General features: G+C 37.0%; 50 protein-coding genes, 8 long non-coding RNA genes, 3 other non-coding genes and 8 pseudogenes across 77 annotated transcripts; 31 read left to right on the top strand and 38 right to left on the bottom strand.

Annotated features, from left to right (window-relative positions):
- Positions 1 to 3,311: 3,311 nt before the first annotated feature.
- Positions 3,312 to 5,659, bottom strand: LOC108821369 (transcription factor HRS1). Its single transcript, XM_018594409.2, has 5 exons — positions 5,326 to 5,659; positions 4,835 to 5,109; positions 4,557 to 4,752; positions 4,362 to 4,438; positions 3,312 to 4,239 (listed from the first exon to the last, which is right to left on the bottom strand). The coding sequence occupies exons 1-5, from the start codon at positions 5,465 to 5,467 to the stop codon at positions 3,940 to 3,942; spliced, it is 990 nt and encodes a 329-aa protein (XP_018449911.2). The 5' UTR covers positions 5,468 to 5,659; the 3' UTR covers positions 3,312 to 3,939.
- A 1,471-nt stretch (positions 5,660 to 7,130) lies between these two features.
- Positions 7,131 to 8,291, bottom strand: LOC108822889 (allene oxide cyclase 4, chloroplastic). Its single transcript, XM_018596086.2, has 2 exons — positions 7,933 to 8,291; positions 7,131 to 7,843 (listed from the first exon to the last, which is right to left on the bottom strand). The coding sequence occupies exons 1-2, from the start codon at positions 8,162 to 8,164 to the stop codon at positions 7,314 to 7,316; spliced, it is 762 nt and encodes a 253-aa protein (XP_018451588.1). The 5' UTR covers positions 8,165 to 8,291; the 3' UTR covers positions 7,131 to 7,313.
- A 133-nt stretch (positions 8,292 to 8,424) lies between these two features.
- On the top strand, positions 8,425 to 10,960 carry LOC130498719 (uncharacterized). The gene is made up of 2 exons (XR_008937645.1): positions 8,425 to 8,986; positions 10,234 to 10,960. It is a non-coding gene; the product is annotated as an uncharacterized LOC130498719 (long non-coding RNA).
- A 4,091-nt stretch (positions 10,961 to 15,051) lies between these two features.
- Positions 15,052 to 17,283, bottom strand: LOC108819356 (methionine aminopeptidase 1B, chloroplastic). The gene is made up of 10 exons (XM_018592371.2): positions 17,087 to 17,283; positions 16,866 to 16,950; positions 16,560 to 16,797; positions 16,311 to 16,472; positions 16,182 to 16,223; positions 15,992 to 16,063; positions 15,805 to 15,884; positions 15,611 to 15,708; positions 15,431 to 15,478; positions 15,052 to 15,329 (listed from the first exon to the last, which is right to left on the bottom strand). Exons 1-10 carry the CDS (start codon positions 17,223 to 17,225, stop codon positions 15,184 to 15,186), a joined length of 1,110 nt encoding a protein of 369 aa, XP_018447873.2. The 5' UTR covers positions 17,226 to 17,283; the 3' UTR covers positions 15,052 to 15,183.
- A 2,691-nt stretch (positions 17,284 to 19,974) lies between these two features.
- Positions 19,975 to 20,447, top strand: LOC108820918 (small polypeptide DEVIL 4-like). Its single transcript, XM_018593949.2, has one exon. The coding sequence runs from the start codon at positions 20,063 to 20,065 to the stop codon at positions 20,198 to 20,200; it is 138 nt and encodes a 45-aa protein (XP_018449451.1). The 5' UTR covers positions 19,975 to 20,062; the 3' UTR covers positions 20,201 to 20,447.
- A 2,343-nt stretch (positions 20,448 to 22,790) lies between these two features.
- Positions 22,791 to 22,864, top strand: TRNAI-AAU (transfer RNA isoleucine (anticodon AAU)). The gene has a single exon. It is a non-coding gene; the product is annotated as a tRNA-Ile (tRNA).
- Positions 22,865 to 23,310: 446 nt separating this feature from the next.
- LOC108819420 (uncharacterized) lies at positions 23,311 to 25,210 on the bottom strand. Its single transcript, XM_018592456.2, has 8 exons — positions 24,844 to 25,210; positions 24,705 to 24,760; positions 24,558 to 24,617; positions 24,401 to 24,478; positions 24,186 to 24,315; positions 24,056 to 24,108; positions 23,801 to 23,980; positions 23,311 to 23,728 (listed from the first exon to the last, which is right to left on the bottom strand). The coding sequence occupies exons 1-8, from the start codon at positions 25,154 to 25,156 to the stop codon at positions 23,582 to 23,584; spliced, it is 1,017 nt and encodes a 338-aa protein (XP_018447958.1). The 5' UTR covers positions 25,157 to 25,210; the 3' UTR covers positions 23,311 to 23,581.
- Positions 25,211 to 26,821: 1,611 nt separating this feature from the next.
- On the top strand, positions 26,822 to 28,114 carry LOC108821758 (putative F-box/kelch-repeat protein At1g13200). Its single transcript, XM_018594749.2, has one exon. It carries the CDS (start codon positions 26,822 to 26,824, stop codon positions 28,112 to 28,114), a length of 1,293 nt encoding a protein of 430 aa, XP_018450251.2.
- Positions 28,115 to 32,308: 4,194 nt separating this feature from the next.
- Positions 32,309 to 33,616, top strand: LOC108821759 (putative F-box/kelch-repeat protein At1g13200). The gene has a single exon (XM_018594751.1). The coding sequence runs from the start codon at positions 32,309 to 32,311 to the stop codon at positions 33,614 to 33,616; it is 1,308 nt and encodes a 435-aa protein (XP_018450253.1).
- Positions 33,617 to 36,595: 2,979 nt separating this feature from the next.
- Positions 36,596 to 37,623, bottom strand: LOC130498606 (uncharacterized). Its single transcript, XR_008937499.1, has 3 exons — positions 37,483 to 37,623; positions 37,236 to 37,405; positions 36,596 to 37,166 (listed from the first exon to the last, which is right to left on the bottom strand). It is a non-coding gene; the product is annotated as an uncharacterized LOC130498606 (long non-coding RNA).
- Positions 37,624 to 60,399: 22,776 nt separating this feature from the next.
- On the top strand, positions 60,400 to 61,560 carry LOC130499209 (uncharacterized). The gene is made up of 2 exons (XR_008938086.1): positions 60,400 to 60,730; positions 61,050 to 61,560. It is a non-coding gene; the product is annotated as an uncharacterized LOC130499209 (long non-coding RNA).
- A 571-nt stretch (positions 61,561 to 62,131) lies between these two features.
- Positions 62,132 to 64,983, bottom strand: LOC130499208 (actin-related protein 3). The gene is made up of 9 exons (XM_056993234.1): positions 64,745 to 64,983; positions 64,185 to 64,644; positions 63,892 to 64,038; positions 63,580 to 63,672; positions 63,320 to 63,439; positions 63,000 to 63,110; positions 62,781 to 62,906; positions 62,578 to 62,676; positions 62,132 to 62,418 (listed from the first exon to the last, which is right to left on the bottom strand). Exons 1-9 carry the CDS (start codon positions 64,789 to 64,791, stop codon positions 62,338 to 62,340), a joined length of 1,284 nt encoding a protein of 427 aa, XP_056849214.1. The 5' UTR covers positions 64,792 to 64,983; the 3' UTR covers positions 62,132 to 62,337.
- A 1,747-nt stretch (positions 64,984 to 66,730) lies between these two features.
- LOC130498417 (uncharacterized) lies at positions 66,731 to 67,974 on the top strand. The gene is made up of 2 exons (XR_008937314.1): positions 66,731 to 67,328; positions 67,411 to 67,974. It is a non-coding gene; the product is annotated as an uncharacterized LOC130498417 (long non-coding RNA).
- A 1,540-nt stretch (positions 67,975 to 69,514) lies between these two features.
- Positions 69,515 to 71,255, top strand: LOC108838766 (cytochrome P450 86B1-like). The gene has a single exon (XM_018611647.2). It carries the CDS (start codon positions 69,675 to 69,677, stop codon positions 71,253 to 71,255), a length of 1,581 nt encoding a protein of 526 aa, XP_018467149.2. The 5' UTR covers positions 69,515 to 69,674.
- Positions 71,256 to 72,672: 1,417 nt separating this feature from the next.
- On the bottom strand, positions 72,673 to 74,720 carry LOC108856982 (uncharacterized). Of its 4 annotated transcripts, none has more exons than XR_001950273.2 (4): positions 74,384 to 74,720; positions 74,166 to 74,277; positions 73,215 to 73,782; positions 72,673 to 72,980 (listed from the first exon to the last, which is right to left on the bottom strand). It is a non-coding gene; the product is annotated as an uncharacterized LOC108856982 (long non-coding RNA). The 4 variants fall into 4 exon arrangements; XR_001950272.2 differs by lacking the exon at positions 72,673 to 72,980 and having other exon boundaries at positions 73,012 to 73,443; positions 73,509 to 73,782; positions 74,384 to 74,710; XR_001950274.2 differs by lacking the exon at positions 72,673 to 72,980 and having other exon boundaries at positions 73,012 to 73,362; positions 73,509 to 73,782; positions 74,384 to 74,704.
- A 307-nt stretch (positions 74,721 to 75,027) lies between these two features.
- Positions 75,028 to 76,871, bottom strand: LOC130498631 (cytochrome P450 71B28-like; annotated as a pseudogene).
- A 951-nt stretch (positions 76,872 to 77,822) lies between these two features.
- LOC108819360 (cytochrome P450 71B2-like) lies at positions 77,823 to 79,988 on the bottom strand. Of its 2 annotated transcripts, XM_018592376.2 has the most exons (3): positions 79,566 to 79,642; positions 79,027 to 79,492; positions 77,823 to 78,690 (listed from the first exon to the last, which is right to left on the bottom strand). In XM_018592376.2, exons 1-3 carry the CDS (start codon positions 79,640 to 79,642, stop codon positions 78,079 to 78,081), a joined length of 1,155 nt encoding a protein of 384 aa, XP_018447878.1. In that variant the 3' UTR covers positions 77,823 to 78,078. The 2 variants fall into 2 exon arrangements, with proteins under 2 accessions (XP_018447878.1, XP_018447876.1); XM_018592374.2 differs by having other exon boundaries at positions 79,027 to 79,988.
- Positions 79,989 to 82,782: 2,794 nt separating this feature from the next.
- On the bottom strand, positions 82,783 to 84,709 carry LOC108821514 (cytochrome P450 71B2-like; annotated as a pseudogene).
- Positions 84,710 to 87,410: 2,701 nt separating this feature from the next.
- On the bottom strand, positions 87,411 to 89,257 carry LOC108819537 (cytochrome P450 71B2). The gene is made up of 2 exons (XM_018592593.2): positions 88,270 to 89,257; positions 87,411 to 88,183 (listed from the first exon to the last, which is right to left on the bottom strand). Exons 1-2 carry the CDS (start codon positions 89,170 to 89,172, stop codon positions 87,572 to 87,574), a joined length of 1,515 nt encoding a protein of 504 aa, XP_018448095.1. The 5' UTR covers positions 89,173 to 89,257; the 3' UTR covers positions 87,411 to 87,571.
- A 1,013-nt stretch (positions 89,258 to 90,270) lies between these two features.
- Positions 90,271 to 92,543, bottom strand: LOC108819325 (proteasome subunit beta type-5-B). The gene is made up of 8 exons (XM_056991960.1): positions 92,417 to 92,543; positions 92,056 to 92,190; positions 91,815 to 91,944; positions 91,480 to 91,586; positions 91,043 to 91,177; positions 90,848 to 90,951; positions 90,676 to 90,776; positions 90,271 to 90,587 (listed from the first exon to the last, which is right to left on the bottom strand). The coding sequence occupies exons 2-8, from the start codon at positions 92,173 to 92,175 to the stop codon at positions 90,460 to 90,462; spliced, it is 825 nt and encodes a 274-aa protein (XP_056847940.1). The 5' UTR covers positions 92,176 to 92,190; positions 92,417 to 92,543; the 3' UTR covers positions 90,271 to 90,459.
- Positions 92,544 to 92,858: 315 nt separating this feature from the next.
- LOC108818941 (uncharacterized) lies at positions 92,859 to 94,375 on the bottom strand. The gene has a single exon (XM_018591902.2). It carries the CDS (start codon positions 94,073 to 94,075, stop codon positions 93,122 to 93,124), a length of 954 nt encoding a protein of 317 aa, XP_018447404.1. The 5' UTR covers positions 94,076 to 94,375; the 3' UTR covers positions 92,859 to 93,121.
- On the bottom strand, positions 93,976 to 96,792 carry LOC108818940 (pentatricopeptide repeat-containing protein At1g13040, mitochondrial-like). Of its 6 annotated transcripts, XM_056991959.1 has the most exons (5): positions 95,089 to 96,792; positions 94,938 to 94,998; positions 94,619 to 94,873; positions 94,424 to 94,515; positions 93,976 to 94,021 (listed from the first exon to the last, which is right to left on the bottom strand). In XM_056991959.1, exon 1 carries the CDS (start codon positions 96,659 to 96,661, stop codon positions 95,099 to 95,101), a length of 1,563 nt encoding a protein of 520 aa, XP_056847939.1. In that variant the 5' UTR covers positions 96,662 to 96,792; the 3' UTR covers positions 93,976 to 94,021; positions 94,424 to 94,515; positions 94,619 to 94,873; positions 94,938 to 94,998; positions 95,089 to 95,098. The 6 variants fall into 6 exon arrangements, with proteins under 6 accessions (XP_056847939.1, XP_018447402.1, XP_056847937.1 ...); XM_018591900.2 differs by having other exon boundaries at positions 94,938 to 96,792; XM_056991957.1 differs by having other exon boundaries at positions 94,619 to 94,998.
- Positions 96,793 to 97,196: 404 nt separating this feature from the next.
- Positions 97,197 to 100,506, bottom strand: LOC108821491 (protein DETOXIFICATION 31-like). The gene is made up of 8 exons (XM_018594517.2): positions 100,058 to 100,506; positions 98,972 to 99,513; positions 98,804 to 98,890; positions 98,274 to 98,330; positions 97,941 to 98,179; positions 97,700 to 97,818; positions 97,520 to 97,606; positions 97,197 to 97,424 (listed from the first exon to the last, which is right to left on the bottom strand). The coding sequence occupies exons 1-8, from the start codon at positions 100,415 to 100,417 to the stop codon at positions 97,356 to 97,358; spliced, it is 1,560 nt and encodes a 519-aa protein (XP_018450019.1). The 5' UTR covers positions 100,418 to 100,506; the 3' UTR covers positions 97,197 to 97,355.
- Positions 100,507 to 101,637: 1,131 nt separating this feature from the next.
- LOC108821004 (high affinity nitrate transporter 2.5) lies at positions 101,638 to 103,982 on the bottom strand. The gene is made up of 3 exons (XM_018594051.2): positions 103,146 to 103,982; positions 102,262 to 102,737; positions 101,638 to 102,181 (listed from the first exon to the last, which is right to left on the bottom strand). Exons 1-3 carry the CDS (start codon positions 103,836 to 103,838, stop codon positions 101,839 to 101,841), a joined length of 1,512 nt encoding a protein of 503 aa, XP_018449553.1. The 5' UTR covers positions 103,839 to 103,982; the 3' UTR covers positions 101,638 to 101,838.
- Positions 103,983 to 108,489: 4,507 nt separating this feature from the next.
- Positions 108,490 to 110,389, top strand: LOC108822437 (eukaryotic peptide chain release factor subunit 1-2). 2 transcript variants are annotated; one of them, XM_018595508.2, is made up of 2 exons: positions 108,490 to 108,615; positions 108,840 to 110,389. In XM_018595508.2, the coding sequence occupies exon 2, from the start codon at positions 108,870 to 108,872 to the stop codon at positions 110,175 to 110,177; it is 1,308 nt and encodes a 435-aa protein (XP_018451010.1). In that variant the 5' UTR covers positions 108,490 to 108,615; positions 108,840 to 108,869; the 3' UTR covers positions 110,178 to 110,389. The 2 variants fall into 2 exon arrangements, with proteins under 2 accessions (XP_018451010.1, XP_056848748.1); XM_056992768.1 differs by having other exon boundaries at positions 108,615 to 108,752.
- Positions 110,390 to 110,518: 129 nt separating this feature from the next.
- On the bottom strand, positions 110,519 to 112,869 carry LOC108822436 (transcription factor SCREAM2-like). Its single transcript, XM_018595505.2, has 4 exons — positions 111,533 to 112,869; positions 111,235 to 111,453; positions 110,980 to 111,150; positions 110,519 to 110,878 (listed from the first exon to the last, which is right to left on the bottom strand). The coding sequence occupies exons 1-4, from the start codon at positions 112,406 to 112,408 to the stop codon at positions 110,795 to 110,797; spliced, it is 1,350 nt and encodes a 449-aa protein (XP_018451007.2). The 5' UTR covers positions 112,409 to 112,869; the 3' UTR covers positions 110,519 to 110,794.
- Positions 112,870 to 113,736: 867 nt separating this feature from the next.
- Positions 113,737 to 115,494, top strand: LOC108822478 (uncharacterized). Its single transcript, XM_018595569.2, has 2 exons — positions 113,737 to 114,391; positions 114,563 to 115,494. The coding sequence occupies exons 1-2, from the start codon at positions 113,813 to 113,815 to the stop codon at positions 115,208 to 115,210; spliced, it is 1,227 nt and encodes a 408-aa protein (XP_018451071.2). The 5' UTR covers positions 113,737 to 113,812; the 3' UTR covers positions 115,211 to 115,494.
- Positions 115,495 to 115,642: 148 nt separating this feature from the next.
- On the top strand, positions 115,643 to 116,227 carry LOC108822476 (uncharacterized). The gene has a single exon (XM_018595567.2). The coding sequence runs from the start codon at positions 115,660 to 115,662 to the stop codon at positions 116,083 to 116,085; it is 426 nt and encodes a 141-aa protein (XP_018451069.2). The 5' UTR covers positions 115,643 to 115,659; the 3' UTR covers positions 116,086 to 116,227.
- A 253-nt stretch (positions 116,228 to 116,480) lies between these two features.
- Positions 116,481 to 118,986, bottom strand: LOC108822475 (V-type proton ATPase subunit C-like). Its single transcript, XM_018595565.2, has 11 exons — positions 118,800 to 118,986; positions 118,664 to 118,732; positions 118,464 to 118,591; positions 118,290 to 118,389; positions 118,028 to 118,095; positions 117,764 to 117,905; positions 117,541 to 117,657; positions 117,251 to 117,376; positions 117,084 to 117,167; positions 116,916 to 116,995; positions 116,481 to 116,841 (listed from the first exon to the last, which is right to left on the bottom strand). The coding sequence occupies exons 1-11, from the start codon at positions 118,911 to 118,913 to the stop codon at positions 116,739 to 116,741; spliced, it is 1,131 nt and encodes a 376-aa protein (XP_018451067.2). The 5' UTR covers positions 118,914 to 118,986; the 3' UTR covers positions 116,481 to 116,738.
- Positions 118,987 to 119,173: 187 nt separating this feature from the next.
- On the top strand, positions 119,174 to 120,023 carry LOC108822473 (uncharacterized). Its single transcript, XM_018595563.2, has one exon. It carries the CDS (start codon positions 119,289 to 119,291, stop codon positions 119,865 to 119,867), a length of 579 nt encoding a protein of 192 aa, XP_018451065.2. The 5' UTR covers positions 119,174 to 119,288; the 3' UTR covers positions 119,868 to 120,023.
- An 8,556-nt stretch (positions 120,024 to 128,579) lies between these two features.
- LOC130498691 (protein AUXIN SIGNALING F-BOX 3-like) lies at positions 128,580 to 131,046 on the top strand. The gene is made up of 3 exons (XM_056992247.1): positions 128,580 to 129,506; positions 129,569 to 130,070; positions 130,139 to 131,046. Exons 1-3 carry the CDS (start codon positions 129,016 to 129,018, stop codon positions 130,925 to 130,927), a joined length of 1,782 nt encoding a protein of 593 aa, XP_056848227.1. The 5' UTR covers positions 128,580 to 129,015; the 3' UTR covers positions 130,928 to 131,046.
- An 88-nt stretch (positions 131,047 to 131,134) lies between these two features.
- Positions 131,135 to 132,724, bottom strand: LOC108822411 (cysteine-rich and transmembrane domain-containing protein WIH2). The gene is made up of 3 exons (XM_018595480.2): positions 132,565 to 132,724; positions 132,190 to 132,460; positions 131,135 to 131,418 (listed from the first exon to the last, which is right to left on the bottom strand). Exons 1-3 carry the CDS (start codon positions 132,605 to 132,607, stop codon positions 131,373 to 131,375), a joined length of 360 nt encoding a protein of 119 aa, XP_018450982.1. The 5' UTR covers positions 132,608 to 132,724; the 3' UTR covers positions 131,135 to 131,372.
- Positions 132,725 to 136,612: 3,888 nt separating this feature from the next.
- Positions 136,613 to 136,964, bottom strand: LOC108822412 (uncharacterized; annotated as a pseudogene).
- A 335-nt stretch (positions 136,965 to 137,299) lies between these two features.
- On the top strand, positions 137,300 to 138,344 carry LOC108822415 (uncharacterized). Its single transcript, XR_001944870.2, has 3 exons — positions 137,300 to 137,621; positions 137,709 to 137,777; positions 137,859 to 138,344. It is a non-coding gene; the product is annotated as an uncharacterized LOC108822415 (long non-coding RNA).
- A 2,045-nt stretch (positions 138,345 to 140,389) lies between these two features.
- LOC108822413 (uncharacterized) lies at positions 140,390 to 141,203 on the top strand. Its single transcript, XR_001944868.2, has 3 exons — positions 140,390 to 140,543; positions 140,859 to 140,995; positions 141,082 to 141,203. It is a non-coding gene; the product is annotated as an uncharacterized LOC108822413 (long non-coding RNA).
- Positions 141,204 to 145,001: 3,798 nt separating this feature from the next.
- On the bottom strand, positions 145,002 to 146,564 carry LOC108822414 (uncharacterized). Its single transcript, XR_001944869.2, has 2 exons — positions 145,588 to 146,564; positions 145,002 to 145,276 (listed from the first exon to the last, which is right to left on the bottom strand). It is a non-coding gene; the product is annotated as an uncharacterized LOC108822414 (long non-coding RNA).
- Positions 146,565 to 146,755: 191 nt separating this feature from the next.
- LOC108821273 (uncharacterized) lies at positions 146,756 to 147,368 on the bottom strand. The gene has a single exon (XM_018594321.2). It carries the CDS (start codon positions 147,215 to 147,217, stop codon positions 146,996 to 146,998), a length of 222 nt encoding a protein of 73 aa, XP_018449823.1. The 5' UTR covers positions 147,218 to 147,368; the 3' UTR covers positions 146,756 to 146,995.
- A 2,211-nt stretch (positions 147,369 to 149,579) lies between these two features.
- Positions 149,580 to 155,162, top strand: LOC108818710 (bifunctional UDP-glucose 4-epimerase and UDP-xylose 4-epimerase 1). Of its 3 annotated transcripts, none has more exons than XM_018591632.2 (9): positions 149,580 to 150,005; positions 150,407 to 150,456; positions 150,569 to 150,704; positions 150,788 to 150,889; positions 150,964 to 151,191; positions 151,283 to 151,364; positions 151,464 to 151,546; positions 151,643 to 151,734; positions 151,828 to 152,046. In XM_018591632.2, the coding sequence occupies exons 1-9, from the start codon at positions 149,808 to 149,810 to the stop codon at positions 151,910 to 151,912; spliced, it is 1,056 nt and encodes a 351-aa protein (XP_018447134.1). In that variant the 5' UTR covers positions 149,580 to 149,807; the 3' UTR covers positions 151,913 to 152,046. The 3 variants fall into 3 exon arrangements, with proteins under 3 accessions (XP_018447134.1, XP_018447135.1, XP_056848483.1); XM_018591633.2 differs by lacking the exons at positions 151,283 to 151,364; positions 151,464 to 151,546; positions 151,643 to 151,734; positions 151,828 to 152,046 and adding exons at positions 154,419 to 154,500; positions 154,596 to 154,678; positions 154,762 to 154,853; positions 154,944 to 155,162 and having other exon boundaries at positions 149,628 to 150,005; XM_056992503.1 differs by lacking the exons at positions 151,643 to 151,734; positions 151,828 to 152,046 and adding exons at positions 154,762 to 154,853; positions 154,944 to 155,162 and having other exon boundaries at positions 149,630 to 150,005.
- Positions 151,998 to 154,002, bottom strand: LOC108818709 (pentatricopeptide repeat-containing protein At1g12300, mitochondrial-like; annotated as a pseudogene).
- An 8-nt stretch (positions 155,163 to 155,170) lies between the features above and the next one.
- Positions 155,171 to 157,076, bottom strand: LOC108818708 (pentatricopeptide repeat-containing protein At3g22470, mitochondrial-like; annotated as a pseudogene).
- A 62-nt stretch (positions 157,077 to 157,138) lies between these two features.
- LOC108823082 (DEAD-box ATP-dependent RNA helicase 47, mitochondrial) lies at positions 157,139 to 159,493 on the bottom strand. The gene is made up of 2 exons (XM_018596311.2): positions 159,389 to 159,493; positions 157,139 to 158,936 (listed from the first exon to the last, which is right to left on the bottom strand). The coding sequence occupies exon 2, from the start codon at positions 158,880 to 158,882 to the stop codon at positions 157,257 to 157,259; it is 1,626 nt and encodes a 541-aa protein (XP_018451813.2). The 5' UTR covers positions 158,883 to 158,936; positions 159,389 to 159,493; the 3' UTR covers positions 157,139 to 157,256.
- A 160-nt stretch (positions 159,494 to 159,653) lies between these two features.
- LOC108821819 (pentatricopeptide repeat-containing protein At1g12620-like) lies at positions 159,654 to 162,465 on the bottom strand (annotated as a pseudogene).
- Positions 162,466 to 162,591: 126 nt separating this feature from the next.
- On the bottom strand, positions 162,592 to 165,314 carry LOC108822468 (pentatricopeptide repeat-containing protein At3g22470, mitochondrial). The gene is given in 3 exon segments (XM_056992502.1): positions 162,592 to 162,942; positions 162,944 to 164,635; positions 164,951 to 165,314. Coding segments are annotated over 2 exon segments (1,701 nt in total). The 5' UTR covers positions 164,414 to 164,635; positions 164,951 to 165,314; the 3' UTR covers positions 162,592 to 162,711.
- Positions 165,315 to 165,463: 149 nt separating this feature from the next.
- On the bottom strand, positions 165,464 to 167,642 carry LOC108822470 (E3 ubiquitin-protein ligase At1g12760). 3 transcript variants are annotated; one of them, XR_001944876.2, is made up of 6 exons: positions 166,944 to 167,642; positions 166,442 to 166,564; positions 166,230 to 166,362; positions 165,988 to 166,155; positions 165,654 to 165,894; positions 165,464 to 165,544 (listed from the first exon to the last, which is right to left on the bottom strand). XR_001944876.2 is itself a non-coding variant. In XM_018595559.2 (5 exons), exons 1-5 carry the CDS (start codon positions 167,552 to 167,554, stop codon positions 165,721 to 165,723), a joined length of 1,209 nt encoding a protein of 402 aa, XP_018451061.1. In that variant the 5' UTR covers positions 167,555 to 167,642; the 3' UTR covers positions 165,464 to 165,720. The 3 variants fall into 3 exon arrangements, 2 of the variants coding, with proteins under 2 accessions (XP_018451061.1, XP_018451062.1); XM_018595559.2 differs by having other exon boundaries at positions 165,464 to 165,894; XM_018595560.2 differs by having other exon boundaries at positions 165,464 to 165,894; positions 166,442 to 166,561; positions 166,944 to 167,641.
- Positions 167,643 to 167,949: 307 nt separating this feature from the next.
- Positions 167,950 to 170,144, top strand: LOC108819128 (serine/threonine-protein kinase PEPKR2). Its single transcript, XM_018592119.2, has 3 exons — positions 167,950 to 169,081; positions 169,177 to 169,473; positions 169,562 to 170,144. Exons 1-3 carry the CDS (start codon positions 168,334 to 168,336, stop codon positions 169,915 to 169,917), a joined length of 1,401 nt encoding a protein of 466 aa, XP_018447621.1. The 5' UTR covers positions 167,950 to 168,333; the 3' UTR covers positions 169,918 to 170,144.
- A 2,505-nt stretch (positions 170,145 to 172,649) lies between these two features.
- On the top strand, positions 172,650 to 174,142 carry LOC130498496 (uncharacterized). Of its 2 annotated transcripts, none has more exons than XM_056991909.1 (3): positions 172,650 to 173,106; positions 173,203 to 173,338; positions 173,871 to 174,142. In XM_056991909.1, the coding sequence occupies exons 1-3, from the start codon at positions 172,929 to 172,931 to the stop codon at positions 173,938 to 173,940; spliced, it is 384 nt and encodes a 127-aa protein (XP_056847889.1). In that variant the 5' UTR covers positions 172,650 to 172,928; the 3' UTR covers positions 173,941 to 174,142. The 2 variants fall into 2 exon arrangements, with proteins under 2 accessions (XP_056847889.1, XP_056847890.1); XM_056991910.1 differs by having other exon boundaries at positions 173,866 to 174,142.
- Positions 174,143 to 174,339: 197 nt separating this feature from the next.
- Positions 174,340 to 175,379, bottom strand: LOC108820933 (ethylene-responsive transcription factor ERF027). Its single transcript, XM_018593963.2, has one exon. It carries the CDS (start codon positions 175,203 to 175,205, stop codon positions 174,630 to 174,632), a length of 576 nt encoding a protein of 191 aa, XP_018449465.1. The 5' UTR covers positions 175,206 to 175,379; the 3' UTR covers positions 174,340 to 174,629.
- Positions 175,380 to 176,886: 1,507 nt separating this feature from the next.
- On the top strand, positions 176,887 to 179,341 carry LOC108822815 (pentatricopeptide repeat-containing protein At1g12300, mitochondrial-like; annotated as a pseudogene).
- A 167-nt stretch (positions 179,342 to 179,508) lies between these two features.
- On the top strand, positions 179,509 to 182,063 carry LOC108822814 (pentatricopeptide repeat-containing protein At1g12620-like). Its single transcript, XM_018595989.2, has 2 exons — positions 179,509 to 179,790; positions 179,910 to 182,063. The coding sequence occupies exon 2, from the start codon at positions 179,931 to 179,933 to the stop codon at positions 181,791 to 181,793; it is 1,863 nt and encodes a 620-aa protein (XP_018451491.1). The 5' UTR covers positions 179,509 to 179,790; positions 179,910 to 179,930; the 3' UTR covers positions 181,794 to 182,063.
- Positions 182,064 to 184,993: 2,930 nt separating this feature from the next.
- Positions 184,994 to 185,947, top strand: LOC108819389 (dehydration-responsive element-binding protein 1F). Its single transcript, XM_018592411.2, has one exon. The coding sequence runs from the start codon at positions 185,125 to 185,127 to the stop codon at positions 185,731 to 185,733; it is 609 nt and encodes a 202-aa protein (XP_018447913.1). The 5' UTR covers positions 184,994 to 185,124; the 3' UTR covers positions 185,734 to 185,947.
- Positions 185,948 to 188,173: 2,226 nt separating this feature from the next.
- On the top strand, positions 188,174 to 191,032 carry LOC108820880 (UDP-galactose/UDP-glucose transporter 4). The gene is made up of 7 exons (XM_018593900.2): positions 188,174 to 188,593; positions 189,024 to 189,052; positions 189,138 to 189,339; positions 189,635 to 189,877; positions 189,965 to 190,066; positions 190,318 to 190,425; positions 190,610 to 191,032. Exons 1-7 carry the CDS (start codon positions 188,465 to 188,467, stop codon positions 190,847 to 190,849), a joined length of 1,053 nt encoding a protein of 350 aa, XP_018449402.1. The 5' UTR covers positions 188,174 to 188,464; the 3' UTR covers positions 190,850 to 191,032.
- A 117-nt stretch (positions 191,033 to 191,149) lies between these two features.
- Positions 191,150 to 191,221, top strand: TRNAG-UCC (transfer RNA glycine (anticodon UCC)). The gene has a single exon. It is a non-coding gene; the product is annotated as a tRNA-Gly (tRNA).
- A 58-nt stretch (positions 191,222 to 191,279) lies between these two features.
- On the bottom strand, positions 191,280 to 194,036 carry LOC108822768 (calcium-dependent protein kinase 24-like). The gene is made up of 5 exons (XM_018595929.2): positions 193,858 to 194,036; positions 192,903 to 193,624; positions 192,522 to 192,818; positions 192,036 to 192,440; positions 191,280 to 191,747 (listed from the first exon to the last, which is right to left on the bottom strand). Exons 2-5 carry the CDS (start codon positions 193,507 to 193,509, stop codon positions 191,455 to 191,457), a joined length of 1,602 nt encoding a protein of 533 aa, XP_018451431.2. The 5' UTR covers positions 193,510 to 193,624; positions 193,858 to 194,036; the 3' UTR covers positions 191,280 to 191,454.
- Positions 194,037 to 196,900: 2,864 nt separating this feature from the next.
- Positions 196,901 to 200,225, top strand: LOC108821896 (protein HOTHEAD). The gene is made up of 5 exons (XM_018594886.2): positions 196,901 to 197,060; positions 197,170 to 197,509; positions 198,544 to 198,845; positions 198,942 to 199,884; positions 200,017 to 200,225. The coding sequence occupies exons 1-5, from the start codon at positions 196,982 to 196,984 to the stop codon at positions 200,060 to 200,062; spliced, it is 1,710 nt and encodes a 569-aa protein (XP_018450388.1). The 5' UTR covers positions 196,901 to 196,981; the 3' UTR covers positions 200,063 to 200,225.
- Positions 200,226 to 200,331: 106 nt separating this feature from the next.
- LOC108821745 (expansin-A7) lies at positions 200,332 to 201,682 on the bottom strand. The gene is made up of 3 exons (XM_018594736.2): positions 201,460 to 201,682; positions 200,957 to 201,272; positions 200,332 to 200,750 (listed from the first exon to the last, which is right to left on the bottom strand). Exons 1-3 carry the CDS (start codon positions 201,620 to 201,622, stop codon positions 200,438 to 200,440), a joined length of 792 nt encoding a protein of 263 aa, XP_018450238.1. The 5' UTR covers positions 201,623 to 201,682; the 3' UTR covers positions 200,332 to 200,437.
- Positions 201,683 to 202,597: 915 nt separating this feature from the next.
- On the top strand, positions 202,598 to 204,303 carry LOC108818831 (copper chaperone for superoxide dismutase, chloroplastic/cytosolic). The gene is made up of 6 exons (XM_018591772.2): positions 202,598 to 202,962; positions 203,058 to 203,087; positions 203,209 to 203,281; positions 203,392 to 203,526; positions 203,638 to 203,861; positions 203,947 to 204,303. Exons 1-6 carry the CDS (start codon positions 202,735 to 202,737, stop codon positions 204,205 to 204,207), a joined length of 951 nt encoding a protein of 316 aa, XP_018447274.1. The 5' UTR covers positions 202,598 to 202,734; the 3' UTR covers positions 204,208 to 204,303.
- A 103-nt stretch (positions 204,304 to 204,406) lies between these two features.
- TRNAV-AAC (transfer RNA valine (anticodon AAC)) lies at positions 204,407 to 204,480 on the top strand. The gene has a single exon. It is a non-coding gene; the product is annotated as a tRNA-Val (tRNA).
- Positions 204,481 to 211,029: 6,549 nt separating this feature from the next.
- On the top strand, positions 211,030 to 213,054 carry LOC130499158 (probable sugar phosphate/phosphate translocator At1g12500). The gene is made up of 2 exons (XM_056993106.1): positions 211,030 to 211,888; positions 212,266 to 213,054. Exons 1-2 carry the CDS (start codon positions 211,217 to 211,219, stop codon positions 212,677 to 212,679), a joined length of 1,086 nt encoding a protein of 361 aa, XP_056849086.1. The 5' UTR covers positions 211,030 to 211,216; the 3' UTR covers positions 212,680 to 213,054.
- A 2,094-nt stretch (positions 213,055 to 215,148) lies between these two features.
- LOC108822619 (vacuolar sorting protein 18) lies at positions 215,149 to 221,561 on the bottom strand. Its single transcript, XM_018595742.2, has 24 exons — positions 221,405 to 221,561; positions 221,052 to 221,243; positions 220,753 to 220,968; positions 220,523 to 220,662; positions 220,209 to 220,304; positions 219,884 to 219,951; positions 219,700 to 219,801; positions 219,437 to 219,581; positions 219,173 to 219,316; positions 218,935 to 219,054; positions 218,735 to 218,791; positions 218,603 to 218,662; positions 218,335 to 218,442; positions 217,995 to 218,137; positions 217,690 to 217,768; positions 217,525 to 217,587; positions 217,304 to 217,434; positions 217,120 to 217,225; positions 216,758 to 216,946; positions 216,352 to 216,579; positions 216,122 to 216,277; positions 215,845 to 216,006; positions 215,497 to 215,613; positions 215,149 to 215,425 (listed from the first exon to the last, which is right to left on the bottom strand). The coding sequence occupies exons 2-24, from the start codon at positions 221,212 to 221,214 to the stop codon at positions 215,249 to 215,251; spliced, it is 2,970 nt and encodes a 989-aa protein (XP_018451244.1). The 5' UTR covers positions 221,215 to 221,243; positions 221,405 to 221,561; the 3' UTR covers positions 215,149 to 215,248.
- Positions 221,562 to 221,790: 229 nt separating this feature from the next.
- LOC108822621 (uncharacterized) lies at positions 221,791 to 223,607 on the bottom strand. The gene is made up of 4 exons (XM_018595744.2): positions 223,197 to 223,607; positions 222,641 to 222,877; positions 222,338 to 222,555; positions 221,791 to 222,131 (listed from the first exon to the last, which is right to left on the bottom strand). The coding sequence occupies exons 1-4, from the start codon at positions 223,434 to 223,436 to the stop codon at positions 221,954 to 221,956; spliced, it is 873 nt and encodes a 290-aa protein (XP_018451246.1). The 5' UTR covers positions 223,437 to 223,607; the 3' UTR covers positions 221,791 to 221,953.
- Positions 223,608 to 228,504: 4,897 nt separating this feature from the next.
- Positions 228,505 to 231,111, top strand: LOC130498339 (ACT domain-containing protein ACR8-like). The gene is made up of 7 exons (XM_056991619.1): positions 228,505 to 228,800; positions 229,071 to 229,116; positions 229,239 to 229,353; positions 229,438 to 229,505; positions 229,595 to 230,167; positions 230,239 to 230,343; positions 230,434 to 231,111. The coding sequence occupies exons 1-7, from the start codon at positions 228,739 to 228,741 to the stop codon at positions 230,788 to 230,790; spliced, it is 1,326 nt and encodes a 441-aa protein (XP_056847599.1). The 5' UTR covers positions 228,505 to 228,738; the 3' UTR covers positions 230,791 to 231,111.
- Positions 231,112 to 232,958: 1,847 nt separating this feature from the next.
- Positions 232,959 to 233,995, bottom strand: LOC108820845 (general transcription and DNA repair factor IIH subunit TFB5-like). The gene is made up of 3 exons (XM_018593867.2): positions 233,858 to 233,995; positions 233,522 to 233,594; positions 232,959 to 233,438 (listed from the first exon to the last, which is right to left on the bottom strand). The coding sequence occupies exons 2-3, from the start codon at positions 233,554 to 233,556 to the stop codon at positions 233,261 to 233,263; spliced, it is 213 nt and encodes a 70-aa protein (XP_018449369.1). The 5' UTR covers positions 233,557 to 233,594; positions 233,858 to 233,995; the 3' UTR covers positions 232,959 to 233,260.
- A 12-nt stretch (positions 233,996 to 234,007) lies between these two features.
- Positions 234,008 to 235,410, bottom strand: LOC130499244 (protein cornichon homolog 4). Its single transcript, XM_056993307.1, has 4 exons — positions 235,113 to 235,410; positions 234,652 to 234,833; positions 234,433 to 234,555; positions 234,008 to 234,317 (listed from the first exon to the last, which is right to left on the bottom strand). The coding sequence occupies exons 1-4, from the start codon at positions 235,182 to 235,184 to the stop codon at positions 234,281 to 234,283; spliced, it is 414 nt and encodes a 137-aa protein (XP_056849287.1). The 5' UTR covers positions 235,185 to 235,410; the 3' UTR covers positions 234,008 to 234,280.
- Positions 235,411 to 238,253: 2,843 nt separating this feature from the next.
- LOC108822705 (uncharacterized) lies at positions 238,254 to 241,089 on the top strand. The gene has a single exon (XM_018595850.2). It carries the CDS (start codon positions 238,513 to 238,515, stop codon positions 240,844 to 240,846), a length of 2,334 nt encoding a protein of 777 aa, XP_018451352.1. The 5' UTR covers positions 238,254 to 238,512; the 3' UTR covers positions 240,847 to 241,089.
- Positions 241,090 to 246,239: 5,150 nt separating this feature from the next.
- Positions 246,240 to 248,903, top strand: LOC108819506 (deoxyribodipyrimidine photo-lyase). 2 transcript variants are annotated; one of them, XM_018592559.2, is made up of 9 exons: positions 246,240 to 246,673; positions 247,029 to 247,378; positions 247,443 to 247,683; positions 247,792 to 247,949; positions 248,040 to 248,076; positions 248,152 to 248,210; positions 248,284 to 248,365; positions 248,454 to 248,515; positions 248,624 to 248,903. In XM_018592559.2, the coding sequence occupies exons 1-9, from the start codon at positions 246,359 to 246,361 to the stop codon at positions 248,664 to 248,666; spliced, it is 1,347 nt and encodes a 448-aa protein (XP_018448061.1). In that variant the 5' UTR covers positions 246,240 to 246,358; the 3' UTR covers positions 248,667 to 248,903. The 2 variants fall into 2 exon arrangements, with proteins under 2 accessions (XP_018448061.1, XP_018448060.1); XM_018592558.2 differs by having other exon boundaries at positions 246,241 to 246,673; positions 248,444 to 248,515.
- A 3,142-nt stretch (positions 248,904 to 252,045) lies between these two features.
- On the bottom strand, positions 252,046 to 254,022 carry LOC130498436 (IRK-interacting protein-like; annotated as a pseudogene).
- Positions 254,023 to 257,244: 3,222 nt separating this feature from the next.
- LOC108821569 (uncharacterized) lies at positions 257,245 to 258,381 on the bottom strand. The gene is made up of 2 exons (XM_018594572.2): positions 258,202 to 258,381; positions 257,245 to 258,081 (listed from the first exon to the last, which is right to left on the bottom strand). The coding sequence occupies exons 1-2, from the start codon at positions 258,259 to 258,261 to the stop codon at positions 257,485 to 257,487; spliced, it is 657 nt and encodes a 218-aa protein (XP_018450074.1). The 5' UTR covers positions 258,262 to 258,381; the 3' UTR covers positions 257,245 to 257,484.
- A 1,603-nt stretch (positions 258,382 to 259,984) lies between these two features.
- Positions 259,985 to 260,714, top strand: LOC108819583 (probable calcium-binding protein CML13). The gene has a single exon (XM_018592642.2). The coding sequence runs from the start codon at positions 260,092 to 260,094 to the stop codon at positions 260,536 to 260,538; it is 447 nt and encodes a 148-aa protein (XP_018448144.1). The 5' UTR covers positions 259,985 to 260,091; the 3' UTR covers positions 260,539 to 260,714.
- A 2,595-nt stretch (positions 260,715 to 263,309) lies between these two features.
- Positions 263,310 to 265,600, bottom strand: LOC108819674 (uncharacterized). Its single transcript, XM_018592726.1, has 2 exons — positions 265,579 to 265,600; positions 263,310 to 265,138 (listed from the first exon to the last, which is right to left on the bottom strand). Exons 1-2 carry the CDS (start codon positions 265,598 to 265,600, stop codon positions 263,310 to 263,312), a joined length of 1,851 nt encoding a protein of 616 aa, XP_018448228.1.
- Positions 265,601 to 270,249: the final 4,649 nt, after the last annotated feature.

The following is a 270,249-nucleotide window of genomic DNA, read 5'->3' as shown; positions in this document are numbered from 1 at the left end:
AAGAACCTGAGATACTCAAGATACTTCCTTTTACAGCTTCTTTCACATCAATATCGAGCTCATGATGTGTTTTCCCTGCTGTATCAGACCTGCAACACGCTCAACAGTGTGCAAACTCCACCAAAACCTTTGGTACTTGCATCATAAATCTTCTCGGACCTGAACCAAAACAACTCTTCTCGGCTCACTCTCTTCCTCTAATGTTCTTCACACTTAGGCTCCACACTTGTTCAAACTCACAAGTGTTCTTTACTGAGAAGATTTCAGCTTCCTATTGATGCAAACAGACAACTTATAACTTCTAAAGTTATTGTCTCAGAAACCAGTTCACAACACGTTTCTGCTTCAGCCTTCTCTAGGACTTTAACCAGTTGCAATGCTGTGAAAACCCCTGTCTTCAAGCTCACTTTAGACGCCATGATATACCTTGAAGTGATTCACTTTGAGAAAACTTCAGCAAGAACTTGTTTCTCAAAATTCTCATACGAGAAAATAACCAAGATCACTTCTGTATACTTCATCTCAGACACTCACAGAACCTGTAACTTTCTATGTTTCAGCAACCTTGATTTCCTTTAACTTCAGAGCTTGATCCCATTCTGATTTATGCAAAAAAAAACAGACTGATACATCTTCAATCTTCACCTTATGCTAGAGATCAAAACACCTTTGATATCTTCTCCAGCAAACCAACATAAACCTTTATGTACTGCTTCTTCAAACTCTGATGATACAAGATTTCCACTGAAAAATAGCTCCACCCAGAAACTGTTTCTCTCTCTGATTCTGCCTTGATGTCACTGCACTTCACATTCTCATGTACACACTCCACTTGGCTCTCTTCACTTTCTTATTACTACACAAAACCAGCATGAATCCCATAAGCTGTTGTAAGCTTATTGGCAGAACTTCTAAACTCGCAACACACTGAGAAGACTTGAGAAATTTGTCTGAACCAGTAACACTGCTCCACCTGAAGCCAAAAAACATCTGAAGATGTGCACTACAACACTTGTAGAGGCAAGACTCCACCTGAAAACAGTAACCCCTCAAACCTCACTGAATTTCTCTTCACACACAGATTCACTTCTCAGACTTGAAACCTTCCTGCACTTTCTTCTTTGATTCATTTAACTGCTTTGTGTAGCTAACTGTAAACATGGCTTCTTGCTTCTGAAATGTAATTCAGACCTCATCAAAATTATCTTCATTTTGCAGCCATTCAACCTCAGTCACAAATACCCGAGAAACCACCAAATGTCATTGCTTCTTTAAAGCAATTTCTGTACCACCAAACTGAATGTGATTCGACCATCATGTGTATACTATAACCTGTTATAGCTCACACACCCTGACATCTGCATCCTTTCTGAATTTTAACCAAAAAACAGAACCCATGCGATCTGCTCTTGTCTCACATGCTCCACCTTGTCTCTGAAACTTCAACATGTCTTGGACTTGAGTTTCTGAAACGTGAGCATCAAACCTGAGACATCTATCGCAGACTTGAGCTTGTAACATCCTTGTCCAATAGGAAACAGAACCAGCAAAATAAACTCTTTGCTGTCTCTTCCTTTTGGAACACAAAACCAGACACTTGCTCCATGTTTTAGTTTCTTTATCACTGATATTTAATCAGCTTTGCTCCAGAGTTCATCACCTTTAGAATTTTGCAGAAACACCTTTGAGTTCAGACAGTAAGAGCTCTTCACCGAGCTTGCTCCTGTTACTCACAACATCTCACCAAAGCTTAGATTAAGTTGCTTCTTCCCGGAGATAAAACTTGTTTCTGCATCACTAATTTGATGACTCTTCTTGCCTTTTTTTTTTAATAACCAGAAGCTTCTCATCTTATTCACCCAATGAGCCTGACTTCTATCCTGAGACTGAAACCCACGCAGAACCACATCTGTAACACCACTTTACTGCCACTGAAGAGTAGCCACAAATGTAACAGCCTTGATTCACTTAGAAGAAACCCAGCCTCGTTGCTCCAAGCTCAGTTCTGATCCTTTTATAATCCCTGATCATTATTACCTGAGCTCCTCACATCCACAAGAATCTGATCCTTTACCCCTGAGACTGAACCCGCAGACCAGCAACTCAAAAACCTCTGAAAACTGAACCAACCTTGAAGCCTCAAAGTTACTGAACCTGTCTTGTTCCATATCTGATTAAACCTCACTGTCATACTTCTCTGCAACTTCCTTTCACTTGAATTCTGGAACCATTAATCAACATCCAAATAGCCATTGAAACACATACGAACATCAACTTCTAAGGCGTCCCCCAGACCTGAGATCCATAAATGCCACCAACTGCCATTCTTTCCATCTTCTGAAACAACACTGCATATTTCTTCCACAAACGAGCTGACCAAAACACAATCTGACACCAGACCAGAGCCTTGACCATCCTTTGCAAAGATAACATACATTACTCGTCATTCAGCAAGCTTCAGTTCCCCTTAACCTTTGCAGAATGTGATTAACCATCCATCACAATCTTCTTTTGTGACTGTAGCGAAACAAGACCACTTGTCTTCAAGATTTGAGCCTGAAATCTGATGAACTTGATTTAACTCAAGCTCCTTAAGCCTAACTTGACTTAACCTGAATCAATATTCAACACGAGATTATCACCGGAGAGGAGTATATCAGCAGCTACGAAGAAGACGACGAACACTCAGCCTTCAAATTCTTCGACGAAGACGAAGACACGTAGCTGGAACAGGTGAAAGCAATGATGACTCAAGAGCTATGATCTTTTCCTTGATCTCTCTATCTTGTACTTGCTTTCTCCTTCCTCTGACTACTCTCTCTCTCACACTTTTGTAACTTCGTTCTTGCTTCAGCCTCTACGGATCTTCCCTTTCTTGTGAACGCAACATCGCTTACAAGTTTCTCCATCATAATCTCACACCAGACTATGACTCTAGTCTCAACATAGATCACCTTGCTTCTGCACATGGCTTCACAAACCAGAAACCAGTAGATCCGATTGGATCTTCCTCTGTAAACGTCCTCTTTCCTCCGCTTCCGACGTTGTCTGCGACTACCACAAGCAAACATCAACTTCTCCTCCCGTTGACAACGCTTGACACTCGACATCATCTACCTATTCGTCACACTTGATATATCGATGCGATCTTGAGACTACTGAACCTCTGATTCAATTTCTTCAGAATCGATCGATCAAGCTTCGCTACCGATGAATCCTTGAATCGCCATAACCAGCGCTCTGATACCACTTGTTGAAGATTCTATCGGTTTCCTGCAAGCTTCAATGTAGTTCAAGCGCAAGTCTAACGCAAACAATCAATCACAGCGTGGAATCAAATCGAGCAAGCGAGAATAAACGACACAAGAGTTTTTGTTAACCCGGTGTTCACCGCACTCCTCCGATGTGGAGAAGCCGCTATACTCACCGGAGAGAGAGTTAGGTCTCTCAACCTTTCCAATAGATGAAACAGAGAAGAGTACAATCGCCGGAGGATACACTTGCGTTCTTCCTCTCTCGGATACAATCACCTCGAGATACAAATGGAATAGAGGAAGAAGATACAAGAAGCTGAGCCTGGAAACACAGAGAATCTCCTTCTCTCTCACAAGTTCTCTCACGAGCTCTCCGCTTCTCTCACGAGCTCTCCGCTTCGTTACGGAACCAACGACTCTGCTTCAAGCTCTCACACTAGGTGCCTTGAGCTCTCACACACGGACTCGAGCTCACGCTCTCCTCCTAGATCTCTCGCTCTTCTCCGCCTTGATCTCAAGTTCTCTCTTCTCTGATTCTGTTACAGACGTCTCGTCGTCGTAACTTCCCGTCAATGGAGAAGACGAACTGATGAAGATAATATCTTCAGCTCTTGGTCAAATTACACGTTTGACCTTGCTTTCATTTAATCAAGAAAACCCAAACCACGTGCCTCTCACATGATTATTATCTTGAGTAAACCTTCTCCTTTGCTGAGAGACTTAGAAGATAAGATGACATATTTCTACAGGACGGTCTAAAATTGGAAAGGCTCGGCCACTGTGGCAGTGGTGGTGCGGCCATTCCTCCATATATCCCGGTGGTGGTGGTGGTGGTGCCACTAGTGGTGGCTCCTCCGGTGGTTCTGCCAGTAGAATAGTCAGATTGTGGAACCCATATGCCCTCGACGACTACAAGATGTTGCGTCTGAGAGATTCCGTTGTTTGGGACTGTTTGACTTGGCCTTCTTGTATGCAGTCTATATTTCTATTATTATATATCCCAAAAATTTAATTAACATCAGTTTTTAGCATAATAGATTTTATACGTTCCTAGATTTATACATAAATTATAGAAAGAAAGAATTGTACATGTTCAAAAGTATTTACCTGTAAATGGCTTTTGACTTCATCATTAGTTAATCCATCAACCTTCATTAACTCCTTGATTTGCTTTGGCGTAGCTACTGCAAATTGGAACGAAAAATCAATATCTCAACTAAACTTCCACGAACCCTAATACCAAACTAGTGATCTAAATCATTAGAAAAATTAATTAACTCGTATATAAAAATTAGAACGCACCATGAGGTCCACCTAAGTGTTGAAGAGCGTTTAAGAAGCGTCTATGCAACTGGGAAGACCAGCACCTTCTCTGCTTTCTTCCTCCATCTTTCTCCACCTCTCTCTTCCTTCTTTCGCCACAGTTAGCCATCGGTTCTTTCTTCATACTTTCATCTTTCTTCACTACCGTGTCCACCATCTTCTCTTGCGTTCCTTCCTGAAGACACAATATGCAAATATTTAGAGCGTTGTAGTAAGATTAGTCTGAGTTTATGATATGGATTCTCTAATATAATTACCTCTTTTGGAAGAAGAGGGTCGGGTTGGTTCCATAGCTGAACAGATTTAAGCCAATCAGATTTCATGTTCTTGTCCTCAGGATCATTGTCTGGATTGTGATTTCCGTGCTCATCGTTGAATTCTTCTTCTTCATTGGAGGTGGATGAGTCTTTAGTGGTTAGAAATTGCTCCAAAACAGGCCTACATTCTCCGGTCGTCTGCTCCGAGCACTCTGATTGTCCGTACATATTATCTGTGTCCGTCCCAGGCAACTCAGTCTTGCATGCCTCGATTGCTTAAAAACAAAATAAAAGTACAGATCTATATTTAGTTTTTTCATCGATGCTAGAATTTTCACATATTTATTGTACTTTTTTCATTTTATCAAGAAAAAGAAAAGGTGATCACAAATCTTGCTTTTCTTTGTAATACATATTCCTACATATAAGTTTATATAAATAAATACAATTTACTGTATATCAGTATAAGTACGTACGTAAATTACACATACCTTGCGTTACGAGGTCTAAGCAAAGAGGAAGTTCACGTTGAAACACTTGAATCTTGCGGCGTTCTTCTTCAAGAGCTTCGATGTATTGCCCACATCTCTCCCGTTTCTGCTTGTAATCCATGTTGCTTAGCTTCTTAATCATTGGCGGTGCTTAAGGAAGAAAATAATTATCCTTCTTTTAGTTGTGATTTAATTTTGTTTAGGAGAGTGATCAAAACTTGCAGATCTGAATACATGTATATATATGGCTCTATAAAGCATCCCAAGGATCACTATTTTGAGAGAATAAAAAACATAAAGTCGGGCCGTCGCGTTACAAGACGAATCTTGTAGTATTTAGTAATTTTATATTTTATACACCTTGATGTGTTTAAATACATTTACGTTTGTAAAAGAAACGTAACCAATTTGATATATGTACTTTGATTTTTATGTCTTGTTATGCAAGTAGTAGGTTGGGAGTGGTGAATATTCGGTAGTGAGATTCCGTTTTTTCTGGTTATGTAATCTTATTAATTTTGTAAGAATGCACACAATAAGAGATGGATGCTTATTAAACGACAAAACCCAAAAAGAAAAAAACGAGATGGATACAAAAATATGGGTCGAGAATCTAAGACATATAATATGTGGGGTTTGAGTTATGACCTTCTTAATGGTACATTAACTTTGTGTTAAGAGTAAGAGATTTAATTAATTTCCATCTCTGCGTGCGAGTGTATGTTGTCTTGCTTAAATGCTTTACCAGTATGTGTTTAAAAAAAGTACAAATCTAAAACGATTTATATTTAAAAAACTGAGGAAGTATGTGTTTACCAGTCTAATCAAAAAGTAAAGAATTTTAGCGAAGTGGTAGATATATAAGCGATAATTATGAATAATTGTGATCTTTCTGAAACGATATGAGCCAGAGTGTGATCAGAACAAAACTGAAGCTGAAGATTAGTTTTCACTTTGATTAATCCTTATGTGTGACATTCCTATAGCCAAAAAATCCTTACAAAATGGTGAATGGTAACAAATGCGAGCAAAACTTTGGCGGATTAATATTATATCGATGCAACAAATCAAATCAAAATTAGTTTATCATAATTTTGTACTAGATACAATTGCTCGAAAAGTTTCCATGTTATAGTAATTCCTTTTTTTTATTAATAATCACACTACAGACGTAATTCATCACACGGAATTTTTGCCATAAGGATATTTTTCCTCATTGCTGTCATAACTTTTGAAATTAAATTTCTGGTGAGTAGTAAAGTACTATAAATATTTAGACAAGCCGGGAAAGAAAAGTTGCATGCATGATCTAGCTATAGTTGATAGCTGATACTACTATGTATTTTTCCTTTTTATAAATTGTGATACTAATACTATGAAGGAAATTAAAAAACTTGTAATGACTAATAAATGACCCACTCTAAATTCAAAAGCCAAATGTCTCTTCATGAAGAAAGCCAATACATAAGAAAAGATAACCTGATCAAGCAAAAAAAATTTCCTCTTTATCCATTATGGTTGATATTTTCCATAGAACCTGGAATGTCACAGAATCGTAAATTTGTTGAATTCGTTCCATCCGTATCCATATTAAATATGTAACTAGTGTATACATATATATGTCAATATCTTTGAGTTTAGACCGGTAATACTAATTAGTTGTATTCTTATTATATCCAAGTTAAACATAACGTGTTGGACTGTATTATTAAAGATCCTAATGCCTCATTCCAACTTTCCAAGATATATCAAAGATCCTAATGCCTCATTCCAACTTTCCAAGATATATCAAAGATAACGTGGTATATGCCAATGTCTTGAAATTATTTAGCAGAAAAAGAGTTCACAGGCCATAACCAGCTACTGCTTGACACACGATAGATTTACGAAAAGCGGCTCATATTTAAAAGCCCATTATTAGGCCCATTAACAGACCCATTAAGATCCAAGAGAAAACAAACAGAGAAAGCTCAACGACGCAAATGATTTTACTCGGTAAAGTTTAGGATAGTGGCGCCGTGCTGAGCCGCCTGAGCTTCCGCCGCCGGCTTCACATCCTTCGACGGCTCAACATGTTTCCCGGTGAGCTCCACAGGCAAATCAGAGACAACACCTTTCAAGTAAAAAGTGTAGAAAAGCTTGGTCGGATACACAAGCTGACGAAGCCAGACCTGTCCGTAGGCACCTTCGAAGACTCCGGAGCCACCGGTGATGGCGAGGAACGTGTCCTCGTACGTCAGGTAAGGTCCCTGAACGGAAATGTGACCGTACTCTCCGAAGTAGAAGCTGTAAGAAGCTTCGAAGCGGTCGCCTTTCTTCTCGGGAACGTGCTGGATCAAAACGCAGAGTCCCGCGGTGATACCGACGCGTTTCTTGAGGTCTCCGGTGTAGAGTTTGTTCGTGAAAGGGACGAGGTCGCCGATGCAAAGCTGCTGTGGGTTCTTGCCGAGTTTTAGAACCGCGGGGCTGTTTCGGTCTCCTTCGTTGAACTCGTACACGTTGAGTTCTTGGATCTTAGCTGTGGTTGTGAACATAATAAAGCCAAGTCAAAATCAAGATCCTGTTATTTTTATTTATTTATCATAGTCTGTTCTTTTGTTTACTTACTGGGTCTGGAGTTCTCGCTGCTGCTGCTGCTGCACATGGTTCTGAAGAAACTTGGAGTGGATGAGTAGGTGGTGGATCCTGATCGTGTGGAGAAAGCTGGACCGTTGGATGAGATCCTTAGGTTATGGAAGGAACTGGACAAACCCAAAAGAGGATTTTGGTGTTTGCGAGAGATGTTCCTTAGAGTTGCAATAGAGATCGATGCAGCAGCAGCAGAGGAAGCCATGATCATAGACTTGCCTGTCTGATACAAAGAGGAAAGCTGGTTTTGTGTTTAAGTTGAAGGGGTGAAGAGATAGAGATTAGCTTCTTTTTTAATAAATGCTTTTTCATCTATAGAACTGTGCACTAGATCGTGATATTAAATGATGATGATGAGGCATGTGCGTAGTAGATCTGGGAAAGTGGCTGTCAGCTTCAACTAAAATAAATAAACACTAAAATACAAATAAAACGTCAAAACAGGAAGAAACTCGATTTACTTGTTCCCTACTCCAAGTTACTTGTTCCCTACTCCAAGTTATTAGACTTTGTCTCCAAGTTATGTAATCCTATATAAGGAACTCATTACTCATGGAATAATAACAATTCATTCCTCTCTAAGTCATACGACTCTCTCTCTCTCTTTCTAGTTCGATCTATTCTAAGACAAGAACACTAGGATTAGAACACGTTATCAGCACGAGACTCTAAACCCTAGCTAAAATCCAGCGACCACAAAAACCCTAATTTCAGCCGCAACTTCAAACCGCCATATCTCCCTAACCGTAAGGATCCAGACGGCGAGTAATATATCAAATTGAAGCTCTTGACGAGACGAATCCAGCGCCGCAGACCACGCATCAATCCGACTCCAGACGCGCCGTCACCGCCCAGTGCAAGCCGCGCCGTCAAAGATCATCCAAAACCCTAATAGCCGCCAACTCCTTATCTCTCTTAATTTCGATATCTATTCTTCTTAGATCTCATACTAATCCAACTTTGAAACTTTCATTGTTGATTATTCAAGGTTTCTAAAAGAGGAACCAAGGAGAAAAGATCGGCAAAGATTAAGGTAAGATCTCAAGAACCCTAATCTTTACTTGTGGTTCAAGCAATTCGGATTTCAAACTTCTCTTCATCTTAAATCCGATTTAAAAGGTTTTGCGATTTGATTTGGTTGATTTTAGTTCTTGTTTTATTTTAAAATCAAAACCCTAAACCCTTAATAGTTTTACATGACTTTAGTTTTGTATGGACAACAAGTGATACCCCTTTAAGGATGACACGCTATATGTCCAAACAAAATTTAAGGTCAATGTTTAACCTAATCCTAAAATCAGATTTGAATTTTATACCCTAATCCTTAAAGTTTAAGTCCGATTTTAAGAAACTCTAAACCCTAAAATATAAAGCATGTGATTACATGACTTTCGTTTTGTATGGACAACAAGTGATACCCCTTTAAGGATGACACGCTATATGTCCAAACAAAACATAAGGTTAATATTTTCCACATCTTTTGGTCGATGATGCACACCATAGTGTGGCTAGACCATGATTTTCTTTTAGGTCAATGATGCATACCAATAGGTATGACTAGACCATATGAAGTAAAGGTCGATGATACGTACTCTTAAGTACGATTAGACCATAAAACAAAATCAATGGTCGATGATGTTCACCCTCAGGTGCAACTAGATTTTTCACCTGTGATTCACGGTGATCATCCACAATGATCCGCGTTGATCTATGATCCATGATGATCCTCGATGATCTGCGATGATCTACGATGATCAGTGATCCAAGGTGATCCACGGTGATCCTCGATGATCCACAATCACCGGTGATGGATGATGCGCACCACAGTGCAGCTAAATCACGATCCGTTTTATTTGGTCGAGAAAGTGTACCGAATGGTACTACTAGACCATTAAACCGCATGGGTCGATGTAGCATACCATATGGTATGGCTAGACCATGCACTCGTCCATCCCACTATTTTCAAGGGATTTACAAATCAAACAAGTTGATTAAGAGATTGATGAGTTATGAGAAAATAAATTTCTAAAAGAATGCAAACTGGCCGTGTGGCCCTCTTATTTGTTTGCTGGCCGTGTGATCCTGATTGAATAATAGCCGTAAGGCATTGATCACGCAAAGATGGCCGTGTGATCATGAGTGGCCGAAAGGCATTGATTACACACACAAGCCGTATGGCTTATTGTTTACATACTGGCCGAGTGCCTTTTATTTCTTGGATAGCCAATGGCATCAGAAATTGTATGTACTAACACTTAAATCATTTTGATATGATTTCAGATGTTGAGATTCCAACCCATGGACTATGATACCCTAGATATCTCTGGAGAGAACTATCTAAGATAGGCAATAAATATCTCGGTTATACTAACGATAGAAGGTCTTAGTGAATGTATCATCAAAGATGATCATGGAACCGAGAATGAGAAATATAAGGCATTAACAGTAATGCGCCATCATCTCAATGTGGAACTGAGAAATCAGTACCAAGATATACAAAGCCTTCGATGCCTTTGGAAAGAGTTAAAGTCCAGATACACTAAGGTGATATGACCAAAGGCAAGGCATGAGTGGATGAGCCTCAGTTTCCGGGACTTTGGGTCCGTGGAAAAATACAATTATGCTCTATCTAAAGTAGCTCATACACTGATGTTTTATGGTGAAAAGTTGACAGAGGAGAAATTACTTGAAAAAGTTTTCTCCACAGCAGATCCAAAAGATCTATTCCTACAACTAACCTATCGAGATAAAGGTTTCACCACATACAACGATCTGTTCTTATACTTATCTCAAAATGAACAGATGAATTAGATGAAAGATGATATGAGCGGCTATGAGGCAGATAGTGATGATGAAGAATCCATGGGAGCCACGTCCAAAGTAACAGATGGAGTGGCCGGCTAGACCATTGTCTAAAGCCTTTAAACATTCTGACTTCATACTTATGATTTGGTGTTTTGTCATTCAAAATTTCATAGCATTAATAAAAGTTTTTCTTTTATCTTCATTGATTAATTTGCTTGAAATATATTTTTGATTGACAAATGAGAATGAAAACTCGAGAAGAGTATGTCTAGACCACCACGCCTAAGGCATGGCCTTAAGAGGCACGAAATTTATCACCTAAGACCCATTGAGAGAGACCCAAAATCCCCACTGGCCGTGGACAAGGATACCACAGTAACCGTGGTTGTAGATCCAATCATGGCCGAGGAGGGAGTAAAGGTCGAAATGGCATTACAAGCCACATCAAAATGGTTTCAATAATAAACCAATGGGCAAAGCAAAGAAAAAGAAAATGTTCCTTTAGCTTATGAAAATCGCCAAAGGCATACATATAAAAGAGGTCGAGACTACATTCTCCCTACTGATCTAATACTATGCTAAGGATCAGTGTGATAAGGCATAAAAGCCTAGGTAACCAGTAAGGTTCACCAACGAATTTATACACTTTATGGCATGACCGGATTAGCCATCCTGGTCCGAACTTGATTAATAAGGCACAAAGAGTTATCCCATAAGATCTCACGTTGTGAAACATGTACACAAGGGAAACTCAGTAGGCTTCATTGTTCCAAGTAACACGAAAGTATAATCTGATCATGAGGGTAGTGAGGACAAAACCCGTGATCATGACCAGACCACAAATTCGTGTATCATGGTTTAAAACCATGTTGGCCGTCCAAGCATTACGTTTAAGTGAGGACAAACAAACGTATTTTTTAGCATGTTCATGAGGGGGAGAATAAACACTCCGTGTGGTCCATGACCATACTATAAAACCCAAACATGATAAGCATGGCCGAAGGCCATAAGGCATTATAGCTTGGCCGTATAAGGCATAACCTATTAGGTTGAGACTTCAAAAGTCTATAAGCTTGGGTACACCACAAGAATACATGTATGAAAGATAAGATACATCAGGCCATATAAAGTGAGCATAGATATTCCCGTCTAAAGATGATAAAGGGTCATAATCCAGATATAGACCATCCTAAGACTTTATGGATAAACCACCACATACCTATGTGCCATCTAGGATGGAATACCTCATCTAAGGATGAGATGAAAATCGGGAATATATGTTGGATAAGAGAACATGACCTTTCTCCCACGAATTCAATGAGACCATGAGCCAAACAAATGTGATCATATTGTGGCCAAGGTACACGGATTACATACAAGATGAATCCGACTATCCAACATCATGGAGAAAGCTATAAGCTGGTAAATAGAAAGTAAAAATGGAATGGTTTTAACCATCCAAGTCTTGGCAAAGATCCTCGGACCAGATATATATGTACTGGACGTCCATAAACAAAGAAAGAATGATAGCCAGACAGACCCGAAAGAATGACTAAGTCATACCAGCTTAGCACCACTATATAAATGTACTAGTAGAGACATAATCAAGTTGCTGTAAAAGTCTATAGAAGATAGACCAGAATGTTCCATATATAATGAACCACGGATAGAAAAGTTAAGGTGCTCATAATGATAGATCCGGGTTCATGAAAGAGAAACCATACTAGACAATGAGATAAGACCGGCCGGTCCTAAGGTACAGGTATCATACAATGTAGCCTTGCAAACTACAAAGTATTCAATGATCCTGATAATAATAAAATCTCAATCGATTGTATCATGTCTAGAACGCGATAGAACGCGATGGAACATTATATAAGGTGTCGACACATACACACACTCATAAGTGATAAAGAGAAAGCACTTGAGCATAAGAGATATGCGAGGATCACTAACCCACGTAAGAGTACTCATCATAGAGAAATGAATGGGACGTGGAGTTATAGTAAAGAATGAATATGATGGGCGTATTGGCCAAATACATAAGATAGACGCCATCTAACCAGTGACCAGATGAGTCTTGTGAGGAAAAGAAAATCGTGAGCTGTAGAACATGAAAGTACAGACAAGTGGTCGTACATGTTGCTACATAAAGCATTCAAAAGGAATGGCGGGATCACACAAGGATACTCACAGGGACTAAGGAACAAGGAAATAAATTCCTAGGTGGTGAATGCTACTACCCAATATCGAAATTAATAAAGATTTGGACATCTAAGGAAGATGTAGTAGACATTGGATATATCACTGGATATAAAGGCAACATAAAATACCTTGAGAAATGAGAAAGAAGTTCTCATAGAACAACATCGTTCCTGCGTTGTTCATAGACTGAGATGCAGCTGCATGCGTGTATGTACACACGATATGATAAGACTAAGTGATGCTTAGTAGAAAGTTCTATAAGAACGTTTCAGATCAGTCCATATAGTAGTCAATATATTTCTTGTGTTTATACTTAAAGAAAGGATGATTAAGATGATTGATTCTTGGAAAGGCTATGAAAAGACTACGATGATCTATACTAGAGATCATTAGCCGTATATGAATGTTGGGATCTATGATCCAACGTACCAAGAATAGATTGATCAAATGGTATGAGAATCCATCAGATTCACGACCAAAGGGAACCATACCGACTAGGATCATGTCCGACCTAGTTCGACCTTAATCATCATTGGTCCCGACCAATCCATCATGTCCAGCTTGTTCCGACCAGTTCCTCTAGGTCTTAAATCCGACCTAAACCATCCAAGTGAGAGGAACGTCCTATTGACCAAAAAGTGGCATAGTTTTGATTAAACTTCAAACTATAACACAGTAGCCACTTCATGAACAGATCGTGGACATATACTAAAAGTTCATAAAAGTTTTGGTCAAAGGATATGAATAAGATATATAGTGGCAAGAACATAATCCAGATGGATTATGGATGATGTCATGATCCGGACAGATCATGGACATACAAAGACATTCATGGTCGAATTTATCTAAGAGAGATAAACCATATGATCCGAATGGACCATGAATATCATGAAAGCATTTTGTTGATGCAGGTTACCAGTCCGATCCACACAGTGCTAAGTCCCAAACCGGCTATGTTTTCACATATGGAGGCACGACCATTTCATGGAGATCAGTCAAGCAGACTATATCAGCCACATCATCCAATCACTCGGATATATTGGCGATCCATGAAGCAAGCAGATAGTGTGTTTGGTTGAGACTCATGACACACCATATTCGGACAGCATGTGGGATCACAGATGGTAAAGACGAACCGACCGTTCTTTACGAAGACAATGCGGCCTGCATAGCTCAGCTCAAAGATGGTTACATCAAGGGTGACAAGACTAAGCATGTTCTCCCCAAGTTCTTCTTCACCCACGATCTTCAGAAAGAAGGAGAGGTCAAGGTCCTCTAAGTCAGATCCAGCGAGAACTCAGCCGACCTCTTCACTTAGGCATTACCAACATGCACGCTCAGGAAGCTTATGCAGCAGATTGGTATGCGATCACTGAGAAGCCTTCAGTGATATTCACTTCAGGGGAAGTAATGCGGCTGTACTCTTTTTCCTATCCATGGCTTCCCGTTTTTACCACATTGGGTTTTTGGGTTTACCATTGAAAGGTTTTAACGAGGCAGTATTCCAAACGCATTACAAACTCTAGACGGTTATGGCATTACAATCTCGGTTTTTAACGAGATAGCATCTTACACGCATAATGGACATCAAGGGGAAGTGTTATGAATATTGTGTGATGTCTATTATGGAATGTTCTAGATTAACTTGTTCCCTACTCCAAGTTACTTGTTCCCTACTCCAAGTTATTAGACTTTGTCTCCAAGTTATGTAATCCTATATAAGGAACTCATTACTCATGGAATAATAACAATTCATTCCTCTCTAAGTCATACGACTCTCTCTCTCTCTCTCTCTTTCTAGTTCGATCTATTCTAAGACAAGAACACTAGGATTAGAACAACTTGTTTATACTTCATATCAATTGAGAATTAGTGTAGTTTGATAAAGAAAAGACCTGACCAAACATGTGGAACATTTAAAATATCAGTCAAACCCATCTTCAGATCTGATACGTATACTATTATGCAGTGCAATGAAATTCTGCAATCTATATAATACTAATCTATAAATAAACATGTGGAAAATGCGATTTAAACCATAGAAAAATCAGATACAACAAATAAAACTAAACTAAAAAGAAACAGAAAAATGGAAATTGATGATCATAAACCATATGGATGTATAATTCTATATGATTTCATGGTCCATGAACAGCCTGAAAAATTCAGAGCATTTGACAAAGACGGAAACGGAAAGAAAGACAAAAGTGAATAATAGTTTCAGCATTTGGTAAGAATCTCAGAACCAGTTCTAGTAATCAGAATTGTATGCTCACACTGTGCGGCTACCCCACCATCAGCCGTTAGAGTGGTCCAGTTGTCTGGCCATGTTACACATTCCGTGGTTCCAATCGTTAGAATCGGTTCTGCAGCGCCCAAATTGAATCCATCAACTTGTTATTATAGTGTCATCATAATATGCAAAAAGAAAACCAGGACATGGAAGAGGGAAAAAAAATTGGCTAACCGATTGTGAATGTTTGTCCCTCAACCATTTGGCCAGGCTCATCATTTCCTGCAAAATGGGATAGAAAATGAGCCACCAAAGACGAAATGCTTGGCACTTACAGATCCAAGTATTGTTTTTGATTGTTACATTACAGAGAACAAAGCTGAAGCGTTTCACTAAGAAAGATATATAACTTACGGTAGTGATAAATCAAGGGTTCAGAGTGAAATACTGGTCCAACACCATGCCCAACAAAGCGCTCCACCACGTTGTAGCCATACTTTTCGGCATGCTCACTGTTTGAAATGTTAAACAGGCAGCTTTAATATGTCTCAAGTAATACCTTTCTCCACAGTTATATTCCTTCAAACAAGAATGGTTTTGGTTACTACCTTATTCTCTTGCCGATTTTCTTGAAGCTTGCTCCATCTTTACAAACGGCTATCCCTCTCTCTAAGCATTCCTCCGTAATCTTCAAGAACAATAAACCAACAATAATTAGCACACTAAACAGAATCCATTTAGTATGAACAATGTAGAGACAACACAATGAAGAGAGAGAGAGAAAAATGAAACTACCTGTACAAGTCGTTTAAAACCTTCATTTACTTCTCCACAGAAAAAAGTTCTTGATGTATCTCCATGGTAACCCTGTTGCAGTTTCAAATCCCCAAATTTTAATATATGATTCAATGTCTCAAGTTTTAGTGAATCAAAGATAGTGTAAGTAAAACTGTCTACAGATTAGTGGAAAAAAAAAAAGACTTACATCCAAGTAAACCGTGACATCGATGTTTATTATATCTCCATTCTATAATAAGAAACAACAGTTAGTGCTAAAAGACATGAACTCATTCAGGAAAAAAAACTCTTGGACTTAAAAAAGCACAATCCAAACCTGTAGCTGACGAGAATCCGGTATCCCGTGGCACATACACTCGTTAACCGATGTGCACACACTTTTAGGGAATCCACCATACCCAAGAGGCGAAGGATAAGCACCAGCTTCGACGATCATATCGTGCACCGCTTTGTCTATCTCATTAGTCGTCACAGATGGCTACACAACCACAACAACAACAACTCAGGACATACATATATATACACACATACACAAGCAAGAGATATCCACAAGGAGAACCCTTACTTTAACCAAAGTTCCTGCAAAGGTTAGAACCCGAGCAGCGAGCTCGCAAGCAGCTCTCATCTTCGTAATGCCTTCGGGACCAGGAAACTGGAACTCGGGAGATATATCGGGTAACACGCCAGACTCAACGTAAGGAGGCCTTGGTATGTGGTCAGGGACAAGAAGACGAGGTGATACTCTTCCACGTCGTAAAGGTGGATTTCTCCTAACTTTTGAAGTTTTCTCCAGCTCTCTCATCCTATAAAAAAACGAGATTAATTTCACTTTAATCTTGAATGATTATCAACCAAATGAGAGTTTGATAACCTTCTGATTCTAATGGCTTCTTCTAATCCAGAGACTTTCTTAGCAGAAACGTGAAGTTTTCTCGGAGGATACGAGTTCTTCTGACCTAGAGATTGATAGAGACAGTGATAAGAGCTTCATACAAGCAAATCTATTCAATTATCAACATTCAAATTAGTTTAATATCTTCTCGGAGCTTAGGGCGGCGAAGAAGAAGCTATAACGAAAGTTAAATGACGAACCGGAGAGCAGTGATGGAGAAGAGGAAGTGAACGGAGCGAAGCTCCTGGAAGACGATACATGCTCGCCGTTGAAAGAAGAACGGAGTTGCAACGAGGACGACGATGGCGAGAAACTGGATAGAAAAACCGTAGACGCCATCTTCGCTACCTCACTGCTAAACGGACTCTGAGAAATATCAAAACTGTAACGAATCGATAGAATTTTACAAGAAAAAAAAAATGTTTTTGATATTTATTTCGAGACAGATGACTATTGGACTAAGCCCATGGGCCTATTAACTACTCAACATTGGCTACTTAGACTTTATTTGTTGAAGCCCACACTTCATTCTCGTGTCAAAAGCCGACAATTTCTTTGTTTAGTTGTGTGGGTTTAGCTGAAGTCAAGGAGAGTTTCTCAGGCCACCATTGGGTCATTGCTACTTTGGATCTCCCCTGATAGCAGAGGCTATCGCGATGCGATTGCTCTTTGCTTGGAGCTAACTTTAGAGTTCACAAAATTCAAAATTTTCTCTATCAATTCAATGCTCATCACAGTTATTTTCGGTAATTTCCAATCTAAAGAAATCATTGGAATTGTCTTCGACATCCGTTCGATATCCTTTAGATTTGCATCAGTTGTTTCTCTCAACTCCTCCGATCAAAAAACTCAATTGCTGATGATACCTTAGCCAAAAAAAAATATCTTTTTATTTTCTTTTCTATGTAATGGATTCTTGAATTTGAGCCATGTTTGGGCTCATTTTCTCTTTTATTATTAATGAAATTTCTGCCACAAAAAAAAGTTCTGTGGGTTTAGCAAATTTTTATATGTTTAACATCCTAGTATATGCTGAGTTTTCTGGGAGCTAAATCTATATAACTCTTTCAAATTCAGAGTGGAGATCAGAACTATCAATACCATTATATAGTTTATATCCAAAGTTCTTCGCCCTGAGCTTTTCTCGAATCGAGGGAGATCAATTATTTTACAAGAAAGTAACGCTTGCTGGCTTGTTGCTATAGACGACGGCTTTGTACAAACTCATACCGAGTAGACTCAAAGCGAAATTATTAGACCCGGCCGTGAATTAGCGACGTACTTTTATATTACTGAAATATCAAGTTTTTCCATGCATATTATAATATAAATTGACTTCTTTCATCTTGATTATTATACTCGAAAGTACCGTCCCTGATATCATTTTGTTATAATTATCATGATTCGTGCGCCAACCGAAGACCAATTAGTTAGTAATTATTATAGTAATCATTCATTACCGAACGCATTCTTTGATTAGTGCATAATGATACATTGATCACTAAAATAATCTCAACATGCATGTATGCCACGTCATGTACACTCTATAAGAGTCAAATACATATGTAAAGGGGAAATATTTTGATGTAATAATTCATTAAAGTACGTTGATAGGTTTCTTTGAACAAGTTAACAAAAACTGAAATGCATAACTATTTACTTCTGGAACCTAACGAATTCTTATTTAGATTACATTAGTCAAATATGCACGTGCATATTTTATTCCTATAGAAGATAAATCTGGACATATATATTCTTGATACTAGTTAATTAGATATAAATCATAATTCTCTAAATGTTTTCGCAGTTTAATACAGACGATTATAATCTCGAACGAAAGTAGCTGTTTTCTAAGATAGGAAAAAAAAACTAAAATAACATGTAGTCTAAAGTGAAAGAAAAGAGCATGTTTTCTTACAAATGTTCTTACATCACAGCACACCTCAGAATGGCAATTTGTGTGTGGAAGGTCTAGTAGATTGGTACACTGACGTGGATCCAATACGTTTATAAGAACAAATAATTATTTTTAAAAATGGCAAACCCAACTATTCATATCGTCCACAAAATTTGACTGTCGACCTGTGGTTATAGCCAATGAATACATTATCTTCCACTCGCTGATATTTGGATGTTCATGTATATCCTTTCTTTTAAAATGGGTTTTCATTTTTCGTGTATTATCCTTTGAGATGGATATGATCTATCGACGGCAACACTTTTCAGTGATTTTGTGGAGTCTACTTTTTAGAAACTATATCATGATTAAACCACGTAAAAACAATCAGATGCAAGACTTTATTTAGTTTGTTGTTTTTATTAATATTGTTGATAAAACAATAAAATTTCCAATTCAATAAAATAAAATATGAGAATAAACTAATGATATTCTCATATTTTATTTTATTGAATTGGGATTTTTGTTTACTTATGAAATAAGAACGCTAGTAGTTGCAAAACTAAACTTTGTCTCCTATGTTCTTTGTTTTGAATTAAGAATTGGTTACTAACATAAAAGGAATAGTTCGGCCATTCCAATCGCATATGCACAAATTGGTCTTGAACATTAATATATCTACTCTGTCATGCACTATTGAAATTAACTTTTGAAACAAATTAGCGACAATTTTCTGAATATATAGATGATATCAGAAGTTCGTTGTGGGCGCTTATAAATTAGACCTTGTTTGATCGCTTAAAACTATGGTTGTTATTCAAATTACCATCATAACATCTAGAAGCAATACTTTACCGCCATACTAATCTAGAAGAAGTCGACTGAAACAGACAAACTATTTTCGCCGTATGAAAAATCCGCAAAATAATTGCTCTAAAACAAATTTAACCGCCACGTGGCCTGCATGTGTCCCTTGATACATACAGAAAACGGGGACAAATAGGGCATATATGTTTTGGGGTTTTTGTGAAATTATGACCTAGGCCTATTATGACCATATAAACCATTCAAATTCAATAATAATAAATTGCAATAGCACAAAACACACAAGTTGGTAGTGAAAGAGAAGTGTGTGGGGTCGCATTTTATCTCTCTCTTCTTCTATAAAAGGACTAATTTTCTTTTGTACCATCATCATTTCTATTAATTCTCTTACACATATATCAAACCCTGTAAAAGAAAAAAAAAATTGTTTTCGTTTTTATTCGATATCGTGAAGATGGGATCAAGTCAAAGCATGGGAGGTTCAAAGAGAAGGGCGTCGAGTAGGGGACTTGGAGCTGTTCTTAAAGAACAAAGAGCTAAGCTTTACATCATTCGAAGATGTGTCGTCATGCTTCTTTGTTGGAACGATTGATTTCTCTGCGATATACTCTCGTATCATTTTGATCAAGATCGTTCTGTATAAAAGGGATTTGTTGGCTGGATATAGGACTCACCATGATGTTTGGAGCTTAAGCGGGTCGGTTCGGATCCTAGTCTGGTGCCAGATTGTGGAGTAGTTAAATGATTTTAAGGTTAGGTGTCTCTACTGGTTAGCAGAGTCGTGTTCTTTTGGAGCAATATTGTAAATATTGACGGCATAATACAGAGAGTTGATAAAATTTTGTAATAGCTTTTGGCTTTGTTCAATGACATTCGAAATATAAAAAAAATATACTGTTAATGTAAAAATGGTCGTTCCCATGTATCTCTGCTCTATCTCTTCTTGGGTTAATTAAGGTTTTGAAATCCCAAATTCATTGGTCACACTTTTCTCTTTTAATATTTATTCGAACCACAAAATAATATTTATATGCTTTCGATCATGCAGTTTGATCATGTGTGTTGAAATATAACAACTAAGGATTATGATACCAAGCAAATGTTTTCTTGTAAACAAGTTGTCTAGAACCAAATCCCTGATTTTAGTCAAACCAACAAGGCAACATCTCTCTTCTTATGATGGAGTATTATTCAAAGGCGGCAATGATGATAATGTTTTATAGTTAATAAAAAACCACTATTAAGGTTATTTATTATATTGCTGCCCCAGCCCACGCATGGGGATGGGTTAAACTAATCTCATTAATTCCGACACATCAGAAACACTTCTACGGTTTAGCTCAAACTTATTAGTACTACTATCTGTTAAATTAATGATAATTACTCAAAACGCATCTGTAATGAGGGGGATAGGACTCTATCATAGAGTTATACTGTATTTCAATTTGCGCAATATATATAAACCAAGGGACACAATATCGTCATTTGTTTGTTTGGCACCCCCCTCTTATTTATCTGACGCTCTACCAATTTATCAATAGGCCTAAAATAATTATGATGGAGGAGGACATGTCACGTCTAACTGTATTCTATTAGAACTTTATTTTCATGAATTGTATTATGTACTCAGGGGTTTAATGATTACGTAAACAAAAGGACAATGATTTAATATAATTTATAATTGGTAAAAAAATTCATATTCGCAATATGGAGTAATCCACGTTTCACTACTGGTGAAAATAAAATACCCGCAGACTAATCAGTTGAAAACTACAAAAGTTGAGCCACACAAAAGTTATTTTATGATATTGATTTTTTTTTATGTCAAAAGTAACATGAGCTATAAGAACTGAACTGAATAAGCTCATCGTAACATAACATCTTAGAAGAAAACTGACTGAGTGATAGATAATATTCGATCTTTTTACTAAACTTGTTCATTAGTCATGCACAAATGTGCTAAAGGCTCCAATAATTAAAGTAGAAAGAAGTACGTTGACGGGTCAAATAAAGACATGGGTAAGGCAGGCCACGTGCGGCGGTCCTACCATCGTCGCCGTCGTGGCCATCACCACCGGTCTCTTCTCTCTTGCAGAGCCGGTCCTAGACTTTTCAAGGCCACAAGCCCAAAATAAAGAAATGGCTGAATTTTTTTTTAAAACAAAATATGGATAGAATGGGGGGCTTGAACCCAGCCCATCACTCATAGTTACGTCATACAACTAACCACTAGACCGTCGAATTTTTTTGAAATAATGTGGCCGGTTTTTAGTTAATAATTTGGTGGCCGCAAGCCGTTGCTTCATTCGCTTCTACCAAGGGCCGCCTCTGCTCTCTTGTCTCTTTCACTTCTTCTCGGGATAGAAATTCTGTGGTATGCCCTAATAAATAAAGTTGAAATAATTGAGCCATTCACTTTACAACCTTATGGTTTCGTTTTTCTCTAATCGTGGACAACGATGGTTACTCAAATGTAATGTAATTAAGCACATTTTTCAATTAAAAGGGGAACGATATATCTGGTTCTCTTATACATTAGTAATCATCTTGTTTCTGATTTGAGATTATATATTAATGCTTTAGTACGTATAGTACCATCCCCGAACCCAATTGCTGGGTCTAAACAATTGAATGTACCAAAAAAACGAACAAGAGTTGACCAAAGATGTCTCAAATTACAAATCAACTAGAACTTTGATTGGTAATGAGTTTGTCTTTGTCTTTGGACTCTTCGTAACGTTTGAGAAGCTTCTGTGACTTTTTTGTTATTAATTGACTTGTTTACATATCTCTTTGAAAGAAAACTATTAAGACACTATTCGTCCGGCCTACCCACTTATTTGTTTCGTGTAGTTTAGTTGTTTTTGTCCACAATTCTAGAAACATTTTGAGCTTCTTCTATGTGTTCTTTCCAGTTGTGTTCTCCTTTCTTATAACACTGCATATGCTTATCTTATCTCAAAGTATGTATATATGTTTATATAATACATGATCGTCTTGTCTGTGAGACAAGGAGAGGAGCTCGAATTTTTTTTGTACAAGTCCAAGTGTACATGTTGGTATATTTTTCGTTCTTTAATCCGTATGTAATTTCAAACAGGATTTGTGCCTTATACATCACATAAACTACATGATTTGCCTTCTCTTCAATTTGAAAAATTATCCAAGAGGTTGAACCAAACGGCCCATTAGCTCAGTTGGTTAGAGCGTCGTGCTAATAACGCGAAGGTCGCAGGTTCGAAACCTGCATGGGCCAACTTTTTTTTTTGAACCATCTACCAAAAAAAGATTTTAAATGAAAGACTGATAGACTGATAGTATATAGCTTGATAAGCTCACAAACACAATCGATGATGACTTTTATGGTTTCATTTTTAGTTAATTACCAACCAACACTTTGTTATCTTCCTTCTTCTCAGTTCTCACAAGTGCATGGCGTCACTCCAAGAGTGACGTAGATGCTTCTAGAGATTCTGGCATTACAATCTCAAATGGTTGACAAAGTTCCAAGCCTTTTAAAATCTTCTTCTCATACAACTTTCTAGAGAATCTAAGCTCACCTCTTAGTTTGTTTCCATTGATATATAGTTGTTGTTCTTCAATACAAATCCCAACAACAATGAACAAAGACATACAAAGAATCGCAGAGTATATGACTTCTCATTCTTTTCTGTCCATAGGAGAGTTTTCATAATCGGTTAGTTCAGGAAAATATTAAAGAGATTGACAATACATTGTTCTTATAGAGAACAAGAACAGAGGATAGCAGGAAGGAACAAAGTGTGTGATGTGTTCTGTCTTTTAAAATTTGGGTTGGTTACAAAGATGTCAGAACAGATCATAAAAGCATCTCTCACTATTAACTTGTGAGCTTCTAATCAAATATTAGCATTTTCTTTCTGAAATTCTCTTTGATGGTTTGATTTCTTTCTTGATGTCACATGTTGAAAACGCCTTCCAGAACATCTATGAATTAAAGATTCTCGCATAGTTTCCACTGCTTCACTGTCTCACTCAAACGTACTGGAACCTTGTTAGACCAGTCACTAAGATCAGTTACACCTCCCGTTAAGGCAACAAAGTTGAGACCTTCTGAATCTGGCGTCCTCTTCCAGTAAACCTGCATCATCGATGATCCCATTCAAAGGGAGGAAGTAACAAAATGATGGAAGATGAAATGTGTTTTGCTTACTTGTCCAGGGAATGCTTCTGACAAGACCTTGATGGTAGGATTCAACATCCACACCGAATCACCTAACACCAACTTAGGTTTTTCGTTTGTTACAACTTTCTCTTCTTCGATTCCGGCACAGTTCACCATAATGCGACCGTTAGGCATCAGCCTGCTAGCTAGATCATGCCACATTTGAACCTACACAATCTCAAATTTAAAAAAAAAAAACACGTGTCTAGATCATAATACTAACAACCATATAAAAGAAAGTACCTGTTGCAGCTGGTCTAAGACCTTTCCATCAGCAAACAAATCAACGATGATCCCTAATAAAACATAATAATAGTCCAAGAATTTAGATAAGAAACAGAACATTGCAACAAACGTTAACTTGAAATCTCACCAGCATATTTTCCAGAAACATCTTCAGAAGGAGAAAGAGCATCATCTATCAGAACACGAAGACTACCGCCTTTTGATGTTGGCTTCTCTAACTCAGACAGTCCCATATAGTCTCTTGCTTTCTCAATCAACTATTCTCCATTAAACAAACCAAAGTGAACTCATGATTCCAATAAATAAAAATCATATTTTGTTTCAAGAGATAAATTTTCATACAATGTCATCAATTTCCCAACCCTCAAGCTGAGCAGATGGCCACAACTCAAGAATCAACCTTGCAGCTGTTCCACCACCCTAAAAACATATAAACAAAAGTCATTGAAAAATTCATTTCAAAGACAGTTTGGTATGAGATTCATTGAGTAGCTCTCACCAATCCATAGATTGCAATGGGACCATCAGGGACAATAGGTGGCAAACTTGCAAACTCATCCTGCAACAAAATGTTGATAAAGATACAAAACAAACACATTAAACCTAACAAAAGAGAAACAAGAGATTAAGGGAGAATGTAACATACCCAATAAGCATCAGTCCAATTCTCACCTCCCTTGTTGATAACACTGTGTGCATTCTCTACACATCGAAAATAACAATGTTACAACAAAAAAAAAACAGAGGATTTGATGATATAAGCTTTTTAACAAAAAAATCTTTACTAGTTGAATCGAGGAGAAGATATCTGGCATCAGCAGTATCCACTATAACAATCTCATTGTACTTGCTTCTTACGGCTGCAACAACCCAGTAGTCTTCCTCTTCTTCGTCTTCTTCGACTCTGCTAGATTCTTGTTGAGTTTGCTTCTGGTCACGATCACTTTGTTTGATGCAAAACGGAACTGAGAATCTGGGTTTCTTCAGAGATGGGTTTATGAGCAAGGGTTTTGAAAATTGGGATGTTTTACACGAAAGGGAGTATCTTTCGTGGCCAGCAAGTGAATGTAGACATGAAGTGGAACTCAAAGCTGCCATTTTTCTTCTTGCAATGCTGATGATCTCTTTGGAGTCTAAACTCTTATCCTTTCTCCGACAGTTCTACCTTCAGCTTTATGTTATTTACAACTTTAACCCAAAACTTTATGTCACTTACAATTTCAGACCAAAAGAAAAATGTGACTTTTTGACTTTGTGTGAGAAATTAGGCTCTGACATCGTAAAAGAGAACTTTACTGCCATACAGTAAATTAATGATGTAGGGACTTGACCGCTAGTGAGAAAGTGAAAATTTGATATTCTTCTCAATAGTAACTGTTTTTTTTATTAACATCATCTTAAACGTCTTTATGTTAGTGTAAGCTACTCTAGCGGATTAAACCCTTGTTCCATATGCATTATTGTCTTGACTGCTGTTAAATTACGTGTATTCTGTTTCTAATAAACATAAATAAATCTATGTGAATCTTTGTTATTTTTCTTTCTCTTAGTTAAAACATGTTGATGTAGCATAACTCATAATTGTAATATCACTTTTAATGTTTTTTCTTAACAAAATCCTAAAAACAGTTAAATTTAACATATTGATCTGTAACTTTTATAGTTCGTGCTTTGTTAAGTGATCACTACAAGAATAACGCTTTTGCTCCGACAACTAAATAAATAGATTTTACTTGATAAACTGAGGAAAATAACACGTAGACAAAAGGAAACTTAGAAAGAATAAAGGGAAGGGGGGGGGGGGCAGTAAGAGCTTGAACTCATGCTGAATGGTGGCGAAGAAAGACTTATTAGCAAACTAAGCTGCAGAATTTCGAATGCACTTAAGTTTAGTTTTATATTTTAGTTGTGGCAACTGCCCTCTTCCTACATAACATAGATTCACCGCTGTATTCATTCGTAGTTGATCGGTGATGGGTATTTTCCATATTTATGCGACAATCAAACTTTAGTCGTAGTTTGGATCTCCGAAATTACAATTTGTCAGTGGTCGATAATTTCCGATAACAAATATTCTCGGAAGCATTCATTGGTCGAAACGTTCTGATGTAATTCCGAAAAACAAAGTTCAATAAACTTCCGACAATTTTATATTTCTTTAGGAAAAACATTGTCCCATCACATGCTAAATTTTGTACAATCACCCCTATAGCAGATATGTAGACTTGAGTCAATTCCTAAAAAAGTTTGTTTGCTAAACACACTGACACAGGATTTAGATACTTGATTGATTTCCTTGGTGCAAAACTCTAATGTTTTATTCCTTAATCTCTTGTTAGTTTGGACTGATCGAAAGTGTATCTTATATTTGGACCTAAGTTACATATCACCGGCCCATGTCTGCAAAAGAAACAAGCCTACTTGCCGAAACAGAATCGTATCACACACATATTTTGCAATGAATTCTAGTATCCGTCTTTATGAGAGTTTTTTTTTTCATTTAAGGCATTTTTACTGCGAATAAAAAGACAATTTAACATAACGTCGAAAATGTAAAGCTTTAAGAGTAATAAAAAAAGACAATTAAATTTTGAGAGATTATGAGCTATATATGCATATGATGAATATTGACTTTTAGTCGATGGCGTGACTCGAGAGGATCTAGGGCATTAAGTTTAGAGATTTTATGAGCTATATATATATATATATATGATGAATTAGGATCAAAATATCAAAAGAATTAGCAGAGTGGCATTATCAAAGATGGAGGCAGCAGATAATCCGGTGGTGGTTGCATCATCATCATCATCGCAAAGAAATAGAAAGAGAAGAATAAGAAGAAGAAGAAGAAGAAGAAAGGAGAAGCGAGTGATTGCTCCATCATCACTACCAAACGAACTGATTGAGGAAATCTTCTTGCGACTTCCCGTAAAAGTTCTAGTCCGACTCAGGTCTCTCTCAAAACAATGGAAAGTGGCACTGGAGTCCCTCTCTTTCGCAGAGAGACACTTGAAGATCGCCAAGCAATCCCGCATGGACCTCATGGTCATCGACTCACGTCTAAGGCCTAAGCCTCCTCGCCCATATATAAACGTTGGTTTTAGAGTGTTCTGCTTGGAATCAGGTTCTGTTCTATCCTTTACTCTTATCAATTTCTCTCAAGGATTCGGTAACTGGATCTACGTCTCTGGAAACTGCGATGGCCTTTTCTGCATCCATTCCCCAAGAACTCAATCCATATATGTAGTTAATCCGGCTACACGGTGGCTCCGGCAACTTCCTCCGGCTAGGTTTCAGATTTTGATGCACAAGTTTAACCCGACTCTACAAGAGTGGATAGCCATGGATTCAGTGTTTCATCTAGCATTCGTGAAGGCTTCTGCTGCTGATTACAAATTAGTGTGGTTGTATAATTCTCATAGGTACAATGCTGATGCTTTGTGTCCAAACGAGGGAGTTACCAAGTGTGAGGTTTTTGATTTTAGGGCAAACACTTGGAGATACTTGTCTTGCACTCCAAGTTATCGTATATTTCCTACTCAGAAGCCAGCCTATGCAAATGGGTCGGTGTATTGGCTCACGGAACTACATGAAGCCAGAATCAAAGTGGTGGATTTTGATATCCGCACAGAAACATTCAGGTTGCTGCCGAAGATCATTCCGGGTATTGATGGTTTAGGTCCTCGCCATATTGAATTGTGCACTCTAGATAATCATTTGTGTATGTCGAAAAGGGAGCACGTTACCAAAATCCAAAATATTTGGAGGTTGAAACCATCAGAAGACACTTGGGAGAAGATTTTTTCAATAGATCTTCTTTCTTGCCCATCTCCTCAGACTGAGATCCTCGATCAGTTTGAATGGAGCCACAAGGATTTGGTCGAGCCATCCACACCCGTGGCGGTATGCAAGAACAAGAAAATCTTGCTTTCACATAGCCGTTCCCGCGGTCTGGTAAAATATGATCCCCTAACAAAGTCTCTAGATTTCTTTTACTGGGATCCTATGGCTTGGAGAAAAGTTACTTACTTTCAAAGTATGATCTCTCATATCTAATTAAAAGCTTTTACTTTTGTTTACAATAACATTTGATGCGTGTTGGCAGCACCGAGCATGAAAGAGACAGAGCATGTCTTCTGTTTGGGTTTCTTTTATTTTGTTTTCCGAGAGAATCCATCCTTTGATAATTAAGTGGGAACACCTCTGCAAGTAATCATCATTGTATGCTTCTTTTTTTTTGCGAGAAAATATAAAGGCCTTTGTTACAAAATGTTCGTTTTGGTATGTGAATATACCTTTTATTTTTTTTCTGAATATTTAATTATGATCATATGATAATGTGAAAATATGCTTCTTTTTCTGCTAAGAATTCGTAAATATTCTGAAGTACACAATTTCTAGGAAATATACATTGTACTAGACATAATTACCTTTTGTTTTTTATTTTAATTGTATATGGAAGTGGAGTTTCATATCATTTGAGAATAAGGATTCCTTTAATTATCACCAGATTTAAGGAGCAAGGAAGCGAGTTATTTTTAGTTAGCCCCAAAATCATAATCTTTACATACCACAATACATTTCTTTTAAAATTCTTTGACTGACCATGTCTTCTGCTTGGTTTTCTTTTATTTTTCCCCTAGAAAATCAATATTATTATCCATTTTTTTGAGAAAAATATTATTATCCATAAGAAATCATTTTTAATTTATTATAAGTCTGGAAACTATAGCTCTGGTCAACATTTGCATAATTTTACAATTTTATATTTATTTATTTTATGATAATTATCTTGTAATCCTCAATATGTTTTACTCATGATAAAAATAATAAATGTTTACATGTTGAGTTTATTGTGTATGCTTAAGTAAATTTCTTAAAATAAACTTAAAATATCTTATTAAAATGTAAGGTTAACCTAATATATTTCGTACTTAGCATTTTTCATATTTAAATGGTATGTACATTTTTCTTCACGGTCAACGCTAGTGAAATTTTGCAACTTCAAAAGTTTGATCTTTATTTATTTATTTATTTTAGGATTATTATCTTGAAATCATCAATTTGTAAATAATTGAGAAAAAAATACTAAATTGGTTCACTATTGTCAATCTTCAATGTCTTTCAATATGATTTTGGTTCACGTTAAAATGTTTGAATATATATTTTATATGAATAATTCCTAGGCAGTATAGAAGTTTTAGATATTAAATATCTAAATGTTTATATGTTCTAACAAATTTTAATATGATAGAATTGTCCTTAATGAGAAGATGATTTATGTTTAAAGTCAGTAGCATAATCTATAAAATAACATGTAATTTCAAAGTTAATAGTTATAAACCTTCATGTTTTAATATTTGGTATGTGAGAGTATTGGAAGTCAAATTCCTTATTTGTTGCTTATTTTTACTTATTTTTTGCTTATTTTTATTTTATTTTAAGATTATGTGCGAGGATTAGACATTTGTGGAGTTTAAAACAACTTTTACCACTAATATTTGTTAAACCACAAATATAACCACTTATCCTTTATTTTTATTTTTATTTTCTATGATATTGAGGATATTAGCTTCACACTGGACCTCACTCTCTGGTACGTTCATTATTTCCGACGATCACTAAGGTAAAATGTTCCAAAGAATTCCCAAAACATCTATATCCATCATGTAAATGTTAATAATATTATATGTACGAAGTAATTAACTTCTACAACACGTATTATGCATTTTCTTCGGGCTCTATCGTTATTATTTCATTTTTATTTAATTTTTTTGCTCATATTTTTCTATTTTTTTACATATTTTTTGCCAAGTGTTTATTTTTTCTATCTCTAAATAGTAATTACAAATCATGCAATCAATGAAACAAAATCCATCTTACAATTATTTCAATCATAATATTATGTCATTCACTTTATTATTTTATTTAAATAAAAAATTAATCAAAGTTTTCACATATTCCGTTAAATTATAATTTATCTAATATTATCCCATAAAGTCCCTAGATTTATTTTACCGGGATTCTATGGCTAGGAGAAAAGTTACTTATTTTCAAAGTATGATATCTCATATCTAATTAGAAGCTAATAATATATCTCTTTGATGTCCCTCTTGTCTGAAACCCTTCCTAGGACAGATTAGTAACGGAAGATCATTGCGTCGTTCCATTTTTAAGAAGTTGACATTATGGCTGTGGAAGAAAGCTGAGAAGAAAACTTTGAGAACGATGATTTTAATGAGAAGATGGTCCTAGTATATATATGCAAGAGATACTTGCTCACAAAGCTTTGAACTGTAAGACCGATTTGTTATCATGGCATGCACAACTTTATCTAATAGGAGTAGCTTAATGAATTAAACTGTCTTTTGTGTATATAATTATAAAGCATTAATGAGCGGATCTACGAATTACCTTAACATCAATTGTCATTGCTCATTAGATAAGAAAAAATAGTTCACTTATTATATTCTTTCAGTCAATTTATTACATTTTCTATCAATAGATCAGACCTCAAGTCAGAAGCTGAATGGTCAATTTATTCTCAACACAAAGTATCAAGAAACTCAAGTATCAAAGGACAGAGATGATAAAATGATAAAGCTATGTCTATATATATTTAGTTCGATAATTCATAAATCTGTTTGAAACTCTAAACTTACCAAGATGATTCTTCAGATATATATAAAACACATCAGTCGACAAGATAAGACATATAAATAGATCGAATAGTAAACAAAAAGGAATTCAGAGTTATTCTCAAAATGAATATTTTTTCTTCCCAAATATTACAAGGTGGAAAATCTCTTAGTCTGTAAAAACTGATCTGTTATCACAGGCAATGATCCCAATGATATGCATCCACAGGTCCAAAATAGTGCCATCGACAAATTAAATAGGTTGCAATCACTTTGATGGAATTTGATGCGTGTGATAAGTTTCCGAGAAGAAGAAACAAAGCCGACTTCTACTTTATTCCATAATTTTGTCTGAAAATACTGACTTCTTATACATCAGCCCTAACATACACTTGAATGTGAACCCATGAACCCTAAAGAAAATAGATTGAGTTGCAAGTAACCTATAATAGAGAGTTTCAAACAAACATTCACATGATCTAAAGATGACTGATGCAGCTTCAATTTATTTCAATACATCCCCTTAAACACAGGATTAGTTCGGCATATGCTTGCTCCACATTCCTCATATTCCTCTTTCGTTCTGCAACTCTGACATACCAAAAAGCACATCGTTTGTTCCTAAATGGGAATTTCCCTCTTTCTTCTTTCTTCTTTCTTCTTTCTTCAGTTTTTAGTCTTAATTTTTTTTTTATGTTGAGACACTGCCTTAAAAAGTTCCCGATGGACATGCTGTTAAGAGGTCTACAACGAGAACCTGTATCTTCTTTTCTTTCCACTTTTTATTCGTTTATTCTCAGCTACTTAATGACATATTATGTAGCTGGAGGTGTTCTAACTCTAAGTAATTGATGTACAATCACAATCCCATCACATGAAATGCTGTACAATAACACCATATCAGGTATCTAGACTTGAGTCAATCTCTAAAACGCTTGTTTGCTAAACACCCAGGATCGTGAGGTGATTGATTTCCTTGGTGAAAAACTCCAATTTTTATGCGTTAATCTCTTGGTAGTTTGGACTTCTTCTACAGTGTAACTTCTATTTGGGCCTCAGCTACATATCACCGGGCCACATCGGCAAAAGAAACAAGTCTACTTGTCGAAATAGAATCGTATCTCGCGCATGTATTTGGCAATAAATGCTATCATATGTAAACTTGTTACATTTAAGGCATCTATACTGTTATAAAAAAGGCACTTAAACACAACATCGAAAACTTAAAATCTTTACCTTCGTTTTTGGAGATAATTAGTCAGATTGACGATGAAGGGCATTAAATTTTGAGAGATTATTACTCATATATGCATATAACAAATATTGACTTAAGGCATCTATACTGTTATAAAAAAGGCACTTTAACACAACATCTAAAACGTAAAATCTTTACCTTCGTTTTTTGGAGATAATTAGTCAGATTGACGATCAAGGGCATTAAATTTTGAGAGATTATTACTCATATATGCATACAATGAATATTGACTTTCCATGGCGTGATTCGAGGATATTGTGCATTAAGTTCTGAGAGATTATGAGCTATATATATATATACATGCGATGAATTAGGATTAACTATCAAAAGAATTAGCAGCAGATGTCATTATCAACAATGGAGGCAACAGAGAATCGAGTGGTGATTGCATCATCATCACAAATAAAGAGAAGAAAAATAAGAAGAATAATAAGAAAAAGAAGAAGAAGAAACGAGAAGCCTGTGATTGCTCCACCATCATTACCAACCGACGTGATAGAGGAAATATTCTTGCGACTTCCAGTGAAAGTCCTAATCCGACTCAGGTCGCTCTCAAAACAATGGAGAGGGACACTGGAGTCCCTCTCTTTCGCAGAGAGACACTTGAAGATCGCCAAGCAATCCCACGTGAAAGTCATGGTCATCGGCGAAGAAGATCACCTAAAGGGGACTCGAGGGTATATTCCTCACCCAGATACAAACGTTGGTTTTAGAACATTCTGCCCGGAATCAGGTTCTCTTCTATCCTTTACTCTTATCAATTTCCCTCAAGGATTCGGTGACTGGATGTACATCTCTGGAAACTGCAATGGCCTTTTCTGCATCCATTCCCCAAAATATCAATCCATATATGTAGTTAATCCAGCTACACGGTGGCTCCGAAAACTTTCTCCAGCTAGGTTTCAGATTCTGATGCACAAATTCAACACGACTATAGAAGATTGGATGAAAATAATTAATTCACTCTTTCATCTAGCATTCGTGAAGACTGCTGCTGATTACAAATTAGTGTGGTTGTATAATTCTGATAAGTACAATGTTGATGCTTCATGTCCTAACAAGGGAGTTACCAAGTGTGAGATTTTTGACTTTAAGGCAAACACTTGGAGATACTTGGCTTGCACTCCAAGTTATCGTATATTTCCTACTCAAAAGCCAGCCTATGCAAATGGGTCGGTGTATTGGCTCACGGAACCACATGAGGGCAGAACCGAAGTGGTGGATTTTGATATCCACACGGAAACATTCAGGTTGCTGCCGAAGATCATTCCGGCCATTGCTGGTTCAGATCCTCGCCATATTGACATGTGTGATCTGGATAATCATTTATGTATGTCCAAAAGGGAGCATGTTACCAAGATCCAAGAGATTTGGAGGTTGAAACCATCAGAAGACACTTGGGAGAAGATTTTTTCCATAGATCTCCTTTCTTGTCCTTCTCCTCGGACTGAGATCCGAGATCGGTTTGAATGGAGCCACAAGGATTTGGTTGAGCCATCCTCACCAGTGGCAGTATGCAAGAACAAGAAAATATTGCTCTCACATAGCCGTTCCCGCGGTCTGGTAAAATATGACCTCCTAACAAAGTCTCTAGATTTCTTTTACCGGGATCATTTGGCTCGGAGAAAAGTTACTTATTTTCAAAGTTTGATATCTCATATCTAATTAAAAGGTTATACTTATTTACAAAAACATTTGATGTGTGATGGAAGCAAAAGAGAAATAGAGCAGAATAATGTTTCTGGTATGAATAAAATTCACACATATATATATATATATATATATATATATATATATATTCTACTTGAGCTAAAGATTCATAATTGTTTAAAGATAAACTAGTTGATTTCTTGGTCATGCACAAAACTAAATCTGTAAAATAATTATTTAAATATATCTTTTATTGATTTTAAAATAAAATAACAAAATCATCAATATTTTTTTCTTTTTTTCCTTTTCAGTTTAATTTAATTTTTAGCTTCGTTAAGTAAAATAAGTTAAACACATAATTTGTCTATCTTATAGTATATATTTAAAACTATAGTTCTGAATATATGTTTTTGTTTAAATAATTCTACATCCATTTGATTTATTTATTTTATTTATCTATATAAATCTGGAAAATTGTCAAATATAAATATACCTCAAACTCAGTCAAATGCAAAAGTAAATCCAGAATGTTAGTAAAATTGCAACTATTTCTTTATGACCAAACAAAAAAACTTGTATGCACTTTCAATAACATAACCCGTGAATTATTTTGTTGTTTGTGAAGTCTTATGTGAAAAAAGAAGTATTCTACAAGAAGACTTCCTAAGAAGTTTTCTCATTTAGTAGATCATAAAAATAATATATGAATTTTACTTAAAAACATTCATGGGAAAAAAATGAAATCATGTAACTATGAAAAAGTTTAAAATGACGTAAATTTGGATATACCAATATTAAATTGATTTCAACATAGATAAATGAATATAGGTTGTAAGTCAGAATGTCTTTAGTTTAGATTTTGGTAACATAAGTTGTAGTATTTTTTATATTATAAGTTGATCATATGTTAAACATTTTATAAGTTAATCATATGTTTAACAAATTATTTATTGATATTTAGTTTGTTATTAAATTTTAGGTTTAAGAAAACTTCAATGCATTAGAATCTTGGACGAACAGTAAATTTAGGTTTAAGAGAATTTTTTGGGAAAGACGTCTTCGTACTTCATAGAGTTGCAGATCTTGGAATCTAATACTAGAAGATTCGAAAACACATTATATATCTTTCTCTTAAATGGTTACAACAAAAATATAATGTTTTTAATATTAAAGCTTTCCAACATTTTTCTAATTTCTATAAACTTGAAAAAAAAAGAAAACTTTATATCAGTTTCTGATTTTGTCTCATTTATTTATTACTAATTTATCTTGTGTTGCAAGTTTTTCATTACATTGTTCTCATCTCCCTCTCATTTAAAGTTAAATTTATAAATCTTAGAGATGCATTTTTGTGTTTTATATAATATTTTTTTAAAAAATTATAGATTCAACCTAATATGTCTGTTTTATTTGTTATTTAGATAGTTTTAAAAAAATACTTTTACATTTTTAAAACCATTTGAACGTTTTTGGCTCTACATTTTTCCTAATCATATTGGGATTTCAAAGATTTCTCAGAAGATTTCTTAAGAATCTTACCAAAAATAAAAAAATTGACCATTAAATTTATATATCTTAATTAGAAGGAAGAAATGTCATCTTTTTAATTAATCATTGTCATCATTTTTTCAAAATGAATATAGTGATGACAGTCAGTCAGTCACATAAGTACTGTAAGACTCAAAAATCACTTCGAAATACAGGTTACGTGTTTTATACCCTAATCTACTTTAAACAAAGACAAGATACGATTATATAAAATTTTCATCGAAAATTTATCATGCGCTTTAAAAGCACATATTAAAATATAGTATTTTCTATTAAATTAAACTAGGGCTGGAACTCTGCGCAAGCGCGGGATTGTTGATAATTAGATGTGTGTAATACTTTTAAAATGTTATAGAAAGTACTCTACGATTTGTTTGTTTAGTTGTATGTAATATCAAAAGGAAGGGAGGGATTGAGAGAGCTTGTATGAAATAGGGGACTAGCCCTGGTTCACACTTAAACTTGGTTGGCCGGTTTTAGTAGGGTAGTAGTTAACTTGTACTGCTTATAGGGTTTATAAGAATTTGTATTTTGTTATCTCTCTTCGAACGCATATTGAATCTTTTAAAAAAACCTTCATGTTAGAACATAATATCCATATGTAATCAATAACTTCATTAGAAAGAAGATATGGTATGTTTCGTGCAAGCTTGGATCTGACACTGTAAATTACATTCATTTACATGTATCATGCCAGAAACCCTCCTGATATAGTTACTCTATAATTTCAGACAAATTATTCAACTCTAAACACACATTATCAACTTAAAAATAGATTACTACACCCATATGTCTAGAATCTTAGAGCTCGAGCTTTTTTGCATTACTCAAATCTCTTGACAATACACTTTTTTCTTTTTCTCAATTTGAACTTTAACGACTTGTGTGAGATATGCTACTTACCCATTAACCCCATCCACCAATTATCATGTATTTTTCAACATTTATTTTGAGGAAATTGAGTATGTAAGTTGAAAGAACAGAATATTACAACTATGATTCTTGTGATATTGGTAATTGTATACATCTTAAAATAGCAAAACGAAAAAAAGAGGGCAAAAATGCTTTGAATCTAGACTTCTTCTATTAAAGTCCGGAAGCCTCCATCAAAAGAAAAACAGATGTTTATAAATCCACAAATCTCATACGTAGAGGATAACGAAGGTGGGCTCCAGAAAAAGGCTCACATGGCAACTTGAGAACTAGGCAAACAGAGTACAGTTGTTGTTAGTGTGGCCCAATAACATTTGGCCCTCAGAATTTGAGTAAACCAGAACAAACAAAGCTAAACATGTGAATGTTTTAGGTGGTGGAGTCTTCTGAAGGCAAAAAAGATCCGTATCTTATTATTACCAATTACCAAAAACTACTAAAGAGAGATGTCCAAACACACATGCAGTTCACATTATAAATGAAACGAATCAAACAGGAAAATTCATGTCCCCAAAACGTAACTCCATACAGTATTTTATCATATAAACACCATTTCCTAACAAACAAAGACCAAGATTAGACATACATCAAAAAAGAACACATGAGTCATCCACGAGTAAGAGAGAAAAGAAGAAAGATGTTCTCTCTCTCTCTCTCTCTTACTCACCCTTAATCCCAAAAAAGTTAAAAAACAAATAAGCTTTTACTAAACAAAAGGCAAGGCAAGGCAAGGCACGGCACCTGGCTAAACATGTTCACCAGAGAACCTGCCCTTCTATAGATTTTTGTCCTTCGAGTTTTGGCTACACAGATGATGACAATGGTGAGTCAGATCATGTTGTCGTTGTTGTTGTCGCTGTCATTGCTCCAGATATGTCTCTGCTAAATCTATTGTATTTCATGCGACTCTTCACAAGTTGTCATGCTGCTATAGCTGACATCAGTGATAACTCTCCTGCCAAAACTGCTCCCGCCACTATCGTCGCTAGCCTCCTTGAGTTCATCCCCGACGACTCCGTGCTCTTGCTCCTTTAACTCCCAGCAGGTTTAAACACGCTGATTGAGACGCAATCTGCTGCGTTACCTGAGAGATTCCAAAACCAAAATCAAATCTCACAAATTCACAGAACTATTTATATTTTGATTGATTTACCTCAATGGATGGCATAGTGACAGAGACATGGATATCTTTGCCGTCGTCAACGGCTTCCATCATTGTGATTCATTGGGAGCTCTCCACGTTTTGAGCTGGATCTTGGCCAGTGGCTATGAATACAACAGAGACTATGTTGCTGGCGTGTGCGTTGAACCCACCTAGGGACCCTGCGACAACATAGACCGTGAGTTTCTTGTCTGAACAGAAGTTACCTGAAACAATTAAACAAAGAGAAAGATCATACTAGTAAATCTTAGAGTCTTTCCAAGTCTCGAGAGGACACTAATAAGCTTAAAGGGAATCACCGGAGATTCCGATGACATCTATGTCAGGAATATCACACCCTGACATATGTCTAGAATCTTAGAGCTCGAGCTTTTTTGCACTACTCAAATCTCTTGACAAGGGAGAGATCATTGACCATCTTCTCAATTGCTTCATCACGATGACCTCTTACTTTTCTCTACAAAAAAGACGCTCACGTCATCTCAAAATTCAACAGAGCTAATCCACTGAAGAGAAAAGGTTAGAATATTCTCTATTATACCTTGAGGAAAGGAACCATTGCCACTGCTTCTTCAGCAGTTTCAAGACAGAGTTTGCCCATAACGCAGAGCTGTTCAAAGCAATGGTTATAAAGTCTTGTGTCACAAAAAAACGACTTAGCTGGTGATAGAAAAGATTTAACATCTTACCTCAAACTGAGTGAGTTGATGCCTACTGAGTATTCTGTGGAATTTAAGTTAAGATCTTAGACCATATGGCATACTCTCGCAAAACTAAGGAATTAAAACTCTCTCATTCACCATTTAGTGCTAAGAAAAGCAGAATCAATGAATTCTCATAAAAATGCAAACATGTCAAAACGCAACGGCTTCTTAAACATTATGAAACAACTAATCGAGAAAGAGGTTAAATCGCTTCACATACTTCAACGGCTTCTTAAACACTCTGCAGGGAGAATACCTATATAAGTCCTTTACCAAGAAAGGATTGATTTTTAAAGACTAATATACATTCTTTCAACAACAACAAATCCCATCAACAGACATCTTTGACGTTTGATAAAAAATATTTACTGGTTGCTTAAATTCATTCTACTTTCAACCCTCTCCAATTTATAGGTTAGACATACATGAAACTGAGAGGTCGTCATCGTTATTGGGTTAAATGAGAACGACATTTATGGCGAAATTATGAGGGATACATTGAACAATAGATGAGATTGGGATACGTTGAACGATGGAGGAGATTAAAAATTAATACTACTAATTACTATCTTACAATACAATGCTAAAAAATATCACAGCAATCTCGCAAATTTGAATAATATGATACAGTGTGGTTATCTAGAAAACAATATTAACCTATTTTATAGGACATATTTTACTGCCAGCAATTAAATATGTAACGAACGCATGCTCCTTCATTGTCTAAATTTTGAAGCTTTATGTCACGTAGCAAATAACATATACTTTTTAATTTGCAAAGGTAAGTGATATTATCGTAAATCTTCCTTGACATCTCTATTTATATAAAATAGAGATTCCTTCTCTTTTGGGATGTCCACATCAGATGATAAGTCACTAATTCGGAGCTTAATGTCGCGACAAGTGTTCTCTAAATGATACTGTGCGTTTTGTTGTCGTTTTTTCCAGAATTTTTGGGCTTTTACTTAATCCCTTATCCGGCTCAATAGACAACAAAACCAACGCACAAATTTTAGGGTTAGTGTTCTTCTTCCACAACAAAGCGTCTTCTCCTTTGTTTTAGGGTTAAAATAAACATGTTTTAGAAATTTATTTATGGAATATGTAACATGTAATTATCTGGCTACTATTGTTATATAGATCACTTGACTTTGAAAACAACTAAACTGTACAATAAATATAATAACAAAAATAATTATGAAAAATTTCAAAATATGTATTATCTGAAAATGTTTAAAACTAATTGTAAAAAACAAATCTTAACTAATTATAGTTTGAAACCAAATTATTAACAAGATAAATTACATAAAATTATAATAAAGTTAATTAATCTATATAAAACTGAAAATAATGAAATTTAAAATTTAGATTAAAAGATGATTAATTATGAAACTATAACAATTTAAATCAAATATGATAACACATCAGTTATCCATCGACTCAACCGGTTAGTTTCCGGTTTCATTAATTTTTACAGGTTTTAAATCGAAATCTAAATCGAATTATTAACCTATGCAAATATCACAACATTGGATTTGACATCAGATCCAGATCAAATTTTAAAATACTGATTTAAATGCAAAATATTTAAATACAAAAAAATCTTACAAATTAACAAAATTTTTACTTAAACTATTAATGATTTTTATCCTAAAATATTCTTTGCTTCGCACAGGGCGGATCAAGATCAGTTGTATTTTATTTTTATGTAAGTGGTGGAGTCTGTTCGCTGCCTTCGTTTTTGACCTATATGGTTTTACTGTATCTTTAGAAGCGCGGTAGTCCGGTCATTGGATTCCTTTGTGATCCATATGTTTTTTTTTTGTGTATTAACTTTTAATTTTACAGCTATTAACTTTTAATTCGTAAGTTGTAATCCGGCGGTGGTAACGAAGTCCAAATCATCTATTTTGGTCTTTAATATTTTAATCCAAATCATTTATTTTGGTCTTTAATATTTTAATCCGAGACCATGAGCTAACACATTTTGCTCATATTATGAAAACAATTTTTTTCATTAACGTCTGTCACATCGATTTTTGAAAACGATGACATGTAATTGTTGCTATTGTGCTTGTACAATTTATCAAATATATTGAGTATGGTTACTCTAATTCCGTAAAGTGAATTTTTTTGCACTTCCAACAATTGTATGCTCTTGTTTAGTTTGATCGACCTTTGGCTCTCCCCCTGCACAACATTTTCTTATTACATTTTCCTCTAGCGGTTGTGGTTTACTTCTGTTGACGGTATCCATCATTTTTGATTTAGTTGGTGTAGAGTTCTTTCATTGTATCTGTGACGTTAGGGTCGGGTTTGCTTGAGTTAGTCACATAGAAACCGAACGTAAGTAGCCATGGTTGGGTTCGTAAACTGAAGGTGCAGAACGTGTGTATTAATTTCGTAGACGTTAAACTATTTTTACTCCCCTTCATGTTTGTTATTATAATTCGTATAGTTGGAGGTTTTATTTTTCTTAACATCCGTTGTAATATAAAGAACGTGTTTTATGCCAATGCCTGATTAAAACATAAATTATAAAACAAATAGAACTAATGCAACATTCGCTTTATAGGGAGTAAACTCTCCTCATTGTTCTTCTGTTATGCTTTACCTTGTTTTTTATTCTTTTTGCCAAGGTAAACCATAGTTTGACTTAACCGATTGTAATAAGTTACAAACTCTACCCATTTAAATGGAATTCACATATTTGGCAAAAATAAAACTAATACTGGGTCTTTCTTTTTATACTGAACTGGGACTCTTATATAAATAAAATCATTGGTTTGCTTTTTTTGGGTGCAAATCAAGTAGGGAGGCCAAATTGGTCGACCAACCTTTTCTTTTATCTTCCTTCTTTACCCAGATTCCTTAAATGTTCATGGCTCTCAGTAATTATAATTCCATAATATTCTAGTTCAACTTCGGAACGTATTTAATTATATGTTGATGGAAAATTAAAGTTGTAAGGTGAAGAATTTGTACTAATCAAGAAATGCAAAATCATGTATTCCTTATGGTCACCAAATTATAGCCTTCTTTTCTAATTTCAGTTCATTGTAAAGTGTTTTTAAAAGCTTTAGTGGCTTTGTAACTTAAATAGATGCAGAAATGGGGGAAAAAACCTCGTTTTATGATTATCGAAACCCTTTATGCCCAACCAAGAATTATAAAAACGACTCCATCTAATTAACGGTATGAAACTATAAACATAGAATCGCAATTGTGTTGTGGTTGATGCGTTTGTACCATCAAAGTGGACCTCCAAGTATGCGCGCTGAGTTGCGATGTTTTATATTTGCATTGAAAATCTATGACCTCAAAGATTAAACACTTGTCAAAAATTTTGTGTTGGTGTGGCAAAAGACTGAAGAGAATCTTTATGCTTTTGTATATACAAATTTGACTTGAAAATATATTGTTTGATAGTGTAATTAAACGGCTGATTTCATATATTACGTAATTTGTATTTTAAATGTGTCAAAAGTTCAGTTGACAGAGGAGACAACGTTAGCTAACCCGAGGTCTTTTGGAGCCCATTTTGACTTGTGGCTGTTTGTAAATTATATAAGATGGAGACGTTTTTAAAACATCTATTATATTAAAAAAGAAGTCATGACTTCTAATTCATATATGATTTTGTAAAAAATGAATTACCTACTAGATTTGGTCACACAACATTTTTAATCATTAATGATATACTTAGACATGTTTGTTTCCTTGATAAATTATAAATAGATATTCCTAGATTTTCTCTTAATTACATCCAAATAAAATCTTTTGAAATCTATTTATTTAATGTATAAATATATATTCATATTTATTTAAAATATTAATGTTATAATTCGTTTTTCACTTTACAAATATTTTAAATATTTAATTAATTTCGTAATTAATAATAGACTACATGTATATTTTTTTATTACAATAAAAAATTTAAGTATCTAATAATTTTGTAATTATATTAAACCCATGTACAATTTTGTATAGTTTGTGATATAAATTTATATAATATTTTTCAATTAAATTTTTGATCTCTAACAATTAAGATTTGTTAATATTTGTATCACATGATTGAAAAATATGTCATCAATATGAACAATAGGTCTACAAATGCTATTTTAAAAGTGCATGGCGCCATATTCATATACTATTCATTAATGTGATTGTTTTGTATCTTTTATCTTGTGCAATTTTGAAAATGCAATAGATATTATACCAATTTTTGTCATTAGCATAAATTACATTTATTCAGTCAATTATTTAAATCATACAAATAATTCGATTAACATATATGTATGATCAAAACCTAAAATACAAGTATACTTTTAAGGAAATTAATATCTAAGTTAATATTAATTTGAATGAATTTTATCATAAATATCAAAGAATGTAATATTTTAATTAGTGTTCATGTTTTAATAAGAGAGATATCACTAATAATTTGAAACAAAAATAAATAAATTACTGCATGCAAACTATAAAATTGTTATATTTGAAAATGCTATAAAACTATTAATAATTTGGTAAATATTAAAATTATATATCACTAATGTAAACTAAATAGTTATATGTATAAAAATGAAAATGTGCGGGTCGAGATGTAGTTAGGTTTTAAAAGAAAACTATCGGCGGGGCTACTACCTAAAGGTACAAGTTTAAAAGGATTGTTATGTTAATAAGGTATAGCCCATAGAATTCAGTCCAGGTTACAGTTATTGGGTTCATATTTTCCGGGTCGGGTTATTAAGTCCGGAGAGATTTATCTAACGCTGTGCAGTTTTAAAACGGATAATTAAAAGCAATTATCCAAAATACAGAACAAAAAACAAACAACATAAATGATCGTGTCTAAAGAGATTTTTCAACGTAGAGCCCAATTAATTTTGAGCACTAGCAGTTGAAAGTAAATTAACAGCTCATTTAACCAAATTGCGCAAATCAATATTGTTGAGTAATTACGAAAGGGAGAAAAAAAAAAGAATGCAGTCTGCCATGTGTCAAGCATGTGGGAATTTATTTTCTGATGTGACATAAGGAGGGAGTGAAACCATGTTTTTAGCCGTGTTATAAAATTTAGGGTTAGGGCTAAAATTGTTACGTTTGGCGCATTTTAACATACTTGTTAGAGCTCTTTCATGGGGTACGTTTTTGACGTTATTTTTTAACAATTTATATTTTATAACAAAAAGGGTCAAATAAGTAATATACCATGGTCTTCTTCTGCCCTAGTATAATTATGATTTTTCACGACGAAATGGAATATTCCGGCAAAGAGGAATAGAAGGAACTTAAGATTATTAGTGCTAAAAAGTTCTGATAATTAGAGGCTGGGCTAACCCTAATTGGTCCATTTTAACACACACTTGTTCGAGGCTCTTTCGTTTGACATTATTTTGTCTCATTTATATTAAGCAGGCGCAAAATAGTTATATTGCGTGGTCATCATCTTATTCCCTAATAAAGGTATGTTTTTCACGACGGAAATGGAATATTCCAGTTAGAGGAATGGAGCGAACTTAAAGCTGGAGACCCAGAGAGAGACGAAAACGACGAGTTGCTTTTAATCGTCGACCTACGAAGTCATGATTTGCTTTTAATAGTTCGGCTTTGGTTGATGATTATTTGGATGTTGTAGTTTAGTATACCGGTTTCGGTTTAATTAAAACAAGAGTTGTATTTTCTTAGGTTAACTAGGTAGACAGCTTTAGCTATTGGAGATGGACCAAACGGTGGCGGAATGCTTTAAGCAGACATGGGTGCTTGGAACCTAGCTGTTATGTCTAGCGGAAGAGCTATTTCTCAATTCAGATTGTTGGTGTAACATCATAATCTCATCTATGGTACAAATTTTCCCTAAATCAGTCACAATTTTAGATAATCTCTGTTACATCGCCTCGGATTATATTGTTAATATATATTAGGTTGAACCGATTCTTTTCATTAATAATTTAATATTATTCTCACAGGATTACATAAATCTAACCTAATCTCTTAGCATATAAGATTTTAACACGTTTTTGCTTATATGGACCTTATTTGGCTATATATATAAGATCACATCAATTTCTGAATATTTTTACTAATACTACGAGCTAACTGAAAACAATAGAACAAGAAATAGATATAAATTATAATTCATATGTATGTTCCATATTGTCTCACAACCAACCAACCAACCAGAATCATTATAAGCAGCTATATACAAAGACGATCACACTCGATCGGTAGCCATTATTCGCAGATATTTACAAATACTATCACATTCACACACTATTATCACACTCGTGTAGTCAATATAATTAACCACCAATACAACCCCTTCTTACCCTTTCTTTTTGTTCTTCTTTGCTATGTTGTTGAGCTTATTCGATTCCCGCTGGACTTCGCTCTCCGGCAGGTTCATGATTTCCGCAATCCTTTTGATCTTGCCTTGATCGAACTGAACTTGACGAAGTGCATCATAGTAGAGGTTGATCATATCATCGCTCCATTTAGAACCTCCTGAGGATGACATTTTAATTTTGAAGAGAGAATTTTTGAGATTATGAGAAAATATTGGAGAAGAGGATATTTATAAGCAAACTTTATTGATCACCGAGGTAAATAGGTGCCATAGAATGTACACATGAAAGGCGTAAATGTCCATCGTGTAATAATCATTGCGCAATAAGGTAGTTGGGCGCTTAACTCATATCGTTACGTTCAAGAATTGTTTTCTCTTTTAATTGGGCGAAACAAAAGACTAATTTATAAATGGTATTTGCAGAAAAAATAATTAATTTCTCTTTTAATTCTCAAACATTTTCGTCTGTTTGGATTTCTTCTTCTTTTTCTTTTTTTGGCCAAATGAGTTTTCTTTTGTTTTGTTTTCGTATGAATCCATCTAACTTTTTATATGCTTTGAATTTATACGGCCAACCATATTAACTAATCATACAAAATCAATTAAAAATTATTTGAAGAGATACGAAATCATAATTGTTGTTATTTTAAGTAAGTGTTATAATACCGTCCGTTTATTGAGAGAGTGAGAGGTGGTTGAACTCTAACTTCTGTTTTTGCTTTCATTTTATTTTCCCGAAGTATTTTTTTTTTTTTTTGACATCGAAGTAAAATAGTAACGTAGCTAATTTGCACTATGTTGGCCAGCAGAGACGTCTAGCCATCTAGGTGCAGAGCTTTCAACGAATGGGTGATTCAGGGCGCGTGTTCTTCCGCCTTTAGCAAGACAGTCGGCACGGACATTCACAGATCTTGGGATATATATGATGGAGATTTTCAAATATGATGCAGAGAGTGCTTTAATTTCATCAAGCTCCGCCGCCAAAGATGGCCACTCTTCCTCCTTGTTCAACAGCTTAACCAGTTGCTCACAGTCTAGCTCAAAGCGTACCTCTCTAATTCCTTGTTTTTGTACCTCTCCCATGGCCCAGATCAGGCCCTCCGCTTCCGCATGTAAAGGAGAGGCTGCCCGTTGGATTCCTGTGGCTCCAAACAAGTTCGGGGAGTCTGCATTCAGTAGCACAAAACCCAGTCCTGCTCGGTCTTTATCATTCATCCATGATGCATCGGACTGGCATCTCCATTGAAAGCTGGTCGTCTCGGTCGTTTGCACTGGTCGTCCAGAGGTTTGTTCCTCGTGCATAGTATCTTCTGAGGCTTCCATCCGTTGTGCTAAGTACCAACTTTCTGCTTCTTTTAGTGCTAGTTGTAGCGTCTCCTGAGGTAAGATCTCTTTATTGTTGAAAACCTTCTCGTTTCTCGCCTTCCAGATATACCAAAGTATCCATGGAACAGGGCCTATCACTACACTGTCTAACCCTTGCTTCTTTGCACGTAGGAGCAGGTAGTCCAGATTTCCATATAGTGATGTACACGGGAATCGTCCCGGAGGAGAAGGAATAGGAGACAATGCCCAAACTTGGAGTGCTGGAGGACATTCAAAAAGGGTGTGATTTATTGATTCACTCTCCGTTCCACACCGCATACAGCTACCATCTTGCGAGCAGTGCCGTTCTTTGAGTTGTTGAGCTGTAGCTAAATAACCTGATGTGGCTTGCCATATAAAATGTTTAAGTTTTCTAGGAGCTTTAAGTTTCCATATTTCTGACTTCAGCCCTTTCATACTTGGTTCCAAAAGTAGTAAGCTTTTTGGAGACGTACGGATGTCGTATGCAACAGCATGGCCTGACTTAACTGTATATAAACCAGACTTTGTAAAGTCCCAACTATAGCAGTCATAGCGGCCTGTCTTGCTTACCCGTAGCGAAGTAATGTGTGGTATATCCGCTGGTGCGATCTTCTCCTCTAGTAGATCCAGGTTCCATGACTTTTGTTCAAAATCGATCAGATGGTGCACTCGCATGTCCTCATCTCGGGTGCCTCCTGCTTGATTCGGTGGTCTTGCTGGAGTTAGTGGCAGCCATGGTTCCTCCCAGACCTTTGTATCATATCCGTTTCCTATTCTTTTCCTTAGTCCCCGTTGAAGAACCTGTTTCGATGCCATTATGCTTCGCCAGCCATACGAGGGATTATTTGATCGGATCACATTCATGGGATTCGTGTGTCTATAATACCTTCCCTTCAACACTCTAGCAAGGAGTGACTGCGGGTATTTTAGTAGACGCCATAGCTGTTTTGCGAGGAGGGCAAGGTTAAAATCATTGAAATTCCGAAAGCCCAAACCACCTTCCTCCGTTGGTACACAAATCTTGTCCCAAGCCACCCAATGTAGTCCTTTATTGTTTTCCTTGGTACTCCACCAGAAACGTGAAATTGCGCTCGTGAGATTTTTTGTTATTCCCTGCGGCAGTAGATAGCAAGACATAACATACGATGGTACCGCTTGAGCGACTGCTTTGATCTGGATTTCTTTACCCCCTTTTGAGAGAAGCTTCGTTGACCACGAGTTTGTTCGGTCGTTTAATCTTTCTTGTACGAAGCTAAACACTTGTTTCTTGGATCCACAAATCGATTCTGGTAGTCCGAGATACATATCCATTCCACCTTCTTGACTTATGTTTATTGACCTTTTTAGGTCAGATTTTGAGGACGCTACCACCTTAGAACCGAACATAACTGAAGATTTTGACGTGTTCAGTTGTTGTCCTGAGGCGTTGCTGTAAACGTCGATGATCCGCATCAGTTCACTGCATTCTTCCTGGGTTGCCCTACAGAAGAACAAGCTATCGTCTGCGAATAGAAGATGCGAGATTGGTGGGCTTGATCTCGCAATCTTCAGACCGGAAATATTTTTCTCTCTCTCTGCATGTTTGAGCTGAGAGATAAGCACTTCCGTACAAAGAACAAATAAAAATGGTGACAACGGGTCACCCTGCCGCAATCCACGGGATGGAACAATTTTTCCTTTTGCCTCTCCATTAATTAGGACTTGGTATGAGACTGTCGAAACGCATCTCATGATCATCTGAATCCATCTCCCGTCAAATCCCATCTTATGCATCATAATCTCTAGAAAGCTCCACTCCACTCGATCATACGCTTTACTCATATCTGTCTTTATCGCCACAAATTTACTCTGGCAGCTTGGATTTGTCCGTAGAGCGTGGAACATCTCTTGGGCTATAAGAATATTATCCGAGATAAGTCGACGAGCCACAAAGGCCGATTGTGTCTCCGAGATTAGTTTCGGAAGCACTTTTTTAAGTCTTGCAGAGAGGACCTTGGATATGATTTTATAGCTTACATTACACAAGCTGATCGGCCGGAATTCTGACATGGATGTGGGTCTTCCTGTCTTCGGTATCAAACAGATGTTTGTCTGATTTATCCTTTCATCCAAGTCGCCTGAGGAGAAGAATGCTTTCACCATTCGTATGATATCTGTCCTGGTAAGGTTCCAAAAGCGTTGGTAAAAGAGACTGGTCATTCCGTCCGGTCCAGGAGCTTTTTCCGGGTTTATTGCAAAAACCGATGCCTTAATCTCGGCCTCCGATGGTTCTTTTGTTAGCATCGAATTCATTTCCTCCGTGACCTTCACGGTAGTAAACCGGAAGGCTTCTTCTCTGTCACTCGGGACCGAAGCTGTGAATAGGTTGCTGAAGTACTCAGTGGCTAGCACCTCTATACCCTCTTCTGTCTCTACCCAGTTACCAAGGGAATCCAGCAGCTTCGTTATGCGATTCCGAGCCCTTCGTTGCTTTGTTTTCGCATGGAAAAACTTTGTATTTTTGTCCCCCTCTCGGAGCCAGATGGTTCTACTTTTCTGTTTCCAAAAAAGTTCTTCCTCTCTGTAAGCTTCGCAAAGTTTCCATTTGAGCTCGAGTTCCTCCTCTGTTGAGATGCTATCATCGTTTTGTGCTCTGTCGATTTCCAGTTTAAGTTTCTCAATCAGCTTCTGGTTGTTTGTCGGGTTCCGTTTCTTCCAGCGGGAGATAGCTCTCCTACATCGGGCGATTTTCTCATGTACGCCTGGGGATTCCGAAGTTCCTTCCTGGTTCCAGCCTTGCTTTACAGTATCATAAAAACCTTCTTTTCCGAACCACCGTTTATCAAATTTGAAGCATTTTCGTCCTGTAGCCTCTTTTGATTTGATCTTGACAAGGACTGGTCTATGGTCGGACCCCCATCTCAATAGATACTCCACATCAGTGTGGGAAAAGACTTGGTGCCAATCTTCATTACCAAGTGCTCGATCTAGTCGACATTGAACTCTGCCTGATCTTCTCCTTCCTGACCAAGAGAATTTGTTACCCGTATGAGAGAACTCGATCATTCCGCAGGCTGATATCATGTTCTTAAATGGCAAAAAGGAAGCCTCTGAACGTCTCCTTCCTCCTTTCTTCTCGGTGTTACTTATTATTTCGTTGAAATCTCCAACCATAAGCCATGCTCCTGTTCTCAGTAAACTGATTCTCATTAGCCGTTCCCAGACTTGTTCTCGGTACTCTACTACCGGATCACCATACACGAAGGTAATAAACACTTCATGTCCTTCTAACTTAGCTGCAATATCAATCATTCGAGCGTTTGAGAACTTAATCTCTACCTCAGCATCATCCATATAAAACAAGGCCAGTCCACCGCTAAGACCAACTGGTTCCACGGTGAACAAATTATCATAACCAAATTCAAACTTAAAGTCTTGCAGAAAATTAAAATTGTTTTTTGTTTCAGAAAGAAAAAGAAAGCGAGGATGAAAAAAACGATGCAACTCTCGGAGATGTTGCTTGGTCAGGTACGCTCCAGCCCCCTGACAGTTCCAAGCGATTGCATTCATATCCGAGTACTGGGTGGTTTCTGGGACACCACCGAACCTGAAGTAGCTACTGTTTTCCTGCTTTTGTTAGCAGAAGGATACACCACATGTCGTGGGACTTGCCGACTCATCTCTCCCTGGTCTCGTTGAGGTTTCATCATCTTGCTTTTTGGGGAGAGTCTTCCCCGGGTTGCCAGCTTCTTAGATGCTGCAGCACCTTTCATGTCTGGGCTTCGTGCTCCTCTCCTCCCTCCACCCGTTACTGCTTGAAGTGAAGCTTTCTTCTCCGGTTGTGGTTTCAGAGCCTCGCTGGTTTTACTTGCCTTCATCTCTCCGCGCGTTCCTGTGCCTGCCGTTTTCTTCTCAAGACTCTTTGTTCTGGTGGGGGGTTCCGGAGATAGCTGCGAGATGGCTTCAATCCGTTCATCATCCAAAGTCTCATTTGTATCATAAGCATCAGGACCTTGGTCTTCATCCAGCAAGTCATCCTCGTTAATCATCTCTTCAGTCATAGCCAGATCCGCCAACTTCGCGTACTCCTCGATAGTCTTATCTAGTTCTATGTCATCGAGGGCTCTTTGTTCTTTTTCTGCTTCAGTTAGATCAGTCTCATTCTCAATTTCGTTGTTCTTACTCTTCTCTGGTGTCGAGATCTCCATCTGAATTGGCTGGGTGGTTTCTTTGATATACTCATCCTCTTTGTCCCTAGCTTCTTGACTAGGATGACTTCCCGCTTCTGTTCCCAGTCTTTTTGTTGCAACAGCAGTAAGTTGCCTGTCTCTATGCTCTGTTTTATCAGATTTCTTATCAGAGTTCCTTATTTGCTCCTCTTGCTCGCTTCTCCTTCTTAGAAGACCATGTGTTTCTCCCGTGTTTTGGCTCCTAGTCACTGGTCTCCATTCCATCGGTGGGGATTTAGACGTGCGTCCCCTGTAGTACGCACTGGTACCCTGTCGTCTGGGAGCATCTGATACAGTCCTTTGGGAGTCTGGTGAGGCTCGGGACCTTGAAGTCGTGTGCCTGGGGCGTTCCCCTTGCATATCCGCCTGCCTTTCAGTTCTTTGTACTCTGCGCCTCTCGTCTTGTTCATTGCCCCTTAGTTTAGGTCTCCATTCCGATGAGGAAGTAGAGTCTCTTGTTCTGTCTTTTGAGAGAGCTCCTGGCTTGTAGTGATACGGGTGGTATCTCTCCCGACTTCGGGGAATTTCGGAGTAATTTCCGCTGTTATGATCGAGTCTATTCCAGACATTCTTTGTTAGAGCATCACGCCTGTCTATGAGTTTTTTCCTTAGATCATGAGAACCCCGGTCGTCTCTTCTGTTTTCACTCCGGGAATCTCGAGGAGAAGCTACTCTTCGACTGTATTCTCTTTCTTTGTTGTTGTAGTTCTGTGCTTCCATGAACTTTCCTTGATTTTTTATTTGTGGTTGTGAGAAAGCTTCCTTCGTTGCGCGCTCTTCCCTTTCTTGCTCTGCAATCCTTGCTAAGCGGTTCTTCTCCTTCTGTGCTTCATCAAGCTCCGGACACGTTCCTTCTTCGTGCGAGATTCGCATGCAAGTGAAGCAATGTCTGAAGAGGTCTTCATATTGTATTGTTACTCGCACCACATCTCCATTATCAAAGCCCATCTTGCATTCGAATTTCAAAGGTAAGTCTCCATTAACGAAGACTCGCACCCGACTTCTCTCCACATCCGCCTTGTCGTAAGTTCCCAAGGCCTTGCCAACACTTTCGAAGGTTTCCAGCTTCTTGTAGTGTATCGGTACACCTACGACGTTTACCCAGAACGGGATTGAGTTTGGGAATTCCTCTTTTATTGTTGGTGTCCATCGTTCCAGTGCGAAGCTCCACTTGTTAAAGTGGCATGGACGTTTCTGCAACACCTTTTCCATATCCTCCTCCTTATCAAAGTCAAAGAGGAACTTGTTGTTGCCTATGTTTGTCCCACGAACCCGGCCCTCAACATCCCAAATCCTGCGTTTGGGCATATGTTTTATAAGCGCATCCACACTTCTTCCGTCGGGGTGGAACATCCTCCCTATTAGGGTTCTTTTGAATTTCTCAATGAGATCCGAGTTGTCAAACGCAGGAACCCTAATGATCTCTTCTTCCTCCACTTGGGAACGATATCTTGTTCCCCTCTCGTTCCTTCCTCGTGCTTGTGATCCAGCCAATCGATTCATGGTTTTATTGTTACCGGACGCCGCGTCGAGAGAAACCTTGTAGCTTACGCAAAACACCCTTACACACCACGGGGGTGGAAAAACTTATCTAGAAATTGAAATCGTACTCTGTATGCAGTACAGGACACCGTATACGTGAGAAGAGTGTTTGATAGTCTCCTTCTCCTCTTCCTCCTGCCGTAAGAGCTTCACAGATCTAGAGTCGCCGAAATCGCCGAAGTCGCCGTCATTAGGGTTTTTGTGAACTTTTTCCCGAAGTATTTATCTAACTTTTATACGATTTGTATTTTATATGGCTAACCATAATTTTCCTAAATTATTTAAAGAGATATGAAATCATAATTACCTTTAATTATTTGAAGAGATATGCTGCTGTTATTAGAATAAATTGGCGCGATTCTTGCATGCGGCTTCCATGCAGAATTTGGCCAATAAGCAATTAAGCTTACCCTATCCATCACGTCTGAACTAAGAAATTAAGCACTAATCTTTTTGTGTTGAGAATTTTTCAATTCGTATATATTGTAGTAGAGTTTTCAGTTGAGAATAATGTTTAATTGATTTAAAGATTGATATCTCCGTAAAATGAACTGTGCATAGATTATAAAAGTAAATCAGATCTTTAGTAATGGTATTAAATATCACAAAAAGACTCAAAGATTCAATTCAATTCAATTCTTTTTTACAAAAAAGAAAAGAGATTCAATTCCATATGATCAATGTTTCTTTGAGGATGAAAGTAAGTTAATATAAGAATGTGGTTTTGTGTAAGTAACAATTCATAGAAAATAACAAATACTAGATGTAAAACGATTAGCAGGAGCGTTAGGTGGAAAAAGAAAGACATGGAATCAAAGATTATGAATAAAATAATTGTTCAGAAAATTATAAGAAGCAAGTCTTGAATTCAAATATCAAACGAAGACCGATTCACTGTTGTGGCATGAATAACTTTATATAATAGCTTTTTTTTTTTGAACAACAACTTTATATAATAGCTTAGCGTTCTAAAACTGTCGTTTTAACATAAAATCATTAACGAGCGGATCTAATACATCAACAAATTGGCTTATAGGACATTTTTCTATAGGACATTTTACTGCCAACAATTAAATATGTAAACGAGCGCTTGCTCCTTCTTTGTCTAAATTTTGAAGCTTTATGTCACGTAGCAAATAACATAGCTAATTAATTTGCAAAGGCAAGTGATATTATCGTAAACCTTCCTTGACATAACTCATATTTTAAACCTTTGTTTAGAAATTTATTTTGTGGAATATGTAAACATGTAATTATCTGGCTACTATTGTTATATAGATAACTTTTTTTTTACTTTCAATCTTGATACTATTTCCAAATAAATCCCAAATATAATTACTTGACTTTGAAAATAACTACATTGTACAATAGATATAATAACAAAAATAATTATGAAAAAACTAAAAATATATATTATCTGAAAAATACTTAACACTAATTGTAAATAACAAATTAAAACTGATTATAATATGAATAACAAGATAAATTACACAAAAAATCATAGTAAAGTTAATTAATCTATATAAAAGTAACTTGATCAACGCATATAAATATTTCTTAATCATTTTAAATATATTATTTTTCTATCAAAATTTTGTAAGAAAATCAAAACATCATAAAAGTGAAAATAGTGAAGTTTAAAATTTGGCCTAAAAACTGACTAATTATGAAATTATAACAATTTAAATCAAATCTAATAATACATCAGTCCTTCATCGGTTCGATCGATTAGTTTCGGATTTTAGTAATTTTTACAGATTTTAAATATAGATATTTTAAAAAATCTAAAATGGATTATTAGATTACTGGATTAACCGATGCAAATATCACAACATCGAATTTGACAGCGGATCCAGATTGAATTTTAAAACACTGATTTAAATACAGAATATTTGTACAAATTAACAAAATATTTCTTAAATTATTAAAGATTTTTTATCCTAAAATATTATTTGCTTTACACAGGACGGATCAAGATCAGTTGTATTTTATTTTTATGTAAGCGGTGGATCGTCTGTTCGCTGCCTTCGTTTTTGATCTATATGGTTTTACTGTATCTTTATATGGTCACTGGATTCGTTTGTGATCCATATGTTTTTTTTTTGTGTGTTGACACACGTCAAATTTTACAGCTATTAACTTTTAATTCGTAAATTGTAATCCGGCGGTGGTAACGAAGTCCAAATCATTTATTTTGGTCTTTAATATTTTAATCCAAATCATTTATTTTGGTCTTTAATATTTAATCCGAGACCATGAGCTAACATATTTTGCTCATATTATGAAAACAATTTTTTCATTAACGTGTGTCACATTGATTTTTAAAAACGATGACATGTAATTGTTGCTATTGTGCTTGTATCATTTATCAAATAATATTGAGTATAATCTAATTCCATAAAGTGATTTTTTATGCACTTCCAACAATTGTATGCTCTTGTTTACTTTGGTTTCCATTCTAATGTGTCTAACACTGGTTGATCGATCTTTGGCTCCCCTGCATAACATCACTTTAAAATAGCTTTTCATACTAACCAACGGATATTATGTAGAGATGTTGTAAGCCATCATCAGTTTATTTATTTATGAAAGTACTCTTATACTCTGCAGGCGTAATGAGCCTCCAAGTTTTGCTAGCGCGACGTTATGTCATTAGGTCATTGTATTTGTGTAATGATGCTGAATCGGACTTGATTCCTTGCGGTTAGTGACACTTGTGTTGGAAAATAGCGCAACCCGTGAAATGGTTATAACATGAAATTTGAGGGGAGAAGCTAGACAGAATCTCTTACGGGTGCATAATTGATAGTGAATAAAATAATCCATCTGACCTGCCCGGCTTCTTATCACTAAGGTCCTGTTCGTTTGTACATCTGAAAAATGCATCCAGAGGTCCATCTGGATGCCTTATCCAGATGCTCCATCTGGGTGTTGTTCGTCTTTCCATTTCGTTTATCCATCCAGATGAATTATCTGAATGCAACTATGTTTGTTTGCTTTTTTCAACTTGCATCTACATCAAGATAAACTTGTTACTAAAATAATTAAAATAGACTTGTTTTTTTAAATTTTGGCGGGAAATTACAGTTTTCCTGTTTTGACAAAAAAATGTGTCTTTCGAGTTTTGACGGGAAAATGCATTTTCGGTTTTGCCAGGAAATTGCGTTTTTCGGCGAAAACCTGCGTTTTCTCGGTTTTGGGTGGAAAAGTGTGTATTTTCCGGCTTTGACGAGAAATTGCGTCTTTGTCGGTTTTGGCGGAACATTGCGTTTTCCCGGTTTTGGTCAGAAATTGTGTTTCCGGTTTTCACGAGAAAATACGTTTTTCGGTTTTGGCGGGAAATTATGTTTTTCCGGTTTTGGCGGGAAATTGTTTTTTCCGGTTTTGACGAGAAATTGTGTTTTTCCAGTTTTGACGGAAATTTGCGTTTTGGCGAAAAATTGTGTTTTTCGGTTTTGGTGGGAAAGTGTGTTTTTCCGGTTTTGGCGAGAAATTGCGTTTTCCCAGTTTTGGCGAAAAATTGTGTTTTTTCTGGTTTTGGTCAGAAAATGCGTTTTCCGGTTTTCACGGGAAATTGCGTTTTCCGGTTTTGGCGGGAAATTGTGTTTTCTCGCTTTTGGTGGGAAAGTGTGTTTTCCGGTTTTGGCGAGAAATTGCGTTTTCCCGGTTTGGCGGAATATTGCGTTTTTCCGGTTTTGGTCAGAAATGCATTTTCCGGTTTTGGTCAGAAAATGCATTTTTTCGGTTTTGGCGGGAAATTGTGTTTTCTCGCTTTTGGTGGGAAAGTGTATTTTCTGGTTTTGGCGAGAAATTGCATTTTTCAGGTTTTGGCACGATATTCCGTTTTCCGGGTTTTGGTCAGAAAATGTGTTTTTCAGTTTTCACGAGAAATTGTGTTTTCCGGTTTTGGTGAGAAATTGTGTTTTCTGGTTTTGGCGTGAAAATGTGTTTTCCCGGTTTTCGCGAGAAATTGCATTTTTTCCGGTTTTGGCGGGGTGTTACATTTTTCTGGTTTTGGTCAGAAAATGCGTTTTCCGGTTTTCACGAGAAATTGCGTTTCGGTTTTGGCCAGAAATTATGTTTTTCCAGTTTTTACGGGAAATCGTGTTTTTCCAGTTTTGACGGGAAATTGCGTTTTCGGTTTTGGTGGGAAATTATGTTTTCTGTTATTGGCGGGAAATTGTGTTTTCTCGGTTTTAGTGTGAAAGTGTGTGTTTTCGGTTTTGGCGAGAAATTGCATTTTCCGGTTTTCGCGAGAAATTTTCGTTTTCTGATTTGACGAACCATTTTGGCGGGATATTGCATTTTTCAATTTTGGCGGAAAATTACATTTTCTGGTTTTGGCGAAATTATGTTTTCCCGATTTTGACGAGAAATTGTGTTTTCCGATTTTGACGGAAAATTGCATTTTTCGGTTTTGGCAAGAATTTATTTTGTTTTGACGAAAAATTTATCAAATTTTTGGTGAAGACTCACCTTCACCCAGATGCTCCGTTAAGACTCACCCTCATTTGGACGAGAATTTGAAGTGAGTTTTTCTAAATGGAGTTGGGTGATCCATCTGGATGTAGCATTTTAATGTACAAAACGAACATCAACTTGCATCTTCACCCAGACGGATCAGCCAGGTGAGCAAACGAACAGCACCTAAATACAATTTTTAAAACTATTGATAACTTTAGGTGCATGTGCCACCATAGTTCATGCACTGGCTTCGCCCAGAATTTTATTGGTACGCTTTCAAGTGCGGGGCCATGTTGACCTTTGTAGAATTAGTTGTCCTTGCTATTTGTTGTTGGCTAAGCTTCGGTATTTATAGCTGAGTTGTGAAATGCTGGAGCGCTTCATTGACTTGTGGAGTTAATGTGTTGTATTGTAAAAAACCTTTTTAGATTGCATTAAGAACATTGAATTGATTTTAGCTGTGTATGTTATATACGTTTGAATTGTGATTGATGGCTTTAATTATAATTGTATTCTTATTACATTTTCTTCTAGCGGTTGTGGTTTACTTCTGTTGATGGTATCCATTATTTTGTTAGGGGTATCTAATTTATTTGATGATTTAGTTATTATGTCTACATCCTTAACATTTTGGTCCATATGCCTTGTTGGCATAATCCCGTCTGTGGTGTATTAAAGTATCCATCATTTATGATTTAGTTGGTGTAGAGTTCTTTCATTGTATCCGTGACGTTAGGGTCGGGTTTGTTTGAGTTAGTCACATAGAAACCGAACGTAAGTAGCCATGGTTGGGTTCGTAAACTGAAGGTGCAGAACGCGAGTATTAATTTCGTTGATGTTAAACTATTTTTACCCCCCTTCATGTTAGTTATTATAATTCCTATAGTTGGAGACTTGGAGGTTTTATTTTCCTTAACATCCGTTGTAATATAAAGAACGTGTGTTTATGCCAATGCCTGATTAAAACACAAATTATAAAAACAAATAGAACTAATACTGGGTCTTTTTTTATATGCTGAACTGGGATTCTTATATAAATAAAATCACTGGTTTGCCTTTTTTTGGGTGCAAATCAAGTAGGGAGGCCAAATTGGTCGACCCACCCCCTTTTTATATCTTCCTTCTTTTACCCAGATTCCTTAAATGTTCATGCCTCTCAGTAATTATAATTCCATAATATTTTCTAGTTAAACTTCGGGAACGTATTTATATATATGGTGATGGAAAATTAAAGTTGTAAGGTGACGAAGTTGTACTAATCAAGAAACGCAAAATCATGTATTCCTTATGGTCACCAATTCTAGCCTTCTTTTCTAATTTCAGTTCATTGAAAAGTGTTTTTAAAAGCTTTAGTGGCTTTGTAACTTAAATAGATGCATAAATGGGGAAAACCTCGTTTTGTGATAATCGAAGCCCTTTATGTCCGTTGATCAAAAAAAAAAAAGAAGCCCTTTATGTCCAACCAAGAATTATAAAAATGACTCCACGTAATTAACGGTATGAAACTATAAACACAGAATAGCAAATCGTGTTTTGGTTGATGCGTTTAGCTAATCTTTAACCAACTGCATTTAATATCCCAAATATATTGCCTAAACTTTGTACAATCAAAGTTGACCTCCAAGTGTGCGTGCCGAGTTGCGATGTTGTATATCTGCAAAATCTACGAACCTCAAAGATTAAACACTGAAGAGAATCTTTATGCTTTTTTTTTTGAACACCGAGAATCTTTATGCTTTTGTATATACAGACTTGACTTGAAAATATATTGTTTGACAGTCTGAGCGGCTGATTTCATATACTCCGTAATTTATAACTTAAATGTGTCAAAAGTTCAGATGACAGACGAGACTACGTTAGCTAAGCCGAGGTCTTTTGGAACCCTTTTTGAGTTGTGGCTGTTTTGTAAATTAAATAAGATGGAGACGTTTTTATAGCATTACCAAAACGTTTTGGTGTGTAGTATCAACCGCGTAATATTCCCACCTGAATATTCCAATGGACCATCGGATTTTCTTTTGAATAATAAAAAATGTTATTTTGAGAGCCCTAACCAATATTTATTAGATGAGATTTATAAGTCAAGCAGAAAATTTCACTTCACCAAAATCCCATTGGTCGCCAAAATTATATATTTTTCCATGTGAGATTGATCACGAATTAGAATCTAGTCAATTTTTTTTTTGTCATCGACTTTTACAGATTCAAACGGACTCTGTAAACCAAATTGATAGCTCCGCATCCATGTACACAACAAAGGACGTTTGTCTCTTAGCACCGCGTGCTAGGCTATCGGTTTTCTGATTGTGTGTGCGAGATACATGGATGATCTCCAAGCTGTGGAAGAACTCTTTCAAGATCTTTATGTCTTCTAAGTAAGTAGTAAATGCAGGCCATTCTTCTGGTTCAGACACCATCTTCACCAATTGCAGACAATCTGTTGCAAATGTGACCCGAAACTGACGCAAGTTTTTCATACATTCCATTGCCCATATTAAGGTTTCTATCTCCGAGTGAAGAGGAGAGAGAGAGGCCCGTACATTCCTTTCTCCTATTAGTCCCGTATAACCTTTTAATGTACTATACCATCCTTGGTCCGAAAAGATCTCTTCTTCCTTCCATGATCCATCCACAAAACACCATCTGCCAGAAATTGCCGGGAGATTCACTTGTTGTGGATTACTTGGTGGTACTTGTATTAATTGGGCTTCAGCCCAAAGTCGTGATTCTGTTACCGCAAGTTGAAGAGTATCCCTTAGATCTATATCCATGAATCTAGTTAATTATTTATGACGTTAATGACTTGGTAGTAGTTACTGAAAACTATTTTAAATTTGTCCCATTGATATCAGTTTATAAAGCGAATCAGTTACAGCGTAAATTACTTCGGTTGCTTATAGTTAATTTGATACTGTTAGGCAGAGATGATATCAATTTAACCTGTACAGTTACTATATTTTCCAATATGCCAAATGAACTGAGTGTCATTAAATTGTGAAGGCTGAAGCCTTTATTTATATAGAAAGATTATATGGTGAAAAAAGTTATATGAATGGGCTTAGGTAAAATAAATCTAGTTAATATAAAGAGAAACAAATTAATCATCTTCATAATATTGTTTTGATTTAATATATGATCCTTCCACCAGCAAACCACGCCTATTTACAAACCATCAGATAGAAGCAAATCATCACGCCTATTTACAAACCATCAGATAAAAGCAAACCATCACGCCTATTTACAAACCATCAGATAGAAAGCAAATCGTCACGCCTATTTACAAACCATCAGATAGAAAGCCAATCGTCACGCCTATACAAACCATCAGATCAGATAGAAGCAAATATAATTTTTTTGTTGCTAAATATGTGTGCTAATATTTAGTTATCTAGTAGTATTATGGATTGCTAATTTTTCTTATTTTATTCTATAAAAAACTATTACTAATATTAACTAATTATGTTTACAAATTATTTAAATAGTAAAAAATAGTCTATTTGAAAATCAAAATATTTTTGTGTTATATTAAAGCCGACATAAAATTCACAAAATTTTATAAAAAAATAAATATATTTATGTTTTTGGTATAAAATTGAATAAACAAAAAGCCGACTGTACATAAACCGAATCAGACCCAAATATATATGGTTTTAATATGGTAATTATTTTATATAAACTGAAAATCCAAAAAACTAGAAAAACTGAACCGAGCGAACCAAAATTCAGATTGGACATCCCTCAATGTAATATATAATATAATGATTTAATTATAATTTATAAAAAAATTATAAATATTTATAAATGTTTCAGTTGTTTATATTGTAGTTAGATGCTAAACTAATGAAAATGATGACTAAATATATTTGATGATTTTTACTACATGGACCATTTTCATATTGTTATGTATTTTGTAAATTTAACCACTTAATATGTATGTGTATACTAATACATTAATTTTCTAAGACAAATATTTTGTGGTAAATATTTTTTTCTTTTTACATTTAAGTGTCTCTTAGTTTAGTTTATATTGAAAATATCTACAGCACTTAAAAACATCTATAAACAATTTTAGAAATATGTAATATTAATATTGAGGATATTATAAATTTTTGTTGACTATCAAAATATATTAAATTTATTGGTTAGATAAATTATAGGAACTAATAGATTTTATTTTAATTAAATAAATAAAATACATTAAATGTTTAGAATAAATTTATTAATTGTTTCAGTGGTATAGGGTTGTAAATAAATTGTAAACTTAATGGTTAATTTTTTTTTTTGTACTTTAGTTTCGATAATCAAGATTAGATAGATATTTCCAACTAATTAAATAGACACATCACCATGTAACTTGGGTTTAAAGCGGAGCCCATATATTCTATATTTTTTTCTTTATTTCGTTCCGGCCTCATGTATTTTATTTTAGTGTCCTAACAACCCATTTCATAGCCCAAAATAACAATTTAGAAAATTTGTGTTTTGTTTATCACCAGACCATTTCATAGCCCAAAACAAATAAACATAATGCACTCACCCAACAGGCCAACACGCGTTCACTTCAATCTAACGCTTTACCACACCATCCGTCATTAAAACATTTCTCTGTACTTCCCATTCTTAGAGGAACTAATCTCAATCTCTCATATCATCTTCACAATATAAAAATCTAGTGTGGTTCTCTCACAGAACTCTTACTCAAATATATTCGCTTAAAAACACACACTCGCAATTCCACGGCTAACAAAACGCTGAAATCGATCTCCACGGCTCATACTGCTATTTGCTTCAAGGATGTTATTCCCGCTTTTCAATCCCGTCACACAGCGAGAGGAGGATTGCTTTGGCCTTGACATGTTGCTCATCGATAAACAGGTTTTGGTGCAGATCCTTTCTAACATAAAGTTTAGTAGCTTAATAGTGTTTTTGTTGAACATTCCGTTTCTCAGTTTTCTTAAAGAGTCAATACGTTTTGATTTGGATGTCACAGTTGGAAGCAACTTTGGATACTATATTGTCAGTGTATGTTAAATTTGTTATTTGTTTGGATCAAATTTTAAATTTTACAACCAAAACTTGATCTGTTCTCTTCTCCAACCTTTTGCTGATACATTCAATGCACATCATTTGAAGTAAGCATTTCCTTTGACATGAGTTTTGATTTGACATCTGATAACAAAAAGTATGACAATAGCAGCACGAAAAAAGTCCCTCGAGTAGAGACCATCGTTTGGTAATATTGTACTACAGTGCCAAGAGAGTCCGAAGAAACAAAAAAAAAAAGTAAAAAGGGTGATGATGATATTTATTCTACATATGATGTTTCTCAAAACCAGACTGATGGTTATTCTTAAGGCAAAGAGAAGAGGAGAGCTATGCATCCAAGCCCCACAATGTGGGACGAACATTGGCCATGTTTCCTTATGCCATCTCGGTTACCCCAAACAGCAACTGGTATTGATATCAAAAGTGATGAGATCAAAAAGAAAGAGGTGCGTCCATCGGACAAGCAACATGCCTTAACAACCTCGAGAAACTAGCTTATGTAGGTTAGGTCTACGAGATTCTCGGTCAAGTATGAAAAATTTCAGGTCATCGATAGTTCTTTAATTCCAGTGGTGCTGATGATGATAACAAATATTGTATCATTGTTTGTAATGTGATTTGATCGACTCTTTTCAATCTCTTATACTGCTTCCTAGAAATACAGCATCTTAATAAGCTCATTACAAAGCGATGAAGAAGACGTAAGAGATAAAAGACAGTCAGTAGCCAATCCATTGGAAAGAGTGGATTCTAGGAGCTCCCAGATTATAAAAGCTCCATCACCGAACGAGACTCAAAACCATCAGGAAATTTTCAAACACTAATAGTACTTCCTGAGAGGGAGAAGAAAAATTATATCTAAAGTCAATGATCAAATTCATTTCCTACAATAAAAATTACCGAATGATAAATCTATTTGAACCTCTTAAATTACTGGAAGATTATTCCGACATAGAAAAGCAAAACACATCAGTCAACCGTTCAAAAAAGGACAAATTGATCGAAGAGTAAACAAAAAGGGGTTCAACATTCTTATCAATATGTTGTAAATATTTACTATTCCCAAATATTACAAGGTGAAAATCTCCCTCTGGTCTGAAAAATCGATTGCACCGGCACCGATTATACAGCTATGTGTCCAAAACAGTGGCATCGACAAATTAAACAGGTGCAATCACTTTTATGGGATATGATGCGTGTGGTACGTTTCAGAGAAGAAACAATCCGACATCTGCATACTTTTTATTCTTTTATTTTGTCTGAAAATAATGACTTCTTCTACATCAACCAACCAACCAACCCTAGCTTTTACCTTGACTGTGAACTCATGAACCTAAAAACAAATAGCTTGAGTTGCGAGTAACTAAAATTTTTAGTGTTTTTCAGACAAACATTCACGTGATCTTAAGATGATGCTGGCGCAGCTTCAATTTATTTCAATACATCCCCTTGAACACCGGATTAGTTCGGCATATGCTTGCTCCACATTCCTCATACTCCTCTTTCGTTCTGCAACTCTACCATAACAACATAACAAAACAAAAAAACACATGTTTCAAACAAATCAAGTCATGAGCTTCGTTTCTCTTAAACTAGCTGGTCTATAAACCGGTTTCTAGTCCTTTATAACCGGTGACAATTCAAGAAGAAACGCACAAAATAGCTTATTTACATACCGCGAAAAACTCAGGAGTTGATGAAAGCACGGAGCCTCCAAACCAAACTGCAAACCTCTGGACAGGGTGGCTCACGACGTTAACCTCCACAGGTTGAGACTGTTGTCATAAATATCAACACAAACGAAACAGAACATGGTTAATAATATATAACTAAAGTTACATATCTATTTACTTTTATTTTACAGATATCAAATTTTTACCGTGATTTCACCACCAGTACGTGCGTTATTAGCAAGAACACGAGCATCAACAATCTTCTTGAGATCCCTTTGTAACCTTCTTCCGAAATCTTTGAACATAGTTGAACCTCCGGACAATACTATATTCTGAAATGATTTTCACAAATTCATCAGCACCAAGAAAAAACTATATCAACTGGTGCAGACTGGATACATCTGACCAAACTCTGTGTATCAGACCTTATACAAAGCTCTTCGTGTGTCAATAGGTGCAGACTGGATACATTTGTCTATTACAGCCGGTAAAGAAGTTATATAGTCATTGCTGTATATCTCTGGATTAAAGAAGACCTGTAACACACAAAATCTCAACATATCATCGGTAATAAACAGAAAATTGAAAGAGCATCTTCTATATAAACACCGTTCAGTAATCAGAGCAAAATGCTAAGGACACTGGAACTGCTTTAGTTATAACTTGTAATCCACCAATAAATGAACTCGGTTTCCGATTCTGGCTATCTTATCAAAACCTAGGAAACAGAGAAATGGTAACAAACCTCAGGTCCAAGGAATCGTTCATATCCCACATCGCAAGTGTATGGTGCACCAGTCTTTGGCTTAACCCCTTTCCATTGTTTAATATACTTTCCTGGTTCTTTGTCGTGTTTATTATACTCCTGCAACCATACGAATGATCAGTCATAGTTATCAGTTTTCCTCTGTTCAATTTCAAGCATTTTCAGCATACATGGAAGTAATCTATCATTAGAAAACTAGTATTATTTAACTTAAAACGTCAACCACTAATAAGCATTACCTTTACGATGTCTGAACAAGTGTAGCAGTACATTTCTTTCACTTTACGGGCAACATCGAATGAATCTTCTGGTGGTATATTCTCACCTCTTTCCTACAACAAATAATTAAATAAAAAGTTTCAGGAAAGTAATACATTAACTTAAACTAGTAAGTATCTGAGGAATAGATCTAACACTGTATAAACAGGATGAGGAGCTACCATAGAATGCAAAATTTGGATTTTACCCATGTAACCAAGTAAGTACCTTTAAGTATCACAAAGAATTGAAAATCTACTGCAAAGGAAGACCAAATCTAGACTAGTGCATACCCGCATGAGTTGCTGGATAAAGAGGGTGACATCTTTGCCAGCAATTGGAATTGACTTGATACAGCTACTAATAACATAGCCTTCTGCAACAGGCACAACACGAGTCGCCCCATCTCCAACATCTACCACAACCCCTGTCATCTCACACTAAGAAGAACCGTGAGTCAAATTATGAGGCGAGTCTAACAAGACAAATAAAAGACAATATTTTTATTTTGAAATTTAAAGATTCAGACAGTCAACAAGCAAACATAACAGATCATTATCAACCCAGCAAACAATGCGCCACCTACCTTTGATGTAGTGTACCCAGCAGCAAGTGCAAGCACCGAGTTAACAGCAATGTAAAGCCCAGGAACATTGAAAGTCTCAAACAAAATCTCTCCAGTGTACTCTCGACTCTCAGGAGGAGTAAGAGGGCTTTCAGTGAGAAGAAAGTAGTGATCCTCCGGATCACATCTCAAGTAATTGAACACACACTGCTGCCAATACCTTTCCATAGCATCCCAATCCTCAACCTGACCATGCTCGATCGGATAACGAAGATTATAAGTGCTACTAGACCGAGACTTGGCAAGAGCTTCGTCTCCGATGAAGAAATCCATATCAGCCGCAACTCCAGCGTTGTGCTGTGCCGCCCAAGTTCCCTTTAAAGAACTCTTGGGTTGGCTCAAGAAAGACTCGTTAGCAGCAACCACTGTCGGAAGGATGAAACACGGTTCTACATTACCTGCAAAACCCATTTTCGTGTACCTGCAATATGCATAGATACACAAAATGGATCTGGTTGCGGCATTTTCTCGAACACCTTATGCGCATGATTATTAAAAAAAAAATCGATACTTTTACGTACCCGGTTCCATTGTCGATGACAACAGCGGGTCGAGAAGTCGGATCCATTACGCCGGAGGAGATGGAGGATCCGCGAGCTGAGATCCGAAACAGTGACAAAACAAGGAAGGATAATCGTTAACCCTAGAGTCTCGGATCTGTCTCGTGCAACCAACTATCAAGGATCAGAAAGAGAACCCCTACGGTTGCTTCTTGTTATTATCGCGCCATTCGTCAACAGAAGTTGAGTTTCCGACAAGCTGCCACGTGGTTAGACAATGTCGCCGTTCATACTTTGGCTTTATATTGGTTTGGTTTAACTGAACCAAACCGAAATGATAACCGAGATTGATTTAAGAAACCAAACAAATTTCAATCAAATTGATCCGAGCTAAAACCTTTTTATTTTATTTTTTTGCTAAATAACTAGTAGAACCTTTTTATTGTCGCTGTTAATCTTACTTTTTGATAACTTCATTTTACATGTAGTTTAAAATATTTTCATAATTCTTTTCTTAAACTAAAGCATGAGAAGGAAAACAACATAAAGATTTTGGGCATTTTTGTGCTTGAAACTCTTCTTTACGTGCCGTTAACCTTAGGCCCTCAAGTGATCACGACACTTCAACCACCGGCAAAAGATAGTAGCTGGGACTCTGAGTTTTTGGCTTCTGATGATGCATTAAGAATAATTCTATACTAGATTTTGACCCGCGCTTTCAAAGCGTGGATTTATTTTCTTTTATTTTTTTTTTAAATTGACAAATATTTAGTAAATGTCATATTTTTATATATTTGTTTTTTATAAAAGACTTAATTTTTTTTATTTTTCTTTATCGTATTTCATTTTAAAAGAGTATAGACCAGAGCACAATATCCGGACCCGAAGAACCAACCTGAAACCGACCCGAAAATCAGGGTCTCGAACCCGATCAGACCCGGAGTAAATATTCGAATGATTTCTAAATTGCTATATCCGAAGAACCGGTCCCGAATCCGACCCGAACCGAGAACCAAATGAGTACCCGAAGATATCCGAAATATATCTAAAAATATATGTTATAATTATATTTATAATTATTTTTATTTTTAAATTAATATTATAAGTTAACTATAGTAGTTATTTTCGGTACTTTTGAGTATTTTTGGATAAAATATGATAGTTTGGATAAAAGTTTACCAAAAAAACTGTATAAAATGTATATTTTGGTTTCTTTTGAATAATTTGGATACAAAAATTTGAACCGAATCAGATACTTTGGTTATTTTGAGTACAAATAAACGAACATGTTAGATACTTTGGTTATTTGGTTATTTTGCAGGTTCTTATGCATGAGAACCGAACCCACCCGGATCCGGAAATATCCGACTCGAACCCGACCCGAAATTTTATAATATCCGAATGGGGTTTAATTTCAAAACCCGAATGGGGTTTAATTTCAAAACCCAAACAACTCGATATCCGAAAGAACCGATCCGTACCCGAATGGGTATCCGAACGTCTATGTCTAATGAGTATTTATGTTTAGAAAATTAAACTTTATTTTTAATGAATTAAGTTGGTATAACTATGATATATTAATTTTATTATGTGGTTAATTTTTTAATAAAAAATTATATACTTTTAATAAAGATTTATACTTTTCAATGAAAAATTCAAATTTTTTTTATGAATGCTTAAATTATATTAAAAAGAAAAAACATAATAATTAAGTTATTAATTTTTGTTCACTACACAAAATATTAAGAATTGTTGAAAATAAATTATATGAATTTGGAGAAAAAAATAAGAATTGGATCTGATTTCTTAATCGGCCCAAATGGCCCAAGAGAGATGATGTGGGCAGTGGGCTGGATCCAAAAAAATGATCCAATAAAAATGTGTTATTAATATTACTTGATTGCCCTTAATGAAATAAGCAATGTTAGTTAAAGAAAGGGCATGTTTAAGTAAAAAGTACAATAGGATCCTGCTTTATGGATAGTCTACATAAATTCATGGGAAAATTGTAAATATGGAACATAAAAACAACTACATTGTCCCTATGCCATATATTAAACACCACATTGTCCCAATGCAATAATATTTTGTGTTTATCCAATTAAACCCCCAATATAATTCCAACGCAATATTTTATATTTGTTTTCTTTAAATAAAAAATTAATTTTCGATAAAAAAAATTTAATTAAGAAATAAAACAAAACACACATCCCCTGACACCATTTTATCCCCAAATTGAACACATGAACCCTAATCAAAACTCTCTCCTTTGTTACGTGTAGAGAGAAAATCGGAGAGACTTGAACACTCGACGACGCTGCTTCACTTCGCCGGCTCCAGTGTCCCTTATTCGCCGGCTCCGATATTCCTTTTCCCCTCTTTGGCTCCGCCGGTGTTTCTTCTTAAACAAAGGCGCCTACTCCTCCTCCTGGTCGTCGGTGTTCATCTTCCTTCTCCTTACAAGAGAATCTGGGAGTTTCGATTTAATCTCTCTCTTCTCCCGACAGAAACAAAGTGAATCACTTTACCGGAATCTCGAACCCGCGCCTTACCGTCTCAAACAGAGATACACTTCATCTTTATTCCTTGACCTAATCGATTTTAAGTAAGTTCTTCGGTTCTCTTTCGTTTGTACTTTGGATTGTTATGATTAAGGGAAATATGAACTTTTGATTCTTACAATTTAGGGAGCTGCAAGGGAGAAGATCCCTGATTTCATTACAGAGTGTGGAGCTTCACATTTGGTTACTGACTTCTCTCCTTTACGGGAAATTAGAAGCTGTAGAGGCGAGGTTGTGAAGAGAATGAGTGATTCATTAGCAATACATGAAATTTTAATATTTATTTAGCTAATATAGAATGAAGAACTACAAATAGACGACGATGGCTGATTGAATAACCCATTTTGTGTTTTTCTTTTCATGGGATATACAGAAAAGGTTGTAAAAATGGTTCTGTTTCTTTTCAAGTTCCACCTCCGGGTAAATGTTCCTTATGTAATAGACTGTTCCTAACAGGAACTGAAGCTCTTCTTGGTCTTGCGCCTGCACCAGAATACACTTTCCTAGCTTATCTATGTTTCTCGTGTCGGAAACTACTTCAAGGTTGTTCAAGCTCGAATAGTGGATACTTAGTGAGAGTTGTTATGACTTTGGATTTAGTTACTGTTAATCGTTATATATGTGTTACGTGTTGTACTCGGATTCTCATAAACAATAGTAAATGTGTTTTAGTTGTGAGGTTTCACTCTATTCTCATGATTTTCTCTCACAAGAGCCATTCTAAGCAAACTATACTCATTTTCTTATAAATCACAATGATGAACAGCTATTTAATGATGAAGATATTATATGTATTTAATAACCATTACACCGAACATGTTATTTCACTAAGATTTACAAATATAGTTCACACTACAAGTAGGGTTTAAACCCTAAACCCTTAATCACATAGGGTTCAAACCCTAAAGCCTAAATCAAATAAATGGTGATTGTGAATTTAGTGTTTATAAGTTAAAGTTTAGTGTGTATAGAAATTAGAGTTTAATATACTTGTTGGTTTCATAAATAATTGATAAAAACACAAAAAAATTGGAAAGATTTTAGGAAAATATACATTTCGAACTTGGTAGAGTATACATTCTACTGCCATAGAAAGTAGATAAAACAGTAGGTTGCATAACCCAGCAACGGTAGAATATAATATTTTGGTAGAAAATACCAAGTAAACATACGTAGATATATTAAGAAATATAGTTATTGAAATCAACTGTAATCCAGAAATAAGCGAAATGGCAGCTGAATAAATCTACCATCGTAGAAATGTATTTATTGGCAGCTGAATAATTCTACGACGGTAGAGAAGTATATAATGGTAGATATGATAGTTCTACCATATGTAGATAACTAAATTATTAACCGAATATACAATCTACGGCCCGTAACTAGTAGATTAAGTTTTCTGCCGTCCGTAGATCAAAATATGAAAATTTGATATACTAATATTTAGTCTATAAAAATATTTTTCATAGTATAGTTTTTTGTTTATGTACATTTTGAAAAAAAAAATATATTTTTCTGACTGTTAAAATAATTGATATGAATTTTTAAAGTTATTCAGGGGTATCTGAGTCCAGAACGGACCAAAAAATGATTTATGGCAAAGGGACAATGTAGTTGTTTTTATGTTCCCTTTTGGCAATTTTTTCTAAATTCATTCTACATAGCAATTCTCTACATTTTGCATAAACCAGTATATGGTCTAAAGTAGAAACTACCCATACATTCATCCAATCCTTTTAAGCTATTGAATTTGATATGGTCCGTTTATGCTTTTATTATTCCACCTACAGAGATATTCCCACAGTTCATGAAAGTTTTCTTTTTGCCAACATTCATGAAAGTTATTCTATAGCATGCGAAACGTAATGAAAAACATCTTCTATATAAGATGCATTGAAGGTATAATATAGGTAGGTTAACCACAAATAAATTGATTAAAATGGTATAATAGGATTTAATTGATATATACGTAACGTTGAAGCATACAAATTTATAAAACGATTGGAATATTATTGATGATTTCAATTTTTTTCAGTATAGTGTATATCCAAAAAAGTCATACACCTATGTCAGACAGACTCACAAAAGACATGACAAACAGATCTGCACTTATTTGGGGATCATTCTTTTGAGTTTTCCTTCTTCATTTTCATATAAACACACAATTCACATTTGTCATCCCAAAACCTTTTACATTGCGTCTCCGACAAGAAACCTCATCATCTTCAAATATAGACCAAGTTTGCACAAAGACAACAAATGTAAGTCCTAAACCAAAACATGAAATGCATGACCCATCTTTCCTCCAACATAATTTGACATTCTAAACTCTCTTTTGAAACAATGAGACTACCACAAACAAAAGATTTCATCAGTGAGTGAACCTTACAATGTCTTTAACAGAGCGAGTCTTTAATCACCTTTCTCTCTTCGATGTATCTATTGCGTTGTTAGGGCTGTTTGTTTTCTGTTGCCTGCGTGAGAAGTTAACTAACAAGCACGGGCCAATGCTGTGGCCAGTGTTTGGCATTACTGTAGAGTTTTTCCTTCATATAAATGATGTCTATGGATGGGTCACAAAGTCTTTAAAAAAATCCCGAAACACGTTTCTTTACCGCGGATTCTTCCTTGATGGATCTTATGGAGCCGTGACTTGTTCTCCTGCCAATGTTGAGTACATGCTCAAGACCAACTTTAAGAACTACCCCAAAGGTACCTTCTTCAAAGACCGGTTCAAAGATCTCCTCGAGGATGGTATCTTTAACGCCGATGATGAGTCATGGAAAGAGCAACGAAGGATCATCATAACCGAAATGCATTCAACTCGGTTCATGGAGCATTCCTTTCAGACGACACAACGTTTAGTAAGCAAGAAGCTGTTGAAGGTGATGGAGAGTTTCGCTAGTTCACAAGAAGCTTTTGATCTCCAAGACGTGCTCTTGCGCTTGACGTTTGACATCATCTGCATCGCGGGTCTAGGAGATGACCCGGAGACTCTAGCTCAAGATCTTCCTCAAGTTCCATTTGCTAAAGCTTTTGACGAAGCAACGGAGTCTACGTTGTTTAGGTTCATGATCCCGCCATTTATATGGAAACCAATGAAGTTTTTGAACATAGGGTATGAGAAAAGTCTAAGAAACGCTATTGACGTCGTGCATGGCTTTGTGAACAAGATGATAATGGATCGTATCTGCATGCTTAAGGATGATGAGACGTTAGATAATAGATCTGATGTCCTTACAAGGATTATTCAGATAGCGAGTCATAAAAAAGGTAACGAGATTGGTCCTTCAACCATTAGTTTTTTTAGACAGTTTTGCACAAGTTTCATCTTAGCTGGGCGTGACACAAGTTCTGTTGCGCTTTCATGGTTCTTCTGGGTGATACAAAGACACCCACAAGTTGAAAACAAAATAATCCACGAGATTAGAGAAATCATGAAACAGAGAGGAGATCCTTCAGACAGTAGTCTCTTCACGGTCAGAGAACTAAACAACATGGTATACCTACAAGCAGCGATTTCAGAAACTCTAAGACTTTACCCACCAATCCCAATGGAGATGAAACAAGCCATTGGAGATGATGTGTTTCCAGATGGGACATTTATAAAAAAGGGTTCAAGGGTTTACTTCTCTATCTATGCCATGGGAAGGATGGAATCAATATGGGGGAAAGACTGTGAAATGTTCAGACCAGAGAGGTGGATCCAAGGAGGGAAGTTTGTCAGTGACGACCAGTTCAAATACGTTGTGTTCAATGCTGGACCTAGGTTGTGTATAGGGAAAACATTTGCTTACTTGCAAATGAAGATGATAGCTGCGTCAGTCTTGTTGAAGTACTCAATCAAGGTTGCCCAAGATCATGTGGTTGTCCCGAGAGTTACGACTAACTTGTACATGAAGTACGGTCTTAAGGTGACCATCACGCCAAGGTTGCTGGAAGAGAAGAAACTAGAGTCATGTTCCATGTAGAAAGCATTTTAATTAGAATACAATAACCTATTAGAGTTACTCAGTTTTTTATGATTAACTAGGGTAAACCCGCCCTACGGGCGGGCAAATAAATAAAAGAATTATATAAATATATTTTAAATTTTAAATTTACTTTTAACTAAAAATATCATAAGGATTAATAATCTTTTTTAATAAAATTATCTATGTATTTTAAAATCTATTTTGGAAATTATAAAGTTGTCTAATTATAATATTTATTAAAAATAAAATTATTTAATCACTCTCAATGTTTATTTTAGTTTAACAATACCAATAAGACACATAGATTTTTAAATTACAAAAAACTATGAAACATTAAATATTTTTAAATTTATGTTATTATATACTATTTTTAAATCGCTGTTTCTTTGATTTCTTATTATATGTTTATCAACTGTTACGGTTAAAAATTGTTTGATGCTGATATTTCGTTACAGTTAATTAAATTTCATAATATAGTGTTAAAATTTAATGGAATGTTTTTATTTTTTCGGTGTAAATATTTTGGTATATTTTGTTTTTATCATTTAGTCTACTATTATTGTCGTTGTCATATTTTACATTTTTTTGTTTATCCTAGGGGTTAATCCACGCTTTGCGCATGAAGTTTTATCTTGGTTAAATTTAATGTTTAACAATTGCTTCTATTTCTATAGTTTGTCCAAAAAAACATTTGCTTCTATTTTGATGTGTTTTTCTATGTTTTGTGACAAAACATTTGTTGTTACGCAAAGAACGTCTTCCTCAGCCAACAGTAAATCTGTTTTGATTGATCACTTACATGTTCACCTATTTCAGCAAGTTTTTTTCACCATAGCTAGAGAAAGAGATAGATCTTGATCCAAGTAAATGTTTCTAATTTAGTTGTTATGGAAGTTGCGATAGGGTTATGACGCTTGGGTCTATTCTTACGTAACCACTCAATGACTAATGGTATTTCTGATGAAGTTTAACTTGCAACATTAAGCACTACTGTCTGTTGGGTATCTTTTGAACTCCCACTTACCCGTTCAGGTTGTCTGAATAAACATACACTTGGTTAAAATAATACTTGTGTTTAAGAAGTTGCTATCCAACAGAGTTTTAAAAATTAGAGATACGGTGGTTTGGTGTGTTATTGTTAATGCATTGGAGCGGAAGGATGAGCCTAAGTTTAAGGGTTAGATTTATACGATAATTTTTGAATGGTTTAACTGTTGTGAAGTGGTTTGAGTAAATTCATAAATCTTAATATGAGGTGTAAAGAATGTAGTAAACAGGATTAGAAGGATCCGACTTTTATGAGTCGAAATCAGAGATTCCATTGGAAATTATTAAAAAGAGCAAATGCAGTTGCCTTGTAGTGTACAAAAATTATTAAAATATCCAGAAGCACATATATGATCCGATATCTATATGAGAGTAGAAAAACTGAAATCACATTCACACTTTTAAGAAGAGCAAACGTAGTTTGCCTGGCAGCAGTGTACAAAAGTTTTAAAAAAAAAATAAAAGCACTCATAAGCACTGAAGGATCCGATATATATGTGTAGAAAATCAGAGATCCCATGGACATTTTTAAGAAGAGAAAATGTAGTTGCCTTGCTGTGTACTAAATATTTTTTTTTCTTAAAGCACTCATAAGCATTGAAGGATCCGATATTTATGTGTAGAAAATCAGAGATCCCATTGACATTTTTAAGAAGATCAAACGTAGCTGCCTTGCTGTGTACAAAAAAAAATCGAGAAGGAAAAAGAATCAGAAGCAATAATTAGCATGACCGAAAGAGGTAGAATACTGTTAAAAAGTGGTAGTAGAGCAGCAGCTAAAGTCTACAACAGTGTTTAAAACTCCCTCTTTTGTGCAGTGTTTAAAACTCCTATACTCTTGAAGATTAACCATTACATTCATCTCTGTCTAAAATGGAAAGAGCCATGGTTCCAACATGCAAAACAGACCTTGTTTACCGGCCCATGCCTCTCAAGCCGATGGAGTTGCTTGCTTACTCCAGTCTCCAAAGCTTTAACACTTTTGAATCCTCAGATTCTACTCTCCAAAACAGAAGAAGAACCCATCTCCGGTGAATCTAACCCATCTCCAGCCAGCCTCCAGCGATTAAGATAGATAGGTTAGCCATTCAAGCGAAATAGAACTTTCTCTTAACAGCAATTATCTCACCAATAACATCTGGCTCAGGATTATTATTAATATCTTATCCAGCTATACCTATGAACATATTATAGGAGGAATACCTGGAAGTTGGGTATTGCTGTTGGCTAGACTAAGTATCCCTCTGTGATTACGGAACCTGAAACATTCTTTAGGTATTGGAAAAGCTGGTTCAGTTAACTCAGCAAGAGCGGTAGCGTCACTGAATCGAATCAGCAGAGAGGAGTTCGAGAGCCTGAAGTTTTGATTACACCGAGTTACATCAAAACCGGTGACAGAATACATTGAACCGGCCTGGAGATAAGGCCTGTAAGTTGCTAGCCGGCTCACATTCACGGTTGCTTGCATAAGGGTCACCTGAAACACATTTAGAAAGAAAGCATTCTTTGCAAACGGTTACAAAATTAATCATTCAGAAGATGTTTGTATAACAGGTTGATAATGTTGAATTTGATAACAACATGGACATTAGTTTAAGATCAGGAACAATTACGAACATGATTTCAAGATAATGTGAACATGCGTTTAAGATGACTATAAAAATGAGTCAAATCACAAAATCACAAATGGTTTTCTAAATAACAGTTTCATAGTGTTTAGTATAAGAACAATATGACCATGGGTTTAATAAGACTATGAACATAAGCTTAAGAATATTTCTAACATCGCTTCAGAAAAAAATTGAACATGAGTTTTATAGACATAAAGCAATCTGAACATGAGTTTAAGAACACAATTACCTATGAATCCAGTAAGAACATATCAAGAGACATCAATTCTCCTCCTCTCGGACATTTCTGGCTATCCAGAACCTGAGTAACAGCACTTGGACAGTGGAGGAGCATCGGCCAGCTTTCAGATCATAAAGGAAGATTGATGAGTTAGCCATTTCAGAGGGAATATATAGATTAGTGTTTTCACAGATTGAGAAGATGATGTTCAAGTGAAGAAAGCTAACCTTTTATAGGTGTAGAATAAACCCCTTTTCAGAAGGATAACTCACAATTAAGGTCAGATCGTGGTTTACGTCGGCTATGGAGTTAATAAGGTGATAAATGCGATGAGTAACTCGGAATGTTTCAGTTTATTAGAAGAGAAGGCTATAAGACGTGATTGGAGACAAACAAAGAGTTTCTGCAACTCGATTTCAGTAATCAAATCACTCGAGACGCCATTGATGCTGACAGAGATGCTATGGCTGTCGTATGAACCTGTGGTAAGCTCTTTGCTGGCGACTTCGAGAATGTTACAGCGAGACTCTAACGATAAAGAATATTAGGTATAGAGGTGCAAAGCCCAATACCAATTAGTTCAGGCCCGGAACGGAATATTTAGAATTAACGAAGAGAACACAAAATTTCAGTGAAAGAGACACGTGTCAGCATATAAATCTTTTAGTTTATGATGTGGCATCCTAGGTGGCTTCACCTGGAGAGATTAAACTCTTCTTTATATAAATAGATACTAATCCAACAATAAAATCATCTTTTGAGTTTTTACTAGTCTCTTAATGAGAAACTTATAAACTTGTTTTGGAGTAATTAACTTATTTTCTAAACACATCCCATAACAATATCATTTTGACACATGAGCGCCATCTCTAAGCCATATTACATACTTTTAATTAATACTTAAATACAAGAGTAATAAAAGATTAACCATAATAGAAGATTTACAAATAAATAACTAAGAATAGTAGACCCTATGATTCTTAATGACAACATTCAATACCAAATATTAAGTTGTTACAAAAATAAATAGATTTTAGTGGTGAATAACTTGAAAGAGGTCAAGAGCAACTTCACTTCCGGTGATGATCTTGTCTGCTCCTTCCTTCTCAGGCAACCCCCAATCAAAGAAGTAAAGCAAGTTCAACAATCCCAATTCAACAATGGCAATCCCCAACGCCATCCCTGGACAGATTCTCCTACCAGACCCAAACGGTAAAAGCTCAAAGCTCAATCCCTTGTAATCTACAGAACTGTCAAGAAACCTGTCAGGGTTGAACTCATCTGGATCTGTCCATAGTTCCGGATCACGTGCAATCGCGTAAGCGTTGATCAAGATCTTAGTTCTTGCGGGAATATCGTAGCCTTGGATCTTGATGTGAGTCAATGTCTCCCTCGGGAGCAAAAGCGGAGCTGCTGGGTGTAACCTCAATGTCTCCTTGATCATTAGCTTGAAGTAATGAAGTTTGGTAACATCTTGTTCTGTGATTCTCTCTTTCTTGTTATCTCCAAGTGTTGTCCGAATCTCGTCTTGCACTTTATTCATCACTCTAGGGTTTCTAACCAGTTCAGTCATTGCCCATATCATCGTGGAGGCGGTTGTGTTAACCCCTGCTATAAATATGTCCTGGTATATAACATAGCTAGCTTGTGTCACAAGAAAACGAAGACTTGTTACACAAGAAAGGTCCAAAACGTTACCGATATCATTCCTTTGAGGTTATCTATGGTCGGCCTGAAAGAGTCTCCATCTTTGTCTCGTTTCCTCATCATATCGATCATGACGTCGATAATATCAGAGCTCTCTTCTTCTCTTCTTCCTCCAGGGTTAAGATGATCATCGAGAATATTCTGAAGGAAACTGTCAACTTCAGAAAATATACTCTCTAGTCTCTTGCTATGACCGGAGATCCTATCGATGAATCTACCGAACCTTCCAGGAAAGAAGTCAGAGAACATAGACGTCCTCGTGACGGATTCACACTTCTGCACAAACTCTGCGATGCTGTCTTCATCGATGAACTCACAGTCCTGGAGATTGATCCGGAACCCTATCCTGCAGACTATACTAGCGACTAAGGTGAAAAGGGTTTTGTTCAAATTCACTAGAGAGTGGTTTGAAGCAGATTCAGACAGTTTCTTGACCAGCAAGTTACTCTCTTCCTCTCTGATATACCTAAAAGACTGTAGTTTTTTTAATGCTGAAGAGCTCGACAACAGCGAGCTTTCGCATCGCCTTCCACTCCTCACCGTACGGCATGAATCCGATGCCTTTGCAGTTGTACGAGATCGTTCTGGTCCCGACAGTCTCTGGTCGGCTACAACACTCAAGGTCGTGGACCTTGAGCACTTCCTCTGCTGCGTCTCTCGATGAGATCACGACCACGGGGACGGATCCGAAGCGGAGAAGCACCACTGGTCCGTACTTTTGGGTGAGGTTCCTACGGTTCCTTGGATGTAACTCTCGGCGTTGGTGTAAGTTTCCGATGATGGTAAGCTTTAGTGGGCCTGGGGGAAGATTCCATTTATTAGAGGGTTTGAAACTTTTGAGGAGGATCAAGATTAGGGGAAAGAGGAAGAGGAAACAGAGGAAGCTTGACATATTAGTTGTCCTGTTTTCTTGGTTCTTTCTTCTTCTACAAATACAGTCTTGGATTCCAATAAATAAAATAAACGTGCGAGGCAGTATCTTTGTCTGTCAGAGACTCATCAGATTTGTTAGACATGAATTATTGATTTGAATCGATTCGATTCAGCTCATGTGTCGCTGTCGATGATAATCCGAAACGTCAAAGTGACCATCAAAACAAGATAACCTAATCTTCACTTGTTTTATCATTATTTCTTTTCGAAAGAAGTAATAAACACTCTTACTTGTCGTAGTTAAATTGATACGATAAGATTAGGCTAATGAATAAAATTTAAATAACAAAATGGAGAGGTGATAAGATAACATCATCTTTCTTTTTCAAAAAAAAAAAAACATCATCTTTCTTTTGGACAATAAGGAATGCGGCAAATTTGTGGGTTCAGCCAAATCTTAATATCTTGAAGACCAAACAAGTTTGGCCCATATCGGCCAGATAACTGACTGGTAGTCGACTATGCATATGGAAATAGACTTCCCAACTAAACAATAATTCTCATTCAACAAACAAAATTGTAAACAGTAGTACTTTTTTCTGAAACAGTAGTTCACTTTTTTCTGTGGTACCTATTTTTTCTGGTGATTCCATTTCATTTTCCTCCACTAGTAATTTATTGCACTCATTAATATGTATAGTGAGTGACTTGTGAGGCTCTTTACCACCTGCCATTTTAATTTAATACTATGTTTTGTGAGTTTTCTCATTAAATATGTGGAACAAGAAACCCATCCCCACTAAATTGAGACTATCAATGTTTATTTTGTTTTTTTTTTGTTTTTTTTTTTTTGTATTTGAATTTAGGGATTATACTACAACTCTAAAAATGAAACAATAAGAAGAAGAAAAAGAAATGCTTTTGAAGATAAAATATGGATTAAGAGAAATATTACGGACGTTGTGATGAAATTATTTTAACCTGCTACATAATAAAATTCAGCAATATTTAAAGTTTTGAAAAGAAAAGAAATACTGTATTAGAATGTTTTGGATTTCAAATTGTCAGTTGCCAAACCTTTTAAAATCAGACGAACAAACTTTATTATTTCTTGATACATTATTGATTTTTTCTTTGGAACACCTGGATATATTATTGACCAAACATCAATTTTTATAACGCAACAATCTGTACAAAAAGTTTAAAGAAAAAAAAGTACAATCGGTAAAAAAGTCTTACGGGTCCTTATCATGAACTTTTCGTAGTATTCTTAACATTCTTACCGAAAAAAAGGAGAAAAAAAAACTTTCCATCGTATCACACTTTTTTGGAGTACTCCACATCAATAACGTCTAACAGGAACAAGTTGAAGAGGTACTTTCTTGACAATGGAGATATTCCCAGCTTCTTCCATATCAAGCTCTCCAACTTTCATCCCATCAGGCAATCCCCAATCGAAAAAGTAAAGCAAATTCATCAATGTTAGCTCCACGTTAGCAACCCCCATTGGCATCGCGGGACACATCCTTCGACCAGAACCAAATGGTAACAGATCAAAATGTTGTCCTCTGAAATCTACAGAACTATCGGTAAATCGTTCAGGTTTGAAATCATCAGGGTCGGTCCAGCGCTCGGGGTCACGTCCTATGGTCCATACGTTAATTTGAATTTGCGTTTTCGCGGGAATATCATAGCCTTGGATCTTGACATGGGACATTGTTTCTCTTGGGATTATAAACGGAAGTGCCGGATGTAGTCTAAATGTTTCCTTGATTATGAGCTTCAAGTAATCAACTTTGCCTAGATCATCTTCAGTGATTCTTTCCCTATTGACTCCAAGGGTGGTTCGAATATTTTCCTGAGCTTTCTTCATTACTCTAGGGTTGTTAACGAGTTCTGCCATTGCCCAAATCATTGTTACAGCGCTTGTATCTATCCCCGCGAGAAATACATCCTGAAGATCACATAAAACACACAAATAAAAAACTAGTGTAATATAATTGTTAACAATACCATCTCAAATTAATTATATGTTATGTTTAAAAAATATTAATGATATACTTAATTAAACAATGATGTAAATAAAATTTAGTAACTCCACATATATATATTTCTAACGTTTACAAAAACTATAAGTCCTAAATTTATAAATATATCTAAAATTTAAAACCTTTAGACATCAATTTATATATATATACTTATTAAAAATTTAAATTTTGTAGAAAATATATATCCTATTAAACCGCTCTATTCGCATGTAATAAGGACAAAACAAGATTTAAGGTTTTACCATGAGGATTGCCTTGACATTATTCATATTGAGTTTGAAAGAATCTTCACTTCCTTGTTCATCGATCATATCCAACATCATGGAAACAATATCAGGATCTTTCCTTCCTTCTGGCTTCAAGTGATCACCAATCACATGCTGATAAAAAGCATCAAGCTCCCCAAACACTTTGTTGATCCTCTTGTGTCTTTGAAACAACAAGTCTAAGAATCTCCCAAGCACACCAGGGAAGAAGTCAGAGAAAGTGAAAGCCCCTAGAGCGTCCACTGCTTCGGTAACAAGCTCTTCAATCTTTTCTTGATCGATAAAGAAGGCGCTCTCGTGGAAGTTCTGTCCTAAAGCCACTCTACAAATGATGCTTGCGGTGAGGGAGAAAAAGGTTTTGCTTAAATCTACGGGAGATTGTGTCAAAGCTGCTTCAGACACTTTCTTCACCACAAATCCGACTTCATCCTCTCTTATACACCTAAATGATTGAACCTTCTTAAGGCTGAAAAGCTCAATCACCGCGAGTTTTCGCATTTCACGCCAATACGCACCGTATTGAGAGAAGGTTATGTCTTTGAAACCGTAAGAGAGCTTTCCGGTCCCTACAGTCTTTGGTCGGCTGCAACATTCCAAATCATGAGTTTTGAGGACTGCTTCAGCTGCTTCACTCGATGAGATCAAAACCACAGGAACAGACCCGAGACGGAGAAGCATCACTGGTCCGTACTTGATGGAGAGGTTATGAAAACATCTGTGAGGTAATCCTGCAAGATGGTGTAAGTTTCCAATGATTGGAAGACTTGAAGGGCTAGGAGGAAGTTTGAACTTTGAGTTTTTAGTCTTCTTAAGAAAGATTGATGATACAAGAGTAAGAAGCAAAACCAAGAAGAAGCAGAGCAAGATCTCCATTTTTAGTCTTTCTCTGTTTCTGTACGATTCCGAAGAGCCTTGGCCTTTGTATATAACTAAAAAAATCGGTAGATGTCCTGATCGATACGTTAACTCAGACTCTCTCTCAAAACAAGTGGTTGAAAATTGTTTGGTACCATGTTCCTAGTTTTGTGGAATATATTATCTTCTTTGGAGTCAAAAATGCTGACAAAAGTCTAATAATTTAAGAAGTCGTGTGGTCCAACTCTCCAACAGTCACGTGTTCTGTTACTCTTTGCTATGATGGTTGATTGGAAAACGTGGCAGCTGATTATTGGAATCTTAGCCACAAGTCATGCCTTTTTTTGTTGCTAACAAGGACATGCTGGATTAAAATATTCCATCGTTTAACACAAAGGTTATTTTATACACTGATAATCTATCTAGTCATCTTACCACGTCGACTGACGTGAGTACAAGTTTCTTGAGGGTGGTTGAATTCATTCTTTAACGTTTATGACTTTCTTGGGGTGGTTGAATTCATTCTTTAATGTTTTCATGTCCAATAATTGTAAAATTAGTTTGATTTGGTCCTTTTGGCTAAGATCAAGTCCTGATTTGGTTTGTTTTAGGTTTCCTATTTATGGAATTTACTACTCCATACGTTTTCCTATAGAGAAACATGGGTGAAGATTTCAATTCTACCATGGAAAATATGACACAACAAATATCATATAACAAAATTATTTTAGTAAAACATTTCTTAAAAGGCAACGGGAAGTTAATTGTATACCTGATATTTAAATATTAATTGTGATATTCCAAAAATCTACATCACGTATGATTCACAACCAATCACCTAAATCTTATAGATGTTTAGTTTATTAACATTTTACAGTATGGATATAGTATTTTAAGAGTATATGCATAAAAAATCTTCCAATTTGAAATTAAATATCTCATCAATACTATTAATTCTTCAACATGTCCAATTGATATGGGGTTATGTCCAACTTAACATTTTTTTTAAATCTGGAACTACTTTAATAAATTAACCGTTGCCATTTGATATATTACCAAGAACGACTATGGTATTCTATAACTTCTCATTTCCTTCCTATAATATCGAGACCCATCACTTCCATATTTTTTTCCAGAAAACTACTTTCATATATACAAAGTAAAATAAACAGTTGCATCAATACTATTTAAAGTGTGAAGTAACATATACGAACCATAACGTTTTTTCAAAACAACTGGAACCATATCTTCAATTATATCAATACAACCCCTCTATGAGTAGAATATTATGGCTTCTGTGAGGATTTCATAAATAAGTTCTAAAAAGTTTGCAATCATTTAGTTTACAAAAAAAAAAGTTCGCAATCATTTTAACGTGTTTTATTATATGTATTTACGTTCAGAAAATATAAAGTCAGAAAATTAAATTATATAAATAGATTCTGAATGAAAATTTCAATAGGTTATCATTTTTAATAGCCTTATGATGTAAATTTAATTTATTAATATGTTTCTATTTTTTAAAATAAAGCCTTAAATTTTTTGATCAACATACCATCTGAACAAATTAGAAAAAAATTCTGTCAAAAAACTAAAATGGTAATAAAATTTAATATGTTTACCAAAAAAAATTCTAGGGTTGTTACAATAGTAATATATTGCAAGCATTATGAATACAATTTTTTTTGTCAACCATTAGGAATACAATTTATAACTAATTTTGAAATGTTTATGATATAATATATAGTTATGCAACTTAACATATTTGATATAGTTTGCAATAATTATATTAAATTTAATTAATATTAAACATAAATATAAAAAAAAAATAACAAACAAATAAAACAAAAAATATATACACCCTTTAAAGAGCGGGTATATTTTTATTTATTTTTAATATTAAATTGTTTGATTTATTTTATTGTAAATTATATTTGATATATATTCTAAAAGATTAAATGGACTAATTTAGATACTTAATCATTTTAAGAATATTTTAATATATAGAACTATTTTAATAATAATAATAATTTAAAAAATGTTATACACAAACATATAAATTAAAAAATTAACATATAAAAAAATTACGGAAAATGTTACATATTTACAAACAAAAAATTACAAACCAACATTATACATGCATGTCAAATCTAAAATAGACAAATCTTTTATATTAAAACAGAAATATGACCTATTGATTTATGTGTGGACCAACTATTTCAATAAAATTATTAATTTTTCTAATTAATCATTTAATATATATATTATACAATGAAATACATAAATAACTAAAAACACAAATATAAAAATTAAATATCTAAAAAATATAAAAGAGAAATATGTGGTGACTTCTTATTGTTAAACGTTGTAATATGATTACAAACAAAAATCAATATTAAACATGTTAAAAATGAAAACAATCTATTTAACTTAAAATAATAATAATAAAATTACTGTGAAATAAGTTTAACAACGTTTTAAATAAACAAAATCATAATACGGGTCAGAATTATCTCGAGTTTTTAAAAATTTAATCATATTTAAAATAACAAAAATAAGTCATATAAAATTAATATAATTTTCATAAAAATCTCAAAATATATAGTTTATCAAAAATCATAATTTTCATTATGTTAAATAATTTTTCAACAAAAATATATCCGCCCTTCTGAAGGGCGGGTCAGAATCTAGTTAATCATTAAAATATTCATATTTATTATTACTATCTAATAAAATATACTAAATACATAAAAATATATCTAATGAAATAATTTTTTCTTAAAAATGTATTTTTTTGAAATAGATGGAGTATTTTACAACAGTAATGTGAACATAACTCGTTCGTAAGAAAAAAATAATATTATTATTTATGGATATTGTATTAAATTATGTAACTTGTCAAACTTCATTAGTTTTTTCTGGATAAATTGTTCATCATACAATAATTAACTATTATATTTTGCAATTAATTTTTAAATAATTTTAGGTTTTATGCTGCTATGTAGCTGTTTGACTGCCCATTAGTGGCGTTGAAGGGGCACAAGTTGTAGAGGTAGTTTCTTGACAAAGTTGGGATTGTCAGCTTCCTCAATATCAAACTCTTCAGCGTTCATACCATCAGGAAATACCCAATCGAAAAAGTAAAGCAAGTTCATCAGCCCTAGCTCCACGGTAGCAGTCCCCATTGCCATGGCAGGACATATCCTCCTACCGGAACCAAATGGTAACAACTCAAAATGTTGTCCTCTAAAATCCACATAACTGTCTGCAAACCGTTCAGGGATGAAATCTTCAGGGTCGGTCCAACGCTTGGGGTCACGTCCGATCGTCCATACGTTAACTTTGATCTGCGTTTTAGGAGGAATGTCATAGCCTTGAATCTTGACGTGGGACATTGTTTCCCTAGGGAGCAAAAATGGAACTGGTGGGTGTAGCCTGAATGTTTCCTTGATTATAAACGTCATGTAATCAACTTTTCCTAGGTCGTCTTCAGTGATTCTCCCCCTTTTGAGCCCTAGGGTGGCTCGGATATTTTCTTGAGCCTTCTTCATCACGTTAGGGTTTCTAACAAGTTCGGTCATCGCCCATATCATAGTTGTGGCGCCTGTATCAACCCCCGCTAGAAATATATCCTTAAGATAACATAATAAACATACCAAGTTTGAGTCATTGTTACTTGTTAAACAAGAAAAAAAAGTTTCAATCATTACTACTTGTTAAACAAGAAACACGGATTAACATGAGATTTTACCATGAGGATTGCCTTGACATTATCCATGTTGAATTTGAAATAGTCTTCACTTCCTGGTTTATCGATTATATCCAACATCAATGAAACAATATCTTGATTTTTCCTGCCTCCTGGCTTCAAGTGTTCATCAATCACATACTGATTGTTTCAAAGCCGCTCTCGTGGAAGTTCAGTCCTAATGCTACTCTACAGATGATGCTTGCGGTGAGAGAGAAGAATGTTTTGTTTAGATCCACAGGAGATTGTTTCAAAGCCGATTCGGATACTTTCTTCACCATGAAGTCAGTCTCTTCTTCTCTTATATACCTAAAAGACTGAACCTTCTTAAGACTAAAAAGCTCGATGACCGCGAGCTTTCTCATCTCACGCCAGTACTCACTGTATGGCGCGAAGTTGACGTCTTCGAAGCCGTAAGAGAGTTTTCCGGACACGAGGGTCTTTGGTCGGCTGCAGCATTCCAAGTCGTGGGTTTTGAGCACTTCTTCAGCTGCTTCACTCGATGAGATCACAACCACTCGAAGGAAACCGAGACGGAGAAGCATCACTGGTCCGTATTTGATCGAGAGCTTGTGAAAATATCTACTTGGCGATCCTGCGAAATGATGTAAGTTTCCAATGATTGGGAGACTTGAAGGGCTCGGAGGAAGATTGAGTTTTGAGTTTTTGAATTTTGTAAGAAAGAGTGATGATACAAGAGCAAGAAGCGAAACAAAGACGAAACAGAGCAAGACAGCCATTTTTCTCTTCCTCTGTTTTTTTGCTCTGTTTCTTGAAGACATGAACTTAGTAATCGAAGAGTTGTGTGTGTGTGTGTGTATAAAGGTGAGTGGAAGAACTTAACGACGCTATGCATGTTGTATAAGTTGTAACAGAACTTACTATATTTACTGTAAGTGTTCAAAGTATCCTCTTTAGAATGACGAATGTCATAAGTGCATAATTAAGTCTTGTGGTTCAAACATCACCTTCTGATGTGTTAGAGTTTGTTATGTATGCCTTGAATGAGTAGTTACCGATCTATATTATCATTTAGAAACGAAACAGAGCAACATAGTCGTTGTTCTTTTGCTCTGTTTCTTAAAGAGGATGAACTTTGTTATTGAAGAGTCGTGTCTCTCTAAAAGATGAGTAAAAGATGTTTATCAACAAAACTCACTTGAAGTTTCTTAAGCATTAATGGCAAGCCCCATCATGATCAGATCTTTTAATATAATCCCTACATCTTTCCTCTAACCATTCATGTATAGACATGTGGACTAAGAACTTTTCATGCTTCTCTTAATTAAGATATGTTCTTTGTATTTTCTTCTTTTGCTTTAATTTTTTAATTTTATTTAATCTAAGATATGTAGTTAAGAATCACCTATAAACATGCTCTTACGACGATGTTTGTTAGGTATTTCCTCCGTTTCAAAAAGATCTATATTCTAGAAAAAAAATTGTTTGTAAAAAATATATTTTTTATATTTTCAATGAATTATATAATGAAAAATTGTAAATCTCAGATTTTTATTAGATTTATATTGGATAAAAATTATAGAAAACTAATATTCATAAAAAAATGTATTTACAATATGTTTTCTAATATATACGAAAAATCTAAAATATTTATCATTTTGAAAGATTATAAATTGTAAAGATCAATTCTCTGGGAAACAAAAACCATCAAAAACCTTCTTCCAAGAAAAGAGATAAAGGCGATTAGAGAGATAAAGTAGATCGAAAGTCGTGGGTTCTCCGGCCGACGGCGGTGAGCTTTCTCAGTCACGTCGTCGGTCGGGATTGGTTTCTTGTTGTTTCAGCCTTTTGTTTTTAGTTCTTTTGGTTTCCTTTTGTCTCCGTCGGTGTATCGCCTTCTCGGTGGCCGGTCGGCTCGAGTATCCATCGTCGCTCCTATCTCTTTAAAGGAGGACGGTCGGTTTTAGCTTCCGCGTCGCCAGACTCTTCGGTTGACGGCGGCTCTGGTTTTGTTTTATGTTAACTTTCAGTTTCTTGTTCGGTTTTTCGATCTGTGCTCTAGGCTCGTACGGTAGGGTTCCGACGGGATGGAGGCGCGGAGGGAAAGTGTTTTTGGGTGTGAGTGTTGGTTCTGTAGTCGGTAGAGTAGTGAAGCTCTCCGACGGTGAAAGAAGATGGTTTCACGCGAAGCTTTATCTCGGTGGGGGCGTTCACTAGTGATGAAAGAGATCTCGTATCCACGATTGATCTCTCCGATAAAGGATCCACCTGAGTCAAGATGTTTGCGGTGAAGTAAGGGTGGAGCGGTGAGTCTCCGGAGAGTCATGACGGTGAAGTCAGGGGCTCGGAAGAGAGAGGCATGCGACGGCAGCTTTCTCTGCTTCTAGGGTTTTCAAATTTGGGCCTTTGGGCCGAATTTGTACTTTGGTTTGTTAGCCTGATTGTCTTATGGGCTTTATCTGTTTCTGTATTTGGTTGGGCTCGGCCCATTTCTTTAATAAAATTTAGACGGGAAAAAAAAAAGAAAGATTATAAATTGTAATTGAATTTACTAAACTAGCGCAAAGTCTTCAAAGCATATCCTCTCGGGAATGACGAGTGTCATGAATGCATGTTTGCCTTGTGGTTCAAACATCACTTTCTGTTCTGTTAGACTTTGTTTATGTTTGTTTCGGTGGGGACAAAGTAGTCACCGATCGATTGAAAAACTATAGAAGTTTAGGGTATCCCCAGTTGTAAGGATTAGGAGAGTTTCTAGGTATTTAAGAAAATTGGAAATTAATTAAACTAAGAAAAGAGAAAGAGCAAAATTTCTAATTTTATATTTTCTCCGTTTTTAAAAAATAAATTTTTAAGTGTCTTCACATATATTAAGACAACGCATTAGCATGGAGGACGGATCTTTATCGGGATCACCTCAAAGTGGTTGACAGTTGTGACTTGTAAGTCCTAGTTCACTGGAATATTTTATCTTTTTGGAGTCATAAATGTGACAAAAGTCTAATAACTTAACGAGTTATAACAAGTTATCCAACACTCCAAGAGTCGCGTGTTCTGTAGACTTTGTTTATGACTGGTTTATTGGAGAACGGGCACAGATTTATTAGATCGTTGGTCACGAGTCATGACTTCTTTTGTTGCTTACAGGGACGTGTTCGATTAGAATATTCAGTCGTTGTTTTTTTTTCAACGAATATTCAATCGTTGAAGTTTCTTGAGGGTGGGAAAAAAAAAGTTTCTTGAGGGTGGTTGAATTCCTTCTTTGATAAAATGTTATGTCCAAAAAATAAAAAGTTATCTGTCCAAACTATAAAAAGTTATCTGTCCAAACTTCTTGGATAAGATCAAGTCCGAATTTGTTATGTTTTATGTTTTCTGTTTATGGGAGAATACTACTCCATACTAAGAAACTTGAAAATGATTTCAATTCTACCATAAAAAAATATGACACAACAAATAACACAAAACAAAAAAAAATTCAGTAAACATTTTATAAGAAGTGAAACGAGATATAAGTTAGATACTCCAACATTCCACACTTCACATATGATTTACAAGCAATCACCTAAATCTTATCAATATTTTGTCTATTGACATTTTGACACCATGGATATAGTATTATAACTAAATAAAGATACATTTTCAAAAGAAAAAATGAATAATAAAAGAAATGTCACTATCCCCTACAGACCAAGTCATTATTAAGCATTAATATAGATCGATTAGCAGCTGGAAGTTGCAAAATTTATACTAATATAGGAGTGGACACAAACTAGATTTGTAGAAAATTGTAAAATAATAATAATATTTTTTGGATAAATTGTCAAACTTTATTACTTTAGGACAAATTGTTCATCATACATTAAATAATTATTAGATTTTACAGTAATTTTAAATAACTATAGGGTTTTACACAAGCTATATCTCCATGTTGTAGAGCTTCTGTGACTGCGCCCATTAATGGCATTGAAGGGGCACAAGTTGAAGAGGTACTTTCTTGACAATAGTGAGAATCCCAGCTTCCTCCATTTCAATGTCTCCAACTTTCATCCCATCAGGCAGCTTCCAGTCAAAATAGTAAAGCAAGTTCATCAATCCTAGCTCCACAGTAGCAATCCCCATTGCCATCGCAGGACATACCCTTCGACCAGAACCAAATGGTAATAGGTCAAAGTGTTGTCCTCTGAAATCCACAGAACTATCTTCAAACCGCTCAGGGATGAAACCTTCAGGGTCGGTCCAACGCTTGGGGTCACGTCCGATTGTCCATACGTTAACTTGGATTTGTGTTCTGGGAGGAATGTCGTACCCTTGGACTTTGACGTGAGACATTGTTTCCCTTGGGAGTAAAAGTGGAACTGGTGGATGTAGTCTGAGTGTTTCCTTGATTATAAACGTCAAGTAATCAACCTTTCCTAGGTCTTCTTCAGTGATTCTTTCCCTTTTGATCCCTAAGGTAGCTCGGATCTTTTCTTGAGCCTTCTTTATCACGTTAGGGTTTCTAACGAGCTCGGTCATCACCCAAATCATAGTTATGGCGCCTGTATCTACCCCCGCAAGAAATATATCCTGAACATCATCACATAACAAACATACCAGCTTTGAATCAGTGTTACTTGTTACACAAGAAACATGGTTTAACATGAGATTTTTACCATGAGGACCGCCTTAACATTATCAATACTGAGTTTGAAAGAGTCTCCACTTCCTTGTTTATCGATCATATCCAACATCAAGGAAACAATATCCTGATTGTTCCTTCCCTCTGGCTTCAAGTGCTCATCGATCACGTGTTGGTAAAAAGCATCTAGTTCTTCAAAGACTTTGTTGATCTTCTTGTGTCGTTGAAACAACCAGTCCACGAAGCTTCCAAGTGCACCAGGGAAGAAGTCAGAGAAAGTGAAACCCCCTAGAGCTTCCGCTGCTTTGGTAACAAGCTCTTCGATCCTTTCTTGGTCGATAAGGAAGCCGCTCTCGTGGATGTTCTGTCCTAAGGCCACTCTACAGATGATGCTTGCGGCGAGGGAGAAGAAAATTTTGTTTAGATCCACCTGCGCTTGTTCCAAAGCTGATTCAGACACTTTCTTCACCATTAAGTCAGTCTCTTCTTCTCTTATGTACCTGAAAGATTGAACTTTTCTAGGACTGAAAAGCTCGGTGACCACGAGTTTACGCATCTCCCGCCAATACTCACCGTACGGTCCGAAATTGATGTCTTTGAAACCGTAAGAGAGTTTCCCTGTCCCTACCGTCTTTGGTCGGCTACAACATTCCAAGTCATGAGTTTTGAGAACTGCTTCGGCTGCTTCACTCGATGAGATAACAACCACTGGAAGAAAACCGAGACGGAGAAGCATCACTGGTCCGTGTTTGATGGAGAGGTTGTGAAAACATCGGTGAGGCAGTCCTGCAAGATGGTGCAAGTTTCCAATGATTGGAAGCCTTGAAGGGGTCGGAGGAAGATTGAGTTTTGAGTTTGAGTTTGTCATCCTTTTAAGAAAGATCGATGTTAAGAGAGTAAGAAGCGAAACCAATACGAAGCAGAGCAAGATCTCCATTTTTTCTTCTCTTCCTCTGTTATTTTTGTTTTCTTTTGCTTTGTTTCTGGTAGGGATGAACTCGAGTGTTTTGTGTCTATATACCGAACACTATTACGGTATAGTGCAACTTTTGCAATTTTCTTTCTCCAACCACACACGGTGAAACTTGAAAGCAACTGTATTTTAGTGGGATTCTCTCCCTTATGTGACACACTGTATTTGGTGTTGCACTGTTACAGTAAAATACTTTTTTTCCAAAACTATTTATTTAAATGTTGTCTACCTTTTTCTTTTGATCAAAAATATAGTCTACCTATATTTTATGTATTTTATTATTTTATAATTGGATCTGATATTTTAATAGAAGTAAATATGTCATATTTGTTTTGTTATCTTTTATTTTATTTGATATAAAATATTAATTTATATGAAAACAAAAAGAACCAAATGGAAAATACACAACAAAGTTTAACTTAAACACTGAAAATTTAAATTACAAAATTAATTTAAACACTAAAAAATGCATAACGAAGTTTAATTTAAACGCTAAAAAATACATAACAAAGTTTAATTTAAACACTAAAAAATACATAACAAAGTTTAATTTAAACACTGATATTTTAAAAAGTGAATTAGAAATATTATTTGAAGTAATATTAGTTAATATATTTTAGTCATAACATAATAAATATTTTACTAAACAATTAAAAACTAAGAGAGAATCTTGTTTAATACTATAATAACAAAAAAAAAATCTTTTTAATGTAATATTTGGTGTTGTAGATGTTAAAAAAAAAAGTTGGAGAACTAAAAAAAAATCAGTGCTAAAGTCACATTAAAATAGTGTAATTTTGACATTAAAATAGTGATATGGGTTCGAAATGCCGGAATTTGTAAAGTTGTAACAGAAATTTGGTAATTTCTGGAAAAAATCCATTCAAGAATAGTGAACAGTGACAAAAGCATGTGGTCATAACATCACATGCAGTCACTGTCGGAGTGCTTGCCTGTCTTGCTATTAGGGATGCTACGTTCGAATGATGATTTCAAGCAGAAATCAACGGCCGTCACAGTAGACTATTTGAAATAGTTCGGTTCGATTTGGTGGAATGCACATAAAAGCTTGACTAATCAAATTGTGCAAACCAATCACAGGTTCCCCTAATTTCATATGGTTGAAACAGAGCTGCTTCATCTCAACAAACAAAGAGTATGCATTTGCAGATAAAAAGGAGAATCTTATAGTTAAAAACCAAAGTTTATCAAGCTAGAGAGTGAATGACTTGTGAACTAAAAGGGGGCTCATTACTCGGCGGCTGCTTCCTCCATGACCTGTTCCGCAGTGGCTGGCGGCACGGGGTAGTAGTGATAATGCAGCTCCCCAACATCATCTCCTGACAGTTTCGTCCACCCATTTGGTCCCACGTGGTACACTGATCAACATGAGAATAGACAAATGTTATTATTATATGAGTTGAGGAGCATCTTGAAAGTTCGGTATTCACATTTGGGACTACTAACCGCTAGCAACTCCACCACTGGCTCCATCACGGAATGTGGCATGGTAGATTGATCTCCTTGCTAACTCAGATGCTTCTTCAACTGACATATCGAATTTGTACCTAGATGATAGAAGCAAAGATTAGAATCTGGGAAAATGAGATGAACATGTTGTTGGGGGTATTGATTTTACCCGCTGTCAAGTACACCATAAGCGTATGGTGAACCAGAACCGACTGAAAACCTGTCTCCCTTGAGTCTTCCTCCTTCGTTGTCCACATAGTATAGTCCAGGACCCTATATCCAATGAGGAGTTAGAATGTTTTTTTTATCTGGGTGAGTTGATTTAAAAGGAGAAATTAAAGATATTAAGTTTGACTTCACTGACAGTTTCATCCCATCCAGCAATCATCGTGCCGACTGAAAGTCCCATTCCACGGTATGAGTAGAGCATGTTTGCGAGAAGCTTTGAAGCTCCGGAAACAGAGATTCTCCTCTTGTTTGCCAGTTCATGTAGACGGCACTTGGATAGACAAAAAAAAAATATCACGAGATCAGCCATAGTTTCAACAAAGGTAAATGACGTATATTACTTACAAAAATGTTTGGTTGACAGAACAAGGATGCTAATGCTACTAACTATCTTGCAGAAAATGCATGCATTAGAATCATATGATATAAGGGTCACCATAACACAAACCAAAACCTTTCTACTCAGTTAATACAGACAGTGAAGTCTTTGACAACGCAACAGCACTCCCCATATCAACAGAAAGTAACAGATCTAGGCATCAGTACAGACAGAAAAGAAAGCGAGCTAGATACCTTAATTCCAAGGTTTCTGTGCCAAAATTGACAGTCAGCAGCTCCTCCAGCCATCGTCCCAAGCATATAAGGATTGATCTCAATAATCTTCTTCACAGATTGTGACGCTAAACAGAGAAAAAAAACAATACAAAACATCAGCAGCAATAATACAAACGCTTCCTTTCAAATACTGTCTCTCAATCATTAACAAGCAGAACGGAGACTAAAAATTTGTTTTAACAATCCAGCACAAAACTAAACCAACTTAATCTCCATCCTAAATGTTTCTACCACAGTCAACTACATCGAAAGGAGGAATCTTTTTTCACAGCTATGAGAGAAAGAGAACATACAGATATATCCACCCATGCTAGCACGAGAATCAGCAGCGACCATGACACCTTCCTTGAAGATAAAAGCGAGTGTGGTTGTTCCTTTCGCTGGCTTCACCATCTGTACAGCCTCTTTCTGAAACCCATCGAACTGAAACCCCACACACCCAAATCCAAATCCAAAATCCAAAATCAATCACACACACACACACTGCTTTAGCGGATGAAATCCAAAAAGAGGTTTAATGAATCAAAAACTCACATCAGTAGTGCGGGGAAGATCAAAGGAGGGCACAGTAGAAAACCCATCAAGCGTATCATCGCTCGATCCGAATCCAATCGTAGGCATGGAGGTCTCGAACCCACTTGTATCAAGCTTCATCTTTTTTTTTAAACCCTACAGAGTCATCGAAAACACTCTCAATTGATAAAATTATAAACGCTCAAGCTAATCTAGCATGAATTAAACCAAACCCAGATGTCAAGCAACGAGCTTTTCCTCTCAATAACTCAAATCAGATCTAGCACGAGATACATGTATAGTGTATGTATAACTAAACCTTCGTCGTTGTTAACAATCGAGGTTAACGGTTCTAGAGCTCGATCGAGGATCGGAAACGTACCTTACTGAAGAGAAGTAATCAAATCGAGCCAAAGGGTTCCGAGAGAGAAGAAGAGGAAGAAGTTGTTCTAAGTGAAACGAAGACGAGAAAAAAAGTTGTAGAATCGTTTCTTGAGCTCCGGGCAAACTACAGAGAAGTCATATATGGGCCTATACTAGGCCATTAAACATGGGCTGTTAACTACTAGTTGGGCCTATCTTTTTTTCTTCTTACAATTTGGGCCTGAAACTGTCTCTGGACTAAACAATAATGTCAGTCAAAGTTTAAACTTAACTGTATTGTCTGTTGACAAAATGTTAATCAAAGCAAACGGTATTGCAATGATTTTTCAAGGAAAAGAAGTTTGTAATATTGATCCTTTTCTTCTCGTGTAACGTTTATAAAGGCAAGGACTTTATTCGAACATGTAGGTATCACTTCAACAGAAAAGTAAGACAATTACTAAGGGAAGGTTTATGTTTTTATTTTTCTAAAAAAAGAAAGCTGCATCAGTAGTTAGATTCAAACTAAATACAATTTTGGATCAATACTGTTATTCAAGAATCAAGATACAAGATCAATTGCATTTTTCCTTTGCAAAATTTTTGTTTTATTTCTAAATGTAGCAGAAAACATACAAAACAATACAAAAGTATATATTTGCATATGTACTAATCATCAAATGCATCAAACAAAAATTTAAGTAGTATACTCAGTTGCAAACCGCTAGCGTTTTGTAACGCATCTTCTTGCTCGCATGTACCCTGAAGGAGGGTTCTTCAACGAGATGCTGCAACGGGTGTGCAGCCAATAAGAGTATCTCATTAACGACCCAACGTTCGAGCGAGCGTGAAACGTTCCTCTCAGGTTCAACAACACAGGACCTGTTCCGAGCTGCAGCTGCAACTCCTGGCTCTGAATCGTTTGTATCGGGACCTTGCTGCTCACGAGATGGAAGCTCGTGAACATAGACATTCCCTTTGGAACAATGAATGGCTCGATGCGCTCGGCAGCGATAAGCGTGTTGTAAAAGTAGAGCTCGAACATGATGTAGCTGAAGTCGACATTGCTTTTCTTGCTTGGGTTTGTGAAATTTACCACAACCGCGAGATCTCCGTTTAGGACGTAGCCCATTTCGAGATTCGCGGTGTTTAGGTTTGCTGCTGCGATGTCGAAGTAGGGTGTGTGTGGACGGTTGCTGAGGTAGACGAGGAGGAGGATGAGGCCGGAGAGAATCAGGATGACCAAGAGAATTGCACAGCAGACTGTAGCCGGTAGTTTCATGGGTTTGGTCATCTTTGGACCTGGTTGGTGGTGCGTTGGTCGTGTTGGAGCGGTCCTCCATGGAGTTGGCTCAGGTCCATAGCCACCATGGTGTGGAGGTCGTTGCTGATCTTCAGGGCTCGATAGCAATGGCCTACCAGGGTTTGGAGTATGGCGTGGTGGTAACGGTTCTTCTGGCCTCAGCGGCATGGGTCTTGAGGAAGGCGGTTCATGGATAAGTTCAGGTGGCTCAGTCTGGTGGCGACCTCGAGTCTTTATTTTAGGCCCTGATGGAGCAACTGGATGAGTCTGCGGGTTCTGGTGGTGGTCCGGATAGGTCCATGAGCTAGAGGGATGTTGATCCTGCGAGGAAAACTGAACGAAATGAGGGTTGGTTTCATAGTGGTGATGAGACATTGAAGAATCAATTAAATGAGAAAAAAAGAGTTGTGTGATGATAGCAAGTGAAGGGAAATTTTAAATGTTTCTAAATGATAGAGAGAGAGAATGATAACTTGATGAGAAGTTCAAGTAGGATTCTTGTGCAAAAGGAAACTGACACAAGGAAGCAAGTAATCTTTTCCGCTCTAATAAAAATCAAATCAAGCAAACGAAACTATAAACATCATCTCTTTTTTCTCAACTCAATTGTTTGAAAAAGAAATACATAAATACAAAGGCTCTGTTCGCTTTATTTTTGTCACAATACCAAAAATATTCAGTTGGGTTCTTGGAGAAAGAAAAAGATAAGAGGAAAGAGCTTACTTGGTTCCCAATTATGGTAAAGATTAATCGCCATTTTTGGAATGTTAACGTGCTCTCTTCTTTCTCTTTCTGCGCTTGCAAGGGGCTTAGTTCTGCATCATAAACATGAAAAATAAAAGATTTGACCCACTTTGAAACAAAGTCCTGAGAAACTGAACAATGAAACACAACTACTGAGATAAAGTCTGAGCTAACCTTTTGGATTTCAACCTTTTGAGATGCAGCTTCTCGAGGCAAAATAGATCGATTGCGTCTAAAGCTCTAAACATATCAAGATTCAAAACCTCAAGCTTGATGCGCCGATACATAAAAAAGGCAACTCCTATTCTCAGTCCAATGATCAGTCCTCAATGTAATATTTCTAAGTAATAGATTTCAACTGAGTGGGTGTTTTGTTCCATAGTCTGACCCATAAACGATGATCTTTCAGGAGTATTAGTGCCAAGTCATCTGCAACGAAGATAAGGATGCAAACTCAACCATAGATTCATTTGTGTAGAAAAAGGAATTGAACCTGTTTAAGTTTCTTGTTTCTCTCCAAGGAGCAGCATGCATCAGTAGAGGCTTAAATGGTTCTGTATCAGCATTCCATGCCACCATACTTTGACTAAGATGGCATTTTCTCAAAAGAGAAAAAAAGGTTGACAATTTTAAAGGTGTATAACCTTAATATGCCTAGTACGCATCAGCACTGACTGAGTCTGAACAGCTAGCCTTAATGAGTGTATCAGACACATCTCTATCAAGGGTGAAACCTTTCTCCATCATCTGATCCCAAATCTTGTAGGCAGCTGATAGTTTATTTTCCCGGACGAGTCCTCCAATAATGAACTTGAAAGTTAACTCATCAGGAAAGCATTCCTTACTCTGCATGTCCTTAAACAATTTCAACGCTTCAGTCACTCTACAAGACCTGCAGAGGCCACTTATAAGGGCGTTGTATGAAACAGCATCCGGTGTAATTCCGTGCTCAATCATGTCACTGAAAACACCATAAGCCTTGTCAAGATTTCCGGATTTACACAAATGGTCCAGAACCGTTGTGTAAAATATCCTATCTGGTGACAGACCTAACTCCGTCATCTGATCAAGAAGCTTCTTCGCAACACTAGAGTTGCCTTCCCTAAGAAAAGCCTTGATAAGACTCGTGTACGTGACCACATTCGTCGATATCCCCTTCTGTCTCATTTCCTCAAAGAGCTTGTAAGCCTTGCTAGTCTTTGACGCCCTGCAGAATGTTTCAATCAGAGTACTGTAGGAGACAACATCGCATAAACCTCTAGGCTCCATCTCTTTTACCATGAAGTTATAGCACTTATCTACATGAACAACCCTGCAGTGCCGCTTAAGCAACTGGTTATAACTATAAACATCAGGCTGTATCCCACTTCTAACCATCTCCCCCATCACCCCTTCCGCTTTCTTCAACATGTTGTTATCATAATAAAAATTCAACAGCACATTATACGTAACGAGATCCGGCTCACACCCACTCTTACTCATAAACGATTTCAAAGCCTCCGCCTTTTCTACCCTACCCGCTCTACAAAACCCGCTGATCAACGCATTGTAAACCACCGTACTAAGCTTAACTCTCGCACTCTTGATCTCATCAGCCACCAGCTCATAAGCCAAGTCAACTCTCCGAGCGTGACACAACCCAACAACAAGTGCTGCACAAGCTTTATTATCCGGATTAACCCCACTACGAATCATCTCATTCCAAATCTCAACTGCCTCAGTGACCTTACCAGCTCTAAACAACCCATTAATAAGTATAGTATAAGATACAACATCTGGTTCTCTACCTCTCCGAACCATACAAAAGAATGTCTGAACAGCAAAACCTACTTTTCTCTCTCTACACAACAGATCTAAGTAAATGTTAAACGCCCATATATCTGGTATGTATCCGAGGGCTTCCATGTCCCTCAGAAGAGCGTCAATGAGATCAAAGTTTTTAACTTTACATAAACCCGAGATAAACCTCGAGTAAGTGAAGGGGATTAAGGAGAAGCCCATTGGCGTCATGTCCTTATACAATGCTTCAGCAAGCTCGAATCTGGAGTCCTTGACAAGAACACCGATGAAACGGTTGTAATCACAGGAGAAAACTCGGTAGCTTGAGTGACGCATTTCGTCGAACACCTGAACTGCGTTGTCGATCATACCCGACTTCACGAGGCATGCGATGCGCGAGCGGTATGCAAGGCGTACTGCGCCCAGCGTCTGATGCATATCAGAGCTCGACGCATATGTTCATATCAGATCGACGACGACGACGACGACGACGGCTAGTGGTGGTGCTGAGCTTAAGCGAGAGAGGGAAGAATGGGAAGACGAAAACTCCAAAGGCTTTACTTAAACTGGGCTTAAACGGGGGTTTTAAAAAAGGCCCATTATGTTATCATAAATCTTTGCTGAAACCTTCTCTGCGAGTTAGAGTGTTAGAGTGTCCTTAATCGTTTCTCGCTTCGCTTGCCTTAATTGGGGGTTTTAATCCCATATGTTTATAGAGATGTCACCTTGAACATAAAGTTGGTGGGAAAAGCTCACCTGTGAATATAAATATAATCGGCTAAAACAATGACCCGTGACACTTATCAATGATGAATCTTTCAGGAATTATTCTGAATTGTGTAGATACTTGGTATGGAACTCCAGCCACTGAAGTTTCTCAATTATACTAATGGCTGATCAGCAAGATTTTATCTTGGATCTTGAGGTAAGTATACTCCACACCCTTATTAATAATTCTGTATTAAGATTCCAATTCTCGAAATTCAAAATGTTTATTGATTAAAAAGGCTCTTACATTACAACTTATTAAAATCTTAGAGAAAGAGTGAATATCAAGACTTTTTTTTGGTTCGGACACGAAAATGTAACGTGCAGATCTTCTTAACATATGTCTTAAAATAAAACTATATAGTTAGTTCAAAAGAGTCTCTTTCTCTGTTACTCCTCCCCATTCTCGTATCCTCTCTTCCGCCATTGCAGCCTGAAAACATATATACATCAATCACTCAAAAAACTAGAACAATTAATGGTAAGTGAGAACTTGTGTAACAAGTCTTAGTGTTTTAGGTTCATCACCTCTTTGGCCCAGTTGGTTGTGCATATCATCCAAGTCAAAATTATCGACTGAACAAAAGTTCCAGTCATCATCCCCCACCAAATACCCTAATCATAAAAGTTTCCATAACATCAAAAACTATGGTCTCTCGTCTCATTTATAATAGGGTTTTATAGATAAACGATTTGGAATTTCATTACCATTACGCCATATTCCAACTTAAATCCTAGCAGAAGACCAAATGGGATTCCAAACAAGTAATAGCAAGCTATGTTCACATACGCAACAGCTGCTTGCCATCCAGCTCCCACAGCCACTCCTACGTTATCATACGTAATTGAGTTTTATCCACAATAGTAGTAGTATATATATATAGTAGTCAAGAAAATAGATATTACCAAAATAAAAAGTATGTGATTAGGGGGTGATTAGGGGTTTTACCAGACAAAACAGGCTGAACATTGTTAATGACAATGCAGAAGGCAAGCATTGGTGTGAGTTCTCTAACCATATTTCTAACTACTTCATCTTCCACAAACAGAACTGGGTACTCGTCTCGGAAGAAGAGTAAGACCGCCGCTATAAGCATCCCGATGGCTGTCGATACTATCACCGCCACGACTAGAGAGAATTTGGCCGTTCGTGGGTGGTTAGCCCCAAGCTCATTTGACACTCTCACACTGCCAGAACAGGAAAAGCATATCATTATATAGCTTGGTACGTGTGAGATGTGTAGAATTTGTAAAGATTTTGTTTAAACTCGCGGAGATTTACCTTACTGCCGCGTTTATCCCAACTGAAACCATAACTGCCCATCCCAAAATGTTCATGCTTCATTTTATTTACAAATAATTAGAGAGTAATCTGTAATGAAATACTGAATATTGGGAATATATGTAAATATGTATAACTTAAGTGTGTTTGAGTTATTTACAGATTTTTATTAGGTTTTAGACCTATGATATAAGGCAAAGCCTCCCAACGTTATTGAATAAGAAACTCTATAGGTTTCTTGACATGAAATACTTAAATTTCTTCTTCGTTTTAATAAATCCCTCATGTAAGCAAAATTAGATTAAGAAAATGTGTGAAATAAAATATTTATATAGATTATTGGACTAAATTGGCCACAAAAGACAAAACAAAAAGACTACAACCCACGTCAGGTCTACTCTTTTTAGAGAATCTTTATGATGATTCAAACAAATGAATAAAACAAAACAGATCAGTAAACCTTAATTAATGTCGTGAAGAGATGATATAATGTAAGAGATGCGTTTATGTAAAAGGACAAATAATTTTACCAAATGGAGAGTGCAGCCACGGAGACTTCAGCATTCTTCAAATATCCAGCAAACAACAGGAGTGCCATGAAATACCAAACCTCCAAACTACAAAACGTAAATAAATTATGAGTTGTGTGGGATCAAGTGATATATAACCGGGAAAAAAAGAAACGGTTTGAAACTTACCAAATCATGACAGCAGAAGCCAGAGACAATTTAACAAAACCCCACAAATTGTGAAAAGCTTCCCACGTGAATCCTGACCAAGCCTCTCCACAAGTCCCACCAAAAATATACACGAGCTGCGCCACAACGATGAACCACCACGATGTGTTAAGCACGAAAGCTAAACCGGGAAGTCCCCAGTGGAACTTAGACATGACTAGCCACGTGAGGAGCGTGTGGATCACAAGAGCCACACCAGAGATCCCTGCCATGACCATGATCTTGCTTTGCGACTGCAAAAACTTAGCGGTCGGGTAATTTATGGCGTAGGCGAAGATCTGTGGGATCATGAAGATGGAGAAAAGCCCGGCCATGGCCGAGATTGTAGCGGTTTGGCCTATGAATGTTAGGATCGGAGCCGCGAAAATATAGAGTAGTGAAAGCATGAGAGCCGTTGCGCTTAGAATCACCCACGAGCGTTGCAAGTAAACGCCGAGCAATGATGCTTGTCCTGCTCCAAACGCTTGTCCGCATAGCGTTTCCAACGCGCTTCCCATTCCAAGCTAGTCGCGTTCGCAATTTACCATACAAACATACCCGTAAGAATTTTAAAAATTATGTTAACTACATACTATTAATATAACCAAAATACCAAATAACACCTCAAGTGTTTTTAAGTGCGTTTACTACAAAATTTGATGATTTTATTTAGATTCACATGTTTGTCACTGTAAACCTTATATAGATAACTTTAATAAATACTCTAGAGTGATCTAGATTCAAAAAATAATTTGTCATTTGGTTTACGATATTGTTTATACATAAATAAATAGCCGTAAGAATTTTAAAATTGTTAACATGTTTGTTATCTTAAATTTGATATAACTAGTCTTGTTTGATTCAAAAATTAATATGTAGTTTGGTTTCAAATAGTCAATACCTTTAAACCAAAAGAAAAGTCTATACCTAAGGCATAAATTTTATATCAATGCTAATCAAACCGCAAGTTCATTGAAACAATCACAATATTCGAATATTTCAGCTAATAATTAATAGTCTTTAGTTTCTTTATTGGTTCTCTAATGTGCAAAAGATTTGCATGCATACCATGATACCGAAGGAGAAACCAGCGATGACTGAGTTCTCGATGGAGACAGCGGCGAGAGCGATGGTGCTAATATGTCCGGCGAAAACCTGAGTGATGGCTCCGAGAGAGAACTGGGCCATTGATGTGAAAATAGCCGGGCCGGCTAGCTTCCATAGCTTCTTAGACTCAATTCTAAACTCTCTGACAAAGTCTCCAACGTTGGAGATGGGCGGGATATCAACGGCGGTAGAGCAGAAGGAGACAAGAGAAGATGCTGTGCTGCCAACTCCTAAATAATCCATCAACGCTTTCTGGGTCGTTGGGTCAAGGTCCTCCGTGGAAGACAGAAACGGATCCATGAAACTATTATCTTTCTCCATTCTTGTCCGATCAAGAAAGAGAGAAAGATAGTGTTAAGAGGTAAGGGAGATATTGCGAATCTTGCAATGTTATGGATCAATAATTATATAGACACTGTTAAAAGATTATTTATTGTACGAGTTTTTGGAAGAGTGGTAAAAGACACCAGTTAATATTGACTTAGCGTTCCATAGAATATATATATTATATGACTGAGTCTGTCCAGTTTGTATAGTTGTCATACGGAATCAAAGTGTAACGATTTGATATTTCATCGCACGACTAGCTGGGCTAAACAATTAAATATGAGAAAAAACACTAAGAACATTTGCAATTGTAATTCACAAGTTATAAAAATAAGATAAGATCTTTGTTTCGTGGACTCCATATGCCTTTCTACGACGTGCGAAGCAATCAATGTGATATCCAGGAACTGAGAAACATCTTCAAACATTTTAGCTGAATTGGCTAAGGTACTTAAAAGACGCGATGAAAAGGGCCGTTTAGGTTATAAAAGCCCATATAAACCTGTCGGGGTTTTAACCCAATATAACCAGAGCGAGTGGGAAGGTTGCAAGAACTTTTTGTTTCTGGTCAGTCACTCAAGACTTAGTTCACTTGCAAGACCCGTTACTTCATAGCTCCTTCTCTCTCGCTCCCTACATTTTTGTCTTCTTTCTTCTTAAGTTTTCTTAGTAAACTTTTGTTATTGATGGTGTGTTAGTAACTTGCCAAAGTATTTCTAATTTTTACGTCATCGGTTATGAGAAGCTTCACATAATGAGAACCTTTGTATATTCCTGAAAACCCTGTTGCCAGAACTCACAAAGTAGGAAAAAGATTAAAGGGAGGTTTTTTTTTTTTGCTAAAAGATTAAAGGGAGGTTCTTGTTTTAGAACTTCTTAAATATTTACCTCAATCTGCAGTCTTCGGTCAATTAGAATTCAATTGTTTTTTTTTTTAAATTAAGACGGAGACATGTAAATAATTATTATAATAGTATTTTTTGAGATATTGTCAAAGACCCTTGTACAATAACTTTCTCTCCTTAAAATATCTGAAAGTAAAATAAAAATGGGTTTCTTTTTCTCTACTTGTCACTTATTTAATGATAAATATTTTAATTATAATAAATCTATTATTAAGAGACTTATGGGGTTTCTCTCCATGGTATACTTTAGTGAAAGTTGAAACATAAGTTTGTCAAGAGGCAGAGGCATTGGACAGAAAACACATAAAACAGAAAAAACGATGGTTCTTTCTTTGATGAACAAACGTATACAAAAGTAGTCCATAAAGAGAAAGCAGTAACCAGTAGGTTTTACATTACATGCACAACTTATCACACAAGTATGAAGAAAATCAAGAAAATGTGTTCAAAAGCAAATAAAAGAAAGAAAAAAGGCACACACACAAACAAGCAAACAAAAGGACCCCTGTATCAAGTTTGAGGATGCGTTGTTGCACGGCCTCTTTCGCTAACGCTGGTTTCAGCAAATTTCTGACTTCCAAGATGTAAGTTATTAGCTTTCTCCTTAGAGCTCCACTCAGCGAGGTAATAGTCTTCTTCAGTTACTTTCTTGGAGGAAGGTCCACAAAACATACCTCCCCATTGTGGAAAGTAAATCAAACATATTGGTAACGAACACGCGATGGACATTATCCCCATTAGAGTTATACCAGTCTCTTTCGAGTATTTTGACCCTTTGAAGAATATCAATTGAGTTAAGACCGCACCTACGTTGCCACCCGCACCTGTCATTCCCGATATCACCCCAAGAGATCTACATAACCAAAGAGCAAATACGTACGTTAGATAAGTCTAAGTTACCAAAACTATAATGGCCATGCATAAAATCGTTACCTTCTAGAAATAAAGGGAACAACACCAAAGGTAAGTCCACAAGAAGCTTGGACGAATACAGAGAAGATGAGCATGACAACTATAGACCCTGTCAAGGAATCAATTTGGCCAAGAGATGCGCACAAGACACCACCTAGTGTTTGAATAATCCACCAAGACCACAACCTTCCTCTCATCCCAAACCGTCTCGCCATTAGATCCGAGAGGATTCCTCCTCCGGGTCTAGCGAAAAAATTGGCTAGACCAAAACTGGCTGCTATAATCCCAGCCGTCTTGAGGTCTAAGTGGAATCTATCAAAGAAATATTCAGCGATGATATTGTCTATTGTGAGCTCAACTCCAAAACAATAGCCATATGCTAACGCTGTTATCCATCCTCTATAGTTGGTGATCCCATGTTTGATCACTTTCCCCACTTTATCTTTCTCCTTCTCTCCAGCTTTGTGCATTGCCCAATAATCTCCATCAGGAAGATCCTTTCAAATTTAAAAATATATAAAAAGACAGAACATGAGTGATAAATGTCAAGTCATACTTGAGCCACTTGACTTGCTTGTAATAAGCACAATCAAGATGTCAAACAAATTGTCCGCATCTAACATAACTCCATTAAATGTATCGATTAAAAAAAATTTATACTATACAAACCGAAACCGAACCAAACCACTATTCATATCCACGGTCCAATCGATTTCACTATTTACACACTACAGTCTAACTGAATTAAAAACATTCACAACAAAATATTGAACTAGGATAACATATTCAATTATTAGATTAGTATATTAGCATAGTTTTATTTATAGTTTAAAGTCATTAAATAGCCAAAACCGAAATACTGAATTGTAGATTTTCTGAACCGGATAAATTGAATAAACCGGTACCTGACCGAACAAGAGAACGGCGAAAGCAGAGAAGGTCTGAAAGAGACCAGGGATGAAGAAAGCGATCCTCCAGGCCGTGAACTTGGCGGCTCCCATCTGCTGGATCACCGAGAACACGAGCGGCATGATCAGCTGCGTCGCACCACCTCCGAGGTTTCCCCACCCGGCGGCGATACCATTAGCCGACCCCACGACAGGGCCAGAGAACATAGAGCTCATCCAGAACTGCGTCGAGACGAAAGTCGCGAGCGAGAACCCCGCGAAGAACCGGACCATGATGAACCCTATCGGCGACTTGATCCCTGCCGTGAAGTACACGGCGGGAGCGGTGGAGAGGGTTAACGCGGCGGAGGCGAGACGAGGGCCGAAGAGGTCGCAGGCCGTGCCCATGACGATACGAGCGAAGACGGAGCCGGAGACGGAGGCGATGCCGGCGTTTCCGATGTCGGTTGCGGTGAGGTTGAGGTTCTCGCGGATGATCGGGAGGAGAGGCGGAGCGGCGAAAGTGGAGACGAAGCAGCAGAAGAACTGGAACCACGAGAGGTGGAAGGCTCTCATGTGAGGCTTAGCGACGGAGAAGAGGCGGAACGTTGTTGACTTGTTCTCGGCGTCCACCGGAAGTGCGAACCTCCTCCGAGTGGCGGTGGTGGTGGCTGTGGTTCCAGATTCTCCTCCTCTGCCTTCGATATCCATTTCTTGTGAGCTTTTGAGAAGCTAGTGAGGGTTTAGGGTTTAGGAGTTTGAGTGGAAGATTCTTGATGGATCTATGGTTTGAGGTTATGAGTATATATACACAGAGCAGAGTGTAAAGGGCTCTGACATTTTCATGGACTGCTCTTGTGAAGCGTGATGTAATCATTTTTTATCATTTTTTAATGAATGCTATATATGATTATTTTAACGAGATCGTTTTTTTTTTGAACTGCTAACGCGATCGTAAATATTTTTTATTTTTTGTATGGATTGATTTCTGCTTTTTAGTGGATTTCGGTTTGGCTAGGTAGATGTAGTGACCTAAAAATAATATTCTTTCGGTTTCAGATATTATATGGTTTAGAATTTTCCGTACCAGTTAAGGAAGTAATTAAATAATATTGATTCTATGATAAAATTCAAATTCAAATAAAGAGGATAAAATTTTATTAATTTAGTCGGTTTAGAAGAGTTTCTATTACAACTTTAAAATAACATTTGACATCTAGTAAATTTAAGATTGGTTTAGATTTGGTTGGTGTGCGAGGTATAGAAAGAATCATTTTATGATCAGGTGTTCGGATCGATGGTGAGCAAAAAACAAGATCAGGTGTTCGGATTGATTATCAAACCAGTCATAATCTCAACATATACATATACATACAATATTGCATCAGATGAATACATTCATCGGACTGTTCTAGCTTTTGATTTGTTTTTATGTCATCGAATGTTTAAGTTAGTTGAATAAGAAAAACTCAAAATATTAATGTATGATTTTGCGAACTTTTACTTTTTGTTCTGTTTAAAATATAATAGCTATTAAGGTATCAGTTAGTTGGTGTACTTTTTATTATATCAGATGAATGTTCGAAGTCAATACCTGAGAGTTGAGACTCGGGGAATAGTAGCTTCGTTTGGCCTCTTTAACCATGGCAAAGGTAAAGTCTTCGGGGCAATAACTTTTGCAAAGTCTTAACTACAACAATGTGTTACAAAATTTCCAACTTGTTTCTTTCTTAATTTTTCATTGTCTGTAAATCTCATGTATGCAATGATTTCTATATAGAAACAAAAAACATAATCTTATGAGCTTTTGATAAAAAAAATCTTATGAGTTATTATATATATCCATTTAAAATCGTTAAAAATTCTTAATATGATTCAAAGGATTTACTGAATAGTCTGAAATAATGAGAATATGAGATCAATATTTTACATATCAAGGAAATAAGAGATTAGCTCGAAGATTTGCATAACCAAAATCTTCTCTTCCAATCTATCTCTTTCGCCAAGTTCGATACCTCCATTGATATATTTGAAAATGTCAGAAACTATATTTGATTTTATTGAATAGTGTAAAGACATGAAACCAATACTATATATATTTTATAAAGCAATTTTTTTCGAGTTGATCTCTTCGCCCAAGATTGTTAAACTCGAATTTTATGTCATTTATATTGCGTTAATGACATTTACAAAGAAACAACAAAGTTTATGTCATCAATGAACAATAGTTTTATGTTATATTTATTAGAAAATAATTTTTAGATAGATATGAAATTAGATAAAGTTCCATGCTATCGATGAGAATATTTTTTTGACCTATTCTTGGGTTCACTCCCTATGGTGAACCTCTAGGTTCACCAACCAATAGAATTGTTTCATTTAAAATTCAGTATCTTTTAAAAAAGGAAACAAAATATTATCGAATTATATTATACTTTTAAAATAAAAATTAAATAAAAATTATACTAATCACAAAAAAAACTTTTTAATCTAAAAAAAATATTTTCAAAAAATATTTTTAACGCTCCCAACAAACATTAAATCTTAGACTTTTGGATAAATCTTAAAAATTTAAGATTTATCCAAGAATTTCGGATTTACCCAAGGGTTTAGGGTTTACCCAAGGGTTTAGGGTTTAGGATTAGGATTTAGGGTATAGTTTTTTGTTGATTGTGTTATAAATAGTTTTTTTAAATCAAAGTTTTATAATTTATCCAAAGGTTTACTAAAGGATTTAGGGTTTAACATTTAAAGATTAGTGTTTTTTGTGGTATTAATTTATTTTTTGAAAAAATATTTATTTTTTTGCATTTTTAGTATTATTTTATTTATTTTTACTTTATTTTTTTTATTTTTACTTTATTTTTTATTTTTAAAACGTAATATAATTTGACAATATTTTGTTTCCTTTTTTAAATGATGTCAAATTTGAAATAACTAAATCCTATTGGTTGGTGAACCTAGAGGTTCACCCTAGGGGGTGAACCCAAGAATAACTCTATTTTTTTGACAATATTTACGTAGTTCAGGTAGATTTTTCATATACACATGTAAAAACCCGGTAATCATATATGTAGTTTAATATATAGGAATAATCTTGCTATGAACTACGTATATTTATTTCAATTGTTTATCTATTTAGGTGAATGAAAAATAGGTTGTAATGTTGTTTCTGTTAGAGAAAATAGGTTGTAGTGTTAATCCATTTTGCATTAATTTGCACTTGTTGGAATTCTCCTAAACTGCCATAAGATAAATTTGTATGTGTGTGATGAATGTTCCATAAGATAACTCTTACATTCTAGTGTAGCAATTAATAATAGCTTACAAAATAGCTGATACAATTAAAGTATAAGACATACGATACTACTTTTTTGTCATCTTCCCAAATTCAACACACACAAGCATCTCATCAAAGACAAAGATGGAATGATCCAAAAGTCATAAAATACATAAATCGGATAGCAACCAGAACCATAAACCGGATATTCCTAAAATCAAAGAAATTAAACCGTTAGAAAACAAAAAATTTTAAACCAAACTTTCACCTAGTACCATCTGAATTAATATAGAACGATCAAACCGTCTTTGAAGCTAAAACATGTAAACCACATTCATAAACATCCAAAGAAGCAGAGAAACTAGTATCAAAACTTGGGAGACAGCTTCAAGACATACGATACTACTAGTATTTACATAATAAAACTAATTTACTTAACTTGAAATATACGTCTCTTCCTTTTTTGTACTTTAAATCTTAATTATCATAAGGTTCACTAACCACATTGTCTTTGAACATAACCAATTTTAAAAGCAAGCCGTTTATTTGGACTACTGAAAAGAAAATCAAACTGGAATCGTTTTTTAAGTTGTGAATATTCTGTGGGTCCAAAATTTCTGACTTTTTAATAATATGTGTGGAATCCTGGGAGCGAAGACTTGGCATCTCCTGATCGTCTGGACCTCGTTGGAATACTATGAACTACTTCAGAGATAGATTCTCTTTCTCTGACTTTTCTTTTGACATTGAGATATTTAAATCTGACGTCGGAGAAACCTCAACATAGTACTTATGAGCCCTCGTATTTTTCCTAACAGAATAGACAATCACTTGTGATGATATACTGGATGATATTAAGTTATTTTGTGGCCATTTAAAATACCAAGAGTTATCACTCGTATTTTTTACACTTTTTGGAGTTCCGTACCTAGAATATTACGGTACTTTTCAGTGGCCTGGGGACGTTGAAAAGAGTTTACTTATTTCAAAATGATTTTAATATTGCGTATTGCATGATCAATGATGTTTAGTATCAATTATTTTACTATTATTATTTTAGCCCAGCCGTATATTCCAAAAGTCGTCTAAATTAATTTTCAAATCAACCATCTGAGAGTAGGAAAACAAATTATCCAACAAAAAATGCAATTTAAATTATTAAGAAACATAAATCAAACCTGGCTGCACGATTGAACTAAAGATGTGAACAAAGAAAATGATATACGATTGACAACGAAGTGATATATAGACACGAATCAAACCATGGATTCCGATTGGTCAAATATAATTGGACTATTCTTATTCAACATGTGGTAAGCTTTTACCACTAGTTTTAGATAATTTCTTCACGACATGTTCTTTCGTATAGTTAATCAGGATGGAGCCCGCACAGACCGGTTAAGCTGTGCATACAACGAAATCTAGTGCTGACTTTTTTTGGCTGACATTATTGCACATCGATAGAATTTGACTTACCAACTTTACCTAGAAAGCTCGATAACACATGAATCCATCTTAACCTTTGAATTCACACTAAATAACTTACCAGACCCTTTGAAATAAATATAATTCTGTATTTATGAGTGAAATATCTAGAAGACTAATTATAATAAGGTTTATATAGTTTTATTGATGAAACAAAGAAGGTATAAGCTTGAAACGAGGTATTGTATCTGACTGGTACGGTTCAGATATAGTATTATAGTTTTTAATGATGATTTCAAGGTATTATAGATTTAGCATATGATTTGCTGTATGTAAATGTTAACTAGAGAAGAAACATCAATATTTAGATGATACGCTGCCCACAGGATAGAAAAGCATTGAACTATATGGTTCAAAGAATGCATGAATTTTCAAATGTTTTTTCCTTTCTCAGAATATATTCAGATACTTGAACCAACATTCTCATCAATAATTTGGGGGTTTTAATCAAATAACAATGTCATGGACACAAAAACTTTAGACCATACGCAAAAAAACCAAAAAACGGCAAGTAGTCTCAAGGCTTTCCAACACAGCTGGCTAATGAGGGCCGATCTTTTAGTTACTGGGCCTTTGAGTTAAGAAAAGCCCAATATCTTCTTTGTCGGATTTCAGAAAATTCCCAGCACGTGAGTTCCACGTGGGGGTAGGATCTGAGAAAACCCTAAGCGAGTCACTTGTGGGAGGAGACGCCGCCGGAGTCGCTGATAGAGAGAGAAAAAGGTACGTTCTCTGCGGCGATTTTCGATCCCCCCTCTCTCTCTCTCCGTATCGATTAAAATCTGTTCATCGTAAAGTTTATACATTTTCTTCAGACAAAACATCGTAAAGCTTATATCTCTGCTTCAGACAAAACCTAGGTTTCGTAATGTCGTGTCCGAAAATCTTCACTTCTCTGTGTTTCAAACTGCGGTTTTGATTTCTTTCACTTTTTTGTGTGTTGTCAGGTCGTTTTCGATCGACACTCTCTCTCAAAAATGGCAGATCAGGAGGCAGACACGAACATCGAGATCTGGAAGATCAAGAAACTAATCAAAGGCCTCGAGTCCGCGAGAGGCAACGGCACGAGCATGATCTCCCTCATCATGCCGCCACGCGACCAGGTCTCCCGCGTCACCAAGATGCTCGGCGACGAGTACGGAACCGCCTCCAACATCAAGTCCCGAGTCAACCGCCAGTCCGTCCTCTCCGCCATCACCTCAGCTCAGCAGAGGCTGAAGCTCTACAACAAAGTCCCCACCAACGGGCTCGTCCTCTACACCGGAACCATCGTGAACGACGACGGCAAGGAGAAGAAAGTCACGTTCGATTTCGAGCCTTTCAGGCCCATTAACGCTTCCTTGTACCTTTGTGATAACAAGTTTCATACTGGCGCGTTGAATGAGCTGTTGGAGAGTGATGATAAGTTTGGTTTCATCGTGATGGATGGTAACGGGACGTTGTTTGGGACTCTGAGTGGGAACACGAGAGAGGTTCTTCATAAGTTTACCGTTGATTTGCCGAAGAAGCACGGGAGAGGAGGGCAGTCTGCGCTTCGTTTCGCTAGGCTTAGGATGGAGAAGAGGCATAACTACGTGAGGAAGACGGCCGAGCTCGCCACGCAGTTTTATATCAACCCTGCTACGAGCCAGCCGAATGTCGCGGGTTTGATCCTTGCCGGTTCGGCTGATTTCAAGACCGAGCTTAGCCAGTCTGAGTTGTTTGATCCGCGTCTCCAGGCGAAGATACTCAACGTGGTTGATGTTTCCTACGGAGGCGAGAACGGTTTCAACCAGGCGATCGAGCTCTCTGCTGAGATTTTGTCTAACGTGAAGTTCATACAGGAGAAGAAACTGATCGGGAAGTACTTCGAGGAGATAAGTCAGGACACGGGGAAGTACGTGTTCGGCGTGGAGGACACGCTGAAGGCTCTGGAGATGGGCGCGATCGAGACGCTGATCGTGTGGGAGAATCTTGATATCAACAGGTACGAGCTGAAGAACAGCACGAGCGGGGAGATTGTGGTGAAGCATTTCGGGAAAGATCAGGAGACTGATCAGAGCAACTTCCACGACGCGGAGACTAACGCTGAGCTCGAGGTCCAGGAGAAGATGCCGCTGCTCGAGTGGTTCGCGAACGAGTACAAACGTTTCGGATGCACGCTTGAGTTCGTGACTAACAAGTCGCAGGAAGGGTCGCAGTTCTGCAGAGGGTTTGGTGGGATCGGTGGTATGCTTCGTTACCAGCTTGACATGAGGACGTTTGATGAGTTGTCGGATGGTGACGTGTATGAGGATTCTGATTGATTGAAGTGAGAAAACCTTTTGGTGCTGGTTTCAGATCGATACAGTAAGATGGTCTCTTTCTTAAAATTTTATCTTCTCCGACAGTTTGCTAGACAGTTTGTGTTGTAATTGATTCTATTTTGAAGGTTCTGGACATCTTTTTTCGGTTCTAATTTCTGATTTCAACTATTTTTCACGAGAAAATCAATGGTGAAATGTTTTATATTTGATTAGAGTCATTAGACCAAAGGAGAGCTAGAGTTAAACTACACATCTCATTTCATAAAGTTCTCCTGCATGGCTTTCTATTATGTCAACGTTCAAATATTACAGAAAAGATGTCTGAAGCGAGAAACAACATCTTAAAGCTAAAACCAGCTTTCTTTTGTGTGGATGCACTGTTTTACTCTTTTTCCATGTGTGTTCTACGTGTTCTTGTACAAGAGCAAATCTTTGGAAAACACATTTCTTCAAGAAAAGCTAAATAAAAAGTTGTAAAAAGCAAAACACATGTTTTGTTTCAAAGCTAAAGATAAAACAGTTATCATATGAAAACTAAGTAAGAAGAAAACTACAGAACTAATGAAAAGGCTTAGATGTAGGTCTGTTTTCACACAGATACTTCTTCACTGGACTCATCAAACCAAACCGGTGTAACCGACAGTGTCTAACAGCACTGCTTTGATCTGTTCAGGCACCACATCATGGCCTTCTTGGCATTGCTGATTAGTGAACAAAAACAAAACAAAACAAAACATGTTATTACCACTGTTTGACTAACCATTAATTAACTACTCTCTGTATACTAACTTAGAAAGAGTACCTCAGCGCGGAAAACATCCAAAGCAAACCCGTTGAAGCAGCTAACAACAGCTTGTTGAACATCCAATCCTAAGTTATCCAAAGCTCTCATGGTGGAAAGTAAAAGACCAGGTCGTCGTCCACAAAACATGTGAATGTTCACTGCCTTCCCTTCTCTTAACTTAACCTCAATCTACATTATATTAAAAAAAAAAGTATATAACAAAACAAAGAAGCCTTACTTAAGCAAACTAAAGAATCAGGTTACTGTTCTTACTCTAGCTTGCTGGTCCTTAGGGCTTGGAAAGGAAGAAGAAGAAGGACACAACTCTTCCTTAACACGGTAACTCAGCGTTTGCGTGGTCGGTGTTAACGGATGCAAGCTTGAAGAACTCGGTGGAGCAGTAGTTTCAAGTTCGGTGTGAAGATCATTGATTCTCTGTAAAAGCTCTTTAAGATAATCAATAGCATCACCAAGTATAGATGCTCTATCCATCTGCATCCACAAAAGAAAACAAGAATCTGCATAAAGATCTTAAAAAGGACAAGAAAGAAAGAGAATCTTTAAAACTTACTTTACTGATCTTGGGGACTACTGATCTAAGCATGTAGAGCCTATCGTTAAGCTTCTTCCTTCTTCTTCTCTCAGCCATAAGATTCTTAGCAGGCATTCCTTTATTCTTGCCTTTGTTGTTGTTGTTGTTATGCTCATCGGAGATGATGTCTGTGATTCCAGTGCTCGCGTCATCGAGATTCTCACGCTCGTAGCTTGATCTTCTCATCTCGGAGGAAGACTCCGAGTTGCACGTTTTGCTGCTTGAGCTCTGACGCATTGCAGCTCGTTTCTGGAAGAGCGTCGGCTGCGAGGTAGGTGAAGCTAAGACGTCTAACGGTTTGAGAACCTTGGCTCTGTTCTCGAAAACGCCGTTGGTGATTCCAGCAAACTCCAGAGGAGTGAATCTGTTACCTACTCCGGTGGTGTTTTCCGGCAGGTGAGTTGACCGGGAAGAGAGAAAGTCCGGTGGTGAACTCAGACCAGAGAAACTCATGGAGCTTGGTGTCAGGTTTACATGTGTTTGTCCTAAAAATCCAGAGCTGAAGCCGAGTTCATCAAAAGGGTTGTTGTTGTTACTGGTGGGGACGTTGAGTAGAGAAGTGAAGCAAGCTTTTGTAGCCAAGAAAGACTGTTCTTGTTGTTGTTGTTGTGGGGCAGAGTCGAGTGTGAAGTGTTGCAACGGAGAAGAGGTATCAATAGATTGCTGCTGAAGAAGGAGAAGGAGATTCTCTGAAGGATTCAAGGGAAGTCCACCACTGAATCTGAGGTCGTTATGGTGTAGTGGTTGTGGGTTATTAAACCAGTTTTCTTCTGTGTTTCTGACCCACGTCCCAGATTCATCCTCGTTATCGCCTGCTTGAGATGCTTCACCAAGCCAAGTTCCGTCCCCGTTCATAGCTCTATCACTGATTTTTTTTATTTTTTTTTTGAGTTTTGGAGGTGGAAGAAAAAGATGAAAACCTGAAAAGGGAGACAAGGCGAGAGAAACGGAGAGATATACTTTGAATATTTTTCTCAGAGAGGTTTTTCTTGAAAAGTAGGAGGAGGCGTTAAAGAGGAATCACGAGGATCTTATGAAGATGGCTGATCAAAAAAAAAAAAGAGGAGAGATAAAAGATAGAAAAATTTTGCAGAGCTCATCAAAATCCTAAAAAAGCTAAAGACTTGCCACTGATTCTCGTGACGATCCCCTTTGCTTTACGTCTCTCACCTCCTTCACTTCATCTTTGCCACCTCTCTCTCTTTCTCTCTCATTTGGAAATAGTTCAGTTACATAGTGTGTCATAACGTTAGGAAAGATGATTAGCAGAGGCTAAACCCTGACCGTGAGTGTGTGTTACTTTTAGTTATCTCCTTTTGGATTCTTTAACGCTTATTCTTATTACAGACTAACAAACAAATTGTAATGTAAATGGTCCTATAAAATAATCGAATAAGAATATCCGAGTATTACAAATCCATCTTTGTATTTGCCTTTTGGATATATTTTAAGCTACAACTTAAAATCAATTTTAGACCAGAAAAAAAGGAATCCAATAATTCAAGATTAACTTGGATAAAAGATGTCGGAAGCAATGGTCCCTTTCTTTTAAACAACGAGGCCATGGTCCCTTCTTCATCTTCCTTTGCCTCCACTCATTTTAAAAGTAATAAAAGTATTTTTCTATTAAAAAGAAAACATCCACAAAATGACAAAACAACATTTTTTTCACATTGCTGTAATCCTGATTCCTTTTCTTATGATTATGAGCATACTTCAAATAATCGATTTTTTGGTGTAAGTATCTCAGATCCTACATTACTAATTTACTATAAGAAATCCAAGATTAAGCATTTAAATACCAGCCGATGAATATATTAACAATGAATAAGTACTTTCAAAATTGGACTTAGTGTAAACATGGATAAATATACTTTAGATGTGCTAACTTTGCAATTCTCCCATGAATATTTTAGCAAACAAAATTTTTCTCCCTTAATAAAATACACCAACCAGATCAACTGAATACTTACTAATGTTATTCAATGAGACAAAAAAAAAGTTCATCTTAAGCTAATAGTCTATGGCAAGTGGAAGAGAAAATATGTTACTTGAGGGCCAAGATTTGAAATATTTTAATCCAGGTCGGCCTCATATTTGCTGCTAAGTTTGGGCCATACCAGTGAGATTCTAAACCCTCTGAGTGATCTGGAGGTTTACAACTCATCAAGATCTGAAAAATGTTATTCTCTGGAAGACAGCAGCAGGATTACACTACCGGGATAACCTCGCCGCCGCAACTTCCGATTCAACAAAGAGATGGGTTCAGCACAGTCTTCGCAGCTACTCGACGATGAAGAAGAAGAAGATGACGAAGATGAGCCAGAAATCGAAGAAGAAGAAGAGGAAGGTGTTGATGACGAGGGAGGACTGAACAGAAGAAGAAGAAGAAGAACCGAGCTGGTGGAGAATCTGTTAGTGAAGAAAGTCCTCGAGCAAGAGCCCGAGATGCTCCCATGCCACGCATCCGCTTCCCCGCTCTCTCCTCAGCTCTCTTCCCTCGGCACGCCTCGAATCGGACCTTCGATCAAAGTCTGGGACCCTTACAACGTCCTCGCTCCACAACCTCCCCCTCCTCCTCTCTTCTCCCGTATCTCCTCCTCCTCCGCGGAGCACGCGGCTGTCACGGAGGTTTATTTAATCAGCCACGGAGAGTGCGATCTCGACCTAAGGCCTGATCTGATCGGAGGGAGGTGCCACGTGGCCACTCTCACCCCCAACGGGAAGCGCCAGGCGAGGGCTCTCGCCGTGTTCTTGAACTCCGAAGGTGTTCGGTTCACCTCCGTCTTCTCTTCGCCTCTGGATCGTGCTAGATCCATGGCTGTTTCCGTTTGTCAGGTATAAGGCTGTGTGGATCGATTTGAATTAGAAGTGCTTCATGAGGATGAATCATTCTATAACCGTTTAAGATCGTTGAAGAAGATGACATGTTGAATTGGACTATTTAGAAATGTAGTTTTATTATAATGATTCTTGTGGTTAAGTGATGCGTTGATACTTTATGTATAGGAAATGAATTTTCCTGAGGAGCATGTACAGTCTTCAGACGCCATTGTGGAGATGAGTCTAGGAGACTGGGAAGGGTTCCATAGATCAGAGATCTACACGCCTGAAACTCTGAGTTTGGTAGAGAGATGCCAACCTGATTTCTCACCTCCCTCAGGTGAATCACTCAGACAAGTCGAGTTTCGGATGGTTCAGTTTCTGAATGGACTTACTGAGAAGCTCAGGTCTACACATCACGTCAATGCTCGTGGAGGGTTGTCGCAGAGTAATCCTCACTCGCTGGCTACGTCTATTCATCGCCCAAGTTTGACGAGGAAGAAGTCTGGGAAGAGCAGGTTTCAGGTGATGAACACGACGGGTGGTGATCAGGAGGGTAGTGAAGAGATTATGTTTAGTCATCAGAATGATGAACAACATTTGGGTGATATAAACGCCAAGAGTTCCTCTTCTTCTCAATTCTCGACCTGCATTGGAGTTTTTACACATTCGTTGCCTATAAAGTGTCTTCTTACCGGTATACTCGGATGCAGTTCGGTAATGACGCATAGGATCTGTGTGGAGGATTCATCTGTGACGGTGTTACAGCATTCGTGGAAAACTGGGTGGCAGGTAAAGCGGTTAAATGATACCGCTCATCTTAGACTGTTGTAGCATCATTGTCATCATCTTCGCCGGGTCTTTTTACTCTAAAAAGCTGGTAAAAATTGAGTCTGAAGAAGATCAACAAGGTTATGCTACTGCCACGAGCCTCTTTGTGTTGTTTGTTTTGAGAAAGGAAAAAAATTGCTAAAGGATTAAATCGTTAATTTTTGTTGTCTTTAGCCTCTTTGTTTTGTTTGATTCATTTCATTTGCAAGTTTACTAAAAGAATCTTATGTAATTTTATACTATCAAACCAAAGGTAAAAAAATCTTATATGGTGAATGATTAGCTCATTACTTGTTGCCCTTATGTGGTGGAAGTGAGAAGAGGTAAATGCAATCACACGACTCAAGAGGTAGAAACCAAAAAGACAGCCATGTGAAATAATTAAGACCCATAATGTAGTCCGTGAATACATTCATTTTCTTTGTTTCTTAGTAAGACACGCACATACACACATGGGAACACAAGAATCTGTCTTCTTCTCTGTTACATTATTTATAGTCACTTTGGAAGAAGTATCTTTCTTTAGCAGAGCAGAAGAAGAAGAAACACGCATGGCTCTGTCTTCTAGCTTCTCAGTTTCTGTGTTTCTCTTGATCGTTGTGTCGGTCCAATGGAATCTGGTTAGCAGTGAACCCACAATCTTATCTTCTCCTGCTGTCTTACCGTATAGCAATGCACCGGATATGTCTTCGTTTTTCCCTTCTCCGACCAAAGACCGGACATTTGATACTGCTGCATCTCCTGCTCCAGAAACAGAGGCCCCTGGTCCTAGCCAGTTTAATGGGAAGGTTGCAGGTATCTCCATGCAGCTTCGTCCTGATCTCCCTTTGGTTCTTGTAATTTTTGGCATCTATACCTTTCTATCTGTACGTTATTGATGTTGTAATCTTTGTGTTTCGCTTTTAGAGTGTCATCTTTCCTCCTCTGAGTCTCTTTTTGTTCTTAAATCTCACGAACTTCAACATGTACTGTTACACTTATGTGTATTTATTTCTATAAGAAAATACAGTTAAGCAGTAATATCCGTAAATGTAGTCTAAATTAAAGTTGGAACATACGGTCTACAGAGGTCAGATGTGTTAGCACTGTAGTATCATCCAAACCATGTGACTTCTGCCGATTGATAACTGAACTTTACAAGGAAATAATATAAACAAAATTAAGTCGGTCAGATTTGTTTTTTTCCCCTCTTTTTGTAAAAACGAATAAACTGAATAATAATGTTCTGAGTTCTGGCTGATGAAAAGTAGAATAAATTTATAAAATGTTACAATGAAATAGGAAAATATTATTATTCAAGAAGGTAACAAACTGTATAACATCTTCTCCTCCACAAGTAACAGAAACTCACCGGAATCTAAAGACTCCGGCCAAAATAAAATTACAGTATCTTGAGTGCCACCTTGATATTTCCTTCTTTATTTTCAAAATATATTACGAAAAATAAAAAATGAAATATATAGAACACAAACAAACATAACAGATGGAGAGTGAGATGGAGAAGAAGCATCAAACCAATCTCTCATCAATTTCAAGCAAGGTTGATCGTGAAGGAGACATAAGGATGTGTCTCTGAGTCACCTGCTAAACCAGCCATGGCTGCTCCTCCATCCTCCTCGCTTTTCCAGTATAAACTGCATTTTTTATCACACAATCAGCTTCCAGGTAACCTATGTCTAGAGCGATAAAGCAGAGACTTTAAACTTACCTGTTGGTAGAATCACACAAGCGTTCAAGGATGGAGCGCACTTTCTTTTCACTCTTCACAGCCGGAGACAAGACGCAAGCCTGGAAAATAACTCATCACAAGAGTGGTCAGGGAGTTAACAGGATTGAGGGATTCACTTGAAAAGGATAGCTTGGAGTCTTTACTTACCAAGAACGCAGGAGGTAAACCATATCTCATAATGCTCTCAGCGAATATGCGCACAGCACAGAAATGCATCCAGGAGCTGAAAACCTACACATATAGACCAAACGATCAAGACAGATACGGGTATTGATTTCTAAGATGGTGTTACCAGAGCATAGTTATATGTCTACCTCTCCATAGCTGGTGTAGCACCATTGCAAAAGAGAGGTTCTCAAACTTTCCTGATCCTGAACCAACTTTTCTAGCTCTTGTTTACGAGTCTCTTGTGCTTCAACGCTATGTTCAAAATCACGGATCTGAAAGAAAACGGTGTACAACATACGATGAACAAAAACATCTCTTAACTTGCACAGTGAGAGAAATCAGTTCTAAGGAAATATCACTACAACTAGCAGGTAGTTATTTCTAACTTCTAAGGAAGCTTTAAAGGCCATATCAAGAACTTGAATAGAATACTCACTTGGAACCCTTTCTCACGGGCACTTGTCCTGTAATTGTCTGCAACACGAGTAAAGAGAGTGACGGTGTAAAGAGCATACTCATTATCCTCAAACAATTTCTTCGAGGACCTAGGAACCTGAAAACAGTTTGGATAAAGTGATTAATACCAATTTCACTCTGACAGAAGATATTAAGTGGCTACCATTGGTCTACTCTACAAACTCAACAAAACAACTATTTACCACATATTCGGTTAATGTCTCATAACATGCTAGCCAGTCTTTCTGGGAGTACTTTGGAACAACAGCAAGGAGAGTCACGAGATGCTCTGACGCGACAATATCTTCTGCCTTAACCAAGTTTGAGAGGTCACGAACAGCTAAGCTGTAACAAAAAGGAGGAAGATCAAACTCAGCCACTGTAAATACCAAACATGGTCGAACATGTTTCAAGAAAACTAAGATCGATGAGAACAGTAGATTTAGAGAAAGAAGACAAAAGCTTACCTCCCACTCTGCTTTCGGTTAATGGCATTGAGTTGACCGCGGACATTGTTATACTCAGCGACACGAACCTGAACATACGTGCAATCAGAGTCGTTAACACCAACCACAGTTCATTGAATCACCAGACTATATTTCTAACCAAAACGTAAAACAAGATCTACATACTACTACTCTTCACAAAGAAACTCGCATTATGCAGGCTTGTATCAAAAGGTTTAAGCTTTCATTTTCCCCCATAAAACTAAAGGTTAGGTTGCAATACCTTGAGATCATCCTCAATCTTGGCTACCTGAGACTGAATATTCTCCACAACCTCCTTCAAAGGTGACATTGTTGGGTACTTAGCTTCATCCCACACAAACCTAAAAAAAAGTTCCGAACTCAATCACCACCAAATCAGCAATCAAATTTTTGTGAACGAGAAAAAAAAAGAAACCTGGTGAGATAAGAATCAACAGGAACTCCATCAACAGTAAGAGCATTGCTCTCAACACCAGAAATCCTCTCCAGCTCCTCGATCTGTCTCCTGATCTTCTGAGAAACTCCTTCCACAAAGCTATTCGACTACACATCATCATCATCATCAATTCCAAATACGATCCAATAATAAGGAGAAGGACAAACGCGAAATGTTACCTTGAGCAGATCATCGCCGAGGGCGAGAAGAGAATCTAAGGTTCCAACACGAAGATTAGGGATGTTGAACTGCGAAAAATCGAATAGATGATTAGATCGTAATCACAAAGATCTCTGATCGAGCAAAAAAAATTACCCGATAAAGAGGAGTATCAAAGGAATGCTTGGAGATCTGCTCTTGAAGACGATTCCACGAGGTGGAAGAAGAGTCCTTCACTGGTAGAGACACCACCCAGTACCTTGAAGTCATTGTTTCTCAATCTGACTCTCTCTCTCTGTCTTCTTCTTCTCCGATGGATCTCTCTCTACTTCTTCAATCATATAATGGATAACCGGTTCGGTATTTATTACTAACGAGTAGAAAAACCAAAACCGGTAAGATAGTATAGCATTAAGCCGGTTTAGTATCTCCCCCCGCACGTTCTTCTCCACCTGTCAGGAGAAAGTGGGCTGCTAAAGGTCTGATGGGCCGAGCCTGATAATAATAAATAGGTAGAAAAATTACCGCGAAAATTCTAGGGTTACAGTTTGCTATCTGTTTGCCTCAAAAGCCCTAACTCTCTGAATCGTCGTCATCGAACCCGCCGCAAAGTGTCTCTGCAAGCACGAGGAAGAGGATTCATCTATGGCCGACGTTGAGAATCAGCAGGATTCCTCGTTTCCGGTGAAGCGGAAGTCGGATCTCTGTTCCCAAGACGAGGAAAATGCGGCGAACAAGGCTCAGAAGCTTAATCCTGCATCGAGCTCTGCTGATTGTGAGTCTAAAGAGGGAGAAGAAGTTAATGGAAGCGGCGTCGAGCATCTGAATTCATCGATCTCGCTTGAGAAAGGCGATCTTGTAGCTGAAGAGAAGCAAGAAGGAGAAGAAGAAGAGGAAGACGATCATGAAGAAGAAGAAGAGGAAGAAGAGGTTGATAGGAAAGGGAAAGGTATATCGAGGGAGGATAAAGGAAAAGGGAAACTGATCGAAGTTGAGGAGAGTGACGATAGTGATGATGATGATGAAGACGACGAAGATGGTGATGAATATGATGAAAGCGATTTGTCAGACGATCCTTTGGCGGAGGTGGATTTGGATAATATCCTTCCGTCGAGGACTAGGAGACGATCGATCCAGCCTGGAGTCTATATCTCCAATGAGCGTGGTGGAGTTAACAAGGATGATGATGATGATGATGATAGCAGCGATGATAGTGACGCTTAATTAAAACCTTTAGCTATAACGACGGTTAGTGTTTAAGAAGTCAAGAGTTTTTAGTAAAGAGAGCTTGTCTGTGTTCAAGTGATTATTGGTCTTTAATCTGTTGTATCCAACTCTTGAACCCAAGTGTGCTATATATCTTATTGCAGTTTCAACTCATTGTGCCTCTTGAGTTTTCGATTGATGCTTAAAGTCATCGTCTTTTCTCGATTCTGTGAGAGTGTGACTTTTATGCTTGTGGCTTGACATTAGCTAGAACTAGTATTGAACCGGTAGATGTGTGAGATAAGTAATTGGGATTTACTCTACTAGAGGCCGGCCATGAGTGATCATTAGAAGTCTTGTTTGAGAAGCATGAATCGATAAAGTAATGCTTTGAAGTGAATATTCCTGAAGTCGATAATTATTCATGCTTTTATTACATGTCTGAATAAACCAGTTCGTGTTCTCGTTTAGTTGAGAGCAATGCAACCGAAGTCTCTTACACTCGTACTCGTAGTAGTGGTTTGTGAGATGGGATTGGGTTAAAGCTAAACTAGTTAGAGAGGATATGAGAGTAGTAAAGTACTAGTGGCAATGCTCTTCACTTTTTTATGTCGATGATGAGTAAACAACGAAACTGTTTTTCTTAAGAAGTATGTATTTACTCGAGAGACTGTTACACCTCATAGGATTTTAAACGATGATAAAGTTGTTCTGTGATTGTTAAGATCATCGTTTTTTTTTTAATCTTAATCTATTCAGCTTGTGTGAGAGAGTCTCTGCTTCTCCAAACTTTTAAAAGCTAAAAGCTTCTCAACTAAATCTATGTTTGCTGCAGCGATATCTCTGAGGGGTTACATTTTTTTTTTCTTTTTGAACACACTCTGAGGGGTTACATAGATTCGTATAGTTCAATTATAAGAGTTGCAGATTTTCTTTTTGTCAGGAGAATATCATCATCTCTCTTATGTTTTTAATGCACAAGAAAAGGAGAGAACTGGACCACCTGGGAGTGACAATGAGAACTGAAAAGGGGTTCCTTTCCAAATCTCATCTCGGGAGATTCATACATACTTTGTACATAAATCAGTGATATGGATATGGATGTGTGGTTGGTATGGTGATTGGTGATATGTGTAACGCTGTGTTTTGAATGTGTATGAATTATCGGGACATGCGTCATCATGAGTCTCTGCTTTTTGCGCCTTTGAATCAGGCCTTCCGCTTCATAGGATAAAAGGAAAAAGAATCTCATGAAACCAACCAAAAGCTGAGAAAAGAAGAATGAGATAAAAGTTCTAGATGAACAAAAAAACAAAAACTTTTACCAATGATAGAGACTAAACTGTAGCTTTGTATTTCGGATATTTAAAAAAAAAATAGAAACAAGGGTTTTCTGATATTACAAATTTTGATATCCAGAATATTTTTTCATTTAGCAACAAAAGAAGAAAAATATGCTTTTCTTACAGATTTCTTAATATCCATTTGTTCGTGGTCTTAACAGTTTGATAGTCTACGAGTTCTTTTATCGTATAAGGAATAATTTTAAATTTACTCAAAATATTAGTTTCTTACTTTCTTTAAATATGTCTAATGTACTCAAAAATAAATAAATCTTGTATTTTAATATCATGAGTCTCACATCCGAATTTACCAGATAATTTACCCGCATTAACTAAGAACAGGATCTAAGATAATTAACCCTCATTAACTAGGGTGATATGGAGGTTGGTTGTACAGTAAAATCCAATAATTTCAGGCATTATCTTAGTCGACTAAAACCACTCACTATAGCTGGTGAAATTTTGGGTCGATGGTGAAAATGGAGATGATTACTTAAAAGTGATGAGATAAAGATAAGAGATAGGTGGCCTTCACATGGCAGCCATTGTAGCATATGATGGGTCAAGAGAGGTGAAATCATCACTCTTCTCCTTTTTACACAGTAAAATATAAACACTTATAACAATTTATAATCTAGGCATGGCGATCGAGACTGCGATTGAAACCTCTCCTAGGGTTTCGGATGACGAGCCGCCGGGCTCCCCCTACGCTACCCTCCCCCCTATGGCTCTCCTCCCAGTGCTCCTGCTGGTTCCCCTCGTACGGCTTGGTCGAAGAAGAAAGGTGAAGCTGCTCAACCGGTGATAGATATCGTCGACGGAGTAGCAGCGATGAAGATTCCAGAGGAGATCTTTGAAAATCCAAATCCTCTCTGGAAAAGCTTTGTGGTGGGCTACTTTATTGGAGACGCCCCTCACGTCGGTCCCATTCATGCGACTGTCAATAGGATATGGTCTTCTCCTCGGGCAGGCTCTAAGATCGATGTGCAGTTTATTGAGAAGAAGACAGTCCTATTCCGCATTGAAAACCCTCAAATGAGAGCTAGAGTGATACAGCGCAAGTACTGGCACGTTGCGGACGTCCCTCTGGTTGTGCACGAATGGTCCCCGGAGACGGCCATGAATCCTCCTGATCTGTCAGCTCTACCTATGTGGGTGGATCTTCAGGGAGTTCCCAACCAGATGTTCTCGCATAAGGGTTTGAAGTGTTTGGCTCGGGCTGTGGGGATCTTTGTCAAGCTTCACCCGAATACTGAGAAGTGTATACGTCTCGATGTAGCTCGCCTTCTAGTGGAGGTTGATTTTCAAAAGCCTTTGGTGGAGAAGATTACTTTTGTGGATAAATTAGGAACTACAGTGGAGTTAGGTGTCAGCTACCCTTGGTTACCTCCGAAATGTGATGTGTGTCGCAAGTGGGGACATAAAGGAACAGAGTGCTCGGCTAAGAACATCATCATTCTGGAAAAGGATAAAGGTTCTGACTTGCCTCCTGTGGTTGTTGCTGGGGAGCAGGAGTCAACAAAGAATCCGGTCTCAGATTTACTTCAGGAACTGGAGGAGTTCACTCCGTACGCTCCTTTGGGTAACGTAGTGGAAGTGAACGATATGCTTAGATCAATTGTTCTTGGTGCGGGCACGGTGGAAACTGGGCAATCTGGAGAAGTCCTTGCTCTGGAAAAGGTTGGGATGAAAGTCAGTGAGGGAAGCATGGGTGCGGCAGACAGATGGACAGAAGTCACTGGCCATTCAAATGAGTCTACATTGGAAGCGGTTGGTAGCAATGAAAGGGATGGAATTTTAGTTTCTCCTTCGCGTTTCCAAGCTCTAGCAGATATTACAGAAGAAGAGGAAGCTGAGCCTGGCGACATTTCAGAAACAGAGGAAGCAGAGGAAGGTGAGATAGTTGCTGACACTATGGCTCTTATGGCTCAGGACACCTCCAAACGTAACCGTAAGTCCTCAGGGGTTGCTCAGAAAGGATCCAAGCTGGGCACTCATACTGCAAAGCCGGCAAAGAGGACGTTTGCGCGCTCGAAAGACCTCCAGCTAGAGCAAATTCGTTCATCATCTAAAAAGACTTCCGTTAGGAAGTTATGACGTCTTTCTTTGCATGGAATATGCGCGGCTTCAATATGTCGCGTAAGCATGAAACGGTCCGTAAATGGGTACAAGCTGAGAAACCATCTTTCGGCTGTCTAGTTGAAACGAGGGTTCAACAGGAAAATCATCTCAACTGTATGGCTGCTGCTTTGCCGGGTTGGAGTTCCTTAACGAACTATGAATTTCACCGGCTAGGTCGTATCTGGTTTTGTTGGTCTAGTAGGGTGGTGGTTACCAAATTGCATATGAGCTCCCAGATTATCACTTGTGCTATCCAAGTTCCAGAATCTGGGGAGCAATTCATCTGCTCTGCTGTATACGCCTCCAACTGTACGATTGAGAGACGACAGCTTTGGGAGGAAATTCGCGGAACTAAAGCGGCATATTCTCACCTAGATCTTCCATGGATCCTCATAGGAGACTTCAATGCCACTCTTGCTTCTTCGGAGCATTCTCGTGCACTGGACTATCTCACAGATCAGACGGGTATGAGGGATTTCCAAACGGCTGTGGGGGATTGTGAGCTTACTGATCTTGCTTATGTGGGTGCATTATTTACATGGTGGAACAAAAGAGGGGGTAACCCGATAGGAAAGAAGCTTGACAGAGCCTTAATAAACGCTAGTTGGCTTCGCCATTTTCCTCAGTCTTATGCTCGTTTTGATGCTGGTGGTGTCTCTGACCACGCTAGATGCTTGATTCAAATCACTGATCAGAGGGATACATTGAGGAAGCCATTCAAGTTTTTTAATTATTTGACAGATCACGAGGACTTTCTCCCTACTGTGAAAAATATCTGGGATGCCTCGCCGCCCCTGTTCCATTCTCGTTGTTCTCTTTCCATGTTCCACAGGAAGCTTAAACTCTTGAAGAATGATTTAAGGGCTCTGAACAGAAACCACTACGGGGATTTGCCTAACAGAACCAAGCAGGCTTATGAACATCTTTGTTACTGTCAGAATCAGGTTCTCCTTGACCCCTCTCCTAGCACCTTTGCCGCAGAGTCAGAAGCTTCAAGGAGGTGGAACATTCTTGCCAGAATCGAGGAACAGTTCTATAGACAGAAATCTTGTCTTCGTTGGCTCCAATTCGGGGATCAGAATACTACTGTCTTTCATCGAGCTGCTCAGACACGGGCGTCCAGGAATGCAATCAGGAGCTTGACAACTTCCATGGGCGACGTTCTCACAGACCCTGGTGACATTCGGAGGGAGGCAGTATCCCACTTTCAGCGTTTCTTACAAACTCACCAGGAGGGGGAGGAAGTTTCTGTGGCCTATCTTCAGGACCTGCTAACTTACCGCTACCCCATTTCCAAGGCTTCAGGTCTGCTGGCTCCGGTAAGTGGTGAAGAAATTAAATCTGCCCTTCATGCACTTCCCAATGATAAGGTTTCAGGGCCAGACGGGTACACTAAGGAATTCTATGTTGCAGCTTGGCCTCTTATTGGGAAAGATTTTGTTACAGCGATACAATCTTTCTTCCTGTTCGGTTTCCTACCCTCAGGTATCAATGCCACTATCCTCTCACTTATTCCGAAGACTGAAGCTGCAAACTCTATGAAGGATTACCGCCCTATAGCTTGTTGCAATCTCTTGTACAAAGTGATCTCCAAGATCCTTGCTCGCAGACTCAAAGAAATCCTCCCCGAAGCTATTGAACCAAATCAGAGTGCCTTCATCAAAGGGCGTCTGCTGATCGAGAACGTGCTCCTTGCCTCTGAACTGGTAAATGGTTATCACAAGTCGACCTCCTCGCCTAGATGTGCCATCAAATTCGATATTGCTAAGGCCTTTGATACCGTGAAGTGGTCATTCATTACTGCTGTCCTTAAAGCCATGAATTTGCCGGACCAATTTATTATGTGGATACAAACCTGCATATCTACTGCTTCTTTCTCTGTGGCCGTCAATGGCAGTCTAGAAGGGTTCTTCACAAGTGCTCGTGGCATCAGGCAGGGCTGTTCCCTATCACCCTATCTGTATGTAATTCTTAACAATGTTTTATCACTGATGTTGAATCAAGCAGCAGAGGCAGGGCAATTTGGTTTCCACCCGAATTGTGTAGGAGTTAAGCTCACCCACTTGAGCTTTGCGGATGATATTCTGGTCTTCACTGATGGACAGGCCTCGTCATTAAATGGAATTATGGAGGTAATGAATCGTTTTGCGAACATCTCTGGACTCCACATCAATGCTTTGAAGTCCACTGTTTTTGTCTGTGGAGATGTCTCTGGAAGCATGGCTGCAGCAGCTGCCGCAGTAGGAATAAGCGTAGGGACCTTGCCTATTCGTTATCTAGGTTTTCCCCTGACTACCAAGACCCTCACCAAGCACGACTACGAGCCATTAATTGACAAAGTCAGGAGTAGGATGCTTGTCTGGTCAAACAAGAGCCTTTCTTTCGCGGGGAGATTACAGTTACTTAAATCAGTCATCACAAGTATTGTTAATTTCTGGAGTTCAGCTTTCATTCTTCCTGCCGCTTGTCTGGATGAGATAGAGAGGTTGTGTAGCGCTTTTCTATGGTCAGGGTCCCCTAACCAGGCTCATAAAGCTAAAGTTGCATGGGCAGAATTATGCTATCCAAAGGATGAAGGAGGTTTGGGACTGAGACGACTTCGAGACTCATCAACAGTCTTCTCTCTGCAGCTTATCTGGCGTTTGTTTACACTAGCAGGGTCGCTATGGGTTTCATGGGTCCAGCATTATCTACTCCGTGATAGCTCCTTTTGGGATGCAAAGGAGGATGGTAAAGGCTCTTGGATTTGGAGGAAACTACTAAAGCTCAGGGACTTGGCTTTTCCTTATATGAAAACTGTTGTTAACAGTGGTGCTGATGTCTTTTTCTGGTTCGACAACTGGCTCGATCAGGGGAAGCTTATTGACACCACTGGAGCTGCAGGTACTATCCTCTTCGGAGTTCCCCGCAATGCAAGGATCAGTGACATTGTGACTGAGGGCAGATGGAACATCAGAGGCTGCCGCAATAGAACCTGGCCAACACTTCATCGTCAGATTTTGGACACTCCTGTTCCTAGTCCTGAAGCAGGCTTGGATGTGAGGCTATGGAGGCATTCAGACAGTCAGTACAAGGCTACTTTTTCCGCCTCAGAAACTTGGCAGCAGCTTAGACTCAAGCGGGAGACAGTACCCTGGAGTAAGGTCGTGTGGTTCTCTCAGGGGATACCTCGGTACTGCTTCATTTCTTGGCTGACTGTAATGAACCGTCTCTCTACCGGTGACAGAATGCGAAGTTGGGGTGTGCATCAGCACTGTCCCTTGTGTGGGGAACCAGATGAATCGAGAGATCATCTCTTTTTTGCGTGTCCTTTTAGTTACACAGTTTGGGATAATGTGGCGGGTCGTCTTCTAGGCCAGAGAATGAACCCTGACTGGTCTACGACCCTTAGAGCTCTGCATAGTTCTCGATTTGCTCCTATGGACTGGGTTTTGGTTCGACTGGTCTTTCAGATGACTATCTATCATGTCTGGAAGGAGCGCAATGGAAGAAGGCATCAGAAACCTTGGGCATCGGCAGCTCAAGTTACTCGCTCCATAGACAAGATGATGAGGAACCGAATCTCATCCCTCAGATACGGGCCTAGACACAAGCTGACAGGTCTACTGTGTAGATGGTTCGAAGTAGCACCTTAAACTTTAGATTATTTTGCTTCTATTCGATTATAGGCTTTTCTTAGCATAGCATATTCTTTCTTGTAAATGTTATCCCACAGATCAATAAATATGAAATTTCATCAAAAAAAAAAAAATATAAACACTTTTCATGATAATTGAAGATTAGCCCATACTATATGCTAGTTGGTAACGGAACGGTATAGTTATTAACTAAGTATAAAGGCAAGTCTATTACAAGTAGGATGTATTTTGTGAGTGATGAATAGTGGACCAAGCTAAGATATTGAATGTAATTTGTCTCAACATATCAACACAGAAACAGCCAGTGAGGAAATTCTTTGAGGATTGCGACGGGTAATTAGTTGATATTATGTGATTATAGATGGTCCTAATTACTTACCAATAATTAACAGGGAACCCATAGTTATCATCATTTTAAAACATTAGTTAAGCAAGAGATAAGAGAAATGACTCTTATTGAACCAGCAATCATGATTTGGTTTGTGTTCTCTTCATTTCTACCCCTATCTCTAGATGTAATAATTTGCAAGTGGGTCTATTATTGAGTTTGATTATGAAGCCTATGCCACTTTCGTTTTTTGTTTGTTCCTTTAATATGTTTCCTAGTGGTGGTTGTCTTCACATTTTGTCCATTTCTTACACTCCACAAACTAAGGCAAGTATTTGTGAGTCATATTGAAAATAATGTATATCTACCAAATCGAAACATAACATAGATTATAGTTAGTATCAATCCTTTTTTTTCCAGTTGAATCTAATAAGAATAAACTGCTGCTTAAATCTTTTTCATTGGTTGAACATTAGATTTATGAATTTGTTTCAAAAGAGTTGCGATGTAATCGAGATAGTACCCTACCGATAACCAACCTTCTTTTGAGAAAGATGAAAGTTTGACTAGCTTTTGCATTAGTTTTGTTATAATATATAGTATTATACAAAAATATAGTATATATGTGGAAAGAAAGATGAAAACAAATTTCATGACCTTCTAATTCCGTAAATCCATCAATGTGTCTTCCACGTATAAAATTTAACTTATTTTTATTTGGTTAATTAATAAGGGACTTTAACTGATTGATTATCTAATCTATACGTTTACATACGTTTAACGTGTCTAATATGGTAATAACATATTCTCAGTACGACTGTACGTCTGAACTCTCTTATTTATAGATACTAATTGTTGCACTTTCTAACAACCGTGAAAAGATTTATCCAACAAATCAAAACCATTAAATCTTTTTTAATTTATCACCAATTAAACGAGTACTAATTGATTATCGCGAGTATTATTTTTTCGCTCCTATTGGCCGTGAAACTTTACGTGGCAATAAGGTCATAATATGAAAAAGAAAAGGGCTTTTTATAAATGTCGCTTGTTCTGACACTAATACATCACTTCATCACCCTTTCTCTTTGTCGAAAGGACTCTCTCTCTCTCGTAAACCAGTGGTGTCAAACACATGCAACACCATAACACTCTTCAACGGTTAAGATTCCTTTCGCGGCTATCCGTCAAACCAATCTCCACCGTTGGATCTCTCACCCTCTCTCGTAAAATCTTAAACCTAACCACGGTTAGTTTTTGGTCAGCTTGGTTTAGCTTTTCCTCTGTTTTTAAGTTTTTATTTCCACAGAGAAAGAGAGTTCCTTTGCTTTGCTTGCGTGATCTTCTCTCTTCTCTCTCTCTCTCTTGATCATCTCATCATCATTGGACTCGAAGAAGCAAGTCCAGAGTTTTATCCTTAGATTCGATTCATCATTCTCAACGTTGAGTTCTTCTTATCATTCTCTGTTCCTCGTAGATCTACTTTCTCTGTTTCGCTGTAGATCTGAATCTAAAACCTTCATTGTTGCTATCAATTCGAGTATTCTCGTGTAGCCCATTCATCTCTCTTCATCAAAGCTCAAGACTTTCAATAACCTCTCTGTTTCTCGAGCTTAGCTCCTCTGTTTCTCAAAGTCAAAGTCTCTTCCTTTCCAGTGAATAAACAGAGCTCTCTGTTTCTCGAGCTCACCTACTCTGTTTCTCAAAATTCAAAGTCTCTTCCTTTTCTTTAGCGAATGAACAGAGCTACCAAGCTTCGTCCATCCACCTCCGAGATGAATTACTTCCCGGACGAGGTGATCGAGCACATTTTCGACTTCGTAGCATCTCACAGAGACAGGAACTCGATCTCTCTGGTCAACAAATCATGGCACAAGATCGAGAGATACAGCAGGCGTCAAGTGTTCATCGGAAACTGCTACGCAATCAGCCCCGAGAGGCTGATCAGGAGGTTCCCCTGTCTCAGATCCTTGACTCTCAAAGGGAAACCTCACTTCGCCGACTTCAACTTGGTTCCTCACGAGTGGGGAGGCTTCCTCCACCCTTGGATCGATGCGTTAGCCAAGGGAGGTGTAAAGCTCGAGGAGCTTAGGTTGAAGAGGATGGTTGTCTCTGACGAAAGCCTCGAGCTTCTTTCGCGTTCCTTTGTGGGTTTCAAGTCGTTGGTGCTTGTTAGCTGCGATGGGTTTACTACCGATGGCTTAGCCTCAATCGCTGCTAATTGCAGGTAAAGAAAAGAGTGTAATAAAGTTTCACACTTTAGCTTTTAACGTTTTGGAATCTTATTAGGAATCTTCGTGAGCTGGACTTGCAAGAGAATGAGATAGATGATCACAGAGGTCAATGGCTAAACTGTTTCCCAGACACCTGCACCACGCTCGTCTCCTTGAACTTCGCTTGTCTCAAAGGAGAGATCAATCTCTCTGCGTTGGAGAGACTCGTAGCGAGGTCGCCGAACCTGAAGAGCTTGAAGGTGAACCGTGCGGTGCCGCTAGATGCATTGACGAGGCTGATGAGCTGTTGTGCGTCGCAGTTAGTTGATTTGGGAGTAGGGTGTTACGAGAACAACGAGCCGGAACCAGAGTCTTTTGCGAAGCTCTTGTTTGCTATAGCGAAATGCACCTCGTTGAGGAGCTTGTCAGGCTTCTCGGAGGTCGGTCCACTCTGCCTCACAGCGTTCATTCCCATATCCGCAAACCTCACCTCCTTGAATCTGAGCTATGCAGCTGAGATCCAAGGCAACCATCTCATAAAGTTTGTTCATTTTTGCAAGAGACTTCAACGGTTATGGGTAAGTTTTTTTTTTTTTGTCTCTTTTTTGTCATAACGCAACAAACTCATGGTTCGTTGTTTCTACAGATACTGGATAGTATTGGAGACAAAGGACTTGAGGTTGTTGCTTCTTCGTGTAAAGAGTTACAAGAGCTGAGAGTATTCCCTTCTGATCTACACGATGAAGAAGACAACAACAACACAGCTGTTACCGAGGTTGGACTGGTCGCAATCTCTGCTGGCTGTCCTAAGCTTCATTCGATACTCTACTTCTGCAAACAGATGACAAACGCAGCTCTCATCACCGTGGCGAAAAACTGTCCAAACTTCATCCGGTTCAGGCTATGCATCTTAGAGCCAAACAAACCAGACCACATCACGTCTCAGTCACTAGACGAAGGCTTTGGTGCGATAGTACAAGCCTGCAAGGGTCTAAGAAGACTCTCTGTCTCCGGTCTTTTAACAGACAAAGTCTTCCTCTACATCGGCATGTACGCAGAACAGCTTGAGATGCTGTCGATAGCCTTTGCTGGGGACACGGACAAAGGGATGTTGGATGTGTTGAACGGATGCAAGAAGCTGAGGAAGCTGGAGATTAGGGATAGTCCGTTTGGGAACGCTGCGCTTCTTGCTGATGTCGGTAAGTACGAAACAATGCGATCCCTTTGGATGTCGTCTTGTGAAGTAACGCTCGGTGGATGCAAGAGGCTCGCGAGGAATGCGCCGTGGCTTAACGTGGAGATCATCAATGAGAATGAGAGTGGGAGGATGGAGAGGAATGAAGAAGATGAGAGAGAGAAGGTTGATAGACTTTACCTTTACAGAACCGTGGTTGGGACTAGAAAGGATGCACCACCATGTGTTACGATTCTTTAGTCTCACTCCATCTCTGGATCTCTCATGCTCTTCTTGATGTCGTTTAGTTAGCTCATTCTTCAATGTACTTTGTTTCAGACAAGAAGCAGTGTTTTAAATTTGAACCTGTTCTTTTTTTTTTATTCTTTGGCAATTCTTATTTACGTGGTACTTGCTTGTTTTGATCTGTGTTGATACAAAGTTTTTGTTTTTTATCAAATAGCAAACTGAGTATATATTTTTTCCAAATAATTAAGACAAATTACAAAGAACATACATAGGATTCTTCTGATCCACGTTCCACTTTCAAACAAAGAGGAACAGCATTAACAGACAATGAAACATTTCACAGTACATAAAGACATAGAGAAGTTATGGCATGTCTTGGATTTGATTTAACATATAATGTTGACTGTAAATGAGGAGAGTAACAAGAGGTGATCCGGGGGAGAAGGAAGGGGCATTCTCAGAAGCATTCCTCCAACAAACAGCAACAGCACAGAGCAGCAAGACTGCAATTCGCAACCCAGTGGGTAAAAGCAAAAAAAAAGGATACGGTTAATCGAGCACACAAGAGAATTAATAAAGCAGAAGGAATAATATTTAAGCTAATCATAAGTCTTTTACTAAACAAGGTTTTCACTCAAGTTGAGCATAAGAAAAGTCTTAGATGACATGGACACTAGAATTTCAAAGAATATACATTGTTTACAGATTTATACAGAATAGTTTGGTTAGGCAGAGATCCACTAGAATCATTTGGGTGGAAAGTATCATGTCCAAAATCTAGTTAGAGAATGTCACAAGCTATAAACTCTATCGCATATGCCAAGAACGTTCCATAGAAGATCAAACAGAGCACTAAAGCTAAAGATCACTACGAATATGCTGCACACATATTCCTTTTAAAGGAAAAAGAAGTCAGATTCTTGTTTTTAGCAACAGGAAACTCTGTGTGACTTTCACACTAAGATGTCTAAATTCAACTCATGTTATGACTTATCTATACATCAACTCAAGGAACCTGGTTCTAATCAGGATCATTTGGCCCAAAACACAAGTTCAATGAACGAATGACCTTTAAACCTACACGTAGGCTCCTAAAGTGTCACACATCAACCAACACAACGTAGCTCGCTCCTAAAGGTTATATTCTCAATAATATTATTTATACCGACACAAAAGATTGACCAAAAAAAGACGCAAGAATCGAATCAGTTCACAAACACAATAATGAAATAATTCTGTTAAAATTAAAAAAAGGGGAAGTTAGAGAGACGAACCAGCCACGGAGAAAAGAGGAGCCATCAGAGTTTGAATCCTCGTAATGGTGATGATCGTGCTGGTAATGGTTGCACTGCTGCGGCGGAGGTGGAGGAGGAGGATAGTTACCGGCGAAGTAGCCTTGATAACCGCCTTCGTAAGGACGCGGCGGCGGGTACGGTGGATATCCGTGAGGCTGAGGTGGTGGATAACCTTCCTGATGCGGCGGAGGATATCCCGGAGGCGGAGGCGCCGATGGATAGCCAGGAGGCGGATAATGAGATTGGTACCCTATTCGTCCGATTGTTTTCAGAAAACAGATCGATCAAAGATCAAGAGAATCGAATCATAATCGAATCGAAGTGAATCGTAAGAAGGAGAAAGTGATTACGAACCTGGAGGAGGATACGATTCCGGTGGAACTCTCTCGTAGCTCATTTCTCTTCTTCCGTGATCAGAGATTTTTTTTTGTTTTTTTTTTATTTTATTTTAGAGAATCGAGATTATTGCAAAACAAAACGAAAAAGATATCTTCAGTTTCGCCGACTTTTGTCCAAGTGTCAAGCTGTCTTTTTCAATTATTAATTAGTACAGTCACGTCTCACGTGTCATTTAATCGTGCTGTCACGTTCATATTGGACTTGGGCCTACAACAATTTGTTATATATCGCTTCATACAAAGGGTCACTTGCTATGGTTTTATGTTCTAACTTGTACAACACATTGTTTTGAAAGTGCAATTCAAGCACTCAAGTACCCTGGTTCAGGCTATTACGAAATAGGTATCAACACACAACACAGTTGTGCCATTTCTTTAAAAAAAAAAAGTTGTCAAGCTAACAAACATGCACATGAAATGGCTAAGAACACCAGCATTGGGCCTTCAATTTTTTGGGTTGACGCTGTTTGGTATATAGTCAACTTGGTTTCAGTGTGATTGGGAAGAACAGAAATCAAACACACTTAAAGATTTTAGTAATTTGGTTTGCTGTGGACAACGATAGTATTCTTGTTCGCAGGTTTTCCAGAAGTTTTGCAGGTTTGAGAGCATCATTAGTTATTGGTTTATGTATTTTAATAAATTCAAAAAGTTTAGTCAAAATTTGTATTGTACTTAATGTGTATGGCATGTTGGCTGTTGCATACTACATGCATATACTTTCCAGAAAAAGTCATTTAACATGGTAATTACTTGCGTCTCCCATACCGCTTGGTTAGAGTTCATTGAATTAGTCCAGTTATATCAAAATCGACTCTATGATTTTTTTGTTTCTTTTCTAAACAAATTGAAGAACTTAATGGATCGAACTCATCATACAAAAATATAGGAACATAAAAACATAAAGAAATAAAGTAGAACTTATTGCAAAAGTTGTCTGTTAGACAATATCATTACACAAAACAAAACTTGACCGAAAATTAATAAAAATGATATAATTAATTGGTAACAAAATAATAGCTATTCATCATCATTTTCTGGGACGCAAAAGAAGTAAGTTACCAGAACCGAGATCACGATGATTCCCACAGACACTACAGGGAGGGCTATGCTTAAAATTGTATCCATTTTCTCCGGTTCACCAAACTTTTCTGTCTTTCTAAGTTTTTTTCTCTTCTTTTTTTAGCCTACCAATCAACTATACATTCATCTATATATACTTGTGTTGTTAATAATTAATTTACATTTTGTGGGTAAGTAAGAGAATTTTGGAAAGTTTAGTTTTTCATAATAAGAACTAGTAAAAATTGGAAATGTTTTGTCAGAAAAGAGAGTATATGGAAAGTATGTTCTGTATTGATTCTTAGGTTCAAAACTTTAGTTTTATACAAATATTTCTATCCTAAAATGTTGATATACATATCCAATCATAATTAATGTAGATATGTACATATATTAATATTCTCTCTCTAGTTGGAAAGTGTAGGTTTCAAATTTTTAAGTTGATAAGAAACGCTGCAAACTCCTTCTTATCAAGTGTCTTCGTCAAAATATCAGCAATTTGCATCTTTGTCGAAACATGTTTTGTTGTAACAAAACCTCTCACAATCTTATCTCATATGAAATGATAATTAATTCTAACATATTTCGTCCTTTTATGGAAAATGGGATTAGCTACCATATGAATCGCTGAATTGTTATCACAATGAACCATAATTGGTTTGTCAAACAAACACCAAATATAGTCAGTAGATTCTTTAACCAAATCAACTCTTAAACATTATCCAACATTGTCTTGTATTCTGCCTCTGTTAAATAGTGAGAGACTGTATTGTATTTTAACGATTTCCAAGATACCGGTGATCCACCTAACTGAATAATTTAGGCCACTAAGGATCTTCGCTATAAAGGGACACCTTAGCAATTTTTAAAAAATAAAATTTCGGTATAAATAGATCCTTTCAAAAAACAACTTTATTATAGAAAAACATCTTAGCCATTCTAAAAATAATAATTTTACTATACAATGGAAAAACATGAATTTTCTTCTAATTAATACACAACTCTCAAATTAAACAAGTAACTGTACAAAGTTATTTTTGGGATATTTAATAACATCTGAAAACTAATATATCTTTTGAAAAGACACAACTCTTAGATTTAATATTTTTTTAGAATTGCATGTTGAAAACACACACACACACACATATATATATATATATATTGATAACTTTTAGAATGAAGAAAACACAACCTTTCAATTTAATAGGGATTCACAATCTTTGGAATTAATTAGAATTTCTATTATTAGTAGATACATTAAAGCAAAACTCATCTCTATAATAGAGTTTATGTATTTGTATTATAGAGGACAATGCAAATAAATATTATTTTCATCTCCAAATATAAAATTAAAATAGTATTCATCTAAACAAAGTATAATATTTTTTTTCAAATAATTCGGACAAATTACAAAGAACATACACAGAGAACATGTTCGTCTAATAGATGTTTTAGATTAAAGTTTCAAACAAAGAGGTACAGCATCGACAGCATGACAGAACATATATAACAACAGAGAGTTAAGGCATGTGTTGTAGTCCATTTAACGTGTAAACTGCGACTGTAAGTGACAAAAACAAGAGATCCGGAAGGGCATTCTCAGAAACAGTCCAACACACAGCAACAGCACAAAGCAGCGAGACTGCAATAAAAGAAGAAGATATTTAATGGAAACACAAGAAAATTAATTTAGTAAGCAGAAGAAGAAGGAACAATCGTTGAGCGAATCACAACTCTGTTTAAGACAAAAGGTTTTCAAGAAACCAAAACACTGAGTTCAATTAATGAAACCAAAACACGTAGCTCCTAAAGCTTAAGTTCTCAATCATAGCTTTATACCAACACAATTAATGAGTTAACAAGTCTGACCAAAAAAACCCAAGAAAGTTCACACGAAACAGTGATTCTGGTAATAACAATGGTAAAATTAATGGCGGGAAATGGAGAGACGAACCAGCCATGGAGGAAAGAGGAGCCACCAGAGTTAGAATCCTGGTAATGATCTTGCTGGTAGAGTTTGTAGATTTTAAGCGGCTGTGTGGGAGGAGTTCGTCCCGGATAACGATAATTACCGACAAAGTAGAATTGATACTGGGCTTCATGATCACACGTAGGCGGCGGTGGTGGAGGATTTCCTTCTTGATGCGGCGGAGGCGCCCATGGATAACCCTGAGGCGGAGGATGATACGATTCCGGTGGGATGTCGTGGCTCTCTTTCAAATCAACATCTCCTTCCGTCATCTGATGAGTTTTTGAAATATATATACATCTCCTTCCTTCAAGTCACGTAACGTTTAATCGTGTTGCTCACGATCATATTGGACTTGGGCCGCAGACAATATTTTATGTGGTTGTGTGAAGACTATTGGGCCTGACCACTACGTTACTCTGGAGCACGTGAAAGATGTGAGAAGACAATTGCCATGTTTTTGTTTATGCTCTTTTTTTCTTGTAAACACATTGTTTTGAAAGTGTAACTCAAGTACCGAAGTACCCTGGTTGAAGCTATTACAGAAGGGCTGATATTTTAGAGCTTCTTACATGAAATGTTGGGATCAACACAAAAAAAGCGTTATGGTAAACTTCGTTTTCTAAAATCTTCATACTAACCAAATGTGCACACGAAACGGCTAATTAAGAAGGCCACTCTCTTCCTTTGGTCCATTTGGATGATTGGATCATGCCACTCTTGTTGGTTGTTGTCGGTTGTTGAGATATGTCTAAACAATGTGTGTTCTCTTAGTTGTGATGTATAACTATAATGTGATTCATGATCAAATAGTAGTAGTTCATGATTAAGAGCACATTATTGTTAATTAGAAAAAAGCACTATAGTAGCAAATAAACCAAGAGTTACAATACAAGAGCTACAACTAATAACCGCCCATGCACATGCAACTGCGTCTGCGTTTTTGAATCACTAAACGCGAACGTTTTGGTTATTATGGAGAGAAGCATTGGAACACAAAACTCTCATAACCACCACGGCACCACCGCCATTAACCATGAACTCATTATCCGGCCGAGATTTTCCGACATCCGAGGATTGCTTTTTCTCTTTTCCTGTATTTTACTTGTACAAAAGCCTAGCCTCACATTTTTACCGGCAACAGCGGCAGCTTTTTCTCCGTTCTCCGGCGGTGGACATACTCTTCCGATACAAAGACATCCATTGGACTCACTTGTATTTTCGTTAATACACTTCGTCGAGAATCAAGATGGTAGGAAAGGAAACAAGAAGTGAAATAAATGTTTTGTTTGGCAGTTTCAGGTTTATTGATGGAACTGGAGGGAATGACAAAGTAGTTAGTTAATTTATAGAGGGGGTAAAACAATGGGTGTTAGCATCCTTGTTTTGACATAAAAGGTGGTTTTCCCACTGTATAGATTTATACTTGAGTTAATTGGGTGGAATACCAAGAAGTATTCTATTGATTTTTTAACACAAAACATCAGAACTAAGTTCCACTAGTTACGTATCTGTTAAATGAACTATTGAGTAGACATACAATCATACTATTTCACATGATAAGTGATATTTTATAGTTCACCCAAAGCATGTGATAAACGCCCACACTAAAGTGTACCAGCTTGATTGTGCTCGTGAACGTATCTTCTTGTAGCTAAAAGAAATCACCGTGAGAGAGATCTTTCTTGTAAGAGTTAATGGGTATCTCGTGATTGGCACTTATGTTTTGTACAGCCTGATCCTCTAACCGAAGCCTTGGAATCTGTAGTTTGTGATAATGATACAGCTGGGGAAGTTACAAGCTTCAGAGCTTGACGCTGAGGTATTAAAGATCTGTTGTGACTGTGTGAGCAAACCATTATTATACGGGTTTCGGAAAAACTTTCTTCTACAGTGGCCTGATGTGGAGTCTCTGATCAAGGAGCTAGAAATGGTTGAAAGAATCCAATCAGTTTCAAAAAGGCGTTTCTTATTGAGCCCAGGTCTTTGCCGCATTATAACACAAAAATTCCTTCAAAGTTGTGAACGTTTTATAGTGTATAGTCATTTGAATAGTGTTTATGTGTAAGGTTTACATGGCGCCAATGTTTGAGAACCAATACAAACTGCTTGCTCGAGCTGGAAACAGAGAACAAGAGGTAAAGAATGATCCAAATTTTAGTGTCATGTTTTTTTAACCTTGGATGATTCAGTTTTTGGAACTACTTATTTATTTGCAGAGAATTGTTGAAGCAAAGAAGAGATGAAGTTTGATGAAATCTACAATCATGTCTTTGCACCAACAGAGCAGAATGAGTGATTCCACTGTTTTTGTTTTATTCTTCAAAGTGGTATCACCCAAAAGACTTTAAAAAATAGGTGTACAAGAATAACATATGATTTCTAGTGTAAACTTTCAATTTTTTATGATGCGAAAAGGTAGTACTGAAAGGAAAATATGATACAGTTCTTGTGGAAGCATAGAGAAACGTAAAAGCAAAAAGAGTTATGAATATGCTCAAACAGAGATGGACTGTTGTTTATAAATATAAAGCATATAACAAAATTTTATAGGAGGGAGCTATTACTGGCAGCCAGGTCTGTGTTAAGGAACTCACTTCTCCACTTTTTGGTAGCTCTGCGCATGAGTATCTGTACTACTATCTAACCTAAACATGTGAGATGTTTGAAGCAATCAGTTACAGTAACTACCAAATAGAATTATGAAAGCGTTGATTGGACAACGTTGTTAGCCAAACTTTTAGTGTCATCATTATTACTATGAATCAAATAATTAAAGGTCTTGACAGTAAGATTACTTCAAATAGCGCGTGGGGAAACATCCTCTGTTTCTGCAATTATTCTCGTGGATTTGGTTTTCAGTAGGTTTCACATTTTACCACAATAGAATTAAAATACAAACAGCTAGAAAAGGACTTATCTTTTTTTTATTTCCCATATATAGATAAGAGTTATTTTATTTAAATCCTACCCTGAGGAAAAAGACAAGGATTGAGGATCATCAATACGTAACTGAAAATTGAGGAATCACAGATGATCATCATCATCACTCTTTGCCCCCTTTTATATAGAAACCAACAAAGACTCCTTTGTTGCCCACACACTCCTTCCCTATTTCTTCGCTTTGCGTGCTATTAGTCAAAATTTGTATTGGGCATTGCTATTAATGTGTATCGCATGTTGTCTGTTGTATACTTCTTGCATATATGTTTCAGACAAAAAGTCATTTAACATGGTAATTACTTGTGTCTTCCATGCCGCTCGGTTAGAGCTCACTGAATTTGTCTAATTTATATCAGAACCGACTGTATGATTTTCTTGTTTCTTTTCTAAACAAATTGAAGAACTTAATAGATCGAACTCATCATACAAAAATACAGGAACATAAAACATAAAGAAAGAAAGTAGAGCTTATTGCAAAGTTGGTTATTAAAAATAGCAATATCATTAAACGAAACAAAACTTGACTGAAAACTAACAAAAAGATATAATTAATTGGTAATAAAATAATAGTTATTCATCATCGTTCCCTGCCTGTTTTGGGCCGCAAGAACAGCAAGCCATCATAACATATAACAAGATGATGAACACCAAAATTGGGGCGATGAATATGATTAAAAGTTTATCCATTTTCTTCTTTTTCTTCGTTCACCAAACTCTTATGTCTTTCTAAGTTTTTTTCTTTTTTTTTCTTTTAGTATACCAATCAACTATACATACATCTATATATATACTTGTATTGTTGATATTTAATTTACATTTTTTTGGATAAGTAAGAGAATTTTGGAAAGTTTAGTTTACATATTAAGAACTAATAAAAATTGGAAATGTTTTGTTAGAAAAGAGAGTATATGGAAAGTATTTTTTGTATTGATCCTTAGGTCCAAGACTTTAAATATTTCTATCCTAAAATGTTGATATACATATCCAATCATAATTAATATAGATATGTACATATATTAATACTCTCTCTCGTTGGAAAGTGTAGATTTCAAATTTTTAAGTTGATAAGAAACGCTGTAAATATTAAACTCTTTCTTATCAAGTACTTTTGTCAAAATATCAGCAAATTGCATCTTTGTCGAAATATGTTTTGTTATAACAAAACCTCTCACAATTTTATCTCTTATGAAATGGTAATTAATTCCAACATATTTCGTTCTTTTATGGAAAATGGGATTAGCTACCATATGAATCGCTGAATTGTTATCACAATAAACCAGAATTGGTTTGTCAAACAGACACCAAATATAGTCAGTAGATTTTTCTTTAACCAAATCAACTCTTAAACATTGTCCAACATTGTCTTGTATTTGCCTTCGTTGATGAGCGAGAAACTGTATTGTGTTTTAATGATTTCCAAGATACCGGTGATCCACCTAACTGAATAAACTAAGCCGCTAAAAATCTTCGTCATAAAAAGATACCTTAACAATAAAAAAAGTTTCTATAGACAGATCCTTTAAAAAAAAACAACTTTATTATAGAAGACACTTTAGCCATTTTAAAAAACTAATTTTACTTTTACAATGGAAAAACATGAATTTTTCTCTAACTAATACACAACTCTTAAACTAAACAAATAATTAGGCCTGGGATTCTGACCCGAACCGAATGGTCCGAACCGGACCGAACCGAACATTATGAAATTCGGTTCTTGTTCGGTTATCAAGAGTAAACCGATCGGAAGGTGTTTAAAAAAAGTTCGGTTAGTGCCTCGGTTCGGTTCGGTTCATGGTATCCGATCGGTTAACCGAAATTTAACCTACCTATATATATCTCTTAAACCTAAAACGTAATCAGTTTCTCTTTGGCTTCCTCAAACTCTAGCCGCTGCTTCTCGGATTCTCAACCCTAACAACATCGTCTTCTTCGTTTGATTCTCACATCTTTCCGAGCACGAGGTAGGTTCTTCACCCTCTTCTCTAGTTCTGTGTATTTTTTTGAGTTTGTAATTGATTTGTGAGTTAAGGTTTCTGTCGAAATCAGTTAGGAGTTTATGATCTGACTCGAATGATGGGTTGATTATCAGTGTGAGAGTGTTTTTTAGTGTTTAATTTGGATTGAATATGAGTTCGGATGGATTTGAGATTTTTGTCCCTATCGATTTGGATTAGGCGTTTAGGGTGGGTCAGTTCGAAGGTTTAGTCGAGTGTCTTGTGTTTGTCTGTCCATACTCTCTCTCTTTCTCTAACTTGATTTTGCCATCTTATTATCAGAGTAAAACAATGATGCCTTACTTGGATATTGCATTGAATTAGGAGCAAACGATGTTGGAAGAAAAAAAAATCGACTTTCTTTTTCATTGTGTTGAGAAAATGCAAATTTCAGGAGAATCTCATCATTAGAATTAGAGGTAATATGCTCACCTGTCTCGACTGTTTTTTGTGTATTGTTTTTGTTCTGTTTTTCCACTGATTTTTTGAGTTTAATATGTTGCAGGTTGGTGGAGTTCAAGCGTAATTGTGACATTTAGTTTTCTATTGTTTTGTTTGGTCACTTTGTGATTTGTTGGACATTATGATTTGTTGGACATTATAAGATATGAGTCATAGATTTATAAATTTAGAAAGTGGGATTTTTTTCGATGATTAAGAAAGAATGAACAATATATATGTTGGTTTTGTTGAATAAGAAGGCATATCCAAAAAATCAAAATTAACCAGAAAACCGAAGATAACCGAATACCCGAAAATAACCGAGTATAACCGAAAATTTTGGTAAATAATATAAAATTCGGATATTTTCGGGAATAAATTGATAACCGAAAATAACCGACTTCCGAACCGAACCGAACCGAATTCAATTTCGGTTTTTTTCGGAATTAGTTTTAAAAATTCCGGTTAACCGAAAACCGAAAATTCGGTTCGGTTCGGTTTCGGAAAACCGAAATCCCAGGCCTACAAATAATTGTACAAAGACACTTTTTCGGATATTTAATAACATTTTAAAAATAATATGTCATTTTAGATGAAAAGACACAACTCTTAGATTTAGGGGGTCTTATTGGAATAGGGATTTGAGAAGTTTTGAAGATTTTAAGTTTTGGTGGAATTTAAAGAGTTTTAGTTGAATCCAAAGATTTTGATGGGGATTTATTAGAAGAATTTGGTAGGATTTGGTAAGATTCATTTTCTAATATTTCAATAATAAAATTAATCTGGATGATTAGAAAAACTGGAGGTTGACTCTTTTGCAACAACTCATAATACTCCAAAGAATGATTTCTAACTTCACGATCACTACCTTGACACAAGCAAAAGAAAGCTTGGTTTCACTTGATGATTAACCAAAGAAGATAGCACTTTAGATGTGACTGTGTACATGCAGCAACTCACGTGTTGCACACAAGGCAAACACAACATCACTGTAACTCGTCGTTCTGCTACATCTGATCAGAATAACCGGAGAAGACTCCAACCAGAGAATCAACGTCTGTTTAGAGCTCAATCCTTTCTATCAAGAAGACAAGGAGCTTCATGAATGAAAGTAGCAAACCTTGGCCAAAACTCCCCCTGTCTTGAGACGCAGCCTCGTAAAAATATTCCCATTTAGCAAACATGATAGCATCTCAGCTTCCATGAATGGAGATTTTCGTTTCATTCGTCTCATATGTGCTGATACATACAAGTGAAACTGTTTGAAAACTGCAACTATTGGAGACCTTCTCTTCATTATTATCCCAAATGTGCTTGAACACAAGAGTGAAACTGAAGTAATCTCACATCAATAACGCCTCAAAAACGGAAGCATCTGTCTCGATAAATGAACCATCTTCAAGAGGAGTTGTCAACCTCCAATTTTATATCTTCACATCAACTTCACAAATCAGAGATACCAAACAAACAAACCCCTCATCACAACATAACCCTGAAACAATCTCAGATAGCGTGCTAACTTCATAAGCATTTTCATAGCTTAGAAAACACAACCATATCTCAACGGATTGAACATCTTGGAGCTGTGAAAGAGATTTGTTGAAGAGATAAGCTCGGAGAAAGACAATCTCATGACAACAGAGATCATCAAATCCTCAAAACAGCAAGCCTTATCAAACTTGACAATGATTTTTAAGTGCTGAACTAAGGTACCAATTGGGGTGACATGAAAAAACAGTGAACTAGTAGACACAAGAAAGCCATAGCAATCAACGTTCCAGAGGCTTAAGCAGTGTATAAAAGTAGCAAACTTAAGATTCTCCCCCTGTCTACAAAGACGTTGATGCCTAAAAGACCTTCTGAATCTGTAGACGGTTATTGAACAATACCAGAATATTTAATGCATGAAACAACAAAGAATCTGCAGAGACTATAAATGAGAATCAAACCATCTCTGATGTATTCTCTTGAAACCAGCTGCATATGTGTTCTGAACATGAAATCAGAATCAGAATGATAGAGAAACATAACTAAAACCATCCTTTATTAATTCCATATCCTAGATTCTGTTGAGAATTCTCTAATGTAAAGATGAAGACTCAAGACAGAGGAGGTGAAACTTGATCTCGAAGAGCTTTCCACTGGAAGTATAGGAATAGATGGTGTGTCCAGAGATTTTGTTCTCTCTGTTACAATCAATCTCAATCCTTTTGTAGTGTGTCCTGTAGGCTGTAGCCATGACCAAACAAAAAACTCAAGCTGCTTCTTCTACGTAAGGATAAAACGAAGAAGAATAGGGTTTTGAATATTCCGACGACAGGTCAATAGTCTCTTTTCGTTAATTTTTTAAAATACCATCTATGTAGATGGTATTCTTTCTCGTTGAATTCAAAGGGTAAATGGTGTTTTCTAATAACCCAAAAGAACTTCTTACGAATCCCTTTGGTGAAATCCATATTTTCCAATAAGAAGAGATTTGGTAGGATTTTTATAAATGCTATATCCAATAACCATAGATTTGTAAATGTTTTTATAAATACCACTAGATCATGACCCGCTCGACCGAGCGGGAGTCAATTATTTTTTATCTTTGTTTTTACTAAATGTTATACATGATCGCAATGTGTATTAATATAAAATTTTGATAAATAACAATGTGTACTAATGTGTTTAAATAAGCAATGTATTTAATAACTAAATTTGATTTTTAAATTTTATGATAACGTAAAGTAATTTTTTCTATATTATTTAAAATATATGGTGCTATATATTTTGTATTTTTAACATTTATCATACAAAACTTACATTGGGATATTATTTATGAAAATATGTGTAACATAATATATTTATATATTATATAGCATATGCACACCCGCACGGGTTTTATTTTTAAAATGTATTCTATATTATTTAGTTTTATGTAGTATCGAGTTTGTATATTCAATTTTGTGTTTAAAGAACAATATCAAAACTGTCTTTCGTATGTAAAAATAATATTTTGCAATCGCGAGTTGTGTCTTTTTATTGTAACACAAAATTTTATATAAAACTTATGTTTTTTTGTACATTACGAAATTTAATTTTTTAAAATAATTATTACGTAATTTTAAAATGAATTTGATCTCTGAGATCTAATATATTTTGTGTGTAATGGTTCAAAGCATTTTTGATATATATTATATTTCAGTTTGGTTTGTATTTAGTATTACTGTATAAGTATAATACTATACAATATTACTATATTCTATACAATATATGAAGCTATGTGTTATTTGTTTTAGAAAGTAGATTAGGCCCAACATAGTTATAAGAATAGTCATATCTTTATGTATGTGTCTATGACTTATCTACCTAATGTTATTCGTACTAATAAAATTAATATGGCCAATGAAAATATACTGATCAGTTTAAAATGAATTGTATAGGGTAATTATAGAACGATTAATATTTTTAGTATTCTTAGTATATATCTTATTTAAATCGACATGTAATAAATGTAAAAATCATATATGGAATATGGACAAAAAATGTATTTAAGGAAATACATCAATGCAAAGTTAGACTATGGTACATATTATATATAAATAATGATACATTTAATTTAAATATATGAGGTCCATCTTTAAAAGTCCACCTAGAATAAGTTGTAATGTTCCTGTTTTAATAAGATAGATATTCAATAAGGGAGGATTTGACAAAATTCTATTTTTTTATAAAATCCCCAATTCAATAAGCCCCACTTAATATTTTTTTAGAATTACATGTTGGAAACACATATATAAATTGATAACTTTTAGAATGAAAACACAACCTTTCAATTTAATAGGGATTCACAACCTTTGGAATTTCTATTATTAATAGATACATTAAAACAAAACTCATCTCTATAATAGAATTTATGTATTTGTAGAGGACAATACAAATAAATATTATTTTCATCTCAAAATATAGAATTAAAATAGTATTTCATCTAAACAAAGTATATCAAACAAAGTAAAATTTCTTTTCAAATAATTTGGACAAATTACAAAGAACATACACAGAGAACCTGTTCGTCTAATCAATGTTTTAGATTAGACTTTCAAACAAAGAGGTACAGCATCGACAGCATGACAGAACATATATAACAACAGAGAGTTAAGGCATGTGTTGTAGTCCATTTAACGTGTAAACTGCGACTGTAAGTGACAAAAACAAGAGATCCGGAAGGGCATTCTCAGAAACAGTCCAACACACAGCAACAGCACAAAGCAGCGAGACTGCAATAAAAAAAGAAGATATTTAATGGAAACACAAGAAAATTAATTTAGTAAGCAGAAGAAGAAGGAACAATCGTTGACCGAATCACAACTCTGTTTAAGACAAAAGGTTTTCAAGAAACCAAAACACTGAGTTCAATTAATGAAACCAAAACACGTAGCTCCTAAAGCTTAAGTTCTCAATCATAGCTTTATATATCAACAGAATGAGTTAACAAGTTTGACCAAAAAGACGCAAGAAAGTTCACACGAAACAGTGATTCTGGTAAATAAAAATGGTAAAATTAATGGCGGGAAATGGAGAGACGAACCAGCCACGGAGGAAAGAGGAGCCACCAGAGTTAGAATCCTGGTAATGATCTTGCTGGTAATGTTTGTAGAGTTTAAGCGGCTGTGTGGGAGGAGTTCGTCCCGGATAACGATAATTACCGACAAAGTAGAATTGATATTGGGTTTTGTTAAAGTCCAAATTCGGTATGGTCAACAAATATGATAAATGGTCAAACATGGATTACGATAACCCATGTAAGATACGGAGCTCCGAGAATCTTGTTAATGAAGTTGTACCTAGCGATGGCAAGGAGAAAAAGGTGGTTTTTATGTTATAGCTGCACTTTGTGAAATGTTGCCTACGTACTCTTTTAAGAGAGATCAAACCATTCGTAGACGATGATGGTGCGACGTTGACGGTGCCGGTTCGGTAGTGACTCACTACGGTGTCGGTTCGGTACGTCGGCGTCGGCGTGGCGTCGCGTCAGACGAATGGTTTTCTGGATTTTCTAGAAAGACCTCTCTAAAACTACTCAGTGTTTCTCTCTCTTGTATTGTGTAGAAATGAGGAAGTGAATCCTGTCCTCTTTTTGTGAAGAGTGAGAGTTATATTTATAGTGGAATGGCTTTGCCACCAAGTTAGTTAAACTTGATTACAAAGTTTTACCTTTTACGCCAGGCTTCTTCTTTTGCTATTGAGAGCTGATACAGATTTGTGAAGAGATAAGTGAGGGTTGCAAACCCACCATCAACAGGTTTCATGATCACGCGAAGGCGGCGGTGGTGGAGGATTTCCTTCTTGATGCGGCGGAGGCGCCCATGGATAACCCTGAGGCAGAGGATGATAGGATTCCGGTGGGATGTCGTTGCTCATTTCTCTTTGAAATCAACATCTCCTTCCGTATGAGTTTTTGAAATATATTTTTACAGTTTCAGTGACTTTGTCCAAGTCTCAGGCTGTCTTTTTCTTTATAAGTACAGTCACGTATCGATTTTTATCGTGTTGCTCACGATCATACTGGACTTGGGCTGAGAATATTTCTTATATCGCTGTATAAAGCCTTTTATGCTTTACTATTGGGCCTAAGGCCGCTCTGTTCCTCTGTATTATGCAATATTGATGATTATACTTCCTATAAAATTGGTTGTTGTAAGTTGTTGAGATTTGTATAAACAATGTGTGTTTTTTTTTTTGGGCAAAGATACATATAAACAATGTAATTTGTGATTCATATTTCACGTTTGCCAAATATTAGTAGTTTATGAGTAACAACACATTGTTAATTAGGAAGAGAAAACACACTATAGTAAACCAAGAGGTATCTTTGCCCAAAAAAAAGTAAATCAAGAGGTACAATACAAGAGCTACAACTAATAACCGCTCATGCACATACATGCCACTGCGGCTGCGTTTGGATCATTAAACGCTAACGCTTTTTTGGTTATTAGTTACGGGGAGAAGCATTGGAAGACAAAACTCTCATAAACACCACCGCCGGCTACCATGAACTCATTCTCCGGCCGAGATTCCGACATCCGAGGATTGTTTTTTCTCTTTTCCTGTATTTTACTAGTACAAAAGCCTAGCCTCAGATTTTTGCCGGCAACGGCGGCAGCTTTTTTCTCCATTCTCCGGCGGTGGACGTACTCTTCCGATATGTAGACATCCATTTTGAATAACTTGATACACTTCGTCGAGAATCAAGATGGTAGGAAAGGAATCAAAGCAGTGGAAACCTTTGGGAGTGTTTTCTTTTGGAAATTAAAGAATTTTCTTTATGTGTCGCAGTTTTAAGTTTCTTGATGGAACTGAAGAGTGAATAACAAAGTATTGTGTTAATTTATAGAGGGGGTAAAAAACAATGGGCGTTTAAATTCGTTTTAAATGTGTGTTTCCCATAAAAGTTGTTCTCCCCCAGGATAGATCTGTACTTCTGCTAGTTTTAACTTTTATGTGAACTAATACATGATTAGTGGAACCTAGTTTTAATGGATTCGATGGGTTTTGATACTGTGGTCTTTTTTTTCTTTTTCAAAGATGATTTTCTTTCTTAGTGCATTTTTTGTTGGCCTTTTGGATTTTGATTAGTTCGTGGATGTCTAGTGAATACATATTTAAATAAAACTAGATTCTAACCCGCCCGACTGGGCGGATGTTATTTTTTTCAACAATATACCATTTATAATTTCTTCTGTTTTGGATATGTCGTAAAACTATTTTGTACGTGTTTTTATATGTTAGAATGTGTTCATTTTGTATCCTTGTTTGATATATAATAGATAGCGACATCCTTTTTTAAACGGATCATCTATTCTATTAAATTTATTAATACAATTTATTAATTTGTATGATTATCTAAATGACCACACTAAAAATATATCTAAAATACAAATTTATATTAGTTTTGGATTTTCATTTTAATCACATTATATTGGGTTATCTTATTGACATTCTTTTACAAATGTTATTTTATCGATTTTTTTTTTACAAAACATAGAAATATAGAAAACATTATTAATGAAATTACCACTAATGGAGAATTATATATATGTATATAGCATAATATAGTATATCTTATAAGAAAGATATAAAAATTTGTTAACAATTGACCCATTTAAAGGAGAAACAAAATTAAAATTTTAATACTTTTAGTTAGTTGTTAGGGAAAGAAAATAATAAATTACAATAACAATTATTGTTATGATATTATTATGCAAATAGAATAATATCAGTTGTGATTTCTAGGAAATGGTCCAATGTGACTTTTAAATGGTAGATAAAATTTGTACTTCTCTTTTAATAGAGAAGATTATTACATCGCATGTATTTATATAGAAGTGAATAATTTATAAATACAAATAATGAAATGCTCAGAGATTCATGTGACGATTTTTTATTTGTTATATAACAAAGGTTAAATCAAAACAATAGAATATTTTTGTTGTTTTTGCAAACATCATTAGAGAAACACAATCAGACCATTTGACAATTTAGCAGGTGAAAACACACACAACACACTTTATTATAATTAAATATATTCCACAAAAATTCAAAAAAACTATATAGCATTTCTTGAGTGAAGCTCTAAAATATCGGCCACCGATAAAATTCGAGTGACACTGGTTCAGAATAAAAACCGCGGGTCGTACCGCTCCCATTTTACTTTTGCAGCTGTCGCCTTCATCACGTGTCTATCCTTCCAAAATTACAGTTTTTTGCCCACTTTTTTAACATCTCATTATGTATGGCCCGAGTACTCATTAACCAAATTCCACAGGCTTTGTTCTATTTGTTAAGGGAATAGATGTCGTCTATGCAAGAAAGAAGATCAGTGGTCGACGTTCGAGAAACGGTAAAACGACATACAGTTCATATCTTAAGCTGGATGATCTTCTTATGGTATCTAGAACCATGCCTTGCATCAACAGAGTAGAACGAATGATTCCACTGTTGTTTTATGTAGGAAGCATATAAAAGGAGGGAGCTATTACTGGCAGGTATGTTTAAGGAACTCACTTGTTCACTTTTTTGGTAGCTCTGCATGAGTAGTATCTGTACTAATCTTAACCTAAACATGTGAGATGTTTGATGAAGCAATCGGTCAAAGTAACTACCAAATCGAATAATGAAAGGCGTTGATTGGACAACGTTAGTTATCCAACTTCTAGTGTCATCATTACTATGAGTCAATAATTAAAAAAAAAGTTACGGTCAGTGAATAACAGTAAAGATTACTTCAAAACTTGAGAGATTTACCGCAAAAAAGAAAACAATAACGCGTAGGAAAAATATCCTCTGTTTTTTTTTTTTTTGCAATTATTCTCGTAGATTTGGTTATCAGTAGGTATCACATTTTTACAAAAATAGAATTAAACTACAAACAGCAAGAAAAGGACTTATCTTTTTATTTCCCCGTATTTATAATAGAGTTATTTTATTTAAATCCTCCCATGAGGATGAATACGTAACTGAACATCATCATCCTCAATTTGCCGCCTTTAAATAGAAACCAAAAAAGACATTCTTGTGCCCACACTCACTCCTTTCCTATTTCTTCGCTTTGCGTGCCCTTCCTTCTTCTTCTTCTTATCAACAACTTGCATCAGCAAAAAGCTATAACTACCTAATACTATCATTTAATAAAGACCCCAACTTTCTTGTGACTTCTCTCTGTTCGTTCGCTGTGATCTCTCTGTTTCTCTCTCTTATCCGAAAGAATCGATCTTTCGAAGTGGGTTCTCTTTGCTTGCTACTCTCGATATGGGTTCGTCTGTGGAGCAGAACATTCTTGTCACTGGCGGTGCTGGATTCATCGGGACGCATACCGTTGTTCAGCTCCTGAAGGAAGGTTTTAAGGTCTCGATCATCGATAACCTCGACAACTCTGTTATCGAAGCCGTCGACAGGGTTAGGGAGCTCGTTGGTCCTCATCTCTCCAAGAAGCTCAACTTTACTCAGGTAACCACTACCACATCTCTTTCTTCTCTGTTTTACGTAGAAAAATCTCATAAAGGTGTTGTCTTTGTGATTGAAACCGTTTGCTCTGTTTTTGCTCTGTTTTGTGTATGATTTGCTCTGTTCTGTGATTTCTTGAGGACCGTCTTCTCTTAGTGGTATCTTCTTAAGTCTCCTTCTCTGATATCTTTAGAATTGTAGTTGTTTTCGAGAAAAATCTCATAAAGGTATTGTCTTTGTGATTGAAACGTTGCTCTCTTATTGTATCTCTGTATGAAGTGCTCTGTTCTGTGAACGGTTCCTTGAGGAAACTTCTTCTCTTACTGTATCTTCTTCTCACGTGTTCTTTCTCTGCTAGCTGTGGACTTGTAGTTGGTTACTTACATGCTGTTGATTGATTACAGGGTGATCTAAGAAACAAAGGTGATATTGAGAAACTCTTCTCCAAACAGAGGTACTGTTCTTGCTTCAGAGTTAGCAAATACTTTTCAGGAGAGTTGTAAAGTTCATAACTTCCTTGGATCTTCTTTAAGGTTTTGATTTCGTTGCCTTTGTGAGGGTAACAGGTTTGATGCTGTGATCCATTTCGCGGGTCTTAAAGCTGTGGGTGAAAGTGTTGCCAACCCTCGCCGCTACTTTGACAACAACTTGGTTGGAACTATCAATCTTTACGAGACCATGGCCAAGCACAACTGCAAAAACGTTAGATAATGTTTAAAAGTTTCATCTTTTACTTCCTTTGTTGTTCGATATACTTTACATTGGAGTGTTGCTGTAATACACAGATGGTGTTTTCATCGTCTGCGACTGTGTATGGACAACCTGAGAAGATTCCATGCATGGAGGACTTCGAGTTGAAGGCTATGAATCCTTACGGTCGTACTAAGGTAAGTAAAAAGCTTTACACTTTGTGAGTTTCTAAAGCTGTTGAAAGTCACAAGCTTTCTCTCTCTTGTGCCAGCTCTTTCTTGAAGACATAGCTAGAGATATCCAGGCGGCTGAACCAGAGTGGAGAATTGTGCTGCTGAGGTACTTCAATCCTGTGGGAGCGCACGAGAGCGGCAGAATTGGCGAGGATCCAAAGGGTATCCCCAATAACCTCATGCCTTACATACAGCAAGTAGCTGTTGGACGTCTACCTGAACTCAACGTCTATGGACATGACTATCCTACCGAGGATGGTAGTGCGGTAAAAACACCAGTCTCTTCTCAGAATCTCGCATTCAGTTTGGTTCAGATTTTATAAGAAAAATGGAATATAGAAAGGATGTTTGAAACAGGTGAGGGACTACATACATGTGATGGATTTGGCTGATGGACATATCGCTGCGTTAAGGAAGCTATTTGATGATCCCAAGATAGGTAAAAACTATCTCAGAAACTTCCACTGTTGAGTTTAGTTTCGATTGATTCTCTCTGAGACATATATGTGTGTGTTTGTTGTAATTATCATATCAACAGGCTGTACTGCTTACAATCTAGGGACTGGACGGGGAACGTCTGTGTTAGAGATGGTTGCTGCTTTTGAGAAAGCTTCTGGCAAGGTAAACAAACACAGAGCTGAGTGAAATTAGAGTATCCCTGGAATGTTTTTACGCTATAAAAATGGCTGAAACCAAAAAAAAAAAAATCATTTGCAGAAAATACCAACCAAGCTCTGCCCGAGAAGGCCAGGAGATGCAACTGCAGTTTATGCTTCAACAGAGAGAGCTGAGAAAGAACTTGGCTGGAAGTAAGTATCAACTCTTTTCACCATCGGCTTTGACCTTTTTTTGGTTAAACTGTTGTTAATTAAGTGATATGATCTGGTTAAAATCGTTAATAGGGCAAAGTATGGAGTGGACGAGATGTGCAGAGACCAGTGGAATTGGGCAAACAACAATCCATGGGGTTACCAGAAGAAGCATTGACTTTTCACTCTTTCTCTGATTCACTCAATATACAAAGAAAAGTGTTAACACATACACAATCATATAGTTTGCTTTGCTTTCCATGTAACGAACGGGTCTTGTTACTTCTATGAATAAAACAGCTAGTTGACCGATGTATACATTCTATGGACCGTTCAAGATTCAGCAACACAAGAAGATTTATTTCTATCCAAACGATGATTTGTATCAAAAAGATCAGGAAAGCATACTCAAAAAGCTTTTGTTCAGTCTACCATCAGATAACATATCAATAACCATTTTCATGGTGGAAGCATCTGCAGAGAATCCACACCTCTTCATTTCTTCGATGAGTTCAACTGAAGTGGCTACACCACTTCCTCCTAGATGAGCTCGGATTATCGTGTTGTAAGTACACTCATTTGGCGCAACCCCATCCTCCTCTCCCATCTTTTTAAACAACATATCCGCTTCAGACAAGGAGCCTTTCTTACACAGTCCTGCAATCATTATGGTATATGTTTTGACATTAGGCTTCAATCCTTTGAGAGAGAGGCTAGAGAACAAATCCCAAGCATCGTCGACTCTACTTGCATTGCACATCCCGTGAATGATGATATTGTATGTACTAATATCAAATTGCATCTTACTTTTGTGAAATATCCCCAAGGCTTCTTCTACTTCTCCATTTTCACACAAACCATCCAGCAAAATACCATAAGTCACAACACTGGGTGACACGCCACGAGAGACCATCTCTTGGAAGAGCTGTTTAGCAACTTTGAGTTTCCCCGCTTCACAAAACCCTTGTATAAGAGTGCTGTATGTGACTGTATTAGCAACCAACCCTCTCAAAGAAAGCTCACGGAAAATTTTCATCCCTTCGTCAACATGTTTAGCCTTGCAGTATCCGTTTATAAGAATACTATAAGTCACGATATCAGGATCGCATCCTTTGCTAACCATCAGGTCCAGCATCTGGTCGGCCTCGTCTAGTCGATTCTCCATGCACAAACCATATATCAAAGAGTTATATGTAAAGGCATCAGGCTCTATACCTCTTGCGATCATCTCATTGTACAACTCTTTGGCCTCCTTAAGCTTTCCCTCTTTCACCAAACTATCGATCAAAGAACTGAATGTGAAGACGTCCGGGGAGATTCCCCTTGTGATCATATCTCTAAACAACCGCGCACCTTCATCCCATCTTCCGGCTCTACAGAAGCTTCCTATGAGAGTGCTGTAGGTGATGACATTTGCTTTGATCCCGCCTCCTTTCGCTTCCATTTCGTTGAAAAAGATTAAGCGCATCTTCGAGTCTCCCCTCTTCTTTGCAGAGACAATCAACAACCATATTGTATTGAACCACACCAAGCTTCACCTTCGCTTCCACGTGTTTTAGCAAGTCCAAAGCCAAGTCAGCGTTCCCCGCCGACTTACAAATGCTGTTCAGAACCGGTCCGTAGGTACATGCGTTAGGCTGGCATCCCCCGTTTTCCACCATCCGATCTATAAGCGCTACAGCTTCAGAGACTTTACCGTTCAGACAAAGTCCACTCACAAGAGTGTTGAGTGTTATAAGGTTGGGTGTAACCATTCTATCGACTAATGACACAGCTTCTGACACTCTACCTTGGAGACATAACCCGTTTACCAAAGTTGAATATGTGATTGTGTTTGGTTCATACCCGAGTTTCAAGATCCTGCCAAGAACAGAAAAAGCGAAACCGAGTTTCCGGAGACGGCAGAAGCAGTTGATCGTTATGTTCAGAGTGTAGTTGTTATGTAAATTATTACCCTGCAGCTCCTCCATCTGCTTGGAGAGAGCTAACACGAGTTCGTACTGTTTTGTCTTGGCGACGGCACTAAACAGTCTACTGAAATCTACGATGCTAGGAAGAGGACGAGATTGGATCATGGACTCGAACAGGTTAACAGCGTCGTCTTTCTTTATGTCGGAAATGCCGTTTCTCAATCTCTCTCTGTAAGAAGAGAGGTTTCTATCGTCGCTGCTGCTGCTCAGACAAGCAAAGTCTCTTTGTCGGCCGTGGATGAAAGCTTTACGATGAAGAAGACGAATTGATCTCCTCCGCATTATCATTGTCATGTTCTTCCTCCTCACACGAATCTTCTCTCTCTCTCTCTCTCTGCCTTTGTGGGGAGAGACGAGATCAATCCCGGTTCAATTTCTTCACTCAACCGGTTCAATTTTATATGAACGATGTCGTTTAGTATCTCACTTGAGAGCAAACATCACTGCACTATAGCTGTTCGACGAAATGCCTCAATGAGCTGTTGTTTTGTGTTTTACCGGTACATTTCATATTGATCGTCTACTGCAAACGCTTCAACACACCTATGTTTATGATATAAAATAACATTATAAAAAGACAACATTTCTGAATTTGATTGGGTTATAAAAGTATCTGAAAACTAGAGGAAAACAAAAGCAAAATTACATCTCAGAATCTAACATTCAGTTTGGTTTTTATATGAGAAAATGGAATATGATTTTGTTTGAAAACAGGTGAGGGACTACATCCATGTGATGGATTTGGCAGATGGACATATCGCTGCGCTAAGGAAGCTATTTGCTGATCCCAAGATAGGTAAAAACTATCTCAGAAACTTCCACTGTTGAGTTTTGTTTTGATTGGTTCTCTCTGAGACATATATGTGTGTGTTTGGTTGTAATTATCAACAGGCTGTACTGCTTACAATCTAGGGACCGGACGAGGAACGTCTGTGTTAGAAATGGTTGCTGCTTTTGAGAAAGCTTCTGCCAAGGTAACAAACACAGAGCTGAGTGTGAAATTAGAATATCTCGGGAATGTTTATGTGTTATAAAATTGTTTCTGTGGTATTTGCAGAAAATACCGATCAGGCTTTGTCCGAGGAGGTCAGGAGATGCAACGGCAGTTTATGCTTCGACAGAGAGAGCTGAGAAAGAACTTGGCTGGAAGTAAGTTCTCAACTCTTTCACCCTTAACGTTTTGGTTTTAAACTGTTGTTGAGTCATCTGATTTGGTTTTTGGTTTAAATTGTTTACTAGGGCAAAGTATGGAGTGGATGAGATGTGCAGAGATCAGTGGAAATGGGCAAACAACAATCCATGGGGTTACCAGAAGAAGCATTGACTTTCCACTCTTTCTCTAATCACTCAATATACAAAGACAAGTGTTAACATACACACATCATATAAGTTTGCTTTACTTTCCATGTAACGAACGGGTCTTGTTTACTTCTATGAATAAAATAGCTAGTTGATGATTCTACAGATGGATACATTCTATTTGATCATTCAAGATTTATTACAATCGAACGATGATTTGTATCAAATGGAAACCCACCAGATCAAGAAAGCATATCCAAAAAGCTTTTGTTCAATCTACCACCAGATAACATATCAATAACCATTTTCATGGTGGAAGTATCTGCAGAGAACCCACACCTCTTCATTTCTTCTCTGAGTTCAACTGAAGTGGCTACACCACTTCCTCCTAGATGAGCTCGGATCATCGTGTTGTATGTACACTCATCTGGCGCAATCCCTTCCTCCTTTCCCATCTTTTTAAACAACATATCCGCTTCAGACAGTGAGCCTTTCTTACATAATCCTCCAATCATTATAGTATATGTTCTCACATCAGGCTTCAATCCTTTATGAGGAAGGCTACAGAATAGATCCCAAGCATCGTCTAACTTACTAGCATTGCACATCCCGTGAATGATGATGTTATAGATACCGATATCAGGATCCATCTTACACTTGTGCATTTTATCAAGTATGTCCAATGCTTCTTCTACTTCTCCATTGTGACACAACCCATCCAGCAAAATACGGTACGTCACAACACTGGGTTCAATGCCGCGAGAAACCATCTCTTGGAAGAGTTGTTTAGCAACGTTGAGTTTCCCCGCTTGACAAAACCCCTGAATGAGAGTGCTATATGTGACTGTATCAGCAACCAACCCTCTCAAAGAAAGCTCACGGAAAAGTCTCATTCCATCATCAACCCGTTTAGCCTTACAGCATCCGTTTAATAAAGTACCATAAGTCACTACATCAGGATCGCATCCCTTGCTGACCATCAGATCCAGCATCTGGTTGGCTTCATCTAAGCGCTTCTCCATGCACAGCCCATTTATCAGAGAATTATACGTGACAGTACTAGGATCTATGCCTCTTGCGACCATCTCATTGCACTACCATCTTTGCAAAGACTATCTATAATCATATTGTACGTCGTTGCTTCAGGCTTGACCTTCCTATCTTCCATCTTCCTAACCAGATCCAAGGCCAAGGAAGTGTTCCCTGACTTACAAATCCTGTTCAAGATCGGACCGTAGGTAAACTGATCGGGTCGACATCCATGTTCCACCATCCTATCCACTAGTGCTTCAGCTTCAGACACTTGACCTTTGAGACAAAGTCCGTTGACAAGAGTGTTGAGCGTCACCAGGTTCGGTCTAACTTCCGTTTCCACCATTCTATCAACTATCGCCACAGCTTCTGAAACTCTACCTTGGAGACATAACCCGTTCACCAGAGTTGAAAACGTGACAGTGTCAGGCTCGTACCCAAGCTTCAACATCTTGGCCATAGCAGAAAAAGCAAAACCGAGTTTCCGGAGACGGCATAAGCAGTTGATCATTATACTCAGAGTGTAGATGCTATGTGCGATCCCTTGCGACTCCATCTGCTTGCAGAGGGACAGCACGAGATCGTACTGTTTTGTCTTGGCCACGGCACTAAACAATCTACTGAAATCTATGATGGTAGGAAGGGGACGAGACTGAATCATGGATCCGAAGAGCTCAACAGCATCATCTTTCTTGATATCAGCAATCCCATTTCTCAACCTCTCTCTGTAAGAGAGGTTTCTGTCGCTGCTGCTCAGACTAGAAGAGTCTCTTTCGCAGTAAGACAAGAACTCGTGTCGGCTGTTTAAATAGGGAGTACCTGTCTCCATGAAATGAGGATGAACCAATGTGAACAAAGCTTTACGGTGAAGAGGAATCAATCTCCTCCGCATCATCAGTGTCATTGTCTTCCGGAACTTCCTCAGATGAATCTTCCCTTTCTTAGGGCACGTACGAAGATGCCTCTGGCAGAGACGAAACCCTGTTCAACCTTTTACGTTAAGAAACTCAAAACCGGTTTAATTATACAGAACGACGTCGTTGAGTTCAGCAGTACTTTTAAATTCTGCAATGGTTGGTTGTTCTTGTTGTAGACAGTAGATCAATATGAATATGTTTAGGATATAAGGAAAAAAATTATGAAAGGTCAACACTCTGAGTTTAGGTTATATCTGAAAACTAGAGGAAGCAGAAGCAAAATTACATTTCTTTAGTTCCTTTTTCACCTTATAATAGCTTTATCTTCCTCAGTGACAACAAGCTCTCCATCAACAAACTCACAATACTCGAAAGGCAAACCAAGCTGCTTCTCCATCTTCTTCACTATAAACACTTGCGACTCCTCACACACTGTAACCACCGTCCCTTTCCTTCCCAGCCTCCCCGTCCTCCCAGCTCTATGCGCGTAGTGAACCGCGTCCGTTGGGAGTTCAAGATTCACCACCAGATCACATTCCGCAACGTCAAGACCCCGAGCAGAGAGCTCGTTAGTCACGAGCACTCTGACTTCCCCGTTCTTGAACTTCTTCAGAACCGTTGATCTCCCTAGCTTCCCGAGATCCCCATGCAGCTCGGCGCAGCTCATACCACGTGCTTCGAGTTTGTAGACCACGTCTTTGAGCTGCTTTGAGTGGTTCATGAAAGCTATAACGGACTGGGCTTCAAGGGCGTGGACGCATCTCCTCAGGGCGTCGACTTTGTGTTGATGCTTTGAGATGCAGTAGAAGTGTTTTAGCGCTGGAGGTAGGCTCTGGATGGTAGTCTGAATCTGGCCGTCAGCTTCAGAAGTTGTGGGAGTTAAGCTGATAGCCGGTGCAGTTGGTTGAACGGTGTCAAGAGGAGTGACTTTGTTGGCTTGGACCAGAACAGGCTCGTGACTCCAGCTCTTAGCTGCTCGAATAACCGAGAAGGGCACAGTCGCAGAGACAAGAATGGTCTGCCGGTTAGCACGTTCATCAACTTCTCCTTTCGGACCAGCACCAGCTCTCCTTCCCACATGCTCAATAATCCGATGGATATCTTCTCGGAAGTTGAAAGATAAAAGCTCATCCACTTCGTCCAGCACCAAGAATCTACACCCGTGAGTGTGCAACCTCCCGCTTTTGCTTATCTCCGCAATCCTCCCGGGAGTGCCAACAACGATAGCCGGTTTGTTCTTCTTGAGCGCCTCTTCTTGCCTCATCCGGTTCGCACCACCTACCAACTGCTGAACCATTCTACGGTGATCAGGTCCGAGGAGCTTCTCCACCTCTCTTACTATCTGCATACCGAGTTCTCTCGATGGAGCCACGATCATTGCTTGAATCTCTGCTCTCTTCTCACCGCTCTTAGCTTTCCCTGAGAGTGGACCGATCTCTGATAATATCGGAAGCAGATAAGCTAAGGTTTTGCCGGATCCTGTGTAAGACTGAATCACCGCATCATGACCTTTGATAATCGCAGGGACAGCTGCGGATTGGACATCTGTTGGGACAGAGAAACCTTCTCTTTCCAAGCTGTCTAGCAATGAATCTGGCAGGCCAAGCTCCTCAAATGACTTTGCAGAAAACAAAGGAGACACTATCTCAGCTGGTTTCTTCTCCTTCACCACTTTCATTCTATCGTTCGTTGCTGCTCTTACAAAGCTTCCCTCAAGCTTCATCGCCTTACTCTTCCCTGATCTCCTTGGGCTGTTGTTCCCTAATTCAAGGCTTGCAAGAGTAAGAGAACCATCTTCTTTCGCAACGTGGCATAAGAGACGTGATTGGCGGTGGTAGTTAGCTGCAGCAGAACGCCATGATATCTTTCTGAAGGCTGAAAAATCTTGGAGAAGAACAAGGAATCGAGTTGAAACAGATACCGCTGCCATTGTCACTCGTGTGTGGTTAAGAAAGGAAGCCTCTTTTTAACAGCGTGTGCTCGCCTATATAACAATCATCCGTGAAACTCAGATTAAACAGCAATTAAAAAAAGAAAAAGAGAATTTACAGATACACTGAAAAGACTGAAATAAAAGATACAAGCTTTGCGAAATGGGGAGACAAACTGTAAAGTAAAGCTATTCTACATCTATCATAGTAGTTTAAATCGAATGAGGCAATTCGTCGAACACCTGGCGGGCGTGAAAAAGCATAATTAAACACCCAATAAGAAATTTTTTATACAACATCCACAATAAACAAAATCCTGTAAAGTCATCCAAACACTAGGCTGGACACTCACATCCCAGAAAAAAAAAAAAAAAACTCTGAAGCAATCTAAATGGCTAACAAAAATTTAAAACACCAAAGTACAACGAAAGGTACCGAGTCCAAGTCCGAGAAAAGACTGTAGCTTTTAGCAACAACGAAGTACAACGAGACTAAAGAAAGGTACCTTTATAAATACTCTCTCCACGAGACGCTAAAGCAGTGGAAGAAGAAAGAGGAGAACCAAACTACTTTCGTCTCCGCAAGTCTCTAGTTATTAGATAAAAAGGTTTATGCTCTCTATATTGACAAAACCGGACTTAATAACCGGTCTACACCAAACCGGAATATACTGTACATGATTTATGGGTTTTTGATGGTTTTCTCTCTCTCAACATTTTCATATGAATTTTTTTTATTGTAACACAACATTTTCATACGATTATAAATCGTTTTTTTCACCTCTGAAATGAAAGATACACAACAAACCTGAGAACTCACATTGACCGTTACACATGAAGAATGAAAGCGAAGGCATCACGCTCTGTTTACATGTTTCTAATAATTACCATATCATAAAACACTAATCAGGACTTTGTCATAGATGGAATTCAAGAAAGCATATGTAGAAAGCTTTTGTTTAATCTACCATCAGATAACATATCAATAACCATCTTCATGGTGGAAGCATCTGCAGCGAACCCACACCTCTTCATTTCTTCAATGAGTTCAACTGAAGTGGCTACACCACCACCTCCGAGATGAGCTCGGATTATTGTATTGTATGTACAATCATTTGGCGCAATCCCATCCTCCTCTCCCATCTTTTTAAACAACATATCCGCTTCAGACAGTGAGCCTTTCTTACATAGTCCTCCAACCATTATAGTATATGTTTTGACATCAGCCTTCACTCCTTTATGAGGAAGGCTACAAAATAAGTTCCAAGCTTCATCAATCTTACTAGCATTGCACATCCCATGAATGATGATATTATATATACCAATATCTGGATTCATCTTACTCTGGTGGATTTTTTCAAGTATTCCCAGTGCTTCTTGTAGTTCTCCATTGTCACACAATCCATCCAGCAAAATTTTGTAGGTCACAATATTAGGATGAGCACCTCCAGAAACCATCTCTTGGAAGAGTTGTTTAGCAACGTTGAGTTTTCCCGCTTCACAAAACCCTTGAACAAGAGTGTTATACGTGACAGTATCAGCAACCAACCCTCTCAAAGAAACCTCACGGAATATTCTCATCCCCTCGTCAACCAGTTTAGCCTTACAGTATCCGTTTATGAGGAATATTGAACGTCACGATATCAGGATCGCATCCCTTGCTAACCATCAGGTCCATCATCTGGTTGGCTTCATCTAAGCGCTTCTCCATGCACAAACCATCTATCAAGGAGTTATATGTAAAGGCATCAGGCTCTATACCTCTTGCGATCATCTCATTGTACAATTCTTTAGCCTCCTCAAGTTTTCTCTCTTTCACAAAACTATCGATCAAATCATTGAAAGTAATGACGTCCGGGGTGATTCCCCTTGTAATCATATCCCTCAGCAACTTGGCACCATCATCCCATCTTCCGGCTCTACAGAAGCTGCCAATGAGAGTGGTGTAGGTGATGACATTTGCTTTGATCCCTTTCGTTTCCATTTCATTGAAAAGGTTGAGTGCATCATCATAGTTCCCTTCTTTGCAGAGACTATCAACGACCATACTGTAGTGGACTACATCGAGCTTGATCTTTTTTCCTTCCATCTTTCTGAGCAAATCCAAGGCCATGGAAGTTTGCCCGGACTTGCACAGTCTATTTAAAACTGTTCCATAGGTAACTCCATCGGGTTGGAAGCCGTGTTCCACCATTCTATCTATTAAGCTCATTGCTTCAGACACATGATCTTTGAGACAAAGTCCATTGACAAGAGTGGTAAGCGTGATGAGATTTGGCCTCACTCTCATTTCCACCATACGATCAACTAGTGCCACAGCTTCGGAGACTCTGCCCTCGAGACATAACCCGTTTACCAAAGTTGAAAACGTGATTGTGCTAGGCTCAAAGCCAAGTTTCAAGATCTTGCCCAAAACAGAAAAAGCTAAACCGAGTTTCCGGAGCCGGCAGAAGCAATTCATCATTATGTTCAGAGTGCAGAGGTCAAACGCAATACCCTTGAATTCCATCTGCTTGGAGAGGGATAACACGAGGTCGTGCTGTTTTGTCTTGGCAACGGCACTAAACAGTCTGTTGATATCAATGACAGTAGGGAGGAGACGAGACTGAAGCATGGACTGGAAGAGATGAACTGCATCATCTTTATTAATACCAGCAATGCCATTTCTCAATCTCTCTTTGTAAGAGAGGTTTCTATCGCTGCTGCTGAGACAAGAGAAGTCTCTTTGGCAGCAAGACAAGAAGTCCTCTCGGCTGTTGAATAATAAAGCAGTTGTCAGAGTACCTATCTCCAGGAAATGAGGATGAACAGATCTCAAAGCTTTAGCCCTCCGTATCATCAACACCATCTCAACTGCTGAAACGACCCTTTTCCCCAGCTCAAACCTGAACTCACTGCCGAAAGAGATACGGACAAAAGAAAAGACCACAGCGTATGACCAAACCGGTTCAGTTTTGATCGGTTTAAAGCATTCCGGAATTGGTTCAATCAAGTGTAACAGCCATGTCACTCGTGTGTGCTTTAGCTAACAAAAAAGAAAGCCTCTTTATAACCGCACCCGCTCAGGACAGCCTACAACAGTAAATAGACTCCGCATCAGCTGGATGAAATCATCCGTAAACAGCAACTTAAAAAGAAACAGAATCCACAGATACACTGAAAAGGCTGAAATAAAAGACAGAAACTTTGTGAAATCAGGAGACAATTGTAGAAGTATTCTAAATCTAGCACACAAGTCTAAATCAAATGAGGTATCAGAGACTAAAACGCTTAACAATACTAAGAAGTAAAAAAAAAAAGTTTAAGGAACTAATGAGGCAATTCGTCGAACAATTGGCGGGCGTGAAAAAGCATCATCAATCATCCAATAAGCAAATTCGTTGGAATAGTAGTAATCTAAATAGGCTAACGTAAAATTCAAACACTATAGCTTCTAGATAAGAAAAAGTTACCAACGAATAATCTCCACGAGACGAGAAGCTTAAGGCAGTGGCCGAGGCAACAACAACAGAGAAGGGAGAACAAAACTTTCTTCACTTGCTCTAAACTGACCGAACCGGACCAAATAACCGGTCTAAACCACACCGGAATAAGGGTCTGAAACAAACCCGAGTATAATGTAACAAAATTTATGGTTTTTTTTTTTAAAATCACTCTCTCATGGCATTTTCATATGATGTGAAATCTTCCCTTCAAATGCAGATACAAGAACCAAAATACTTCCATTGTAATTAATTAACTATTATTTATCGGAAAAAAAAACCCGAGAACTCACATTTAACCCTTACATAACCAAAAGAACCTGACATCAACTAATAATAACAGACACTCAAGAAAGCATATCCAAAAAGCTTTTGTTCAATCTCCCATCAGATAACATATCAATAACCATCTTCATGGTGGAAGCATCTGCAGAGAACCCACACCTCTTCATTTCTTCTATGAGTTCAACTGAAGTGGCTACACCACTTCCTCCTAGATGAGCTCTGATCATCGTGTTGTATGTACAATCATTTGGCGCAATCCCTTCGTCTTTCATTTTTTTAAACAACATATCTGCTTTCACACAACGAGCCTTTCTTACATAGTCCTCCAATCATTATAGTATATGTTTTCACATCAGCCTTCACACCTTTGAGAGGAAGACTACAAAATAAGTTCCAAGCATCGTCTACCTTACTAGCATTACACATCCCGTGAATGATGATGTTATATATACCAATACCAGGATCCGTTTTACACTTGTGCATTTTATCAAGTATCTCCAATGCTTCTTCTACTTCTCCATTGTCACACAACCCATCCATCAAAATACCATAAGTCACAACACTGGGTTCAACGCCGCGAGAAACCATCTCTTGGAAGAGTTCTTTGGCGACATCAAGTTTCCCCGCTTGACAAAACCCCTGGATGAGAGTGCTATATGTAATGGTATCAGGATCTACGCCCCTTGCCATCATCTCATTGTACAATTCTTTAGCCTTCTTAAGCTTTCCTTCTTTCACAAAACAATCGATCAAAGCACTGAACGTGACGACACTGGGGTTGATGTTCCTTGTGATCATATCACTCAGCAACTTCGCACCCTCATCCCATCTTCCCGCTCTACAGAAGCTGCCTATGAGAGTGTTGTAGGTGATGACATTTGCTTCGATCCCTTTCGTTTCCATTTCATTGAAAAGATTAAGCGCATCGTCGAGGTTCCCTTCTTTGCAGAGACTATCAACGACCATACTGTAGAGGACTACGTTAAGCTTCACCTTTGATTCCACGTGTTTTAGCAAGTCCAAAGCCAAGCCAGTGTTTCCAGACTTACAAATGCTGTTCAGAACCGGTCCGTAGGTACATGCGTTAGGCTCGCATCCATGTTCAACCATCCGATCGACTAGTGCCACAGCTTCGGACACTTGACCTTTGAGAGAAAGTCCATTGACAAGAGTGTTGAGCGTTACGAGGTTTGGCCTAACTTTCATTTCCACCATTCTATCAACAATCGCCACAGCTTCTGAAACTCTACCCTGGAGACATAACCCGTTTACCAAAGTCGAGAACGTGATCGTGTCAGGCTCATACCCGAGTTTCAGGATCTTTCCCATTACAGAAAAAGCAAAACCGAGTTCCCGGCGCCGGCAAAAGCAGTTGATCATTATGTTAAGAGTGTAGAGTTCAAACGAAACCCCCTTCGTTGCATCCATTTGTCTGCAGAGAGACAAGACGAGATCGTACTGTTTAGTCTTGGCGACGGCGCTAAGCAGTCTAGTGAAATCTATGATGGTGGGAAGGGGACGAGACTGAAGCATGGACTGTAAGAGATGAACTGCATCATCTTTCTTAATACCAACAAGCCCACTTCTTAATCTCTCTTTGTAAGAGAGGTTTCTCTCGCTGCTGAGACTAGAGAAGCCTCTTTCACAGCAAGACAAGAAGAACTCGTGTCGGCTGTTGAAAAAAGCAGTTGTCAGAGTAGCTGTCTGCATGAAACGAGGATGAACAGATCTCAAAGCTTTAGCACTCCGCACCATCAACACCATCGCAACTGCTGAATCGACCCTTTTCCAGCTCAAACCTGAACTCACTGTCGAAAGAGATACGGACAAAAGAAAAGACCACAGAGTATTGACCAAACCAGTTCAATTTTGATTGGTTTAAAGCATTCCGGAATTGGTTTAATCAAGTGTAACAGCCATGTCACTCGCCTGTGCTTGGTTAACAAGAAAGAAAGCCTCTTTTTAACCGCATTCTCTCAGGACAGCCTACAAAAGTACATAAAATCCGCATCAGATACATTGAAAAAGCTGAAATAAAAGACAAAAGCTTTGTGAAATCGGCAGACAATCTGTAGAGGAGGAGGTATTCAAAAAATCTAGCACACTAGTCTAAATCAAATGAGATATCAGATTCTAAAACGCTTAAACAATATTAAGAAAAAAGGCCAATGAGGCAATTCGTCGAACACCTTGCAGGCGTGAAAAAGCATCATCAATCACCCACTAAGCGAAGTCATTGGAATAGCAATCTAAATGGCTAACGTAAAATTCAAACACTAGAGCTTCTAGATAAAAAGTTACCAACAAATAATCTCCTGAGACGAGAAGTTAAGGCAGTGGCCGAGGCAACAAGTTAAGGCAGTGCTCTAAACTGACTGAACCGGACCCAATAGATAAATAAAGGCAATATCGATTTTGGTTGGTTCAAACCAGATCGGAATTGGTTTAATCCAGTGTTGGTACCGTCACGCAAACATACTAATCGGTCAGACAAAAAAAATATATGAACAATTTGGATTACGACCGTCATATGTCGGTCTGCATTGGTCGTTTTTTATGTCTGTTTGTTACAGTTAAATCCGATCTAACTTGGTTTGGTAAAAACTCCGGTTAAAACGGGGTTGTGTTGGATCAGTTTCAATTCAAGTTGCTCTAATGCACCACTTCATCCAAAGAAAAATTCAAGTCGAGCTTGATGTGATGGTAATATCAGAACTAATCAGCAAAGGTTCTTAAGAATTAGAACAAACAGGACTTAACCCTCGAAAAACTTATCAACTCAAAGATCAAAAGCTTCAATGACCAATCTCCAAATGATGAAAGATCCATGATTCAGAGAGGTGATACAAAAGAGTGGTTGCAAGTGAAAGAACATAGATATATACATGTACAGACCTGATTCCAAAAAAAATCAAAATAAAACAGACAAAAGTAAAATCATTTGTATAGATATCATTATCACAAACAATGCATTATATCTAAAAACACCAGTCGTTTTTTTTACCTTTGGACCCCCCAAGTTTCCTGATCAAATGTTTGTGTGGGGTCATGAATATGCAAATCTGTTTCTTCTAGACTTCCTCACGGTCCAAGTTGCTGCTCTTGAGGATGTTGTATTTGCAGAGTGGGCAAGTGGCGTTTATGTACAGCCATTTGTCTACGCATGAGCAGTGGAAATGATGGCCACACGGAAGTTCCCTTAGTTCGGTTCCGTCTTCGTATGCAGAGAGACAGATGCAACACTCCTACAATACAGAACAGTAAGAATCAGGAAGCATGATAATATACTTATATAAGATGATAGGAGTGAACTGTGTGTTGTTGTAGTCTACACTTACTGCATCCTCCTGAAGAATGGTATGTTCAAGGGGTGAATCTGTACCACACTCTGTCATTATCCCTTCGGTGTTCGCTTGGGCTTCGTCGCCGGCGTGTTTGTTGACACCACCAACTTTTCGAAACTTGAATTTGGTGAGCTGCTCAATGTCTTCTTTTGACGCCCCTTCCTGTTATTGAACGTGTCGTGTTAAAACAAATAGCATGATTTAGGATATAAGATGAATTGTTTATGATAAAGTACCTGATCTGCAACAGCGTACAATGCTGCAATGATGCATGGAAGGCAACAGCAAACAGCAATGCCAATAACGCAGGCCAACGCAACACAGAAGACAACAAAGAACACATCGAAACCCAAAAAGACGATAGACAACCTGAAACAAGCAAGGCATTCAGACACTAAAAGCGAAATACACTTATTAAAAAATATAACAAATTGAAGAAAGAAGAAACCAGTAAATCCGTGGGGATTCTTGCGCCAATTCATGGCCACCAGCAGATACCCAGTAGAACCCAATGATCCACCAAATAAATGAGAACATTGTGTTGGCAGATTCCAGATGCTTCGCAACACTGCTTTGGAGACAATAAGGGAGAAAAAAAAAACAATCCGAGATACTTATTGGATGTGTAAAAGAAGAGGATACACGGACATGCTCATTCAGTGAATGAAAGAAAGGAGTAAATATATTGTACTTTGTAACTATCTAATACCTAGTGACCTCCACAAGTTGCATTTAATCTAAAATTAGATTGTAACATGCATCAAGGAACGTTAAAGACAGACGCTTTGTCCAAAAGGCGCCACAAAATCTTAAGCTAGGAACCAAAACAGTAAGGAGAAGATCATTTAAGTAACCAAAGCCATTTGATCACCCAAACCAAAACTTTCTCTTCTAAGTGATAAGTATCAAGCAAGCTCACACAAGCTGTAATATGAAATCTAGACGCATACCTGCTGCTTTCGCTCTCCAGCTGCTCATCTGAGTTCCTCCTTGAAACCAAAGCATCTTCCTCCATGGAGGAAGAAGACGAAGAAGAAGAAGAAAGCGACGACGTAGTCCTCCTATTAGTCCTCATCCTGTTCCTCCTCCTATACTCAACACACACACAAACCATATGCAACACGCACTGCAACGCATACCCAAATAGCCAAACCCTAAGCGGCATGACCGGATGCTCATTCCTGCTCATCACCAGAACAGCCGCAGCCACCGAGACAAACGCCAGATTCCACACGATGTCAAGCACCACGACGGGCCTCGAGTAGGCCCAATCGCTCTGCCTCTCCTCCAACTGCTCCGCCGCGGCCTCCCTCACGATCACAGACCGCTCACGCGTCGCGCCGCGTCCTCCCCCGCTGCTCGCCCGGCTTAGAAACCTCGCCGCTTCCCTCAGCCCTTGTCTCCTCACGGATCTCCGTCCGTTCCCGGAACCTCCTCCTCCTCCTCCGTTGTTGCTGCTTCCCTCGTTTTCATCTCCGCTCGAAAGCAACGGTGATTGATCGATGGCGTCGGAGGAGAGACGGCGAGATGATGATGGATTCTCCGTAGTCTCCGTTGACATTTTTTTTCCTAGATTCTTCCCCAAAATAACCTAATTCGATGAAATTGGTGTAGCGTTACGTCATTTCATGTGGTTCAATTAGTCAACAGTCAACAACAAGACACGTAACCGGGGTTTTATTATTACTTTACAAAACTTACAATAAATGTGTCTGAAATTATCACTTTTTAATTTAGGCCCGCGAAAAACGTGGCGAAGATTCCATCACTTTTTGAGATGTTATTGGGCTTTTGTAATTTTTTAAATTCAGAAGTGAACCACATCATCTTCGTCAACAAGAACGAAGACTCTCTTCAAGTCGAGAAGGTTCAATCATAAACCGGTTTTCTCAGGACCGACATTGCACCGGTCTAGAGATATATATACACATCACACAATCTCGTTTTTTTTTTTTTTTTTTTTTTGTGAAGTACAATCTCGTTTATCCCCTTCTTCTTAACGAAGATCTGCTACTTGATTCAGGCTAATAGCTTTCTCCCCCAAATATCGTTTCGATGAGATTGCTAGGGTTTCGATCTTCCCTACTCACTTGATTTCTCGGGGTTCGATTACTATACCAGTTCTTCAATTCGATCCATTGGGTCTTTCTTATCGGGAGAAAGGACGCTTTTTGGTGATTACTAAGGTTCGTTATCTGCCCTAGTTTCCGTGCTTGATCCTCTTTCTGTAGTTCGATCAAGCGATTGAGTGTAAGGTTTCGAAGTTTCGATCTCACATTCCGGGAAAAATCTGTAGGAGAGTTTCTTAGTCACTGAAAGCTGCTGAATTTTCCTCTTTAGATGAGGAAGAAGCGGAAAGGTAGTGAAACTGACGGTTCAGAGGAATTATCATGTTCAACTGCGTCACGATCATCCAACTTCAGATCACACTTCTCTCTAGAAGGTTACGCTAGACTTAAGAAGCGTTGCAAGGAGAGTGACACTGTCGAGGAGGACTCTGTTGGTTCCTTTAAGAGACGACTCGCTGGGGTCGCGACCGCACCTCCCTGTGGTGCATCGTCTTTGGTTTCGTCAGGGAGAGGTCTGAAGAGGAAGATAGGTTGCATAGATGTCTCCACGCAGACTGGTAGGAAGAACAAGATAGACGATGACTATGTCTTCGGTCCTAGTATCGGGAAAGGTAAATTCGGATCGGTGAGGATCTGTAGGTCGAGGAACAACGGGATGGATTTTGCTTGCAAGACTCTGAAAAGGGGGGAGGAGACTGTTCACAGGGAGATTGAGATAATGCAGCATTTGTCTGGTCATCCTCGGGTTGTCACGCTGCATGCTGTGTACGAAGAGTTGGATTGTTTTCATCTTGTGATGGAGCTGTGTTCGGGTGGACGTTTGGTTGATCAGATGGTTAAGAAGGGGAAGTATTCTGAGCAGCGAGCAGCTAATGTATTCAAGGACCTTATGCTAGTTATCAGTTATTGCCACGAGATGGGAGTTGTGCATAGAGATGTAAAACCTGAGAATATTCTCCTCACAGCTGCTGGGAAGATTCAGCTTGCTGATTTTGGGCTTGCCATGAGACTTGCAAAAGGTTTAAATATATTCTACTTGAGATCAGAGTTTGGCCCTTTCCTATGGAGCTGTCAAGGTTTAAGCTTATCTATTTGTTTATTTGTTTTTTTACAGGTCAAACGTTGTGTGGATTGGCAGGAAGTCCTGCTTATGTTGCACCTGAAGTTATTTCTGAAAACTATTCAGAGAAAGTCGACATTTGGAGTGCAGGAGTGCTCTTATACGCTCTCTTGTCTGGTGTACTCCCTTTCAAGGGGGACTCTCTGGATGCCATTTTCGAAGCGATAAAGAAAGTGAAGCTTGATTTCAACTCGGGTGTGTGGGAGTCCGTGTCCAAACCAGCCCGTGATCTGTTGTCAAGGATGCTAACAAGGGAAGAATCCGCCAGAATCACAGCGGATGAAGTGCTGAGTAAGCCTCTTAATCTCTTAAGTTGCAGCATGGACTTGTGTCTCTGTCCTTGTTTAATGCTTAACATATCTTCACTTGTATGTTTCAGGGCATCCATGGATACTCTTTTACACAGACAGGACACTCAAGACGATGTGTATCAAGTCGAAGCACAAGGGTCAAGCAGGACCTCCTCCATGTCTCCAGATTCGCAGTTTGATGGAGAAAGTTGACCTAGACGGAACTAACATAGAGAAGAAGACAACATCTGATTCACAGACTGATTCATCCTCCAACACAGAAGAGGAGGAAGAAGAAGATGAGAGCGGTGTGGTGGATGTGCTTGTGGTTGCTATCTCCAACGTGAGGATCTCAGAACCAAAGAGAAGCAGAGTCTATAGTCCAACTGAACAGCAACACTCTTCTAACTTGACCACGGCTAATACACTCTGTCGAGCCTTCTGACACAAACACCTGCTTCACACCCATGGGGTTTTACCAAGTCTCCTAGTCAGTCACACGTGACATGATGATCTTAGTGGCCTTTTTTTTTATTATGTCCTCTAATTGTTGGATTTGATCTGATCTTACCTTCTAAATTTCTCACTATGTTGTACAGATCATGTAAATAGAATACTCTCATTAAAATGTTTGATTCGATTTTGTAATTAAAAACGTCTTTGTTCTCCCTAGCTAGCTCATCTTCATCTCATTATACATATTTCAAACAAAGTCTTAAAAACTACATATGGGGTTTCATTCTTGCTTCATCAGGCTCGTTCAGCACTGCAGAGAGGTAGCCCCTGGTCATTTGGCATTATTTTGTCAGCCTTTGTTCTATTGCTTACGGTGGAGGAGACTGAACCATATCGATTTATTGGAGGACAAGTTATAATCATATATGATATCACAATAGTATTAAACATCCTTTTTCAGTTCTAAGTTTTAGGGTTTCGACAATTTCATTTGTTGATTTGCATGTAACACGAGTACTTGAATGGTTATTTATTTGGATTGAATATAGTAGTAATACAAACTATATTAGTTCATATCTTCCAATATATAGATATTAATTTTAATCATAATAAAATAACTAATATTGCTTTTAGTTTTTGTTGGTTTATGTTTTATGTTTATCTTATGTTGTAAATCCCTTGTTTAATATAATCATCCTTTAGTGTTAAAAAAAGAATTCACACCGTCTGTAACTTTGTCTACCTTCTAGTTTTGCTTTTTTTCCCATGCATAAATTTAAAACAAGAAATTATATAAAGATCTACATAAATTAATTTGCCTATCTAGATCAAACAAAGACAAGAATGAGTAAGAAGAGATACATTTCTCCAAAAGGAATATGCCAGTTCCAGTGTCCATTCTTATACAAAATGCAAAGGAAATATTTTGTTACAAGTGTTTTATAAATTTTGAAATAAAATCAAATTAGCATGGTCTTCAACGACAATATCAATTTAAAAGATGGCTACTATAGTTGTACACACCGACAATTGATCAAAAAAGAAAAATGGGAATATATATAGAGGTTAAAGATTTGGTGGAGCTTGGAAGAGATCAGCCAAGTAAAGTTTAGTAATTAATTCTTAATTCTTCTTCTAAATCTATAAACAATACAAATCTTCTCTCTATAAATCATTCTTTAAAACAGAAGGCACACATATTTGGACTGACCCATACCTTTACACCATATGTAAAAACCAGAAAGTCAGAAACCCATTAAGTTGTCAAGTATAATTCATTATGTGATTTTAAAATATAATATTAAAAAGTTGTGAAAAGCTAAAGCTCTGTAGAACTTAGTGACGGATATGATTAAAGAAAAATCACATGGTCACCTCTCTAATTAATAACTTTGTCCGTTTCAGGTAATAATCTTGATAATTTTCCTTTTGTGTTAAAACTATTTCGGACCAACTTTTTGGCGTTAGATTATTAACCAGCATTTCAGTAATCAGTAGTAATTCATGTTGTTATATCATCTATAGAAGCTTGTGATTGTGATTAGATATGTTCAAATTACTCTATTTCACATTAAGTGTTGTTTTATTTATCTTATGCAATATATAACAAATACTGTTTTCAATTGTTAAACGTATATTTTGACAGAAATACATAATTTAACGTTAAATACATTTTAATAGAACCAATAAATAGAACATAATTACAAGAATTGATTTTTCTATAAATATAATAAAATTTTCAGACAATTTTCTTAAGTTGTGTGTAAACTGTTAAAATGGTACAAAATTTGAAACGAATGAAGTATGTTACTACAAAATATAGATACTGATTTTAACTTAAGTGCCAAAAATATTTCTCTCTTTTTAGCAAGAAAGTGTTACGACTTATACAGAGATGAAACATAACTTTTTTCACAAGAGGAAACTACGAAAGAAACGACAAAAAGGACTAAGAAAGAAAACGACAAACAAGGTCCAAGTAAGAATACACATTATCATGTTTATACATATATGGCACAATCTTTACAACAAAGACATATCTAAAAAAGGAAACTCGAGACATCAAAACTTTTCAAAAGGAACACTAGACAAATTAATATGTGGAAAGTAGAAACAAACATCAATCAATCAACTGATACATGCCATACATGTGATGATATGAAAAATATATCACTACATGATGAGTTAAGTGGAATTTTGATCGCTAGATGGATTTTGTAGCGACGAAATAGATAGATATATGTTGGGTGTGTAGAAAACAATGATTATAAAATAATTAGTCAAAATAACTAGTTATGCATCTCATCGAGTTTGAATAAGGGTCGATAAAAACCAACAAAGATCGTATATAACTCAACACGTTTGGATCTCTAAGTTGATATACATGAATGCAGCAGGACCGGATCTGGATATAACCAAGTGAAATATTGGTTTTTGACTCCAAAAATATCATAGACTTTTTACATATGTATCGGCTCCCAAATTTTGGAAAAAAAAAATATTTTACTAAAGTGTTTTAAGAAATGTTTCAAGTTCTAAAATTCTTAGATCTGGTTCTAATAAAATGCGGCGTTAAGTTTGGGAATAAACTAATATGTTAATTATTAACACCCGTTTGTATGTTTCGCCTTAAGAGATATATAACAACGTAAGTATTAGAGTATCATTATCCGGGTCTTTTAGCTAGGTCTTTTAGTGTTATTAGCAATTAAAAAAAAAAAAGAAAATTAGCTCAAAAATGAAAACACGTCTTTTAATTGGAGATTACAAAAGACGGTCTCCTGAACACGTGTCCCCCTTTGCGTCTTCGCTCTCCTTCTTCCGCGACTTCGTTCACCTTCAGTTTCTCCATTGCCAAACCTTCATTTTCTCCTTCTCTTCTTCGCCTGAGTTCACTCCTTACAGACGAAATCGAACAGAGCCTTACGTACAGACGAAATCGGACAGAGCTCGGATCGATAACACGGAGTCGTACGAATTACTTCGTCGGCCGCATGTTTCATGCAGAGAATCATAAGACGAGAAGATTCCCAGAGAGAGAGGTTCTTTTACAACGTATGTGAGTCTCTTCTCTCTGTAAACCCTAACCGCAAGAACGATGCCAGGTCCCTGAAACGAGCTCTCGATCTCGTCTCCCCTGTCCATGGCCAATTCCCTCCTATCCTACTGATTCTGAAGCGTAAGTCTCCGATCCCCAATTGATTTTCATAAAGTCTCTCTCTTTCACTGATTAAACTTGAGAGTTTGTATGAACTCTCTGTCTTTCACTGATCAGCAAGAGTTTGGAGAGATACAGATTGCATTCCAAGGTGGACGAGGACGAGAAGAATCTCGTTACCAAACCCGCCGTCTTCAAGGGCGTTCTCCTTCAGCAGACTCTTCAGGCCATCGTCTCCGTTATTCTCTTCAAGGTATCTCTCTCTCTATCCCTCTTTACCTTGTCCTCTCGTTGATGAAAGTTCGAAACTTTAGGGATCTATGTTTCGAATTTAACCATTTTGTTGTTCGGAAGCTGTTGAATCGAGATTGTAGATGATTAAGGATCCAAAGGAATTACTTTTAAAGTCTGATGAATCAAACTATATTAAACTGTTGATTGGATACATCAAAGCACTATTGTCAAGAGAAAAAAAAAATTGTTTCTGTAGTAGAAGCTTGATAAAGATTAATGTAGCTATGAATGAATGTCTCCGTAGAAGACCAATGTAGTTTTATTTCATCTCTGATTTTTACATTCTGTAGTAGACCGTCTTGTTATGGCTGTGGTAGTATCAACTTGGTTTACGACAGTCCTTGGTCAAGGTAATCAGTCTCAGGTAGTCATCAAGTGCAAACATAGTTTTGTGTCATAGAACTAAATTCAAACGTAGTTTTGTGTCATAGAGTGTTTGCAACATACTCAACTCCTTCACTCTCTCTGTCTCTTGTTTGAATTTAGCTCAGAGAGCAGAAAAGAAAAGCAGAAGTTTTAATGGAGAGGAGGACTTCAGGAGGAGTAACCAGTGCTCCTTGAGTTATCGTGAGTTTCACTTCTTGTTCTTAGGAACCTCGTTTTTGCTCCGAAAGTTACACACCCTTTGTTGTTTAGGATGATAGGTCTGAAAACTTCAGATAAACTCTTGAGTAGGAAATTATAAACTTCATACAGGAACAGATAAATATTGTTTCATTACATTTGTTTACAGCTTGAGAAGCATGAATCATTTTTAAGAACCTCTAAATAAGAAACATGCATTGGATATAAATGTTTGGGTCTGTTAGCCATGTCTCTTAACCTCATATTTACTACTTAAAATATTTAAAAAAAAATAAGAGACCCCAAAGGAGTCTTTGGGATAATGATGCTCTTAGGAGTTTTGTGGTTTAGCAAGAAGCATGTACAGGTTGTTCAAAAAAAAAAACAAGAAGCATGTACAACAGTACAATGAGTGGCTAATATTATTCATAAACTCATCTAAATGAACAAAATAAGAACCTGAAGTAAGTATAAAAAGAAGAGCACTACCATAAAGCTAATTAAGCCCAAACAACCCAAGAAAACCGAAACCCTACTTCCACAATACAAGAACACATTTTAATTAAACATATGATTTGATAAATATATTTCACATAAGTGACATACTTAATACAAAAAAAATCAAGAACAAGACTGGTGATTACATATACATGGATTACACAAAATAACCGATCACTTATCACTTATCAGTAGCCCCACAAGTCCTCATCATTTGAATTCTCCGGCGAATCATTCGCTGGACGAGCACCTATCCATGACGGCGGAGCAACCATCATCCCTTCCGCCATATCAGCCAGCAAATTAGGCATATTCAAGAATTCTTCTTCGTCCATGAACTCTGTCCCACACCATGACGAAGACGCCATCATGTCATGATCATGTACATGGAAATGATCACTTGTTCTTGACGTTGAGAAACTACTACTATTCATTTGTGCTTTGTCCTCCTCCTCCTCTCTCTTACACCCCTTCATGGAGGCAGCCGCGGCAGCAGCAGTTCGAATATCCGCTGCGGATGTTGACAAGGGAACCGGGTATGACCCGACGGATCCTGGGAAGTTCAAGACGGCATCTCTGCCTTTAAGAGCAATAGCAGCCACGTCGTAAGCAGCGGCTGCCATCTCTGCCGTGGGGTACGTTCCGAGCCAGATTCGAGTTGTCTTCTTCGGCTCACGGATCTCGCAGACCCATTTCCCGCTCCGGCATCGGATGCCTCGGTATACCGGATCTTTTTTTCGGCTAGCTAAGCCGGTAGTAGCCATTGAACTATTGTTTAGTATATATGAGTAATAGTATATAGTGAGAAGCAAGAGAAGAAAGGTTTCTTCACACGTGTGTGGTGGCAAATTATTTTAAAAAGATGAAGAAGTTTTGAGTTAAGAGCTAAGGGTCATTTGGTACGTAGGATCATGTATGGTGCCATCAGCCACATATATATATAGAGAGATTATAAGTAAGCAGTGTGTCTTATTTAGTGAGACAGATTAATGTTAAATATGAAAGGATAATTTCGTTAATCTTTTGTCAACACTCACTACACGATTGTTATTCTCTTTCACTTTCTCACCAGGGGTTGTCGAAAGTGGGTTGGCTTGTTGTGGTTATAATTTTGTGACAATAATTGAGAAAAAAACGAACTATAGCTTATTCTGCGTAATTTATCGTGCTTATTTGCTGAGGGCATTGTAAATGTGTCGAGCTATTGCTGAGCTACTTCATCTTGGATATGCATACTGATTACTGAAGGAACGAATGCTTACTTTGTGTTTGGTGTAAATTGATCATCATAAAATCTGGTGCACAAAAAAAAAGATCATCACAAAATTTATAACATTAGTTTTATAAAGTAGGTTGATGGAGACGAGTAAAAAGGTTGATGTGAGATACGTATCCGATTTAAGAGAATGGTAGAAGATTTACTAAATCATAGCCTAGAAAGAAAAAAAGAATATTATTATTACGTTAAGAATTTTACAAACTTACAATCAGTTCAATCTTGTGACTATCAATTTTACAATCAAATATGACCGCCGCTATATACTTCAGTTAAAACATGTACATTATTCTTGATTTCCATGTATTTTTTAGTTATGAAAATATTTTACATTCTCTATCCAAATTAGAAATAATATTAATATTTTGTTATAATCTAAATGTTATATAATATTCCCTCCATTTTTAATATAAGTCGTTTTAGGATAGCAAACATAAATTAGTAAATAATTAATTTCTTATATTTTCTATAAAAAACATCATTAGTATATTTATCAAATTATAATTAACCAATAATAAAATAAAATGCATATCGTCATTGGTTATATAATATTAAATATTAATTGGAAACTCACATGATAATACGGCAACAAAGACCTAGGACAATAGGAGTGTGATAACATTCATACCTATCTGAGACTAAGAAAAACAGGTTACGGATGTATTCCAGTCAGCCTAGTAACATTAATTCAAAAACAATTGTTGCTGGTTTTATTCTTGTCGCTCCCACGAAGAACCAGTAAGGTTAGCTAGGTATTGCTTCATTTAAAAATTTATTTTACATTAGAAAATTTAAAATGTTAAAGAATTTTGAAACAAAAAAATTCTCTAAGACGTTTAAAACAAAAACAAAATGGAAGGAGTAACAAATTATTTGTGATGTAACCAGAGAGAAAAATGAAGCCAACTTATAAATTCCAATTGCGAAAGACCGCAACTGATTATAAAGTATAAACTAAGCAGAAATGAATTCAGCTCTTAGATTATCAATTGAATTAATAAATTAGTATATGGGCTCATTAGAATATCTGACCCCAAACAAAAAAAGAAAGAAAAAAGTTGTAGTAGACTCCAAACAAAACAGAAGGTTAAGTGACAACAGGTTTATCTGAACCGGTGCATTAAACCGGTTTTATAAGCATATCAATCTCAAGATTTTAGGTTTCGATTGCAACATTGGGTTTTTGATTTCTCAGTCAGCTTTGATACTGTTTACAGCTTCCCTCTATGATTTTGTCGGCGATTTCTTCAAGAAACTCGATTCTCACTGATCGGGTTTGAAAGGTCTCTACTTTTTTGTTTGCTGTGTGTGAAATTGGGTGTAATGTGCAGACACTGGTTAACTGTGTGAAAAGGACGCGCGACCCGAGTAATTAAAAAAAAAAGTTGAGAGCTTTCTCAAATCCTTCCAATTGGGTCTCATGCGGAGGAGATTCGTTCAGACACGTCTTCTCGAGACATGTACTCTGAATCTCAGAACTGCTCTATTCTTGTCTGAACAAGCCTTTTCTAGTCTCAGGGAAGTTTCTTACAGAGACAAGCTGAGAAACGGGATTGCTGACATCAAGAAAGACGATGCTGTTGAGCTCTTCAATTCCATGATCAGATCTCGTCCCCTTCCCACCATCATAGATTTCAATAGACTCCTCAGCGCCGTGGCCAAGACTAAACAGTACGATCTCGTGCTGTCTCTCTGCAAACAAATGGATGCGACGAAAGGGGTTTCGTTCGAACTCTACACTCTTAACATAATGATCAACTGCTTCTGCAGGCGCCGGGAACTCGGTTTCGCTTTTTCTGTAATGGGAAAGATCCTCAAACTCGGGTATGAGCCTGACACGACCACGTTCTCGACTTTGGTAAACGGGTTATGTCTCCAAGGCAGAGTTTCAGAAGCTGTGGCGATAGTTGATAGAATGGTGGAAATGAAAGTTAGGCCAGACCTCGTAACGCTCAACACTCTTGTCAATGGACTTTCTCTCAAAGGTCAAGTGTCCGAAGCTGTGGCACTGGTCGACCGGATGGTGGAACATGGATGCGAGCCTAACGCATGTACTTATGGACCGGTTCTGAACAGCATTTGTAAGTCTGGGGGGAGCACTGGCTTGGCTTTGGACTTGCTAAAACACGTGGAATCAAAGGTGAAGCTTAACGTAGTCCTTTACAGTATGGTCGTTGATAGTCTCTGCAAAGAAGGGAACCTCGACGATGCGCTTAACCTTTTCAATGAAATGGAAACGAAAGGGATCAAAGCAGATGTTATCACCTACAACACTCTCATTGGAGGGTTTTGTAACGCAGGTAGATGGGATGAGGGTGGAGAGTTGCTGAGGGATATGATCACAAGGGGAATCACCCCCAATGTCATCATGTTCAGTGCTTTGATTGATTGTTTTGTGAAAGAGGGAAAGCTTAAGGAAGCTAAAGAGCTGTACAATGAGATGGTCGCAAGAGGTATAGATCCTAACACCATTACATATACTTCTTTGATATATGGGTTGTGCATGGAGAACCGCCTAGACGAGGCCAACGACATGCTGGATATGATGGTTAGCAAGGGATGCGAACCGAGTGTCGTGACTTGTGGTACTTTATTAAACGGATATTGTAAGGCTAAACGGGTTGATGATGGAATGAGACTTTTCCGTGAGGTTTCTTTGAGAGGGTTGGTTGCTAATACAGTCACATATAGCACTCTCATCCAGGGGTTTTGTCAAGCGGGGAAACTTGATGTCGCCAAAGAACTCTTCCAAGAGATGGTCTCTCGTGGCGTGTCACCCAGTGTTGTGACTTATGGTATTTTGCTTGATGGTTTGTGTGAGAATGGAGAAGTAGAAGAAGCATTGGACATACTTGATAAAATGCACAAGTGTAAAATAGATCCTGGTATTGGTATATATAACATCATCATTCACGGGATGTGCAATGCTAGTAAGGTAGACGATGCTTGGGATCTATTCTGTAGCCTCCCTCGCAAACGAGTGAAGCCTGATGTTAAAACGTACAATATAATGATTGGAGGACTGTGTAAGAAAGGCTTGTTGTCTGAAGCGGATATGTTGTTTAAAAAGATGGGAGAGGAGGATGGGATTGCGCCAAACGACTGTACATACAACACAATAATCCGAGCTCATCTAGGAGGAAGTGGTGTAGTCACTTCAGTTGAACTCATAGAAGAAATGAAGAGGTGTGGGTTCTCTGCAGATGCTTCCACCATGAAGATGGTTATTTGATATGTTATCTGATGGGAGATTGAACAAAAGCTTCTTGAGTATGCTTTCTTGAGTGTCTAATCCAATCTATAAAGAGAAAGTCTTCTTTGGTGTTTTTGAAGCTAAACAACAGTGCCTGTTGTCTTCTCTTTCAGTTGGCTTTCTTTTGTAATATGTTTTTCGTCTTTGAGTTTCAAGCAGATGTGTTAGCTACTAAGTCTTGAGCTTGACTTTGAGAACAAGTGACCTAATCAGTGTTTCACAGGTGGCCAACACTCACTACACTATTGTTATTCTCTATTAGCACTGTCTCACTAAAGTGGGTTGGCTTTTGTTGTGGTTATAATTCTTGTAACACTAATTGAGGAAAAAAAAAAGAACAATAGTCTTTTATGCACAGATTTTATAGATCATGCTTATTTACTAGTTCTGATTTTTAAGTCATTTGAAATCAGAAAATGTTATCGGAATATTGTTGAACTACTTGCTGCTAGGATATGCATACTGAAGGAATGAAAGGTCATTTTTGTTTTGGTATATTAATACATACAGATCCTAAACTAAAAATGGATTCAGCTAGTAAAAGACTCCGAACGCAGCAGAAGGGGTTACAAGGCAACCGGTTAATCTGAACCGGCGCATTAGACCGGTTTTAGAAGCATATCAAGAAAGCATTTATCTTTGGGTTTTGATTTTTCCTGCGAGCTTTGGTTCCATTTTACATTCTTCCCCCTCTATGATTTGGGGACGCCACCACAAGATTTCGATTCTCCATGGAAATAGAAGCAACAAGAAACCCAGTTGATTGGATTTGAAAAGGTCTCTACTTTTTTCCAGAGACAAAGACTAGATTTTTCTCAAGGTACAACAAGAAATCGCTTATGGTTTTTTGTTCTGTCAAAAAAAAAACTCTCGAATTCATTAAAAAGCTTAAATCTTTTTTTTTTGTTTACTGTTTTTGAAACTGGTGGTAATGTGCAGACATTGGTACTCTGTTGGATCATGAAGAGATTTGTTCAGACACGTCTTCTTCTCCAAACAGGTACTCTGTTCTTGTCTGAACGAGCCTCTTCCACTCTCAGCAAAGCGAAGAAAGTCTCTTCTTACAAAGAGAGGTTGAGAAATGGGATCGTTGATATCAAGAAAGACGACGCTGTTGAGCTGTTTCGATCCATGGTTCTGTCTCGTCCTCTTCCTACCATCGTACATTTCAGCAGACTGTTCGGTGCTCTCGCCAAGACGAAACAGTACGAGCTCGTCTTGGATCTCTCCAAGAAGATGGAGGAGCTGCAGTGTAATAATTTACATAACAACTACACTCTGAACATAATGATCAACTGCTTCTGCCGTCTCCGGAGACTCGGTTTCGCTTTTTCTGCTATGGCCAAGATGTTGAAGCTTGGGTACGAGCCCAACACTGTCACATATTCAACTCTGGTAAACGGGTTATGTCTCCAAGGTAGAGTTTCAGAAGCTGTGGCGATTGTTGATAGAATGGTGGAAACAGAGGTTAGACCGAACCTTGTAACGCTCAACACTCTTGTCAATGGACTTTGTCTGAACGGTAAAGTGTCTGAAGCTGTGGCGCTGGTTGATCGGATGGTGGAGAATGGATGTCAACCTGATCAGTTTACTTACGGTCCGATTCTGAACAGGATTTGTAAGTCAGGGGACACTTCCTTGGCTTTGGATCTGGTCAGGAAGATGGAAGATAGGAAGGTCAAGCCTGAAGCAGTTACATACAATATGATTATAGATAGTCTTTGCAAAGATGGTAGTAGACTTGAAGATGCGCTTAATCTTTTCAATGAGATGGAAACGAAAGGGATCAAAGCAGATGTTATTACCTACAACACTCTCATAGGAGGGTTTTGTAACGCAGGAAGATTTGATGAGGGTGCACAGTTGTTGAAGGATATGACCACAAGGGGAATCATCCCCAACGTCATCACATTCAGTTCATTGATTGACATTTTTGTGAAAGAGGGAAAGCTTAAGGAGGCTAAAGAGCTGTACAATGAGATGATGGCAAGAGGTATAGATCCTGATACGGTTACGTATAATTCTTTGATGTATGGTTTGTGCATGGAGAAGCAGGGCCTAGATGAGGCAAACGAGATGATTGATCTGATGGTTAGCAAAGGATGCAGTCCTGATAGCGTGACTTACAATATCATTATAAATGGATATTGTAAGGCTAAGCGGGTTGAGGATGGTCTTGAACTCTTCCGTAGAATGTCTCTAAGAGAAGTGGTTGCCAATACCGTCACGTATAACACTCTCATCCAAGGTTTTTGTCAATCTGGAAGACTTGATGTTGCGCAAGAGCTTTTGGAGGAGATGGTTTCTCGAGGTGTTCATCGTGATCTTGTGACGTACAACATTTTGGTAGATGGGTTCTGTGAGAATGGAAAACTAGAGAAGGGATTAGAAATATTTGAGGATCTGCGGAAGAGTGATATGGAACTTGATATTGGTATATATAACATCATCCTTCATGGGATGTGCAATGCTAGGAAGATTGATGAAGCGTGGAACTTATTTTGTAGCCTTCCTCATAAAGGAGTGAAGGCTGATGTGAAAACATATACTATAATGATTGGAGGACTATGTAAGAAAGGCTCGTTGTGTGAAGCAGATATGTTGTTTAAGAAAATGAAAGAAGAAGGGATTGCGCCAAATGATTGTACATACAACACGATAATCCGAGCTCATCTAGGAGGTAGTGGTGTAGCCATTTCAGTTGAACTTATAGAAGAAATGAAGAGGTGTGGGTTCTCTGCAGATGCTTCCACCATGAAAATGGTTATTGATATGTTATCAGATGGTAGATTGAACAAAAGCTTTTTGAGTATGCTTTCTTGAGTGTCTGATCTTTATCTAAGAGAAGGTCTTCCTTGGTGTTTTTGAAGCCAACTTTGTTCTTCCACACATGTAAACAGAGCCTGCTGTCTTGTCTTCTCTTTCGCATGACTTTCTCTTGTCATGTTTTCTTCTTTGAATACGAGCTGATACGTTAGTATATTATCTCTTCTAATTAGACCATAGAGATGCAACATGGAAAGCAGAAGAAATATTCATAAACACAACTGTGTTAATTTAACATGTCGTTTAATATTGTTTTCTTTTGACAGCAATTCGTTTTGTGCTTAATTTCAAATTTATAATGCCAGACGCCATAAAAAATATAACTTAGAATTTAAAATCTGGATATGTTGTAAACTCATCATGGACTCTGAAAACTACTTAGAATGTATTCAACCTTCATTGAATTGTTTGTAACCTTATCTCAAAACGTATGTTGTTTGATCTCTTAATAAAATACCTTTTGATATTTTATAAAGTAATAATTCAAAAAAAACATGTTTAATTCTAGTAAGTTTTGTAAAATAATAATACGCGGGATATACATATAATTGAATAATTAGAAATGTTAACGTCAGAATGCGCTTTTAAGACAAATCTGTAAGAGAGAAATGAATGATGAATGAAGGCCACGCGCATGTGACACTCACGAGACAGCATGAAGTCTTTATTTTGTATTGGCCTCATTCCTCAATGGCCTACTGCCTACATGTATAATGTCTTCTTGTCAGTAAGTTTTACATATGGCTTTTGTTTACATATTTTTGTTTACATATTTATTTCTACATTTTGTGTAATACCATTATTAAACATTCATCATTGTCACTATCATCTATTAATTACGACAATATGTTACTAAGCATACAAGTTTTTAATGTGTTTCTATAATTAATTAGAAATGAGAATACCTTGCAATATTTACATGGACTATACTCTTATAGTACTTATTGCAAAACTTACATGCTCTATAACGAGTAATATAGATTATCATGAATTTTAACTGGTGGTTAACACGCACGCACGAAAGTATATAAGCTTACTTTCATATTATATGAAATTCACATATTTTGAAGTAATTTGAGTGATAAAATAAAGAGTGGAAAGATTAAAATTAATTGGCACATTTTTTGTCAACTAATTGGCACATGTTATGCGCAAATAGTGACATAGTTTTACAAAAAAAAAAAAGAGATACTAACATTGTCCTTTATAAAAAAAATGATACTAACATAGTACTAGGAAATAGTTCCCACGGGAATCCCACGTGTTACTCGCAGCTAATCTACTTAATATGGAAAAAGAGTAACGTGTTACATATCATCCACAAAACAAATGTAGATATCTAACAATTAGATATTTGTGGTCCAACGTTGGAGTTGGACCCGATTTCATTCTTTCAAGATTTTAATAACAAGTTAAAAACTTAAAACCAATAAAAGCGAAGTACTTATGTTTGACTAACGATTCCAAGAATGTTTTAGTATCATACAGTCTTAGAAAAACAGCAATAATCAAATAATTAGTTAGACCATAGTTATCGCAAGTTCTTGGGGGAGGTTTCAACAGAAAAAATGGTGTGGGTTCCAGGAAAAAAGAGAAAACGTTGTCCGAAAAAGAAACGTTTGTTATTGGTTCTGTTGACTATTTGCGGACCTCACCGATATGTGGTGATCCGCAAATGGTGCGTTTTAGTTTTTTTTTTTTTTTTTCAAAGTCAAAAAATTAAAAAAAAGAAAACATTAAAGAAACCCTTTGGGTTTGTGGGATAATCGTGCTCTTAGTGTTTATCGTCTTGGTACTTTTTTCATTCAGCTCTGGAAAAACAACGATGTATCAACTAAACTAGTTCTTATGATCAATACCTTGATAGTCAAATTCATCAGCTAATATTCTCAGAAAATATTCTTAAGACACGTTTTAATAGTTTTGAAATCAAATTATCAAATCCAGCAGGTGATGGTATCCAAACGATTAACGATCTAGAGATGAACAATATACTATTTGCGTGATCCAGCGACTGTTCTTGCATGTATAGTATGTATTGGTTTTACCGTTCAATAAAAACTCACAACCTCATGCGTCCCTTATTTTTTGACTTTAATAAAAACCAGTAATGAGTCGAGACTTTAATCATACAACATTCGGTGTCGAATAGACCCATGATATGTAGATGGTAGTTGTGTGAAATACATGAAGGCAGGAAAATGGGCTAAAGATATACATATATAATCTTTAGTTTATATACTGCATATCGATGAAAAGCTATGACATAGATTTTGTTTATTTATACTCTTGCTTTTAAAAGTAGATTTATTCATTTTTATTTTACTTAAATCAACAAAAAAAAACTAAGAACTAATGTCTATTTTGTAGGTTTAAATTTAAATGGGCTAGTAAATTGATTTAGAGGTGTGTATAATCATCAAATACTCCAGTATCACAAAACTAAGGTTTAGAAAATATTAGTAAAATTTAGGAAAACTGATATCCTAAATAGGAACCTTTACTAACCTAAGAACAAAAAAAACTAAGAACTAATGTCTATTTTATAGGTTTAAATTTAAATGGGCTAGTAAATTGATTTAGAGTGTGTAATCATCAAATACTCCCGTATCACAAAACTAAGAGCATCTCCATTAGCGATATATGGAGGGCACGAATTCCAAGACCCAAAAAATAATTTTTTAATTTTTTTTTTTTTCGTTTGATTTTTTTTTTTTTTTTAAAAATAATAATAAAGTCGAACCAATCGCGGGCCGCCACGTGGCGTGGGGCCCGCAGAACAGTTAAGAGACAGGTTCAGCGGGAAGGAGTTATGTGAGACAAGTTTATATTTTCTGTGGGCCCCATAATTATTTTAATGTTTTCTTTTTGTGGGAAAGTGTGAGAGTTTTTGATTAAAACTTTCAATGGAGTTGCTCTAAGGTTTAGAAAATATTAATAGTAAAATTTAGGAAAATTGATATCCTAAATAGGAACCTTTACTAACCCAATAAAACTAAGAACTTGAATTAGGTAAATAAGAGGGTCCCAGACCATTATGGTGATTGGATATGATGGGACTTCAAGCTCACACTAAAACAGCTAATACTATAGTACAATCCCTTTTAAATGCTCACGTGGCAACAAGCCTTGATACAAATAACGGTGTATTACGCGCGTTCGGTTCGCATTACCGTAGCCTATATATCTCATCCCCTTAACTTCTCTGTTTCATAACTCCCAGCAGAACACAAAAACAGAACATAAGTTTAACAAAAAAAAAAACACTTTTCGTTCGGACAATCTATAACCACTTTGCACCTACATCATTACAAGAACTAGTGTTGTAATGGATAACAACGATGGGATCATTCTTGCCGAGATGAGGCCGAAGAGGCGTGCGGGACGCAAAGTGTTCAACGAGACACGTCACCCAGTCTTCAGAGGAATACGCCGGAGGAACGGCGACAAATGGGTCTGCGAAGTCCGAGAGCCCACGCACCAGCAACGCATCTGGCTCGGGACTTACCCTACGGCGGACATGGCCGCGCGTGCGCACGACGTGGCGGCTCTAGCTCTGCGCGGGAGATCCGCGTGTTTGAATTTCGCCGACTCCGCCTGGCGTCTCCCGGTGCCGGAGTCAAACCACCCGGACGTCATAAGGCGAGCCGCGGCTGAAGCGGCGGAAATGTTCAGGCCGACGGAGTACGGCAGCGGGATCACTGTTCTGCCCTCTTACGGTAACGAGGTGTATATGGGCTCTGGCTCGGGATCGGAGGAGCCGAATATGTATGGATACGTGGAGGAAGAGGAGGAAGTGTCGACGACTATGATGAGACTTGCGACGGAGCCGTTAATGTCGCCGCCGCGATCGTATATGGAAAACGTGACTCCTAATGGTTACATGGAAGAAGAGATGAGTTATGAAGATATGTCACTCTGGAGTTACCGTTACTAAGCGGGATGCACATTAGTATACATATGGTTTTTTAAAATATGTAATATGGTAAATGTGTGCAATAGTGTTTGTGAGTTACTGAGTTGTAAGATTTTTTCCCTCTTGAGGTTTTTTTTTTCTAGATCCTCTGGTTGAGTTAGGAGGCTCCCTGATGGAAATGAATTTGTATTGTACTTGCAAGAATATGTTATAAAATATTTGGGCTTTATGTATCTATCTATATACAAACCATAGGCCCAAGTCGTACTTTAAGCTGATTGTTTTAGATATGCAATCTACTTGTTAAAATTGACGTACCTGATCTTGATTCTTGACTATTACTTCGTGGATTTTGGACTAAATTTTAAAGACTGAGATTGAGCTTCCAATCAAAGTATTTTTATAAATATTTTTGACGAGTTTGGATTATATTCATTCTGTTTTATAATAAGTGTAATTCTAATCAATTTTTTCTTATTACACAAAAGTGTCATTTTATAATTTCAGTGCAAATTATATTAATTAAAAATTGCATTACTTTTATAAATAATTTTATTTATCTCAAATTTTATTGGTTAGAGAAGTATAACTAATACTCCCTCCGTTCTTGAAAGTAGGATTTTCTGGATTTTATTTTTGTTTCACAAAGATAGATTTTCTATATTTTTAAGGTACTTTTGTATATTTTTGAAGATCATTTATTGTAAATATTTGAATTGATTAAATTTTATTGGTAGATAGTTATTGGAAATTGTATAAAAAAATAAAATAGTAAACTAAATTGCAAATATTTATTATAGTCTTAATAAACGTGAAAACTCTAGAAAATTTTACTTTCAGGAACGGAAGGAGTAATAACTTACATATATTTTTGTCATTTTGTTAATTTGTGTGAAATTGTCAAAATGATATTTATATAGAATTAGAGAGTAATATCATTTATAATAATAGTAGAAAAATTCAAACAAAAAGGTGGTCTTCAGTGCGATTGCAACTCCCGAAATGCCCTGCATGTCAAGTTCGCGATTAATAAATGCGAGGGAACTTCATGGTTTTCTTTATTCATTAAATTACATATGGTATTGTAGTTTGATCTAAGCTATTTAAGTTTTTATTACATCGGGAAAAAGTTAAAAATTGGGGATCCAGCTTTCTCTCTCTAGAAAAGCTCTCTCTTCTTACTAAAAGCGGTTCAAGCGTGGTTGCGTTCCGGTGGCCGGTGGATTTTCACCGCCGGTTACCACCCCTGTCTAGTTTTTTTCTAGTTTTGTTTTATCAGCGGCTCTATAATCGAGCCTTTTTTCCGACATCAATACTTGATTCTGGGGCTACAACGTCTTTTTCAGGCGGTGGTTATCGGTTTTTGACTTCGGAGGATAGAAGCTTCCTCAGCCAACCTCACCGACTTTCGGGAATGATTTGGGGTTTGATGATAGTCGAGGAGATCATCGTCGTGGTAACTTGGTTTCGGTGCTCTGTGTTCCGGTGTCCGACTCGTTTTTTACTCGGCGGAGGAGATTTCGACATGGTGTTCGGTGAAGTTCTCCGGCGATGGAACTACGGTGAAGAAGAAACAAGAGTAAGGGAGTGATTTATTGTCGCAAGCGGAGATAGCATGACCCGGATGAGATCTCAAGACAGACTTGATGAATCTTTTCGGGGGAAAATGGATTGGCGACATCGATAGGTGCGGTGGTTTGTCGACGGAACTCAGGCGAAATCAAATCGTTTCGTCTTTTCTGGAGAAAACCTCGACCGTCGGATCACGGAGACATGTTAGCTGACACGTGTTCTGAGCATTCGGTGGTTGGCAACACGTGGACGGGCTTGGGTTAGTCTTGGACGCGTGGCTTTCTCTTGCCGCGTGTGTTTCGGATATAGGTTTCAGACCCATTTTATTGTGTTTTATGTTGGGCCAATGTTGTAATCGGGTCCTCAGGGTCTTGTGTTCTCGGATTGGGCCTGGTCCGGTTGGGCCAAGTTCCTTTAATAAAATATCATACTAGATGGAAAAAAAAAAGTTTTTATTACATCGGTTTTGGAGAAACCTGGACTCTTGAGTCTGACGTCGACAAAGAATAAACTCTTAGTCTGATGTGGCATGAAGTTTCAGTGCAGAACTTCAATCGTCTAAACACGTGGCTAACTCAAACTTATTCAGTGATTTGCCAGCTCATCATTAGCTCGCGAGATCTCTCAAGTCCCAATATACTGACTTCACTAAACGAGGTTTTTGAGGAAGTGGTTATGATCATCATGGTATGAATAAATGATAGCAAATGGTACTAGTATAATGTGACTATTTTTAAAGTAAATAAAAATTTTATAAAGATTTATAAAAATAAGATGATTTATTTTTGTAAAAGCATACAATCTGAAATGATGAGTAATATGATAAATACTATCGCCAAACAAGAGCGAAAAGAAGGGGACAATTAGACATTTGATCTCTGTTCCCAACTTCCCAAATTTAATGCGATAGATTAAGAGAGAGAGACTTTTTAAAAGTCATAAAGTTCGTAAGCGTTAAGTTAGAGAGCGCATGCAAAAAGAAGAAAAAGTTCCAAAACAAGATTTATTTTTATTCTCTCTTCATCTGATTTATACCTTTCTTCATCTACTTGTCAATATCACTGACTCTTCGTCCACTTTTTCTACAAATCCCAAATCTTTGTAGGAATCAAATCAAATTTTCATTTTATTTCTGTAACTTTCGTGTGTGTTTTAATTCATTCTTCTCTCTCTCAAGATCATGAAGAACAGCGAAGAACAAATGAGGTCACTGTTTGGAATAAGTCTTTCCGATAAACCAAGATGGAAACAGTTTCTCATATGTTCCTCTGGATTCTTCTTCGGTTACCTTGTTAATGGCGTCTGTGAGGTTTGAATCTTTTTTACTGAATTTTGTGTTGTTTTTCCCTTGAGCTCTTTTTTTTATCCTGGAAAATATTGTTTTTATTTCATGATAATCTGGGAGAAATTCCAACGATTAGAGGAGATTTCGGTGTTCCTCTAAAAATATTTCAGTAGAACATAATTTTTAGCCGGAGACTAAGGCAAAAAAACCTGGCATGCAATATTTCATTTAAATTCCGATATTCATACCATTAATACCATATATTATAATTAATTTCTCCAGATTTTGTGTTTTTTTTCCTTTTCTCGTGAGATTCTGTATTTGCTTAATACCTAAAACATCAACGTTGTAACTTGTAACCCGAATGATAACTAGCAGCCATAAACTTAATCCTTATCTGACTAAACTTGGGGATTTTTAATATACTCTGTTTTATTTTTTCACACATTTGCAGGAATATGTGTACAACCGGCTCAAATTCAGGTATTTAAAAATGGCCAATATTATAATAGAAATAAATAAATAAAATTTATAATAATAATAAAATTATAATGTGTGCATGTTGCAGTTATGGATGGTATTTCACGTTTGTGCAAGGACTCGTGTACATTGTAATGATTTACCTAAATGGCTTCACAACGAAGCAAATGGTGAATCCATGGAAAACGTACGTGAAGTTATCTGCTGTTCTTATGGGATCTCATGGTCTCACCAAAGGCTCATTGGCTTATCTCAATTACCCTGCGCAAATCATGTTCAAATCAACTAAGGTAAATATTAATGTAAATTTTCATTTTAATCAAATTTTGGTACACTCCAAGAGTGTCACCTACAGGGATCGAACTACATGTGGAGCAATCTTTAGAATCAAATTTGTTGAATGTAGAGCATAGTTATTGTATTCGGCTTTCTTTGTGGTCCTAATATTATTAGATTGTTAGTAACGGTCTGGAATCATATTCAATTTGTTTCAATACATATAAATTATGATACAAAGAAAGAAAACTCAATTTCTTGATATATTTCTCAATATATCTAGCCACTGATTTCTTCGTCTTTCTGTAGGTTTTACCGGTTATGGTAATGGGAGCATTTATACCGGGGTTAAGAAGAAAATACCCGGTCCATGAGTACATATCAGCTATGCTACTTGTGATTGGTCTAATCTTATTTACATTAGCCGATGCCCATACCTCCCCAAACTTCAGCATAATTGGGGTTATGATGATCTCAGGCGCTCTCATCATGGACGCCTTTCTCGGTAACTTGCAAGAAGCCATATTCACGTTGAATCCTGACACAACACAAGTAAACAATTTTGCAATTCTCCTCTTTTTATAAATATCTTATTTTGTGGAATAACTTTTCGACTGTTTTTGTACTCTTTGATGGTAGATGGAGATGCTGTTCTGCTCGACAGTAGTTGGTTTACCGTTCTTGATTGCACCAATGATTCTTACCGGAGAGCTTTTCAGAGCCTGGACTTCATGTGCTCAAGTAAGTGATATTTAATACGAAATTGCACAATATACAAATATTATGAAATTTTTGTGTGTTAATATGATTAGTGCACGAGCCACATTTAATATTTTTGAATCTTTCAACCATCTTTACTTAAATAAGAAGAAATGAAATGTATGTGTAATTTACCTCATAAAATGTATGTTTGTTTATATGAATTAATAATATAATAACCACTGACTAATGTAATTGATAAACTATAATATTAGTTGAACTTTTTTTGGTAGCATCCGTATGTGTATGGAGTGTTGGTGTTCGAAGCCATGGCTACATTTGTGGGACAAGTCTCGGTTCTATCCCTCATCGCCCTCTTTGGGGCAGCCACAACCGCTATGGTAATTCTACTTTCATCTTGTTTTCTAATAGCAACCTGTTTAATTTTATGGTTTTTTTACGATATTGAATCTTATAAATTAGTTCGATAGTCTTATAAAAAATTAATGCAACGCATTACTTTAATTTTTATTTGTATGTGATATATTTATATTTTCTTATTTATTTTGTGCGAATGGGGTATAGATAACGACGGCGAGAAAAGCGGTAACGTTGCTACTATCTTACTTGATATTCACAAAGCCTTTAACGGAGCAGCACGGTACGGGATTGTTACTCATCTCTATGGGCATTATTCTCAAGATGGTTCCGGATCCCAATCCAAACCGGAAACCGAAACATTCGAGTTCAGGTCAAATAACCGGGAAGTTGGAGCTGGTGAAATCTGAGAAGGAAGGCGCTGAAGAGAGTAGGCCTTTGGTCTAATAATCAACCAACAAGATGTGGAGTTTAAACCTTTAGTTCTTGGTTCGTTTCTCATTTTATATTATTTTATCTTGATACACATTATGGTGTTTCTAGCATTAGAATTCCTGATTAACATTGTATTTTGGATCAAAACCTTCAGTAATTTAATTTGAAAATTAACAGAAAAATACAAATTTAAAGAAAATGTTGTAATTATTTTAATCTTTTTTGTTTTGTTGGCAATGTCTTCTCGTACATATATATGGCACACGCACAAAAGATATAGAGAAAATAGTTATTACGCTACCCAAACAACAAGCGTCTGTAGTCCAACGGTTAGGATAATTGCCTTCCAAGCAATAGACCCGGGTTCGACTCCCGGCAGACGCATCCTTTTTTGCCTGAATCATTGTGAACTAATTATAATCTGGCAGTAACTTTTCTAAAGAAATTCAAAACCACACTCTATTGCTGAGACACCTCCGGTTGTTTGTTTTTACAGCTGTGGTCAGTTTTTCCATGGACAGATGTTACTACAGAAAACAAAGACCAATACAAGACCAAAATCAGATGTTGTTTTTACATACAATAATTTATACTCATAAGAGTCCTCTTCATTGGTTCTAGCAGACGAGAGACAATCTGAGAGATGGAGCGGTGGGAATATGCGTGCAAGACGCCCATCGGATGATCGACTCAGTGACTGCAACATCCACCACCAACTGGTCTAGCTCACCAAGTCCTATCGTCCGGTTTCTTTTGCTGTGCAGACCTGACATTCTTGACCAGTTTCCTCTTTCCCTTCTCGTCTCTGACTTTCCTACTACTGCTCCTGTCTGATTCTCACCATCTTCCTCTCGCCTCTCAAGTTGTAAAGAAGCATCCTGTGAAGGATGTAACCTCTTTGGGCTTGAGTCTGTAAAAAAACGGGGAAGGATCATTTGTGGGTTGAGTCCAGATGTTCTAGTCAAGACCACTCAAGAAGGATAACACTAATGCAAACTTTAACCAGCCAAACCATTAGAATCAGCAGACCACAAATCATTTTCTACTAAACCGTTACTAAAACAAAGAAGGTCGAGATCTTGATTCCCGGGTTTGATTGTCTTTGCCATTTTTAGATGGTATCTAACTAACTATATATAGCAATAATCATCAGCCCCTCAACATTCTAAATCCAGGTAAGAGTGAAAGAGGAGGTTACCTCGAAGTTTCCCATCTGTTTCATCAATGTTGTTGTTCTCTGTCGTCGCTTGGCTTGGACTAAAGAAGCTAAAGCTTGGCATAGATGGAACTCCAGTTGATGAGAAGCCAACGGAGGTTGATTCAGGTTGTTTCCCATCAAAAGAAAACCCACCAAAACCAGAAGCTGACTGTATGTTGTTGTTGTTGTTGTTGTTATCCGCAGGTAAGAAAGAGGAGAATGATGATCTACAATCGTTATCAGCCAACGGCTCTAACTGCCCCATGCTGAAGCTATAGTCCTGCTCCCTAGAAACATATCCTGTGGAGAAAGAACATCCACCGTTCTCCAATCCTTCACATCCAAACCCATCTTGATCATATTGTCCTTCTCCTGATACTGTTACCTGCTCCATCCAAGAGTGAGCTGCAACACAAAATCATCAGTTCAGAAACAAAAAAAAAACTTTCCAAATCATTTTCTTAACGATCAACAAGATAGAGATACCTAGAACATCATCAGCTGATAACCTCTGTGAAGGATCAACACAGAGCATCCCACGGATCAGATCCTTGGCGTGTGAAGTTATACTGTCCCATGGCTCACCAGAAAACCTCAAATCTGCAGCCCTGACAGCATCAAAAATCTTTGACTTAGTCTTTCCCCAAAAGGGAGGCACTCCACTGAGAAGTATGTACAAAATAACCCCTGCACTCCATACATCTGCAGCTTCGTTATACCCCCCTGACAACACCTCCGGTGCTATATAAAACGGACTACCAACCGTCCCGCTTAGCTTCTCCCCTGTTTCATAACACACACACACATCTCAGAACACACAACAAACAACGCCCATGAAAGTGAGAGTGATAGTTATCTATATCTTACCGGGCTTGATGTAAGTTGCCAGACCAAAGTCAGCTAGTTTGATGGGAGAGGAAGAAGACACCGTGGCCATGAGAACGTTCTCAGGCTTCAAGTCCCGGTGGACAATACCATTATCATGACAAAACTTAACCACCTGCATCAAATGCTTAAACAGCACCCTGGCGCGAACCTCAGAGTACCTCCCATACTTCTCCAGCTTATGAAAAAGCTCGCCTCCCGCGCAAAGCTCCATCACGAGATGCACAGAGTCCTCCTCCTCGTAAACCGCCTTGAGATCCACGACGTTAGGGTGTCCGGATAACTTAGTCATGATGGCAATCTCGAGCTTGATGCTCTTCATGTCGTCTCGCGTCACGAGCCTGTCTTTGGAGATGGACTTGCAAGCGAGCCTCTCTCCTGTCGACTTGTCGGAACAGACTCTGATCACACCGAACTGTCCCCAGCCTAGCTGTTCCCCAAGCACGTACCGGTCTCTTAGATTAGAAACGTTTACAGGGTTTAGGATTGTTTCTGTGAGGTTTGCAACTTTGTAGCAGTTGCAGGATTCAAATGAAGAAGGTAAGGAGGTTGTGTTGTTCTCCTTATCAGCAGCTAGGTCCATACCCATCTCCAAAGATCAAAACTTTATACTTCTCCTCAGATAAATCAAGGCAGGCGAGTCTTCTCTTAGTTGCTATACGTCTACCTACGCAAGTTGCATTCTCCTTTGGAATCCTCAAGACCTGTAAAGTTTTGAACTTTTAAGGAATTAAAGACCTAAACCTTCAGATTCAAGCACTGATCCATTAAGTCAAACTCCAGATCAGAGAACTAACTAACATCCAGAAAGTTCAGCAACTACTTCTAGTGTGATAAACCCAAATCAATCCAACTAAAAAGATGAAATTTTTTATTTATTTTGGGTTGTGAGAAATTCATGAAAAAAAAGATTTGAGACTTTCTGAGAAATTTTTACCCTTTTTTTCTGGCCAAAGAGGAATCCGTTGAAGAGCAGAGAGAACAGCTATTGGTTGCAGCGAAGAGACGAGACGAGAGTCAGTCCTCTCCTCTACTCTGTCTCTCTCTCTATCTCCCTTCTCTTCTCTTTCGATTCTTTCGAAACAAAAAGCCGTGTCCGTGTCAACTGGTTACCGGGAGAACCAGATTCACGTTTTCTTAGTTAGCAAGAAGTTCTTATTTACAATTCAGACCACTTGTTTTGTTTTTTACTAGTTATCACCCTATCCTTTTACGATTTTCGGGTTAAACCCCCTACAAAATAACGAAACTAGTTGTTTAATGTTAAATATATGAAGAAAAAATAATCAAAAGTCAACTATTAAATCTAGTTAATTAGCCATTTAGCCCTTGTTTATAGTTTTTTATAGGAGGTTATTTTCCTAGTAATTAAAGGTTTTATAAGGATTTGATAAGAAAATTAGTTTATTTTAAGGATAAAAATGTAAATAAAACGGTAGAAACAATAAACAAACTATATCGTATTCCGTTTAAAATGATTAGACCATTTGGATTCGTCTAGAGGAAAACCTATCCAACGGCGAAAAAGCTGGGACCTACACACCCACAAGCTTTTTATAGTTCGTGACGATAATTACCCAGCACCCTATTAAAAAAGGCCACGTGGAAATCTACTGACCGTTAGAATCTAACGGGACCTAGTTGTCTGAGAATCGAGTTACTAATTAAATTTACTTTAGCTTTTATTCATCTTAGTAAAACATTATTTTAGGTTTAGCTTAGATAATCATTAGAGTTAGTTGACTTTGCCTATGCTTTTGACAACCAAAGAGAAGTCCATCTGTATTTCATGTTTTATTAGCTGTACACGCATACTGTACTCCACTATTTCTATTACTACTTTTTTGCCAATTATTGACTTCTTTTCTGGTTGTTTAGGGAACACTTGTCCTCCCACTTTCTAAATTCTGATGGGAAACCATTTCTGCAATTCATTTATGTATTAATTTTTATTTTAAACGGTATATTGAAACCAGCACTGTTTCAATATAAAATATAAATTGCTAAACTAAGATTCATTTGTTAAATTAAAATTCTTGACAGATAGTTGGATATAAGTTTTGGAATATTCAGACAAAAGCCCATGATAGGAGTATGTTTTTTGTCAGCACCTGTATTAACAAAAAAAAATACCGAAAATATATGATGGGCTTTTAGCCCGTTTTCTTTTGGTAGTTGAATCGAGACCATGCAAATAGTTTGGCCCATTATTTGATATTAAACAGAATTTTATTCCAACAAATACACCTTTGTTTTTTTTTTTTTTAACGTCAACAAATACACCTTTGTAACCTCCTCAAACATACAAAAAAATAGTAAAATTCTACTAAAACGTATAGTTAATGCAAGACTTTAGCATGTGCTATATGACGTATTAGTTGAATACCAGTTCTCTACATTGATTTCTCAGCATTGTACATACTTTACCCGGTTTGGATAGAGGATAAATAAATCAACTGATTTTAAATCATTGTATATTCGGTCTTAAATAACATCAACTGTTTTTTGTCGTAAGATAATAGCATCATACAGCTTTATTCAAAACTAAGTTCATACACAAACTGCTAACCAACCATTAACCATTTTCACTTTCGTGCCAAAGGGTAATTAGGAGTCATTTGAATCAAACAAGCCACACTGTGTTTTTGATTTCCAATAACATGCATTATGCAAATTAGAATTCGGGTAGCATCGCAACAACGATGCCAAAACTAGCTCTTACTGTAAGCAAAAGCAAAAAAAAACTTGGACTTGCAACCTTCGCACAAAAATTCTATTTTAGCAGCCATTAAAATGACAAAGTAACGTCGGTCAGACTATGTAGTCTAGTGTAGTGAAATAGAGGTAACAAATTTGCTCATATCTTTTCTTTTGGCTTGCGGATTTAATTTTGTGAGGGCCGGCCATAAACGATGCCAGTAAGGATGGCTAGGATACATGTAATTATTGTTAGTCTAGTCGGCCACTCTGGTAAACTATCATCATATATTTTTATTTAAAGTAACTGCTACCCGACCATTAATGAATAGCAACCAAAATCTTCGGCCATTTGTTGTCTTCGCTCCTTTCATTTTCATAATCGTATTATACGTTCTTGTCTAGCCAAATTTTTGTAATAAAAAGCGTAATAAATGTTGATAGGTAATTTCAACTATCAAAAAGATAATTAATGAAATTAGTTTACACAACGATGCTATTTTTTAATTGAAATTTTAGGCACTCATCAACGAATGGTCGTAGAACGAATTCAAACGCCTCATATCATATTTTGCTGGATGCGACTAACCATAAAGACTTAGTGAACAATTTTCTTGTGTTTGTAGCTGTGCTGTGTTAATTGAGGAAGTAACAAATAAAGAAGATGAATCAAGTGAGTTTATCACGTTTAAATTATTGCAAGTACAAACATATTTAAAATACTGATCAGTCATCACTAAATAACACTAAAAACTGATCATCTGCTTATTCTATTATAGTAATTGTGAAAATTCCTCTTCTTAAAAGTGATGATCAGTAAATGCTAATTTTCGTTTCATTCAATCAGAACTATGTTCATTGTTTCCACCTAATATGTTGGGCTTATTATGATCACACGAAAAAAGACAAGGAGTTGGTGCATTTTAACTGTAAACTGTCTACTAATTGAAGTTTGACATCATTGAAATATCTTATATATAGTTATTACAAATTTTTATTTTCAGACTTCTTTATTCATGTCCAAGAGAGGCAGTTAAGTGTAGCAACTTATTTAATGCATTCCCTATAAGTTTTATCGGTCTATTTACTTTCTTATCTGACGATACTCCATCTAATCTGCATTTTCTTTAAATTATCACTATTTAATCATCCTTCTGATTTTTATCTGCCTCTCAGTTTGACACGTGTCCATGAAAGTAGACATAGAAATTTGGTGTTGCATTTCCTCAGAATTATATGGACTCTTACTTTATTGCCTCTTGCTATATATATAACGAAAGGGTCGAAACATTTATTTCAACCATATGCACAAAATATATACGAAGTGACAGAGTTCTACTCTAAGTATTTGTTCCAACTTCACGATGGATAGAGTGTGGTCGTGGAGATTAATTGTTACGCTTTCTTTGTTCCTGCATTCTCCAATTTGTTCTTCTGACAAAGGTAATTAATTAACATGTATATACATTCTAGTATTCTACATTCTTATATATGTAGTTTATACATATGTAAGTTAGTGTGGAGTTATACAGTTTCACCTAATTTATCGCAGCTCCAAACTACTCCTTCATGCGCGACGCCGAAGGGACTCCAACGACGTCGTACTACGACTACATCATCATCGGTGGCGGGACCGCCGGATGCCCTCTAGCCGCAACCCTATCTCAAAATTCTAGCGTTTTGCTATTGGAACGCGGTGGCGCACCATACAACAACCCAAACATCACGAGACTCTCGGCTTTCGGAGCCGCTCTTTCTGATTTGTCAGAAGCCTCACCGTCTCAGCGTTTCATATCGGAGGATGGCGTCATAAACGCACGTGCTAGAGTTCTCGGCGGGGGGAGCGCTCTCAACGCCGGCTTCTACACACGCGCCGGAACCAAATACGTTAGGTTAGTGCATATTATATATACTCTATATTGCATGCATGAGTATTCACATATACTATTCAAATATGATGCTTTTTTGTTAGTATATGTTGTTTCAACATCTTTTAACATGAACTAGATCATGACCCGCGTTTCGGAAGCGCGGAATATTTTATGATTCAAAATTTTGTTAACAATGTTACAAATATTTAATATGTAAGAATTTTATCTATTTAAAAAACTGCGTTTGAATCAACATTTTTAAATCTAATTTAGATCGTCGAGCCAGTAAACCCAGTAATCCGATATATAATCATGTTTGAATTGGTTAAAAAGTAATGGGTTAATAAGTTTGATTTGAATCCACTTTGAATATATCATATAATACGACTATTATATAAAATTAATTGGTTAAGGAGTAATGTATTGCATGGTGATCATCGCATGAACTTATTGGATGGTGATTATGAAATCTCAAATTTAACATTACTGCATGTTGGTTATAAAATCAATTGAGAAAGAAAATATTTTTTTTGAATAGAAAGAAAATGGACCAACTGATAAAATGAATGTATATAAGGTAGCATAGAATAAGGAAATAATTTACTAACATTAATTGTTAGTTAATAGGATCAGAAAATATATCATATCTAATAGTAGATCCAATTTAAAAATCCACCTACAAAAAGTCATAATGTTTCTGTTTTAATAAGATAGATATATTATCATTTACATAAGGTGCTAATAATCTGCTAGATATATATATAGCCATATTTATGTGTGTTTCTGGCCTTTTGTATTTCTTGTGTGATATTCATTAGAAGAAATTACCATCGTGATCGGCGAGAAGCTAAAACTATCATAAGGAAAAAAAATCGATCTACTAAAGACATTTTGTATGTTGAGAACTGATTTTTTTTGTCAACATGTGGACACTGATTATATGTTAAATGTTAGATTTATTTAGTAAAACTGCTAAAAGAACCAAAATATTTATGGCTGTTGTTGCGTTTGGTGCATCGACAATAATTAGTTAGCACGAATTGAAATGTTGTTAGAAACATGGGTTGGGACGGAGGGCTAGCGAACGAGTCGTACCGTTGGGTAGAAGCCAAAGTGGCGTTTCAGCCGCCGATGGGACGGTGGCAAACCGCTGTGCGAGATGGCTTATTGGAAGTTGGAATCGTCCCTAATAATGGTTTCACTTATGATCACATCAATGGCACTAAGTTTGGTGGTACTATTTTTGATCATAACGGCAATAGACACACCGCCGCCGATTTGCTGGAGTACGCCGATCCCAAGGGTATCACCGTCCTTTTGCATGCCACTGTCCACCGGATCTTATTTCGGACTCGAGGTACTTAATGTAGTAATATGGTAGTTTAAATAGTTACATATTACTGTACGTATATTGAATTGTACATTAGCTAACGATCATCTTTACACGTTTAAGGTACCACCAAGCCAATAGCCAACGGAGTTGTGTACCGAGACCGGAACGGTCAGGCCCACCGAGCTTACCTAAAGGAAGGCTCATCTAATGAGATCATAGTATCCGCTGGAACACTAGGTAGCCCACAACTCCTTATGCTAAGCGGCGTCGGCCCATCAGCTCAATTACAGGCACAAAACATCACGGTGGTGATGGACCAGCCTCATGTGGGTCAAGGGATGCACGACAACCCAATGAACGCCGTGTTCATCCCTTCTCCGGTCCCTGTTGAGGTCTCACTCATTGAGGTAGTTGGAATTACTGGCGAAGGAACATACGTTGAGGCTGCTGGTGGCAAGAATTTTGGCGGTGGTGGTAGTAGTGGCAGTGGTTCCTCTGCTAGAGACTACTATGCGATGTTTTCTCCAAAGGCAACGTTACTAGAGTCGAATTCAATGAAGTTATCATCAGCCCAACCTTTTCAAGGAGGCTTCATTTTAGAGAAAGTAATGGGCCCATTATCCACGGGTCATTTGGAGCTTCTGACCCGAAACCCAAATGATAACCCAGTTGTGACTTTCAATTATTTCCAGCACCCGGACGACCTAAAAAGATGCGTTCGAGGGATCCAAACTATAGAGAGAGTTGTGCAATCCAAGGCGTTTGCACGGTTTAAGTATGCAGATATGTCTTTTGAATATTTGCTTAACCTTACGGAGAGTACTCCAGTCAATCTGAGGCCACCTCGCAGCGGTCCTGGAGCCTCCTTGCCTCCATCAGCTGAGGAATTTTGCCAACATACAGTTACAACAATTTGGCATTACCATGGAGGATGTGTTGTGGGTAGAGTGGTCGATGGGGATTATAAGGTTATTGGTATCGACCGACTTAGAGTCATTGACATGTCCACCGTTGGTTATTGTCCCGGTACAAACCCTCAAGCCACGGTTATGATGCTTGGCAGGTGAAACAAATCTTTGCTTCTATCATCTATATATATTTTTTTTTTTGAAACAAACTTCTTATACATTATGTTATTGATCATTTACATTTTTCACTAACGGCTGATTTTTCGATGACTTGAATATTCATGCAGGTATATGGGTGTGAAGATCATGAGAGAGAGACTCGCCAATAAGTAGAGTTTTGAAACGGATCAGGGTTTTATGGAAATTACGTTGTTACACATGAAATGAATCCAGATCTCATTGATCAATGTTTTAGTAGCTGCTTATAAATTATCCGTGGTACTTTTCTTGTTAGAGAATGTGATTTATTGCTAGAGAATTTTCGCACGCACGTTAACGGATAAGTATTATTGACTTCATCATCATGAATTTGATTATGAAGAGTTATATCACAATTACATACATGACACATTCATGTAGATGTATAACACAAAGCCGGGCCTATATATATAATACCACAACAAAAAGGCCACCGAAACTTAAGTCCCAAAAGCAACAAAAAGACAAACAAAAAGGGAGAAAACATTGCAAGAGAAAAAAACCGTAACTTCAGCGGAAATTGGCGCTACTCTTGTAAGTCATACCAGCATTCCAGTTAGACGGAGCAACGTTCCAAGCATAGACGGTTTCACCGGTCGTGTAAGAAGTGACCCGGAAAGAGAGAGACTGGCCATAGAGAGAGGAAAAGGCTTGGTAAGAGGCCCCCCAGTTGTGGCTCATGCTTATCCAATTAGTCCGGCTACCTTTCACGGCCATGCTCTTTATGTCTCCGGCGCCACCAACATTCATGACGAAGATGAGAAGCCAATAAGCATTCCCTTGGAATTGAAACCTCATACCTCCACTCCTTTTGCATGGGACTCTACATATATCAATCGCATAGGATATATTAGTTTTGAGTATTAATTTATAGTAAGATGACTATAAACATTTATCCACTATGGCGGAACCAACTTTTTTTAATTAGCCCTGGTAAAAAGGTAATGTTATATTTTGGCTAAATATTTGTAAATGAAAGAAAGTCAGTCAACAACTTAAACAAATATTTTGAATTAAGATCCGATATACCTGCGGTATGCAACAGGGATGATACCGGCCTTCCAGTTAGCGAGTTTCATGAAAGCCGGTTTAGCCATATCGAAATGGGTTCTAGGAGGGTTGCACCAACCACCATTGTTGGAGTCTTGGTACCAATTAGGAGGGCAAAGGTTGGTGGCTGTGACCACCGTCGATGGGTTTCCATAGTAACAATGTTTTGACTGCACACACATTATTTGGAAACATTGGCCGCATCCGTAACCGTCTTTGAATAACGTCGTGCTTAGCGCTGCTGTGGCCAAGCCGTAGCCGCTGTTAAACAGGTTTCCATACCCACATGCACCACCTGCATATATATATATGTGGTTATTATGTCACTAATTGTAAGTATGAGTATGTTTATAAGTAATATATTGTTATTATCGGGTAATGACACACATGTTTTTGATCTTGGTGATTATGAAGGCGAAGTATTTGTTTTATTAATTGTAAGTATGAGTACATATTGAAGGCGAAGTATTTGTTTTACGTACCCATGGTTTCACTACCGGTTTCGTCGCCATAGAAAGTGGCATGAGCGTATCTCCACGGACTGGGCTTGTAGTATCCGGCGACAAACTCACCGAATATGGCGAAGACGACGAAAACTATTGAGAAGAATTTGCTGAAGCTCCAAGAACTCGAGATTGGACCCATCTTTTGTTTAGTTTTAGTTTTCTTTGGTTTTTGTGTGCGTGTGTGTGTGTGTTGATGAAGTAATCGATTTAGAGACAACGATATATAAAGGGGCTACTCCACGATAATGGTGGTAACTACGTGAGGGCCATGATCCATTTTTCCGTATTTTATAGTAGACTTTTGTCCGTACTGAATGGGATTTGTTTCATTCCGTTGAATTTTCGCAATAGAACTAATAAAAACAATATAGAAAACAAGTCAAATTATTGTTTAAAGTGAAGTTTCAGAATATGATACAAGTGCTCATGTTGACGTGCGAGCAGGTTCTATAGGTGGTTGTGGTTCTTGTACCGACCTTATCTGATCTCCTACGTGCGTCTATGTATATTATATACAAAATTGTAATGAATACTTGTCACTGATTAGTTAATATGAGCCCCAGAGATATTAGTTTTTGATTGTCGTCGTTTTAATGTTGACCAAAATATACTATTGTACTACTAATTTACGAATTTTAAGTTTACAAGTTTTATCCAATCTAGAGAGCAAGCAGATTAATTAAGAAGTTAACATTGACCTGGAGGCGTTCCAGGCAAACAATCCACCAAGAAAGCGGTCCTAAGCAGCAGTCTCTAAAGAAGTTAACATGGTCTTGTCCTCGTTTAGAGAAAGAAAAGGAGCTACCTAGGTTTGGTCTAGTCTCTAGTTGTGTAACATAGGAGAAAGGATTCAACTAGAAGCTGTAGAAGAAGAAAACAAACGATAAGCAGCAGCCAGTATGTAGTATCAGTAAAACATTGACAAAAGTCGTGAAGAAGATCCTGAGCATCCTTTTGGTTTTTGGCTACCTATTATCTGTATTTTCTGCTACTTTGTATCCCATATCCACACAACGTAAAAAAAACTATATAGATGATGATATTACGTTTAGGATAATAGCATCAAATGAAATTAATGAATCAAAACTATTTTCTCATTTACAAAAAGACAAATTGCTTTTGAGATCTAGAAGTGTCTATATCAACCGATTTATTATGGTCTTTAAAAAAAATAAAAAAATTAAAAGGTAGTTGTGACTTTTGTGAAATGTGAAAGGATAAAAAAAAAACAAAAGCTGAAGAAAGGAAGCAATGGTATCTATTCTGCGGTCAGTGGCAACGACTACAGCCGCCGTAGCCGCCGCGTCTGCGATCCCAATCGCGATCGCCTTCTCCTCCTCTTCTTCTTCCTCTACCAAATCTCAGTCTCCTAATCTCTCCTTTTCCTCCCGATCGTCTCCACGTCGATTGGGTCTTTCCCGAAGCTTCGCTAGCTCTCCGATGACGACCGTCCCCGTTTCTGATCGCAATCTCCCTCAGGTTTGCTCAGCACATTCAAAATTTCCAATCTTTAGCCTGACCCTATTCCTAATTCGATGATTTAAGTCTTAAAGTGTCTGTCTTTTTTTTTGCAGGAGGATCGAGTCGTCATGCCTCAGCTTCTTGTAAGTCTTTTCTCTTGTCTATCAGGAAACATCACTTCAGTTACTACTAGAACTTATTAAGGTTAAGCTACTACTGGGAACTTGTGTTGTGTGTGCTTAATGTGGTGATTGTTGTTTCTAGACTGAGTTCATGGTCGATATGAAGTGTGAAGGTTGTGTTAACGCCGTGAAGAGCAAGTTAGAAACTGTTGAAGGTAGTTTCTTTTTTTTGAGATTGTTAATTTGTTTATGTTCTGTTTTGGTTTTGGGTTTAGTGGATTTTAAGCTCTTGTTAGTTGTCCTGTGTGATGGAATTGGGCAAAAGGGATTGAGAAAGTGGAGGTGGATTTGGCTAACCAAGTTGTGAGGATACTTGGATCTTCTCCTGTTAAGGCTATGACTCAAGCTTTGGAGCTAACCGGTCGTAAAGCTCGTTTGATTGGCCAAGGTGTTCCTCAAGGTTAGTTATCTTTTTTTCTCTCAGCTCTCTCGTAGAACATTTAGCAACAAGATAAATAACAATTTGCCATTTCATGTACTGTTTTGTTACATTGTGAGACGTGCTTGGCAGATTTCTTGGTCTCTGCTGCAGTGGCGGAGTTCAAAGGTCCAGACATCTTTGGAGTGGTAAGGTTTGCTCAGGTCAGTATGGAGCTTGCGAGAATCGAAGCCAACTTTACTGGCTTGTCTCCCGGGAAACACAGCTGGTGTATCAACGAGTATGGTGATCTCACAAACGGAGCAGCTAGCACCGGGAACTTGTACAACCCACTTCAAGATCATACCAACACAGAGGTTCGTCAAGCTCACTCTTAGAAAAAACATCAAATATCATCACAAAAAAATACAAATTAGTTACCTTTTATTGTCTTCTGTAAAGCCATTGGGGGACCTGGGAACACTAGAGGCAGACCAGAGCGGAGAGGCGTTTTACACGGGAAAGAAAGAGAAGCTCAAGGTTGCGGATCTAATAGGCCGAGCCGTGGTGGTCTACAAGACAGAGGATAAGAACTCAGGCCAGGGATTGACAGCTGCAGTGATTGCTAGAAGCGCAGGAGTTGGAGAAAACTACAAGAAGCTTTGTACTTGTGATGGTACTGTCATTTGGGAAGCTACAGACAGCGATTTCGTTAAGGTTTAATAACCAATAAAGATATTGTTGACACTACATTACGTGTTGTATCCACTTTAAGACTTTGTTTTGGATCAAAATCATGACTGTCTTGAAAAAATAAAAGCTTCTTGTATTGTACCAAACTCTGTTGTGTAGTGTTTTTAACGCTTTAATAAGGTAAGTTTGAGTTCTTCTAAAAAGATGCTCTTTAGATGAGTGCACAAGAGGTTTCGTGGTGTAGTTGGTTATCACGTCAGTCTAACACACTGAAGGTCTCCGGTTCGAACCCGGGCGAAGCCATTTATTGTGACTATTGTCTTTTTGTTTTTCTTTTATATCATCAAATGTTTTGGATAATGTTTTGTTGCTGACTGTTTTATGGCCCCATGCAAACAGCTTTAGTCCCACTATTATTAGGCCCACTAAAGTTGGGTTGCACATGGAAACAAATGTTACTATAGCAGTCTGCCCCACATGATTTATTATTGTAAGATATAAACATCAAGAAGTGTTCATTCAAATCATAGAATTTTGAACACCAGAGAACATGTGATGTGCTATAAATATTCTACTCTTTAACAGTAAACAATCCCACCATTGACAGAAATAATCATAATATACTGTCCTATGTTATTTCATTTTACATAAACAACATTGGAAGAGTATTATAGCTTTATTTTATTACTGATTCTAATTTTTTTCTTTTATTACCGATTTATTACATCGTTATTTTTCTTTTGGGTAAAGATTAAAGCATACTCCAAAAAAAAAAGGATTACTTGTTATTGTAAATTTATACGTAGGCATCCATCATTTTAGGTTTGTTACAAAGCGACGTGGCGTAATCATTTATCATCATTCATTCGATTTTGTCTCAAGGTAGTTTACAAAAGGACTACAAAATGGAAAAGTTTTATGGTCCTTCTACGTAAATATAGCTCCTTCGTATAATAGTGTTTTACGGATACTCGTACTAGTTTATTTTTTTTTTTTGAACTTACTCGTACTAGTTTATTACGACTAAATCTTTGATTATATTGTATGTGTCTCCACACCGTTGACATATATGTCTGCATGTTCACGGATAATTGTTTTTAGGAGTCCATTATTTTCTAGTATGTAAGAATTATCTCCATATTAAAAATATGATTGTGTGCGAATTGCGATAAGAAAATGGGCAAGGACCGACATTGTAACGAGAAAATGATTTATTGATAGATACACATCTTAAAATTTGACATATAAGATCAGATCGTATAATACAAATGCTAAAATCATGTTTTTTCTTCTTTCTGTGTTTTTTTCTGTGTTTCAAACTTCATATTGTATTTATTTTTTTATTTCTGATTATACTTTTATCTTTTTTATAATCATATTTTGTGTATAAATTTTAATCAAAATATATTTTATTAAATAATAACAGTTTAAAAATTGATCCGGTATACGCACGGCTAAGACTGGGTTGCGGGTCGAACTCGCCCGCTGACCCACCAACCCGCGGGTTTGCAATTTTGTTTTGGTTAAAAATATGACCTACATAACCCGCAAACAAATAATTTGGTATTTGCATCCGCTCCGCTTAATTTTATGGTCATCCACGGATTATATATATTTTAATAATCATTATTTAATTTAATTATTATAAAAATATATATTTATAATAAAAATAGTCTTTTCGACCAATTAGTTGTTGGCGTGTTTTTTTCTAAATAAAGTTAAAGGTTAAATAGTTATATTTATATGAGCATATAAGCAGTTATATATATCTTTTTTTTAGTTGGACTCAACTAACATCAATTGGACATGTTCTAAATTTAATAGTATTGATATTATTTTCTTTTGATTATAAAGTATTTTTAAATATGATTTTACTTAAAGTTATTAAAAGATCATATTAACCCATATATATAATTAACAGAATATTAAAAATTAAATATTCAAATATTTTTCAAAAAACTTGTTCGGTTTTCGGTGCGGATTGAGTATGATTGGTTTTCGAATTTAACATTTTAATAATCGTTTCGAATATATAAGCATGTCTAACAGAGTATGAAATTTTGATTTTCGGGTCAGTTCCAAATCGGATTTTTTGAATACAAATATTCTTGACTAAATATATTAGGTAACTATTAAGAAAATATAATATATCGTAATATCTATGAATAAGTTTAAAAATAATTTTTGAAATGCATATAGCAAAAATATATAGTTATGCAACTTGACATATTCAATATAGTTACTAAAACTTATATTAAATACAAATATGATTACAGAAATGAAAATATAAAAATTAAAATTTCTCACAAAAACTTAAAACAAAAATATACTCGCTCTTGAAAGGACGGGTTGAAATTTAATTTATATTAAAATTCACAAACAATTAAGAATAAATAAGATATGAAAAACCACAAACAATTAAGAATAAATAGGATTTTACACAAATTAACACTATACAGAGTTTTTTCAACATTCTGCATTTTTGACTGAGTATAAAGAAGTTATGATGAACCACACTCGTGATCTCTACACTAAGAATAAAATAAATTTTAACAGAATCTGCATTGGTTAATCAAATAAAACAACTTTAAAATGAAATAAATAAAATATAAGTTTTATGGATGAGAGTTAGTGGTTCCTAGAATATAGGAAAGAAATAAAAAGTAACGATATACTACACGTAACAGGTAGAAATACATGTAGATGCAGTTATAAAAGAGTTAGTTTTTTTTTTAAAGTAGGTTACATGAAAAAATAGTTGTTGGACACAACATATATCAATTGGTCATGCTGAAGAATTAATAGAATAGATTTTGTAATTGATCAAGACATTTACAAGAGTTTTAATAGAGTTTTTCACTCATAAAAATGGAAAAAAAATTCTCAATAAAAAAAATTATGCCAGTCACTTAAAATAACTCTACCAAAATGTTGTATGGCTTCATTGTTTAAAAGAAAATAAAATATGATTGTACAATTAAAATATTTATATTTTAGAGAACACTCATTCATTGACTTAAAATAAATAAGATATTCTCATAAATTCTCACTCCCCCGTTTTAATGTTACTTTCTATCACATGAGTGATATATTGGTCTAATCCACTTGGATGCAAGTTGTTATTTCCTTTTTCCTTTTGAAAAAATGATATTTGTAACTATTAAAGCCATCTTACAAAATCACATGCGTGAACCTTTTTAGAGTGAAAAACCCAAAACATATTTTACAGAAAGAAAATAAAGAAAATATTTTACAGAAATCAGGCATTAAATTTTGCGAAGAATAATACATGCTATTGGCCAAGACTTCTTTTCTAGAACTATGCTCTATTAATTTTTAAAAATTCACACTTTTTGTTTCTTAGTTTCTTACCATAATTGGTACTATTGAACTTTTAGTGACTCAGTAGTAACTAGATAAACTACTTGAAGGTATCATGTGGCAGTGGCACATGCCATGATGCACACACATAACTAGATCACACATTTAGTCTTTTTAATGACAAACTAAACGCGTGTTAATGGTGATGTGAACGAAATATCGCGTTATTACTTCGCAGATCTGATTTGTTTTTGGTATACGTGACAACCTTTATGACTATTTGGGATGGGCGTTCGGGTACCTATTTGGTTTTCGGTTTAGTCTATTCGGGTTTCGGGTTTTCGGGGTAAAAGATTTCAGTCCCATTCGGGTATTTATAAATATCGGTTCGGGTTCGGTTCGGATCTTTGCGGGTTCGGTTCGGGTTCGGATAACCCATTCAAATTATTTTTAAAATTTTAAAATTCATTATATACTTTAAATTTTCAAAATCTAAAAAAGATAATATATTACATATAAATTTTAATAACAAATATGTCAAAATACCTAAATTTAACATATATATTGTTTTTTTTGAATATTTGGATAGAGAATCAATATATATTTTACTATTTTTGATATTTTTAGTATACTTTAGCTATTTTAAACATTTACTTTTTACTATTTTCATATATTTTTCGAGTATTTTAGAAAACTTAAAGGTAACTTATATATTTTGAACGTTTTTAATATACATTATATCTAAAAATAATTTATATATTTAAGTATATAAATCTATTTCGGATACATTCGGGTACCCGAAATACTTCTGTTCGGATAGGATCGGTTTCGATTTTTTAAATACCAAAATTTTGAATCCGTTCGGATATTTAATCAATTTTGGTTCGGGTTCGGTGCTACTTTTTTGGATCGGATTTAGTTCGGTTTTTCGGGTTCAGATTTTTTACCCAGCCCTAATTACTACAATGAACTATGCCCAAATGTTAATTATTTTTAATGTATGTTAAAAATTAAACATATACATAGACACAATCACGTTGACCAAACAGTATAATATTAACATATTATAGAATGCAAGTTTGCACTTGAAAGATAACAAAAAAAAAATACTTCATGGAATCGTAGGATTATGTAAAAAATAATCTTCGGATTAATTATGAGACAAATTATATATCTGCCTCTCAGTTGCTATACTGTAACAACCTCACATGTTCATCGACCAAGTTTTGTTTATATTATGAGATTTTTCCATCCTTTTCAAGTTTCAGCATCGAAGCTACTACAGTATTGTATTATTGGCAATAATTAAAACAAAACTTAAAAATGAGAGACAAAGAACGGTGAATAATTAGTGGAGTTTTAATTATTAACTGAGTTGATTACATTTTAGAACACATTTTGTCTTTCTTTCACACTATAAGACACTTTCCACATGTGGGACATTTTTTAGTGGGACCTAAGGCCTGATATGACAAAATTGCCCTGGTGAGAAACTTTTACGGAAAAGCTTACGTTTCTAGTTTAGTTATTACTTGTGGTCTTTGGTGGTTTGTTTAGTCAAAGATTTATCTTTTAGTCGGTTGTTTCTTTTTTCCGAAGTCGTCTGAATTTTTTTGTTTGTTTTTAGAACAAAGATTTTGGTTATACTTGTGGATGTGGATGATGATAATGTGTCCACAGATCAAAAAGAGAGGTGGATGCCAACCTCAGTTATATCGATCAGTAGGCAATACGGTACACATGTGGATGATGATAATGTGTCCACAGATCAAAAGAAAGAGATTTTCAAAATTTGTGGATAGTACATCGACTTATTAAATTGTGCTGTGTACGTGGATGCCAACCTCAGTTATATCGATCGGTAGGCAATACGGTACACATGTGGAACCTAACAAAAAGAATAATAATCTGAAACAGATTATAAAAGATCTTATGCCGTATAAAACCAATAGTTAAAGTTTCTTCCTTAAGATTTACATCACAACTGTGGGAAGAAGGAACAATATGTTCGTTCAACTTCTTGGCCATGAAAATATCAATGGTAACAAAGTGACCTTGAACAGACCCGTGAAGAAGATAAACATGAAGCTGTTTGTGGCGCTACTTATCCGGAGGGGAAGCCTATGATTCCAACAGTTAACATGGCGGAGAAACCATTCCGGCAATTGGAGATGGAGATCGATCATCATCTCTTTTCTCCGAGAGCTCCTCCTTACACAGTGTGATGGCGTGAGCTTTCAGGCCTTACGAGACTCACCAAAAAGCGAGAAAAGTGGGTATCCGTCGACGTCTCAAATAAACAAAAAATCATCATCACAGAAACAGAGAAAGAAAGAAAAGGAGGAAACTTTAACCCAAACAAGAGATTGGTGTTAAAAAAAAGACCTCGACTTTGTCTTTGAAGCGTGGACGGTATAAATCACCAGAAAGATCAAAATATTTCAAGTTCCTACCAAACCAATGATCCTGACCATTGATGTGTTCATTATGATGAGCATAAGCAGCAATCCTTTATTTAACCTAGTTTTGGAACCAATGTATTTTCTAACAAAAAAAAACAGATTTGTGGACGAACTAAAATATTTTGGAATCTAACAAACCAACAACGGATTCAATTCTACATGAACACTACCGAGAATTATCTCAATATTTAGAAATCTAACAAACACTAGCGACGATTTACCCGGTTATCTGCACCAATCAAAAGTAATCTCTGCCACCCTCCAAATCACCATCTTCTCCCAAGTCGAAAACTCTTCGCAACGCAGCTCCACTAGATGACGACCCGACACCGAGACAAGCAGAGAGGAGGTGAATGAAAAGCTCAATGGTCGTATTCCAGCCAAAAGATCGCTTTCGAGGTTATATGTATCAAGGAAAGTGATGCTCGGGTTATCAGAATCAGATTGAGAAAATTGATTAACTTTGGTACACGAAATCAGAATGAGAAATCAAACAGGGATGATTCTTTTCCATTGATTGGAGAAATGAGAGAGTAAGCAGATTTCTGGGGAACCAGGGTTCGTGAAAACCCACAATTGCCTTAAGAAATCTACATGAGGAAACAAGGGAAATTGGAGTTCATGGATTTGAGATTAAAATGAAGCAGGAGAAATTAGGGTCAGGGATTTGGGAAAGTGATTTCCGATTGGAAACATGAGAGAGAAACAAAGAGGACAATCAAAATTTTTAATCGTAAATGTTTTGTTTTAGTTAGAACAAAAGTAAAATCTATTGTTGATCAATGAAAGGGTAGAAAAGACAAATCATGGGAAGAAAGTGTGTCAAAAGCAGAATGTGTCTTCAAATGTAATTGAGATGTGAAAATGTGTCTCTGGATGTAAAAAAATCTTATTAATTAGGATGCGTCATCAAAGGGGAATTTAAATTAGACTGCGTCGTAGAGGATTGTTTCCGTTCGGATCTCAAATACGGACCGGACCTACTACCGACACTTCTGACTCATGCTTGAACTCCGAACACAAGACTTCGAATCTTAAAATTAATTTCGTTAGATTTGTTTTCCTTTTAATTTTTAAAAAATAAAAGTATTCCCTCCCAAGTATAAGATCCAACGGCTGATATCACTCAGAAACGTTTACACTAAATCTGAATCTTCACCTTCCGATTTACATTCATCCTCTTTCTTCTTCTTGCTACCACCTCTCACTCTCAGATCTCACAAAGCAAAAAAAGAAAAACTCTCTCTCTAGTCGAAATGGTGGAAGCTCAATCATGGACCACGCGGCGGATGAGCAACCCGAGATTCGACGCCGCCGCAACCACCACACCAACAGTCATCGACATCCCCGGAACACCTCCTCACTCCTCCTCTTCCTCCACCGGAAAACCTTTCTTCCTCTCCTCCCCCACAGTGTCTCCCTCCGTCCTCACGGCGGCGATAATCGCCGCCTGGTTCGGCTCCAACATAGGAGTCCTCCTCCTGAACAAGTACCTCCTCTTCTACTACGGTTTCCGCTACCCGATCTTCTTGACAATGACGCACATGCTCTCCTGCGCCGCCTACAGCTCCGCCGTCATCAACATCGCCGGCATCGTGCCGCGTCAGCACATCCTATCCCGCCGTCAGTTTCTGAAGATCCTCGCTCTCTCCGCGATCTTCTGCCTCTCCGTCGTGTGCGGCAACACTTCGCTCCGTTACATCCCTGTCTCTTTCAATCAGGCGATCGGAGCCACCACGCCGTTCTTCACCGCCGTCTTCTCTTTCCTCATTACCTGTAAAACGGAGTCCACCGAAGTTTACTTGGCTCTGCTTCCCGTCGTCTCCGGCATAGTTCTCGCTTCTAACTCCGAGCCTTCGTTTCATCTCTTCGGTTTCCTCATTTGCGTCGCTTCCACCGCCGGTAGAGCTCTTAAATCCGTCGTCCAGGTATGGTGATTAACGATTAACCTGTTTGGTTTGGTCGGTTTTAAAGTTAGTTGAACCTGAATTTGTGTTCTAATTCGGTTTTATTACAACAAATGTCTCGATGTCGGAATCTACTAATGTAGTTCTGATCTCACTTTGGTCGGAAGTTCAGTTCAGTTCGGATCCGGTTTGACTCTGTTGGAATTACAGTTTAGTATCAATTAAACCGGAGTTTGTGTCCGAATTTCGTTTGGTTTCCGTTATTACAACAAATGTCTCAATGTCTGAATCTACTAGTTTGGATCTCACTTTTGTCGGAAGTTCAGTTCAGTTCGAATCCGGTTTTATCTTTATTGAATCGGTTTGATTTGGTTTAACCAAATTTTGTGTATTGGCAGGGGATTATCCTGACGTCTGAATCAGAGAAGCTACATTCGATGAATCTTCTGCTCTACATGGCTCCAATGGCAGCGTGTATCTTACTACCATTTACACTCTACATCGAAGGAAATGTATTAAGAATCCTAATCGAAAAGGCTAGGACCGATCCATTGATCATCTTTTTGCTCGCCGGGAACGCTACAGTGGCATATTTAGTAAACTTGACGAACTTCTTGGTGACAAAGCACACGAGTGCTCTCACCTTGCAGGTTTTGGGCAACGGGAAAGCCGCCGTGGCTGCAGGAGTCTCGGTTTTGATATTTAGGAATCCGGTGACGGTGATGGGTGTTGCCGGATTCGGAGTCACGATTATGGGAGTGGTTCTCTATAGCGAAGCTAGGAAGAGATCCAAGTTGCTTAACCAGAAGTGAAGTGTGGAAGTGGGACAAGAGACTGGGGTTAAACCGGTGAAGTAATTTCTTATTTTATGGTATTTTTCGGTTAAAGTATCTTGATTCTTTGGCATTCTGCTATTGTTTTGAACCGGTTTGAGAGGGGGGAAATGTAACTGTAAATGGTTGAGATTGATTGGGGAAAACTGAAAAGATATGAAATTGAAAAGGGTAATATATATAACAAAAGTGGAAAAGTAGGGGCAGAATTAAAAGAAAAAGACATTGTAACTTTCTTTTGTTTTTTCTTTAAATTCTTCTCTTGTATTATTATTTCGTTTTATAGTTTGTATTGCCAAAATTATGGACACATAAAGTGGAAAAAGTTAAAAAGTAATAAATTTATTTCTTCCATTAGGTGGAATCGCATTGTCATCTGGTTGGTTAAATCAGCACATTATTTTACTTTGTTGTTTCTTTGCCACTTGCTTTTTTTTTTTTTTTTGCAACTTGCTAGTTGTGTCACTTGTAAGTTGTAACATGCTACTAATTTCAATATTACCTTTTTCAAAATAATGTTTTGCAATTTCAAACATTTTTATTCTTACAATGATTTAGAATTTACCATTTTTTTTTGTAACACAGAATTTACTATTTTGATCTAAAAGCTACTAGCTTAAGAGTTTGTTCTTTGTTAACAGAAAAAGTTTGGTTTTTATTTTTATGACTTTTTTAATACACATGTGCACTACAATTGACGAAGCAGCCTCTGTTCGGCTGAACGAAACGTGACAACCAAAATTGAATCTGTATTAAATAGGTCCTTGACAAGTTGATGATGATGTTTTAGCTAATGTAGGGTTGAGTTTATCATTAGACTTACTTGCCAAGGTGTGTTGGAATATAGTTAACCTTTTAAGGTGGTTACACAACTATATTTTAGGCTTCTATAATAAATACTAGTACTATCATCTTACAAGCTTCATTTCATATTAGAATGTAAATAAATCCAAGTTGTTGTGGTTTCATTCTCATAATTGCGCGCGCACACACATATGTAACATGTTAGTTGGAAAACAAAACTTTCTTCAAGAGTTTATGTTTGTATATTGTTTTCTGTAAAATGAAAAGAAGAGTAGAGACAGATAATGACAGCTTGTGAGTTTGTCATTTGGTCCAACCTATGTGAGGCTATCAATTGATTTATTAACATTTTTGTATTATTTTTATGCCTCTTTTGGTTCAAAGTATTTTGGTTGTTGTTCGGATAAAGGGAAAAGTAAAACCAATAAGGGACCAAATCCATGAAAAAAATCTCTTAAAAAGAAGAATATATGCTTATATTCTAATTTCTTTACATATGATTGGTTGCTCCACATATTGTATTCTTTTCCAAAAATGTATTACTGACTTTACGTTGTCTATGTAACTTATAAATAGTAATTAATTTTATTTACCAATTTTTTAAGACTGATATAATGGTCAAGAAAAACATATAGACACAAGTAGGTGAGCAAACTTTAGTGTATGTTTTTTTTTTCCCTCAAAAATTTTAATATTAATTATAAAACGGGCCAAGCCCACATACATACCCAAAGTCCATACAGCCCAGACTAAGCAACATGCATACTACACCAAAATACGGGCCAAAACATTGAGCCCAAACCCTGAACCCACAAACTCTTCCCTTAACGGGTCTACACTTCGGCCCAAATGAAACCGCACGGCTTCGAGCAGGCCCACGTGTCAAAGAGGCCCAAACCACTTGTTGTGATCTTCGCCCTCAGGACACCACGCCGTCGGCTGCAACACCACCGCAACTCGTCGCGTCGGAGCTCGGGAAACCAACGAACCTCCACACCGCAACCATTTCTCTAAGCTTCCTGCTTTTCCTTCACTCTGAAGATCGTCTTCGATCTACTCAAGAGCTCATTCATCATCGCAAACACGCGAGCCATTTAAACACAAGCGCAGCTACCAACCCGAGCCAAACTTTGACCACAAACCCTAATCCATAAGTAACCTAGATTAACCTAGAAACCGGCGGCGCAAGACTGTGGAAGCCTTCACTCCCCGGGACAGAAACCGGCGACAGAGAAGCTGAAGAAGCTCCCTCCTCCCGGTGATAAGGACCGGCGGCGACGGAACTATTAGAGCCTCCGCCTCCCGGAAAAAAACACCACACAAAAAACCCTACTCCGTAGCTTACACACGACGGTGTCTTTACTCCAGTTGAAGACCCGCCGATTGAATCGGTTAACTCCTCGAGTTGCCGACAAAAGGGTGGGCCGGACCAGAGCTCCAACAAAGCAGTCGTGACAAGGAGACGAAAGAGGGCCAAGATCTGACGGACTCGACTGGAAGATTAAGACCTTCGGCGGCGGCACGGACGCTCACGCGCCGGCCGACCGCCGGAGTTTCGATCTACTTTCTCTCACTACTCTCTCTGTATTTTACACGTAATGTTCTTCTCGTCTTTTGACGAGTTCTATTCTATGTCATCTCAAGAAGCTTAATAATAATATTAACTCACACTCAAAATCACATCCACAATCCAAGGCAGCTGAAGAAGAAATTACATGAAAAGGAAATCACGGTGTTACACAAATCAAACAGGCAAAGAAATGGTCCTCTGGTTAGCTAAGTTGGTCTGTGGTCGGAGGTCCCACGAGGCAGAATGTTGTGTTTCCTCAGGTTTAATAAAAGGCAGAGTGATCTCATTGATCATTAGTTCTCCACAGAATGGGCATTCACTGGCGATAGCATCATCTAACTCTGATCGAAGCTGCCTCAACGTAAGGAAAGTATGTCAACACATTGATGCTAAGTGAATATAGGGAAAATAAATGTCCATACCTTGTCTGCAGTAGTTGTGCTAGTTACGGGTTCATCAGATCGATTACCATTCATATCCCTCCGTGTTTCGCTACCGAGCAATGTCAGCTGCTTCTGCAGATCGAGTATACTCTCCGCCTACAGATTTTCAGGAAAACCAATCGACAAATGAACTCGCATTTGTAACATTGGTACACAAATCTCGAGATGTATGTATTACTACTGAAAGTAGCATTAAGAACTAAGCTGCTTTTAGAGTAAATCTATCCCCATGGTACAAACTCTAGAACAGCTGAATATCGCTAAAATTTGCAGTATCTGATATACGCAGATGTAACTAAGAACAAGAACTCATGGTTTGAGACTTACTTGCTCTTCGTGTGCACAGCTAGTGACGTGTGTGATCAGGCACTGTGCATGGAAAGAGTGTCCACAAGGAAATACATAGAAAGGAGCCAGTGGTCCAGCTGAAAAATATCCCTGTGCCAATCTGAAATCCCCGGTCGTCGTGAAGATTTTACGTTTACAAACCTGGAATAACATTCACATGGATAAAGGTGTGCTGATGATTTTGGTTCTTCCAAAAAAACTCTGATTCTTATCTATATATATAATAAAAGAATATTCAATCTTATGATGATCATACCCCGCATTCCTCTTCACGGTCGATCACAGCATATCTTTGTGTCAAGGCACTGATATCATTTCTAATATTATCTGCCCCACGTGTGGCATCATTCATCTCCTCTTTCAGTTGTTCTATTTGCTTGTTGTAATCCTCCAGAGACGAGCAAATCGCTTCCTACACAACGGTATTGAAGAAAATAACAAAAGCACAAGGCAGAGCGTTTTGTGTGCCTGGTAAAGAGAACTAACCTTGAAGTCATCAATTAAGGCAAAGTCTGGAAAGAATGGCAAAATATCTTCAATCTTTAGAAGGCCATCAGTTTCCTTGAGAAAGGCAATAGCTTTTCTTATGTTTTCCCTTTTGACTCCCTTTTCCTGCTTGACGACATGCTTTGCTACCATTAGCCACAGCTTCTTTCTCAAGTCTTCATCGTCTTCAACCTTATCAGCTTCAGCCATAGCAAGCTCTGGGTCGATCTGTAAAACAGAAAGAGTTTTCAAACACTACCAGAAGAAAGCTCTAGTAAACAATGTTCAAACCAAACTAAAGAGACAAATTGGAAATGCAGCGACTTCAGTATCTTTCAGTAGCAGTTTTGTTTTAGATGGCGCATATAAGACAGAAATAAATTTTTTGATTATATAGAATTTTTACCTGAAGAGCAAGGGCTACTGCCTCTTCATGCATAGACATCATGCTGTATATATGGACACAAGCACGACTTCTCTTTTCCTTGAGACACAAGCGCAACGCATATTTGGGATCGTAGAAAAATTCAGGACTGTTCTCTCGTCCTTTCCCAAATTTGCATTGCAGGAAACGGAGGAGAGCACTGTCATCTTCCTAAATGTATATATAAAAAGAAAACCTCTATGTATCACTTAATCTTACAAGTGGAAACCAATTAGTAAGTACTAACTACTAATCTTTCGTTGTTGCTTTTCGGATTAAGAACAGGCTTCTAAGAGACTAATGACTATATCAAAGTAAAACTATTGAAAGGGAACTTATCAGACCTGCTTGGCATATAATGAGAGAAGTAAATTGTGAATTCCTGGATCCTCATTATGCAATTGGTGGACGCAAAACTCAAGATATTTTATGACTTCATGTGTCTCGTTCCTGCATTTTCATTTGAGAAGGTATTGGTGAGATTAATACCAACGTGAATGGACATTCAGTTAAGAAGTGGGCAATTACTTTGCATGTGGTTCGCTTGAGTAACGCATCATTGCAGTAATTAGTCTCCTTGGGTTCAGATTTTTATAGGCCATCCAAGCTTCCACGGTTTCATACGCGTCAAGCATAATAAGCTCTGGCGCAAATTTATACTGAAATGTGTAAAATATATTTTAGCTACAAGAAAGATTTGGAGACCATTTTTTTAAAAAAGAAAAACTTGCGTTACTTTTTTTACACACCTGAAGCTCATCTGAAACTGAAGATTTCTGGAGCACATCCAACGCTTTCTTTGCTTCCCCTTGCTAATGGATAAAGAACAAACTCAGTAAACTGAACAAGACTGAGTAAGACCTACGTATCTCTGTGGAATCAATTAGGAATATAAAACTTATCACACCCTTCACCTGAATATAATGGTGTATAACGATTTCATACTGCTCCTTCAGGTTTGCAAAATATACCAACTCTTCAACCCGACCATAACTACAACGAAAGAAGTAAAAATGAGATTAAAAAAGAAGATAGGCAATGTTTCATACTGCAAGCAAGATATCCTTAGAAATGTGCTTTGAACAGTCTTCTACTTAGAACAGTCTTAAAGAGAATAGCTTATTCCAGAGAATAAAACACACCATCATCATAAAGGTCAAGTTCTCAGTGGCAAAAGATAGATTTTGATATTATTTCCTGGGAGGCTTATGGAAATTACCTCTCCAGAAGTTTCATGGTGGTTGCCTCATCTAATACATCCTTGCAGTCGCTCATGAAAGCACGGAATTCTTGAATGACTGAGTGATACTCTGAGTTACGATTTTCTATTGCAGTGTCATCTTCCAAAAGCAGCCGATTTATCTAAATGCATATTCAAGAACCATATGAAAATAAGATATATAAACTCATAAAGAAACCAGAAAGCAAAATCAACAAACTACGACACTAGATCAAATAAAGTATGAAGTATTACATTTAGTGAAGATTAGAAACCAAAAAAATGTGTTTACTAAGAAGTGAGAACAGAGAATAAGTGGGTATGGAAGTAAACTCTAAACCTTGTCCAGATATAGCTCGGTTGCCCACGTTGATATCATTGTAACTTGGCACTTGTCATCCTTTGAAAGCGTATCAAGCTTCCGCAACAAGAATGTTCTCAAAGCTTCCTGCAATCACATAAGGAATAAAAAGCGGTGAACATTAAAGCCCACATATGACACACATTTTTTCTCCGGAGCAGCAAGCACGGAAATAAAGATTAGATGTTTTGAGATTAATTTATGGTATGTATTTAAAACTAGCCAAGATTCATAGGTAAATGTTTACCGGTTCGTTTATACTAATAAACTTCAAAGTGACCTCTTCAAAAGATATTACATAATTGACCTGCAAAGGAAAACATAGCAAGTCAAAATTGTATCATGTTAGAGCAAGTAAAACAAAGGAATGAGAAATTACTTTGGAATAGAATGATGCTGCTCGTAGATATTCCTTGTTGGCGAATGCAGCTTCTGCCTACAAGAGAATGTGTCCAATTCACACGTAATCATAACAAGAGAGATTCTCAGCATAATATGACGAGGAAAAGGAATTGCGGATATGACATGAGAAACATCGTCCTAGTAATTTAACCAACGGTGATGGACATCGAAGATTACCTGAACTAAATAAACTTGGTCTCTCTGGAGAGGGTCACGACAGTTTGCTAAAGCTGCAGCATAATCTTTCAGGTCTAGGTGAACCTTCCACATATCTCTGCTTTCGTCAATCACAGAAACCTAGAGAAGACATCCAGAGCCCAAAATTTAGATGAGAAAGTATAAGATATCAGAAAATTTTACTAAAGTAGTTAACTAAGATCATTATAGACGAGTACAAGCCAAACACCAAACAGACCTGGAAGATCGAATTCTGATCATACGCATAGAAAAGGCCAGCAGAGGCATCGCTGCAAAGTCCAATAATGCCCCTAGAAGCTGAATCAGCCGATATATCAAACTGGAGCTCTTCTATGATTTGTTCACTTATCCGATTCACAACCTACCACCACATTTAAGGAATGCAGACACCAGACAGTAAGGACACAAATACGCAAAACATATATGTAGCCAGATCAAACTGCAACGAGGGATGCATAAAACTCATGTTTCCAAAACATACCTTAACCTTATTCCCAATAAGAAGCAAGAAATGGTACTCTGAGAGTGCCATTGAACTAGGCTTGACTAACTCAGTACCATCACTCAGTTTTGAGTAGTCCAACAGCGCTTTGCTCTCCACAAAGTTCTCATCACCATTTGGATTACTACCAAACAAGTTTCAATCAAGTTACACAATGATATAATCTAAAAAGATGAAAGAGGGTAAGTATACAAAGATCCCCCAGCATAAAAGTCAGAGGGATATAGGTACTCTATATCTACCTGTGCTGAGCTCCAAAATTTAGGCCACCATGATAAATTCCTGTTCCTGAAAGCCATGCAAAATGCACCGCTCTTCGTTGTTTTATAAAGAAATGTAGTTCACTGCGAGACGACAAAACATTATATGTTCAGCGAGCAGGGTTACGCTTTGTGATTTCTTTCATATAAATTGATTAGCACTTGCCTGTTTGGTATTTCACCAGGAAGCTCCATAAAACGGACTGCACGTTCTTTATAACTAGCAAAGACAGACTGGAAGTAAACACATAGGAATTAGAAATCGAATGAAAGAAAAGCTAATTCACATTTTCAGGAGATAATCAGGTTTCACCTCTGAAGCCCAACCATAGGGAATAAATTGATCACTACTCCATAAGTTTCTAATTCAATAACATCATGGACCCGACTCTTAAACTCTAACGCTACCATTTCAATTCATGATTATAAATTGATTTTACTGTCATGAGAGTAAACGTTAGAAAATAAATGATAAAGAGAGTTAAGCTTACTTCTAACGTTCCAATCCCGGTGAACGAATAGAGTCGAGTAGGAGTTACAGCCATCACATAGTACCTCATTCCACTGCTTATGTTGGCTGTTTCCATCTACACAAAAGACAGTGATTGGAACAGTAAAGCCAACGAAAGAAACATGGTTCCGTCAAAGTTCTCATCGGGGATAAGAACTTTTAAACCTATCATAAAAATTTCATTCACGCTTAATGGCTTATCAAAATCATTGAACCGGGATCTTAACGAAGCCAATATCAACGAAAATTAGAATAGCCATTACATATTCAAGTCTCAAAGTAAAACGGTAGTACCTGCAAATCCATGAAGGCCTCGGGAAGTTCTTCTAGTTCGAACAAAAACTTGATGTACTTCTCCCTCTTATCCTTCTCATCGACAGCCATCTCAAATAGCTGCCCATCTTGAGTGCCAAGGATGATCTCCTTAGTTGAAACTGAATCCAGGGGAAAGACAGAACAATATCAATATCTATCTGGAAGAGAGAAAAAAGACACAAGACAGATATAACACACCAAAGCACAACCTTCTGTTATCTGTTGCTTGTTCCAAGCCACGGCGTTAACCAACAAGCCTTTCAAGCGGCTCAACACACGCGGCTTAGGCCATTTAGCATGAGCGTAGAAAGTTTCAGCTCCTCCAACACCACCAGTGACCGTAGCAATGCAATGGCTACCACCAGGATCAACGAAAACCTTGTGGATCGATTGGTCCCCAGTTCGACCAACAGAGAGATCAATATCTATAAATTCAAACATAAGATTATTATTGTACATTTCATCATATCAATATCTATAATATGATGAAAATGAGTTCTTATAATACCATAAGAACTCCCAAGTCCGAAATCATGACGGATGATCCACCCTTTGCTTGTTCCCAGAACGATCACATCGTTTCCAGAAGCCATACATGTGATCATGCCACGATTCTTCGTGGCGTATCTCTCGAGAAGATCCACTGCAAACACTTGCCTTCCTTGATCCATCTCTTCCCCCTCCTCTCTTTAGTTAAAAACTGTACACACAAAAGAGACTCAATATAAAGTTTCAGAGCTGAGAGAGATCAATTATGGTTCTCAATCGTAGAATCAACACATTAATCCGCAAATGTGATCGGGGAATTTGCATTTTGCATTAGGTTTTTCTACAAATGCGCATAACAATCGGAATCGTTACCTCCGTCGGAGAAGACGCCGGGGTACGATTCAGATTATCTGAAGGGGGAAACGGCACCGGTTTTGGAATGGCTTCCGGCGTATTTACTTTTTCTCTCTAACGAATCAAAGGCTGGAAGCTGACTCAGTTAAAACAACGAAACGGTTGCGTTTTGGATTAGAATGTACCGTCTTTGTGTATTTCGGAAATTTTCGGTGAGTTAACCAGCTTTAAACCAGACAAACCGGATAAAAGGGTTAAATTAAAAGAAAGCGCAACCGGAGAGAGAGACAATTTAGTCTGGTTAGACTAGTTTTATTGCAGGATCATCTTAAACTGGTAATCTAGTAGTAATCACTAAATTAATAAGATAACCCCATGAGTCGAATTATAGGGGAAAAGAGATATAAATGAAAAATAATTTCAAAATTCAATTGAGATATATACAAGAAGAAAAAAAAGCAGAGATATACATTTTCAAATTAATATAATATGATAAGAGTTTCAAGATCCGTGTTAGAAGATGATATGATGTGGTAAGAGTGACGAAAATAGTTATGTACTGTGTGTTTATAGTGTCTCTACTTCGTCAGATTGCATTGAGCTTAGCTTCTTCTTGGCATAGATTGTGCAGACAATAGTAGCGGCCGCAGTTACACAGAAACCAAGAACATTCACTACTATCTCCACAACCGAAAGAGTGTGTCTCTGGTCTGATGCAACAGCTAGCGTTCTCAGCATTATTCCCCTGCAAATATCAAAAAAAAAAACACCAGTTCAAAGATTCTGGGGAACATGACCTTAACATGGAAACATGACCTTAACATGGAAACATGACCTTAACATGGAAACAGAGAGAGAGAGAGAGAGAGAGAGAGAGAGAGAGAGAGAGAGAGAGAGAGAGAGAGAGAGAGAGAGAGAGAGAGAGAGAGAGAGAGAGAGAGAGAGAGATACGTGTAGATTGAGACGAATATCTCAGGGACCATTCCGACAAGAGAGCCTAAGATGTAAGGACCGTAGTGAACTCCAGTGGCTAATGCGCAGTAGTTGTAAATCATGTAAGGGAATGGCGAGACACGGATTAACGTGACTGCTTGAAACTGATGAAACCAGGTTCCTTCACCCGCGGCTCGAAGTATAGCTGCTTTTTTCGGGTACTGCTTCAACCATTCCTGCATGAATAAAGACACACCAAATTGATCATCTAATAAAGTATGCAAACCAAAGAGCACGTAAGATCCAATTGATGATGCTTACTTGCATCTTGTGGAGGAAGAGATGTCCGATCAAGAAAGGAAGAGTAACACCGATTGATGCTGCTGACAGAATCAACAGAAAGCCTTTGCCATAACCAAAGGTAAGACCAGCCATCCACATGGAAGGAGAGGAAGGAAGAAGAATGCTTGGGAACGAAGCAACCGAGGCAAAGAGGAGAAGACCTAGCACCGGGATGCTGAATGTGCTTCTCACCCAATTTATAAACGGAATCAGTTCCTGAAAATAGACACAGCAACATAAGAAAAAGGAATAAACTTCACATTGCTAATCTCATGAGATGGTCAAAAACACTAGAAAACACATCAAAAAGTAGCATTAGAACCTAAAATGATGACTGCTTTGAAACAATCACATATTCTAGATTTGAGTGAAAGCTTCAAACTTTAGTGACTGGGCTCATAGATCATCTAGCCAATACCTTCTATACACCGTCAAATTTTATTTTTGAATCCCTAAAACCTAAAACATGATCAATCTAAACACCCAAGAACCCTAATTTTCAAACAGAATTTTTTTTTTTTTTAAAAGAAGTAACCTTTTCGATCAGAAACGGAGCAACCCATTTAATAATTACAAATGCTAATACACCAACACAAGCGACGAGGGCGATCGATTTAACCCAGAACCAGACAGACCCTAACGATGATTCCGCGGGAGATCCTTGTTCTTCTTCATCCGATCCTCCTCTCAATTTCACATAATCTCCGTTTCCGGAATCCTCCATCCTTAGTTTCAGCTCAGGTACCGGCTTATCGGCGACGTCGCTGTACGTCATTGATTGAACGACGATCAGATTGAGAGAGAGAGATCTAATGGGTTTTAGATTCGAAGGGAACAAAAAACGAATCTGAATTATTGTTAAATGATTGAAACGGTATCGTATTTGGCGAGATGAATGGGTTGTTTAATGTTTACTAGCTGTTGCTTAAGAAGCGCCGATATTTAGGCGCGTTGTTGAGTCGCTTTGCTTTTTATATTCGCCTGTCGTCACCACAAGTTCATGTTTATTGTGTTTTAGATATTTTTTTTCTTTCTTGATAATGATCGTATCAAACAAGTGGCACAAAAATCAGATGGTATTTAGATTTTTTAAGGGGGGTTTATGAGATAAAGATGGAAAGTAATGGTTAGACAATCGACATGCTTTATTAATAGTATTCTGATTTTATATAAGTTAGCATACTTTATGAAGAATGAAACGGATATTAGTTGCTTCAAAGAAATATACAACGAGAGAATGAGATAAACAAGACATTGTGAAGCATTCCTATTAATAGTATACTGATTTTATATAGTTAGCATACTTTATGAAGAATGAAACGGATATTAGTTGCTTCAAAGCAATACATATACAGCGAGAGAATGAGAAAAATAAAGACATTGAGATTTGAGAAGCACCGGAAGTTTATACAGGACCGGCTCAATGGTGTCATGGGTCCTAGGACAATTTTTTAAAAAAATAATAACTCCAAACTAATATTTTTCTTTAAAAAGTCTGATAGATATTTGTTTTTGTTTAGAATACCACAAATATTTTTAAAAATAAAAATATTTTCATATAAAAAGAATATTGAGCCCCTTTGCTTATATATATATATATATATATTTTTTTTTTTTTGAAAAAATATTAAATTAATTCAAACAAAAAAACTGGTTACAACCAAAGTTGCTTGTTTTAAACAGAGAAGAAAAGAAACTAAGTTTTACATTAGAGGATAGGATCATCTAAAGGAGAACCAAGTTCTCATAGCTCCTTGATAAGCTGGGTTATGCAGATAGTTGATGCTTGAGATACGATTACGAACTTGTTTGTCAATACTTTTTGTAAGTCCCGGCGCAGACTTGGAAACCTCTCCAAATCTCCTCCCATTCCGTTCTACCCAAACTGCACATAAAGTGACTTAGAACACATATCGGAGCAAAAATAGCTCCAGTTTGCTTCGGCATTTAGTGAGCAGGAGGATAATGTCATCCCACACATTGGTATATATAATCTATTCTCAGAAGCTGTCTGGTGAGATTCGACCATACTTCTTCCGAGTATTTGCATTGGAAAAACAAGTGGTTCCTTTGCTTATATTTAATATAAAAATAAATGTATTTTTTAAAAAAATAGATCATTGATCATCTATTAAGAAATAGGGGGACAACAGATTGGATCCTAAGTGATTGCACCAATTTGTCTCTCTATTTAAGCTGGTCCTGAGTTTATACTTTGAAAGAAAAAAAGGTCAACTCACTTTTCAATCCAAAACATAAACATAGTCATAAATAGGTAGACTGCTAACAGGATCCACCTGTTATTCCATCTTCATTTCACAGGAGAAGTTATTAGTCACTGTGTATTGTTTGGTTATAAGAAATGACGTCATTCTCATTACCGCGTTGTAGTCGGATTGTTTTAGAGAGACATGTGTTCTTCAGTTCATAAACGGAGAGTCATTACGGACCAAATCCAAAACGATATATATGTACAAACTAATTCAGCCTGTTTAGAAAATTGGTGGTCAAGTAATGTATATCTCATCTAATCCGATGGGCTGAACATTCTGGCCAGGGAGCCTGACCCAATGGTTTTATTTTATAATGTATATGTATATTTTTGTAAAGTTTTCCAGTCAGCGTAATAGACTAACAGGTTTGTAGCTGTGAATAATTATTCATCAAATAATCACAAGAATTATGGTGAATATCAGTAATCGACTAATCGCTGTCGTTAGATAATTGATAATATAGAAGTACAGGTGTGTACCACTCCTAACTACTTGTGTGTGCTTCTAGCCTTCCACTTCGTCATTACTCAACATCTAACTCATAACATATAGATCATGCTGAAACTTTGATAATTTTATTTATTCTTTATCTTTTTTGGCATTCTATATGAAAAAGTCAATCATGTTTTCTAAGCAAAAGTCAAATCATTTATCTCTATACTTTACGCATTATTGTGAAACAAAAGTCAACCCATCTCTTTGTTCTGGCCTCAGTAATTAGGTTTAGTCTTCACGACTCCTCAAACAGTGATTGGTACATAACATTCGGCTATAAATCTACTTGCAATTTTTAGTAGATGATCAAAACAACTATCATCTATCGAATTATATCAATCTTATAAAAAAAAATTGTGATTATAGTAATAAGAAATCTGTGACTATAATAATAAGAAATACATGTTTTGTCACGTCCGAGGAGCAACATGCCCTTTGAGAGTAATGGTCTGGTCATTTTTTTTTCAATTAGTATTATCTTGATCTTCCCGGCTATCCATTGCAATTAGTATTTAATACTTTTTTTTGTAACACGATCTCTTAAAATATGTTTGTCATATATACAATGCACTCAGAGGTCGTGACAATCTCTTCCCGACATTGGAATTTGAAGCTCTTTGTGATGTACAAAAAACAATTGCAAATTGATGAGACTGAACACCCAATCCGAATAGCTTATGGACATGAAAAGCTGTCATGTTAGAACAAATATTATTGGAGCGGCAAGTTGACAAACAAACTCACCTAGAACATAAATATATTAATAGATGAACAGATATACTAAACTTTCAGATGCGCATAATAATCACGATCGATATGTTTTTTTTTCAAATATACGAAACATCGTTTCCACCTTTTTACACTAGGTTATATGATAAGTCCTAATTTCTAAGATTATCATATGGTTTGTTACCGTTAAGTATATCATAGTGATCTACATGAGTACGATGCATCAGTTTCTATCAATATATAATACAAAATCAATGGTTTACGACCAGCCCAAACTCATAAAGTGTTTTACTTCTTAATAAGCCTTCTTCTTAGATCAAAGAGAGGGAAAACATATTGAAATTTGGCGGCAAACACTAGCAGTCAAAAAAGCAACATCGCACATCGCTAGTGGTCCTACGAAAACTAGCATGTATGAGCTGTAATGGCAGCACGTCAGGAAATACATCCACGGGAAATTTTTTTTTGTTGGTCCATTCAACGTTTCATTCATACGAGTTGCTCAAAAGCTGTTGTTTTTTTTTTCTTGTGGGCTGTGTTTTTTCTTTTCTGCACATGTGTTTATATTTTCGAATTATTGTTAAAAAGTCGAATTACCATTAAGTAATCATTTATCGGAGAATTAACGGCACCGACCGGCCATACACAAATTATAGGGGACCCTCTTCTTTTGGTTGATTCTGTTGCCAAGTCTATCGTTATTCGTTAATGACCTTATACGTCATCATGACCTGGCTCTCACCGGCTACCAAGAACCGGCCTGTTTCCAGCGGAGAATCGTACAAATTTTCCCTTTAAAACCAACGTGCAAAGAGCCAAACCAAGACAAACAATTGTATTTGTTTTTTTTAAGAAACCAATATACATGTATCATAACCGGTAACTGGCTGTCTAGTTTCACTAATACATAAAACAGGTTTTAATACCAACAAATTAGTCATTAGTGATAGGTAAACAACATTAACAGGCTACCAGCTAATAAATGCATCAGAAGAATCTTCTTTGTCTGTTAAGCTTAACGATTAGTTAAATGCTTTTGCAGCTTCGGCTACTGCACCGCACGACCAAGGATGTATGTAAACTGAAATTGTGAGAAATACAGATAACTGTGCCGTCCACGTATCTAGACCGTCTATGATTATAGATCGTTAAGACATAAGTATACTGCACGTGACATGGTTCTTGTCCTTCTGGAGAAAGTGGCCCTTACGTGGGGGCATATTCGCATTTATTGCGAATGATCTGATCTTCTTTTAGATCCTTCTGCGACAACACTTTGTTAACGCCAATAAAATCACCTCAACGACGTGTTGTCACACGCGAATTTACCTTTTCCCGCTACTCCTAGTCCTGGACCAATTAAATGTATACACGTGACAACCGCCTAAATCCTCAAGAGAAAGGACAGTTGTACCCTTTAGGACACGCCTAGTCGCCTACGATGACACACTCTCTTGCCAGCTTTAACTGGGTCCCATAGAGATCTTTCTTCTCTTGAAACTTTGAAAGTGCCCCTCTCGAGGCTCTCTATTACCGAATACTATAAATTAATGTGAAAGTAAGTAGGGGTTTCTTAGAAGCGCGTAGCTATCACGTGCCACATGTTAAGAGTGTAGGGAAACTAATTCTCATCTTAGCTACGAAGCGAGTATCATTTGACGTGGGACCTTTAGGATTATGACACGTGGCCTACCGTGGCCGTTGGATCAGTGATTGTCGGAAAGGGATCATACTAGAGTGGAAAGCACGCAAAGGTAAAACACACTCAAAACAGGTGGCGTCCTCGCTGGCAGTTGGACAACAGATGGTAAGAATAAGTTGACACGTAGAATTTTGGCTGGTTGGTTTTACTGGTTTCCTTTATATAAATGGGATCTCTAGCTAATTTCGGGAATATTTTAACTGCTAATTGTAACCATATGTCTTTTAGTTTGATGAATTTGTGTGTTGGTAAAGTAAAAAATGTAATATTTGAACGAAGGATTAGATACATAGATATTGAAGACTTTAGGAAAGGTACAAATGTAAGAATCATACATGAAAATACCAATAAATAAACTGATAATCTTCAGAGAATCGTTTGCTATGAATTATTAAAATTTTGAAAGGAATGAAAGATTTTTTTTTTTACTAAATGGATGAAAGATGGTTATAACATGTTAGGTTAAATTGAACTATTTTAAAAATGAAACATTATGAGTTCAACTCGAGAATACTTTTAGAGACATGGGGTGAGTCATGCTCCTCCATGTGACTTTTCTTTAATTTGCAGAGATAAAAAGTAACAAGGTAAATAAATATGTATTGATCTGTACATATATAAGGAGTCCAGTGTATAGAAGGATTATGTGAAAGCAGTGCTTTGAATCATCTAGAGAGAGAGAGATAGAGAGTAACATTCTCTCAACAATCGAGAGGGAGAGAGAAACGGTCCCTCTATCCCCAACTCTACTCCCTAAAAAAAGTCTTTGAAGAGAGATTTGATATGTGGTTTAGGTGCTGGTCATCTTTATAAGAAGAAGAAGAATATTGATAACATCGGCGTTTGAGTAACAGAGAGTTTGAGTGAAATATACAGATATGGCGATTAAGGGTTATTTAGATGAGTATGAAAAGCTTGTGGTTAGAATGAACACCCCAAGGTTTGTTTGCTTGTTTCTTTTTTCGATTCTGTTGGATTTAGAACATATTTCATGATTTGAAAACCCAGAATTATCAGTTTTCCCCAAAATTTCAAAGTTTCTTTTTGTTTTTTTTTTCCAGTTAAAAATATTTTAAAGTCTGTTAGCCTTCATCAACTTGATTTTTTTTAAAGGATTATCCAAACATTTAATTGATATTCCATTATTTAGAAATAATTTACTTTTTGACGCAATGAAAATAATCCAAAGCGAATTCTTACATAATTACAGGGTCGTTATCGACAATGGTGTTTGTTCTTCAGCGACAATCGTCAAGGTTTGCTTCTTTTTCTTCTGTTTAATTATCTAAACCACCATCAAATCAATAATCTCAAAGCAAATGTTTCATTTATAATTCTAAGAAAATTAACAATTCAGCAATGAATTTTATTCTCTCAGGTTGACAGTCCAAGAGGGCATGGTATATTGCTAGAAGCCGTTCAAATCCTCACCGATTTAAATCTCTCCATCAAAAAAGCTTACATCTCTTCTGATGGTAGATGGAACATGGATGGTAATTACAAAATTTAATAATTATTCGAATTTGTAATAATATTTTCACTTTATACTAAACTCTGTTTTTCTCTAATTACTGCAGTTTTCCATGTGACTGACATAGACGGAAACAAACTAAATGATCAGAGCGTCTTTAGTTACATCGAACAGGTAAACCCATTTGCTTATCTTAAACAATGTCTGAATTCGATAACGTGGTTTCTAAACATAGAAACTTTTTTATTTTCTTGGTTTCACAGTCTATTGAGACGGTTTACTACGGAGAAGACATCGAAGTAAACGGTTTAACATCCTTAGAATTAACCGGAACAGATCGGATCGGTTTACTATCTGAGATGTTTGCGGTTCTCTCCGACCTCAACTGCGATGTAGTTGACGCTAAGCTATGGACACACAACGGTCGAGTTGCGTCTATCATCTTCCTCAAAGACTGCACTACAGGATCACCAGTTCTTGATTCTCATCGCATATCGAAGATCGAAGGACGGTTAAAGAACGTTTTGAATGGCGATAACGACATCAACTCCGCTGCAAAGACTTGCGTTTCGATGGATGTGATGACGCACGTCGAACGTAGGCTTCATCAGCTAATGTTTGAAGACAGAGACTACGAGAAAAGGTACAAGAGACATGAGAGAGATCCTATGGTGGTTGTGACGGTTCAGAATTGGGCTGAGAGGGGTTACTCTGTAGTTAATGTTCATTGTCGGGACCGAACTAAGCTTTTGTTTGACGTGGTTTGTACGCTAACGGACATGGAATATGCCGTGTTCCATGCTACTATCAACACGTCTTCGGACCAAGCTCATTTGGTATGTTTCCTACAAAATTGGTTCAAAACTTGAGGGTTTTCTTGAGCTTATTCTCGGATAACTTCTTTCAGGAATTCTATATCCGGCATAAGGATGGATCACCGATAAGTTCAGAAGCAGAGAGGCAACGAGTGATACAATGCTTAGAAGCTGCAGTTGAAAGAAGAGCATCTGAGGTATGTATAATATTAGACGAAGTTGAAATTGATTGAATGTTTGGTTAACCGGTAATCTAAACCGTTTCTTTGGTTTTGTTTTGTGTTCAGGGTGTGAGATTAGAGCTGAGACATCCAGACAAACAAGGTTTATTAGCGGAAGTTACACGGACGTTCAGAGAAAACGGTCTGAATGTTACAAGAACAGAGATATCAACTAGCTGCGGCATGGCTACAAACATATTCTACGTAACTGATGGGAATGGAGATGGAGCCGACTCGAAATTGATTGAATCGGTTAGGGAGAAAATCGGTTTGGAGTGGTTAAGAGTGAAGGAAATGCCATCTTTGATTCATAAAAATGGAGATGGAGAAGAGGAGCAAGAGACTAAAGCAGTGTTGGTTTCACTTGGGAGTTTGGTTTGGAGAAATCTATTCAGCTTTGGTTTGATCAAATCATGTTCTTAAAGTCTTTAAAATCTTGGGGTTAACCAAACCAGAACCAATGGTTTGATGAAATTCATGGTTTGAGAGGCACGTAGACTTTTACCATAAGAAGTCTACGTGCCTTAAGAAACCAAATGATTTCTCTATTGGTTTAGTTTCTTTGGTAAATTTAATTTTAAGTTAGGAAATGATCTTTGGTCATGTTCTTGTAAATAGAGAAAAGGAGGAGAGTGACAGTAAGAAATTCAGAAATTGCATGCTTTCTTTATTGTGGGTTTTAGCTGTTAGAAAAAAGATTGTATAAAGTTCTAAAATTAATTTTGTGTGTGTGTTGTTTGTTAAGTTTTAGTGTTTGACTTGAATTTTCTTGGTGGAATGTTATAATTTTTAAAAGGTTGGCCTAATTGTTTATATTTTGGGGAAAACCTAGATGTTGTTGATAGATGGATGTCCCACAAAAATTGCAACCATCAATTTGTAAAAACTTATGCTTATTGGAACTTTGTATCATAAATTTCCAACAAGAAAAGGTATAATAAAGGTAAGTAAACCGTTTACCTATTTTCCATCCCACAATGATCAGTTTTCTTAGTTTAATTTTTTTCCCGAAGAGTTGTTGGTAGAAACTAGAAAGCATAAATATGTATAAGATTTGTCACATTATTTAAATTTAAAATATTGAAAATTAGATATCTATCTCCAATCCCGTACCTTGTTAGCTGCCTCATTATTCCAGGCAGAAAAAATATCTCCAATCCTGTAAGAGACAAACAATAAACAATAAAATTAGAAATTTATCTGCAGCTTCTTAGGAGCAAAGAGATCACCATTGTATGTGGATGTTATGAAGATTAAAACCTGGCAACTCAAAACTCATATTAACCCACTTATTGTTATCTTTTAGCATCCATATGAGCAGATGTAGCCTATTAATTTTGGTAACATATATCAGTCCATGGTATCTCCTGAGCAACCCCTGTAAGTGGTGGTCTTTCAATTATGTCAATATATTTTTAGTGATAATGAACATAGCCAGCCTTAAAGCTTTTGTTTATGTACCTCATGTGGCTAGCTAAAACATGTAATTTGCTATGCACACGTCTCCGCTTTAAGGATAATTAAATATATCTCAGCAATTTTTTTCAAAACTTTTTTTCTATTGTAAATATCTAATTTTTTATCATTTTTTCCGTCACCAAAAACGACTTGTAGTCGTTGTTTTATCATTCATAAAGATTTATACTTTCCTCTAGAAACTAATATTTGAAAACATATGCATCTTTTTATTACCAAATTTCACGGTTTTAAGTAAGTAGAAGAACTCAGTAGGTTGGAGCCGAAATAATATCTAGATTTAATAAAGATGTAGAAAAATGCTCATAATATAGTCTAGATTTTCAACAAAAGAAAGATTGAAGGTTGCACAAACCAAGCACTATTTCACAGAATCACAAAATATTAATTGTATATAAGAACTTTTGTGTTACCGAATCCACTTAGTTCTTTTTTTATTCAACAGAACACTCCATATAAACCATATAGTATTAAATTGTTTTTTTTATTTGACACTATAAATTGAATCAAACGCATTAACCAAACATGCAATATGAACAATAACCAAACTTTACCTGACTTGTTTCACCACCTACCGAGTCACACTCGCTATCAGGAGCTCGTAGACAGATGATCATCAGGACAAGATGATCAAGTGGTTGACTACCAAAGCACCAAATACATGGGTGAAGAAACCAAATACATGGGTGAAGAAGTCAATGGTGAAGATGTCAATGTCCATGGCTTTACAAATCAATATGAGAGTTTTTCAAATCAGAGCACAAATGTCAAATTGTTTTTCTAATTTTTTTTTTTAATTATACCACCAAAGTAAATCTTAAATTATATTCATGCTAGGTTTTTAGTGGAATTTTGAAGCAATAAAAAAATTAAAAAAAAAAAGAAAGCAAAAGAGAGGTAAAGAAAAAAAAAAGGCATGTGGAGTTCTGAAAATCAACTTTGTAAGAATCAAATATAGTTGTTTTAAAAATGAATTTAATCCTTTATAAAATGGGGTTTTATTAAATTATAATAGTGTATTAAGTATATGAGAAAATTAAATAGAAACAAGAAAATACTTTTAAATAGCCGGAAAAACTGATGCAACCCTAGCTCAGTTTGAGAAAATTGATTGATTCAGAAACCAACACAGAGAAACCGTCTCGTCGTCCAAAAAAAAGAAAACACAGAGAAACCGCCTCAAACCTTTCGCTGGTGACAATGAGTTTCACACAACACCAACATCATCATTTTGAGAATCCAACTAATCAAACATAACAGACTGATTCTAAACCTGGTACAGAGAGTATATAACTTGTCAATATTCAGTATAAGCATATGAACAGTCTAATCTTGCCAAACTCTTACCATCTTAATAATTATAATACGTGTTTGTTCTAATCTGAAAATAAAAAAAAAGCGTGAAGGTTATGTGGTTTTAAGTAGGCTTCTCGTAAGAGTTTTGATTTCTGAACTTAGCAATGGCACTGCGAATCATCTGCTCAACATGTGGCTGCACAAACAAGTGAGTACTATCAAGTACATGAATTATGAATCTCTGAGACGAAGGCATCGAATTGTTTATGTTCACTATCAACTGTGCCATCGGTATATCACTGCAAAAACAAAGACAAACTGAGTTAATCATAACACCTCCAAATTGAACTTTTACACGATTATAGAGCATTGAGAAACGAACCAGGAGATGAACACTCCTTTGATTGCATTAACCATTGAGTTCTTCTTATATCCTCTCTTAAAAGAAGGAAACCCTGTAATTATCATCAGAAGAGACTCAACAACACTGCCTAAAAAAACTGGTATGAAACACAGAACATAACTTTCTTGAACAACAATGATCATATGATGCAAGGATTGCCATCGCTAGTGTTTCTGCTACCTAAAATAGATTTCGATTCCCAAATCTAAGACTTAACTATATATATATAGGTCAAGTGTTTAGAGTGGAACGAGAGCAATATAATCCATGAAAGCTCTATACATAGAGAAAGAGAGAGAGACAGACAGGAATCACCTTGATAACGAGATTACTCCAGCTTCACAGACGATGGCGATAAGACACGCAAATAGGGCTTGGACTAGGTTTTATAACCTTACCCCTTAATTACGTAACTGAAACGGAATGTTCCAACTACAGAAAGTTTCCTTTTCTATATACACTAAAGATCCAATATTCGCATGAATTACCCAACTTTTTTTCTAACATTGAACTTGTTAAGTTGTACTGATTCTGTTAAATACCAGAATCTCAAAAAAAATTACTACGAAAGAAACAAAAATATACAAATCTTTCAGACGCTAATTATCTTACAAACAACACAACACTCTGTTCTTTCATTTGTCTCATGTCATGTCCACCACCATCCCAGCCCTGTATCTTTAAGCGCCGATGAAAAAAAACAAAGAAGCTAGATCGCCTTTTCTTCATCAGTAATAGTCAGTCCTCGTAATCATCCATCGCCGAGTAAATCATCCTAAGAAAAAGAAAAAGTTGGAGACAGAATCCATATGTTAGCTAATCTTGATCAATAATGAAGAAGCAGAGAAGAGATTCTAAAATACTTTTTTTATTTTGCTTTATTTATTTACCAGAAGATAGTGAGAAAGAGGTTAAGGATAATGTAAGCAAGCTTGAACAGCCGTTTCTTCTTTTCCCAGTTAAGCAAATTGAATATCTCCGTGACATCTACCAAGTGTTGTCGCTTCGAGTAACTGAAAACAACAGAGACACCCGAATGAGATATATAATCAAAGACCATCATCACCATGTTTTATTAAAGTTGTAAAAAAAAAAAAAAACAGACGTACAGATGGAAGTTGTAGTAGAGATAAGGGAGACATAAGAGTGACATGAACCAGTGTCCTGTTAAGAGGAAGAATACACATAGAACTCCTTGAACAATGAACTCCGGTAAAACCACCGAGTTTATCCTCGATGCTGAGTCGTAAGGGTTGATGTAATCGAACTCCAGATCCGCTAAGCTTACAAGCTGCCCCCAAATGAAAGATACGAATTTTTAGTTTCCACTAAACCATAGACTCCATTGAGCTCATTACACAAGACATGAACACAATCCGACAACAGAACCTAAACTAACTGATTTGGTTGTAACATTCCCAAAAAATGGAAACTTTTCTATTACAATCATGTGGCAAGAACATAAAACTGTAGTTCAAGTTAATCAGAGACTACCTGGAAACTAGCAAATTCGATAGAAAAGTAGAGAACTTTAGATATAGTTTTATATAAAAATGGATCGAATTAGGACCTGATAGACGATGATTACGACAAGAGCGATGAGGAAGAAGAAGGATATAAGCCATGTCCAGATGTCTCCCATCTTCCTCCTTCTTTCTCCGACAATCTCCTCAGATCAATTGTCGCTGTCACTTGTTTCTGCTCTTTCCTTCCACTACAAAGATCGATGAGGGAACAGATAGCAAGTTCGGACAACAAGTTCGCGGTCGCTAGATTAGTTCAGTTCGGATTCGGTTTCGGTTTCGAGATTCTGACCGGAGTAATAAGACTTCTTATGGTTTTGTTATTTTCCAGTGTTTCGGTTAGGCTTCCGGTAACTTTGACCAAAAGTACCGTTCCATGCTAGTTTAAATATATTCCGGTAGGATTTTATAAGCCCGTGGGCCAATAGAGCTCGGCCTAAATTAAATATTGATAGTTTGACTGGGCGTGGAAGGTAAAACAATAGGGCACCTGAGCCATTTAATTATGAAATATGAGCCCAGAAACCTTTCAATAATGTGATTTGATAAAAGCCAGCTCCAAACAAACAAACAGATTCTCCAAAGAGTCCATCCGTCTATTAAGTATCTGATTTTTATGGAAGAAAATATAATCTCTGATTCTTGTCAACTTCGCTAGTGAATTCATCAGATCATTTCTACTCCAAAAATATGAATCATACTCACATTTTTGAAATCTTCTTATAGTTTTCAGAACATATCAATTTCTGACGTGAATACTGGTATGTCTATCAGATTTATAGTCATGTTTTTCATGTATGAAACTGTCCAAAATAAACATTCTTGCTGTATTCTATAATAACAAAAACAAGTTTCATATACTCCATGTATTTTTCTTTACTCTCAAACAAACCACTAATATACATACGGTGATTACCGTTTACCAGCTTACCAAATACCATAACTTTCCAACAGTTTTCAAATTAATAGACTAGGAATATAATGATGCTTCTTTTTTAAAGGCTAGGCTAGTATAACTATCCATGTTCACTAATTAAAATAATTACCATCGCTATCGGTTAAAAAGTTGCCGTTGATTTTTATCTCGATTATATGCTCTCTTTTACTATATTGTATGTTTTTTTCTTTGATCAACGATCTATATTGTATATTTATCTGAGTTCCAAACACGATATATATAGTGGAGTGTTTTTTTTGAGAAAAATATAGTGGAGTGGTTGAGAAAAGAAAACTCTCGTACAAGCTTGTGGATCAAGCAAACTACGTTGCCACATACTCACAGTAATAATTAATTTAAATGTATCTTATTTAAAATGATTAGATCTTCATTTCAGGTATTCATCACCTAGTGGAAGACAAAAATTCATATTTCTTAGTATATCAGAGAAATAATCATCTAGCGAGTTATTACGAATATTCCATGTAACAAAAGTGTATATGTATATCTATATTTCTACTATTGCTGCTAAACATTTTCTTTTCGAATCTCCTTCACAAAATTAGCATTCTTAAAATAGGGTTGAATGTATTTTGATCAAGTGTTTCGCAGCATGATAAGCTTATTACAAAAATATAAAATTAATGGAATTTTGGGTGGTTGCTTTGTAACAGACAAGAACGTTCTTATAGATAGCACTATACAACTTTTAAGATTGGACTGATCTAAATTTTCTCCTAGCAAAATATAATTTCGCCTTTAGTATCGTATGTACATTTTGAACTTACAAACCATGGATCATTCCAAAAAAAAAAAAACCATGGATCATTCATATGTATAAACATGCATAAATACAACAGAAGGTGGGAGACAGTTGTGATATGTGGTGTTATTGAGATTATATATATATATATATACACATTATATATATACACATGTTATGCCGATTAAAACTTGACTCCTACTAACATCCACTTGTTACTTTAATTATTGTTTTACTTATCTTTCATTTTTTTTAATTCTGTGTTTACTATGTTTTTCTAATACATAAGATTAAGTTGTGCTTTTTTCTAAAGGATGAAAGTAATGTAAATATGAAAATATATACGCTGTTCTAAAACAATGCTGTTTCAACGGTCCTTTAAAACAGCTTGTTCAATGTGAATGTTGTGAAGAGTACAGAGGGTGTGGTAACTCATGACTTTGAAGTTCAAACTGCTAGCGACGGCCATGAGACTCATGATAATGAACATTCATACACAATAAATGAAAAAGAAAACCCAAAGCGACCAAGTATTCTAGACTTTTAAAAAAGAAATGTTTTAGAAAATGGTAAGAAGTAACAACCAAAAATTGTCTAAAAGGGGATTCAGTCAAATTACAAACACTACAACTTTCATTCCTTTTTACCTTTACAGGTAAATATAAAATAGTCGTAAAAAAAAGGTAAATATAAAATATTTACAAAGAGATGTCCTTCTGATGAGTCAACGCATTGTGGTCAACACAACACACATACACACACACTCCCTCAGTCCCTCGGTGTCTTTCACCATCTACCTACAAACAAAACTAAATGCCCAGTTTACCCTCTCTAAATGTCCAAATACCGAACGCATCCCACATAGACAAGAAGACACAAATGGAAATCCCAGTCACCAGTTTTAATTTGTCTTGAAATACTCAAATGTCTTGAAATCTTTAAGTAAATACAAAATGAGAGATTCTTTAAACCAAATTAATCTTTCCAAAAGGGTTATACAGTACTTTCTCTTGCCAACAAACCCTTTATATCTTCATGTATATATATATTAGCTTCTGTACTATAATAAAATTTATGTACATCAAATTTGTATAATTACATTTTTACAGATGAAAGAATAAAAAAATACTCTTCTTTCTTTTAACTTGGACAAAAATTGACTCTCGTCACACATCACAATCCAAATTAGATTTTACTTTTACCAAATGTTACCTTTTAGTAGTTGAATGCTCTGTAGAACAAGAAAAACATGTATAGATTACGAGAATCTAAAATGCATTAAATTAAGGTCCCAAATAGTTCCAATAAGAAAAAAAAAAGTAGGAGACAAGAAAGAAAACTAAAAAAGAAAACAATGTCCGAAAACCACAGAGAAGCGCGTGAAGGAAACGTTCCAATGATGGGGAAGTGAGAGAGAGTGTCTTAAACCAACGTAACGTATGTGTTATTTTTTTCTTCTTCTCGTACGACGTGGGAACTCTGCTTTCACCTTGTTCCTCTAAAAAAAACGTCCGTTTACAACTCATTCCTTCCACGCGCGTCGTTACCTTCCCCTCTCTCTCTCTCTTTAACTCTTACTCTCTCCCTCTTCTTCTCCGCTGTCTCTTTCTTCCAAAATCACATTAGCGAAACAGAGCGATCAGTGAAGAGAGGAGAGGAGACATTAAAAGGAAACCCATAGAGCAGTTCGAAGTTGTTTTGATGACGTGGAGCCGTCTTCCCGGTTAATTTTCCCGGTTAATAAGAGATGTCACACGTAATTAAAACATCTTCCTCGAAGCAAATGGCGACGACGAACACTCCCACGGCTGCTCACCAACAACAACAACAAACGCCACCTCCGCCGCCTCCGGAGGTAACGACGGAGGAGCTAACGGTGAAGGCTCTGAACAAGAGATACGAAGGTTTGATGACGGTGAGGACGAAAGCGGTGAAAGGTAAAGGCGCGTGGTACTGGACTCACCTCGAGCCGACGCTCGTGCGCAACACCGACACCGGCCTCCCCAAAGCCGTGAAACTCCGCTGCTCCCTCTGCGACGCCGTTTTCTCCGCCTCCAACCCTTCCCGCACCGCCTCCGAGCATCTCAAACGCGGCACGTGTCCCAATTTCACCTCCTCCGTCGCTCCTCCAATCTCCGCCGTCAGCCCTTCTCCTTCCTCTTCCTCTTCCTCTCCTCTAGCTCACCACCGGAAAAGAAACTCCTCCGGCGCCGCCGTCGTCACCGCCGCGGCTCCTTCTCGCCTCAACCCTCCTTCTTCTTACAACGCGACGCCGATAACGATCGTCGATCCTTCGAGAGGCGGAGAGCTGCGGTACTCCTCCGCTCCGCCGCCGCCGCCGCGTCTGATGCTCTCCGGCGGAAAAGACGATCTGTGTCCGTTGGCTATGCTCGAAGACGGTGTGAAGAAGCTCAAGAGTCCCAAACCGTCGCAGTCTCTCACGAGATCGCATATGGAGTCGGCGGCTCTCGACTCTCTCTCCGACTGGGTCTTCGAGTCCTGCGGCTCCGTTTCTCTCTCGGGTCTGGAGCATCCCAAGTTTCGAACCTTTTTAACCCAAGTCGGTTTACCAATCATCTCCAAGAGAGACTTCGCCTCGACAAGGCTGGAGTTTAAGTACGAGGAAGCCAGAGCGGTGTCCGAATCGAGAATCCGAGACGCCATGTTCTTCCAAATCGCATCGGACGGCTGGAGAGAGAGTCTGGTGAGTCTGATCGTGAATTTACCCAACGGGACGAGTGTTTACAGAAGAGCGGTTCTCGTGAACGGAGCTGTCGTGCCGTCGAACTACGCGGAGGAGGTCTTGTTGGAGACGGTTAAGGGCATTTGCGGAAATTCGCCTCAGAGGTGTGTTGGGATAGTCTCTGACAAGTTCAAGAACAAGGCGCTTAAGAGTCTCGAGGGGCAGCATCAGTGGATGGTGAACATGTCTTGTCAGTATCAAGGGCTCAGGAGTTTGATCAAAGACTTCGTAAAAGAGCTGCCTTTATTCAAATCCGTCTCGCGAAACTGCGTGAGACTCGCCGAGTTCGTCAACAACACGGCGGAGATACGTAACGCGCACCGTAAGTATCAGCTTCAAGAACACGGCGAATCTATAATGCTGCGGTTGCCTTTAAATTGCGATAGTGGTAAGACTTGTTTCTTTGAGCCATTGTTTAGTCTTCTTGAGGATGTGTTGAGTTCCGCTAGAGCGATTCAGCTGGTGATGCATGATGATGCTTGTAAGGCTGTTTTGATGGAGGATCATACGGCTAGGGAGGTTAGAGAGATGGTTGGAGACCAAAGGTTTTGGAACGAGGTAGAGGCGGTCCACGCTTTGATCAAGCTTGTCAAAGAGATGGCTCGGAGAATAGAGGAAGAGAAGCTGCTCGTTGGGCAATGCCTCCCGCTATGGGACGAGCTAAGGGCTAAGGTTAAAGATTGGGACTCTAAGTTCAACGTAGGGGAAGGACATGTGGAGAAACTTGTGGAGAGAAGATTCAAGAAGAGTTATCACCCGGCTTGGGCTGCGGCCTTCATACTCGACCCTCTTTACTTGATAAGCGATAGTAGCGGCAAGTATCTTCCACCGTTCAAATGTTTGTCGCCGGAGCAAGAGAAAGATGTAGATAAGTTGATAATAAGGCTTGTGTCTAGAGACGAGGCACACATTGCGTTGATGGAGCTTATGAAATGGAGAACCGAAGGGCTTGATCCAATGTATGCAAGGGCGGTTCAGATGAAAGAGCGTGACCCTGTTACTGGTAAGATGAGGATAGCTAATCCTCAGAGCAGTAGGCTTGTATGGGAGACGTATCTTAGCGAGTTCAGGTCACTAGGGAAAGTTGCGGTGAGGCTGATTTTCCTTCATGCAACTACTTGTGGGTTCAAATGCAACTCATCTCTTTTGAAATGGGTAAGCTCTCATGGGAGGTCACATGCAGCTATAGATAGAGCTCAGAAGATGATTTTTATATCAGCTAATTCGAAATTCGAAAGAAGAGATTTCTCTAATGAGGAGGATAGGGATGCAGAGCTACTTGCTATGGCTAATGGTGATGAAAATTTGCTAAATGATGTTCTTGTGGACACATCTTAGGTGTGACATTTTTCCAATTTGATAATCTTGGTTTTTGGATCAGTTTTGTTTAAGCTTAGTTTTTCATTAGAGTTTTGGCATTTTGTAGGATTGTTTGGATTTTTTTCTTTCATCACCATTATCCCTTTATATCATTAATATTCAAGTTGTGATTGGTTCCTTTAGAAGATGAGACTTATGATATGTAATCTGAGTATTTGTATTTCATTAGCCTATATATATATACCATAGTTTTTTCGATAATTCAAAATTTTGAAGTTCTAGTCTTTGTTATCATACAAAATTCCATCAGTTAAGACAGAGATTGGTCTCTAGTACTCTTTTATGCTGGATGAAACATTGGGACTTTTCAGTTGTCACAACTCATAACCATCGATGTACCGGTTAGAAGTTAGAAACTCTAATTAATGACAGCTTTGGCTTCTTCTTCTGTTGGTACAAAATGTAATGATCCCTCCCGCTTTTTCATTTATATTCATATTCTTAATCATGAATTAAAAACATATGTCTTTACTTTTCAAGAAAGATTACTTAACTTTTGAAAGTTTGATGTTCTTTCTTCATGGTAACGTTTGTTGACGTTTGTTGATGGCAATGACAGAGACAAAGATGCATACTTTGCAGTCTAGAGTAGTTGAAGAACAAAACCTGATTAGCGGGTTATCCATTTCATTTCAACCGTGTTTATGATTGCGATTATGCATATGTATATCTAAGTAACTATCAATGTATTTTCTAACTTTCAGAAGACAAAAATGTGGATCCCCACTATGAAAGCAAGTTCAGTGGGAGGTTACAACATCGAAATCATAGTTGTTTTGTTTTATACAATTTCAGAAAAGAAGCAGTGAAATGTGAAATGTGAAATGTTGGAGAGCAGTTCTTAAACCCTACATCCTTAAAATAATAAACGTTTGTTAAGATTCTTGAACCCTGTTTGCTGTTTATGAATGATGTTACTTATTACAGGTCTTGTTGAGCAAATGTGTGATTTAAGTTACCCATGATTTCTACAGCTTGAATAGTTAAAAAGGTTGATAACTTTCCTCTTTATTTCTATGTGCCAATGGTTTGTACTTTGTGGGGGTATTTTCTTTTTTTTTGTCAAACGTGGGGGTATTTTCTAAAGAAGAAAATCTGTAACCCATGATTTATATTCGTGTAAATCATAACTTTATCAGTATATAGTACCATTATTTGAAATCTAGTGGCAAGATTTCATAAATGGACTGACCGGACAGCTAAAGTGAAATTACACAAATTAAGTAAAAACAGAGAAATCAATGGAAAAAACAAACAATTAGTTGGAAATAGTAAAAAGGAAATACAATTATATTGGATGAAATTTTTCTATTTAAGCTGTAGACAAATAGATAAGTCAAGTACCTCTTTTTTTATACACTCAACACGCAGAAACACACATGCATACATACTGTAACATTTTACTATATTCTAAAGTACTGTAATATTTAATAAAAAGAAATTCATACTAATGCTTATCAACTAATCAATTTAAAGTTGAAACTATAGGCTAATTGATTGAAGGGAAAGTAGGTTTTAACTTAAATTATTTAACAAGGAATCATTTTATTGGGGTGGTAATTTTACTATACCTAACAAGGGGGAAACCCAAAAAGTAGAAATCAATAATTATACTAATACCCCACAAATAGCAAAGATACTACTTTTTTAAGTACACTTTATTGTTTTTCCTCATTGTATAACTTTGAACTTTCTAGGAGGCATTAGATTCACCGCAACCACCTCCTTGAACAATTAACAAGAAGAAGAACAAGACTTAAATCTAGACAATTAGCAAAAACTGAACTTATATTACAAACCTATTGGCTGTCGCTTTTTTTTGCATATACATTTAAAAGAGAATTGGAAAATATATGCACTAGCTCGCAGCTCAGTTTTGGTATTGTACGAACATGGTTTCTTTTGAAAAATTAAAAGAGAACATAATCTTTTGTCTATTAACAAATAAAAATGTATATATATGTATGTGTATACTACACAAGGTGAAAGTGATTGTAATTATGTCGTGAAAGAAAAAGATTTATTGTAATTATGTACTCATGTACTCATGTAATTACAGCCTAACAAAAGTTGCAGTAATTTTACAGAAAAAAAGTTGTGGTAATTATTGGTTTGGTATTTTCACAATTTTGGTGGTGAGGCATATAATCATGTCGGCAATGCTGACTCCTCACCAAATCTCTCTCAGATTATATCGTGTACATGTATTTGTATGTCTTTTTCTATTGCGTTAAAGGATTTTTTGAAAAATGAGTAAAGAACACAAAGAAATACGATAAATGATTTGCACGAGGACTATATTTTTATCAAAAAATATCCATATACAAAACCTTTTTTTTTAGAACTAGCTTAATCAATATACAAACTAAAATGTTGTCTCTAGGAAACTAAAGTCTTTCACCTTCAACCAAAATATTTAAATTATACAGACAACACAATCGTTTTACATACATTTCAGCTTTTCGTAAACTACACTCTTAAATTTAAATTCTAAGTGCATATAAAATCATTTCAAGAAAAAATCTATAGAGTGCCTTTCTCTTTTATAGAGCACATTCGTCTAAGAATATGGTGTTAGCCTATTAGGTATATGTTTTTAGGCTTTTAGCGGATAATAAAAAGTATGCTTTGCGTACAAAAACCTAAACAATGGAATGATAAACCATTTCCGTTTATAAAAATGTAGTGAGCGATTTATATAGCATATGGAGTTATACGTATGTACATTGAGTATGTTACTTGGTTGGAGTTCATCCTGAAGAATGTAATGTAATGCTTAAACCTCTATTCAAAATATACTTCAGCAAATAAAAGGAAAAAAACACTATTTTATCTTTCAAAAAAAGAGAGGAAAAAACATGTGGGCTGTTGATTGCGCTATTGATCAGACTATACGTCGCAAGATCAGTGGCTCGGAGATCACTGAGTTCGAGTGCGGTGGCAGCTTGATTTTTCGGTGATCCACTCAATGCCTTTGATACTCCGGCCTAATTGGGACAAGTGCTACCGTAACGTGCAAGAGTACACGTTGTCGGAGCATCAGATAATGTCTACACCCGGTAAAAAAAATGAACTACGTCGTTGTACTGACAACATTCTGAATTATTTCCTCGTGTGTCTGGCAGTGCGGTCAAACTGTATCTTATTTGACCAAAATCTTGGCGGTATATCTCCCAGTTTATGACGCAATGGTTCCCCATGAGTGACTTCAACTGTAGTTTTTTATATATAGTTTTGTTTATTTATAATTACAGACTTACAGTATAACATTTACATACTCTGATTAAGATAGATATTCTTCAACAAAACTGAACGATAGCAACTCCGGCCAACGAGAGCAACAACACGTTTCAAAATTGTTATTATAATAACACTTGATGAAAAAAAACAGTTGATGATGGAAACATTATTTGGAGAGTAATACTTTACTATTTGTTTTGAAAAACTATATAGTTGTAGTATTAATTGTTATTTACGTTATTACCAGGCATGCATTTTGGTAGAAAGATATTCAGAAATTAAATCCCATCGCGAATTAAGCATTGGGCTCGACTATATTCTCCAAGCCAAATATTTAGATCCTGTGAGCAAGTAAATCCAAAAATTTCCGAGTTTACTTCTTTACAAGAACTCATCAATCAAATATAAATTCCTCTTTGGTTAGACGACATAACGTACGAATTGTAACAACCACATATCCAACGCTAAAACATCATTTTGATTTTCAATTATTAAAGCAAACAATCTTAAGAGAAAAATCAGTATATTGTCATTTATACTACAATACAAACAGTGATCGTATGCTAAACCACTATCCCGATGATTACTTTTATTTTGCACTATCTCGCGATAGATTTAAATCTGGTTCGAAAGCTGTCTCTAACCAGTAACCACTAATACGAATACAAGTTGAAAGAAAGAAATCGTGTGCGACCTTTGTTCTTTTATAAGTTCCAAAGATGAACCTACATGTAGTTAGATTATTCCCTCAGTTAGCCAATATGCTAATTTAATTATATCAAATATCAGAGTACCTAACTTCATTTTCTTGTAAGATCGTTGCTATCTTTTTGTTTTTATGTGATATTGTAACATCAACATGCATGCATATTGATATTGTTATTATGTATATTTAGATTACTGGTATAAGTTTCACTTTTTGGTACTAAATCGTTAATTGTCATTTGTCACTATAACCATGAGATCTGTATTTTCTATCATTACGATTCTGTTATGATTACATTTTTGAATTGGCTGGTTTAGGACACGTTATTAGCTAACCATAGTTGATTACATTCTGTCATAGTATAGGAGAAAATATATACGACAAAGTCAAACAATAACATATAATCTATTTTAATTTCTTAGTTATCAGATACTGTCCCCTATAAAATTAATAGATTAAAAACCAGGTATATATAACCGATTCTGTGCAGTGTGTGCACTGCTAAATGGCGGATTGGCGGTCATTAGGTCTGAATAGTCATTAACCTACCCAATGTGTTAGGTATTTTTAGCGTATATATTTGTCGGAAAGATCAGTGGTTATCAAAATATACTATACGGAAAGAGTAGTTATTAAAATATATTATTTGGAAAGAGTGGTTATTATTCCTCATGATACGAAATGAAAAATGTTATGTGCAAAAAACATAATGATAAAGAGAAGGTCTTCTCCAATCATGCATTCGAGAGATTTATATGAGTAACTCTAGATAAGCACGATTGAGCATGTGAAGAAATAATTTGCTCAGGGTTACTTTTATTTGAAAAAAATGATGAACCACGAATATATAGATAGGTGACATAGGTCAATACATTGTTTTCTGTAATCATTAATTATTTAATAAGACACAGATATAAGTTTTGACTAGGCAAATGACTTGCATGATTATCTCATTCGCAATTCAAAAACAAAATCAAACTATATGTTATACCAAAGCGATGGATTTGGATACTGAAAAATGCAAAGAAAATGTATACAGTATACATACACACAAAAATGTTATGTCATAGAATGTTAGAATCAACGATTTTGTGACGGGTTCGACTCCATGAAACGAATAATCGAAAGTTGCATCGGCACTTTCACTTTTTTTCTTCTTCGGCACTCTATATTCCAAAGTTGCTTCATTAAAAATTTAATGGGCTTAGTTCAAAGGCCCGTTTAGCAATCCATACGCCACATTATTGGTAATTCGGTATGGTGGACCAATTGAAGAAAGAACCTCGTGAGTCGTGACTCGTAGATCAAGTTATTCCAGCAAAGTCGACACGTGTTTAGATAACAGAACATCCACGTAGCTCAAATTCAAACCACAAACTTAAGCAGTTGTATTGCCTATTTGCCTTCCCTCCACTTTTCGAAGAGCCACCCCCCGCGCAAGTTATCCTCCTCCGCCTGCGATACCTTCCCCTAAACGGCGCACGTTAACCGAAATCCGAAAAAAAATCCTCAATCGTCCGTAGTATGGCGTCGACAACGGCGGTTCAACCGGGTCGGATCCGGATCCTCAAGAAAAGCTCTTTGCGACTGCCGGACTCGGATCAAACGGCGGGTCCCGTAGTTTACTGGATGTTCAGAGATCAACGGCTGAGAGACAACTGGGCTCTGATCCACGCCGTCGATCTGGCGAACAGGACCAACGCTCCTGTAGCCGTCGTGTTCAATCTCTTCGATCAGTTTCTCGGCGCGAAGGCGAGGCAATTAGGGTTTATGCTAAAAGGTCTCCGCCAGCTCCACCGTCAAATCGAATCTCTTCAAATTCCCTTCTTTCTTTTACAGGTGAGTCCATAACTCAATTTCACACAAAACCCATCTCAAAAGGATCTTGCTTTAGCCTTAGGGTTCTTACATGCTCTTGTCTCAAGTTAGGTTTGATTTGTTATTTAAGGAAAAGATGAAATTTTTTTGATGTAATACTCCGTAGACTTTTCACATATATTAAATCTCATTTATATATGTATAATTTTTGTGATTATCCTTTTCCCATAATTTTAATCCAATAAATATAATTAATATTTTGAAGTTTGCAATTAGTAAACAGAGCACGTATTGAAAATGTAAAAAATAGATTTTTTTGAAACAAAAATTGTCTCTAGAATATGTAACTTTATGAAACTGTGGGAATATAATTCAGGGAGATGCTGAGGAGACGATACCTGAGTTTCTCAAAGAGTGTGGAGCTTTACATTTGGTGACTGACTTCTCGCCTTTACGGGAGATAAGAAGCTGTAAAGAGGAGGTTGTCAAGAGGACGAGTGTTTCGTTGACAGTACACGAAGTCGATGCACACAACGTGGTTCCGATGTGGGCTGCGTCGGGGAAGTTGGAGTACAGTGCTAGAACGATACGGGGTAAGATCAACAAACTGTTGCCTGAGTACCTCGTTGAGTTTCCTGAGCTTGAACCGCCGAAGAAGAAGTGGGTTGGGATGATGGTGGATAAGGTGGTGGTTGATTGGGATAGCCTCATCGATAAAGTTGTAAGGTTAGTCAGTTGCTGCTTAGTTGCTTCTTCTTTGGGATTCAAATTTTATGATGCGTGGACACAGGGAGGGTGCGGAAGTTCCTGAAGTTGAATGGTGTGTGCCTGGAGAAGATGCGGGGATGGAAGTACTGATGGGGAGCCGAGAGGGGTTTTTGACGAAAAGGTTGAGGAACTATTCAACAGACAGGAATAATCCTGTGAAGCCGAAAGCACTCTCTGGTCTATCTCCTTATCTACATTTTGGACAGATCTCAGCTCAACGGTGTGCATTGGAGGCACGTAAAGTCAGGAATACTTACCCTCAGGTTCGGTTCATAAGTCTTTTTTTTAATGTAGTTCTCTCTCTTTCTCTTTACCCCTTTTTTCACGTTCTGAGTTTGGTGTTTGGTTTGTTTTTTTTATTCCTTAAAAAGGCAGTTGATACGTTCTTGGAAGAGTTGATTGTGCGAAGAGAACTCTCTGACAATTTCTGCTACTATCAACCTCAGTATGATTCTTTGGAGGGAGCTTGGGAGTGGGCACGCAAATCATTGACGGATCATGCTTCAGATAAGAGAGAACACACTTACTCGTAATGTTGTTTCAGCCGTCTAGTCCCTACTTCTCTCTTGGAAAGAAAAAGTCTCCTTTATTTACGCTTTAAAGGGTATTGAAACTGTAGGTTGGAGCAGTTAGAGAAGGGACAGACAGCAGATCCTGTAAGTCATTATCATCACTTGAATTTCTAGCTTGAAGCTTTGTTTCTTAAGCTTTTGTTGTTGTTGGATTTGCAGCTATGGAATGCTTCACAGTTAGAGATGGTTTATCAGGGGAAAATGCACGGTTTCATGAGGCAAGTGAAATCATTTATCTCCGTTTTGGACCAATGATAAAAAAATGGCATTGTATCAACGTTTACTTTGCAGAATGTATTGGGCAAAGAAGATTCTAGAATGGACCAAAGGACCTGAAGAGGCTCTCTCAATATCCATCTTTCTAAATAACAAGGTTATCACCCTTTTCTAATTGTATCTTTCCCATGGATTGTCTTTTTTGCTTTCTTAGTTTTTTGGTATGTTGATGTAGTATGAAATAGATGGTCGTGACCCGAGTGGATATGTTGGGTGTATGTGGTCCATATGCGGCGTTCACGATCAGGTTCCTTTTGCTCTCTCTCCTACTTCTACTTGATTAGAAGTGATGGTAGAGTAGATTGGAGACTATATATGTGCGTGTAATTGAATATGGTGTTGATGGGGGTTTTAGGGATGGAAAGAGAGGCAGGTGTTTGGGAAGATACGGTACATGAACTACGCGGGTTGCAAACGGAAGTTCGATGTGGACAGTTACATCTCTTATGTCAAGAGTTTGGTGTCCGTAACAAAGAAGAAGAGGAAAGCTGAAGAACAGCTCACAAGAGACTCTATTGACCACCCCAAAGCTAATTAGTACTTACTACTTAAGTCTAAGCTTCTTTACGTTGTTGTTATACAATGTTGCTCTGTGTTTGGCATTTTTATTTTTATTCAAGTGACTGATTGCTGAATTGACCAGAAGAGAAGATAGTGAGATAACAAAAGAAAACGACTTGAAGCAATTAACACAATAACAATTAACAAAGACAATAGCCAAAGATCTAGAAGGCAGTTTTGCTTTACATCTTAAGACAATACAATAAGGGTAAACTTACAGTTATGCTCTGTAGACATAAACCGATGGTCGAATCTTTCATCGATGACAACAACATGAGCATCTCATTCACAAGTCCAGCTCGTCCGAAGATATCCAAAATCGAGTTGTACGTGATCACATCTGGTTTACATTTTCACTCTTTCATCTCCTCAAGTATAATAAGTACCTTATCTATATATGTCAAGGCTCAGCAAATGCAAATATGTTTCTGTTAATTACTTTTAACCTACACTGTTTCATCGCGGTTTCTAGTAATTGACCAATATGCCCCCATGGCCGTTGTTGCTTACTTTGCCGAGATTGTTAAATGTTAACTAACTTTTAAATGTCTGTGGATCTCCATGCCACTTTTGGCTTATTTATGTAACAATTAAAAGAGGAAATTTTGTTTTGTAGAGAGAATAAGAGAGATAGGAAAAAAAAAAGAAGGCCTTTTGGCTACTTAGCAAATTTGAATTCTTTGTGGTTATAGAGTACAATTTATGTACAACTTATACAACTGATTTAATTCAGTTCATGCTAAACTCTCTAACAATTTAAATGTATACTTACATCAAAGATTAATTCAGATCTCAAACCTAATATTTTCTTTAATTATGCTAGTTTTAATTTTGTCATTCATATTTATATATAGAATCTCGCCGGAATAATGTTGAATCATGAATCAAAAAAATTGGAGATGAAACTTAATTAACATCGACCAAGAGCATGTCCACCCACATTAACTCTTCACCGCGCTTAACATTTCTGACCTCCTAGAATCGGAGGAGTCTAGCATCGACGACAGAACTAAATCTGCCGGATTCTAGGTCGGAAAAGAAAACTTTAGAGTTAGCCATATCAAAATCTATGAGGATGAATGTAAGAGATTCAAAAAGAAGATGAGTTGAAATGAAGAAATCGCGCACGTATTTATACTATAGCACCGCCTTTCAGATTGAAGAAGAGCATTAAAGACAATCAAGTAGATGTAAGTTGATAGCTACGATAGACTCAAGGCTGAGCATGTCGAACCTTGTTTTCAATAATGCACTCTATTTCCAAAAGATTTTTCAATAGAAAAGGAGAAGTTGGTAGATTACTGGTTATGCAAAAGATTCATAGATGAAAAGCAAAGTAAAAAGAAGGCCATAAACCATGTTTATGGAATAATTGGTACCCTTGTCGAGGCTTGTTTACTAACTGAAGAAGGAAAAGACAAATCAATGGTGAAAATGCATGATGTAGTTTGTGAGATCGCATTATAAATAGCATCTGATTTTGGAAATGATAAAGAGAGATATATCGTGATTGCTGGTGTTCGTTTAAGTGAATTACCAACAGTGGAGAACTAGAGATATGCAAGAAGAATTTTTTTGATAGAAAACAAGATTGAAAATATATCTGAAAGTTCCAACTTCCCTGAACTTACAATTCTGCTCTTCAAAAAAATGAGATTTTGAATATCTAAGGTGAAATCTTCAAGTTCATGCCCATGTTAGTTGTATTGAATCTATCAAATAATAAATTTCTTGATGAATTTCTAAAGGAAATATCAAAGTTGGTCTCCTTGCGATATCGAAAGATATGTTATAAATTTGATACATTTCGATTAAACATAAGATTAAGAAAATAAATCATTGAAATCAACTAAAAATAAAACGAAAGCGGATGCAGATGCAGATGCTGTAGGCCGAAGGTTGAAGACAGTGCATTTTTTCATTGTCAACTCATTAAACCTAAAAGTGAAAAATAGTGCAAGAAGCACATTTGTTCCTTTGAACCGTTTATTTGAGCATTATTATCTATGAATCTGATTATCTTGGTATTACAAACATAACTACTCCTTCCGTTTCATATTATTTATCGTTCTAAGTCTTTACACACAGATTAAGAAAACATTTAATTTTACATATTTTCAAAATAAAAATACTATTACCAATACACATCAACCAATATAAAAATAGAATGGGTCGACAATCTATTTTCCCACGATAACTATCATATAGCATCAGATCCCCACCAAACTATGACCACGTGTTAGATCTCCACGAAATAAAGTTGTAGATGTATTTCTCCCCGAATTGATAGTTTGTAACTTAATTTCCCATAGACCAGTGATTTTAATTGGTTTACTTTTAACCAAATTATTTTAAATCAATTAAACCAAAAAACTAAATAAAAAAGAAATAAATATATATATATATAGATATAGATATATTATTTTCACTTTAAAAAAAAGTTTATGTTAATAATAAGAAATTATTTATATACAGTTAATTTCTTATATATTTAGAAAATTGAAAATAATTTGTTATTATTAAACATAAATTTTTATTTTTTAAAGTGAAAATAATATATATATATATATATATATATATATATGTGTGTGTGTGTGTGTGTATATATATTTTTAAAAAAATTGGTTTAATTGATTTAAAATCATTTGGTTAAAAGTAAACCAATTAAAATCATTAGTGTATGGGTAATTAAGTTCTAAACTATCAATTCGGGGAGAAATACATCTACAATTTATATTTCGTGGAGATCTAGCACGAGATCATAGTTTGGTGGGGATCTGATGCTATATGATAGTTATCGTGGAGAAATAGATTGTCGACCCAAATAGAATAGAAAATATTTTCAATAAATTTTGCATTGAAAACCGAAAACGACACTTATTTTGAAACAAAATTTTTGCTCTAAAACGACATATAATTTGAAACGGAAGGAGTATATATTATTAAAAAAAATATTATTAAAAAAATATGGAAAAAGAATTAATATCTGATTAAATCTCTGAATTTTTCATTAGGCGCCTAATCCGAACATACGAGTAACATCAAGAGAGTTTCTTAAGAGGAACTACATGTAACCAACCAGCTCCAAGAATATGAAGCTAACAAGAAAACGCCAATGTTTTATTTCACTAGACTTTTTCTTGAATCACTTTGCTACAAACCAAAAATATTTACAAGTTTACTTTTTCATGCAATTCATTGTAACGTCATCACCAGTTTTAGAATATTTTCTTGCAAAAAATCATTCCAGATTATAATTACATGTTCACAAAACAAAACCAAAACAATTTATAACTCCTTGATCGATTTAATTAACCACCTAATGGGCTACAAATGCTAATCAAACTCTTGTCGGTTTTATTACATTCCTTGACTATACTGTCTTCTACTACTTCATTCTCGCCACTGCTGCAATGCTTGCAAACCACCTTGCACTTAACCACACTACCATACACATAAAATCCAGGTTGAACCATTGCTCGAACCAGATCCTTAAACCGATCCCCACCAGTTCCTTCCATGTAAACCGGATCAAACCGGTCGTCTTTCTCCACGCGAAAGATCTGCAAACCCGGGTTCACCGAATTAGCTAATAGATGAACCAACCAAACACTCTTCGACGCACCAAAAAAAGCCTGCAAACAAAAAAAACAAAAACACCGGTTCAATTGGTTTTCAATAAACCAAACGAATATAATATAAACCGGTTTTCACCTGTAAAAGGGGTTCAGGCCAGGCTCTGTTCCAGCAAAGCATCGAAACGACGTCGCTCATTTTCCGGTCACAGAACTGGCTGAACTCCTCGGAGAAATGCTTCGTCCCTCTGCTCAAGACCTCGTCCCACTTGAGCTCCGTCAAGACGTTGAACGAAGCGTAGCTGGACTCGCAGCGATCGATCGGGTTCAGAATTCGGGTCGACCCGTTCTTCTGAAACCCGGAAGCTTCGAAGTCCTCGAAGAAGGCTCTGCTCAGGATCGCTTCGAGGTAAAGGATCAGACTTTTTGAGTTGATCTTTACATCGAAAGGTTGGAGGAGGAGAGACAGCCGCTCGTATACTTTCCCACCGACGGTACGCAGCTGCGACGCGAGAGCTCTGCTTAATCCCCTGATCGAAGTTCGAGATTCCGACACTGAGAGGAGGAACTGCTGGATGATCTTGTCGTTGAATCCATCTTTTTGAAACAGAGCACTCTGTTTCTTGTTGTTAAACAGAGCACTCTGTTTTTCATTGTTGTTAAACAGAGCACTCTGTTTTTCCTTGTTGCTACTACACTCGTCGAGACCTGACTTGAGGTTGTGGCAGTAAATCTCGAGCTTGTTGAGTTTCTTCTCGAGATCCGACATGGAGGACTTCAACCTTGAGGCTTCCGTAACGGCGTCTTCTTTCTTCTTCGTGGTTTGTATTAGTTTATGAGAAAGCTCTGCCACGGCTAACCGCCACTGCTCTTCTCTGGAAGAAGAGGCGGCGGCGGAGGAGGAGGAGGAGGAAGAGCGCGGTGGAAGAGATGATTCTGCGGAAGAGAGTTTGGGGGTTCTACGTGTGAGGGATTGAAAGATGGTTTTGATTATGAGGTTGGGGCTAGTGATGAAGGAAGGGTTGTTGTGGGTTTCGAGTGGCGCGACGGAGATTTTTTCGCGGTGAGAGTGGTGGGCCGACAGTTGTTGCAGGAGACGGAGCCTCCTCGGTCTTCGTTGTCTTCCTCGTGTCGTTTTTTGTTTTTGGGTTTTCCGGTGTGGTGGAGAGGCGTTAGAGTGTGCTTGTGGTGGCTTGGTGTGGCGGATGAACCACCGTTGCTGCTTGGTGTTGCTCTGTTTTTGTATCTTTCTTCCTGTAGGTCCTCTTCTTCGCATTCCGGAATCTGCAAGAGCATAGAAAGATATAAAATTATACCAAAAACGAAAAAAATAATATTTAGATTTGAAGTGGTAAGTGGAAAGGAAACATTAAGATCAAAGTGGGTTTTCTTTTGTCAGAGCAAAGACAAAACAGAACTAGTTTGAGGTATGTGTTTCTTCGTCTATGTTGACTAATTTCTTGCTTTTTTTTATCAGCTAACAACACTAGAGGGGATTGAGTTCTGACTTACAGGAGTGAAGTAAAGGGCTTGGTGAAGAGATAGAACGGGGGATTTGGAAGGAGAAGATGAAGACGAAGGAGCCATTTCTCTCTCTTTTGTTTGCTTTTAATATCCCACTTTTATATGTACACAGTAGGCCTGGGCGTTCGGGTACCCATTCGGGTTCGGTTCGGGTTTTTCGGATTTCAGTTCTATTTTGTAACACCTTCTAGGTCCCATTCTAGTAAATCTACAAGTTCGGTTCGGGTTCGGATATAACACATCGGTTTCGGTTCGGTTCGGTTAATACCCGAAGTAACCATATATCATTCGGATTCGGGTTATATCAGATCGGTTCGGATATACCCTAAGTAAAATCTAAAATTCAATAGAAAAACATAAAAATATATACTTATTTATATATAATGGAGTATTTAAGATATTTTTTTAAAAAAATTAGATACTTATTGTTAGATATCATGTTGAAATAAACATGAAATTGAATATTTGAAGTACATATTTATGTTTTAAATATTTATATTATATATTAATTCGGACATTCGAATCGGTTTGTTCGGATATTTTTCGGGTTTTTCGGGTTTTCGGGTTTTTCGGATTATCCATTCGGGTTCGGTTAATAACACTTCGGGTTCGGATATGTTTTGTAACACCCTACAAGATCCATTCGGATATTTTTTAGAATTCGGATTCGGTTCGGATCGGGTTTTTCGGTTCGGGTTCGGTTCGGATTTCGGGTTACGGGTTTTATGCCCAGCCCTATGTACACACACTATCTCATGATAATATAAACTAATATCAAGTCAATTTGCTAAGAGGGTAAAAAAAGAAGTGCTAGAATCATAGTAGAATGATGTTCTTGTTTCTTTTGGTTATGTGCAGGTAAGCTTGTTTGAATTTTTTTAATTTGTTTCCATCTTTAGTTCAAGCTAAATCCAAGATCAAGACTATGTAAACATGTTGTATTCTCTTTCTTGTTCTAATATATTATTTATTTCTTTATATACACGTTTCAATTCAATATTAGAGTAACAAACAAAAATTATTCCCTGATATCCAACACTAGTTTCACACATCGATCATTCAAAATAGTTCAAGACTATAAATCTTATATGTTTCATTGGCGTTTGTTCTGTTCATTTGTTTTAGTTTTGAATACTTTTTAAACTTGTTTAGTTAGTTCTGCATGTTATCATAAGAACTTATTCTAGTGTTACTTTCATTTTTTTGCCAAGACTTTTTCAAGTTTCTTTTTTTTGGTCAAAATTACATAGACTTACGTGTGTATTTTGTTTCTATATAAAATGTAATGATTACTGTTTCCTTAGATATATAAAGGGGATGTTTGAATTTCTCTCTTTTCATTTTCAGTGACGAGATTCTCGTCAGGTTGTGATCATATCTTCTGAAACAAACCAGAGAGTTTTGCTAAAAGCTACATGGGCAAATAACAGAAGAACAAATACATTATTGTCTTTAAGGGGAAATTTTTTTGTTGCACAAATAAATAAATAGCTGAAGAAATAATAACTAAACACAAGAGTTTAGTGTTAAACGCACAGCTCAAAATAAGATCTGTGATTCTGTATCATGATTTTGCTCACGAAACTTTGATTTATTTTCATGTCTTGCTTAACATGTACGTGTAATCATACAAGATAAAAATCGATACAGACATACACGTAGTTGCGTATTTACGGGTATAACGACAATCACCGTTAGGAAAAAGAGAGTAATGCACATTTTTTTCTTCTTTTTCGATCTTTTCATTTTTCATATAAAGTGTACAAAATTTTGCTCTATTCAATAAATGCAGTGTGCGTTACATATGGATTAATTGTTTGTATTATAATTCATCTTCCATTAAAGTCCGCACGTATATTAGCTCATAGTGGAAACTACAAAAAATAGATCAATTAAAATAGTTTGAATCATATTGTATACCATCAAAATCCTTGGAAGATTGTTTTTCATAAATATCTTTTTGAATGTGAACGAAGGTAGACATCAGGTTGCTTAAAATGAGAGATATGAAAGTTTGTATTTATTGTTTGTTGCTCTTAGTAATAAATATAGAGTAGGGGGAATTGTCACATTAAATTCTGAGTGAGATGAGCATCAAATTCAAATCCACCTACCTCATTTATGAGATTGCTTGATACACATTACCAAACTAAAACATCTTTTGTGGCCTATGACTTGTTAGATTGGTGTGCTTTACTCATTGGTCTCCAGCTCCCAAGTCCCAACTTAAATTCTCATTCTGTATTTCATGTGATTGTGGTTTTGAAACTAATAACTAAGCATGAGAACTGAGATGACAAGGGAAAACTATGAGAGAGTAAAATCGTCCAATACTAATAAATTTTGAAGGATTTATGGTTTTGGGGTCAGCTGACTTTTGCATGACATGTCCATATTCACCGGTTGGATCATGTGCACGTGACGCCATTTTAATTTATTTTTTAAGAAGTAAGATAAATATCACTGGTCTCATTTACAGGTCAGAGGGCTCAGGTTCCGGACTGCCCAACACCGCAGAGAACTTTGGATTACGACAAAAGGCAATCGTCATCTGTTTTTCTCCTATGTTGTATTTTCTCCAACGTACATGTTCAGTTATCAAACTTTTTCTTTTCTTCACTTTTGAATTTACTGAAATTGATACTTGAGTAAGACTAACGAAATATCCACTAAAGCGTCTTTTGATTTGTACTGTAGTTGGGTTTAAGAGTAATCATACCAGGCTCTAATATTTGATCAGTTGGGTTTTGGTCCAAGTACAACCATGTTTTACAGAACTGCCACTTTTTAATTTACCGGAGATTTGATATTAGGAGCCTTGATATATTAAACCGGAAATAAGTGGTTTAATTTTCCTCTTGTAAGAGTCACGTGTTCTCTAATGTGATGGGCTCAAGCAATCCCAAATAACTGTTCTTGAGAACAATATTAGTACTTTTACTGATCATTCTGCTTGTATACACGAGTGGATGAGTATTCTTCAATAGTCGGTTCTTGATAAATGTTCTTTGACGGTTTGACCCTCTGGATCTGATAAGTTTGAAGCTCATCACAGGAAACGCACTAGCGGAATATGATCCACTCGCCTTGTACTTCGCCACATGATACCTATGTACTAGCAGAGAAAGAATTTGTGAAATAAGCAAGATTTACAGACTTGCTTACTCTCTTAAACAATGCAATATTTTGTTGGGTACAGACACAAAAAAAAGACTTACACGCTTGGAAAATATGCAAATACATGTTTTATGATATGTATATTGATTAATAATTTGCAACTCTTTAGCTGCATATTAATACAACTTCAAAACTTTATATTGTTTGTTTCTTCTACCCCAAGAAAGGAAGATATGTGAATGTGCCTGTCCAACTGTTTTTGAGCATTCATGTTTACTTAGGCATAAACACGAACGCTCATTCTAAGATCAACACACTTTTTCATATCATCAGTTATAGCTGATGTCTAAGACAAGACGATATACAATAGCATCTATGGAATCTTATGTACAAAAAGTAAAATAAACATTTCTCACATTTTTCTTTGTATCTTAACTTTCTAAATACTAAATACATGTTCCTCTCCCGATTCCTGATCAACATGTGTGATCCATCTTCTCTTCTTGTTCTCACTCTTCCCCGAGTTCCTAGCCGCCACATGAGCTATCTCAATACCTCCAGTGACCGGAAGAGTCACCGTTCTAACAACTTCCCGGTCTATTAAAGCCCTTGTCCAGCTAAAACCTGAAGCACTTCTCGAATACATATTTCTACAAACCACAACCGCTCCTCTGCTTCCAAACGCAGCGTTCCTCAACACACCCGCTGCGAACTCCTTGTTCCGCCAATCCACGACCAAGAAGTCGATTCCTTGTATCTCCTTCATCGCGCTTTGAGGGGCTTCAGCGATGATCGTCTCTGGTAAGTTCAAGAGAGATGAAGATTCTTGAATGGCTTGGAGATAAGATGATTCTGATAACGTGTTTTGTACGATGCATATGTGTTTCGCGTTCGCGTGTTGGCTCGCGACGTTTAAGCCAACACTCGAGGCTATAGCGTCTCCGTATGACCAAGTTTCCACGATCAGCTTCACGTTCCATCCGGCCGCCATCGCCGATATTAGCTCTGCCGCGTCAGGTGTTTCAAGATTCTCGCACTTAAGAAAATAAAACCAAAAAAACAGATTAATACAAGAGCGGCTCACAAGTCACAACTCACAGCACGATCCTTGTGAATGATAGAGAAGACAGTTTCTAACGGAAAACAATAAACTTACAGATCTAACGGTGTCTAAGTAAGCCTTAGATGCAGTTTCAGGAGACCAAACCAGTTTCATTCTTCTACTTTCTATTGTCTCTTGGTTTCTCTTGTTGCTTGGGGTTTAGTCTATTGAGGTTGCTTTTATAAAACACACAGACAACAAGGAAAGTCCCGTTTCGTCTTTTTATTGGGTAGATATTTGGATAGGGCACATAGATTTTAGGTTTGATTTCAGATTTGGCCCTAATACTATTGTATTTAATCAAGTACATCCCATATTTACTGTTTAATTGTCCTTTTATGAAATATGTAACAATAACATCCAAAATGAACGTAGAGAATGCATCTATGAAGATAACTGAGATGTATAGGTTCTAACTGGTACCTATTAAAATACAAATATAAATGAGTAGAAAAAAATGAAAGAGAACAGAATAAAAAGAATATTTGTTATTTTTGTTCCATATATATCTTAATAAAAATGTTTTTATTCTATATACTTTCTCAAAATTTAAGAAATGACAAGAAATCAAATGCAACAAAAGTTCTTCATATTAGTGTACTTTTTAAGGAATGGGTAGAAATTGATTATTCATCTTAGTTCCCTATGCATAGAGAATTACAAATCATAAAATTGTGGTATAAGTGTAAGATAGAAACTGTGTAGTGTTTTTTTATTTTTTCTACCTTCTAAAGATACGGTTGTGTTTCTAGATCTCTCGACGTTGACAGTATTCCACGCGATTCAGACATGTGTAAGCGTTAGATTTGGATTATTATAACGAGATTTAACTAACTCTATATTTAGTCCACGTGATTAATGTATGATGTTTGATATTACATGCATGAACCTGTAAAAGTAAAACAGTCCTTGTACATATTTAAGGTGAAATCTTACATCAACATAAATGGTTATTATGTGCACTTAAATGATCGTTAAAATACTTTGAATAATCTGCCTCTCATTGATCATTGACAAGGAGTGTTGGATACTTTCCATCCAGGGATAATGGAGATCGTCAAGGATAGTGCAAAAAATTCAAACAATTGAATCACAATTTCAAAGCACACTAAAGAAAGATAAAGTATATATAACTCAGACATGTGAATATTATTGAAGTGGAAGGTACGTGGATTTTAAATCACATGATGATATGATTTGCTATATACATTGATGGTGACCAATGCATTTAGCAATTGTCTTTGTGCCCCATACATCCAACTCAGTGGGACAAATACAAACTTTTTATAATTCCTATGTCACTTTGACAATGACTCCATAAGCTATGGTTTAAAGAAAACATTAGGTCATGTTTATTTATTTTTACCCCCACTTTCTCATTCAATCAATAAATGTATAGTGGACTTAAACATTCCAAGCAATTGCTTTTTTTTCCAGCACGTTTCAACATTTGTAAATAGTAAAATCCAATTTCTTAGATCTTTTAAAATTTAGCTATCACATGTATGGTAGGTAGACAAGAAAAGAAGATGACGAAATGAAGCACAATATTATCAAATAAGATAAGATACGTGTGTTATTCACTAATGAATCGTGATACAAGTGGTGTATGTTCACCTAGACTTATGCAAATTGAGTTCAAGACTAGCTAGATCCTAGTATAATTCATGTTCATTCTAGCTAACATTTTGATTTGATGCTGAAACTCTACACATCAAAAATCTAAGAGATATTGTGTAAATAAAATGGGCCAGGCTTGAAAGGGCCATGCTTTATTGGGCCTCAGATCTAGATATTTCGAATTCGACGCTTGTTTCGTTTAAAAGCTCCAAACTTGCCACCACACACACACTCCGATCTCAATCTCGCTGTACAGAAAAAACCAAAGAGAGAAATCACGACCCGGCATCTGACCCGAAAACCCGGAAGACACACGAAAAAACCATGGGCAAGGACGGATTGAGCGACGACCAGGTCTCCTCAATGAAGGAAGCCTTCATGCTCTTCGACACCGACGGCGACGGCAAAATCGCGCCGTCGGAGCTCGGGATCCTGATGCGATCCCTCGGCGGGAACCCGACCCAGGCCCAGCTGAAATCCATCGCCAACTCCGAGAGCCTCACGTCTCCGTTCGATTTCGAGAGGTTCCTCGATCTGATGGCGAAGCACCTGAAGACGGAGCCGTTCGATCGCCAGCTCCGAGATGCTTTCAAGGTGCTCGACAAGGAAGGGAGTGGATTCGTGGCGGTTGCGGATCTGAGGCATATATTGACGAGTATCGGGGAGAAGCTGGAGCCGAATGAGTTCGATGAGTGGATCAAGGAGGTGGATGTTGGATCCGATGGGAAGATCCGGTACGAGGATTTCATTGCCAGGATGGTTGCTAAGTAGTGAGGATCTTTTATGATCTTGTTTGTCACTTTTGTTTTGGAATGTTACTAACTTTGTTTCGTTTGTTATGGAGATGATGTGTTGTGGTGATTCGTTGAAGTTTTAATCTTTATGCGTTTGTAGTTCGTTGGTTTTTGGATACAATGAATGTAATCGAGTCCAAATGTGTTTGCTTTTTTTGGCTCTTTTAATCTCGAAATGTGTGTGTCTGATGATATCTTGATTCATGTTCTGCGTCAGTCACGTAAGCGTAGTATCCTATTCAAGTCTTGTTTGTTTCATCAGGACTGTCGCGTTGGTAGATTTTATAAGTTTTGGTATCCTTCACATGGTATAGGAAGGCTTGAAAGCTAATCATGTGGTGTGGTGTGGTGTGGTGTTGGATTATCCTATCTTGGAAAATGAAATCACATTAGAAGTTCCGCAATCAGAGCAATTGCTCTGACATTGTAGTTTCTTGTTATGGTAGTTTTTGTTCTTCGCCTTGGATTCTTGTTATGGTAGGTTTGTTGTATAGGTGGTAAGTCGGAACATTACCTTTAATCCGATGCAATGGTGGAAGTTCCAAAATTTGATTTGATAGATGCATACTCTGCATGTTCTAATATACACAGTCCAGTATCTGGTGTTTGTTTACGTTAGCTGACGAATTTATTTGGATGTTCTGAATGATTTTTCATAATTGTCTTCGGAATACAGTATGTACAAAACAACTAGTTTTTCTCAACTCATATCTAAATTTGATTTGATAATGTGTTCCAAGCAAGCACGAGTTCATTATTATTTCAAATCACCGGGAATAACAGTTTCTATGATCATTGTAAATCATTTACGTAGTTGAAAAAACACAAACATACAAAAGTAACTTCCACTTGTAGACGCATCAATTTGGCTAAACCTTGACTTAACATGCAAAGATAGGAACCGGTGAAATAAGACAATGATGGAATTGGTTTTTGGAGTCTTTAGCCAAACCTCTCAAGAACACAGTTCTGATGGTTGACGTCATCCCACGTAAGATATATGAGTGTTCAACTGGCCTCAAGGGAATGTAGTCAAAGACTAAGCACACAAAAAGCTCTAACACAAGAGAATGACACTTGAGTAGTAAAACAACATTGAGATTCATGATGAGGTTTTAACTCCCATTACGGTTTCTTTGGGCCACATTATTAATAGATGATGATCGTATTAAGCTCGGACATTACATAGATGATGATCTAAACCTCGTAATGCAGGTACTCCTGTTGTATTAACAGTTGTGTATTTAGTTAGCTTCGCGTTCTAGGCTTCATCACGGATCAATTTACATTCTGTTTGGATCGAATGTGTGTTGTGTTAGAGTTTAGGTGAATAAAAGATTGAAAACTTTAACCACGGTTCTGTGTCTTTATATTTTCATACATTGCTAGTTATTTTTACTTCATTCGAATTAGCTTATTGTTCTGTGAATCTCTGTTCTCTCTGTTTGTGCAAAGATGGGTTTGCAGAGGAGAGTTTACAAGACGTCGTCAAAGGCTTTCTCTAGTCCATGTATGGCCTACTAATGTCCTAAACACCAAGACCAAATTCAATGATCTGCTTAGGACTAATAACGCTGAGTGCTCAAAACTTACAACTATGTTCCTTCAGAAAAACGATTCACTGACTACATATCTCACCTAATTTCTTCTTTTGCATCCCAAACCTCATTTGTCACTCAAGTCTCCGGAAACTGCCTGAACAAGTATCAGAGTTGGTCTCCTTGCGCTATCTTGACTTGTCATGGACATGCATGAAGCGGCTACCTCTTGGTTTGCAAGAGTTGAAAAAGCTCATATATGTGAGGAAACTGCAACTCCTAGAGTCTAAAATGTCGTTAGACATTTACAAGCTCTTAACATAAGTATCAAGTCAAGTTTGGTTGTGGAGAATTTGTTATATGCTCCCAGGTTGGTTAAATGTCTTCAAATTGTAGTACTTAGAGGGACCCAGGAAGAAGAATTAGGTAGAGTATTGGCTTTCCCAGGTATGTGAATATAATTGAAATATTTGTACTCGACGTGTGAATATAATTGAAATATTTGTACTCGTAGCTCAGACAATGTTCTTTCTCGGTGCAGTTGAAAGACTTTGTGGTGGTCAAGTACCCCATGATCCAAAGCAATCTGGACAGTTTCTCTTCCTCACATGCATAGATATTATTTTCTATCTTCTATTGTTCTCTGTATCTCCCATGCGATTTGGATAGTTCAGTTTCCCCATTTTGCTTAGCTTTAATTAAGACATTTCTTTTCCCGATTTGGATTATAGAAACTTATAATCTTTTGCCCTTTTATGAGTCTCTTTTAATTTGTATTCTGTTCTTTATCTTATGATTACTACTATAATTCACATTATTGTTCCGAAGACGACATATAAACCAAAATGCAATCATAACTCCCAATTACATTTACATCTCGCATTTTTAAAAGTATATGTGATGAAAAAAACAAATAAAATGTATATTATTCACACGCCTTACGCTTCCCAACTGTGAAATCATGAGGGTCGGTGTGCATATTTGTTTTTTTTTCTTTTCAATATAGTTGACTTTTACAGTCATACACTATACATTTTTTTTTGAAAAAAGGCTTTCAATTTAAAAACATAAAAGATACAAGGTATGGTTTTTAAACCATAAGTTTTATAAAGTGTGATGAGACAATCCTCATATTTAGCTAAGGGTTAACTTAAAAAAAAGAAGCTTATGATACACAAGCCTAGTGAAACAAGAAAGGGATATGAAAACACTAAGGAGTATGGTAACCACGGCCTCTACGACCTCGTTTACCTTTCCCTCGTATCGTATTCCATTCCATATCTTGATACTTTTGAAGTGGTTTTATTGGCCTCCCACCCCTTGACATGTTAAGATTTGCCGTAGCATCACTCATAAACCCATCTCCATCATCCTGCACATTTAGCTCAGTTTGATAGTGAAAAGGGCTGCCATGTGTAGGTGTGCGGATAAATGCCAACGGATTGTTTCCCAATTCCAAACGGGTCTCGGAAACAATAATAGGTGATGGAATTTCTTCCATAATAATAGTTTGAGCCGGATCAGGAACAGTACCTGATAATGGTGGTGAAGTGGAGTGAGAGTTGGAGCCAATGGCTATTGTTACCTTAGAGTGGGTGGGCAAGTTTGACGGTGTTGAAAGAGCCTTCAGCTCAACACTCTTTTGTGATTGCAGTTGTTCAATTTCGGCCTCTGTAGTGGGTTCTATAATCTGATCACCTTTTGCTTTTTCAGCTACAACCAAACTTGCTTCTGAATTTTCCATTTGTACCTCCACTTGATCTGATGCAACATTGGACTGAGCTTGTTCCCTTTCAGGTTCAACCTCTGATGCTTCATTAGACACAATCTTCTCCACTGAAGTTGTTTCCACATTCTGAACTGCTGGTAGAAGACATCTTTTCTCTTTATGTCCTAAGTGCCCACATCTACCACATATACTCGGAATCCTTGTGTACTCAACATCCACCAAAAATATATTACCTTGTTTGTCATCCAAAGCAATTTGCTTAGGGAAAGGCTTGTCAAGTTCTACTTCGACTAACAGCTTTGCTTCTCCCAAAGTAGTCGGATCAAGGCGAGGTTTATGCGTTTGCATAGGCTCACCAAGTCCTGATGCCACATGACTCAGACCTAATCTTGAGTAGCAACAATCCGGAACATTTTTTAAGTTTACCCAAACCGGGATAGTAGAAACTTCAGGGACCTTAAGTGAGTTTGCTGGCTTCCACGGCGAAACAAATAGCAAACAATCATCAACATGCCATACACTTCTCTGAATTACCCAGTCTCGTGTTGCATCATGAGGAATGTGAAACAAATAAGATGACTCGCTAAGCTTACGACACCCTATTCTGCAACTTCTTCCCCACAATCTATTAACTACAGCATGAATTAAACCTCCAGGAGGAAGAGAACAACGATGGAACTGACCGATGACATACTCTCTTTTATTCTCTGGTCCTAAACTAAGAACTTGAGAAGGAATGGTAACCTGGGGTGTTCCATCAAGCCGGAAGGTAGGTTTAGCTGCTCGATACAGGTTTCTGGTGGCAGGATTCATTCTGGCAGCCCATGGAAACCTTAGTGTTCCATCATCCTTAAGTTCCGGAACCGGGATCTTTGGAACTGGGATGCGTGGAAACTCTCTTATAGCAGTTTTTTGATCTCTTTTTTTCTGGTTTTGCCCAATACCATCAGTTATCGACGGCCAGAAAGAGTCAAGTAAGTTGTTAAGGTACTGCGGGTCAAAGTCCAGCGGCGTTGCTGGTGTTGGAGGAGTAGTAGGTGGTGAGAACGCGAGAGGTTTGGCCCATGCTCCAATCGATGGAACGAAAGCATTTGGTGGATTATAAGACAGTTCCCCGACATCCACCTCGGGTGACGATGCTTCAACTATGGAGTTGAGGTCATGGGAGATGGACGAAGCAACAGGAAGGAGATTCCCAGCGGTTGATTGAACGGTGGTTGCAGGAGGAGTGTTGGATTGCTCGCCGTCACTGCCGTTACAGTCGTCACGAAGAAGATGACCTTCAATCTCACTGTCCGGAGGCTTGAGATCTATGACAGAGCAGAGCACGAGAAGGAGAAGTTTAGTTCGCTAGGTTCGTAGAGAGGGGACGAGACCGGATCTGGTGCTCGTGGTGGGAGACGCGCCGGAGCAACGTCGAGAGATCAAGGCAATTAACCGGCGAAACTTTTGGCGACTTTTGTTCTTTTTTCTCTTTCTTTTTTTCTTTTTTAAATTGATTTTTCTTGATACACTATACATACATACTGAGACAGTCAACTTATATATATATATTCATATATATATATATCATATGGTTGCTGATGATTATTCCAGAATGTTTTCATGAAAACTGAAAAAAATCCTTTCCTAGTTTTCGAAGTTTCAGATATCTACTTCTCGTTGGGTTTACTTTTAGCATTTCTTTTTTTGAAACTCTTTTTTAATGGGTTTACTTTTAGCTATCTCTTAAAGTGAGCAGTGAAATTACAATCCAAACTAATAATTGCCATTACTAGTTGAGTTTGTTGAGTTAGTATTCGTCGAATTGCAAATCATCAATTTTTGTACTTAATGATTCGTATAGCATGGAATAATTAATCGTTTGGTACATGATATTATATCATAGTGATTAAAGTCATGCATATATTTAACTAGAATATAGTGTTACCTATAATAGTTAATGATAACTAGTATACTAATTATTAAAATTTTATGTGCGCGGTGTTATTGGTTTATGTATTTTAGTGGATTTGAAAATCCAAACTAAATATATTGTTATTGGTTCTATGATTTTTAAATCCATATTCAAATCTACTGTTATTGGTTTTATGATTTTTTAAATCCATAATCAAATCTACTGTTATTGGTTCTTTGATTTTAAAATAAATTTTAAAATCAAGTGTTATTCAATAGTATATATTTATTTAAGGGTTTGATTTAGAATTGGATTTGAGTGGATTGATAAATATTTTTAGTGTAAATATACAAAAGAGCAAATATTGGGTTCTACCTTGTTATTTTGACTTGGATTTGTAATGTTGTTTTTTGAGTTTCTTTTTTCTTTTTACGTTTGGACAAGTTTTATCTTGTATGCTTGATCAATGTTACGTATCTTGTTCATCATTATCTTTTTTTCTGCTAACGATTGAAAAGTACTTTTTCAATCCCCATACATGGTTATTACTTTTCTTTCTCTTTTAATTGGTTGTTAGGGCTTGGATCATTCTTCTCAAATTAGCATTTTTGTATGATTAACTTATGAATTTACTCGTCAGACATTATGTAATGGTAATTGTTTTTTTCTTTATAATTTTGCAACTTTTAATTGAATTGTCTGTTTTAATGCATATTTCAAAGTTTTGAGCATTTCTCTTGTATGTAAGTGTCATCTTCTCACCTTCCAACACGGACTAAAGAAAATTTGTTCTGAACAATTTCTCCTGATGCAAGCATTTTCCTCGTAATGGTAAATCTAATTGATTGATTTATAACAGTTCACTTGTTTTGATTTTGAAATACATATAAATTATTCTTAAATCCATTTTGTTTGATTTAAAAATCATGGATTTATCAAAGATTTATAAATCTAAAAAAAATTGTAAATCCATTAAAATACTAGAACCAATAACCCCTACTAATTACATTTTCAAGTGCAGGTGGTAATGGACCTAAATTTCTTTTTACTGGGGAAGCATATGTATACTTTGATCTAGAACTCTCTTGTTTACCCATACAATCGAGTAATTAATAATGCAAGTTCAAATAAATGCTTTTTGCGACATTTCATGTCTTGCATCATACATCTATTTAGATCACATCATATGCCTCAGAAATTTGTAAACTAATCGTTTAATATACCATGAGGTTCATTGATCTTATATTTATTCTTGGATATTTTTTGGATTCAGATTTGGCATCTGGTTAGCTGAAGAACTAGACGACCGGTTTGGCTTCTGGCTAGCGGCAGCATAACTAATGGTAACCGTAACATTAAACCAAACAATGAGTAGGATACGGGTAGAATCTTTCACATGTAACAAGTTTTTTCTCATGGGACAAGAAACTGACAAAGGAACAAACTTTCCCACGTCGTTCGATTCTTAGGGCTTCTCGTAATGATTAGGGTTTTGGGACAAGTTGTGAAGAAAGATATATTCTCATCAGATTGATTCACACCACGTGGTCATGTGTAAATTCCCTTCAAAACCCTACAACTAAAAAGCCTTGGACTTGGACCGTTCATTTTTAGTTTCAGACTTTCAGTTATACAATACAATATTAAATAGTCACATTATAATTAGTTCCTAGATTTTATTAAAAAAACTATCACATGATAATGTCTATTAAACAGTACTTAATTAGTTGTCTTGAAAGTTTTACACACTCGACTGTTCTTATAAACTCAGTTGGAAAATTTTAGCATGATAATGTCTATTATACAGTACGTAGTATCAATATATAATTGATGGAGATTCTTCTTCTGGAATCTAACATTATAATGATAGCTTTATTATATTTATTCATAGTGGTAGCTTGCAGTTTCAGCAGAATCTATTGAAAAGTATTGTATTGACCATTCTGTGGGTTAATTGTAACGTATAATCTTGGATTCGATATGAAAAGAGATTAATATTTTGAGTTATTTTAATAGGCAACATATGGTTGGTGACCCAATGAGAGCTCATTCACCAATCCAAACCGAAACTTGTATTAGTTAGTATACATAACAAAATATAATCAACTGCAGCCAAAAGAAGATTAATTGATGAAACGACTGTCATTTATGCCTTAGCTCCGATCATTATATTCTAGTAATCAACTAATAAGCTAGAAATACCCTTTTAGTATGTAGAAATATAAGTAGTAAAAGTGTGGAATCACTTATAATAATTTAATTTCACTATCAAATAGGTAATGGACAAGAGGCGAAGTGGGACCAAAAATGACACTTTTGAGATCACAGTCTTTGCTTATGCTTCACTTCTATGCTTCGTTTCAACAACACACAAAAGCAAAATAAAATAAAATATACATGTTTATATAATTAAACGAAAATTTTCCAGTTTCCTCTCTATTTACTTATCTTTTAATTATTTATTGCAGTTTCATTAGTATATGATATTTTGCACACCAAATCTTTGCCTCAAAGTCCCTAGCATCAGCCGCAGAACCATCCGGTATTAGATGAAGTCACCTAAACACAAACTATTATAAATAGAAGTTACCTAAATATGTAGTTTAAAATATTATACGGTTAGTTGGTTAGTTAATTAGTTAAATGATTACACGATATTGATATAGTTAACAGGGGGCCATTTTCTTCATTATATATATTTTCTTTTGTGGACCAAGAAAAAGGAATATGCAAGAAAACATGTCTACGGAATTTGATAAGTTGCTCAAGTTATAGTAAGGAAATGCCCGCATCATGGTTGGAACTTGGAAGTTAAAGTATACCCATGTGTTGTGTTCAAATTCCATACATTGTGGGGTATACTATAAGAACTATCTAGCCTATAAAAGTATGTGAACGGTACATAAACAGAAGTTTTTTTTAGCTGAAGCAAGAACAAATATAGTTCCACGATTATACATTACAAGATTTAGATTTTGTTTTCTTTTTTGCAACGTCCATGGGGACTTTTAGTAATGACTTGACCACGCTATGGAAACTCGAACTAACTAGCACAATTCGCTTGTGTTATAGGAAAAAACGTATATTATTTTTTGACTACACAAATGTAACTTTTAATTGGACCAAGTAAAACAAAATTTAAGCGACGTTCGTACCAAAAAAAATTATAAGCGACGGAAAGAAAACAAATTTAAAAGCAGAATAGATAAGAAAAAAATGAGGTGTTGTCAAAAAGAATTAATTAAGGAGGGTTTAAGAGGGCGACAAAAAAAAATAAGGAGGGTTTAACGGTAAACGGGATGGGACCCAAGTGACCAACCGGCCTGCAACAGCAAATCGTGAGACTAATGATACAGGGCTCGCTCACACCGGACCAGCAGCCGCCACGTCAGCACATCATTCCGTTTTCCCTGTGTGGGTCCCGCTTTCCACTTACATCCGTCAGCTGTTTTTCTTTCTTCAATTTTCTTATTTAGATCAGTCATTGAGTCTTCGGCTCTGAGCTGAGCTAACAAGTTTTACTGAGATGTTTTAATGAGGACGACCAACAAAATTGCACCAAGCAAATCCTAAGACGTAATGCGCTTTTATTCTTGAGAAGAATTCTTCACATTTTTCTTTCTTAATCATAATAGTAAGAGGATGAAAACTGCATAAAAACTAATTTCTATTTGCAAGGGATAGAAACGCAGGTTAACGTGGCAAAATAAAAATAGATAGTGATGGATAAAAACTAACTTTTGGGACGGTAAACAGTTAATAAAAATAGGATCTTAAATAAATTTAAATCATCTATTTATATATATTAAGTATTCAAATTTGAGAACCTAATTAGTATTAATGTTTAACTTGATTATGCATAAAACAGACACATCCAAATGATGAAAATATTCAAAAGTATATACACAAAATATGTAATAATCACTTTTCAAAAGTATCATACAAATTTAATTTGCAGTTATCTTCATGAAGAATACATAGACTTTTTTCAAAAACAAATACATAGACTCTCATAATATTTTTGGGATGTCTCCACATTTGGTTGCGTCGGAATGATTATGCGAGTGCAAATTCTTACATGCATGTAGTGTAGATACATATTTTTATATTCTGTGAATTTTGAAAAAACCAAAAGGAATATCATAGAAAAAACTAAATATCATTTTGAGACTTTTTATGTTGTGGATTTGATAGGTTAATTTTCCAAGATGTACTTTTGGAAAACTTTGGTTCCAGTTTTTGTTACTGAATCACATTGCATAATGTAATATATTTGATATTTCAGTTTTAAGACAAATAATTATAAAATAAAAGATCCAACTCGATCCTTAAAGAAATTTTTTAATTCACATTATAATGGATACACTATGTTTTGGATGAATTAATCGTATATATATTCAAATTTTGATTGTAAAATTAAGCCCATATGAAGTAAAAAAAGGGTAAACTTTTTCTTGGAGAAAGAATGTGAAAAGCTACGGTGGTCACATACCGTGTTTATCTGGATTGACAACAGATTCGAAT

The sequence above is a fragment of the Raphanus sativus genome, chromosome 8 (assembly GCF_000801105.2).
Source record: "Raphanus sativus cultivar WK10039 chromosome 8, ASM80110v3, whole genome shotgun sequence".
Classification (NCBI taxonomy): domain Eukaryota; kingdom Viridiplantae; phylum Streptophyta; class Magnoliopsida; order Brassicales; family Brassicaceae; genus Raphanus; species Raphanus sativus.
Note: the sequence above shows the minus strand (reverse complement) of the source record. Positions and strands in the feature narration are given on the sequence as shown.

Excerpts from the sequence above, each read along its gene's own strand:
- LOC108822705 (XM_018595850.2), top strand. The coding sequence starts at position 238,513 with ATGTCACACGTAATTAAAACATCTTCCTCGAAGCAAATGGCGACGACG.
- LOC130499208 (XM_056993234.1), bottom strand. The coding sequence starts at position 64,791 with ATGGATCCGACTTCTCGACCCGCTGTTGTCATCGACAATGGAACCGG. Across the intron at positions 63,673-63,891 it reads TTATCCAGCAACTCATGCGG|GAAAGAGGTGAGAATATACC; the intron begins GTATGCACTAGT and ends TATTTGTTGTAG. Across the intron at positions 62,419-62,577 it reads CAACTCCTGAGTTTTTCGCG|AGTTGCAGAACGAAAGAGGA; the intron begins GTATGTAAATAA and ends TTGTTATGGTAG.
- LOC108822437 (XM_018595508.2), top strand. The coding sequence starts at position 108,870 with ATGGCAGATCAGGAGGCAGACACGAACATCGAGATCTGGAAGATCAAG.
- LOC130499158 (XM_056993106.1), top strand. The coding sequence starts at position 211,217 with ATGGTGGAAGCTCAATCATGGACCACGCGGCGGATGAGCAACCCGAGA. Across the intron at positions 211,889-212,265 it reads CTCTTAAATCCGTCGTCCAG|GGGATTATCCTGACGTCTGA; the intron begins GTATGGTGATTA and ends GTGTATTGGCAG.
- LOC130499244 (XM_056993307.1), bottom strand. The coding sequence starts at position 235,184 with ATGGGAGACATCTGGACATGGCTTATATCCTTCTTCTTCCTCATCGCT. Across the intron at positions 234,556-234,651 it reads CTCTACTACAACTTCCATCT|TTACTCGAAGCGACAACACT; the intron begins GTACGTCTGTTT and ends TGTTGTTTTCAG. Across the intron at positions 234,318-234,432 it reads CTCTTTCTCACTATCTTCTG|GATGATTTACTCGGCGATGG; the intron begins GTAAATAAATAA and ends TCTTTTTCTTAG.
- LOC108819389 (XM_018592411.2), top strand. The coding sequence starts at position 185,125 with ATGGATAACAACGATGGGATCATTCTTGCCGAGATGAGGCCGAAGAGG.
- LOC108822473 (XM_018595563.2), top strand. The coding sequence starts at position 119,289 with ATGGCCGACGTTGAGAATCAGCAGGATTCCTCGTTTCCGGTGAAGCGG.
- LOC108821759 (XM_018594751.1), top strand. The coding sequence starts at position 32,309 with ATGGAGGCAACAGAGAATCGAGTGGTGATTGCATCATCATCACAAATA.
- LOC108821004 (XM_018594051.2), bottom strand. The coding sequence starts at position 103,838 with ATGGATATCGAAGGCAGAGGAGGAGAATCTGGAACCACAGCCACCACC. Across the intron at positions 102,738-103,145 it reads CCGTTCTCTTGTTCGGTCAG|GATCTTCCTGATGGAGATTA; the intron begins GTACCGGTTTAT and ends TAAATTTGAAAG. Across the intron at positions 102,182-102,261 it reads GTTCCCTTTATTTCTAGAAG|ATCTCTTGGGGTGATATCGG; the intron begins GTAACGATTTTA and ends TTGGTTATGTAG.
- LOC108819356 (XM_018592371.2), bottom strand. The coding sequence starts at position 17,225 with ATGGCGTCTACGGTTTTTCTATCCAGTTTCTCGCCATCGTCGTCCTCG. Across the intron at positions 16,473-16,559 it reads TTGCAGGAACTTTGGTTAAA|CCATCTGTGACGACTAATGA; the intron begins GTAAGGGTTCTC and ends GTGGTTGTGTAG. Across the intron at positions 16,224-16,310 it reads CGGATTCTCGTCAGCTACAG|AATGGAGATATAATAAACAT; the intron begins GTTTGGATTGTG and ends TTCTTATTATAG.
- LOC108823082 (XM_018596311.2), bottom strand. The coding sequence starts at position 158,882 with ATGGCAGCGGTATCTGTTTCAACTCGATTCCTTGTTCTTCTCCAAGAT.
- LOC108822476 (XM_018595567.2), top strand. The coding sequence starts at position 115,660 with ATGGGAACACAAGAATCTGTCTTCTTCTCTGTTACATTATTTATAGTC.
- LOC108818831 (XM_018591772.2), top strand. The coding sequence starts at position 202,735 with ATGGTATCTATTCTGCGGTCAGTGGCAACGACTACAGCCGCCGTAGCC. Across the intron at positions 203,527-203,637 it reads TGGCCAAGGTGTTCCTCAAG|ATTTCTTGGTCTCTGCTGCA; the intron begins GTTAGTTATCTT and ends CGTGCTTGGCAG. Across the intron at positions 203,862-203,946 it reads AAGATCATACCAACACAGAG|CCATTGGGGGACCTGGGAAC; the intron begins GTTCGTCAAGCT and ends TCTTCTGTAAAG.
- LOC108822470 (XM_018595559.2), bottom strand. The coding sequence starts at position 167,554 with ATGTCAACGGAGACTACGGAGAATCCATCATCATCTCGCCGTCTCTCC. Across the intron at positions 166,565-166,943 it reads CTGGAGAGCGAAAGCAGCAG|CAGTGTTGCGAAGCATCTGG; the intron begins GTATGCGTCTAG and ends TTGTCTCCAAAG. Across the intron at positions 166,156-166,229 it reads TGTACGCTGTTGCAGATCAG|GAAGGGGCGTCAAAAGAAGA; the intron begins GTACTTTATCAT and ends GTTCAATAACAG.
- LOC108821491 (XM_018594517.2), bottom strand. The coding sequence starts at position 100,417 with ATGGAGAAAGATAATAGTTTCATGGATCCGTTTCTGTCTTCCACGGAG. Across the intron at positions 98,331-98,803 it reads GTGGCTGCACTCTCCATTTG|CATGAACATTTTGGGATGGG; the intron begins GTAAAATTATTT and ends AATAAAATGAAG. Across the intron at positions 97,425-97,519 it reads CAACCAACTGGGCCAAAGAG|GCTGCAATGGCGGAAGAGAG; the intron begins GTGATGAACCTA and ends ATATGTTTTCAG.
- LOC108820880 (XM_018593900.2), top strand. The coding sequence starts at position 188,465 with ATGAAGAACAGCGAAGAACAAATGAGGTCACTGTTTGGAATAAGTCTT. Across the intron at positions 189,340-189,634 it reads TCATGTTCAAATCAACTAAG|GTTTTACCGGTTATGGTAAT; the intron begins GTAAATATTAAT and ends GTCTTTCTGTAG. Across the intron at positions 190,067-190,317 it reads CCTGGACTTCATGTGCTCAA|CATCCGTATGTGTATGGAGT; the intron begins GTAAGTGATATT and ends TTTTTTTGGTAG.
- LOC108818941 (XM_018591902.2), bottom strand. The coding sequence starts at position 94,075 with ATGTCTCATCACCACTATGAAACCAACCCTCATTTCGTTCAGTTTTCC.
- LOC108819128 (XM_018592119.2), top strand. The coding sequence starts at position 168,334 with ATGAGGAAGAAGCGGAAAGGTAGTGAAACTGACGGTTCAGAGGAATTA. Across the intron at positions 169,082-169,176 it reads TGCCATGAGACTTGCAAAAG|GTCAAACGTTGTGTGGATTG; the intron begins GTTTAAATATAT and ends GTTTTTTTACAG. Across the intron at positions 169,474-169,561 it reads CACAGCGGATGAAGTGCTGA|GGCATCCATGGATACTCTTT; the intron begins GTAAGCCTCTTA and ends TGTATGTTTCAG.
- LOC108822411 (XM_018595480.2), bottom strand. The coding sequence starts at position 132,607 with ATGAGCTACGAGAGAGTTCCACCGGAATCGTATCCTCCTCCAG. Across the intron at positions 132,461-132,564 it reads GGAATCGTATCCTCCTCCAG|GGTACCAATCTCATTATCCG; the intron begins GTTCGTAATCAC and ends TCGGACGAATAG. Across the intron at positions 131,419-132,189 it reads TCCTCTTTTCTCCGTGGCTG|TCTTGCTGCTCTGTGCTGTT; the intron begins GTTCGTCTCTCT and ends TGCGAATTGCAG.
- LOC108821273 (XM_018594321.2), bottom strand. The coding sequence starts at position 147,217 with ATGGATGTCTACATATCGGAAGAGTACGTCCACCGCCGGAGAATGGAG.
- LOC108820933 (XM_018593963.2), bottom strand. The coding sequence starts at position 175,205 with ATGGCTACTACCGGCTTAGCTAGCCGAAAAAAAGATCCGGTATACCGA.
- LOC108821569 (XM_018594572.2), bottom strand. The coding sequence starts at position 258,261 with ATGAAACTGGTTTGGTCTCCTGAAACTGCATCTAAGGCTTACTTAGAC. Across the intron at positions 258,082-258,201 it reads ACTTAGACACCGTTAGATCT|TGCGAGAATCTTGAAACACC; the intron begins GTAAGTTTATTG and ends TATTTTCTTAAG.
- LOC108822768 (XM_018595929.2), bottom strand. The coding sequence starts at position 193,509 with ATGGGTATGGACCTAGCTGCTGATAAGGAGAACAACACAACCTCCTTA. Across the intron at positions 192,441-192,521 it reads ATCAGCTGATGATGTTCTAG|CTCACTCTTGGATGGAGCAG; the intron begins GTATCTCTATCT and ends TTTGTGTTGCAG. Across the intron at positions 191,748-192,035 it reads AACAGATGGGAAACTTCGAG|ACTCAAGCCCAAAGAGGTTA; the intron begins GTAACCTCCTCT and ends GTTTTTTTACAG.
- LOC108819537 (XM_018592593.2), bottom strand. The coding sequence starts at position 89,172 with ATGGAGATCTTGCTCTGCTTCGTATTGGTTTCGCTTCTTACTCTCTTA. Across the intron at positions 88,184-88,269 it reads ATGTTAAGGCGGTCCTCATG|GATATATTTCTTGCGGGGGT; the intron begins GTAAAAATCTCA and ends GATGATGTTCAG.
- LOC108819360 (XM_018592374.2), bottom strand. The coding sequence starts at position 79,923 with ATGGAGATCTTGCTCTGCTTCTTCTTGGTTTTGCTTCTTACTCTTGTA. Across the intron at positions 78,691-79,026 it reads ATGTCAAGGCAATCCTCATG|GATGTATTTCTCGCGGGGAT; the intron begins GTAAAACCTTAA and ends TGTGATCTTCAG.
- LOC108819506 (XM_018592558.2), top strand. The coding sequence starts at position 246,359 with ATGGCGTCGACAACGGCGGTTCAACCGGGTCGGATCCGGATCCTCAAG. Across the intron at positions 246,674-247,028 it reads TTCCCTTCTTTCTTTTACAG|GGAGATGCTGAGGAGACGAT; the intron begins GTGAGTCCATAA and ends AATATAATTCAG. Across the intron at positions 247,950-248,039 it reads AAGAGAGAACACACTTACTC|GTTGGAGCAGTTAGAGAAGG; the intron begins GTAATGTTGTTT and ends TTGAAACTGTAG.
- LOC108822436 (XM_018595505.2), bottom strand. The coding sequence starts at position 112,408 with ATGAACGGGGACGGAACTTGGCTTGGTGAAGCATCTCAAGCAGGCGAT. Across the intron at positions 111,454-111,532 it reads TAGTCCCCAAGATCAGTAAA|ATGGATAGAGCATCTATACT; the intron begins GTAAGTTTTAAA and ends TTGTGGATGCAG. Across the intron at positions 111,151-111,234 it reads CTAAGGACCAGCAAGCTAGA|ATTGAGGTTAAGTTAAGAGA; the intron begins GTAAGAACAGTA and ends AATATAATGTAG.
- LOC108821896 (XM_018594886.2), top strand. The coding sequence starts at position 196,982 with ATGGATAGAGTGTGGTCGTGGAGATTAATTGTTACGCTTTCTTTGTTC. Across the intron at positions 197,510-198,543 it reads GCCGGAACCAAATACGTTAG|AAACATGGGTTGGGACGGAG; the intron begins GTTAGTGCATAT and ends AAATGTTGTTAG. Across the intron at positions 198,846-198,941 it reads GATCTTATTTCGGACTCGAG|GTACCACCAAGCCAATAGCC; the intron begins GTACTTAATGTA and ends TACACGTTTAAG.
- LOC130498496 (XM_056991909.1), top strand. The coding sequence starts at position 172,929 with ATGCAGAGAATCATAAGACGAGAAGATTCCCAGAGAGAGAGGTTCTTT. Across the intron at positions 173,107-173,202 it reads TATCCTACTGATTCTGAAGC|CAAGAGTTTGGAGAGATACA; the intron begins GTAAGTCTCCGA and ends TTCACTGATCAG. Across the intron at positions 173,339-173,870 it reads TCTCCGTTATTCTCTTCAAG|AGAGCAGAAAAGAAAAGCAG; the intron begins GTATCTCTCTCT and ends AATTTAGCTCAG.
- LOC108820918 (XM_018593949.2), top strand. The coding sequence starts at position 20,063 with ATGGGATCAAGTCAAAGCATGGGAGGTTCAAAGAGAAGGGCGTCGAGT.
- LOC108821369 (XM_018594409.2), bottom strand. The coding sequence starts at position 5,467 with ATGATTAAGAAGCTAAGCAACATGGATTACAAGCAGAAACGGGAGAGA. Across the intron at positions 4,439-4,556 it reads ACACTTAGGTGGACCTCATG|TAGCTACGCCAAAGCAAATC; the intron begins GTGCGTTCTAAT and ends TCCAATTTGCAG. Across the intron at positions 4,240-4,361 it reads AAGTCAAAAGCCATTTACAG|AAATATAGACTGCATACAAG; the intron begins GTAAATACTTTT and ends ATATAATAATAG.
- LOC108820845 (XM_018593867.2), bottom strand. The coding sequence starts at position 233,556 with ATGGTTAATGCAATCAAAGGAGTGTTCATCTCCTG. Across the intron at positions 233,439-233,521 it reads AAAGGAGTGTTCATCTCCTG|TGATATACCGATGGCACAGT; the intron begins GTTCGTTTCTCA and ends TTGTTTTTGCAG.
- LOC108822621 (XM_018595744.2), bottom strand. The coding sequence starts at position 223,436 with ATGACGTACAGCGACGTCGCCGATAAGCCGGTACCTGAGCTGAAACTA. Across the intron at positions 222,556-222,640 it reads TCTTCCTCCACAAGATGCAA|GAATGGTTGAAGCAGTACCC; the intron begins GTAAGCATCATC and ends TTATTCATGCAG. Across the intron at positions 222,132-222,337 it reads ATATTCGTCTCAATCTACAC|GGGAATAATGCTGAGAACGC; the intron begins GTATCTCTCTCT and ends TGATATTTGCAG.
- LOC108822619 (XM_018595742.2), bottom strand. The coding sequence starts at position 221,214 with ATGGATCAAGGAAGGCAAGTGTTTGCAGTGGATCTTCTCGAGAGATAC. Across the intron at positions 217,588-217,689 it reads TTATACACCATTATATTCAG|CAAGGGGAAGCAAAGAAAGC; the intron begins GTGAAGGGTGTG and ends TTTATCCATTAG. Across the intron at positions 216,947-217,119 it reads TCTCATTATATGCCAAGCAG|GAAGATGACAGTGCTCTCCT; the intron begins GTCTGATAAGTT and ends ATATACATTTAG.
- LOC130498691 (XM_056992247.1), top strand. The coding sequence starts at position 129,016 with ATGAACAGAGCTACCAAGCTTCGTCCATCCACCTCCGAGATGAATTAC. Across the intron at positions 129,507-129,568 it reads TCAATCGCTGCTAATTGCAG|GAATCTTCGTGAGCTGGACT; the intron begins GTAAAGAAAAGA and ends GAATCTTATTAG. Across the intron at positions 130,071-130,138 it reads AGAGACTTCAACGGTTATGG|ATACTGGATAGTATTGGAGA; the intron begins GTAAGTTTTTTT and ends TTGTTTCTACAG.
- LOC108822478 (XM_018595569.2), top strand. The coding sequence starts at position 113,813 with ATGGGTTCAGCACAGTCTTCGCAGCTACTCGACGATGAAGAAGAAGAA. Across the intron at positions 114,392-114,562 it reads TGGCTGTTTCCGTTTGTCAG|GAAATGAATTTTCCTGAGGA; the intron begins GTATAAGGCTGT and ends CTTTATGTATAG.
- LOC108819325 (XM_056991960.1), bottom strand. The coding sequence starts at position 92,175 with ATGAAGCTTGATACAAGTGGGTTCGAGACCTCCATGCCTACGATTGGA. Across the intron at positions 91,587-91,814 it reads TAGCATGGGTGGATATATCT|CGTCACAATCTGTGAAGAAG; the intron begins GTATGTTCTCTT and ends TTCTCTGTTTAG. Across the intron at positions 90,952-91,042 it reads TTGCTGGATGGGATGAAACT|GGTCCTGGACTATACTATGT; the intron begins GTCAGTGAAGTC and ends CATTGGATATAG.
- LOC108838766 (XM_018611647.2), top strand. The coding sequence starts at position 69,675 with ATGTCTTTAACAGAGCGAGTCTTTAATCACCTTTCTCTCTTCGATGTA.
- LOC108818940 (XM_018591897.2), bottom strand. The coding sequence starts at position 96,661 with ATGCATCAGACGCTGGGCGCAGTACGCCTTGCATACCGCTCGCGCATC.
- LOC108821745 (XM_018594736.2), bottom strand. The coding sequence starts at position 201,622 with ATGGGTCCAATCTCGAGTTCTTGGAGCTTCAGCAAATTCTTCTCAATA. Across the intron at positions 201,273-201,459 it reads AACCGGTAGTGAAACCATGG|GTGGTGCATGTGGGTATGGA; the intron begins GTACGTAAAACA and ends ATATATATGCAG. Across the intron at positions 200,751-200,956 it reads ATCCCTGTTGCATACCGCAG|AGTCCCATGCAAAAGGAGTG; the intron begins GTATATCGGATC and ends TGATATATGTAG.
- LOC108818710 (XM_018591633.2), top strand. The coding sequence starts at position 149,808 with ATGGGTTCGTCTGTGGAGCAGAACATTCTTGTCACTGGCGGTGCTGGA. Across the intron at positions 151,192-154,418 it reads CTACCGAGGATGGTAGTGCG|GTGAGGGACTACATCCATGT; the intron begins GTAAAAACACCA and ends GTTTGAAAACAG. Across the intron at positions 154,501-154,595 it reads ATTTGCTGATCCCAAGATAG|GCTGTACTGCTTACAATCTA; the intron begins GTAAAAACTATC and ends AATTATCAACAG.
- LOC108821758 (XM_018594749.2), top strand. The coding sequence starts at position 26,822 with ATGGAGGCAGCAGATAATCCGGTGGTGGTTGCATCATCATCATCATCG.
- LOC108819674 (XM_018592726.1), bottom strand. The coding sequence starts at position 265,600 with ATGGCAATTATTAGTTTGGATT. Across the intron at positions 265,139-265,578 it reads GGCAATTATTAGTTTGGATT|ATCTCAAGCCTCCGGACAGT; the intron begins GTAATTTCACTG and ends GCTCTGTCATAG.
- LOC108822889 (XM_018596086.2), bottom strand. The coding sequence starts at position 8,164 with ATGATCATGGCTTCCTCTGCTGCTGCTGCATCGATCTCTATTGCAACT. Across the intron at positions 7,844-7,932 it reads CAGCGAGAACTCCAGACCCA|CTAAGATCCAAGAACTCAAC; the intron begins GTAAGTAAACAA and ends TCACAACCACAG.
- LOC108819420 (XM_018592456.2), bottom strand. The coding sequence starts at position 25,156 with ATGGCAGCTTTGAGTTCCACTTCATGTCTACATTCACTTGCTGGCCAC. Across the intron at positions 24,479-24,557 it reads CCATTGCAATCTATGGATTG|GGTGGTGGAACAGCTGCAAG; the intron begins GTGAGAGCTACT and ends ATATGTTTTTAG. Across the intron at positions 23,729-23,800 it reads CAGAAGCATTCCCTGGACAA|GTTTACTGGAAGAGGACGCC; the intron begins GTAAGCAAAACA and ends TCGATGATGCAG.
- LOC130498339 (XM_056991619.1), top strand. The coding sequence starts at position 228,739 with ATGGCGATTAAGGGTTATTTAGATGAGTATGAAAAGCTTGTGGTTAGA. Across the intron at positions 229,506-229,594 it reads TCTTTAGTTACATCGAACAG|TCTATTGAGACGGTTTACTA; the intron begins GTAAACCCATTT and ends TTGGTTTCACAG. Across the intron at positions 230,344-230,433 it reads TTGAAAGAAGAGCATCTGAG|GGTGTGAGATTAGAGCTGAG; the intron begins GTATGTATAATA and ends TTTTGTGTTCAG.
- LOC108822814 (XM_018595989.2), top strand. The coding sequence starts at position 179,931 with ATGAAGAGATTTGTTCAGACACGTCTTCTTCTCCAAACAGGTACTCTG.
- LOC108822475 (XM_018595565.2), bottom strand. The coding sequence starts at position 118,913 with ATGACTTCAAGGTACTGGGTGGTGTCTCTACCAGTGAAGGACTCTTCT. Across the intron at positions 117,377-117,540 it reads CCCGTGAGAAAGGGTTCCAA|ATCCGTGATTTTGAACATAG; the intron begins GTGAGTATTCTA and ends GTTTTCTTTCAG. Across the intron at positions 116,842-116,915 it reads TTGTGTGATTCTACCAACAG|TTTATACTGGAAAAGCGAGG; the intron begins GTAAGTTTAAAG and ends TAAAAAATGCAG.
- LOC108819583 (XM_018592642.2), top strand. The coding sequence starts at position 260,092 with ATGGGCAAGGACGGATTGAGCGACGACCAGGTCTCCTCAATGAAGGAA.